General features: G+C 39.9%; 4 protein-coding genes and 1 non-coding gene across 6 annotated transcripts; 1 reads left to right on the top strand and 4 right to left on the bottom strand.

Moving 5' to 3' along the window:
* Positions 1–58,272: 58,272 nt before the first annotated feature.
* HSD17B3 (hydroxysteroid 17-beta dehydrogenase 3) lies at positions 58,273–95,854 on the bottom strand. Its single transcript, XM_059071767.2, has 11 exons — positions 95,701–95,854; positions 91,705–91,751; positions 75,349–75,424; positions 73,455–73,562; positions 72,375–72,442; positions 71,076–71,111; positions 67,704–67,738; positions 66,549–66,630; positions 65,878–65,943; positions 62,509–62,658; positions 58,273–58,766 (listed from the first exon to the last, which is right to left on the bottom strand). The coding sequence occupies exons 1-11, from the start codon at positions 95,852–95,854 to the stop codon at positions 58,656–58,658; spliced, it is 933 nt and encodes a 310-aa protein (XP_058927750.1). The 3' UTR covers positions 58,273–58,655.
* On the bottom strand, positions 76,606–76,711 carry LOC131762033 (U6 spliceosomal RNA). The gene has a single exon (XR_009337122.1). It is a non-coding gene; the product is annotated as a U6 spliceosomal RNA (small nuclear RNA).
* A 29,436-nt stretch (positions 95,855–125,290) lies between the features above and the next one.
* Positions 125,291–171,775, bottom strand: SLC35D2 (solute carrier family 35 member D2). The gene is made up of 12 exons (XM_059071775.2): positions 171,585–171,775; positions 162,484–162,517; positions 160,482–160,568; positions 154,251–154,318; positions 148,468–148,539; positions 147,428–147,496; positions 142,723–142,825; positions 141,330–141,422; positions 135,749–135,816; positions 127,726–127,804; positions 126,666–126,748; positions 125,291–125,931 (listed from the first exon to the last, which is right to left on the bottom strand). Exons 1-12 carry the CDS (start codon positions 171,734–171,736, stop codon positions 125,829–125,831), a joined length of 1,011 nt encoding a protein of 336 aa, XP_058927758.1. The 5' UTR covers positions 171,737–171,775; the 3' UTR covers positions 125,291–125,828.
* A 2,168-nt stretch (positions 171,776–173,943) lies between these two features.
* On the bottom strand, positions 173,944–201,565 carry ZNF367 (zinc finger protein 367). 2 transcript variants are annotated; one of them, XR_010841929.1, is made up of 6 exons: positions 200,778–201,349; positions 183,155–183,305; positions 180,475–180,594; positions 179,011–179,149; positions 177,760–177,949; positions 176,426–176,493 (listed from the first exon to the last, which is right to left on the bottom strand). XR_010841929.1 is itself a non-coding variant. In XM_059071770.2 (5 exons), exons 1-5 carry the CDS (start codon positions 201,186–201,188, stop codon positions 176,271–176,273), a joined length of 1,044 nt encoding a protein of 347 aa, XP_058927753.1. In that variant the 5' UTR covers positions 201,189–201,565; the 3' UTR covers positions 173,944–176,270. The 2 variants fall into 2 exon arrangements, 1 of the variants encoding a protein (XP_058927753.1); XM_059071770.2 differs by lacking the exon at positions 177,760–177,949 and having other exon boundaries at positions 173,944–176,493; positions 200,778–201,565.
* A 43,815-nt stretch (positions 201,566–245,380) lies between these two features.
* Positions 245,381–286,624, top strand: HABP4 (hyaluronan binding protein 4). The gene is made up of 8 exons (XM_059071769.2): positions 245,381–245,834; positions 250,351–250,513; positions 255,657–255,818; positions 256,024–256,092; positions 259,958–260,041; positions 279,708–279,879; positions 283,186–283,371; positions 285,185–286,624. The coding sequence occupies exons 1-8, from the start codon at positions 245,474–245,476 to the stop codon at positions 285,239–285,241; spliced, it is 1,254 nt and encodes a 417-aa protein (XP_058927752.1). The 5' UTR covers positions 245,381–245,473; the 3' UTR covers positions 285,242–286,624.
* The last annotated feature ends 1,734 nt before the right edge of the window (positions 286,625–288,358 follow it).

The following is a 288,358-nucleotide window of genomic DNA, read 5'->3' as shown; positions in this document are numbered from 1 at the left end:
TGGGATTGTGCTCACCTCCCACCCAACCGTTAACTGTAACAGCAGGTATGTGTCACCAGTGACCTGGGCCAGGCTCTTCTTCAGTAGGGCAATTTGACCAAACTTGTTCAAACCTCTCCAGACACATGTTAATGAAATGAGTCTTCTTTATTAACTTCAATGACTTCCCATCACACACAGAATAAAATTTCAACTCCTTACTGCAGACCCTAAAGGCCCTAGCTGGCCTGAACCTGCCGCTTCTCCAAGCCTTCCTTTCTCTTCAAGCTCTTCCGCAGCTGTCCTCTCCAGTCACACTGGCCTTTCTTTCCTCCACCTCACCAGGCTCATTCTCCCCTCAGGGTCTTTGTACTTTCTGTTGCCTCTGCTGAGAATGTCTGCCTCCCACTCTTCACATGGCTGTCCCCTTTGAATCTTTTAGGCCCATCCCACATGTCATGAATTCAGGTCTTTCCCCACCAGCTATTTTACTCCTTATTCATCACTCTATTCTATTGACTTCACACAGACATCTAAGATTATCTCACTAATTAATGTTAATCTACATAAGACTGATTGCCGATATTTGTTACACCCAGCTCAGTTTCTGACACTTGGACAGCACTTAACTAGTAGTGGCTGAGTGAATAAAGGAAAGAATAAATGAATTGTATTCCCTGACTGACTTCTCAACTCCAATGGCAGGACACAGACCCCTTTGGGCTCAATGTGAGATTCTGCACAAATGGATCAGAGCCCTCCACCTCCAAAATCACTTGTAGGGAATTGGTCATCCCATCTCACCCTTCCTGAGATGCCTGGACTCAGATATCCGAGTGATTTGGCAATGCCTTTCGGTGGTCCCACAGGAACAAGATGCAAATGCAGTCCCAGGAAAAGTCTGGGCATCCAATAGCACTCCAAGGTGAATATGCACCATGATCTAATAGTGAATCTGGCCTTTGCTGAGAACCTGTGCATCAAATTGGTCAGTGGGTCGCTATCGCCAAGAGGGCTGGTTAAACTGCTCAGTGGTAACAAGAGGCAGTAGAGCAGAGCTGGCTTCTGTTCACACCTGCTCCTCACACTTACTCCAACTAGGAAAGTCATTTAACTTCCCTGTGTTTCAGTTTTCTCAGCTATACATTGGTGTTGACAATAACAATAATAATAATAGGAGAATTAAAACGCATGTAAAAGTCTTAGAACATTTTGTGGCACCTGGGATGTGATCAATAAGTAGTATCAACTGATTATTAACCTGATTTTCAGAGCCTTTCACAACCAAGCCCCCATCCTACACTGATAAAAATCTTCTCTCCTTCGCTCAATTTAGCTGACCCTTTGCCCAAGCTAGACTGGTCTTCTCACTGCCTGAGAAGGCCCCATGTGGGTCCCAACATCTATGCTTTTGTCCCTGCTGGAAATATGCCTCCTTCATACCTAGGGCTGACTCCTCTGGCCATTCCACATTTCCAAATCCCACCTTTGTTTTCTCGCTGAACTAACACAAACTCCAACCACTCAGGACGGGAAAGGGTTCTGTCCTTCCTGCAAAGCATGATATGTACAAGTCATTGTTTGATTAATCATGTGGCACCTGTCGGTTTCAAATTATTTAAATTTTTTATTGTCATTCAGATTTTTATATGTTGAGGTCCTACCTCCTTGGCTAGACTAAGTCTCCTTGAGAACATTGCTGCTGGACCTGCTAGAGGGTGGGCACTTTGACCATCATCCTGGAATTGCCATGATTGCTACCTGGGATTAGTCCAGTAGGTTTTAGGCACAACTGGACAAATAACATTAGTAAAATTTAAGGTCCATTAAAAATTTCAAGTCCAATCAGAAGAGATTGTCTTTAAATAACAGGTTCATGTTGACAGTTACAAAGACCCCCAAATCTATCTTTAAATAGCCAGCCTCCCAGAATTCATCCTCAGAGTGGGGAAAATATATTTACTGTCAATTTCTTGACTCGAGGATTTCCACTTATCTGATTTTAAAAATTAAAGCTAAAAACGTTCATATGATTTGGTGAAGCAAAGAGTTCGTACCACCCAACAGTCTGAGCCTATAAAAAGAAATACTTATAATCCCCAAGTGAAGATTCAACAGCTGGACAGCCAGCTGCCAACTCAAGAAAGAAGTGCTAACTTGGGGAATGACTGGGAGACCACAGCCATGCAGAGGCTTCTCTTTTGAGGGAGTATCCTCTGTGTCTTGAGGACACAGAGGCTTAATAGGTAACAGGAGTGTGGTTGGAATATTCTGAGGCAAAACGCAGTTGGTGGAATTGTGCAACTGCCTTAGCATATAACTGGTGGTGTTTTTTGTTTTTTGATTTTCATAAATGTTTTTAAAATTTTAGAATTGCTGCTAAACTCAGTGCCCTCTTCCTTTGAGCATCACTTGCCCAGCAGCACAACAACTTACTCTAAGGCATCCCTGGAAGGTCCTTGGAAGTTTCCTTTTACAGTCTTGCTCCTCTCAAAATTAATCTGTGGTCAGAATCCTACTGCCATGATTACAAGCTGGGAGCCCTGTTGTGTAGATACCCTGCACATCAAATTCATCAAAACTTTCTGAATACCCATGGATAATTAGGGCAGTCTTCGGGTGATATCAGTGGAAGCCTAGCGGGGAGCCTACATTTTGAAATTTAAATATAGTTTATCCTGCCAGAGACTCCGTGGCCTCTGCTGGTGAGCACATACGTCTGATGATGGGAGGGGGTAGGTGATAGCCTTACTACTAGGCCATAGGACTATTTTCTCAGTGTGAGCCTGTCCCATTGCCTTACAAGACCTCATTCATGTTCTGGAACAGCCCTAAACTATAGCCACAACTTCAAAAACAACTCCAACTGTAACCTGAATTTTAAGACCTATCCATTCTGGGGAGGTGATTATCAGGGTCTCAGCCTTCTATTTCTGCTGCTGAGTCATCTATTTACCAAATCCAAAACCAATGTCTATTCATGCCCATGGAGTTGGGATTTTATTTTGTGTGATGGAAACCACTGGAGGGTTTTAAGTGGAGGCTGTTAAATATGATTTATGGTTTTTAAATTTCTCCCTTTTAAGAGCACTGTGGATAATGGATTGGGGAGACGGAAGAGAGATAAGCAAGAGCAGTAATCAGATGATAGACAAGGGAGGCTTGAACAAGGTGACAGAAACAGTGGGGAGGGATCAGATGTGAGGCATGTTTGCATGGTAGAGCCAGAAGGAGTTGCTGTTGGATTGAATAAGGGGTGTGAGTGAGAGTGAGGAAACAAATGTTTCTAGTCAAAGCAGCTGGGTGGGTGGTGGTACCATTAACTAAGCTGAGAAAGGCTGAGGTAGGAGAGGGACTGGAGGTGAGGAAGGAATTGTGTTTTAAACATATTAGGGCTGAAATTTCTATTAAACATGGATTCTTTCACAGAAATTAAACAGATGAGTTGGGAGCACTCTCACCTTCCCACCATCTAATCTAGAATCCAGAAGCATCTGTACACACCTCCCTGTCACTTCCCACGGCCATGGAGGAAGCTCCAGATGTCAAAGACCAATCCCTCCATTTCCATACTTTCCCTTATCTCTTTTCACCTACTAGGGACTTGCCTTGTGAAAAAGTTCTCATCTCTCCATCTTTAGAACACTATCCTCTCTTAGTTTTACTCTAACCGCCATGGCCATCTTTCTCAGTCCATTTGGTTGACCTCCTCTACTGGATCTCTAAATGTTGGAGAGCTGGACTCCCTTCTCTTACCCATCCACACCCTCATCTGGTGATATCATCCAGTTTTATAATTTCAAATGTCACTTATACCCTGATGACTCTCAAATTTTTATCTCTATCCCCAACCCTTCCCCTAAACTCCAGACTCATATATCCATTTGCCTCTCTGACATATCTCCTCTGAAGATTTGGGGAAGAAGAAGGAAGTGGAAGAGATTTGAAGCAAGAGGGAATGTATGAAACTGATGACTCTGGGAGAGAAAAGCTCACTAGAGCTTGGGAGCATGGTGAAACATGGTGTCCATTTGATGTTTAAAGTGAAGCCAATCATCCCTACTTTGTAATTTTCTCCAGTGGCTCAGGTATAGGAACACAGGAGGCATATGACTGGGTTCAACCAAGCCTTCGGTTTTCAAGCTTGTTATGATTACTGCATGAAAAATCTTGTCAGGCTTAGTGGCTTAAAAGGACAATGATTTTTTGTGTTTCACAATCAGGAATTCAAGCAGGGCTCAGATGGATGATTCTTTTGCTCCTTGGAGCATGACAGAGGCCACTCAGTGGTACTCAGCTGGCAAATAGGCTGGGCTGGAACATCCATGACCACTTCACTCACATGTCTGGCACCTTGGTGGGGGTATCTGGAAGGCTGGGTCTACAGGGATTGCTGATTCAAGAGCCATAGATGGTCTTTCCAGCATGGAAGTTTTAGGGTAATTGGACTCCTTATTTGGTTGGCTGGCTTAGAGTGAGGATCCCAAAAGAACCATGGGGCAGCTGCATGGCCATTTCTAAGCTACTTTTGGAATTTACTCCGTATTTCTGCTGCATCCTTTTAGTTACAATCAAGTCATGAACCAGTCTAGATTCAAGGGCAAGGAATTAGATTCCATCTCTCAATTGGCAATGACAAGGTCACATTACAGGAGAGCATGTGGAAGGGCTATTGGGTTGAAAAATACAATCTGCCTCTCAGAGGGATGAGGGATGCTCTCCATCCAAAGGGATTCTCTCACAGAGCAAGGGAATGACTACACATATAACCATGAAATCTAAGTGGGTAGTGAGTTAAGTAAATCCTGTGAGCAGACTTAAGGTAGAAAGTATATGGTGTGATGGATTAGAAGTCTTGTGAGAAGGAGTTATTTTAGCAGCAAGAAGACTAGAACAATAACGGAATGCTTGTCAGAGAATGGGATGTTTGAAAATGAGATTTGAATAAAACAGCTTCTGCAAAGGACAAGACCCAGGGTGTGACCTTGGGAATGGATGGTTAAAGTGGAGGTAAAGAAAAGCTCATTAGCAATGAAGTGTCAAGGACAAAAAGCCAAGGGGTCAGGTGAGTCATCTATGTGGATATTGAAGTTCCTGAGAAAGACCATGAGCTGAGGTGAAAGAGAAGATTAGGGGCCCCCATCTGTACGCAGGAGGAGCCAGAAGGCCAGTACCAGGAATCCCAACATCACGGTAAGGAGGAGCCAGAGGAGACATATCTGCAAGTCTTGATCTTCTAAGCAGCAGGGATTTTGGCAGGAAGAGGGACAGAGACATCCGAGAGGCAGAAACAGGGAATAAGGAGGCCACAAGCTCCACCTCTTGCCCTGAGGGCCCAGAATATGGGAGAAAAGCTGCCCCAGCACAGCTAGTGTGACACCCAGCACTCTGTGGCAAGCTGGCACCCCCAAAGGCCAGATGCCAGGACAGTATTCGGAGGAGACCGGGGATGTGGGGGGATCAGATCATCCCAGACCAAGAGCCTCCCAGAGTGTGGGGGAGAGAAGGCTTGGAGCCTTGGAGGTTGAGCATGACTCAGGAGGCGGAGGTGCCTGAGGTAAACAGAATATGAGGCCTGTCGTGGGTCTGGGAGGAAGATGAGAAAATCAAACTTGTGACCCAGAATGCTTTCCTCTGAGGAAGCCTCCTCTCAAGAAGGTTTTTGCTCAAGGCCACACAGGAGTGGTGAGTACAGTGGGTATGATCAGGTGGGGGTCGCCCCCTTAGGCTTCATTCCTGGGAGGAAGGCAGAACTTCTGAGCTGTTCCCCACTCCCTGCCCCATTCTCTCTTCTTCCCTGAGAAGAGTCATCCCTCCCTTATGGTGAGGAAGTTCCAGGCCTTGAGGCACCTCGGATACATCTCTGGGTAGGGGAACAAGCCCAGGAGAATGGCCAGCAGCTTCCATTCAGTTGCAGCTGGTTTGCTCTCAAAACATCCAAAAGCAAATATGTCATGCTTCAGGGAGGATTGATTTCATTCTTAAGATGCTCCTTTCTAATCTGTACTAGAGATTCATGCTCCTTCATTAATGTGATGTTGGCCATATTTCTTACGTCCTAATAAGCCTGGCATAATTTTGCTAGGGGAATATGCCATCCCTTCCCTGGTTATATCGCAAAGTATCCTCATATTAACTGTCTGTTCATTCATTCAACAAATGCTTAATGAGTACCAGCTTTGTGCAGGCCATGTCCTGAGCACTAGGGGTGCTGCAGTGAACAAAATGGGAATTTAAAAAAAAAAAAAAAAAGACTAAAACAGACTAAAAGCTTTGCCCTGGTGGAGTTTATATTCTAATGGGGGAAGATGAAAAGTTCTACAAGATAAAATAAAATAGCAAGGAAAATAGCATGTTAGCAGGTAACAAGCGCTAAGGAGAAAAATAATGCTGAGTGGGTGACTGGGTCAGGAATATTGGTGTGGGGAGCAGGGTGGTTAGGGGAGGCCTTAGTGAGGAGGAGACCTTCGAGCAAAACCTGAAGGATGTGCCCAAACCACTTTTGTGGAACCCCTTGGTTTCTCTCCTGGCTACGCCCAAGGGGAGAAGAAGTATCCACATCCACCCAGCACCTCTTGCCTTCTGGAAGATCCTGAGTAGAGCAGCAAGTACAGTGCCCTGCCTTCTATATTATGGAATCACCCCCTCCGGCTTTCCTCCCACTCCAGGGTCCTGCTTCTCCCACTTGCGCCACTCTCCACCAGCCAGCCTCCTCCACTTGTCCACATCATTCTCCACCCCTGGGCCCACGACACAGCACTTATAACTGATGTCTGAACGCAGGGTCTATGCAAGGACAGAGAGGGGAAATCCTTCCTCCTCAAGGCCTAAACGTGGACTATGCTGAGTCATCTCCATTTGCAGCGACCTCCTCCTGCCCGCTGGACCTTCCTGCAGACGCTTCCTTCTATTACTAGCATCCATTTTCTCATGTTTGTTCAGTGTCTCTCATCTTCCCTGCTTTTTCCTCCTCTATTTGCTTTTCCCTTCTCTCTGTCTCTCTGTCTCTCACAGACAATTGCTTGTTGTTGGCAGAAGGCGGACAGAATGGTGACAAATACTGATCTCAATCGCTAACTCCCTTTCTGACATGCTGGATAAGTCATTTCAACCTCCTTCCGCTCCACACAGCTGGAAAGCTGCAAGGATGAGCAACCCTTCACTACACACCAGAAATAACATCAGTTCCAAGCAGAACCCTCTTGGATTAATATCTTTTACCAAAAGGAAAGACCTTCAGTTGCCAAAAAGAGCATCTTGTGTCAATCACTGACATGAAGGGGCTGCCTCATGCAAAGCTGGACTAAATCTTCAGCAAGAAGGAAGATCACCAGAAAGAAATGAGAACATGTCAGAGGGAGCAAAGGCAGCTTTTAGGGGGCCAAGCTGAAATAAAGATAGAGTGTATGCAAGAGAGAAAGAGGGAGAAGCAAAATAGCCATGGGAGCAAAAAGAAGGAAAGATGAGACACATTGAAAAACACAAGAAAATGGAAGGTAATAACAGACAGAAGCTGAAGAAAAAGCTAAAAGAAAGTTGGGAAATATGCACATAACAGTTCTTTGCCTTCAGCAACTGAAATATGTGACATGCAGAGCAAACCACGCCCTTACTAGCTGCTACCAGTAACATAGTTCACAGAAGAAAGTTTCCTAGTTGGGCTCATTTATTTAATAGTTCTATTTCAATCCCAAAGAAATATGTTTAGGTAAATGATGAAAGGTGCAGAACAGTGGCTATAGCATGCTGCCAGCTACATTCTTCACATATATAGACACATGTATTCACACACACACGCACATATGTCTGTGTGGGGGTCATCTCTTGGAGGAGATAAAAGCAACTAATAACAGAGGTTGGTTAGGGGACAGGGTTAGGAGAGCTCTTCATTGTATACACTTTTAAACAGTGCATTTTTTATATTATACTTATTACCTATTAAATCAAGTATACTTCAATTAAAAAAATAGAGATAGAGGAAAAATATAGATAAAATATTTTAAGCCCTTGAAAAAACTCATGAATATTTTCTTAGCTTCATACAAAGATTAAAATGTGTGTGTTGGGGGGGTGGAATCTACAAAGTAAATATCATTCAAAACCCTTCATTCCCCACATTATCTCCAAATCTCAACAGAATGAGCCACAAGATGAGAGAGTATGATACCACAAATGGATCAACCCCAGCCTCCTTCCTTTGATCTTCTTGGGGGCAAAGCTTGGCTTGCATTATATAAAATAAAATGATCTGCTCAAATGTGAATTTACTCAGGGTTTGGGCATGTCCTCTGGAATAATAAGTCATTCACTGTCTACAAAAAGTTATCTGTAGAAAGTACCACTGTACCTAGTTTTTTCAAAGTATCTAATTGTGGTTTCTTTTCATGTCTAAGCATCATAAGAGTTAAAATGCCCTAAACTCTGCATTTCTATAACCATTTAAGTGGATTATGATCCAGACAGCAGCCAGGGACTCCTTGTCCATCCCTATATCTCTATTTCTTGCTAGAGGCCTCAGGTCTATTCCTCAAAACTAGCATTTTCTTGTCATTCCTCACTAAACATGGCTTTGCATGTTCAAGAATGAATGAAGAATTATAAAGTAGTGAAACTCTCTCCTTTGTAGATTGATTCAAGCGAAGGGAGAAAATAAGTAAGATTTTTGCCTCTGCATTAACCTGGAGTAGGTTGTTACTCAACCAGATGGTGGACAAACCACGGGCACAAAGGGTAGGTGATGCACTGAGTTGAGACAAGCCTTTACAATGAGGAAAATCACTAAATGCAAAATTCAGTGTCAATCAACAACATGGAAACAGACTTTAAATACATGGTGTGCAAAAGCACATGAAGGAGGGCTGGTCCTTGCTTTAGGTTTTCTTCCCACCATTACTATTTTTGGTAAGCAATGATTCACACGATTTCTGGAAGGTTTTTACTTGGCTGCAGTGTCAGACAGATGGTCCCAGGATGTTTCACCAAGGGTGTCCCTGAGAACACAGGCTCCCTGAATTGTCCAGTGGGTGTCCCAAACAATATTCATGGGAATCTTGCAGACCTTCCTTGGAGGGGACTTGGCCACTTGCCACCCTTGAAGATTCCTTTTCTTCAAGCACATATGCAAGACACCAGAGTTGCTTAACCTAAGCAATGGTAATTTACTCCAAATCCCAGGCAAGGCAGGCTGTGCAGCCAACAGGAATCATAGATGCAAAATGATCCCTTAGAATCATATAAATGGGAAATGCCAGCCACCCCACGGCCCCCAGGGTGAGTGTTCAGTGAGGGATTCAGAAAAGAAAACCAATTAGTACAAGAGTTTCCCTTTACCTCAGACACAGGTTCTCAGATAATTTTGTGTCAGCAATCACAGATGGACCAATCCCCACCACCTACCCGCTATTAGTCCCCTGTTACTCTGCTGAAGTTAGGCCATCTCCCCAGTCAGGTTCTTTTGAAACTCTCACCTGGATTACTGGATCACCATTCAAACTGGTCCACTGGCCTGGACTATGTCTGCAATCTAACATGCCCTGCTAATACTTAATAGGGCCACTTTAGTCAGGTCACCCCCAGTATGCAGCCATTCTATAAATCCTTGCCTGGCACTTAGCCTCCAATCACCCTTTCCAGAGTCATCTCCACATCTCCCTCAAGATATAAACTTTTTTTTTGAAATGACCTCTCTCCTCTTTGACCCCTGACATTTATTGTATGTGCCATTTATCTGGTAACTAATCCAATATTACCTTGTGCCAGCTTTTATATTTTTTATTAGCCATTTTAAAAAATTGAAGTAGAGTTAATTTACAATGTTGCATTGGTTTTAAGTGTTCAACAAAGTGATTCATTTATACATATATAAGTATCTATTCTTTTTCAGATTATTTTCCATTATAGGTTATTATAAGATATCAAATATAGTTCCCTGTGCTATACAATATAGGTCCTTGTTGGTTATCTATTTCATATATAGTAGTGTGTATCTGTTAATCCCAAATTCCTAATTTATCTCCCTCCCCCCCACTATCCCCTTTGATAACCATAAGTTTGTTTTCTATGTCTGTGAGTCTATTTCTGTTTTGTAAATAAGTTCAATTGTTTCATTTTATTTAGATTCCACATATAAGTGATATCATATGGTATTTGTTTTTGTCTGACTTCACTTAGTATGATATTCTCTAGGTCCATCCATGTTGCTGCAAATGGCAATATTTCATTCTTTTTATAGCTGACTAATATTCCATTGTGGATATATATACAACATATTTATCTATTCATCTGTCGATGGACATTTAGGTTGCTTCCATGTCTTGGCTATTATAAATTGTGCTGCTATGAACATAGGGGTGATGTATCTTTTCAAATTAGAGTTTTCTCCAGATATATGCCCCCAGGAGTTGGATTACAGGATTATATGGTAACTGTATTTTTAGCTTTAAAAAAAAAACCCATACTGTTCTCCATAGTGGTTTTACCAATTTACATTCCCACCAACAGTGTAGCAGGGTTCCCTTTTCTCCACACCCTCTCTAGCATTTATTTGTAGACATTTTATTGATGGCCATTCTTACTGGTATGAGGTGATACCTCATTGTAGTTTTGGTTTGCATTTCTCTAGTAATCAGCAATATTGATCATCTTTCCATGAGCCTGTTGGCAATCTGTATGTCTTCTTTGGAGAAATATCTATTTAGGTCTTCTGCTCATTTTCTTATTAGGTTGTTTTTTTTTTTTTTTTTGATATTAAGCTGTATGAGCTGTTTGTATATTTTGGAAATTAATCTCTTATTTGTAGCATCATTTGCAAATGTTTTCTCCCAGCCCATAGATTATCTTTTGGTTTTGTTTATGGTTTCCTTTGCAGTGCAAAAGCTTTTAAGTTTAATTAGGTCCAATTTCTTTATTTTTATTTCTATTACTCTAGGAGACAGATCCAAAAAAGTATTTCTGAAATTTATGTCAAAAAGTGTACTGCCTATGTTTTCCTCTAGGAGTTTTACAGTATCCAGTCTTACACTAAGGTCTTTAATCCATTTTGAGTTTATTTTTGTATATGCTGTTAGAGAACTTCTAATTTTATTCTTTTACATGTAGCTATTCAGTTTTCCCAGCACCACTTATTGAAGGAAGAGTCTTTTTTCCATTCTTGCCTCCTTTGTCATAGATTAATTGACCGTAAGTGCATGAGTTTATTTCTGGGCTTTCTATCTTGTTCCATTGATCTACATGTCTGTTTTTGTGCCAGTACCATGCTGTTTTGATTATTGTAGCTTTGTAGTAAAGTCTGAAGTCAGGGAGCATGATTCCTCCGGCTCTGTTCCTCTTTCTCAAGGTTGTCTTGGTGACTTGGAGTCTTTTGTATTTCCATACAAATTTTAAGATGTTTTATTCTAGTTATGTGAAAAATGCCATTTGATAGGGATTGTATTGAATCTGTAGATTGTCTTGCATAATATGGTCATTTTAACAATATTGATTCTTCCAGTCCAAGAACATATATCTTTCCATCTGTTTGTGTCATCTTCAATTTCTTTCATCAGTGTCATAGTTTTCAGAGTACAGGTCTTTTGCCTCCTTAGGTAGGTTTATTCTGAGGTATTTTATTCTTTTTGATGCGATGGTAAATGGGATTGTTTCTTAATTTCTTTTTCTGATATTTTGTTGTTAGTGTACAGAAGAAATACAACATATTTCTGTATATTAATTTTGTATCCAGCAACTTTACTAAATTCATTGATGAGATCTAATAGTTTTCTGGTAATGTCTTTAGGATTTTCTGTATATAGAATCATGTCATCTGCAAATAGTGACAGTTTTACTTCTTCTTTTCCAATTTGGATTCCTTTTATTTCTTTTTCTTCTCTGATTCCTGTGACTAGGATTTCCAAAACTATGTTGAATAAAAGTGGTGAGAGTGGGCATCCTTGTCTTATTCCTGATCTTAGAGGAAATGCTTTCAGCTTTTCACCATTGAGTGTTATGTTAGCTTTTCACCATATATGGTCTTTATTATTTTCAGGTATTTTCCCTCTATGATGTCCATTTTCCAAAGAGTTTTTATCATAAATGGATGTGGAACTTTATCAAAAGCTTTTTCTGCATCTATTGAGATGGTCATATGGTTTTTATTCTTCAATTTGTTAATGCAGTGTATCACATTGATTGATTCACAGATATTTTTGTGACATCTTTGACAGGGTGATGGTGGCCTCATAGAATGAGTTCCTCTGCAATTTTTTGGAATAGTTTCAGAAGGATAGGTATTAACTCTTATCTAAATGTTTGGGAGAATTCACCTGTGAAGCCATCTGGTCCTGGACTTCTGTTTGTTGGGTGTTTTTAAATTACTGATTCAATTTCAGTACTGGTAATTCATCTGTTTACATTTTCTATTTCTTCCTGATTCAGCCTTGGGAGATTGTACCTTTCTAAGAATTTGTCCATTTCTTCTAGGTTGTCCATTTTATTGGCATGTAGTTGATCATAGTAGCCTCTTATGATCCTTTTTATTTCTGTGGTGTCCGTTGTAACTTCTCCTGTTTCACTTCAAAGTTTATTGATTTGGGCCCTCTCTCTTTTTTCTTGATGAGTCTGGCTAAAGGTTTATCAGTTTTGTTTATCTTTTCAAAGAACCAGCTTTTTAGTTTCATTGATCTTTTCTATTTTTTTTTCATTTCTATTTCATTTATTTCTGCTCTGATCTTTATGATTTCTTTCCTTTTACTAACTTTGGGTTTTGTTAGATCTTCTTTCTCTACTTGCTTTTGGTGTAAGGTAGGGTTGTTTATTTGAGATTTTTCTTATTTCCTGAAGTAAGCTTGTATCACTATAAACTTCCCTCTTAGAACTGCTTTTGCTGCATCCCATAAGTTTTGGATCGTCATGGTTTCATTTGTCGCTAGGTATTTTTTTATTTCCTCTTTGATTTCTTCAGTGATCCATTGGCTGTTTAGTAGAATATTGTTTAAACTCCACATGTTTGTGGATTTGCAGTTTTTTCCTTGTAATAGCATTGAGGTAAATAAAGATGCTTCATATGATTTCAGTTTTCTTAAATTTACCAAGGCTTGCTTTGTGGCCCAGCATGTGATCTATCCTGGACAATGTTCCATGTGCACTTGACAAGAATGTGTATTCTGCTGCTTCTGGATGGAATGCTCTATAAATATCAATTAAGTCCATCTGGTCTAATGTGTCATTTAAGGCCTGTGTTTCCTTATTGATTTTCTGACTGGATGATCTGCCCACTAATGTAAGTGGGGTGTTAAAGTCCCCCACTATTATTGTGTTACTGTCCATTTCTCCTTTTATGTCTGTTAACATTTGCCTTGTATATTGAGTTGCTCCTATGATGGGCACATACACATTTACAATTTTTATATCATCTTCTTGGATTGATCTTTTGATCATTATGTAGTGTCCTTCTTTGTCTCCTGTAACAGTCTTTATTTTAAAGTCTATTTTATCTGATATGAATATTGCTACTCCAGCTTTCTTTTGATTTCCATTTGTGTGGAATAACTTTTTCCATCCCCTTACTTTCAGTCTGTTTGTGTCTCTAGATCTGAAGTGAGTCTCTTGTAGGCAGCATACATACAGGTCTTATTTTTGTATCCATTCAGCCAGTCTATGTCTTTTGGTTGGAGCATTTATTCTATTTACTTTTAAGGTAATAATCGATATGTATGTTCTTATTGCCATTTTATTAATTGTTTTACTTTTTTTTGTAGGTCTTTTTCCCCTCTTTCTTCTTTTATTCTCTTCCCTTGTGATTTGATGACTATCTTTAGTGTTATGTTTGGATTCCTTTTTATTTTTTGTGTGTATATCTATCACAGATTTTTGGTTTGCAGTTACCATGAGGTTTTTGTATAGTAGTCCCTCTCTCTCTTTCTCTCTCTCTCTCTCTCTCTCTCTCTCTCTCTCTATATATATATATATATATATATATATATATACACACACACTTGTTTTAAGTTGCTAATCTCTTAATTTCAAATGCATTTTAGATACCCTGCATTTGTACTCTCCTCACCTCATGACTACTGTTTTTCATATCATATGTTACTTCTTAAATGTTTTGTGTATCCCTTAACTGCTTATTGTGGATATAAATTATTTTACTACTTTTGTCTTTTAGCCTCCCTACTAGATTAGTGTGTGGATGATTTCCTACCTTTATTGTATGTTTGCCTTTACCAGTGAGCTTTTTCATTTTGTAATTTTCTTGTTTCTAGTTGTGGCCTTTTCTTTTCCACCTATAGAAGCTCTTTTAGCATTTGTGGTAAAGCTGGTTTGGAGGTGCTGAATTCTTTTAGCTTTTTTTTTTTTTTTTTTGCTTGTCTGTAAAGCTTTTGATTTCTCCATCAAATCTGAACAAGAGCCTCACTGGGTAGAGTATTCTTGGTTACAGGTTTTTCTCTTTCTGTCGAAGCAGGCATGAGTGTTTGTGCACAGCATCCACAAAGGCTCTCACATGTTCTGGGTCCATGTCAGGGTAAAGTCCATGGCCCAGGTTGGCAATGTAGCACTATGGCCCAAAGTCATTCAGCATCTGCTGCACCAACTGCCCAATCTCCTCCTCACTTTAAATATATCTTGCCACTCCCTTCTGGTCTGCAGAGTTTCTGCTAAAAAAATCATGTGATAGTCATTTGGGAGTTCCCTTGTATGTTAATTTTTGCTTTTCCCTTGTTGATTTAATATTCTCTGTTTATCTTTAATTCTTTTTTATCTTTAATTTTTGTCATTTTGATTGCAATGTGTCTCAGTGTGTTCCCCTTTGGGTTAATCTTGTATGGGACTCTGCACTTCCTGGACTTGGGTGACAGTTTCCTTTCCCAGGTTAGGGAACTTTTCAGCTATTATCTCCTCAAATATTTTCTCAGGCCCTTTCTCTCTCTCTTCTCCTGCTGGGACCCCATACAATGCGAATATTAGTGTGCTCGATGGTGTCCCAGAGGTCTCTTAAACTGTCCTCATTTCTTCTCATTCTTTTTTCTTTTTTCTGTTCGGCAGCAATGATTTCCACTACTCTGTCTTCCAGCTCACTGATTCATTCTTCTGCCTCACTTAGTCTATTATTGATTCCTTGTAGTGTATTTTTCATTTCAGTTGTTGTATTCTTCAACTGTTTGATTGTTCTTTATATTTGCTAATTCATTGTTAAAAACTTCTAATTTCTCCCTCTGTGCATTCATTCTCCTCCTGAGTTCTTTGATCATCTTTATGATCATTACTCTGAACTCCTCCTCAGGTAGATTGCCTATCTCCACATCACTTAGTTCTTCTTCTAGGGTTTTATCTTGTTCCTTCATCTGAAACATATCCCTCTGTTGCCTCTTTTTGTCTAAATAGCTATTTGTATTTTTACATATCAGGTAGGTTAGTTACATTTCTTAACCTTGGAGGATTGGCCTTCTGTAGGAGATGTCCTATGTGTCCCAGCAGTGCACTCCCCTCTCATCACCCAAGAGCCAGGGGCCAGCTGATCCCAGGGTAGTGTCTGGCCTGCCTTTGCAGACTCAGTGTGCAGACTGTGGGACTGTAGTTTTCTTGCTTCTGGTTGTCTGCCACCTCGTGGGTGAGACTAGTCTAGAGGCTTTTGCAGGCATCCTGGCAGAAGGAGCCAGTGCCTTCCCCCTGGTGGGTGGAGCTGGGTCTTGGCCCTCTGATGGGCAAGGCCGTGTCTAAGGGCATGTCTAGAGGTGGCTGTGGGCTCAGGAAATCTTTAGGCAGCCTGTCTGCTGATGGGTAGTGTTGTGTCCCTGCCCAATTTGTTGTTTGGCCTCCCAGTACTGGAGCCTACAGGTCTTGGTGTCAAGATGTCAGCCTCCAGGAGAGCTCACACAGATGAATGCTCCCTGAAATATAAGTCATCAGTGTCTATGTCCCTAGGGTGAGCCAGAGCCACTCCCCACCTCCCCAGGAAATGCTTCAAGACCAGTAGCTATGTCTGGCCCAAGCTCCTATCAAATTACTGCTTTTTGTCCTTGGTCCTGGTGTATGTGAGATTTTGTATGCAGCCTTTAAGAATGGAGTCGCTATTTTCCCCAGTCCTGTGGAGCTCCTGCAATCAATTCCACTGGCCCTCAAAACCAAATGCTCTGGGGTCTCCTCTTCCTGGTGCTTTACTCCCAGGCTGGGGGGGCGCTGACGTGGGTCTCAGAACTCTGACTCCTTTGGGAGAAAATCTGTAATATATTTATTCCCCAGTTTGTGGGTCACCCACTTGGAGGAGTATAGGATTTCATTATATCATGAGTCCACCCCTCCTACCAGTCTTGTTGTGGTTCCTTCTTCATGTCTTTAGTTGTAGAAGATCTTTTCTGGTAGGTTTCAGTCTTTTTAACGATGGTTGTTCTGCAGATTTTTGTGAGTTTGCTGTGCTCTTGAGAGGAGGTGAGCTTAGGGTCCTTCTACTCTGTCATCTTGGCTGCCTCTCCCAAGCTACAAACTTTTGAGCTAAGACCTAAATGGCCAAAAAGAGTTGATCAAGTGGAGAGCTAGCAAGAGCATTCCAGGCACTAGAGAAATTGTGTGCAAAATCCCTGGGGCTAGACAGAGTTTGGGCAAGAGCAACAAACTGCAAGAAGCCAGTATTATTGGAAAGTTATATAAAAGGGGGGGGTGCAGCAGCTCAACATGGGGTGGACATGAGAGCCAAGGACCAGCTCATGCATGCCACAGAGAAGCGTTGCCTATTCAGTCATTCTAAGGGCTCCTAGACCAATGCTGAAATGGCCTAGTTCATGTTGGAAGATCCCAATGGCTACTGCATGGAAAATAAACCTGGACAGGGTGGGGATGGGACAAGAGCAGAAGTGAGGGCTATTGTAATGGTCTGAGGTGAAGGGATGGATGCTCACATGACTGGCAACCATGAAGGTAAAGAGAAGTGAACAGACTCAAGATATATCTTGGAGGCAGATTGGAAAGCATTCACTGGTGGAACAGATGTGTGAAGGGTAAGGTAGGTTGAGGAGAGAGAAGGAGGAAACCAAGACTGACTCTCAGGTTTCAGCCTTGAGCAGAGGAAGAAGGTGGCAAGCTTTACTGAGATCATGAAAACTGGTGGAGAAATGAGTTTCAAGATAAAAAGCATGACTTTGGTTTTCAATATGTGAAGTTTGAGATGCTCGTGAGACATCCAAATGGAGACATCCTGAAGGCAGTTAGCCATGCAAGAGTGGAGCTGGAGTTCTGTGGAAATGTCTGACCTGGAGATAGTTACCTGGAAGTTGCTAGTGCAGATGGTCCTTCTGGCCATGGGAATGAGTGGGAACAGCTTGGGGGCTCAGACGCTAGGACCTTATCCAGATACCCTGCCCACGACTGAGCTTGCTGCTCTACTGCCCTACTGAACAGGCTCACAGAAATCCCCCTCTCTCTTACCCAATCATTGAGAAATTTTACAAGCTGTCTTTTCCAACACGCTCGAAGCTTCTTAAAGGGATGTGAAAAAAGATTGATTTTGAAATCCAAAGTACAAGAAAAGCCTAGTGATAATGGGAAGGGTCTGATCTTACAAACCCAAAATGGTTCCCAGTTGCTGGCATGATTTCCAGGCCCTTCTGCCCACACAGGAGCTGTTACAGTGGCCAATCAGCAGAGAACCAGCCAAATCTGGCCAGAGGAAAATCTGATTATCTATCTAACAGTATCGGATAGCAGCACCCAAACTTCCTACCCCTCCTCCAAAAAACCTCTCCACCTTCCTGCACCCCACCCCCCCAGCCCTCAGAAGAGACTGCATTACAATCGTGAGCTAGCTAGAAAGAGGCTTTGGCTGAAAGGATGTGCTGAAAGCCAGCAGAGAGAGATTGATGTGGAGAGCCGGGCTGCCCGAGGCATGTGTTCCCCATCTGTCAGGCAGAGGGAACCCTGCCAGCCCTACATGGTAATTCAGTATTAAAAGAATATTCTTGAGTTTGACAGACACCCTGGGCAGCCTCAGCCAAGACGGTTGTGCTCTGGGGTCCAGATGGGATGGAGGGGCCCTGCTCTCCTGAGGGAGGTGCCTCCAGAGGGCTGGGCCACCCAGGGTATGCAGGCAGGCTCCCCAGAGCTGGGAGGAGAGTGTGGCTTGGCCCAGGCTGAGCAGGCCTAGGCCTGAGCTGGGACTTTTATGAGTGGCTCAGCTTCAACGACAATGGTGGAACTGAAAGAAAATGTTCTTCACACGTTACCCCTGCTCCAAATGATCCTTCAGGGAACAGTAATGTCAGGCTTGCGGGGTGCCTCCTGCAATGGAATAATCAACTTTTGGCTTTTCCTGAAAATGTGTATACCTAGATACACAGTAATTTCAGGCCTCAGACCAAGAACGGACAGAAAGCCCCTTTTCAGTACCAGCCAGCCCTGCTGGCTCCATGGAGTATTCTGGTTTCCCCCTACAGTGACCCTCCTCCAGGAAGAGTTAGGTATTCCCTTCCCATAGAATGCAGGAATGGCCAAGTGACCCGCTTTGGTCAATGAAATGCAGGCAGAAATGAGATGTGCTGGCTCCAGGCAGAAGCATTCTAAGCCGTATGTGGTTGATTGTATCTCTTCTCCTTCTGCCACACTGGCAAGTTCCAGACAGAGATGATCCTTAAGCCTGAATCCCAGAGCGCAGCTAACATGGAGCCAAGTGGCAGCCAACCGATAATAACGCTATGATGTGGGTTTTTTAAACCACTGAGAGTTGGGGTCTGTTTGTACAGCAAAACCTAGTGCATCCTGACTGATACGCTCTCCAGCCCACACCACCACCATGCGCTTCACACACCTATGAGGTATCAGAAGTTTCAATTGGCAGTAGGAAAAATTCCTTTGCAGCAACAAAATTTAGAGGGAAAACTGGAGGAGGAGATTTAATTAAAGCCAATTGCACATTAGGTTTTCACAACTTAGAAGAGCACCAGGCCTGGAACCATAAGAAGGTTGCTTAGGAAGCATTGTGTTTGTGACAGAAATAAATAAAAGTTGTAGACCCAGACAAAAAAGTCTCGAATCTCCCCACAAATGATATCGTGGTGTAAGGGTATGAGATGGCAATTTAGGGCAAGGAGAGGGGGTTGGACAAAATGTACTAGTGGGTTATTTAAGCATCTCTCTGCCTTACACATCTGCGGGGTTTTTTTGTCATCTGGCTATATCTCCAAAATTTCTTCTTGGTGTGTGACCTAATTTTTCTGGCAATGGATTGGTAAAAATCAAACTTTAACAGTAGTGCCTATTTTGGTTAATGAAGAAAAAAGAATTCTGCTCCTCTGAATCAGTTCCAAGCTTATCGGCATGTCTTTCTGGTGTGAGGATTACCTGCACACCCCAGAGCCCTGGCTGAGAACATAGAGGCTTGCCTGCAGCCAGGATGCTTCCCATTTGGTTACCAGGACATTTCCAGTTTGGCTGCTAAAAAGTTAAACATCTTTCTCATGAGCTGTTCCCTTGAGATGCCCGAGTTGGCTCTCAGAACTGAACTTCACATTTTCCGTTGTGTTGTCAGTTAACAAAAGAGTGGGCATCTAAAAGAGGCTCTGAAAAACCTGCATCTGATTTAGTGTTCAGCTAACAACCGTGCACTTCTCACAGGTGAAAGTCACATGAACTGGGGGCACTCGTGCTGTTTACACAAATACATATGGTTACGTGTGTCAAATGGCAACACTGCCGCTGCCACCGGGACAGGGTTCTTACAATGTGTTTCAGATGCCAGCCCAGGATACCTAGGATGTCTCCACCCGCAATGACAGCATTCTGTGGCAGAGGCAAGGATGGCCCATACAAGCGGCAAGTGGCTCTGGAGTAGGGAAATGTTTGCCTTGCCACAAAACTATCATCTGGGGCTTCCCTGGTGGCGCAGTGGTTGAGAATCCGCCTGCCGATGCAGGGGACACGGGTTCGTGCCCTGGTCCGGGAAGATCCCACATGCCGCGGAGCGGCTGGGCCCGTGAACCGTGGCCGCTGAGCCTACGCGTCCGGAGCCTGTGCTCCGCAACGGGAGAGGCCACAACAGTGAGAGGCCCGCGTATCGCAAAAAAAAAAAAAAAAAAAACTATCATCTGGCAGCACAATCTTTTTTTTCTTTCTTGTTTTTTTCTTTTTTTTTTCTCTTTTTCCTTTCCTCCCCTCCCAGTATCAGCATCTGAGGCCATCGTGTGCCCTCCCACTCCCATTCTCACCCCAGACACAACCCCACACCCCCTCCTGCCTCCTCAACTTGGAACTGCTCCCGTGGTCTTGTTATTTTGTCCATGAATAAGCCTCAATTTTATAGCAGAAAAAAAATGTACTGATATCAAACTCTAATGCTGTCTTTGAAGTGAGTTACTAAGCATATAAAAAGGAGTATATTGTGAAGAAAAAGTGTGCACTATCACCACACTCTGAAACACCTTGGACTGAAGCACAAATAAACGAAGGGAAAGAGAAGGAAGGAACTTCTGGAATACTCAGGGCAAGTACCAGAACAGGTGCAGACAGGTTTTAAAAAGTCGAAGCCTCCCACAGGGCTTGCTGTACTGCTGTATCCCACATTAAGATGCCACAGCTGGGGCCTCCTTTGTAGATTTTACTGAAAGGGGTCTCGGGCCTTAATTCTTCCCTCTGCACACTTGGTAGTGAAAGCAGTGAGGTTTTGTGAGTTTAAAGCAGGAGTCATCATTTCTATCCCTCCCTCAGGGTCCCCACTCTCCCTCAGGGCCCTCAGTTGCTTTGCTGAGGGACAGAACCACGAGTGGGGGCCAGCAGGAGGCACCCCTATGATGGGACCTGGTTTGGGGAGTCATTTGGACTAGGTACAACCTGTAGTTTGTGTCTCGAGGCATTACTAGGGAAATATTTCCTTAAATGGTCTAGAACTGCAAGTCTGACATTTTGTCATGGGGAAGGGTCATTCCTTTGAGGCTTCTGCTTTTATTATGCTCTTATCCCCCTCACTAGGAAAACTTGTAATAAGTCAAAGGTCAAATCAAAGACACCCCTCCACCTCCACCCCAAGACACAGCCTACAGGCAGCAGTTGAGTCCAGTGGTTAGGGTAGAAGATCCTAGAAGCAGAAGGCCTAGCTGTGTGACCTCGGGCAAGTTACTTAATTTTCCTTCTCTTTAACGAAAAGGAGCACAGAAAAAACCAACTTCTCGGGCTTAGAATAACAGAAAAACAACACAAGGTATGTCACATGCTCATCAGCAGTGCCTGGCCCCTAGAGAGGGTTGGGTGAGCTCTGAGTTCCTTTTATCCTTAAATGTGAAGCCTTTTATGAGAGGATGTAACTAAGCCAGGGAAAAGAGCTTTCACACTTCCCTCTCCTGTGGCGGGTGTGGTCAGATGGGGCTAGGTAAATCAGCAGCCAGGAGGGGCCCTCGCCCTCAGAGGGCCTCATATATTATCTCTATCCCTGGAGTTAGAGGAAATTATGCAATAAAACGTAGAGTGAGTGTTTTCTCATTCATTGAGCTGGGTGCCTAGTCTAGAGCAGTACCATCTGATACAACTCACCACAGTGATGGAAACCTGCACTGTCCAACTGTCCAATAGGGCAGCCATTAGCCACAAAGGGCCATTGAGCACTCAAAATGTTGCCAGTGTGACAGAGGAACAGAAATCCTAATTTCATTTCATTTCAATGAATTTTAATTTACATAGCCTTGGTGGTTAATAGTAACCATACTAGACAGTGTAGCTCTAGAGATTCATCCATAAATTCTGATAAAATGTCTTTTTATTTTTTATTTCTTCTTTTTCAGGTTCCATCGTTGTCTTCTTCATTTTTTTAAGACCATTGATGGATCCTCCTAAGTTTCTTATATTTTAGCTTCTTTTTTTCCACCTCTGTTTTTTTATTCTCCCTTTTGGGACATTTATTTTCTAGTTTAACTTTTCTATTAATATTTTTGCTTTTTTGGTTAAGTTTCAGAAGTTCTTCTTATTGTCTGGTTTTTGTATTGTTTCTTTTAAAAAGAGTCCTATACTTGCTTTATGACATATTGTATTACTTTTTTCTTAGGATTTTTGGAGGTTTTTTTTCTTTTCTTGTGTTCTGTGCATTTTCTCTCTTTCCTCTAGGTTCCTTGATTCTGCCACTGTTATGTCAGTGATATTCCTTAAATGTCTGATGATCCAGGGCTATTTGCTTATATTTAAAACTTAGGTGTTAAAGTCTGACTGAAAGCTTTTTGTGAGGCCAGAGCATCTCAACTGGTGGAGCTCTCTTTGGGTCATCAGGTGACAAGCCCATGTTTTTGATGGCAATCTTTCATGTCAGTATTGGAAGCTCTTTTGTCTGAGGCCATTTGGTTTCCTAAAAGAAGGCTCCTTTAGTCTCTTGCCTGTGATCGACCAGGGCCAGTGGTGTGTGTCTGTTTTCTCATGTTCTGAAAACAAAGAAGGTTAAGAAATCCGGAGCTCCCACCTCTCCATATGACGATTTTCACCATATCCTCCCATTTTCAACCCACATCAGCCCCTTCTTCTCTTCTCTGCTGTGCCTGGTGTCTTCTACCCCAGAGATGATCTGGCTCAATGTCTCTACAAATAAGCCTCCATAGTTGCTGGGTGTATGGGCAACTTTATCCAGACCTCTATCAACCCTTAGCTTTTGGCTTCTCACCCTCCACAATTCCTGATGCCTTTGAGACCTGACAGGTTCTGGGTGACAGGTAAGCTCTCTTCTCACCTGTCTCCCCTCTGCTGACACTTAGAATGGATATTTTGGGTCCTTCTCTGTCTGTTACTACTTCTCTAGCAGGTCTCTGTCTTTCAAAGATTTCCCCAAATCTCTCTTCTCCTCTTATGTTGGCCCTTGTAGGTTGTACCCTTGTATTTCCTTTTTTGTCACCTTGGTGAGTTTTTTGGAGGGATAGGAGATAAACACATATGGCCAAATTCACCATGTCTAATAAGACGTCTTTGTTTTTAAAATCAAATTCAAGTTCGCTACACAGCTTTTATCCATCTACTGGCCCCACTTATATACCCACTCTTGTTTCCCACTATCTATTCATACAGACTTTTAACTCTAAGCAAATGCCACACCCATTCCCAACTTCATTCTTTTGGTCACACTGCTTTCTTCACTTGGTATCACTTCCATATTTATTGAATTAATTTGACCTCAAATATCACTGTCCTCATGAAGTATTCAGTGATTGGTTCAGCTCATAATAACATTTGTTCTCAAATTCTTCTAACATCTATGTCTTGTACCATATATTCTAACCCTATTTATTTATTTAGGCAGTCATTCTTTAACTTGTTTCTAAAAGTTTTTTAGTTGGTTTATTAGGGGGAATAAAATATAATTAACCATTATAATACAACTAATATTATAACTAACACACATTACAAGAGTATAGGAAAGAAAAAGGAAAAGCCAGAGTAGAGATGTAAAGTGGAACCAGTATAAGAGCACATACTATCATGTATTGAGTCCTACATTCTTGATAGGTGGACCTTAAAACTGGCTTGAGTTTTCTAGTAGTCAATACAAACAGGGAAACTAGTTCACTTATTCAAATATGAGCACCCACCATGACAGAATTTACCTTGAGAAAGTTAAATTATCAGCCTCTGCCCACTGTCAGGAGAATAATGACTGCTCACGCATTGAGTTTTCATGGAGACCCCATGTAATGAACAGCATCCTCAACTACACCAACGCAGAAGAACCAAAGATGGACTCCGTGAGACTACAGTGAAAGGGTCATTAAGCTTTCATGGCTAACATGTCAGAAGAAAACTATCACATTCTTTCATCAAAGAATATTTGATATTCTTGTTAGAAATGACACTGGACCACCGGGCTAACCCAGGATAGCATGTTCACTGGCACACCAGTAGTCTCTCTTGGGCGGTACTTAAAACTTGAGTTACAGGCCTGGGTGATCACTTGTCACGTAAATCCCTGGTTTCCTCTGAATTTCAGTTTCCTTGTTTGTAAAATGGAGATACAGGTCCCTGCCCATCACTCAGGACTAATATGAGAATTGACTGAGTTAAAATCCAATACTACTAAAATTTTAAAATATTAAACAAATGCAATGTATTATTATCTTCTTATTGTCTATGAGTTTCCCTGAAGTCTAATGATCATTGTGAGAAGCTGTACTGTCAAACCTCACATGGTTTGAAGATGCTGTACCCATGCCACACTACAAGGCCTTATAACACACTGGGCTGACATATAAAACAATCTCCCACTCAGCTCTGAATGCTTTGAACCTAGAACAGAGAACCTAACACAGAAGATGCTTGGTACAGGCAGAAATACAGTCAGTCAAAATGGCAACAACATAGGGCGGAGAGCATCAGAGTCCTTCCACATACTCTATCTCATTATACCTACAACAACCCAGAGAGGTGTGTGTTATTCCTCTCAATTTACAGAAAAGCTAAGTGAATCATTCAAAATTCACTCAGTAATTAGTAGAGCACTTCTGAGTCCTAAATTTTGCTCATCATCTACCAAAGACTAAAGAATTTGTCTAACCAGGGACTATGGTGAGAAATCAAATAGACAGGGAAATTCTGAGTCTTCCATTATCTATAACAGACACACTCATGCACAAACACACAAAACATAAAGGACCCATCATCACCCAATGGCTCCAGGAATAATTGTGACAGGCACAAAACTGTAATAATAAAACGAAATCCTCCTTTCTGGGGATGAGCTGAGCAAGTTCTTTAAATCTGGTTTAAAGTAAGATTGAGGGAAAGATGCTTTATGGAATCCTTGTTTAAAACCTTGGAGTATAAAGTCCTTTGTTTAGAGTCTGTCTCATGCCCCAGGAAAAGAACATTGTCTTTCTTGAGCTTTGTATAAAATCCCTAGAGTGGAATCCCCTTGGGTGTCAAACAAGCCACTTACAACATCTCAGGGTTGGGGGTGGAGGGAAAAGAAAGCTGTTTCCCACAACTACCAGGCCCAACACATTGGTTGCCCCAAACTACTGAGCACTTAGGAATCGCTCAGCTCATGGGTCACTGTGAAAGGCATCAAGATGTGGAAGGTAAAAGGCAAAATCCATTTGGGGCAGCATAATTTTGCTTCATAGCCACTGCCCACACTACTGATAGAATGCAAGACCCAGGGGTAAAAGGTGAACAGCATGAAGGTCTCAAAGTGGAGTTGCTAAGACTTCTGGAACTATGGCTGGCTAGTATTTAAACCACCACACACACAGACACCCTGAAAACATCCCCAAATTCTGATGACTGTCTTACCTTTTAAAAGCATCAAAGAATTGATCGTTATCAGGCCAAATCTAAATGAAACCAGAAACCCAAGAGAGAGCTGTGATTTGAAGTTCTTGGCTTTGGGGGCATTTGCTGAACCTGGCACATTTGAGCTCCAATTTTTACAGCCCCAGGAAATCCTGGGGAAGAAGATGACACCTAGGAACCACCCAAGGTGGGAGGTCTAGTATAAAAGTGTGACCCATGAGGCTGCCCCATTCCTCTCCCAGGGAACATCAAAGAAAAGTTGCCTCTGTGCTGAGCAGAGCAGGGGGACGGAGAACCATCATGGAGAAGTTGTACCAACAAGCCAGCCCTCAGCAGTGTTTGCAGCCAAACGTGAAAAACATCAAGCTGTAAATTTAGTTAAAAGTGCTCCAGGGACTTCCCTGGTGGCACAGTGGTTAAGAATCCGCCTGCCAATACAGGGGACACAGGTTCGAGCCCTGGTCGGGGAAGATGCCACATGTCACGGAGCAACTAAGCCAGTGCGCCACAACTACTGAGCCCGTGCACCACAACTACTGAAGTCCACGCGCCTAGAGCCCGTGCTCCACAACAAGAAATCCAATCCACCGCAACGAAGAGTAGCCCCTGCTCGCTGCAGCTAGAGAAAGCCCGCACACAGCAACAAAAACCCAACACAGCCAAAAATTAATTAATTAATTAATTTTTAAAAAGTGCTCCAGATGGACAGTGGCCTCAGATGGCAGAAAAACGTACAGATGGTCTCTGAAGAAACTCCCTCATTCCAAGCCTCAAAGAATTCCCACAGATACTTTTCTAAGGGCAAAAAATAACACAGTAAAAAATAACCAAGCACACCAGGACAAAGACATCATGAGTGAGAGGCAGCAGAAACAAAGTCAAGGTTCCAGGCTTTCGTTTAGAGCCTACAAGGTCTATTACAGAATAGCCACATGGACCACATCCAACCACACCAAGACCTGAGAACATCTGAGCCAAAAAAAGAACAGAGTATTAGAACAGAGAATTGTCCCCAACACAGAGATTCACACTGGTCGACTGGTAGCTTGATTCCCTGAAATTTAAAATTGCTGGAAAATTAAAGATGTGCTTTGGGAGGTTCTTCTGTCCCTTTCTTTGTTCCTCTGCTGTTTTTCCTCCCACCTAAATCATGAGAGAAGCTGCCACATTCCTTATATTTCCAACAGCCACATCCTCTGCTCCTCCATGAATGATAGACCCACCTCCTTTCTTTAAGTAACCTGCCAGAGCCTGCTCTTAGTGCCCCAAGACCTGGAAGGCTCCCCCTCATTCATGACACCCTCAAGATTAATCTGGCCAAAGTTCATTCCATGGAAACTAATGAGTTTTCTGCTAATCTGACCGGCTTGGCTAATGGTGATCAAAAACCAGTTTATCTCCCTCAAGATACTGACACTCTTTTCTGAATAACCATTTTCTCTTCGTGAGGTCTGGCTCACAGTCCCTCTAGTTTCTTGACCCCGACAATTTTCACCAGCACTCAAGTCAACCACCCATGGCACCACTACCACTCAACCTCTCAGAACCAATCAGGGCTCCCTGGTCTCTTCCAGCCATCCCCTTGCAGCTCAGGGCCCTTCTACCTCCCCACTGCTGAAGCGACTGTGTACTACATACCCTGCCCCTTCACCTCTCTTTAGCTGATTTCTCTACGCAGCCTGAGCTCCTGGCCCATCACTGTAACACTGCCCCCACTGGGGGAATCTATGCTAGGTTTGCTAACCTCTCAGCTAAGACCTGAATGCAAAAATCGAAGGCAGGAGGACTCCAGGCAGAACAGTAAGCAGGTACAAAGGCCCTGAGGTAGGGACAAGCTTAGGAGGTCCAAGAAACATGAAAGAGGCCAGTGCCCTGGATGGGGGTGAATGAGGGAGGTGTGGCAGGAGACCAAGATGCAATATTAAATAGACGTATACATGTGAAAACACAGCTTGGGGATTGACACTAGCACATGTTCAGTAAACTTGTATTTCCTTTCCTTCTCTGTACAATGGTATCCAAACACTCCCAAGTTTCTTGCATTGAAGGTACAGTCAAATGTGGCAGATCATACAGGGACAAAAGACTAGGACAAAGTCTTGGACTTCACCCTGATCCCATGGAACACTGGCAGAGGGTTTCAAGCAAGGAAATAGCTAGTGTGAACCATATTCTTAGAAAATCATTTTGGGGGAATTCCCTGGCAGTCCAATGGTTAGGGTTCCAGCCTTTCATTGCCAGGGGCCTGTGTTTTGTTTGCTTGTTTGCTTATGTTTATTTTTTATTTCTTATTTTTTTCTTATTAGTCACCCATTTTATACATATTAGTGTATACATGTTGATGCCAATCTCCCAGTTCGTCACACCACCACCACCCCCGCCACTGCTTTCCCCCCTTGGTGTCCATACATTTGTTCTCTACTTCCGTGTCTCAATTTCTGCTCTGCAAACCAGTTCATCTGTACCATTTTCTAGGTTCCACACATATGTGTTAATATATGATATTTGTTTTTCTCTTTCTGACTTACTTCACTCTGTATGACAGTCTCTAGATGCATCTATGTCTCTACAAATGACCCAAGTTCATTCCTTTTTATGGCTGAGTAATATTCCATTGTATATGTGTACCACATCTTCTTTATCCATTCATCTGTGGATGGGCATTTAGGTTGCTTCCATGACCTCGCTATTGTAAATAGTGCTGCAATGAACATTGGGGTGCATGTGTCTTTTTGAATTATGGTTTTCTCTGGGTATATGCCCAGTAGTGGGATTGCTGGGTCATATGGTAAGGGACTGTGTTTGATCCCTGGCTGGGGAACTAAGATTCCACTAGCTGTGTGGCACAGCCAAACAAACAAACAAACAAAAACATTATTTTGGCTACTGTGTAGAGAATGATCTATGGGAATGAGGCTCATTAAGAGATTACTGCAGGGACAGATCCTTAGGCTAGGATAGTGGCCCTCATAGCAGTTGAACTAGAGAGAAATGAGTGGACAAGGATGTACTTTGGACATAGAGCTCACTGGACTTGCTGATAAACAATATACATCTCATTGCCCCAGCCACATCCCTAGCTAGGGTCTCTGGCTTTCCTACTGCCAGTATCTGCATCTCTGGCCTGAGTCTTTTCCCCCAGAACCTTAGAAGTCACCCTGCCATGTGCCTACAGCAGGCAGGAAGGCCTGGGGAATTAATACAACCCTGCCACCTCCACTAATGATCCTAAGCTAGTTACTCTTACGTTTTACATGTCCATCCCCTGGCTCCTGTGCACCCTGGGTTGGCTAATTCTGAAATGTGAGTGTCCCGAATTTCCCCATGGGACTGTGCTCCAGCCTTCCACTGTGCTTAGTGCTCACCCGCTGTTGGCCACCTTCCCCTGGACACAAGGCCAACTCCAAGCCCTCTGTAGTCCTCAAGTGATGAGGGCCCAGGTCACTTGAGTGGCTGCCTTCATTCTCTACCTGGAGGGATGCCCCAGTTCTGGAGGACCAAAAAAAGCTTCATCTACTTAAAACATCTCCTCCTCCCAGTGCCAGACCTAAAACTTTAATAGAATCGCACCTCTGTTTCAGGTAGTCTCCAAATGCCCACAGAGGAATGGGACCAGGGTGCCAGGCCAGGGCACATGAGCTCATCAGCCACAGGAATCCACCACTTCTGGCTGGATTAGCGGATTGGCAGCAGAGACACTAGTGAAAGCAAGAAGAGTAAACACTCAACATGAAAATAGTGGTGATCTCTGAGTGGGGGCCTGTGAGGGAATTTTCCCCCCTTCTCCTTTTCAAATTATCTAAAATGTACAATGTATATGAAAAACAGGATATCCCTAAGATACTTATTAATTATGAAGGGGAAACCATAACTTTACAGTGGAGAAACCTGGCAGACACCACTTAATCAAGTGATAAAGTAACTGCTCTAGTAATGGCACAAACAGACCTTATCTGCCTCCTGATGGGATGCCCTGGGTAGAGTCCTGTGGGATCCCACCACATCTAATCATGAAAGGATGTCAAGCAGCCCAAATTCAGGGACTTCCTACAAAATAACTGGGCTATATTATTCAAAAATGTCTAGGTCAGGGCTTCGTGGTGGCGTGGTGGTTGAGAATCCGCCTGCCGATGCAGGGGATACAGGTTCGTGCTCCGGTCCAGGAAGATCCCACATGCCGCGGAGCGGCTGGGCCCATGAGCCATGGCCGCTGAGCCTGCGCATCCGGAGCCTGTGCTCCGCAACGGGAGAGGCCACAACAGTGAGAGGCCCGGGTATCCCCCCCCCCAAAAAAAAAAGTCTAGGTCATAAAAGATAAAGCCAGGTTGAGGACCTATTCCATATTAGAGGAAACTAGAGACCCAACAGCTAACCCAAGGTGTGATCCAGAAAAGGACATCAGTGGGGCAATGGGGGAAATATGAATAAGGTCTGTAAATGAAATAATAGTACTGTATCAATGTTAACTTCTCGATATGATCTTTAGATTGGTCATAATTTTAGGTAATACAGACTGAAGCATTGAGAGGTAAAGGGGCATCGGGTCTGCAACTCACTCTCAAATGTTATTATTGAGGGGGTCTGGGTTTTTTTTTTCCACTTTTTTATAAGCCCAAACTTATTTCAAAATAGTGTGTTAAAAATTAAAATGCGCATTAACTTTAAAAAAAATTTTAAAGAACTTTTCAGAAAGAAAATGTGTCGATATTCATAGCCTGTGCTATGAACCCATGGGATAGATTTTTGCTGTCAGCAAAGTTTCCAACAGCTGGGGAAGAACAAGGAACAAAAGCCCCACCCTGCTCTCCCGAGCTGTCAGAGTGCCAGACACACACAAAGCTGGCTCTGAGGGGCTTTACTGAGAGATAAGTGCTGATAAGGCCTGCAGGTCATCTTCGTCAGCCGCTGGCCGCCCAGCTAGCTGAGAGGAGGCCAGCCCTTCCAGAGCTCTGTCCGACATAAGCCAGAGCAGAGAAGTTTCTTTCAAGTCAAAAGCTGCAGCTGGTGCTCCCCCCTGGGTATGAGCAGCCCTTCAGCGGGGTGCCCGACAGAGTGGGGGCACTGCTGGCGCCCCTTCCCAGAGAGGCCAGGAGGTCACAGCCAGAGTCTCCTTCTGATTTACAGGGATGGCATTCTGTTTGGGTCTGTTCAGGAAACTGAACAAAATCCCCACATCACTTTTAGTAAGAAGATAAGCTACAAAAACTAACCAGTGGCCTAAGCCTGCATCTCTCTCATCAAGTCCAGTGCAGAGTGGACCTGGGAGAACGTTTCCTTTGCCAGCCTTTGGGCAATGCCCACCAGGCCTGGGTGGATGCTGCAGCCTGCTCAGTGGCCACTGACCTCTGACGCTGCTTGCTATAGAACAGAGGACTGATTGCCTGGGGACCAAATTCTCCATATCAACCACGAATTGTTTTCCAGGCCAGGCTGACTACATTGTAGCTGTCCCAGGGAAGTGTTATATTGAAACACTGTCAAGTCTGTGCCTGGTCCCCCTTTAAGCAGAGGCTGGAGCTTGGCATCTAGGTGGGACCTTGGGCAGACAGATGCCAGCTGGATCAGTAAGAGCAAACAGAAGCCGTGATCACAACAGACACAAGATGCTGCTCTCCCCCACTTTAATTGGGGGCCCTCATTATGCAGCCTAGAGGTGTTTTGTTTTGTTTTGTTTTTAACTTCTGGAAGATGTACCAATGAATCAAACCCATTCCAATACCGTACAATCATCCTGAGAAAGAATTGAATGAACGCTGAGGCTGAACAAGTCTCTATTGCCAGTGAGCCGTCTCTGAGAGGCGGCCTCTGGGACGCTAGCATGGAGACACAGTGCCCTCGTGCGGTGGCTCTGGGCACGACCCTCGGGGCCAGCATGCCCACCGTGGCCTTTTGCTCCTTGCCTCAGCCTCGTAAAGGTATGGAAGTTAAACTGTAACCATAGCTTGCTTATATCACAACTAAGATTGGTGTACGGGCAACTGGTCAACCTGGAGCTGGGAAGAACGTTCCAAATGGGGATTTCAAGCCATAGGCTTAAGGTCTGGTTCTAGAACTCTGGACAAGGTGCTGGAATTCTCTGTTCTCTGAAAAGGGAGGAAAATAATTTGAAGTTGTGTTGTTTGCATCACAGTGTTGTAAAGATTACATAAGGTAATGTGTCTGGTATCGGCTTTACCACTCCACACACACAGCAAGATAGTAATTGTCCGGTTTCAAAGGGATTTTCAACAAAACACTTCTCCCACTCCAGCTCTCAGGCTCACCAGGAATCTTTTGGCTGTAAGGAACAGAGGTCTGTCCACTCACCTCCACGAGGCTCCAGGACAGGGTGGGGTTTTGTGCTGTAGCACTGCAGTGGGCACTGGTGAAATCCAAGGACAGACCTGGTCCTTCAACTGCAGTGGAGGCCTAGCCTCTGTTGAGTGTCCACTTCGCTGGGGCCTGTACCACATCATGGTCTCTGCCGAGTGGCCCTCCTCCACCTGACTCACTGCTTTGTTGTGCTCCTGGCTTCTGGCTTATAGAAGCTGTGTCCAGTTCAAAGTATCCGATCCCGTTCACATTCACACATAACAAAACACTGCCACTATCCTCAGCCTCTCCGTATACAATCTCCACTCTCCTGAAAGAGAAATGTGTTTAGCCCCTCTCATCTTTTAGAGCCAGGCCACTGGCCTCACTGACCAGCCTACAGATGGACCACATCTAGGACCAGAGAAATAGTGTGACCTTGCATAAAATATGCTTGTGCCTTTCTGCAGGACCATGAGCCAAACAATGGGGTGATTTGGGCCAAGACTCAGGCAGAAGGTGCGGAGGGTGAAGGCCTCACCCCTTTATTGGATGCTAACCTTGTAAGCTTTTTTTTTTTTTTTTTTTTTGTGGTATGTGGGCCTCACTGTTGTGGCCTCTCCCGTTGTGGAGCACAGGCTCCGGACGCTCAGGCTCAGCGGCCATGGCTCACGGGCCCAGCCGCTCCGCGGCATGTGGGATCCTCCCAGACCGGGGCACGAACCCCTGTCCCCTGCATCGGCAGGCGGATTCTCAACCACTGCGCCACCAGGGAAGCCCCTTGTAAGCTTTTTACTTTGATTTTCATTGAGTTCCAGGAGCTACAAAGGCACCCTGAGAGCAAAGCTTCATGACTGTAAAAGATGGGGCTCCGCTGCACCTCACGAAAGTTCTGTGAGCCTCGGAGAGACAGACACCTTCCTGGGAACAGAAGGTGCGGTGGGCAGCAGGGAAGCTTTGATAGCGGGGAGCGGGGGCGGGCCTGCCTTCCGGCGCCCCCTAGCGGAGCAGCGCCTCGGAGAGTTCAGCCAGGTGCGTTCTCAACCCCGCCAGGGAGGTGAGAGGACAGACCGAGCTTCTCAGCCCCCCAGAACCAGACCTGAACCCTCGGCCCCTTGCAGTTTGCATGTATTCAATGCGGATAAAAGATTCCGATTCATCAAGAACTTTTTCTAAATCCCATTCTTTCCATATCGTTTCCGCTCACACACACACACATAAAGAAAATCAGCAAGCTCTTCTGTGCCCAAACAGTGGCTGGCCTTTACTTCCAACTAGATGTGAAAGAAGCACCTGGAGAAGAGGCCAGTGAGGCCACGACTGAGAGTGGGGACTCCTTACACTCTGCACCCTGGGTGCCCACTTGCCTCGTTCTAGTCTCTGTCCTGCTTCTCAGCCTCCTTGAATAGCAGAAATCTCCAGGAGACTTTCACAGCACCGGGCCCTCTTCTCTGCTGTGCTTGTCATAGCTGTAATTCTACCTTAGTTTCTGTAGTGATTTGGTTGTCTGTCTCCCGTATTGGACCATCAGCTCCAGGACAACTTACACTGGATTTCCAGTACCTTGCTTACTGCCAGGTATATATTAGACACAATAAATACTTGTGGATTGAATGAAAAAACGAAAAGAAAAACTCAGCAAGATGACAAAGCCTCCAGAGTAGGGTCAGAGTCATGATACTGCAACTCCCAGGAGGGCAGACCCCATTTGGTGACTCAAACGGCCCCCAAACGAATGTTACCTAAAATGTCCTTGCCAAGAGAGAAAGAGCAGGCAGTTTCCCCAGATATGTTCCTCCACCCAGCACATGTTTATGGAGCACATGCTGTGGGAACACAGTCTTGTGTATATAAAAAAGTTGAGTAGGGGCTTCCCTGGTGGCTCAGTGGTTGCGAGTCCACCTGCCGATGCAGGGGACATGGGTTCGTGCCCCAGTCCGGGAGGATCCCACATGCCACGGAGCGGCTGGGCCATGGCCGCTGAGCCTGCACGTCCGGAGCCTGTGCTCCGCAACGGGAGAGGCCACAACAGTGAGAGGCTTGCGTACCGCAAAAAAAAAAGAGATGGCATTTGTTGGCTGCCTGTGATGAGCCAGGTACTGGAGGCTTCACCTGGCTGCATTATTTCACAACAGTCCAACTGCCACATCCTCTTATCTTCATTTTGCAGATAACTGAATATGAGAAACTAAATACTATTTAAAATTCACACGTACCTACCTCTAAACCTTATATTTTTGTGTGTGGCATCATATAGAAGAGGTGTCAAGTGATAAGAAGGTTCTGAGTGAGAAGAGAGATAGAATTTGAGATAGGCTTTGATGTTAGGATTTCTACTGGCATAGATGTTAGGGATGTCCGAGGAGAAAACAGCAGGGTCTTAGAATAGCTTACAGCTCGTGTGCAATGTGATGTTTCATCATGTCTCAGCCTGAGACACTTCACTCTATGTCCAAACCCTCCCCGCCTCCTCCCAGCTGATGGGGTCCCTAGAAACATTGCCTGGATCTGTAGTGGCCAAAGAACGGTCTCGGGTGGTAGAGGGCCTGCTGCTTCACAATTGCTGGGGGAAGAAGAGGTTAGTAAAAAACTCAAGATCCTGCAAGAATGTGAAGCGGCTGGCCTTTCACACATTGATGGTGGGAATATAAAATGGTGTAGCCACTTTGGAAAATAGTTTGGCAGTTTCTTAAAAAATTATACATATACCTAACATATGATCCAGCCCCTGTACTCCTAGGCTACCCAAGCCTACCCAAGAGAAATGAAAATATATGTCCATACAGAGACTTGAACATAAATGGTCATAACACCTACATTTGTAATAGCTCCAAACTGGAAACAATCCAAATACCCATCAACAGGTGAATGAATAAATATAATGTTGTACAGTCAATCCCTGGAATACTACTCAGCAGCAAAAACGAATGATCTATACACATAGCAACGTGGATGAATTTCAAAATAGTTGAGTGGAAGAAGCCAGACCAAAAAAGACTATATACTTTATGATTCCATCTATATAAATTTCTAGGAAATGCAAATTAATCTATAGTGACAAGGCAGATCAATGGTTTCCTGGGGTTGGATGGGGCAGGAGGGGTGGATTACAAAGGGCACAAGGAAGTTTGAGGGGCCTAGTTTGTTGGAGCAGCCATAACAAAATACCACAGACTGGGTGGCCTAAAACAACAGTTGAACAGGTGGCAATCAATATTGCGGTGGTTGTGGTTGATTGTGGTGACAGTTTCAAATTACACACTTTTAATATGAACAAGTTTATTGTACGTCAATCTTAACTCAATAAAGCTATTTTAAAGAACAGCAACAAATGTCATATCCCTGGACTGTATCCCTTAGAGACAGGCTAATTTGAGCAGTCAGGAATAGAGCCTGCAAATCTCACTTTTCAAACTTGTCCTAATGACTCTAGTGCAGAGTCAGGTTTGGAAACAAATGATTTAGGTGGACCAAAGAGGACAGGGCAGATCCCAATGTTGACACCCAGCCCCATCATCCACACCCAGGAATTCTCAGAAATATTTGGGGACAATCAACAGTCACATTCCCTGACAAGCAACACCAAACTGGGAAACAGTAGAAGGCAGTTTGGGAAAGTGAGCCTTTCAAAAACACCATCTCTCCACATTCTGAACCACCCCAGGGACATACAATCTAAGTATAATGGTTTATTCAGTGCCTCTCTCTTAAATAGAAATTCTCAGCCACAAAGTCCTTTCTCCTCTTTAGGAATCAACTCATGCCTTGGCCACTGATTGACACTCCTACCCATACTCACTGCACAGTGGTTCATGACCATAAGTCATCTGGGAAATGAAACATCCTTCCCCAGCTAGTTCATGTTGGGACCCTGCCCATATTATCTCTTCGTCTTGTTGAACATGCACCCATTGGCCAGCAGGGCGGGTAACGACTAGATCTCTACAGATCCTTCTCAGCTATAGTAAACTTCCCAGCATGCACATGTGATCCTACTGGGGGTGTTCAATAAAGCACCTTCATATTCAAGACCATGCTGTAATAGTTCCGGTCTCGGTTCTAACACTTAGGGTAGAAAGTTTGCTGTCTGCTTAACTTCTGTTGCTTCAGTTTTCTTATCTATAAATTTAATATGAGACCTTTGGGGCTGGCTGCCCTAAAGTGCTGATGCTATTAGTGTGGCAGCTCCCTCTCCCTCAGCTACTCCTCCTACCTTCATAATATTGACATCTTCTATTGCCATCTCTTGATATGCATCAGCGGTTTTGCTTCATTACTGTGGGAGTAGGCAAAAGTTTAGGTTCAGGTCATGTAAATCCGACCCATTTCAGACTCTACCAACCTGTCAAGCACTAGGGTTAGAATAAATTCCACACACCCTATACTATGGGCTAAGGAACAGGCTTTACTGGGTGTCTTAGTCTTCTCAGCTGCCATAACAAAATACAACCTACTGGGCAACTAAACAACAGAAATTCACTTCTCGTAGTTCTGGAAGCTAGAAGTCCAAGATCAAGGTGTTAGCAGGTTTGTTTTCTACCGAGGCCTCTCTCCTTGGCTTGAAGATGGCCACCTTCTCCCTGTGTCCTCACATGGTCATTCCCTCTTTGTGAGTGCCCCTAGGGTCTCTGTGTATCCAAATTTCCTCTTCCTATAAGGACAGCAGACAGACTGGATTAAGCCCTACCATAATGGCCTCATTTTAATTTAATCACCTCTTTAAAGATTTTATCTCTAGTCACATTCTGAGTTCCTAGGGATTAAGACTTCCACATATGAAATGTGGAAGACACAACTGAGCCCATATTGCTGGGGAAACTCAACAGGAAAGAGCAGCATTGTTCCCATGAGGTGAGTTCCAGGGCCACGCTCTCTGCTGGAGATGTGGTGTGGGTTTGCATTCCAAGGGAAGGTCTCCCACTTCGTTGCCCTCTGTTATAGGGAAAGCACAAGAGCAACCAGCTCAACGAAGGGATGTGCACACCACTTGGGCACCAGTATGGATTTGGGTGCCAGAGTTATATGGGGAAGCCAACTGCCCAACACCTAGAGACCCTGGGAAGTTGTAGCCATTGCAACCAGTAGAGGGGAAGAGGCTAAGGATCCTGTGGGAGACTGAGTTTGATGCAGCACCTCCTGCCAGGAGAGGAGAGATCCCAGAGAGTTCATTGTCCAGGCAAAGCAGAGCAGAGTCTTAGGGTCACTTTAAACAATTCTGCAACTTGTGCCAGGTGGAAGAGGAGAGAAGACCACGGAGATGCTTCAACTGTGTTATTTCCCTTAATTCTACAGTCTGTGTGGAGCAAATTCACTGCTTAACCTTGCAAATGTCCTCATTCTCCTTATAGAACAACATCCTCTAGACCTATCTGAAATAAAATAAATTAGAATTAAAAGAATAGGGACTATTAAATGTAAACAAAATAAATAAAATCTTCTAATCTAGTAGTCCACGCTTTAAGTCACTATCGAACAAGCAGGGAACAATCAGGCAAAAGAAAAACAGGAAAATGTTGATGAGTCAATAGCTATAGAAAAAGCTGAGTGTTATTAGCTAAGAATCATCTCCCAAAAAAATATGCTGGCCCAGACAATTTCAGAGGCAAGTTCTTTCAAACCTTCAAGGAATTGAAAATGCCTTTGGTTTTTAAACTGTTCTGTAGGATAAAAACAAATGAAAAATTTCCAAGTTCATTTTACTAAACACAATCCTGATGCCATGGCTGGTGGGAGAATTAATAGGCAGACATGTGCTGGAGCAACCAATGAGGTAAAAGAAAACTAGGGTGTGGTGTCATGAAGTCACATAAAGAAAGTGTTCCAAGAAGAGTATATGGGTGACAATCACAATAAGAACCAGAAACTGAACACTGGATTAGCAACATAAGGGTCAATACTCTCCTTGACAAGCATAGTCTCATTGGAGAGGTGACAACAAAGGCTGATTGGAATGGGTTGCAGGGAAAATGTGAAGTGAGGAAGTGGAGACAGTGACAAAGGGAAACTCTTTTGAGAAGCTCTGTGACAGGGGACAGAGAGATGAGGTAGCAGCCAAAGGATGACATAGAGACAAGGAAGAAATATTTTTTAATGGCACATGCTAGAGCTTGTTTATGTACTGATGAGAGTGATCCAGGAGTGGGAGATTAACTGATGGCAAAGAAAGGAGTGCAGACAATTATAGGAAAGGTGGGATGGAAACCAGAGGACCAGTGGTCCTGGATAAGAGCAGGGACCTTTCATCCATAGTAAAAGGAAGAAAATAGAGAGTGTGGACATTTAGGGGTGTGCAACTATGAAATGCATAAAGCTTTTGCAGTAAGAATATTTATTGAAATATTGTTTATAATAGCAAAAAATACAAAACAAGCTAAATGCCAAAAGAAACACTGGCTAAATGTATCAGAATATTATGCAAACATTAAAAGAGATGTTATATACCCACAGCTAACATTTTACTTAATGATAAAGACTGAATGTTTCCACCTAAGATCAGGAACAAGGCAAGGATGTCTGCTTTCATCACGGGCTGGGCCCGTGAGCCATGGCCGCTGAGACTGCGTGTCCGGAGCTTGTGCTCTGCAACGGGAGAGGCCACAACAGTGAGAGGCCTGCGTACCACAAAAAAAAAAAAAAAAAAAAAAAAGAGAGAAGACAGAAAAACAAACAGCAGATGAAGGAGCAGGATAAAAATCCACCAGACCTAACAAATGAAGAGGAAATAGGCAGTATACCTGAAAAGGAATTCAGAATAATGATAGTAAAGATGATCCAAAATCTTGGAAATAGAATAGAGAAAATGCAAGAAACATTTAACAAGGACTTAGAAGAACTAAAGAGGAAACAAGCAATGATGAACAACACAATAAATGAAATTAAAAATACTCTAGAAGGGATCAATAGCAGAATAACTGAGGCAGAAGAATGGAAGATATCTTCCAGATACCTGGAAGATAAAATAGTGGAAATAACTACTGCAGAGCAGAATAAAGAAAAAATAATGAAAAGAACTGAGGAAAGTCTCAGAGACCTCCGGGACATTAAAAGCAAAAGCATTTGAATGATAGGGGTCCCAGAAAAAGAAGAGAAAAAGAAAGGGACTAAGAAAATATTTGAAGAGATTATAGTTGAAAACTTCCCTAATATGGGAAAGGAAATAGTTAATCAAGTCCAGGAAGCACAGAGAGTCCCATACAGGATAAATCCAAGGAGAAACAACACCAAGACACATATTATTCAAACTGTCAAAAATTAAATACAAAGAAAACATAATAAAAGCAACAAGGGAGAAACACACAAGGGAATCCCCATAAGGTTAACAGCTGATCTTTCAGCAGAAACTCTGCAAGCCAGAAGGGAGTGGCAGGATGTATTTAAAGTGATGAAGGAGAAAAACCTACAACCAAGATTACTCTACCCAGCAAGGATCTCATTCAGATTTGATGGAGAAATTAAAACGTTTACAGACAAGCAAAAGCTGAGAGAGTTCAGCACCACCAAACCAGCTTTACAACAAATGCTAAAGGAACTTCTCTAGGCAAGAAACACAAGAGAAGGAAAAGATCTACAACAACAAACCCAAAACAACTAAGAAAATGGGAGTAGGAAAATACATATCAATAATTACCTTAAATGTAAATGGATTAAATGCTCCCACCAAAAGACACAGACTGGCTGAATGGATAAAAAAACAAGACCCATATATATGCTGTCTACAAGAGACCCACTTCAGACCTAGAGACACATAAAGACTGAAAGTGAGGGGATGGAAAAAGATATTCCATGCAAATGGAAATCAAATAAACCTGGAGTAGCAATTCTCATATCAGACAAAATAGCCTTTAAAACAAAGACTATTACAAGAGACAAAGAGGGACACTACATAATGATCAAGGGATCGATCCATTAAGAAGAAATATTTACAACTGTAAATATTTATGCACCCAACATAGGAGCACCTCAATACATAAGGCAAATACTAACAACCATAAAAGGGGAATCAACAGTAACACATTCATGGTAGGGGACTTTAACACCCCACTCTCACCAATGGACAGATCATCCAAAATGAAAATGAATAAGGAAATACAAGCTTTAAATGATACATTACAGAAGATGGACTTAATTGATATTTATTATGAGAGATTACTACAAGAAACTCTATGCCAATAAAATGGACAACCTGGAAGAAATGGACAAATTCTTATAAACAAAACCAAAAGACAACCCTCCAAATGGGAGAAAGTATTTGTAAATGAAGCAACTGACAAAAGATTAATCTCCAAAATTTACAAGCAGCTCATGCAGCTCAATAACAAAAAACAAACAACCCAATCCAAAAATAGTCAGAAGACCTAAGTAGACATTTCTCCAAAGAAGATATACAGATTACCAACAAACACATGAAAGAATGTTCAACATCATTAATCATTAGAGAAATGCAAATCAAAATTACAATGAGATATCATCTCACACTGGTCAGAATGGCCATCATCAAAACATCTGGAAACAATAAATGCTGGAGAGGGTGTGGAGAAAGGGAACACTTTTGTACTGCTGGTGGGAATGTAAATTGATACAGCCACTATGGAGAACAGTATGGAGGTTCCTTTAAAAAATGAAAATAGAACTACCATATGACCCAGCATCCCACTACTGGGCATATACCCTGAGAAAACCATAGTTCAAAAAGAGTCATGTACCAAAATGTTCATTGCACCTCTATTTACAATAGCCAGGACATGGAAGCAACCTAAGTGTCCATCATCGGATGAATGGATAAGAAGATGTGGCACATATATACAATGGAATATTACTCAGCCATAAAAAGAAATGAAATTGAGTTATTTGTATTGAGGTGGATGGACCTAGAGTCAGTCATACAGAGTGAAATAAGTCAGAAAGAGAAAAACAAATGCAGTATGCTAACACATATATATGGAATTTAATGGAAAAAAAAAAGGTCATGAAGAACCTAGGGGTAAGATGGGAATAAAGACACAGACCTACTAGAGAATGGACTTGAGGATATGGGGAGGAGGAAGGGTAAGCTGTGACAAAGTGAGAGAGTGGCATGGACATATATACACTACCAAATGTAAAATAGATAGCTAGTGAGAAGCAGCCACAGAGCACAGGGAGATCAGCTCAGTGCTTTGTGACCACCTAGAGGGGTCAGATAGGGAGGGTGGGAGGGAGGGAGACGCAAGTGGGAAGAGACTTGGGAATATATGTATAACTGATTCACTTTGTTATAAAGTAGAAACTAACACACCATTGTAAAGCAATTATACTCCAATAAAGATGTTAAAAGAAAATGGGTAAAAGACTGGAAGAGACACTTCACCAAAGAAGATATACAGATGGTCAAAAAAGTCCATAAATTGGTGTTCAATATCATCTATTTGTAATGAACAAAAGTAACTCTACAAATTCACTGGGACACTGTTGAAACCCTAAGTTGCCAAGCAAGATCTCTGCTGTGAGGAAGCTCAAACCACATGGGGAGGCTTCAGCTTACAGCCCCAGCTGAGGTCTCAGCCAATTGCTAGGTGCTGTCACTTCCATCCATCAAACTGTCCAGGTGAGGCTTCATACATCTTGAAGCAGATACAAGTCTTTTCCACTATATCCTGTCTGAATTCAAAACCTGCAAAATCTACAAGCATAATAGTTTTATGCTAAGTTTGGGGGTATTCATTACACAGCAGCAGTAACCAGAGCAAACGGGTACTCTTAGTTCTCTCTGGAAAACATACTGACTGCAAATCAGTGAGTATGCTTACTAAACATTTACTACCAAGTATAAAGCTCCTCTCTGTTATGTACCCTTTCATTTCTTCCTACCAGTTGAGTTTAGTGCTTATGAAGACACATTGTGTTGTTCCCAAACCTGTTTATGTCAGTTGTATTCATTATTATAATTATACAATTGAATTAAAAATTATATAAACCAACAAAATCTTGGTATGAAAAGAAAAAGAATTATTATTATTATGAAACTAAGATTAATGCTTTAAAAAGACTCAATAAGAGGAAATCAGTAAAAATTACTACAGTATAATTCTTTGTGGACAAGATAACTATAAAATATCGTTGGGGGGATTTTGAAACTCCAAAAGGATTCTGCATTCAGATTCCTTTTAAATGTCAAGTTCTCATTTCCCTTTAAAGAAATAAGATATATATGCTGTAATTGACACATTATATTATGTGATTTATGTAAGAAAGTAAAGTTGCAATTCCAATCAGTGGACCCATATTTAAAAGAAAGGACTTGGCCCTACATCAAAAGATTGGCAAAGAAATACACTTTTATATGTTTTAAGTTAAAATAAAATGTTTAATACAGCAACACTTTGACCCAATAAATTCACTCCTGGATATAAACCTAAGAGAAATGAAAACATATGTTCACAAAAATACTTAGGCAAAGATGTTCATAGCATTTGTCATGATAACCCAAACTGGAGAACCAAATGTCTGTCAAGAGAAGAGTGGATAAACAAATTATGATATGTGCCTACATGAAATAATACTCAAAAGTAAAAAGGAGTGAGTGAGATAACACGAGTGAACCTCACAGACATGATACTGCGTTAAAGAAGCCAGACACAAAAGAACCAGACTGTATGATTTCACTTATATAAAATTCTAGCAGAGACAAACCTAATCTATAGTGATGGAATTCAGGGGTGAATTTCTGGGGTAATGAAAATGTTTGATATCTTGATAAGATTGTGGATCACACACCTGCCATTTTCAAAATTGTACAGTTAAGATCTGTATATTTTAATTATGTAAATTTAACCTAAAGAAAATGGAATTTTAAAACTCAAGTAGGGGCTGGGAAGAAAATGAAGTTATAGATAAAGCAAGAATAGCAAAATGTTGATAACTGTTGAAAAGTATAATGAGGGTGCCTTAAACTATTGTGATTGCTTTTGTGTATGTTTGGAATTTTCCATAGTAATTTTTTAAGTTAAAATGTTTAAGGTATGTATTATCCTCCAGGATTCCCAGGTTTAACCAACTTTTTTGATGAGCTGCCCAACTCCCTGCCCCAGACAGGGGCCTCTGCTGCACAGATTCCTATGTGCTCTCTCCAAACACTGAGTCACAGCACTGGCATGAGGTTGGCACAGGGAAGCTTTTAAAACCACAGCCAGAACTGGGGGCCTACTGCTCTCTGACACATATTCTAACACTTTAAAAATATCTGCCTTGTTTTATAATTGATTCATGTCTTGATACATCATTAAAACTTTAAGTGAAAGGTGATATGATATAACACACACAAAAAAACATGAATTTTGTTATCAGACAGAGCTAGGGTCAAATATCAGGTCTGACATTTATGTATGTCCCTGAGCTTCCATATCCTTACCTGTAAAAAGAGAGCAAAAACTGTGCACAGACTGCTGTTGTCTCTCCATTTCTGTTGCCCTTTTTTCACAGTAATACAAGTCTTGAGATTTTCATGTGGTGTCACAGAATGCCAGCCTTTCTTGCAGATAAGTGTGACCCTGAAACTAAGGTCTGCCCATGAGAAAGAAAAGAATATATCATGTGACAGCTTCTAAGAATCTTCCTTAAAACAAAACTGGCATACACTTTTTCTTTTCTGTCATCCCTTTCTTCCATTTTGCTACCTAAGTGTGGATGTGATGGCTGGAGATTCAGCCACCATCTTAGACTCCTTAGAAATAAAGTAGTAATAAGCTGGCAGGAACCTGGATACATTGAGATAGACACCCTCATAAACCAAAGATCAGAGTTCCTCAGCATCAGCACTATTGACATTTGGGGCCAGGTAATTCTGTCTTGGGTGGAGGGAAGGGGCTACACTGTGCACTGTTAGGATGCTTAGAAGCACCCCTGGCTTCTACTCATGAGATGTAGCAGGGGTATCCTCCTTCCCTGACTTTGGGCAACCAAAAATGTCTCCAAATATTGCAAAAAGTCCCTGGGGGAGAAAATAGCACCCATGGTTGAGAACCACTGCTAAAGATGGAGGTATAAATTTATACAACTTTTCTACAAACAACTTGGAAATAAGCATTAGGAGTTTTTTTTTTAATGTTTAGAGCTTTTCCTCCAAAAACCCTACTTCAAAAAAATAATCAGTAAAGTTATACACACATGAATAAAAAAGACAACCTCATTTAAAAATGGGCAAATAGAAAAAGGAGCTTCAATATGGTCGAAGAGTAAGACGTGGAGATCACCTTCCTCCCCAAAAATACACCAGAAAGTCATCTACATGTGGAACAACTCCTACAGAACACCTACTGAATGCTGGCAGAAGATCTCAGACCTCCCAAAAGGTAAGAAACTCCCCACGTACCTGGATAGGGCAAAAGAAAAAAAGAAGAAACAGAGACAAAAGAATAGGGATGCGACCTGCACCAGTGGGAGGGATCTGTGAAGGGGGAAAGGTTTCCACACACTAGGAAGCCCCTTCGCGGGTGGAGACTGCGGGTGGTGAAGGGGGAAGCTTCAGAGCCATGGAGGAGAGCACAGCCACAGGGTGTGGAGGGTAAAGTGGAGAGATTCCCTCACAGAGGATGGGTGCCAACCAGCACTCACCAGCCCGAGAGGCTTGTCTGCTCACCCGCTGGGGCGGGCGGGGGCTGGGAGCTGAGGCTCTGGCTTTGGTTGGATCGCAGGGAGAGAACTGGGGTTGGCGGTGTGAACACAACCTGAAGGGGCTAGAGCGCCACGGCTAGGCGGGAGGGAGTCCGGAAAAAGGTCTGGAACTGCCAAAGAGGCATGAGACTTTTTCTTCCCTCTTTGTTTCCTGGTGTGTGAGGAGAGGGGATTAAGAGTGCCGCTTAAAGGAGCTCCAGAGATGGGCATGAGCCACGGCTATCAGTGCAGACCCCAGTGATGGTCATGAGATGCTAAGGCTGCTACTGCAGCCACCAAGAAGCCTGTGTGCAAGCACAGGTCACTATCCACACCTCCCCTACCAGGAGCCGGTGCAGCCCACCACTGCCAGGGTCCCGTGATCCAGGGACAACTTCCCCAGGAGAACACACAGTATTCCTCAGGCTGGTACAATGTCACGCTGGCCTCTGCCACCATAGGCTTGTTGCGCATTCCTTACCCCTCCCTGCCCCATGGCCTGAGTGAGCCAGAGCCCCAGAATCAGTGGCTTCTTGAACCCCGTCTGAGCAAAGAACAGACGCCCTCAGGCGACCTACATGCAGAGGCAGGGCCAATTCCAAACCTGAACCCCAGTAGCTGTGAGAACAAAGAAGAGAAATGGAAATCTCTCTCAGCAGCCTCAGGAGCAGCAGATTAAATCCCCACAGTCAACTTGATGTACCCACATCTGTGGAATACCTGAATAGACAATGAATCAGCCCAATTTGAGGAGGTGGACTTTGAGAGCAAGATTTATTATTTTTTCCCCATTTTCTCTTTTTGTGAGTGTGTATGTGTATGCTTCTGTGTGTGATTTTGTCTGCATAGCTTTGCTTTTACCCTTTGTCCTAGGTTTCTGTCTGTCCGTTTTTTTTCCTTCTTTCTTTTTTCTTAGTATAGTTTTTAGTGCTTGTTATCATTGGTGGCTTTGTTTTTTGGTTTGGTTGCTCTCTTCTGTCTTTCTTTTTTTATTTATTACTTTTAGTATTTTTAATAATTATTTTTTATTTTAATAACTTTATTTCATTTCAGTTCATTTTATCTTTTTCATTTTTTCTTCCTTTTATTCTGAGCTGTGTGGAAGACAAGCTTTTGGTACTCCACCCAGATGTCAGGACTGTGCCTCTGAGGTGGAAGAGCCAAGTTCAGGACATTGGTCCACCAGAGACCTCCCAGCTCCACATAATATCAAATGGCGAAAATCTACAGGAGATCTCCATCTCAACACCAAGACCCAGCTCCACTCAATGACCAGCAAGCTGCGGTACTGGACACCCTATGCCAAACAACTAGCAAGACAGGAACACAACCCCATCCATTAGCAGAGAGGTTGCCTAAAATCATTATAAGGTCACAGATACCCCAAAACACACCAAAAGATGTGGACCTTCCCACCAGAAAGACAAGATCCAGCCTCATCCACCAGAACACAGGCACTAGTCACCTCCACCAGGAAGCCTACAAAACCCACTGAACCAACCTTAGCTACTGGGGGCAGACACCAAAAACAACAGGAACTACGAAACTGCAGTGAAAAGGAGAACCAAAACGTAGTAAGTTAGGCAAAATGAGAAGACAGAGAAACACACAGCAGATGAAGGAGCAAGGTAAAAACCCACCAGATCTAACAAATGAAGAGGAAATAGGCAGTCTACCTGAAAAAGAATTCAGAATCATGATAGTAAAGATGACCCAAATCTTGGAAACAGAATGGAAAAGTTACAAAAAACGTTTAACAAGCACCTAGAAGAACTAAAGAGCAAACACACAATGATGAACAATGCAATAAATGAAATTTAAAATTCTCTAGAAGGGATCAATAGCAGAATAACTGAGGCAGAAGAACAGATATGTGACCTGGAAGATAAAATATTGGAAATAACTATTGCAGAGCAGAAAAAAGAAAAAAGAATGAAAAGACTTGAGGACAGTCACAGAGAACTCTGGGACATTAAATACACCAACATTCAAATTATAGGGGTCCCAGAAGAAGAAGAGAAAAAGAAAGGGACTGAGAAAATATTTGAAGAGATTATAGTTGAAAACTTCCCTAATATGGGAAAGGAAATAGTTAATCAAGTCCAGGAAGCAGAATCCCATACAGAATAAATCCAACAAGAAACACGACAAGACACATACTAATCAAACTATCAAAAATTAAATACAAAGAAAAAATATTAAAAGCAGGAAGGGAAAAATAACTAATAACATAAAAGGGAATCCCCATAAGATTAACAGCTGATCTTTCAGCAGAAACTCTGCAAGCCAGAAGGGAGTGGCAGGACATATTTAAAGAGATGAAAGGGAAAAATCTACAACCAAGAATATTCTACCCAGCAAGGATCTCATTCAGATTTGATGGAGAAATTAAAACCTTTACAGACAAGCAAAAGCTGAGAGAATTCAGCACCACCAAACCACCTTTACAACAAATGCTAAAGGAACTTCTCTAGACAGGAAACAAAAGAGAAGGAAAAGACCTACAAAAACAAACCCAAACAATTAAGAAAATGGTAATAGGAACATACATATCGATAATTACCTTAAATGTAAATGGATTAAATGCTCCAACCAAAAGACATAGACTGGCTGAATGGATAAAAAAACAAGACCCATATATATGCTATCTACAAGAGACCAATTTCAGTCCTAGGGACACATACAGACTGAAAGTGAAGGGATTGGAAAAGATATTCCATGCAAATTGAAATCAAAAGAAACCTGGAGTAGCAATTCTCATATCAGACAAAATAGACTTTAAAACAAAGACCATTACAAGAGACAAAGAAGGACACTACATAATGATCAAGGGATCGATCCATGAAGAAGATATAACAATTGTAAATATTTATGCACCCAACATAGGAGCACCTCAATACTTAAGGAAAATGCATGCTAACAGCCATAAAAGGGCAAAATCGACAGTAACACATTTATGGTAGGGGACTTTAACATCCCACTTTCACCAATGGACAGATCATCTAAAATGAAAATAAATAAGGAAGCCCAAGATTTAAATGATACATTAAACAAGATGGACTTAATTGATATTTATAGGACATTCCATCCCAAAACAACAGAATATACTTTCTTCTCATGTGCTCATGGAACAGTCTCCAGGATAGATCATATCTTGGTTCACAAATCAAGCCTTGGTAAATTTAAGAAAATTGAAATTGTATCAAGTATCTTTTCTGACCACAGTGATAAGAGAGTAGATATCAATTACAGGAAAAAATCTGTAAAAAATATAAACACATGGAGACTTAACAATACACTACTTAATAACCAAGAGATCACTGAAGAAATCAAAGAGGAAATTTTTAAAAACCTAGAAACAAATGACAATGAAAACACAATGACACAAAACCTATGGGATGCAGCAAAAGCAGTTCTAAGAGGGAAGTTTATACCAATACAATCCTACCTCAAAAAACAAGAAAAATATCAAATAAACAACCTAACCTTACACCTAAGGCAATTAGAGAAAGAAGAACAAAAACCCCCCAAAGTTAGCAGAAGGAAAGAAATCATAAAGATCACATCAGAAATAAATGAAAAAGAAATTAAGGAAACAATAACAAAGCAATAAAACTAAAAGCTGGTTCTTTGAGAAGAAAAACAAAATTGATAAACCATTAGCCAGATTCATCAAGAAAAAAAAAAGGGAGAAGACTCAAATCAACAGAATTATAAATGAAAAAGGAGAAGTAACAACTGACACTGCAGAAATACAAAAGATTATTAGAGATTACTACAAGCAACTCTATGCCAATAAAATGGACAATCTGGAAGAAACGGACAAATTCTTAGAAATGCACAACCTTCCAAGACTGAACCAGGAAGAAATAGAAAATATGAACAGATCAATCACAAGCACTGAAATTGAAACTGTGATTAAAAATCTTCCAACAAACAAGAGCCCAAGACTAGATGCCTTCACAGGCGAATTCTATCAAACAGTTAGAGAAGAGCTAACACCTATTCTTCTCAAACTCTTTCAAAATATAGCAGAAGGAGGAACACTCCCAAACTCATTCTATGGGGCCTCCATCACCCTGATACCAAAACCAGACAAAGATGTCACAAGGAAAGAAAACTACAGGCCAGTATGACTGATGAATATAGATACAACAATCCACAACAAAATATTAGCAAACAGAATCCAACACCACATTAAAAGGATCATACACCATGATAAAGTGGGGTTTATCCCAGGAATGCAAGTATTCTTCAAATATGCAAATCAATCAATGTGATACACTATATTAACAAATTGAAGGAGAAAAACCATATGATCATCTCAATAGATGCAGAGAAAGCTTTTGACAAAATTCAACACTCATTTGTGATTAAAAAAAACCCTGCATAATGTAGGCATAGAGGGAACTTACCTCAACATAATAAAGGCCATATATGACAATCCCACAGCCAACATCATCTTCAATGGTGAATAACTGAAACCATTTCCACTAAGATCAGGAGCAAGACAAGGTTGTCCACTCTCACCACTATTATTCAACATAATATTGGAAGTTTTAGCCACAGAAATCAGAGAAGAAAAAGAAATACAAGGAATCCAAATCAGAAAAGAAGTAAAACTGTCACTGTTTGCAGATGACATGATATTATATAGAGAGAACCCTAAATATGCTACCAGAAAACTACTTGAGCTAATCAATGAATTTGGTAAAGTTGCAGGATCCAAAATTAATGCACAGAAATCTCTGGCATTCCTATACACTAATGATGAAAAATCTGAAAGTGAAATTAAGAAAACACTCCCATTTAACACTGCAACAAAAAGAATAAAATACCTAGGAATAAACCTACCTAAGGAGACAAAAGACCTGTATACAGAAAACTATAAGACACTGATGAAAGAAATTAAAGATGATACCAACAGATGGAGAGATATACCATGTTCTTGGACATTGTGAAAATGACTATACTATCCAAAGCAATCTATAGATTCAATGCAATCCCTATCAAACTACCACTGGCATTTGGCACAGAACTAGAACAAAAAATTTCACAATTTGTATGGAAACACAAAAGACCCCGAATAGCCAAAGCAATCTTGAGAACGAAAAATGGAGATGGAGGAATCAGGCTCCCTGGCTTCAGACTATAGTACAAAGCTACAGTAATCAAGACAGTATGGTACTGGCACAAAAACAGAAATATAGATCAATGGAACAGGATAGAAAACCCAGAGATAAACCCACGCACATATGGTCACCTTATCTTTGATAAAGGAGGCAAAATATACAATAGAGAAAAGACAGCCTCTTTAATAAGCGGTGCTGAGAAAACTGGACAGCTACATGTAAAAGAATGAAATTAGAACACTGCCTAACACCATACACAAGAATAAACTCAAAATGGATTAAAGACCTAAATGTAAGGCCAGATGCTATCAAACGCTTAGAGAAAAACATAGGCAGAACACTCTATGACATAAATCACAGCAAGATCTTTTTAATTTTTTTTTTCATGGTACGTGGGCCTCTCACTGTTGTGGCCTCTCCCGTTGCAGAGCACAGGCTCCAGATGCACAGGCTCAGCGGCCATGGCTCATGGGCCTAGCCGCTCCACGGCATGTGGGACCTTCCCAGACCAGGGCACAAACGCATATCCCCTGCATTGGCAGGTGGACTCTCAACCACTGAACCACCAGGGAAGCCCATAAAATCCTTTTTGACCTACCTCCTAGAGAAGTGGAAATAAAAACAAAAATAAACAAATGGGACCTAATGAAACTTAAAAGCTTTTGCACAGCAAAGGAAACCATAAACAAAAACAAAAGACAACCCTCAGAATGGGAGAAAATATTTGTAAATGAAGCAACTGACAAAGGATTAATCTCCAAAATTTACAAGCAGATCATGCAGCTCAATATCAATAAAACAAACAACCCAATCCAAAAATGGACAGAGGACCTAAATAGACATTTCTCCAAAGAAGATATACAGATTGCCAACAAACACATGAAAGAATGCTCAACATCATTAATCATTAGAGAAATGCAAGTCAAAACTACAGGGCGATATCATCTCACACTGGTTAGAATGGCCATCATCAAAAAGTCTACAAACAATAAATGCTGGAGAGGGTGTGGAGAAAAAGGAACCCTCCTGCACTGTTGGTGGGAATGTAAATTGATACATCCACTATGGAAAAGAGTATGGAGGTTCCTTAAAAACCTAAAAAAAGAACTACCATAAGACCCAGCAATCCCACTACTGGGCCTGTACCCTGAGAATACCATAATTCAAAAAGAGTCATGTACCACAATGCTCATTGCAGGTCTATTTACCATAGCCAGGAGATGGAAGCAACCTAGGTGTCCATCAACAGATGAATGGATAAAGAAGATGTGGCACATATATACAATGGAATATTACTCAGCCATAAATAGAAACGAAATTTGAGTTATTTGTAGTGAGTTGGATGGACCTAGAGTCTGTCATATAGAGTGAAGTAAGTCAGAAAGAGAAAAAAAATACTGTATGCTAACACATATATATGGAATCTAAAAAAAAAAAAAATGGTCATGAAGAACCTAGGGGCAAGATGGGAGTAAAGATACAGACCTATTAGAGAATGAACTTGAGGACACAGGGAGTGGGAAGGGTAAGCTGGGACAAAGTGAGAGAGTGGCATGGACATATATACACTACCAAATGCAAAATAGATAGCTAGTGGGAAGCAGCCGCATAGCACATGGAGATCAGCTCAGTGCTTTGTGATCACATAGAGGCGTTGGATAGGGAGGGTGGGAGGGAGGGAGACGCAAGAAGGAAGAGCTATGGGGATATATGTATATGTATAACTGATTCATTTTGTTATAAAGCAGAAACTAACACACCATTGTAAAGCAATTATACTCCAATAAAGATGTTAAATTTTTTAAAAATGGGCAAACAGGGCTTCCCTGGTGGCGCAGTGGTTGAGAATCCGCCTGCCGATGCAGGAGACACGGGTTCATGCCCTGGTCCGGGAAGATCCCACATGCCGCGGAGCAACTAAGCCCGTGAGCCATGGCCGCTGAGCCTGTGCGTCCGGAGCCTGTGCTCCGCAACGGGAGAGGCCACAACAGTGAGAGGCCCGCATACCGCAAAAAAAATAAATAAATAAATTAAAAAAAAAAAAAATGGGCAAACAATCTGAGTATATATTTCTCCTAAGAAAATGAATGGTCAATGAGGACTTAAAAAGATTCTCAACATCATTAGCCACCAAGAAAATGAAAATCAAAACCACAGTGAGGTATCACTTCATATCCACTAAGATGGCTATAATTTAAAAGATAAACAATAACAAGTGCTGGTGAGGATGTAGAGGAATTGGAACCCTCATACACTGCAGGTGGTAATGTAAAAATGGTATCACCACTTTAGAAAACAGTGTGGCAGTTCCTCAAAAGGTCAAACATAGAGTTACCACACCACCCAGTAATTCCACTCCTAGGTATATATCCAAGAGAAATGAAAATATATGTCCACACAAAAATTTGTATGCAAATGTTCATAGTAGCATTATTTATAATAGCTAAAAAGTAGAAATAACCTAAATGTCCATCAGCTGATCAACTGACAAAATGTGATATTATTCATACAATAGAACATTATTCAGCAATAAAAAGTAATGCAGTACTGATATCTGCTACAACATGGATAAACCTTGAAAACATTATTATGCTAAATGAAAGAAGCCAATAAAAAAAAACCCACATATTGTATGACTCCAGTTATACTAAAAGTCCAAAATAGGCAAATCCATAGAGACAGAATGTAGATTAGTGGTTGTGTGGGGCTGGGGAGGGAGCATGTGGAATGGGGAGTGGCTGCTGATGGGCATGGCATTCCTATGTGGGGTGCTGAAATGTAAAAAAATTGTTCTAAAATTAATTGTGCCAACGGCTGCACAACTTTTTGAATATACTAAAAACAATCAAAGTGTATGCTTTAAATGTGTGAATTGTATAGTGTGTGAATTAGTAAAGCCATTATAAAAATACTCAAAACATCAACATCAACAACTGTAAAAAAGATGCATATAAAGGATGTATATTGGTGTAAGTTATTTATAAGATTTTAAAAATACGAAAATACCTTAATGCAAAGCAAAAAAAAATGGTAAAATAAATGATGTTGAGTCATTTAAGTAACCATTGTAAATCATTTTCTGAATACTGATTAACACAAAGAAATCTCATGCTATAATCTTAAGGCGAGAGGCAGAATATAAAATCTGCACTTAGACACACACACAGAAAATTTATAAAAGAAAATCCATAATCAATGAAGAATGGCTAATATTGGGTGGTGGGCTAAATGGTGGGTTTTATTTTCTTCTCTTTCTTCTATAGCGTCTATATTTCCTACACTGCATGTATTTTATAATCAGGAAAATTATTTTTTAATGATTGAGAAAGTTTATTTGCAAAACTTACTTGAGAGGCATAGACTATAAGAGCTGAATTGAAAATTACACATCATGTGATAAAATCTTCTAACTTTACTGCTGAGGTAATTTTACTGAAGAGGCTAAGTGCCTTGGCCCATTGTCGGCCATCTTGTCGGAGTGTGTGAAACTGAAACAGTTCCTCTCCTCTTCTCTCCTCCTCTTTTTGTCTTGATGATACCATACACAGATACACAAACACACACACACTCACAAAAGTAGCTCAAAAAAAAATTGAAGGCTGGACCTTGAGGGCATTATGCTAAGATAAACAAGTCAGACAGAAAAGACAAATACAGTATGATCTCCTGTATATGTGGAATCTTTTTTAAAAACCCAAATTAATAGATACAGAGAGCAGATTGATGGTTAGCAGAGGCATGATGTGGGGTGGGGGGTTGAGGGTGGTCAAAAGGTTATGAAATAAGCAAGTCCTGGTGATATAATGTGCAGCATGGTGACTAAAGGTAACAATATTGTGTTGTATATTTGAAAGGGGTTAAGAGAGTAGATCTTAAAAGTTCTCATCACAAGAAAAAATTTTTGTAAACATGTGTGATGATGGATGTTAACTAAACTTAATGCGCTGATCATTTTATATACATTTATCGAATTATGTTGTACACTTGAAACTAATATTACGTTATATGTCAAGTATACCTTAATTTAAAAAAAAAAAAACTAAAAATAATTTGAGAGATTTCTTTCCCCAAATTGAATTCTGTTCTAAAACTCCTATAGGATTATATATAAAAAAAAAAAAACCAACATCTCTGTCCTAGACCATTAGAGGGCAGTCACAAGTTAAAACAGACTGAGCCCTAAGCACAGTAGATAAACTACAATGAGAATAATCATCTTTTTTGGCATCGGAAGCAGACAAACATGATTAAAATCATGCTGACCTTGGGATGACCGTCTTCAGCTTTCTCTGGCAAGCTCTGGCTAAAAAAGTCTTTTTGAAGTGGGGCGTTCTGGTTCCCATCCCACAAGAACAAGAAATGGATGATGCCTCAGAGGACTGCCCCAGCAACAGCTCCCAACTTTTTCGGAGCAGCAGCCCATAATCACCTCATTTTCCTGCTCCAAGTGTTGTCAGAGGAATTCTTCTGCCTTTGGCATCCAGGGAGGTAATACAGATGGAAGGCTGGAAGAATGACCAGCTGCTGATGCTGTTCCTCAGGCTCCCAAGACCTCCTAACAAAAAGAAGAGAATCAGGCAAGAAACAAGAGCTCAGTACTCCTCAGCGGAAGCAAAAGTTCTGTGAAGTTTGGCAAGCCTCACTGTTCCCAAATGATTCCCAGATGATGGTAAATTTGGAAAATGGTCAGTGTTGAAATCGAGACACGTGGGCCTGGAATTGCAAAGCCCAATTCCTCCCCTCTCTCCAGGACTTGTGAAAGTGAAAAATACAAAGTTGGGGGCAATAGTGTTCACCCCTTGCCATTTCTCCCAATTAAAGAACCTTATCCAGACAGTTAGGGCTATACTATAGTGCTTTAGCCTACAGATGCTGGAAGAGGATGCACATTCATATCCCAGCTCTGTCACTCACTGGTCAGGTGAATCGGTATGAGTTACTCAACTTTTCTGTGCCTCAGTTTCCTCATCTGTAAAATGAAGGTAATAATAATACAATTTCCTACCTACTTCCTAAGTTATTATATAGGAAGGATTTACATAGTCCCTGACACATAATTAGTACTCAACAAATGTTAGTTATTATCTAGTGCTAGTGGTGATGGGAATAAAGATCTTAAAATACAGAATTTTTCTACCCTCATTTCACCCAGTCCAACATCTTAGGGCTTTTCCTATGAGGAAATGCTCTCTTAAAGACCCTCAAAAAGCTTGTTAGATAATAAATCATTCAAATCTACCCAGCATTAATACATTGGAAAAACCTCTATATCATACAACTAAAATTTTATCTCTAACATCTGCCCCAGGTTTTATTAGCTGAACTGCATTCCTTTTCTCACCTAAGCTGCTGGTTGTAGTAGTTCTTCCCCAAAGGCAAATTTACCAGGGATTGAAGTAAAGGTTTTGAAATACAATATCTACACTTTTATAAGTTGCTCCATCAATAGTTGAAATGCCAAGTAACTCTTCATAATTGATATAGGCCAGGACAAACAAGATTAATTAGTGTGGCTCGTTGTATTTTCCAGAGATGGTCACAACAATATTTCCTATTACATGTGATACTTCTCCCATCAAGAGGTGGGGTTTGTGTTCCCTCCCATTGAATCTGGGAGGGCTTTCAAATGATGCCATGTGACTTCCAAGGTTAAGTCATATAAACAGTATGGCTTCCTCCTAGTTTTCTTTGGGATGCTCATTCTTGGAACCCAGCCACCATGCTGTTAGGAAAACCAAGCTGCATTTAGAGAAGCCATGTGTAGGTTTCCATCCTGCAGCCCCATCTGGGGTCCCAGGCAGCAACTCCCATCAATTGTCAGACATGTAACTAAGCAACCCTTCAGATGATTCTAGCTCCAGAAGCTGAATCATTTCCAGTCATTGAGTCTTCCCAGCTGAGCCCCCAGATATCATGGAACAAAACAAACCTTCCCACTGTGCCCTTTCTGACCCACAAAATCTGTAAGCACAAGAAAATTGTTGTCATTTTATGCTACCAAGTTGGGCATCACTTAGTACACAGCAATAATAACTGGTACAGCAAGCAAGCATGATTGTCTCACATTTAAGTAGATTAGCCTTTAATGTCTATAAAATACCCCCCACTTTGCTGATATCATAAATTCCACAATGAGATATTTACTCTTTTGGCTTAAAGTTTTACCCCTTTTGAAACACAGAGTGAAGTGTAGTAAGAAAGAAGCCCAATGTCCCAATCCAGGTGCTACCAACTATTAATTGTACGACTTGGACAAATCACCTAATATGTGGGGCTTATGTTGCATACCTTTTCTCTAGATCCAGCCTCTACCCTTCCCCCTCCCCACCACAAACTTGGTATCTCAGGAGATTAACCTTATGATTTACATCAGTGAGCTTCCAGTTGGATGTGACCAATGGGAGGCACCAGCAGGAGGCCCAGAAGACAGCAGGAGAATGAAGTTTGGGTATCATTCCAGTAAAGGTAAAACACCCCTGTTTTTCCACTCAACCCTCTCTCTACTCTCAAGTAATTCTGATCACCAACTGTGTGGGGAGATTTTCCCACAGCAAGCAATTCTTGGACACCCGCTGGATGTCCTACAATTCAATTCCATTTTGACACTATCTACCTGAAGATAGCATCAGATCCCACAGGTTAAGGGCTCAGTCCCTCAAGATTTCTCCCACTTCATATGTCAATTGCAAGTCCAGGCTGTTATCTGGGCTTCTGAACAAATGGCTGTAAATCAGAAGTTCCCACAACCCCTCCTCAGGTTTGATCATTTGCTAGAACGGCTCACAGAACTGAGGAAACCAGTTTACTCACTAAATTTCCAGTTTATGTATAAAGGAATACAACTTAGGAACAGCCAGAGGAAAGAGCTGCATAAGTTAAAGTATGTGGGAAGGGGTGTAGAGCTTCCATGCCCTCTGTGGGCACACCTTCCCCGCACCTCCACATGTTCACTAACCCAGAAGTTCTCTAAACCCCATAGTTATAGTTCATATTTTATGGAGGCTTCATGACATAGGCATGATTGATTAAATCATTGGCCATTGGTGATTGAACTCAATCTCCACCCTTCTTCCCTCCACGAAGGTTGAAGAGTGGGGCTAAAAGTTCCAACTCTAATCACATGATTGGTTCCCCTGGCAACCAACTGTCATCTTTAGGGGCTTTCTAAAAGCCACCTCATTAACTTAAACTCAAGTGCAGTTGCAAGGGGCTCATTATGAATAACAATTGACACATTTGTTGCTCTTATCACTTAGGAAATTCCAAAGAATGGGAATGAAAATGAAATATATATTTCTCATTCTAAACCACAGTATCGCAATTCCCCTCTGCCTCTCTATGGAGTGGCAGCATCTCTCAGCCAAAGGTTGCAGTTCCTCTGAGGCAGTGCTTCTTACACAGTTCCCTTTCTCTCTCTCTCTCTCTCCTAGTATTTGGTCCTTTCCCAGCCCCTTCAGGCCTTGGGGTAGTAAAAGCGCCCCTCTATCACTAGCTCTGATGACTTACCTACACCCTTCCCACACATTTGCAATTAATTCCTCAAATTGCTCAAACATGCCTTTTGTTTCCTCTTGGGATACTGACTGATAAGGAGTTTTTGATTCTTCATTGTAAAAAAGAGATTCCGCCCATCCAGCCTGCTTCAGAGATCGAGCAAGATAATCAATGTGACAGATTATGTCAGGTCCAGGCTCAGTTACATCCAGTCACAAAAAACAAAAACAAAACAAAAGCACACTGAGTATTTCAAATAGAGGGAATCTGTAATACCAAAGTTGAAAGGCTGAAAGAGCAAAAAGAGAATACTAAGTAACCCAGATATCAGTAACTGCCGGGCTGGTGGAACAAAAAGGAAGAGGTGGTGTTTCTGGGAACTGTATGCTTGGAGGGGGACCCCTGCACGGTTAATGCTCAGATACCTAAAGAGGGCTTTGTGGGGCTGGTGCTCAGATCCTTACAGGCTGCCTCTTGATTGGTGCTGAGTCTCGCTAAAGCTGTTCTCTCTGCAGAGTGATGGCAACAGAAGTACAATCATGAAGAAATTTCCCTAGCCCTTTCTACCTCCTTTTACTCTCCCAAATTTGCCTACCCTAGAATCTAACCCAAAGCCAGCTGGTGTGAGTGTCTTAAGACTCGAGTTTAAAGCTTCCCCAGACCATCACTATAGATCAGAGTATAAAAGGTGGAGCTTAGGACTGAAAAACACCAGGTTAATAATCAGTACATAAAAGCGTCCTGTATTATAGTTATTTTTACCCATAACTGAGAAAATATAAGTAGATAACTACACGTTAAAATGGATAAATTTTCCCAGTCTTTTCCTCAGAGAAGGTCTAATAAGAGCTATGATATTATAGTACATTTTCTAAGCTTACCAAGGTTTTTAAATGTTCTATCCTCTGCTTTCCTCCAGAACATCAAAATGTCCCATAAATTCCAACCAAATCTCCCAGAATCCTTTTAAAACTGGAGTAGCAGCACATAATCTTTGCTCACTCCATAAATGCAAATGACATTCTCAGAAAAGATAAGTGCCACCAAGCATTGGCAGTGCCTAGAACACGATGATGTCTTGAGGAAGCACTCTTGACCAATGCCGACAATGCAGGGTCACCAACTCTCATGATTCTCCCCCAACTCCCTCAAGAGTTGAAGGATAGTAGTTCCCTAACACACCATCTCATATGCATTAACAATTAAAGCCCCCAGTCCAGTAACCCAAGGGCTGGAGACCTGTAAATACTCATTTCTACAGATACCAACTCCTGTATTAAAGCAATGGTTTTTTAAACTACTTTTAGCAACATATTTTCTGTTTTTATTTTTATAAACACAGTCTTCCATAGAACCCCAAATAAAATTGAAATAGATAAATCTGGTGCTGCATTAGTTGAAATGAGGGGTCCCCAGAAACTGTCCTGATGTAGCTGTTGCCCCCACCCCTTCTCCTAGACAGTTTCCTGGGTCTCTGAGGAAGCCAGTTTGAGAACCAGTGAGTGCTCTAGGACTACAGCAGTCTTGATAAAGTTTAGTAATTTCAGACATTCTTTAATATAGCTATACAAGTAGATTACTAGGTATAATTGTTTCCAATATTCAAAGAATCAGAGGCTTTCTTCTCATTACATTATAATCCCATATAGAAAATTTTCCAGTTTTACCTATAGACACCCTCACCTTCTCTAACTATTAAAACCCCATTGCACGACACATGTTTTTACATCACAGCTCTCCCAAAGATCTCCAGACTTGAGTGAAATTGCAAAACAAAGTTGAATTTTAAGTACTGGATCTGTGACATGAGCCCTCCAGCTTCAGGGAGGGGACAGGTACTGGTCTGTTCCTGGGTCCTCTGTGGCTAACGCAGAACTTGGTGAAGAAAGCAATGCTGGGTGGCACATCAGCCCACCAGGACTATCTGATGTTGGCATTCTTCTTGAGGTAATCCATGTAGCAAGTCAGGAGCATTTTCTGAAACACGCTGCTGTAGAAGGCCCATGACGGGATCAGGCTCAGAATGCTTGCCTTTAATAGACAAAAACATAAGTGTCTGGGAGAAAAGAAGAGCAAGGAAGTTGCAAGAAAGCATCTCAATTTATATTCATCATCTTTAAAAATGTATGTCTGATGACTGAAGTTAAGTCCCAAATCTTTTAAGTAGTTGTTAAAGTTTAAATGTCTTGTGACATCTTCTCAGCAAACAGAGTTTTCTCAGGAACGTCAGAACAGTCAAAGCAGTCACTTGTCAGAACAGTCGTGAGGTATTTCTAAATTAAGAGAACTCTGTACATAGTAACACCCTCCCTTTCTTCTTTCTCTTAGTGAGCACTTTCTCTGTCTGGTTCTTGATCTCCCAGTGTCTTCATATTCTTTCCAGCAAGATTCTACTAAAATGAGATTCCAGGAAAAGAATCAGAAATGCTTTCCATCACCTGGCACAATGCCTGAGGCATAGTAGGCACTAAGCAAATACCTGAATGCATAAAAGAGTGAATGAACAGGAGAGTGGCCAAGATGGTGGAGCAGGAAGATGCTGAGCTCCCCTCCTCTCACAGGAACACCAAAATTACAACTATTTGCAGAACAACTACTGATGAGAGAGACCTGAAGTCTAGCAGAAAAGATCTCCTACAACTAAAGATATAAAGAAGGAATCACAAAGAGATGAGTAAGAGGAGTGGAATGTGGTATAGTTAAGACCTATTCCCCCAGGCATAAGACCCACAAATGGGAAGATAATTACAATTGCAGAGGTTTTCCCCAAGGAGCGAGGGGTCTGAGCCCCACATTGGGCTCCCCAGCCTGAGGGTCCTGCTCCAGAAGATGAGGCCCCAGAATGTTTGGCTTTGAAAGTCAGTAGGCTTATTTTCAGTAGAGCCAGAGGGCATTAGGATATAGAAACTCCACTTTTAAAGGGCACACACAAAATCTCACACACTCTGGGAACTAGGGCAAAAGCCCAACCACCAGGGTACCGGCACTGGCCCCAGGACCTCCAAGGCCCCACAGCCAGATTTCAGGTCCAAACCTGCCTACCAGCAGGCTAACACCAACTCCAGGACACCCAGGGCCTTGCAGCCAGAGACACTGGGACCAGGCTCTGCTCACCAGGGGGCTGTCACTATCTCCAGGACAACCTGGGTCCCAGCCCTGAACACCAGCAAGCCAACACTAGTTCCAGGACCCATGGGCCCTGCAGCCAAATCAGGCAAAAATGGACTTAAACCCTTGCATCACCTTTACCAGCCAGGTGGTCTTGGGCCATCTGATCCATCTGAGCTTCATCTGATCTGATCCAGCTCTGAGCTTTGGTTTCCTCAATGTAAAAGGGGAGCCAAATGTCCTGTCTCACAAGATGTTTAGGAGAATTAAATGAGGTAACTATGAAACCCCAAATTCCACACGGATTCTTAGGTAGAGGCTCCAGTTCCACTTCAACTGCTGCCCCAAAACTCCTTGAGGGTAGACAGCATACTGTCTTTGCCTCACCTCTTTGAAATGGAAGACTTGCTTGTTTACTGGTTGATTCCACTTGATTACCCATAACTTTAGATTCAACGATCTTTAAACCCTGGCAAATTCAAAATTGGTTTTAATGATTTATGTGTTTTCCTTTGTTTTCTCTTTTGCTTCACCAGGCACAAAGACTTTTTCCTACTGTTTTTGGCATCTGTTTAGCAGTAGAGATTAGAATTTGTTACATAAGAAATCAAAGAGAAAAGTAAAAAAAAAAAAATTCAACTTTTGACATCTAGAATTGGATTACAGTACGTATGTAGCAAGACAATAGTCTTGCAAGCCATGCTATTGTCTCAAGAACACATTTTCTAAATGCTAATGGATTCCATTTAAGACATCAATATCCTGGAGGACTAAACGTATAGAGTTCTGCTAAGGGAAGGAGAGGATGTCTTATCCACTGGAGCTACCTAAATCCCTCTGAGATGGACAGGATGTGACCCTGGGAAAGCATACAAAAGGCCTGTACTTTTTCTGCCCTGGAGATGGTGGGAGGTACAAGAGAGAAAGAGGAAGACGTGACCAGATGTGTGTCCTCTGATATGTGTGTCCTCTGAGCTTACATTGGAGGGCTGGGGGCCTGGGGTGAAGGATAGGAAAGTGTGATAAGTAAGTAATGGTAGCAAAGGAGGCTTTATTGCCTCCACTCTTCTGGAGTGCAGCCACAGAATATTATCTCAGCTTGGCGAGGTAAGTGCTGAGATTTGGTTTTTCCAGCATCCCTCAGGTTCAAATCGGTGCTGATGCAGAGTAGAGAACCAGAGGGCCTCTGTGAACCAAAGCTGCTGATGAAGAGCTGGCCTCTGGCTGGATGAGGGAGGTAGCAGAGATTCAGACATGTTCAGCCATCAGTAGCTGGGGAATGCATTGGCCTAGCCAAAAGGACAGAAGGAGTCATCCCCACACCCCCTACAGACATAAACCAGCAAGGTGAGCAACCATCAGATAGATTAGGGACACCAGCCACACACACTTAAGGACCAGCAGGAGATCATAGGGACTCTTTCCCCAGTGTCATTTTAGCGAGAGAAGCCAGAAGAAGGGACACTCAGGCAAGACTGAACATTTTTCTCTAAATAATGGACAGCATATTTCCTAAATGGACAGTTTAGATGATCAGATCAAACTAAGTTTAAACTCATTAGACATTCTACTAATTTGTTTTCGTGCCATGCAGCAAGTAGTGGTCTGAAGAAAAACCAGATCAGCAATAGGCAAAATAAAGACCTTGTATTCTTTCTGCTTGTCCACTTTGCACTGTGTGTTCAAATGGTGATTCTGCACACTGTTGAGATTCTACAGTAAAAGTATCAAGTAATCAGCTAAGACAATTCAGTATCTCTTGCCAGAATCTCAGTACTGAGTCCCAGGAGACAGCTGAATGCTTTGGGAGGATTTAGTGCATTGACCCATGAATCTCTCTAGCATCAGAGAAATAAAGAAGCCTAATTCCCATGGTAGAAAAACATATGAGGCAGAGGAGAAAGTTGACATACGAAGGGAAAGTAAAGATCTCTCTAAAATTAGTTGGTGATGATGGAAACAGAACTACCCTGACACTGTTTGTTTTCAGTATTAGTGTGAAACTCAAGTCTACCTTTGTTTCATGTTTGTGTTTTTTCCTAAAAGCAGCCCAGGGATGGTAAGAACTCCTCATGCCATATACTTCAGACTTTATTTCCATGTTTGATGAAGTCTGTGGTGTACAGGAACCAGCTTGTACTTTCTCACAAGAGCCAATTGTGAGCTCTCCTCCTGAATTTATGTGCAGTGACAACATGCTGGTAGCTTAACATCAGTCATAGAAATCAGCAAACGCTACAAATCAAGGTGTTTTGTTTTATTTTTGGTTTTACCCTGGATAGTTAAACATTTACTGGCACAGAGGGCCAAGGACATCAACAGCCCCTACAGGGAAGCACTCTGTGTTTTGGCCTGACCTTCACAAAGCTCTGGGAGCCGCCTTACTTTCTGAGGGCAGAGGTGAGGCAGCCAATGGTGAGATTTGCCAACTTCAGAGTTGTCTATAGGCTGGGCACCCAGCGCTTCAGCTTCTCCTTCCCCTTGCTAGATACACCTTTTCATAGGCTGGATTACCCTCAGCAGCATACCTCTGGCATCACTATCCTTGCGTGACAGAGAACGGCTGAAAGCAGCTCCAACAGCAAGGAAGAGCTAGCTAAGCCCTGCTAGGGCCCCCTGCTTGTCTGTCCTCCCTTGCTTCAAGAAAGGAGAAGTTATCAATTACCAAGATTTCATGGGCAAGGCAGCCACAGGTTTCGTCTCCAATCGTGACATAATTCAGTGATTCTTTAACAAACTCATCAGCAGTCTTGGTTATCATGTTGGTATTTAGATACTTTGTCATCGGGGTTGAAACAGCATATGGGGTGAGCACCTACAATGGGAAATAAAGACCGTAACACAGGAGCAATCTGCCCAGCCCTGAGAAACGAATACCCATTTTATCATCCCTTCATGTTCCAACTCTGTTCTCCCCCTAAAAAGTCTCAGGAAATATATGATAATAGAACAGTTAAACGTATAGAACGAGCACAGAGCTGGGAATGAGAAAGGCCAGTTTCTGGCTTAATGTGGCAACTAACTCAAGATGGGGCCTTAGCCACACAACACCGAGTGGTTCAAATGCACACAGGGTGAATGAGGATCTCTGTCTTAGAGCACGGTTCCCTAACTTAGAAAGTGAAAATGCAGGACACCCAGTTATATTTGAAGACAAACAATGGAAAAATTTTCAGTTTAATTATATCCCAAGTATTGCATGGAATGTACTTATTCTCAAAAGATTATTTGTTATCTGAAATTCAAATTTAACTGGATGTCCTGTATTTTATCTGGCAACCCTATCACAGAAGTTTATTTCTAACACATATAACGAAATTGGAGCACTTTCAAGTACTTTAGATTCCTACTTTCACACTTTAGTTAGGAGCCAGGAGTGGCACATACCTCATAATCTTTCCTGTCATGGTAAGAAAAATAAACAACAGCACACTGTACCCTGAAAAGCCAATACCATGTTTCCACTGGTGGTCTCACCACACTGTGGCCTGGCATGAGGTTTCATAATGGGGTTTCTTACTTTATTCTCAGACACAGAGACCTTGGCATCTTTAGGGGAAAAAAAATATCCATGCTCGTTTTCTTTTTCTTCATATCACCTTTGAAATTTTTGTCACGTCACTTTTTTTTTTCCTCATCACACTTGAAATTACGTTGTTTCATAATTTAATCCAATGTATGTCAGTCAATTCAATTCAATTGGTTCTCATGGAAATTAACGCAGTTATTAATTTGCATAACACTTTTCTTCCAAAGATCTCAAAGTGTATTCTTAGAAAAATATAAGAAGCTTGCATTTTCAAACCCATTTTTCAGATAGGGAAATAATAAAAGTTGTTTCCATTCTTACAGTGACTTTTGGTTGACAAAACACCTTTATGTATAAAACAAGGGCTCAATAAATATTGGTTAAATTTGCATACTTATTTATTCATTAGATCTTCACAGTAACCCAGAGAAGCAGCTATTATAAACCCCTTTTTACAGATGGGGAAACAAGCTCACAGAGTTTAAGCAGGCTGTCCAAAACACTCAGATGATAAATGGCAGCACTGGGATTTGAAAATCAAACCCAAGAGTACAGTACATACTTCCTCAGGAATTTTACAAATATTTATTGAGCACCAATTACATGCATGTTTGGAGAGGCAAGTTGGTTTTCAGAATGTCACAGCATCTTTTCCAGGACTTGGAGCAGCTCCGAGGGCTTTTGCATGAGGGAAGGGGCTCCCTCCCCCTTCCTCACCTCCTCCCAAACCTTCTGCCCCACAGAACCCACTAACTTAGCAGCTACAGCATCTCTGGCCCACAATTATCAATATCGAGATGATGCTAAGACTTGATACTCAACACTAATATTTAGTGTTGTTCACCAAATATTTCTAGTTCTTCTTTCTTCCAGACACATGATAGAATTGCACTTCCTGGGTCCCTATGGTTGGGTGGGACCATGTGACCAGATCTGACCAATGGGTATGAGCAAAAGTGACATGTGACGTTTCTGAGCCAGAGCCCTTAATTATCTTTATTCTTTTTTTTTTTTTTTTGGCTCCGTTAGTTAGGTCTTTGTTGCTGTGCACAGGCTTTCTCTAGTTGCAGCGAACAGGGGCTACTCTTGCAGTAGCACGGGCTTCTCATTGCAGTGGCTTCTCTTTGTTGCAGAGCACTGGCTCTAGGTGCATGGGCTTCAGTAGTTGCAGCATGCAGGCTTCAGTAGTTGTGGCTCGTGGGCTCTAAAGTACAGGCTCAGTAGTTGTCAGAGCCCCTAATTATCAAAGCAAGTCTCTTGAACTCCTACCACTTTTTCTTTGACATGTCAACTGACAATATCCAAGATGGCGGCTGCTCCATCAGCCTGGGTCCCTGCCTCACTACAGTGAGCTAATCCCTTCTGACAGTTCACAGTGAATGTGTAGCATGAACGAGAAATAAATCTTTGTGGTTTTAAGCCAATGAGATTTTAGGGATTATTTTTCACTGCAGAAAACTTAGCATATATAAGGTAGAGCTGTTGCAAAAGGAATCCATCCTCAGCTGGGAGTTGGAGAATGGATAGAAGGGAAGAATCTCTGATAGGTGAGACTTTAGTTCAGCAGGGCAGAGAATGGGACTGTAGTCTAGTGACAAGTCTGTTACAATCACTCACTACAACTGGGAAGATGATGTTCTTTACAAAGCTCCTACTATTAACTCATATCTGCCTGTTGAATAAGCTTCATCCTATAGCTGGTTAATTTATACTGAGATACTCTCAACTGGGTATTTTAATTGAAAATCAGTATGTGCAGCAGTAATTTTAAAAATATAACTGAGTGTGCCTTTTTCATTCCTAATAGTATGTCAGTGAACTTCTTCCCAAACAGTTAACCAAAAACCTCTGTAAACTGTTTATTCCAGGTTCTAGAAACTACTTAGAGTTAATTGTGTTGCTGAAGGAAGCACGTCATATTGCAAAGCCTACAGACAGAAGTGACAACCCAGCTTTGTTTACAGTTAGGACAAGGTCAACTCTGTGACCACTTGTCATTGTAGGGGAAATGGAGAGCAGAGCACCCCTTCCCCAAGTGCTCAAGAACCAGAGTGTGGAGATCTCTATGTTCCATCACAGATGAACAGCCCCCAAGCGAAGCACCCTCTCCCCTCCTCCAACATTGACCAAGTGCCCAGTTTTCTTTTGTTACTTCTCCACAATTCCTCCCACATGAGCCTATCTCCTCTATCTAGGTCAGGGAGTAAAGGATGCTTAGACAAGAACCTATTTCTGTCCTGATGCAGCATTGGGTAGCAAGCGTTTCTGAGCACTCACTCATCCCACCCCATTTCCTTCTCCAGCACCCACGGCATGGTGAGGGCAGCAGCAGGCAGAACCACAGTGGCTCCACTGCCACCTCTATGGTCATAGGAATTCACATGGTGTCATCCAGGCCCTCCCTCCTGGTCACATGTGCACAGCCTGTCCTGCAGGAAGCAGTGGCCCAGGCTCCATGGGCATCCAGAGTTCCCATTCCCAAGGACACAGAACTGTTGACCTCACCTGGATAATGATTCCTTTCTCTTTATATTCTGCTTGCAGTGCCTTGGAAAATGTGCACACAAAAGCCTAGAGCAAGAAGGAGAAACACCTAAGGACTTGATTCTCTGTCAGAGCCAATTCACTCAGATTTCAAAGGACACCACAGGGAGCTTATCTTCTTCACCTTAAAATGCAGCAGTTCGTCTTGATGGGAGTTAGAACTTCATTTCTTGGTCTGGGAAGAGCTCCCACAATGAGAAAGAACATGCGTTTTGCAATAAATACGTACCTAGGGCCACTGCATATAGATACCCTACCCGGGGGAAGCTCTGCCTTGTCCAGGGCACCCGCAGTTCCAAAGATTTGTTTTATGGCTAGGGCAAGAGGACACCTGATGAGGCCTCTGGGATGCAAGGAAACTACAATGTTACTCGCTGGCCAGAGGAGTGCAGGGCTCCCAGGCAAGGAAGTGAGTGGGAGCTGGAATTCCATGGGAGCTGCGCTTGCCTGGCTGTGCTGCTGCGAGGCTTCATCAGCCCAGGGGCATCATCTTTTTCTAATTTGCACCCGATACTGTCTGACTCGCTCAGAGGCAAATCAGTCCATCGCCTTGCCAGATGATCCAAAGGAAAATGCTAAATGGGAAAAACAAAAGGAAGAAGGAGGAGGCTTGGACTACATCTGTCACTCACCTTAGAAGCCGAATATGTGGAGTACAGAGGCCAGGGAAAGAGGGCCACCCCTGAAGATATGTTCAAGATGAGACCTTTCCTCCTAAAGGGCAAGAAACAAAGTTTCAATTGCTTTGCTGCCTGATTACACCTTGAGAAGGAAGAAAATAAAGGGGCTCATGTGAACGCTGGGAAACTTCCATCCTCTCTAGGTTTCCATGTGTGCTAAGTGTTCTGCTTCCAAGAACTGTGAGTGGAACTTCACCTCAATCATGAACTACACCACACGGTGATGCCACTCGGAGGTCAGTTGACTTCAAGAGCTTGTGACTGGGAACAGGGCCTCTGCTACAGCAAAGATCCACCACCAAAATGCAGAGAACCAACTCAGCTCAGACAAGACTCAAGGGGGAAGTGATCCTTCTCTATCAAATGTGACCACATGAGCTCAAGGTCCCTTCTGACTCATAAAGATGACCCACAACAGGACAGATGTCATATGCAGAATCCTGTCTTGGGTGGAATTTGACAGTCCATCATCTGCTCACACAGGCACTCCTACACAAATCTCTGGGGTTCTTACTTACCCTTTTGAAATTCCATATCCTTAATCCTTCCCAACTAGATGGATTCAATCCAGAAAAATCAAGAAACTGCAAATTGGAATAAAAGGCTAAGCCCCTTCTTTCTCTAGGTAAGATAAAACTATTAACTATTTGCTTTTAGTGACCACCTGAGAAAAACCAGCTCCCAAATGGGCATTGTAATAGGGTGATTTAAAACATGGAATAAATAGAGACACTGATGGGGTGGTGATTTTTACCCGAAAACTGGAGTATTCATTCTGACAAGAGCTGAAATGCATAATAACAAAGAGATGGTCTTGGTCTCAGGCCAACTTCTGAAGTTTCTTTTATACTCACTGTGAGTTAATTTTTTAACCCAATGTCTGCTGAAACTGCTGTTCTCTTCCTCCCTCCAGTATATGCTACATTTGACCTGCAAATATGCTTATCTGCTTGCAAAGCTGGCCTGGTCCAACCATAATCTCCATGTCCTTTCATCATAGTTTTATCATTTGTGAAAGCAGCAACAGATGAACCCTATCCCCCTGGTCCCCAAGTCAGCTGATTGCCAGGCCAGGCAGACCATGGCTTTTCCAAGGAAAGACCTTACCTTGATTCCATGTGTTTCAGAATCAGCTGCGTCATCTATAAGAGAAGGGCAAAGTTAAGCCGTGACAAGGAAACTATGTAGCAATGTGCCGTGGGGACTTAGGAAGTAGGTGCTGGAGGAAACTGGAGAAACAGCTTCATCTTCTCAGATGGCCTTGAAAATCTGCTAACACTCATTGGAAGTAATTCTGACAACACTAGAGTCTGGCTGGAACCCATAAAAGGCAACTTAGACAAATGGCAAACAGTTCAGAGGCCTCTGGTTTCTTCTTCATAAAACTGAAGTCTTCCTGGAAAATGAAGGGGGTGAAAAACTATGGAAATTGGCTTATGTCTGTGGGACCAACACTGAGGCTCCCCAGATACCCTTCATTCTGGGAGAGAGGCAAAAGTAGTTTAGCCATTACAAAACTCACACAGGAGTTAGAATTAGGGGACTGTCAGGAAACCTAACAAGTGTCCATGAGTGTCTCACATACAAGGTATGAGATGGAGAAGGACATCTCTTCAATTCAACAGCAGCCTCATTGGCAGCCTGCAGGTGGTCTGTGAAGCAGCTCCCTGGACACAACATGTCTGCTGGTCTGTTGGAATTACAACAGTGTTGAAAAATCCCTTCCCCACCCCAATCTACTGTCCCTGGAAGAAGTCTTCCCTGCCAGTTCTGGAGCTTAAATATTTCATTAAGAAAGCTTTTCATGTCATAATTTTAAGGCACCCATTTTAAGAATTAAGAAAGAGGCAAACCTATGGACTGAAATGTTCTTGAAAGTACAATTGAGTGGAATCAGGCCCTGTCTTGGGAGCAGGTTTGAAGCAGAGAGGATCCAAACAGATGGGGAGAGGCAGAGAAATAGAGGACACTGGGGACCAGAAGACAAGTTTGCCTATTTTTTCATGCTGTCTGGGGCCCTGCATTTCCTAGGAAGGCCCCTAAGCTCATCCCTGGGAGTCTCCAGATAATGTTTTCACTGCTCTGGAGAAGCAGCAGGGGTGGGAGTGGTGAGGGCTTCCTAGACTGGACTGCCTTCTGAAACCCTGAATTTTGAGGGAGGTGAGAGAAGGATGAGGACTAGATCATGTCAACACCCTTTCCTTGCTTCTCCCAACTTCATTAAGGGTATAGTTGGAGCATTGTTGGACAGCATTTCTGAGTCTCCCAAAAGCCTGACTGGGTGAATGATCCCAATTAGAGACACAACACTGGACTTTGTGGGTCCTTGTCTCAAAGGTTCCAGTATTTAGTCTCTTATCCCACGTTCCCTTTGCCCTCAAACTCATTCTCCCATCTCTGCCCTTGATAGAGAACTCTAGTGTTTCCAGATGGCTCCTTTGGAATAATTAAATGATACTAGTCATGCTTCCAACCAGCGTGACCAACTTGGGCATTGCATACTTAGAAGCTAAACTTCAATTTGTTTTCTTTGTTACTTAAGGAAGTTAGTGTCTACCAAGATATAAAATAATTTTTTTGAAAATCAAAGCTTTTCTCTGCTACAAGAGTCAGAGGGTTGTCAAATACATTTGGGAAACCCTGTGATCAAATGGACCAAGACTGAAAGATCAATGTATCCATTAATGTGAAAGATTTTAGTGGTAAGGCTGCAGACAACAGTGGAACATATAAAACCTTCAATTACATCAGCTGGGGATTTTAAAAAGCCATTGATTCCTCAGCATAAAAAGAATGTATGTACCAATAAAAACTGAGCAGGAAACTATAAAATACCAGTATACTTACAAAAAAAGAAAAGAAAAAAAAACAACCAATGGTGAAAATAATTTTTGTCAACTCAACTGCAGCCACATGAAAAAAATTTTTTTTTGGTCTGTTCAGCATCCATCCCCTCTTTTTATGTTGATAGAAACCTATTTTCCTCTGGGAAACCAGTTCTCCCCGCCAGTCCATGCTGTGAAGACGAGACAGCCCCCCACTGCTCCCCAATAAGGGCCCCAGTTCCATGAAATCAGTCATACCTGATTCATTGCTGAAGTTCCATTGGACCATCCAGAGTGGTTATGAGGGCCAGGCACAGCTGTGAATTTTGTGTAACAAGCAAGGTGCCCAGCTGTGGGGGTGCGTGTGGGCTGAAAGCCCAGCGTTAACTCACAAGCCATTTAGAGGTCTCTCATCATTCAGAGGGAAAGGAAATATTGTGTTTACACAAAAGCATCATCTACTCACCAAGCATGGGGCTATGTCCACTCTTAAGCAGCACCTTTCTCCAAATTGTCTGCCCAGACAATTTGTCTCCCTTTTTCTTATTCCCACAAAGACATGGCATAGGATAGCTTTGTGGTACTCATGCCTATAAATGGGTATGCAGTTAATTCTAATAAAAGGACCTGAGTGCTGAATGGCACCTGACACATCAATTAGTTTAATACTCTTTTAATAGCAGACGAAGAATCTGAAGTTCAAAGGGGCTAAATAGCATGCCCAATGCTGTCCAATTAACTAGTAACTGATCTGGGATCAGAATACATATGACCTTGAACTTCACTTCAACAAATAGTTTTGTTTTTTTTTTTTCGGTATGCGGGCCTCTCACTGTTGTGGCCTCTCCCGTTGCGGAGCACAGGCTCCGGACGCACAGGCCCAGCGGCCATGGCTCACGGGCTTAGTTGCTCCGCGGCATGTGGGATCTTCCCGGACCAGGGCACGAACCCGTGTCTCCTGCATCGGCAGGCGGATTCTCAACCACTGCGCCACCAGGGAAGCCCAACAAATAGTTTTTGAACCACAAGAGTCTATAAAATCCAAATCACACCCTCTGTCCTTTTTCCAAACTGAGTGAGCTTTCCTCTATTTACAAAGACTAAAATCACAAGAAGATACTAATTTTTTTTAAGTTGCTTTGGAATCCTGAATAAGTTTCATCATCATCAGGCCTAATATGTTGTGACATGACAAAACTGAATGCAGAAAAAGGATTCAGATGCTAGGGAGAGTGAATCCACTATATTTTCTTGATGAAAACAGACAAGACAATTAAAAGGCTACTACATGGTCCCTCAGTTCAATTTGTTTGTTTGTTTGTTTGTTTGCGGTATGCGGGCCTCTCACTTTTGTGGCCTCTCCCATTGCGGAGCACAGGCTCCGGATGCGCAGGCTCAGCGGCCATGGCTCACGGGCCCAGCCGCTCTGCGGCATGTGGGATCTTCCCGGACCGGGGCATGAACCCATGTCCCCTGCATCGTCAGGTGGACTCTCAACCACTGTGCCACCAGGGAAGACCCCTCAGTTCAATTTTAAAGTACAGTTCAATTTTAAAGAATTCTGCATCTACAGGGAAGGGGCCAATTCTCCTGAGTTGCCAAATCCAACAGCTACTACATTGTAATGCACTGAGCATGTACATTGATCACATACCTTCACTACCGAGGTGATGTTACAGTGGATGAGGCTCTGTAATAAATAATCACAGTCATGAATCAGCCAGATCATTTGAGAAATTCTCTTGAAAAGTATTCAGTGCTAAACAACTATGAAGTGGGCAAAAATGTGTGTCTGAGTGGTTGCCTCAGCCTGCAAATTAGGCTTCTAGTTGATATTCAGAATGCATTAGAATGGGGAAACATCTGACATCCATACTATGATTCTACAAGAATATGATCTCGAATAGAAGTCAATTAAGAGTTTCCTTGAAAATTTTGGCAGGAATACGGAAACAGGTTTTCAAAGGGAGATGGTTAATTTCCAGCTGAAGAAAGGGAGGTTAGTATATGTGGTCTAGAAGACAACAGCATAGAGATTAGAAAGGTGAATAGTTGTGTAACACAAGGTATACAGGTTCCGGGCTACAGAGGGCAGTTAAAGAAACTGCTAGAATCACCCAAGACAGACAGAGAAGAAAAGAGGGTCAGACACATAGATGAGTACAAATGCATACATAAATAAAGAGAAGCAAGAACAGAACTTGCTTAATGGAGAGACACCAACTTGTTCCAGAAACAGGGACCATGGAGTTAGACATGTGGCCGGTGAGGATGTTCAGCCAGGTCCAAGCAATCTGGCATTATTTGTCCATGCAGTGGACATGGGGCCTACACAAACCTTAGGAATACTTGCGGGATCAGGGAATAGAAGCATGCTAGCCTGTTCAGAATTGTTATAACCCCACTACTTCAAAGGTCAGGGCCTGGGGAAGTGTCAAAACATAGTGCCTTCGAAGACTGTTAAATGTGTAGTAAATTTGCTCATGGCCAGCAAGGGCAGTCATGGGTCCGAGTCAAGCTGGCTGAACTCACAACAACCCCAACCACAGAGACTGTGCAAGGGGCTTCTATCACACTGAAGTGGAATGAATCTTATTACCTGGGAAGACAAAGAAAGCCAAAGAGCTGGCCTTCTCCCACTGAATCCACAGTTATGAATTTGTTAGGCAGAATTACCCCCTTAGAAAGCAAAGTGCAGAGCCCCGAAAGACTGGCACAGGTAAATTTTGGTGTGTGGAGAAGAGGGAAGATGTCCTTATCCTAGAGAGAGTCATGAACAGCGGTACCCTTGACTGTGTATGAAGTACTCAGGCGAAAAGAAAGGGAGACCTCCAGTCATCCACCTGGAATATAGAATACAATCCCATTACCCCCTCTCGGCCCTGGTGATTACCCAGCCAGGGGGCTCAGGACCACGTGAGAGGAAAACATCAACAGAAGAGTATAGGCCTACCTGGATGTCATCCGGTGTGTTAAGGAAATGACACGGGAGAAGGTTTGGAAGCATGCCGACATTGTTGACTGACCAAAAGAGGCAAAACAAAAAGATGTCAGAAGAGCCCATGGTAAATGTCTATTGAAAACCTTAAAAATTATCATATTCAACCCAAGAGTTCTTGGGAAGTTTTCCAAGGAAACATGTACAAAAGATTTATATACAAGGTTGTTCGTTGCAACATCATTTGATAACGGTGAAGAAATTGGAGAGAAAAATTGTGGTCCTATAATACAATGCACATAAAATGAATCATGGTGGTAGGATGCAATGGAGTCATTCAAAACTATGACTGCTCAGAGTTTTAAAAACCTGGGAGGACATTAGTGATATATGATTTTTTTTAATGTTGCAAAACAGTATGTAAGTTTAATCCTGATTTTGAAAATATATGTGTATGTATCTGGAAGGATATATACCAAGATGCTATCTCAGGCTGTCAGGATTTCAAGAAATTCATAGCTCTTTTACATGCTCATCTGTTCTTTCCAGTTTTCCTGCAACACGTTTCATACTTTTATTAGTAAAAATGTAATTATTCTAGAAATCAAAATCTTCTTTCTATGTACAATACAAACACTGTACTGTGATGTGCTTACAAAACAGATTGTCTATAAATTATCTCAGAAAAAAATTGTATCTCATTTCCCAAATGAGAAAGTCAGTCCTCAGATAACCACACTGACTCACTATTTCATGGATCAATTGCAGCGATGTTTGTTTGCTAAACTAATTCCTTTAGGCCAAAGTTTCCCTCTTCCTGCCAAATGTCAATATCAGTTCAGTGAAAGAAAATATTTTAATATTAGGAAATACGGTTGGGAAGATTGAAATATGTAGATTTGCTACATTCCAAAGTCATATACAAATTTGTTAATCCAGTAATTCCTCTAGAAGAACTGAACTTTAATATTTGGTTTAATGCTACAGCTTACAGTCACGGGTTAAGTTTAAGCTACTATTGAATAATCAAGTATCACTAAGATAATTGTTTCACTAATTTATTACAACAAGCTTTGCACTTTGCAATTTACTTACCTAAAATTCCAATTTCTAAGTCTTTAAGTTTTTCTTTAATATACTCATAGATGTCATCTTTGGTAAAATCTGCTTGTATAATCTTCACACTACTTCCTATCGTCCACTCTGCATTAGAGACAACAGTTATTTTTTAATGAACAGGAGTCCAAATCCCCCTCTTGCCCATGTTCTCCCAACGCTCCTATACTACCTGAACAGACACTTAAGAGCACAAGCCCCTCACCTTAATTAGAAACAAGAAATAACCTTGGATAAATGCTGGGATGTGTTAAAAGATTTGTGAATGATGGTTTCTGTGTGATTCTAAGAGTCACTACAGTGACAAGTAAAGACATTATAACAGATTTAATGCAGTGGTTCTCAAAGCAAGGTCCACAGACCACAGCATCAGCACCACTGAGAACTTGTTAGAAACACAAAATCTCAGGCTACACCCCAGACCTACTGAACCGGGAAACCCTGGGAGTTGGCCTGGTGATCTATTTTCACATGTGCTCAGGGTGACTGTGGTGCATGCTAAAGTTTCAGACCCCTGGACTAAGGGCTGTAAGAGCAAAGTGCAATGCCTCTGCTCAGTGAGTGTCAGGTCCTCGTCACATACACTCAGAAACCCTTTGTATTTGTCCAACACTTTAGCATTTATTAAACATTTACATGCACAATATATTTTTTAATCCCCTCAACAACCTTGTAAAGTAGGTATTTTCTCCATTTTTCAGAGGAGAAAATTAAGGTTCAGAGAAGCTTACTAGCTTGACCAAGGGCACCCAAACTCTGCTCTCTCCAAGTTCAATCCTCTTTCCACTGTTTTATGTGAACTTGCCTTGTGCAGGAGCTCTTTCTTAGATATAAAAGCAACGGGCAGATCTCACCAGCTGCTGCCTGCTTAGCTTTGGAATTAGACCCAATATATCTGGGGCAAGTGATCTTAAGGCAAAGTTTGGGGGCAGTTCAAAGACACTACTTGCTTTTCAAAAGGACGATAAAAAGTACACTTTAGCACTGTAAGGGAAACACTGAAGAATGTCCTAGTCCTGGGTCAAAGTTATTTCTGATATCCAGACAGAAAACAAAAGCAGAATTCACTGGTTCAAGGGCACTGAGCCTCCTCGTTGTGACTGCTCAACCCCACACCTCCCACAGCCTTCTCTTAGCCCAAATTCTCTCCAGAGAAATAAGGCTCTCCCCCAGACAGCCTGCTATGGTCTTCACGAGTCTTCATAGTTGAAGACTCATTCCTTTGAGTTAAGGAATTTATCAATTACTAAATTAGTAATTATTATTAAAATGCAAATGCCCAGAAAGGGATATGATGATCATTATTAACTAAGAACACGTCAGAGTGGATCATAATAATAAAGCTTTATAATATAAATGCTGTCTCTTGGAGTTGTATAGTGTACAACTTTCAAAACCATCCATGGCAGCCCTGGATCAAATCTTTTTTTTTTAATCTAACAACTAGCAGTAAGCATTGTCCCTCACCCTACTGCAAGGAGCACAGCATAGACATAGGGAAGTGAAGTCCCAAACACAGTTCCTGCTTTTGAAGGGAGTAACAGAAGCAATCAGACAGCTGAGGCCTCTGGATGAGGGAGTCTGATTCTAGATATGGAGATGCTAGACCAAAGAAGAAAGTAGACTTATTTGTGGGTGAGTGTGCCCCTGCTTCATGCAGCCTGAAGAACCCCTGGTGAACTAAACTGAAGTGAACTAAAGCCACTTATATCCTGAACTTAACTTTGTAAACTGGGCTCCCCTAAGGAGGCTGGTACCCCAGCCTCCAGAGAGCAGACATAGGGATGCTGACAGATGTCCCTATGGGCAGGACAGGAGCAGACTTGGCTGGTGGGCTCCACAAACATCTCCCTTATTTCTTGGGGTCACTCACCAATCTCCGCAGCAATGGCCTGTAGTTTTTCCGGTGTCCGGCTGATAAGCACGACATTGAGACCCTGTCTTGCTAACTGAGGGTAGGGATGGAAAAACCAAAAAGGAGAGGATAAGCAGACAGGGAAAGCTTGTTACATTAAAGGTGAGTTGGGGCATCACTCAGTTGGTCACAGGGTGATGTGCTTGCTTCTCCTGAGTTTAAATATGAAGAATGTGACAAAGGTTTCTGGGTTATGAGTAAAACAGCCACACTGGGCCAGGCTAAATGTGACATAACAGTAGTTTACTTGCATGCGTTTATTATGTGCCAGGAACTATTATTCTAAGTGCTTTTTTTGTACAGATCCACAATCTGAATGCCCTCCTATCTAAAGCACCTATGATCAGATGTGTGGTGGAATTCAGAATTTGGAGGATTTTATACTATAATTTATGTAACAGGGTCTACAGTAGCATCCCATAATAAAAAACAATATTTCTGCAGCGACTAGTGAGCTGCCTCCTATTCACAAGAACGTTCTTTCTGTGGTTCTCTTCACTTGGGCACGGTCATGGACCTGAGCCTTTTCTTTCTGTTTTCTGGCTCCCAACAGGACAGAAAATGGAATAGGAAACTGGAGAGTAAACGGATGCTTCCCTGAGATCAGAAGGAACTCTCTTCAGATTGGACACTGCTTCGACTCATGGGGGCTGAGCGACAGTGTGCAGCAGTGGTGTGCTTGAACATAGCATAGGAGACAGGTAAACGTAGTGTGCTGAGTTGTCATGGACAAGCCCAGACTCCTCACACCTAAAAATGCTACAGGTGAGAAAAGATAGAGCTTTGCCTTTAGACAAGTGGAAAAACCAATGTTCATTTAAACAGAGACACGTAAAATAGATAGCTAGTGGGAAGCAGCCGCATAGCACAGGGAGATCAGCTTGGTGGTTTGTGACCAACCACCTAGAGGGGCGGGATAGGGAGGGTGGGAGGGAGGGAGACGCAAGAGGGAAGAGATATGGGAACATATGTATAACTGATTCACTTTGGTATACAGCAGAAACTAACACACCATTGTAAAGCAATTATACTCCAATAAAGATGCTTTAAAAAAAAGACAAAAAAAAATAAACAGAGACAGACAACATTTGAGTTAGTGACAAAGGGCCCAGTTAATTGAAACCCTTCTCTATGGTTTTAATTAAATGAAACTGTTATATTTTAAAATTGTGGTAAAATACACATGACATAAAATTTACCTATAGGGAATGTTTCACAGTTATGGAATGTTTTACAATTTGTATGTCATCCTTGCACAGGGACCGTGTTAATCTTCACTGTGTCACTTCAGCTTTAGTATATATGCTGCCAAAACAAGCACTATGCCAGATTTTAACAAGGAGTTATATTATAGAAAACACATAAGAAGCTGAATTGAAGACTTTACTATATGGTCTCCAATAGCCAATATTCAAACCTGTGGTATCAGAATCATTAAGGAAGACGTCAAAAATAAGCACCAATTCCCACCACAACCATCCAATTAAGAATCTCTGGAGCTGCAGCCTCAGCATTTATATCTTTTTCTATTTTGATTTATTGAATTATACTATTAAATACACAAGCACATTCTCACTGTAAAAGCTGTCACTAAGTCACACCCACGGTTCCATTTCCCCACCACCGCTAGGCTCCCGCTGTCTTTAGTTTGGTGTTGATCCTCCTTTCTAACTTTCTCTCTGCATCTACGTGCATCTATAAGTACATACAGAAATAGAAGTTTGTTTTGTGGGATTTCTTTCTTTTCACACTTTATAAATGGCATTATAAGCTTGTCTTTTTAACTTAATAATGTGTCTTAATCTCTAAGTATTGTATCTATTTCTACGTCAGTCCATGCTGAGCCACATTTTTATTGCTTTATAGTGCTCTATAGTTCACTTTTGGGTGAGCATTTATTTAAGTTGTTTTGAGGTTTTCCTATTACCAATATTGCTACAGTGAAAACCCTTCAATACTGCTCTTTGTATATACAAGTGAATTAATTCCTAGAGTAGATAGCCAAGGATAAGTGGAAATGCTGTGTTAAAAGGTACATGCTTTTAAAATTTTCACAGTATTGGCAAAATATCCTCCCTTAAAACTGTACCATCAAAAATACAGTTTCTACTTCTCCACACTCTGGCCCATATACTATATTAGCAAATTTTTCAACCTAAAAGTCAAGCAATTACATCTCTTTACTGTTTTGCTTTGCACTTTTCCAACTATCAGTGGGACTGATTTTTTTTGTATGTTTATATGTGAATTACCAGCATATACCTATTTTTATTAAATTTTTTGTTGAAGTATAGTTGATTTACAACATTGTGCTAATTTCTGCTGTACAGCAAAGTGATTCAGTTATACACATATAAATTCTTTTTTATATTCTTTTCCATTATGGTTTATCATAGAATATTTTGTTCATTTGTTTTTTGTTTTTCTCTTTTTGTGACTGGTTTATTTCACTAAGCATAATGTCCTCAAGATTCATCCACGTTGTAACATGTGTCAGAATTTCCTTCCTTTTCAAGGCTGAATAATACTGCATTGTATGCATACACCACATTTTGTTTATTCATCCATCATCAATGAAACTTTAAGTGCATCTTCTTTTTTTAATTTTCCCAGTATGTTTATTTTTTTTAATTTTTATTGAAGTATAGTTGATTTACAATGTTGTGTTAGTTTCTGCTGTACAGCAAGTGAATCAGTTATACATATACATATATCCACTATTTTTTTTAGATTCTTTTTCCATATAGGTCATTACAGAGTATTGAGTAGAGTTCCCTGTGCTCTAAGTAGGTCGTTATTAGTTACCTCTCTTATATATAGTAATGTGTGTATGTCAATACCATCTCCCAATTTATCCCTCCTATCCTCCTTTCTCCCCTGGTAGCCATAAGTTTGTTTCTACATCTGTGACTCTATTTCTGTTTTGTAAATAGTCCATTCGTACCATTTTTTGTAGATTCCACATATAAGTTATATCATATGATATTTGTCTTTCTCTGTCAGACTTACTTCACTCAGTATGACAATCTCTAGGTCTATCCATGTTGCTGCAAATGGCACTATTTCATTCTTTTTTATGGTTGAGTAATATTCCACGTATATATGCCCATTGACAGAGGAATGGATAAAGAAGACATGGTACATATCATAGAATATTGAATATAGTTCTCTGTACTATACAACAGGACCTTATTTATCCATTCTGTATATAAAAGCATACATCTGCTAACCCCAACCTCCCAATCCATCCCTCTCCTAACCCCCGCCCCCTTGGCAACCACAGGTCTGTTCTCTACGCCTGTGATTCTGTTTCTGTTTCATAGATAGGTTCATTGTGTCATATTTTAGATTCCACATACAAGTGATATCGTATGATATTTGTCATTTTCTGACTTACTTCACTTAGTATGTTGCAACTCTAGACACATCCATGTTGCTGCAGATGGCATTATTTCGTTCTTTTTTATGGCTGTGTAGTATTCCATTGTATATATATACCACACCTTCTTTATCCATTCATCTGTTGATGGACATTCAGGTTGTTTCCATGTCTTGGCTATTGTAAATAGTGCTGCTATGAACATAGAGGTACATGTATCTTTCTGAATTATAGTTTTGTCTGGATATAACCAGAATATACCCATTGCCCATTCTACTGTTGGGTTGTCATTTTCTTATAAGTTTGTAGGAGCTTTATTTTTACATATTCTTGGTATTAATTATTTTCCTACTATATATGCAGTAATTATTTTCTCCTTTGTTTATGGTGTCCTTTCCATATGTTACATAATATTAATTTTAATGTTACCAAGTTTGTGAATATTTTCCTTATTTTTTTTAGAATTTCCTTTATGATTTTCCCTAACTTCAAGGATATAAATACATTTTCCTGTAACTCTTGTAGTTTGTTTATTTTTGTTGTTGTTGTTTATTTTTGAGAATAGTATGAGGTTGAAATCATCTAGCATTATTTTTTTCAAAATGGGTGGCTCATTGTCTTGGTAACATTTTTCTATTAGTCCATCTTTTCCTGATGTGAAATGCTTATGCCAAATTCTCATATGTACGTGGATCTGTCTCTAATCTATCTGTTCTGTTCCACTGGTCTATTTGTTAACTTCTGTGCCAGTGCCACTTCTGATAATCTTATAATAGGCTTTGATATCTGGTGTCTCATAGAGGAAGTCTCTATGATTTATTATTTTCTTTCAAAATTTTCTTGTGTTATCTTCTTAGTTTAATTTTCCAAGTAAATGATAAGATTATATTTTTTAATGTTTTATATTGAAATTAGAGATATTTAAGGGGAAAGTTGCATCTTTGCAGTAATCAGTTATCTCATCTGTAATATGCTATCTATTTATTCAGATCTTATGCATTCTTCTAAAACTTTTAGAAGTTTCTTCAGGTAAATCTTGGACATTTCTTGTTAGTCTGCATTAGTTGGGATAACTTAAGCTGCTGAAACAAGTAACTCCAAAATTTCAGTGGCTTCACACAATGAAGTTTGGTTTTTGTCTTATATAACAGACTCTATTCCACATAGTCCTTCAGGACCCACAGTTGAGAAAGGCATTGCCACCTTCAACACTAGGCTTCTAAGATTGCCCTGGCTGTTGATATCCAGCCAGTGCAAGGATCCAAAGAGGGTAGAGAAGATATATCCCCTCCCTCAACCACCTTGACCAAGAAATGACACACATCGTTTCTGCCTGATTTCATTGGAAAAATGTCACATAGCCCCAGCTATATGCAAGGGAATCTGGGAAGCTCCCTGGCTGGATAGCCACTTACTAGCTACAACTTTATACAATGGGAGAATAGGGATTTGGGGGGAAACTTAGCTGTTCCTGCCACCAATAGCCTATGTTTATCTGTTGCCATTGTGAATTAAATTACTATGGATAACTAAATTGGGTCAATTTATATAATGGAACACTATACAATACTGAAAATGAATGAACCATGTTCTACACACAATAGCATAGATGAATTTCAAAAGCACAATATTGATCAGTAAGAAGCAGATTACAGAAGATATATGAATCAATTTATATTAAGTTCAAAACAAGTGATGCAACCAAATGTTGTTGAGGGATACACGCATGTGTAACAACTTTTTTAAAGTAAGGAAATTATTAACACAATGTTCATGATAGTGCTTACATCTGTGGGAGTGAGGAGGGGAAACACAAAGGCATAACATATGTGCCTATATGACAAACTTCAAGGAAACTGGTGATGCCCTATTTCTTAAGCTTCCTGATAAGAGATACTGTACTCATTTTAATTTTTTTTTGTAACCACACTTAGATATTATGTACACTCTTGTTTGGTACATCTGTCTGTCTGTCTCTCTCTTCTCTCTGTCTCTCTCTCTCTCTCTCTCTCTCTCACACACACACACGCATGCACGTGCACGCACACACAACCATGACATACTACAATGAATTTAGGATACTCAAAGCCTGGTTCAGAAAGTATAGGATTGAAGTGAAGACACACAGGAACAAAGCAATGAATCCAAGGAAACATAAAAATAATTAAAAGCTGATGCTGGGCTTCCCTGGTGGTGCAGTGGTTGAGAGTCCTCCTGCCGATGCAGGGGACACGGGTTCGTGTCCCGGTCCGGGAAGTTCCCACATGCCGCGGAGCGGCTGGGCCCGTGAGCCATGGCCGCTGAGCCTGCGCGTCCGGAGCCTGTGCTCCGCAACGGGAGAGGCCACAACAGTGAGAGGCCCGCGTACCGCAAAAAAAAAAAAAAAAAAAAAAAAGCTGATGCTTTCATTTAAGGGAAGATGAAAGAGAATAAGCTTAGAGTGCAGCTGGAGTAATTTAGACTAGAGTAATTTAGACATTAGGAAGAAGAATTTCCTTGCTGAAATGGCATAAGACACCATCATATATTGACAGTAAATGTGTGATAATATTCAAGAATAGAGCAAAGCAGTTGGTTTTTCTTGGGTTGGGCTGAGCCAAGGGATTTTAATCCAAGGGGCAACACTGTACCATTACCTGTAACTGCCAGGAGCACTGTCTTGAGAAGCATTCTAACTGCCTTGCCTGTCACGCTGGAGCTTGTAGCTTCCATACCATCCCAGATGTTGGGGTGGCACTAGAATTGCCCAGATATGGAGAAATTAAACCAGACAATCTTTAGTCATATATTTTGCTTCCAGCATTCTGTGGGCATTAATAGCCAAGAATGCATGTTTATATATATTAAAGTGACGAAAAGTAAGTTTTATAATGTTTAAATATATATGTATATAAATATTAAAATTTATAGTAATATAAGATGGGTTAAAATTTGTTCAATCATATAGAGGACAATCTGGCAATGGTATCCAGTATTTAAATGCACATACCCATTGAGCCAGCAATTTTACTGATAGGGATGTATACGTGGATATGTGTAAGTTTATCTTCAAGGGTGTGTCTTGAAACACTATTTGTAACTACAAAAACAAAAAGTAAACCCAGTGCCTGTCCCTAAGAGGCCGATAAAAGAGACATAGTACACCCCTGGGATAGAATAACCCTGAAAACCATTAAAAAGAATGAAGGCCATCTGTATGCCTTTGCTGTGGCAAGATCTCCAAATTACATTATTTAATGAACAAAGCAAAGTTTAGAAGAGGGTTTATGGTTGTGTGAAGCAGGATCCCATCTGTGCTCGTGTGGGCAAAAACTAAACATACAGGTGTATATTCTGCTAGGAGACTATAAATTCCTTTCCTTCTTCCTGGGCATGTGACTAGATGACACTCCTGGCCTTTCTTGCCCGATGTCTGGCCACAGGACTGAGTGCTGTCAGTGGGCTACAGGACACAGACGTGCTTATGACCCAGCTCCAACCTTGAAGAGTAGCGCAAAGGCTTATAAGATAGATAAGAAGCAAGACAGAAGGAACTGGACAGAGCCACCCGCTAATCAGGAAAGTCTCTGGATTGTTACGCTGAAGTTACTCTGTACTATCAACATCCATGTCAACATGTAAGTATGAACATAGCCATGGTTTTCCTTTACCTTTTCTGAAAGGAAAAGACATTTGTCTTGAGACACAATCTCAAGACATTGTGAACACTGGTGACCTTTACAGAGAAGGGCCAGGTAAGGGCAGGGGTGAGGGAGGAGAGGTCTTTATTTCGCTTTGTATGCTTTTCCGTGCTGCTTGAGTTTTATAATTTTATGTCTGTATTATTTTATCTTTAACAGGAATTAGCTGGACAAAGAGATATGGCCTTTTTGCTGTTTTCTTCCTTACACTTCTTTGAATTAAAAATGTATACATAAACATCATTAGCCATCAAGGAAGTGCAAATTAAAACCCCAATGAGATATTACTACACAGCTCTCAGAATGGCTAAAACAAAACATAGTAACACCAAATGCTGGTGAAGATGTGGAGAAAATGGACCACACATACAGTGCTGGTGAGAATGGTACAAACAATCTGGGAAGCAGTTTAGCAGTTTCTTAAAAAACTAAACATGCAACTATCATACCAGCCAGCAGCTGCACTCCTGAGCATTTATTCCAGAAAAAAATAGTCTTACGTTCACACAAAACTTATATACAAATGTTTATAGAAGCTTTATAAGTATTGCCCCAAACTGGAAACAACATCCTGTAATAAACCATAATGGAAAAGAATATAAAAATAATGTATATATATGTATAACTGAATCATTTTGCTGAACAGCAGACAGTAACACAACATTGTAAATCAACTATACGTCAAGAAAGAAGGAAGGAAAGAAAGAAGGAAGGAAGGAAGGAAGGAAGGAAGGAAGGAAGGGAGGGAGGGAGGGAGGGAGGGAGGAAAGAAGGAAGGAGGGGGTGGGGGTGTTTATAAAACGGCCACACAAGGGATCCTTGCGGTGATGGAAATGTTCTGTATCTTGACTGTATCTATGTTGATATCCTGAGTGTGAAGTTGTAGAATAGCTTTGCAAGATTGGGTAAAGGGTACATGGGATCTCTCTGTATTCTTTCTTATAACTGCATATGAATCTATAATTATCTCAAAATTAAAAGTTTAATTTTAAAAAAGAAGCTAAAGGAAGCTAAATAAATACAGGAAAATTAGGTAACAGTGCTTTTTAAAAGAGAATTGGGGGTGTGAAGTGAGTAGATGCTGTATGGGGCTGTATGGTGCTTAGCTGGGGCTGAGATGAGCTGGGAGGCCAGAGAGGCTGGTGCTGCCTGGGGCCAGCTGGACTGCTTTTTGTACAGACCAGAGCAGCTGCACATGCTCCTAAGGACTGGGCAGAGCTGACTAGAACCCTGAATGGCTGGAACCCTGGGAGGCATTAAGTATTATGTCTATCTCTGACCTAAGCCTATTTGGTTGTTCATAATCACTGGGCTTTCTTGTTGTCTCTAGTAATTAGAGATAGATTTTGGCTACAGATCTCCTCCCTAACAACCTGCCAGCAGATGGTGTGTTATAAAATTTAAACAAGACTCAGACCATATCCTACCAACAGAAACATTCATTAGTAAGCTGGCATCAGAATAGTCATGAACCTATTCTTATAGCTCAGTGGAGTCCCAGCTTTCTGTCCCTTAGGCACTCTGTGAAGGCTCATCCCAAGTAGGTATGATAATGTTCTGGGGGCAGGGTGCAGTCAAACTTCTAGCAGGGTAGGGTGACAGAATCCTCCACTATCAGCAGGACATGGGGCCAAATCAGTTAAAGGCCAAGAACACCACTCTGCGATGCTCACAGATATTACATCCTTGTTCATAGGAGGGCAGAAGTGCCTGTACAATATTTCTAGCTAATCCACATATCTTGGAAGGCACTTCCTCAGGAAAATTATTTATAACATCTCTTAGGCTAAGGGGCAAACCCTCTAATGATAGTCAAGTTAGCTAAAGCACAGATATTGATGAACTCTAATTTAGCATCTTTAAAAATTAACTAAAACCTGGATTTAGCCAAGGTCCTGGCAAAAACAGCACACTCAAACTGGGTAACTAGAAGAGAGTTTAATAAAAGGATGATTTACAAAGTGTGACTCATGTGTAGAGAACCCACGAGATTCTGGAGCTAATAAGGGCAGAGCTGTTGTCACCTGTGAACCTGAAAGGGTTGGGGGATGAACAGTTACCAGAACCAGAGGGTGGAGAGGGCTGCCTGACAGAGCTGCAGCCTTCAGCAGAGGGATACAGCCAGCCCACAGGGAGAGACCAGAAAGGAATCCAACCTCACACTCCTCTCTCTCTTACCTGTTGCCAGTATCCCCCAACCCCCACCAAACCCCACTGAAACCAGAAGCCATCTGAGGCCCTTGGTGCAGGGCAGCATCCTAGGGCACACAGCAGGGGGAAGAAGGGCAGAGGGTGAATCCCGAGGGGCAAGTAGAAGAAACTCAATACACACCACCTCTAGGTGTGGTTGTGTATTCCATTCCTAGGTAATCTACCCAAGAGAAATGGAGGGACTTCCCTGGTGGTGCAGTGGTTAAGAATCTGCCTACCAATGCAGGGGACATGGGTTCGAGCCCTGGTCTGGGAAGATCCCACATGCCGTGGAGCAACTAGGCCCATGCACCACAACTACTGAGCCCGTGTGCCACAACTACTGAAGCCCATGTGCCTAGAGCCCATGGTCCCCAACAAGAGAAACCACGGCAATGAGAAGCCTGTGCACCACAACAGAGTAGCCCCCACTCGCCACAACTAGAGAAAGCCTGCGCAGAGCAACGAAGACCCGATGCAGCCAGAAAAAAAGGAGAAATGGAAACATATGTCCATGAAAACAAGCACATAAGAATGTTCACAGCAGCATATTATATAGCCAAAAAATGGGAACAACCCAAACGTTCATCAGCTAGTAAATGAATAAACAAATTGTAGTATATCCATACGATGGAATATTATTCTGCAATAAAAATGAAAGAACCACTGACACATGCTACAACATGGATGAACCTCAAAAATTCTGTGCTAAATGAAGGAAGTCAGGCACAAAAGACTACATATTGTGTGGTGGCATTCATATGAAATGTTCAGAAAAGATTAGTGGCAACCTAGGACTAGGGATGGGAATGGGGGATTAATTGTGATCAGTTGTGAGTGATCTCATTAGGATCTTATTAGGATGATGGAAATGTGCTAAAACTGGATGGTGATGATGGTGAACACCTTGGTTAATTTACTAAAAATCATTGTACGATACACTTAAAACAGGTGAATTTTATGCTACGTGAATTATATCTCAAGGAGTTGTTTAAAATTAAAAAACTGGTTCACGTGTGTATCATATTATGCATACTGAAGTATTTTAAAGTAAATTATATTCAGTCTAACAGCTGATCTTCAGCCATAAAGTATTATAACAAGTCGCACCCCTGCCCTGGAACCTATATAGTGAGGTTTCACTTTGTAAAAAGACAATCTATCAATATCTAGACATATATAGAATGTAATTAGGGGTGATACTCTGCATCTGTTTTTCCTTTATTTTTATTTTATTTTATTATTATTATTATTATTTTGCAATACACGGGCCTCTCACTGTTGTGGCCTTTCCTGTTGCAGAGCACAGGCTCCGGAGGCTCAGCAGCCATGGCTCACGGGCCCAGCCGCTCCGTGGCATGTGGGATCTTCCCGGACTGGGGCACGAACCCGTGTCCCCTGCATCGGCAGGCGGACTCTCAACCACTGCGCCACCAGGGAAGCCCCTGTTGTTCCTTTAAATAGTTGATTTCCTAGTATATTTTTAAATGACATACAAAGAAGTTTACTCAGACATTTTGGCTGGAACACAGCTATGGAAAAGAAATAAGCCACAGAAAATGTCTCAAAGACTTTTGTGTCAATTTTGACTGACCCTAGGTAAAGAAAGCTTCATTCAGACCAGACTGAGCAAAGGAGAAGGTGGGAAGCAGATTCCCTAAGAGAAATTCATCTTCAGCTGGGCCCATATCACACTTTCCTCTGAAAAACAACCACCACGGAAAAATTAAACCAAGAAGAGTGAACCCCAAGGTAAACTATGGACTCTGGGTGATAATGACATGCGAGTGTATGTTCACTGTAGCAAACTTCCCACTCTGGGGTGTGTGTGTGGACAGGGGTATATGGGAACTCTCTGTACCTTCTGCAAGATTTTGTGGTCAATCTAAAACTGCTCTAAAAAATAAAGTCTATCTTAAAACTTTAAAAATAAATAGAAAATTAAAAGATAAAAAAATAAGAACTGTCCCATTTTAAGGCCAGTGATATCATGAAGTCTTCTCTTTCTCTCCTGGAAAATTCCCCACCCCCACCTCCAGCCCTCATTTTCAGTCTGGGAATCTATAAAAGGATGGCTAAAGAATTAAGCACCTTTGTCTCACAATTCACTTCATCAGCCTCCCGAGGGGGAGATTGTCCATTAAATGGAAAACAATTTGCATTTTCAACACAAAGGATGCTCTCTGCCTTGTGTGCTTCCAGCCTCTCCTGAATTGTGCCATTTCTCTCAAGAGCCATAGACTTTTTAAAGGTTCCATGTGAAGTGGTCTGAGCCAGGAGGGGGGCACGGAGAACACTTGGTTGTCTGGGCCAGCATGTTCCCTTTGTCCTTTTGAGCAGGGCTCAATCTTCTTTCTAGAATGTCCAGGCTGACAGGCTCCATACGTGGGTTTTGCCACCACCCCCCTTCAGGGAGTTAAGCCCCAGAAGCACGCCCTCTCCCAGAATTCCCTGCCAGGCACTGTGCTAAAGAAGAATGGCTGCTGCTGTGATGAATAGGCCATTTGCCTTCTGCTGTGTGTTAGGGACTAGGTCAAGGAAGGTGCTTGTCGCTGCTAATCTATAACAGGTGGTGGGAATGCCAGGGAAGACAGGGCTTCTTCTGTGTGGCAGTAAATAAAAGAAAGGGCTTGAATTTAGGTGCCAAAGGAATGGAAATGGTGTGAAATACAGAGTGAAGCAGAGGCTTCAGAGGCATGAGGAGCAGGCCCATTCTTGTCCTTCCTCCTCCAGCCCATCCCTCTCCACAATTTTTTTCACCTGCTTCCAGTAATGCTTGCAATTCCTTTATAAGGAGGCAAAGTCACTATTGCCACTCTAAATACAAATACAGATTAGGTTAAAATGTAATATAGAACAGGCTACTGGAAAATTGGAGTAAAAGTCCCTATTTCTACCATGACATGCAACTAAAACATGCAACCTGGACATAATACATAAAATAAATATAAGAAGACTCCAAAAGATAGTGAGAAGATCAGCTATGGGCCTTGAGACCTGAGGAAACTGGTGGTGAGTTTCCTGGGTTTTCTTTTTGCCTCATATATCCCAGACTTATTGCTGGAGAAGCTGGATATTCAGAAACACCAACAGTGCAGACATAAAAAGTCCCAATTGAAGCCTGCACTCTCTAACCAAAGAACCAAAAAATGGCAGCCTAGTAAGGCAGAAAACTTTAGCCAATAACTATCGTATTCCAGACAAACAACTCAAAAAAAAAAAAAAATCTATGTTCCTATTGCCACCCCTGCCTCCAAAGGCTGAGTGGGGAGCTGACACTTCCCCTCTCGTGAGGCTGAGTCCTAACAAGGACTCCAACCCCCTGCCATGTTGACATCGGAGAAGGATGAGCAGGGAGCTCGGACTTTCATCCCAGCCACCCCACCCAGCATGTCAGCAGAGACCTGAACTTCCACTTCCACCTGACAGTGTCAGAGCACCCCTTCTGCTCTCTCCCCTCTTCCTTCCCCTGGGATGATGACAGAGGAAGCCTAGTGGAGATTCAGGACTTATACCATCACCGCAATGATAGTGAGACCACCTCCTCCAAGTACTGCTTGTGGGGAGCAGTAACGATGCACTCTTGCCCCGAAAATCCAGAGTGGCTTGTGAGAAGCCAGAACTCCTACACCCATCCAGCAGTAAAAAGGAGGCAGCACCCCCCAAAGGAGGCCAAGTGGAAAACCTGGGCTTCTACCCAACCTGGTAGGAAAAAGCACCACCTCCTCCCCCTGTTGAAGCAATGTCAGTACAGACCTAAACCAGAAGATTTAAATATGATCCAGAGTCTCATAACATAAAACCAAAAATGTCCAAGATTCAATTTAAAAAAAAACTCATCACACCAAGAATAAGGAAGATCTCAACTTGAGTAAGATAAAAACAATGGACAAATGCTAACATCAAGATGACACAGATGTTAGAATTATCTGACTAGAATTTTAAAGCACCTATTGTAAAAATGCTTCAAGAGAGCAATCACAAACACAATTAAAACAAATGAAAATTAGGACCTTTCAGCAAAGAAATAGAAGATATAAAGAAAAATGAAATGGAAATTTTAGAAGTGAAAAATACAGAAAGTGAAATTAAAAACTAATGGATGGGCTCAATAGCAGAATGGAGAGACCAAGGAAAGAATCCATGAACTTAAAGATAAAACAACAGGAATTACACAACCTAAACAGAGAAAAAATACACTGAAAAAAAAAATGAACAACATCTCAGAGACCCACTAGACTATAAGAAAGGTCTTACATTTGTGTCATTAGACTCCCAGAAGAAGAGAAGAGGGCTAGGCAGCTAGGCAGAAAGAATATTTGAAGAAAGAATGAATGAAAAATTTCCAAATTTTTGAAAAAGTGTAAACCTACACATTCAAGAGACTGAGTGAATCTCAAACAAGATAAACCCAAAGAAACCCACACCAAGAAACATAACTAAACTCCTGAAAACTGAACACAAAGAAAAAATCTTGAAAGCAATGAAAGAGAAACAACACCTTACCTATACGGGAAAATGATTTGAATAACATCAGACTCATCAGAAATCATAGAGGCCAGAAGAAAGTGGCACAACATTTTTCAAGTGCTGAAAGGAAAGGACTGTCAACTATAAATCCTATACTCAGCAAAATTATCCTTCAGGAATGAAGGGGAAATGGAGACAGTCTCTGATGAAGGAAAACAAAGAGAATTTGTCACCCGCAGAGCTACTGTAAAAGAACAACTAAAGGAACTTCTCTAAACAGACAGGAAATAACAAAAGAAAAAATCTTGGAACATCAGGGAAGAAGAAAGAACAATAGAAAGAGTAAAAATATGGGTAAGTACAACACATTTTCTTTCTCAAAAAGAGAAAAAGAAAAGCAATAAATGGGAAAGAAAACAGATTAAATATCCAGTAATAATAGTGGCTAAACTTGGAGAGCTTACTCTATGCAAAGCATTTTGCCCATCTCATCCCGTTTAACTTTTACAAAAGCCCAGGTGACTTACAAAAGTCACCTCCAGTTTATTGATGTGTAAATTCTGCAGTGAGCATATTGGAGGCAGAGTTTGAACAGACAGACATCTGATCCATTCCCAACCTCAAATTCTTAACCATTACAATCCATAGCATTCCAGACTGAACTGCTTTCCTTGAAGCAGCAATTAGCAGGGAGACAAGAACAGGCTCTCTGGGAGAGAGGGAATCCTGCATGAAAGAAAGGTAGGGATCCCAGAAAATTTTTTAGCACAGCCTTAGAAAAGAACAAAAGGAAACAAAGAATAAGATTCTATAAGAAGAAGAGCAAAGCAAGAATTAGTCTAGAAGAGAAACAGAATGTAGAATTTGAAGGTTCTTGGGAGACATCTTTTGTGCTCATAAAGACCTGGAAGCCCAGAAAGGATGTGTAACTTGTCTAAGATCTGCAGACAGTTAGTGTCTGAATGAGAACTGGAACCCATAGCTCCTGACCCCCAGGCCATTGCTTTTGGAAAGAGTAAGGAAATGAATTGCTAACGAGAATCCGCACATGGGTCTCCTCTAAGAAGAAAGAAAAGTGTCTGAGTCTTAAGCTATCAAGGGGGCCACAGGTATATCAGGTCAGCATGAATTTGAGGAAAGAATCTGGAAAATCATAAAGAAATAACCTGAGTTCTCCAGAGAACTGAGAGGTAAGGCCTTGGATCTTGTGAACGAAAGATAAGACCCTTTCCAGAAAACTGGTCTAAGGTGAAAAAAAAGTTATATAAGAGGTGATACAGTTTTAAGACAAATAGCTAGAAAAGCTTTCCTTCTGATTTGGGGTATGGAAGATACAAGGCTTTGGAAAGGGGTTGGCACATGGTCTCTCCAACCTCAACACTCAAATGTAACCACTCATCTACTGAGAGTTGGGCACTACTGATCATCAGAAAGTTGCTATATACAAATTAGGATAAGAGCAAAGGTGAACTCTTTAGCTGAAAGAAAAAAACAAAAACAGAGTTGAAGCAGAATGTCAGTACCAAAGAAATTATCTTCAGAGCATGGAGGATGGCGGGTAGACCCAAAAGACCAGCACTAGGGCTTTTAAGTGGTATGGTTCAGCTCTGTTAACTAAAGAGAAAACCAAAAGTTTCTATCAGGTACCTCCAATATACCTTGCAATGTTCATTTCACAGAAGATGGTTTGACCTCTCTCATGACACAGGCCTTTAGGAACAAGAAAACACATGAGTACTCACTATTGTTGAATGTAGTTTTCATAATTGAAGTGCTTTTCATTATGTTTTTAAGGTGTTGATTTTCAACAGCCATCCTCACAATTTCTAGGATTTTATTTCTTCTATTGTGTTTTACATGGTTCTAGAGGTTAGTATAATAGGCACAAGGAAGAAAGAAAATATATAGGAATTCCAGGAGACAATACTTCATTAGTGAAAATGTCAAACTTATAATAATACTAATAATAATGGCATACAAAACTACATATGCTGTAAACACATTTTTAGAAAAGTGTAACTACCTATCTATCTATCATCTATCTATCTATCTATCTACAGAGAAACAAAAACCCTGGAAGGAAACACTCAAGGACTCTAATCACACTCCAGTGACTCTCAGCCCTATCAGATTCTCTCTTTACATTATATTTGTTAATGCCAATTAATCTTCTTAAAGTGAAAGTTATATGTATATATATATCCTACCTACACAAATGATTTTTAAATCACCATATGCCCTAGCTATAATGTAAAGGGTACATAAAAGGAAAGTAGTTTATAATTTTTTTATTGCTTTAAGTATATAAATGCTTATGGTACAATTACCCTAGAAAGTAACAGTGCCCCCATAAATTCCTAAAACAACTCCTAAGGGGAGATACTGCCACCTTTGAATATCATAGAATTTTTTTTAAAAGGTAGTCAGGCAGTGAGATTACGATTTTTAAATTTCCTTTTTTATAGAAAATAGTTTCCTTCACAAGGGAATGTCCATTGCTTTTATAATCAGAAAACTAGTGTTTGGTGTGGGTGTCATGTGACTATGATGTGTTTAATAAAAGGGGAGGAGAAAGTCTCCAAGGACACAACTTACCTCGAATGAATAAGCTTTCCCAATCCCATCTCCTGCTCCAGTGATCACTGCAAAAAGCAGAAATGGTTTTAAAAGATAGAATTAATCTTTAAACCCCTTTCTCGCTGGCTACATGTTCTTGCAGGCCTACTCTCTAGGACACAATATTCCAAAGCACTGCCCTTCTCCTCTCCAGCCCTACTCCGCTCAACTGTGAAGTTTCCAGCCTTGACTCCCTTCACTAAATGTTCAAAATGAAGCTTTTTTTTTGGATGGGGTTGGGGGGTAAGGGTTGATGAGGCTATGAAAAACATGCTCCAAAATGGAACAAAGAACATTAGCCAGGGAACATTTTATTCAGACCCCATAACGTTTTAGACATTTCTAAGCCTTAATTCATCAAGGACAAGCAGTGTATGCTATTATCTCTCTACCCACACACCCAATTATCACTGTAAGGACATTTCAAGGTTCCTACTAAAAGTTGAGTTCTCCCCACTTCTTACCTCATTCTCACAGGACAGCAGCAATCAAAGCCCATTGAAGATAGAGAACTTAACAAAGAGGAAAATACAGAAATACAAAAAGAGGATGCAATGACATGAAGGAATCTAAAGAACTTGTGCTCACTGGATCTATTGATTAATAGATAACAATGAGATGGGCCTTCTAGTCCTTTTAGAGCCAACAGCACATACATATTTAATGACTGAGCTCTAGGGTAAACTTCATTCGTGTGAAGGTCACAATTTCAAAACACAGTACAATTCAGTATATACATATCTGCAGTTCACCTTTGCACCAACAACTGGAGGATATGCTTTCCAAAAATGTGTACAAAAGCTATGTATACATTTAGTTTACTGAGAGGGAGAGCAGACCAAGCTGAAAAAGCTCAGGCAGCACACTGGCAGAAGCACCCTCATTTTAATAATTACCAGTAATTTTACTTGTTTATTTGGGTACTTTTAAGTGACTCCACGTATATGACTTGTTTTACTCTGTAGAGGTACTTTGCTCTGGCTTGTTGTCTTCTGCCTCACCTTCCCCTCCATTACAGGCGTCCTCAAAATCACCCAGTACAAGGCCTGAACTATAGTCAAGATAACGCCTGTAAGTGGCTGGTACCTACTGAGTGTTTACTTTCTGCCGTGCACTATATTTTTGGGTTTTGTTTTTAGTCACTTAGACGTTATTATTCACAAGTTAAATTACACAGCGTGAGATGGACAGGAGGGAGAAGAGGGGAGGAAGCTGGCTCCTGAGGTTCCTGGCCACCTCCACCCCCTCCTCGGGGCGTAGCAAAGTCTTCAGTGCTGCCTCTGCCCCAGTGTCCAGATCAGGCCTCAGAACACAACTTCCAAGCCAGAAATGAGGTTCTGGCTCTGACACCCCAGAGCACCAGGGCTCCCGCTAGCAGCTTCTTCATGGCGGGTGGTGGGAATGTGAAGGCATCAGTTTGTCTAGGTAAGGGTGATGGATGAGGCCGCTGGAATTCAGGGAGAAAGTGGAATAGGCACTGTAGGTCCAATAAAGCTCTTCTTTGTCCGGTTTACAGAAATGCAGAAAGAGCATGTGGATGGGCAACCCCACAGCCACCATCTCATCTGATATTCAAAACAAGCCTATAATTCCGGGTACATCATTTTCCTTAGTTTATATTTGAGGAAGCTAAGGGAGAGAAAGTTCTTAACCCAATCAAGGCCACACTGCTAAAAATGATGACTACAGGATTTGAACCCAGGCTCTGATTTTGGGGTCACAAATCTATAAAGAATATCAGTGATGGGACTTCCCTGGTGGCACAGTGGTTAAGAATCTACCTGCCAATGCAGGGGACACGGGTTCGAGCCCTGGTCCGGGAAGATCCCGCATGCCGCGGAGCCCGTGCACCACAACTACTGAGCCTGCGCTCTAGAGCTCGCGAGCCACAACTACTGGAGCCCACGTGCCGCAACAACTGAGGCCCGCATGCCTAGAGCCCGTACTCCGCAATAAGAGAAGTCACCACAATGAGAAGCCAGCGCACCGCAACGAAGAGTAGCCCCCACTCGCAGCAACTAGAGAAAGCCTGCACGCAGCAAGGAAGACCCAACGTAGCCAAAAAATAAAAATAAATAATACCAGTGACAAAATTAGGAAATCAACCACATATGACTGCATATGCACTTCTTTTAGTATGTGTGTTCTCAGAAGGGCTTTGCCATACAATGATGGGCAGAGTTCTAAGCCCCTCAGAGCACAGGCATTTGAATCTGTGTGATGCAGAGTATTTGGATCCAGAGCACTCAAGTTCAAACTGCTTAGCAAGTTCACTGGAGACATCATACTGCCCTGAGAGGGAGTGCTCACATACACATATTCTCTCTCTCTCTCTCTCTCTCTCTACAGATTAACAGGCAACAGTTAAAAAATGCACTTTTTTCATGCCAAACAATTTTCATATAGTAAATTTTTTAGCTTTGGAAAATAAGGATACAGGATACCTAGTTAAACTTGAATTTCAGGTAAACAACAATTTTTTTTCATATAAGAATGTCCCACATAATATTTGGGGTGTCATACTAAAAAATTATTCTTTATTTATCTGAAATTCAAATATAACTGAGTATCCTGTATTTTATCTGGCAGCCCTATAAGGTTGTTTACATTCTTTCCTATTTAGCCTGGCATTGTACTTCTAAAGCCACACAAATTCTTTTTTTAAAAAAAATCATTGGATTTTCTTGGTGCCCAACTGTAGTGTAAAACCTGAGAGTTAGGTTTTTGTTTTTGTTTTTTTCTTTTTTGTAATGCAAGTGCCTGACTTTGATTGACAGTGAGGCATCACCTTCAAAGAGGCATCAACTTTAAAGACAGTGATTTCTAATAAAAGCTATGCTGGCCGCTGGATCATGTAAAGAGCCAGGCCACCTCCCCCAAATGAGGTTCCTTTGTTTTAAAAATCTTGATTGATTTCAATAACTGACCATTTGTACCACTTGTTTTTTCTCTTCCTGTGCTTTAAATTCCTGTTCTTATGTTTTAAATTCACCATTAAAGAGTGAGAGTGTGAAACCCTAGGCCCCCACCCCAGAATAAAATAAAAGCAGAACTCCAGGCCCATTCACTCTCTCTCTCTCTCTCTCTCTTTGCGCCCATGACCTTGCTATGTGGCACCAGGTGTCCTACATAATTTTCAGGTCCTGTAAGTAATAAACCTTTATTATTTTTTTAAAGTGTCCTGATGGTTATTGCTGAAAGCCATCTTGCAATCACAGTAAGAACCACAAGGGCCAGCCCGACCACAATATTGGTTATTGATAGACTGACACCAGCACATAACACCAACTTTGAAATGCAAACTTAGCATTTCATTCAAGGAGATGCCAAAACCATAGCCTCACGTCCTTCACCTTAAACTCAGTATGGAGCTGAAATTCTGCATGGCAGTTCCAGGAGCTAAATCCCATTGTGAGGCAGCAATTAATCAATCTACTCGGGACACAAACCAGACCCAGATTCCATATATAACCATTTTAAAAACATGTCTCCACAGAGATCTTTATTGCCTTGATTTTGTATTACCCTCACTTCTTGAAAGGGCTCAGAGAAATTTTTTTTAATAAAATGAATTTAAATTATTGGATTTCAGAATGTTGAAACACCCTTTAAGAAAATGGAAGCACCCTGGGCTTTTTCTGAAAATCTGGAGAAGAGGATACATAATTTTCTGCAGCATCTATTATTTGTATCATCAGAAACTCCAAAAATAAGAAAACCCAACTAGTGAGAATGAGAGGAGAAGCACACAGGCAAGGACTGAGTCACATTGTTCCCTAATTATCCTCCTGATGCCCCACATCTCATTTCTCAGACAATCCTAATTTCATGCATGCTTTCCAGCCTCCCAAATTAAAATAACCCAAAGGAATTACATCTTCACTCTCAAAAGGAAAAGATGCAATATATCTTTTGAGACCTAAGTGATAATAAGCAAGAACAAAAAAAAAACAAGAGATGGAAAACTTTCTTTACCTGCCCACTGTCCCATTGACTTCAAGAAAGACCTTGGCGAAACTTTCCAGAAGTGCAGGAAAATACATTTGGAGAACCTCACACATTTCACCAGGTGGACCAGGCACACCAGCAGCCCTACAAAAACGAAGAACTGTTCCAGAACCTCCCCCATGATGGCACCGCAGCAGATGCTGTTTTGGACCTGGTTGGGGCCCTCACAGCCTCCAGGGGCGAGCGTGACTGCTCTGGAGGAGTGTCAGTCAGTCCCCTTCTGGAGTCCCTGGGCACATTCCAACGCGTCACTGTGTCGAGGCATTCAGATTGGAGTAACTTCTTTACACAATCCTCTGATTCACAGCCTTCGGAATAAAATATGCTTTCTAATATCTTTATAGCACTGTTGGGCTTTTGTGCCACAGGGGAGTTGGTGAAGAAGTAAAAGGTGGACATAAAGAAAGATAAAGCCTGGACAAAGAAAAATGGCAGCCCAGCATTCCCTCCCTGAATTTGGAAGCTAAAAAAGATACTTAAAAGTATGCAAAATCCTATAAGTCATTCATTCACTTACTCAGCAAATATTTATTGACTGCCTACAGGTGGCATCACTTTTCAAGATGCTGGGAACATATAATAGTAAACATGGCCAGTCAATGCCAGGGGGGAGCTGAGATTTGCAGTCGATGTGCGAATAAATAAGATAATGTCAGATATCAGTGCCGTGAAAAAGTGCTACAGAGTGACTTGTTAGAGTGACTAGTGAGCACAGGAAGAAATTCTGTGAAGAGGTGGTATTTTGAACTGAAATTTGAAGGAAAAGGAGACAGCCCTGCAAAGATAGGTTTCCCCCTCCAGGCTGAGGGAACAGCTAGTGCAAGTGACCTGAAATGAGAAAGATACATGTATCTGAGGAATAAACAGCACTACATAGAGGAACTGGTCTGTAGAGAACAAAGGAAGGAAAGAATAAAGTAAGGTGAAGGCACGGGGAGGAGCCAGATACTCCTGGTGAGGAGTTTGGACTTTATGAGCAACAGGAAACCACTGAAGAGACTCAGACAATGGTGTTATCTAATCCGAGTCACTCTGGATACCGAGAGAAGATGACCTTTTGGAGGTGGGGATGGAGAGTGGTTGTGACACTGAAGCAGGGGGAGCGAGAAGACTATGACAGTCATCTGAGAAGAGGGACCCCATGTGCATCCTTTGGCCCCCTTCTCCTTCTGTCCACACTTACTCATTTGGTGATGTTACCCAATCTCTTGACTTTAAGGATGCTGTGCACTGAGGACCCCCAAATGTATAAGTTCAGTAGTAACCCAGGCTGCTCATCCAGACTTGCATTTCCAACTGCCTACTTAACACCCCCATTTGAATGCCTAATAGTCATCTCAAGCTTAAGTCTAGTACTGGTTTCTAATATTACCAGCAAATGTCAAAACTTGTTCCCCTTGCAGACTTCCCTATCCCAGAACATGGCAACTCTTATGTTCCAGTTGTTCAGGTTAAAAACCTTAGAGATATCCTTGACTCCTCTCTTTCTCTCACATCCTGCAGCCAATCTGTCTCCTGTTGACAAACAATTGTATTTGTTTTCAGTTTTAGATTATGCTAAACAACATTGCTATGGATATTCTTGTATTTGTACTTTCCCACACGTGTGCATGTCTCTCTCTCTCTCTCTCTCTCTCTCTCTCTCTCTCTCTCTCTCACACACACACACACACACACACACACACGTGATTGCAGGGTCATACATGTTATACATGTACAACTTCAATTTTACTAGTGTGTTGGTCCCACTCAGGAGACAAACCACACAGCAATTTGAACATGGACTATTCAATATTAAAAAATTAGTTGGGAATTAGCTACTAAAAGGGCATGAAAGAAAACTCAAAAGAATACTCAAAGGCTGAAGAAGAGTGTTTAGGAAACAAATGAACTTGAAAGGGAATTCCTGGAGCCAAGGCTGGGATTCAGACCTCACTGGAGAGAGTGTGGTTGCAGCCAACTGGTTGGTGATGAAGTTCTCTGGGTTGCCTGAGACAGAGTTGTTCACAGTAAGGAGGATAAGTCTGGTTAGCTGGGAACTGCTGCCTGGGGCCAGAAATCCCCACTGGGAAGCTGACAAAACTTGCTGGAAAGCTACTGGGGGGTGGGGGTGTGGTTGCTGTTGAACTCCCTGGGGTGAGCTCTACTGGGGCTCAAATGGGAAAAACTGACATTTATTTTTACAATATTGATTCTTTCAACCTACAAACTGGCGTATCTCTCCTTTTAGGTCTTCTTAATGTCTCTCAATGACTTATAATTTCTTTAAAAATTCTTGCTCTTATAGAAATTTATAATAAGAAAAATATCAAAAATATGCAAAAGTAGAGAGACTAATTTAATGAACCCTCACTTACCCATAGGTATAGGTAACTATGATGACAGTTAATAACAAAATTAACTATCATTTCATGTCCATTTTTACTTTGTATATACCCATTTTCCCTACTCCCAAACCCCTATAATGTGAAGGACTCTTTAAAAGAATAACATAAAAATAATGCTGTTATTACAATTTAACAATTAGTAGTAATTCCATCAAATATACAGTCAGTATTTAAATGTCCCTGATTGTTACATACATATTTTTAAGTTGCCTTCTGAATCATTTTTTTCGTAAAGGATTACACATTGCATTAAATTCATATGTCTTATAAGTGGTATAGGTTTTCTCTACCACCCTTTAAAAAATGTTTACTATCATTTATTTGTTTAAGAAATTAAGTTGTTACTCTTATGGAATTTTCCACATTTTGAATTTGCTGATTCCATCTCCATGGTGTTGCTTAACAGGTTCCTTTGTCCCCTATATCTCTTCTAAACTATTTAGATCTAGAGCAGAGGTCAGCAAACTTTCACTTTAAAGGGCCAGATAGTAAAGATTTCATTTTAGTCTTAGTGGGCCATACGGTCTCTGTTGCAAAAAAGACCCTGGCCATTGTAGTACAAAAGCAGTCATAAGTACTTAAATGACAACTTTATGGATAGGATGGACCTCAAGGGCATTATGCTAAGTGAAGTAAGTCAGAGAAAAAAGATAAATACTATATGATCTCTCTTATATGTGGAGTGCTTTAAAAATGTGTGTGTGTATATATGTGTGTATATATATATATATATGATATGTATATATAAATAAGCTCATAGTTAGAGAGCACAGATTTGTGGTTGCCAGAGGCAAGGGGTGGGGGCGGGAGAAATGGCGCACTTTTTGTGTTTGTCTTTTTGTTTTTGGTTTAAATAGATTGAATTTTTTAAAAGGGAAGGGGTTAGGGAAAAATATGTACAGGGGTATTGGGAAACATGGGTAATTAAGATGTTCCCATCTTCTCTGGTCTTCAGAGATTATTAATATCCAAATGACAATGTAAGTCTCTATTCTACTGCCATCAAAGAGTTCAGTATTTTATTAGGTTTTCCTCCTCATGTAATTTTAGGGAACCATTAAGGAAACTGTTGCCCAAATCCTCCCATTCTAGCCAAGCAAATCTGGTCTCTGGCTCTGGGACAGTGCTCTACTCCTGCTGGTCACCCCTTGCCATCTTGCTCCTTTTCCAGGCTGCTATCTTTCTTCTTCTTTCTAAGGGAAAATAAAAACATTTAGTTATAAGACAACTTAATCTAGATTTAGGGGGAAAAATCTAATACTGCAGGTCAATAATTCAGCTAGTTATACTCAATCTATATGCTCAAACAGAAAAGGTAATGTCTCAGCCTAAAGCATTTTCATATACATGATGGGGAGGGGTAATGGTAGGTGTATTAGCATCACTAAAAGAGTCATCAAAGTGTTGCCTCCAAAATTAAAGGACAGTCTGCTCCCTAAAATACAGAAGTTCATTGCAATCCTCCAAATGATAGTTTTTCAACTTGGAAAAATTTAAGATCTTGTCTCCACCAGCTATAGAGGAGGCAATCAATGTAAACACTGTGGATCCAAGAGAATTTCTGTAACAAGTGATGTGACTCCTGGGTTTTGTTTGCATATACAGAAACAGTAATGATCAACTTAACCGAATATATACTGAAAGAACAATCTGAGAGATCTTTGGTAGGGAAACTGTGGAGTTACCTGATGACTGAAACTTCCTAACTTGAAGGAGCTATGAAAAAGAGAAGAGACTATAGATAATTTTATATATATGTGGAATACATAATATTGGGAGATAGAATCTAAAAGGAAAGACCAAAGCACAGATAGTGTGACTGTCTTAGCCTGGGTTCTTTCTGATATGAGGACCTTGTAAAGACAGTTATTTTGGGAAGTAATTCCAATGAGCAGGAGTTGGGTTGGGACCAGGAGATTGAACAGAAAAAGACAGAAAGACATGAATATGTCATTGAGCTGGTCACTGCTGTGAGTGACTGAGGCTCCATCTGCTGGAAAAGCCTCTGAGAAAATGTAGAATGCACCTCAGATTCTTCTGCCTTAAGTAAAAAAGTACAGTAGTTTATCTATTGGCTCCCGGCTCCGTGATCAAGGTTGCCCTGTGGGGTATTACCTGCCTCAATTCCAGGTTTGCCTGTATGTCAGGTGATGAGCGAGTTCCTGTGGGTTAAGAGGAGCCCTAGCTCCCTGAGAGATAGCAGCTACTGTCAAGTTCTGTCTGCATTCCTCTCTAAACCATGCCATTTTATTTACCATGGCACTTTCAACTAAGGTCTTTATCTGGAGCAGCTTCTCAGTTCCAAGGGTCAATTGCTCACAAAGCTATGGGCTGCCTGAAGAAAGTACAAGTAATGTGGAGATTCAACGAAAATTAAAGCAAATGAGACGGCCTTTGCCAATGGTGGCTCCCCACTCCTTCCCATTTTCTCTGGCTGCCCCTTATTTACTATGTTTTTTGTACCAGACTCTGCATTAAGCACTTTACAAGGATTACCTGTCTCGTTTAATTATTACTCTTCCCACTGAGGGCTGGTTGGCAGAAGCAGATATTGTGGATCAGCCATCTCAGCACATCCACATCTGTCCCCAAAGGAGTGAGAGGCTGAGGCGTTTAATAAATATGAAAACAACAATTACCGTTTTCACTGAGGCCTGGAAAAGGCCAGGCCAATGCCCATCCTGCAGTCCTATGCCTCTGCTTTATTTTTCTTCTGAGCATATTATTTATTGGCTTATTTGCTTGTGGTTGGGTCTCTTGCCACTACAATGTAAACTACTTTGGATTGGGACTTTGTTTTGTTAGAGCAAAAGTAAGTAATCAATAAATATTCACTCTTTAATGAAAAAGGAAAACGAGCCTTTATTGGTGTGGAAGCAATGAAGTTAACTTCCTGTTAAAGAAGTTTTGGTAAAGACCTGATAGACACTGGTACAGGTAAGGGGCAAGCTGCAGGGTCTCAGGAATCAGGGATAGATCTCAATTGGAAGCCTATAGCATATGGAGTTAATGAAGAGGAAATTTTTTTAAAAAACTGAAAAAGGCAAAGATGGGATGGGATTCCTTCACAAATGCCCCATTTATCAAATATTTGTTTGGTGTTTATCTGTACCAGCACTCAACAGAGGACAGAATGGTTGGACACAGTATGGTAAGATGCAGAAGTGGGAGCCAAGGGGGTGGCAAACTGGAGAAATTTGGAGGAAGAAGGAGGCCTGAAGAAGGCTCTCTAAGATGTTCATAAGGGCCTGGCCTTCTCCCTGAAGCATCTGTGTAAGTGAGCTGTGGTATGTGTTAGGGGAAAGGATTACAAGAAGTTTCACACTAGAGAGACATGAAGAGAATTTGACTTTGTCACCACGTTTTCAGTAAAAGAGGACAAAACTAATGTTTTCTACTGATGCAGGTCATCAAATGTCATCCAAAAATGGAGAGTGGCTTTCACAGAGGAAAAGCAGAGCTAATAATTATGTAAAAATTAGCTCCCTGAGAGTAGATGTCTTAAAAGTGGCAAGGTTTGGAAAACCTGAGAGAAAAATAGAAACAAAACAAATTATCCTGGGCTTGGGAGCTATGGATGGTGGAGCTGGGTGCTGTGTATTCAGCCAGTGTTGAACCAGAACTCTTTGTCCAGTGAATAAGTTTTTCCTGTCAAAGCTGAACTTGTCAGACAGACCTTCAAAGAGTTCGAGGATCCCAAGAGTCCCAGGAAACATGTGCCCACTCTTCCTTCTTTGTTTCAAAGCCCCTCTTCCACTGTTGTCTGTGGTTACATTTTCTTGTCTGCGGGGCAGGATGCAGCTTGGGAGTCTCAGGCAGCTGAAGGCTGGAATCAGAAGAGACATTCCTGACCCCACACACCCACTGTTCCTTGCCCTTCTTTAGGTGTCAGAACTCTGGGGGACCAAATCCTGGGCTAGCGTTTCTGGCCTTGCCTAAAACCCTCTGTGTCATTCAAACAAACAATAACCATTGTTGTGTAAGTGACATAAGTCAAGCCAGAAACATGCAACCCCGAGAAGTATATTTTATGTTTTGATTTCTTCTTTCCTTTTGGCAAAAACTTGTTGTTCCCATCCCTGCCAAGGCAGATATAAAGTGCTCTTAGTGTGGAGTGGAAAGGGGCCATTCTGCTTGATGGCACTTTAGCCCGGTGCCTGTTCTGGATGCCCCCTGGTTACAAAGATGCCTCCCCGTGGGAAAGCAGTGTGGGTCGGCCCAGGCTTGTACAAACGAGGTGCTCCAGCTCCCACGCTGGCTCCCAGATCAGCCAGAAGATTTTCAGCCAGGGCCAGATCTCCTTAGCACAGAGTGACTGGACTGCATACTTAATAAAACCTCACTGCATCACACAGTGCATAGAGCCCTTTGTCTGAGGTTGAGGTAAGGCTGAATTGAAGGAATACTTTTTGACTGGTAGAAATCACATGTACTATTGAACAGATTATGAAATTGGTATCATTTGTGACATCATCTTTTCCCAGCCTGGGAAAATTAGTTATTTAAAATTTCTCCCTTTCCTTTATGTTGTAGATAGAAGTGGTCACCACATCCAACATTACAGAACAACCCCTCTGAGTGATTCCTTTCCTTTTCATGCCCTGCCATCTCCAAGCACCACCCATCATCTGGGATGCAGCTGGGAGGAAGGTGAGCATGGGCTCTGGAGAAAGACATTCCAGATGTACATGTTGGCTTTGTCATGTGACTTGGACAAGCTAAACTTTCTGTCCCTCAAGTTATTATTATAAAATGGGATTGCAAATACTTCTTACTTTGCAGGGCTATTGTGAAGATTAAATGAAATAACATTTATAAAAGTGCAGATAAGGGGAGACCTTCAAGATGGCAGAGGAGTAAGATGTGGAGCTTACACTCCTCTTCACAAATACACCAGAAATACATCTACATGTGGAACAACTCCTACAAAAACCCACTGAATGCTGGCAGAAGACCTCAGACCTCCCAAAAGGCAAGAAAATCCCCTCATACCTGGGTAGGGCAAAAGAAAAAAGAAAAAACAGAAACAAAAGAATAGGGATAGGACCTGCACTCTGGGAGGGAGCTGTGAAGGAGGAAAAGTTTCCACACACTAGGAAGCCGCTTCACTGGTGGAGAAGGAAGTGGGCTGGGGGGAAGCTTCAGAGCCAAGGAGGACAGACAGCACAGCAACAGGGGTTCAGAGGGCAAAGCAGAGAGATTCCCACACAGAGGATCAGTGCCTACCAGCACTCACCATCCTGAGAGGCTTGTCTGCTCACCCACAGGGGCAGGTGGGGGCTGGGAGCTGAGGCTCAGGCTTCAGAGGTCAGATCCCAGGGAGAGGACTGGGGTTGGCTGAGTGAACACAGCCTGAAGGGGGCTAGTGTACCACAGCTAGCTGGGAGGTAGTCTGGGAAAAATTCTGGACCTGCTGGAGAGGAAAGAGACCATTGTCTTGGGGTGCACGAAGAGAGGGGATTCCTACTCCGTGTGCCCACAAATGGCAGAGCACTGCCTAAGCGAGCTCCAGAGACAGGCACAAGCTGCGGCTACCATCTCGGACCACAGAGAAGGACATGGACTGCTAACACTGCTGTTGCTGTCACCAAGAATGCTGTGTGCAAGTGCAGGTCACCAACCATACCTCCCTGGGAGCCTGTGCAGCCCGCCACTGCCAGGGTCCTGTGATTCAGGGACAACTTCCCTGGGGGAAGCGGCACCTCAGACTCTTGCAATATCATGCTGGCCTCTGCCACCACAGGCTCCCCCCGCATTCCAATTGTGGCTACCGTACCCCTCCCTCTCCCTGGTCTGAGTGAGCAAAAGAGCCCTAATCAGCCACTGTTTTAACCCCATCCTGTCTGGGTGAGGAACAGATGCCTGGGGGTGGCCTACATGCAGAGGTGAGGCCCAAACCAAAGCGGAACCCTAGGAGCTGTGCGAACAAAGAAGAGAAAGGGAAAATTCTCCATGCAGCCTCGAGAGCAGTAGATTAAATCCTCGCAATCAACTTGATAAACGCTGCATCTATGGAATACCTAAGAGACAACAGATGTTCCCAAAATTGAGGCGGTGGACTTTGGGAGCAACTGCAGACTTGCGATTTGCTTTCTGGTTCTGATATGTTTTTGGTTTTATGTTTATCTTAGTTTAGTTTTTAGTGCTTGTTATCATTGGTGGATTTGTTTATTGGTTTGGTTGCTATCTTCCCATTAAAAAAATTTTATTATTATTATTATTCCTTTTTGCTCTTTTTGTGAGTGTGTGTGTTTCTTAGTGTGATTTTGTCTGTTTAGGTGTGCTTTTACCATTTGTCCTAGGGTTCTGTCTGTTTGGGTTTTTTTCTTTGTTTAGTTTTTGTTGTTGTTGTTTTTGTTTGATTTTCTTTTTATGAGCATGTGTGTATTTTTCTTTGTTTGATTTTGTCTGTTTAGTTTTGCTTTTATTATTTGTTTTGGGCTTCTATCTGTTCGTTTTTCTTTCTTTTCTTCCTTCTCTTCCGAGCTGTGTGGCTGGCAAGGCCTTGGTGCTCCAGCCACATGTCGGGTCGGCGCCTCTGAGGTGGGAGAGCCAAGTCCAGAACATTGGACCACCAGAAACCTCAGAGCCCCACGTAATATCACTCGGCAAGAGCTCTCCCAGAGATCTCCGTCTCAACACTAACACCCAGCTCCACACAATGGCCAGCAAGCTCCTGTGCTGGATGCCCCATGCCAAACAACTAGCAAGACAGGAACACAACCCCACCCATTAGTAGAGAGGCTGCCTAAAGTCATACTAAGTTCATAGACACCCAAAAACACACCACCGGATGCAACCCTGCCGACCAACAGGACAAGAAACAGCCCCACCCACCAGTCCCCTCCACCAGAAAGCCTACACTGAAGCAACTTCACCCACTGTAAGCAGACACCATAAATAATGGGAACTACAAAGCTGCAGCCTGTGAAAAGGAGACCCCCAAACACAATAAGTTAAACAAAATGAGAAGACAGAGAAATATGCAGCAGATAAAGGAGCAAGGTACAAACCCACCAGACCAAACAAATGAAGATGAAAGAGGCAGTCTACCTGAGAAAGAATTCAGAGTAATGATAGTAAAGATGATCCAAATCTCGGAAATAGAATGGAGAAAATACAAGAAATTTTTAACAAGGACCTAGAAGATCTAAAGAGCAAACAAACAATGATGAGCAACACAATAAATGAAATCAAAAATACAATAGAAGGAATCAATAGCAGAATAACTGAGGCAGAAGAACAGATAAGTGACCTGGAAGATAAAATAGTGTAAATAACTACCACAGAGCAGAATAAAGAAAAAAGAAAGAAAATAATTGAGGACAGTCTCAGAGACCTCTGGGAAAACATTAAAGGCACCAACATTCGAATTATAGGGGTCCCAGAAGAAGAAGAGAAAGAGAAAGGGTCTGAGAAAATATTTGAATAGATTATAGTCAAAAACTTCTCTAACATGGGAAAGGAAATAACCACCTGAGCTCAGGGAGCACAAAGAGTCCCATACAGGATGAATCCAAGGAGAAACATGCCAAGACACATATTACTCAAACTATCAAAAATTAAATAAAAAGAAAAAATATTAAAAGCAGCAAGGGAAAAGCAACAAATAACATACAAGGGAATCCCCATAGAGTTAACAGCTGAACTTTCAGCAGAAACTCTGCAAGTCTCCTCTATTTACAATAGCCAGGAAATGGAAGCAACCTAAGTGTCCATTGACAGATGAATGGATAAAGAAGATGTAACACATATATACAAAGGAATATTACTTAGCCATAAAAAGAAATGAAATTGAGTTATTTTCAGTGAGGGGGATGGACCTAGTCTGTCATACAGAGTGAAGTAAGTCAGAAAGAGAAAAACAAATGCCATATGCTAACACATATATATGGAATCTAAAAAAAGAAAAAAAAAAGGTTCTGAAGAACATAGGGGCAGGATGAATAAAAACGTAGAAGTAGAGAATGGACATGAGGACATGGGGAGGGGGAATGGTAAGTTGGGACGAAGTGAGAAAGTGGCATAGACTTATATATACTACCAAGTGTGAAACAGATAGCTAGTGGGAAGCAGTCGCATAGCACAGGGAGATCAGCTCGGTGCTTTGTGACCACCTAGAGGGGTGGGATAGGGAGTGGGGAGGGAGATGCAAGAGGGAGGAGATATGGGGATATATCTATATGTACAGCCGATTCAATTTGTCATAAAGCAGAAACTAACACACCATTGTAAAGCAATTATACTCCAATAAAGATGTTAACAACAACAACAAAAAAGAAATCTGCAAGCCAAAAGGGTGTGGCAGGACATATTTAAAGTGATGAAAGGGAATAACCTACAACCAAGATTACTCTACCAAGCAAGGATCTCAATCAGATTTCATGGAGAAAATAAAACCTTTACAGACAAGCAAAAGTTAAGAGAATTCAGCACAACCAAACCAGCTTTACAACAAATGCTAAAGGACCTTCTCTAGGCAGGAAACACAAGAGAAGGAAAAGACCTACAAAAACAACCCCAAAACAATTAAGAAAATGGTAAAAGGAACATACATATTGATAATTGATAAATGTAAATGGATTAAATGCTCCAACCAAAAGACACAGACTGGCTGAATGGATACAAAAACAAGACCCATATATATGCTGTCTACAAGAGACCCACTTTAGACCTAGGGATACATACAGACTGAAAGTGAGGAGATGGAAAAAGATACTCCATGCAAATGGAAACCAAAAGAAACCTGGAGTAGCAATAGTCATATCAGACAAAATAGACTTGAAAATAAAGATTATTAAAAAAGACTAAGAAGGACACTACATAATGATCAAGGGATCAGTGCAAGAAGAAAATATAACAATTGTAAATATTTATGCATCCAACATAGGAGCACCTCAAAACATAAGGCAAATACTAACAGCCATAAAAGGGGAAATCAACAGTAACACAATCATAGTAGGAGACTTTAACACCCCACTTTCACCAATGGACAGATCATCCAAAATGAAAATAAATAAGGAAACACAAGCTTTAAATGACACATTAGACCAGATGGACTTCATTGATATTTATAGGACAGTTCATCCAAAAACAACAGAATACACTTTCTTCTCAAGTACACATGGAACATTCTCCAGGATAGATCATATCTTGTGTCACATATCAAGCCTCGGTAAATTTTTAAAAGTTGAAATCGTATCAAGTATCTTATCCAACCACAATGCTATGAGGCTACATATCAATTACAGGAAAAACACTGTACAAAACAGAAACACATGCAGGCTAAACAAAATGCTACTAAATAACCAAGAGATCACTGAAGAAATCAAAGAGGAAATCAAAAACTACCTAGAAACAAATGACTATGAAAACCCAATGACCCAAAACCTATGGGATGCAGCAAAAGCAGTTCTAAGAGGGAAGGTTATAAAAATACAATCCTACCTCAAGAAACAAGAAAAATCTCAAATAATCAACTAAACTTACACCTAAAGCAATTAGAGAAACAAGAACAAAACAAATCCAAAGTTAGCAGAATAAATCATAAAGATCAGATGAGAAATAAATGAAAAAGAAGTGAAGGAAACAATAGCAAAGATCAAGAAAACTAAAAGCTGGTTCTTTGAGAAGATAAACAAAATGGATAAACCATTAGCCAGATTCATGAAGAAAAAAAGGGAAAAGATTCATATCAACAGAATTAGAAGTGAAAAAGGAGAAGTAACAACTGACACTGCAGAAATACAAAGGATAATGAGAGATTACTACAATCAAGTATATGCCAACAAAATAGACAACCTGGAAGAAGTGGACAAATTCTTAGCAAAGTACAACCTTGCAAGACTGAACCAGGAAGAAATAGAAAATATAAACAGACCAATCACAAGCACTGAAATTGAAACTGTGATTAAAAATCTTCCAACAAACAAAAGCCCAGGACTGGATGGCTTCACAGGTGAGTTCTATCAAATATTTAGAGAAGAGCTAACACCTCTTCTTCTCAAACTTTCCAAAATATAGCAGAGGGAGGAACACTCCCAAACTCATTCTATGAGGCCACCCTCACCCAATACTGAAACCAGACAAAGATGTCACAAAAAAAGAAAAGTACAGGCCAATATCACTGATGAACATAGATGTAAAAATCCTCAACAAAATACTAGCAAACAGAATCCAAAAGCACACTAAAAGGATCATACACTACGATCAATTGGGGTTTATCCCATGAATGCAAGGATTCTTCAATATATGCAAAACAATCAATGTGATACACCATATTAACAAACTGAAAGATAAAAATCATATGATTATCTCAACAGATGCAGAAAAAGCTTTCAAAAAACTTCAAAACCAACTATGATAAAAACTCTCCAGGAAATGAGAATAGAGAGAAACTACCTCAGCATAATAAAAGCCATATATGACAAACTCACAGCCAACATCATTCTCAAAGGTGAAAAACTGAAAGCATTTCTTCTAAGACCAGGAACAAGAAAAGTTTACCCACTCTGACCACTATTATTCAACATAGTTTTGGCAGTTTTAGCCATGGCAATCAGAGAAGAAAAAGAAATAAAAGGAATCCAAATCAGAAAAGAAGAAGTAAAGCTGTCACTGTTTGTAGATGACATGATACTATACATAGAGAATCCTAAAGATGCTACCAGAAAACTACTAGAGCTAATCAATGAATTGGGTAAAGTGGTAGGATACAAAATTAATGCACAGAAATCTCTTGCATTCCTACACACTAACAGCAAAAAACCTGAAAGAGAAATTAAGGAAACACTCCCATTTACCACTGCAACAAAAAGAATAAAATACCTAGGAATAAACCTACATAGGGAGACAAAAGACCTGTATGCAGAAAACTACAAGACCCTGGTAAAATAAATTAAAAATGATACAAACAGATGGAGACATATAACATGTCTTGGACTGGAAGAATCAACATTGACTATACTACCCAAAGCAATCTGCAGATTCAGTGCAATCCCTATCAAACTACCAATGGGAGTTTTCACAGAACTAGAACAAAAAAATTCACAATTTGTATGGAAACACAAAAGACCCCAAATAGCCAAAGCAATCTTGAGAAAGAAAAACAGAGCTGGAAGAATCAGGTTCCCAGACTTCAGACTATACTGCAAAGCTACAGTAATCAAGACGGTATGGTACTGGCACAAAAACAGAAATATGGACCAATGGAACAGGATAGAAATCCCAGAGATAAACCCACACACATATGGTCACCTTATTTTTTATAAAGGAGGCAAGAATATACAATGCAGAAAAGACAGCCTCTTCAGTAAGTGGTGCTGGGAAAACTGGACAGCTACATGTAAAAGAATGAAATTAGAACATCTCCTAACACCATACACAAAAATAAACTCAAAATGGGTTAAAGACCTACATGTAAGGCCAGACACTATCAAACTCTTAGAGGAAAACAAAGGAAGAACTCTTGATGACATAAATCACAGTAAGATCCTTTTTGACCCACCTCCTAGAGAAATGGAAATAAAAACAAAAATAAACCAGTGGGACCTAATGAAACTTCAAAGCTTTTGCACAGCAAAGGAAACCATAAACAAGACCAAAAGACAACCCTCAGAATGGGAGAAAATATTTGCAAATGAAGCAACTGACAAAGGATTAATCTCCAAAATTTACAAGCAGCTCATGCAGCTCAATATCAAAAAACAAACAGCCCAATCCAAAAATGGGCAGAAGACCTAAATAGACATTTCTCCAAAGAAGATATACAGATTGCCAACAAACACATGAAAGGATGCTCAACATCACTAATCATTAGAGAGATGCAAATCAAAACTACAATGAGGTATCACCTCACACTGGTCAGAATGGCCATCATCAAAATATCTACCAATAAATGCTGGAGAGGGTATTGAGAAAAAGGAACCCTCCTGCACTGTTGGTGGGAATGTAAATTGATACAGGCACTATGGAGAACAGTATGGAGGTTCCTTAAAAGAATAAAACTAGAACTACCATACGACCCAGCAATCTTACTTCTGGGCATATACCCTGAGAAAACCATAATTCAAAAAGAGACATATATCACAGTGTTCATTGCAGCACTATTTACAATAGCCAGGACATGGAAGCAACCTAAGTAAGTATCCATCAACAGACGAATGGATGAAGAAGATGTCACACATATATACAATGGAGTATTAGTCATAAAAAGAAATGAAAGTGAGTTATTTGTAGTGAGGTGTATGGACCTAGAGTCTGTCCTACAGAGTGAAGTAAGTCAGAAAGAGAAAAACAAATACAATATGCTAACACATATATAGAGAGTCTAAAGAAAAAAAATGGTTCTGATGAACCTAGGGGCAGGACAGGAATACAGACGCAGATGTAGAGAATGGACTTGAGGACATGGGGGGCAGGGAGGGTAAGCTGGGACGAAGTGAGAGAGTAGCATTGACGTATATACACTACCAAATGTAAAAGAGATAGCTAGTGGGAAGCAGCCACATAGCACAGGGAGATCATCTCAGTGCTTTGTGACCACCTAGAGGGGTGGGATGCATGTTTGGGATAGGGAGGGTGGGAGGGAGGAGCAAGAGGGAGGCAATATGGGGATATATGTATATGGATAGCTGATTCACTTTGTTATACAGTGGAAACTAACACAACATTGTAAAGCAATTATACTCCAATAAACATGTTAAATAAATAAATATTAATTAATTTTTAAAATGCAGATGACTAAACACATGGTCCCAATTGTTCTTTTAGATGTGATGATTAGAAGAAAAATGTTTATAAGAATGTGCATCAAAATGTTAATAATGTTTTTATATTGAGGTGGTGGGATTTATGTGCTCATTTTTTTTAAAACTTACATCTTTGTGCTTTTCTTTATTTTTAAAATTTCCACAATGAACATGAATTACTTTTGTAACTAAAAATCATAAATATGAATTAAAGTCCACCAAAACTTGAAGAACTGGTGAGATGATAGCTCTTTTATTAAAACTTTCCCGATCTTCCCATTGGCTGAATCAAGGCTCAGCTAGGAAAGATGCATTCCAAGCTCACTCACATGTTTGTTGCCAGATTAATTCCATCCCTGCCACACACACACACATACACACACACACATACACACATAGCTGTTCCTTGACATGGGGGCCTCTTAATAAAACAGCTCAGAAAATGGCAGCTTGCTTCATCAGATCAAGCAAATGAGAAGAGTCAGAGAGATAAAGAGAGAAGCCACACTCTCTTGTAACCTAATCTTAGAAGGAACCACCCATTACTTTTGCTGTATTCTATACATGAGAAGCTAGCTCACATTCTAGGTGCAGCCCACATTCAAAGGGAGGAGATTATACAAGGAAGTGAATATAAAGAGGCAGGCATTGTGATCCATTTCAGAAGCTACCCACCACATGTACGTACTATATGATGTCATTTAGAGGCAAACCTAATCTTCAGTAAAATAAATCAGAACACTGGTTTCTTGGTAGAGGTGCAGTGATTGATTGGTTAGGGCCATAAGGAACTTTTCCATGGTGATGAGGATGTTCTATATTTTGATATGTGTGTTCATGGGAGTACAACTTTATCAAAACTCATGTACAGTACACTTAAGGTCTGTGTAATTTATTGAATGTAAATTGTACCTCAGTTTAAACAAATTTTATCCTACAGTTTTTTTTTTTAAAGAGTGGATAACTTAGCCTTCCATATTACCAGAAATGGATGTAGTAGTTCACTTGTGTGCTTGCTTTTAAACCAAAGTTCCCATCTTTACTTTTTTTTTCTTCTTGTGTTGTGCTGGGCCAGATCTTAGTTCCCCAACCAGGGATGGAACCCATGCCCCTTGCAGTGGAAGCACGGAGTCCTAACCACTGGACCGCCAGGGAATTCCCCCACCTTTACTTTTCAACATCAAAAAATGTATTCAACTCCACTTAATAGACTGAGAAATTACCTGTCAATATCTGACTATGAATTCAGAAAAGATTTTAAATAAATTGATATTTCACTATTCACAAGAGTACCTCAATGTATTTGAAAATTAAATTCTTCAATGTGGAGACCTGTTATTTTTTCCAGTCTGTTAGCTGTTGTTTTCTTCCCACTGAAGAAATGCAACTGAATGTGTTGTTATTATAGCAATAAACATTAACTCCAATGCAAAGCTTTTAAATACTTTTTTGTCTTTTAAAAATTTTTTACACTTTTTATATTTTAAAAACAACTGTATAAGCTAGAAAGCCATCATAAATATACTTACATCAGCAAATTTTTTTAATGTTTGATTTTTTAATTGAGGTATAATTGACATATAACATTATATTAGTTTTAGGTATACAACATAATGATTCAGTATTTGTACACACTGCAAAATAATCTATCACCATACATAAGTTACAAAATTTTCAAAAATTTTTTTCTTATGGTGAGATCTAGTCTCTTAGCCACTTTCAAATATGTAGTGCAGTATTATTAACTATAATCACCATGCTGTGCATTATATCTCCATAATTATTTATTTTATAACTGGATGTTTTTATACCTTTTGACCCCATTTCACCCACCACCACCCCACCGCCTTGGCAACCACCAATATGTTGGCTTTAAATACATTATTTTTATAGTTCAATAAATACTAACAAAAAATTTTCCTTGCCATACATGTCTAGCAACTCTACACAGTATGGAGATAGAATAGTTTGAGAACTAGGCCTCTAGAACTAGAATCAAAAACTCAAATGCCTACAGTCAAGGCAGAGAAGTAACATAAATTAATGAAGTAGGTCAGGCACCTGAATCTGTATTCTTTCAACACAGGCACAGAGTAGGTATAATTTCTATTTCCACAAACAAATACAAACGTTTGGCTCTCTTGATTCAGCTATCATTTTCCTCCTATCCTCTCAACTCTGTTTTAAGAAAACAACATTACAAGCACACTGATGGAAGGCCAACATAGCCACACCACTGGCGACACAGAGAATGGTGGAGAACATGGCAAAATTAAAACTTCCCCCTCGACCTTAGTGCCAGCTGAGTGTTGTCCTGTGGAAATTCTGGCCCAGCTGGCAAGTTGTGATTTCTTTCAACTGATGCTAGAAATCCAGTTTCTAATGTGAAATTTCTCAATTTTTATAAAAAATTTTATTTAAATGACAGAGCAATATAAAGCAACAAACTCAAAAAACATTTTAACACTGCATAGACCTAAATAAAACATATCTCTAATCTCTAATTGCCCTTATGACAATTTCCAGAGACCTTTAACGGTTTTTATAGTTTTTTCTACTTTCCCTTGTCTCACCGGAGAGTGGGCCCACAGAGCATCTCATGCTGCTGTCCCACCTTTCCATAGACTTAACATCACGCTTCAGGGAAGCAGAATTTGAAGAATAAGGTTGAGTACTGTGACACAACTGACGAGGAACATCTCTGTTCTGATCTTTGGATGAAGAAGATGTGGCAGTGAAGCCTAGCTATCCTGTCCCATTGTCTCTCCCTTCCCTTCCTTTTCCCTCCTTTTTCCTCCCCTTCCCCTCCCCTCTCCTCCCCTTCCTTTCCCTCTCCCTCTTTCTCCCTCTAGCTGCAGACAGTTGACCACACTGGCTGGAGGATGATGCCTTCCCACCAGGTAGCAGATGTAAAAATTTCCCCAGGCTTATCTATACCCATCTAGGAGCAAGCCTCTGCTGGTACTAAGGCCAAAAATGGAACAACTTCTTGAGGAAACATATTAATCTGGAATTTTTTCTTTCTCTCTAAGGCAGGGGTCCTTAGTTTTTTCACTGCCATGAACTACAACAGCAGTCTAGGGATGGCTACAGCCTCCTTCTCCAAATAATGTTTTAAAATACATGAAATAAAATACATAAAATTATAAAGAAAACCAGTTACCATAAAAGTTACTGCAATATTTTCTAAATATGATGTACTAAAAATATTCTTGTTTATGAACATATTAAATAACAAGAACTAGTGGAGGCACTAATAACTACCAGAATACTGAGCAGAACATAAATGATTTTCTACAAAAACTATAAAGTGATATGAAAGTATTTCAATTTCTATTGAAAACAAAGTCACAAGCACAGCCAATATTACTATGTTCTTGCCTACATTCAAATGAAAATAAATGCTAAATTTTGGTTAGGGAAAATCAAGATGTATTCTTTCCCCATCCAAGTTCACCAGCCCACTAAATTCTGTGAACCCCACGTTATGAACCCTTAGTACTAAAAATATGCTCTGGGTCAAAAGTCTGGGGTAGTGCTTCTCAAATAACCTGGGTTAAAATGCAGATTCCTATTCAGTGTGTGCACCCTGATATTCTGCATTTGTAACAAGCCCCAGGTAATGTGATGTTCTGGTCCAGGTCACATTGCAGAGAAAAGGTTCTGAGGTTTATCATGGGAGACCTCAACCTGGAGTGGAGGTGAGAGTCAGAGGCACACAGATGGTATTCCCTGACTGTGGGAGTCCCCAGGAATGGCTTGGGGTTTCTGGTTTCATCCTAAAGAGGCATGCTTTGTTTTACCATGTGCTTCAGTATTTAATGACAGAAAGAGAACTTGGACATTCTGAGCGCTGGGTGTCCTCAGTTTCCCCAAAGCTACCACGGAGTAGCAGCTACTGGTCAGCTAAATCGCTGACCCTTGGCAAGTCCCAGCACTCAAAATGTATGCACAGGTACACATATCCATTCACAGAAAACAGAAATTACTCACAAGTCATAAAAATGACTCACCAAGACTGAAAAGTTGATGCGATGATGCAAAAGGAAAAACGTCTCTAAAGTCTCTGAAAGTATTGACATATGTACCTTTGCCATTTTCCTGAGAGCACAGAAAATATATATAAATTAAAATAAATGTAATATATACAATAATAATAATATATAAAATATATAACTCTTCTCTAAACTAGGTTTCATTCTTTAGGCAAACTCAGCTGTCACAAAACTCCAGTGCCCCTGTACTTGTATTTATATATCTAATATGTAGAAAAATATTAAAACAGCAAGAAAAAGTCCAAGTTAACAAATGTCACTGTTTTTAGCAGTAAAATAGCCAGACGTAAGCAAAATATCAAGAATATTCAACTAATTTTCCTTGTTCTATCCAGAATGGTTTTTATGTTTTTGTTTTTGTTTTTTTTAAAGAAATCCAAAGACCTGGGGCACTGGGCTACGTTTCTTCTTTAGCCTCCTTGGAACTCATGGATCCCTTTCGCACCACCTCTCTGCATCCAGCATTCTCAGCTAACCTTAATTCAAAAGCCAGACTGGCACTACCATCAACCTCCCAACCCCAGGAATCTGGTTCTGTAGAGGAAGAGCAGAAACTGCAAGTTTCAACCCAGCTGCAAGGACTGCTGGGCTGTTCTTAGGGTGCCCTCTGCTGGGCACACATGGAAGCAGAAGTCTTTCCACACTGGTAAAAAGAAAGGGTCATATAAGGCCAAGTATTTGAGGTGACTGCAAAAGAAAAGCATTTAAATAAGAACCCCATTCCAAGGCATTCTGGCTATTAAAACAAAAGACTGACCATATTAAGACTTTAGAAAAACACAAAAGCATCTTCCTTTAAGAATTCTAAAAATGAAAATTAGAAAAAACATTTTTGCAAGAAAGCAAATCTTGTTTTTGTTTGTTTAATATTTATTTATTTATTTATGTATTTATTTATTTATTTATTTTACTGTGCTGGGTCTTAGCTGCGGCACGTGGGATCTTCACTGAGGCATGAAGGATCTTTAGTTGGGCATGTGGGTTCTAGTTCTCTGACCAGGGAATGAACCCGGGCCCCCTGCATTTGGAGTGTGGAGTCTTAACCACTGGACCACGACGGAAGTCCCTGTTTTTTTTGTTTTGTCACTGAAAAAAATGAGTTGATGTTTACATTTTTCCAGTCTTACCACTTTTGGTCCCTGGGTTTCAGAAATGATGTTGATGATGCAAGAGAAGGTGGTTACACAGTTTGGGAGCCCCAAGGTAATACTCTAGAAGCCTTTTAAAAGTAAACTGAAACAGGGAGCAGAGTCAAGATGGCAGAGTAGGAGGACATGGAGTTTGTATCTCCTCACAGGCAGCCTTCTGAGGGAGCACCTACTGGGCACTTGGGGGACACTTCAGACACCTAAAGGGACAGGCGGAATCCCCACGCAACCAGGTAGGATGTGGAAGGGAAGGAGGGGTGGGTGGAGGAAGGGTGGAGGCAGGATTGGACCAGTGCCCCTGACAGGGGGACTGTGGGAGAAGAGATATTCCCACACTCAGAGGGGCCCACTCACAGTGAGGGGATCAGTAGGGATGGAGAGGGACCTCTGAGGGATCACAGGATCAGAGGGGAAAGCGGCCAGGATCTCCCCTGCCAGTTTAGGCCCCAGCGAGCACACTGGGGTCCCAGGCCTGGGTGTCCCCAAAGCCCATTCCAGACACACGGGTCCTGGGCCTGAGCCCCACCCCCACCAAGGCCTCCTCTGGCTCTACAGGTCCAGGAGGGCCAAGCGCTACCCACTTTCCAAGGCTCCTCCTGCTGTGCTGGCCTCTGCAGACATGCCTGTGGAGGCCTGCACCCCAGCTGGCTCGCGCAGGCACGTGTGCTCCAGGCCAGCTTCAGGAGCAGATGCTGGTGAAAGGAATGCACACAGAGGTGGGGTTGATGTGCTGGGTCCAGGGGCCTAACTAGAGGTCTTTGAGGGCCTACTGGGGTGGCAGGGGTTGGCTGTGGCTCACCGTGGGGGCAAGGACACTGAGAGCAGAGGCACCAGGGAATGTTTTTTTCTTTTTTTTTTTTATTCTTATCTTTTAATTTTTTATTTTATTTTATTTTTTGCTGTTGTGGTTCTGTTTTGCCTTCTTGTTGTTATTTCATTTTCATTTCTATTTTTTCTAATATATTTTTTCTTTTTCTAACTTTATTTTTTATTCTTTGTTATCGTTCTGCTCTTTTTTGTTTGTTGTTTTGTTTTGGTTTTTTTTGCTGTGCCATGCAGCTTGCAGGGTCTTGGCTCCCAGGCTGGGGGTTGGGCCTGAGCTCTTGTGGTGGGAGTACTGAGTCCAAGCCACTGGACTAACAGCGAACTTAAGGCCCCAGGGAATATTAATCAGTGTGAGGTCTCCCGGAGGTCCTCATCTCAGCGCCAAGACCCAGCTCAACCCGACTGCCTGCAAACTCCAGTGCTGTACATCTCAGGCCAAACAACCAGCAAGACAGGAACACAGCCCCAATCATCAAAAAAAAGTGAAATGACAAAAAAAATATGTTCTAGATGAAGGAGCAAGGTAAAAACCTACAAGACCAAATAAATGAAGAGGAAATAGGCAATCTACCTGAAAAAGAATTCAGAGTAATGATAATAAAGATGATCCAGAATCTGGGAAATAGAATGGAGGCACAGATCAAGAAGATACAAGAAATGCTTAAAAAGGACCTACAAGAACTAAAGAACAAACAATCAGTGATGAACAACACAATAACTGAAATGAAAAATACAATAAAAGGAATCAATAGCAGAATAACTAAGGCAGAAGAAGGAATAACTGAGCTGGAAGATAGAATGGTGGAAATAACTGCCAAGGAGCAGAATAAAGAAAAAAGAATGAAAAGAAATGAGGACAGTCTAAGAGACCTCTGGTACAACACTGAATGCACCAACATTCGAATTATAGGGGTCCCAGAAAATGAAGAGAAAGAGACAGGGTCTGAGAAAATATTTGAAAAAAATTATAGTCAAAAACTTCCCTAACATGGGAAAGGAAATAATCACCCGAGTCCAGGAAGCACAAAGAGTCCCATACAGGTCAAACCCAAAGAGAAACACACTGAGACACATATTAACCAAACTAACAAAAATTAAACTCTATACTCAAAGAAAAAATATTAAAAGCAGCAAGGGAAAAGCAAAAAATAACATACAAGGGAATCCCCATAAGATAATCAGCTGACTTTTCAGCAGAAACTCTGCAGGCAAGAAAGGAGTGGCAGGATATATTTAGAGTGTTGAAAGGGAAAAACCTATAACCAAGATTACTATACCCAGCAAGGATCTCATTCAGATTTGATGGAGAAATCAAAAGCTATACAGACAAGCAAAAGTTAAGAGAATTCAGCACCACCAATCCAGCTTAACAACAAAAGCTACAAGAATTTCTCTAGGTGGGAACACAAGACAAGGAAAAGATCTACAAGGACAAACACAAAACAATTAAGAAAATGGTAATGGGAAAACACACATTGATAATTACCTTAAATGTGAACGGATTAAACGCTCCAACCAAAAGGCACAGACTGGCTAAATGGATACAAAAACAAGACCCACATATACGCTGTCTACAAGAAACCGACTTCAGACCTAGGGACACATACAAACTGAAAGCGAGGGGATGGAAAAAGATATTCCATGCAAATTGAAACCAAAAGAAAGCTGAAGTAGCAATATTCATATCAGATAAAATAGACTTTAAAATAAAGACTGTTACAAGACACAAGGAAGGACACTACATAACGATCAAGGGATTATTCCAAGAAGAAGATGAAAGAATTATAAATACATATGCACCCAACATAGGAGCACCTCAATACATAAGGCAAATGCTAACAGCCATAAAAGGGGAAATCGACAGTAACACAATAATAGTAGCGGACTTTAACACCCCACTTTCACCAATGGACAGATTATTCAGACAGGAAATTAATAAGGAAACACAAGCTTTAAATGACACAATAGACCAAATAGACTTAATTGATACTTATAGGACATCTGAAAGCAGGAGAATATACTTTCTTCTAAAGCACACATGGAACATTCTCTAGGATAGATCACATCTTGGGTCAAAACTCAAGCCTTGGTAAATTTAAGAAAATTGAAATCATATCAAGCATCTTTTCCAAGCACAACACTATGAGATTAGAAATCAATGACTTGATTTCTAATCAAGTGTGGACTTCCCTGGTGGCACAGCGGTTAAGAATCCACCTCCCAATGCAGGAGACACAGGTTCTATCCATGGTCTGGGAAGATCTCACATGCCGCGGAGCAACTAAACCCGTGTGCCACAACTACTGAGCCTGAGCTCTAGAGTCTGTGAGCCACAACTACTGAGCCTGCTTGCCACAACTACTGAAGCCTGCCTGCCCTAGAGCCCATGCTCCACAACAAGAGAAGCTATCACAATGAGAAGCCCACGCACCACATTGAAGAGTAGCCCCCACTTGCAGCAACTAGAGGCGGCCCACATGTAGCAGCAAAGATGCAACACACCAAAAATAAAAAATAAATAACTAAAAAAAAAGAGGAAAAAAACTAAAAAATATAAACACATGGAGGCTAAACAATACACTACTAAATAACCAAGAGATCACTGAAGAAATCAAAAAGGAAATCAAAAATTACCTAGAAACAAATGACAATGAAAAGACGACAACCCAAAACCTATGGCATGCAGCAAAAGCAGTTCTAAGAGGGAAGTTTATAGCAATACAAGCCTACCTCAAGAAACAAGAAAAATCTTAAATAAACAATCTAACCTTACACCTAAAGGAACTAGATAAGGAAGAACATACAAAACCCAGAGTTAGTAGAAGGAAAGAAATCATAAAGGTCAGAGCAGAAATAAATGTAATAGAAACAAAGAAAATAATAGCAAAGATCAATAAAACTAAAAGCTGGTTCTTTGACAAGATAAAATCGATAAACCATTAGCCAGACTCATCAAGAAAAAGAGGGAGAGGACTCAAATCAATAAAATTAGAAATGAAAAAGGAGAAGTTACAACAGACACCGCAGAAATACAATGCATCCTAAGAGACTACTACAAGCAACTCTAAGCCAATAAAATGGACAACCTGGAAAAAATGGACAAATTCTTAGAAAGGTATAACCTTCCAAGACTGAACCAGGAAGAAATAGAAAATATGAACATACCAAACACAAGTAATGAAATTGAAACTGTGATGAAAAATCTTCCAACAAACAGAAGTCCAGGACCAGATGGCTTCACAGGCAAATTCTATCAAACATTTAGAGAAGAGATAACACCCATTCTTCTCAAACTCTTCCAAAAAAGTGCAGAAGAAGGCACACTCCCAACCTCATTCTACACGGCCACCATCAATCACCCTGATAGCAAAACCAGACAAAGATATCACACAAAAAAACAAAATTACAGACCAATATCACCGATGAACATATACACAAAAATCCTCAACAAAATACTATCAAACAGAATCCAACAACACATTAAAAAGATCATACACCATGATCAAGTGGGATTCATCCCTGGGATGCAAGGATTCTTCAATACATGCGAATCAATCAGTGTGATACACCATATTAACAAACTGAAGAGTAAAAACCATGTGATCCTCTCAATAGATGCAGAAAAAGCTTTTGACAAAATTCAACACCATTTATGATAAAAACTCTCCAGAAAGTAGGCATAGAGGAAACCTACCTCAACATAATAAAGGCCATATATGACAAACCCACAGCAAACATCATTCTCAATGGTGAAAACCTGAAAGCATTTCCACTAAGGTCAGGAGCAAGACAAGGATGTCCGCTCTCGCCAATATTATTCAACATAGTTTTGGAAGTCCTAGCCATGGCAATCAGAGAAGAAAAATTAAAGGAATCCAAATTGGAAAAGAAGCAAAACTGTCACTGTTCGCATATGACATGATATATACCTAGAAAATCCTAAAGATGCTACCAGAAAACTACGAGAGCTAATCAATGAATTTGGTAAAGTTGCAGGATACAAAATTAATGCACAGAAATTTCTTGCATTCCTATACACTAACAACAGAAGATCAGAAAGAGAAATTAAGGACACAATTCCATTTACCATTGCAACAAAAAGAATAAAATACCTAGGAATAAAGCTACCTAAGGAAGCAAAAGACCTGTACTCAGAAAACTACAAAATACTGATGAAAGAAATCAAAGATGACACAAACAGATGGAGAGATATACCATGTTCTTGGATTGGAAGTATCAATATTGTGAAAATGAGTACCTACCCAAAGCAATCTACAGATTCAATGCAATCCCTATCAAATCACCAATGGCATTTTTCACAGAATTAGAACAAAAAATTTTATGATTTGTATGGAAACACAAGAGACCTTAAATAGTCAAAGCCACCTTGAGAAAGAAAAACAGAGCTGGAGGAATATCAGGCTCTCTGACTTCATACTATACTACAAAGCTACAGTGATCAAAATCCCTACAGTGGTAGTGACTTCCCTGGTGGCACAGTGGTTGAGAATCTGCCTGCCAATGCAGGGGACACGGGTTTGATCCCTGGTCCGGGAAGATCTCACATGCCACGGAACAACTAAGCCCATTCGCCACAACTACTGAGCCCGAGTGGTCACAACTACTGAAGCCCGTGTGCCTAGAGCCCAAGCTCCACAACAAGAGAAGCCACCACAATGAGAAGCCGGCACACCACAACAAAGAGTAACCCCCAGTTGCTGCAACTAGAGAAAGCCCATGTGCAGCAACAAAGACCCAAGTCAGCCAAAAATAAATAAATAAATAAATTTATTTTTAAAAAGAAAAGAAAGACAGGATGGTACTGGCACAAGAAGTATAGATCAATGGAACAGGATAGAAAGCCCAGAGATAAACCCACGTACCTATGGTCACCTAATCTATGACAAAGGAGGCAAGAAAATACAATGGAGAAAAGACAGCCTCTTCAATAAGTGGTGCTGGGAAAACTGGAAAGCTACATGTAAAAGAATGAAATTAGAACACTCCCTAACACCATACACAAAAATAAACTCAAAATGGATTAAAGACCTAAATGTAAGACCAGACACTGTAAAAAACTCTTAGAGGAAGGCATAGGAAGAACACTCGATGACATAAATCACAGCAAGATCTTTTTTGACCCACCTCCTAGAGTAATGAAAATAAAAACAAAAATAAACAAATGGGACCTAATGAAACTGAAAAGCTTTTGCACAGCAAAGGAAACCATAAACAAGAGGAAAAGACAATACTCAGAATGGGAGAAAATATTTGCAAACGAAGCAACTGACAAGGGATTAATCTCCAGAATATACAAACAGCTCATGCAGCTCAATATCAAAAAAACAAACAACCCAATCAAAAAATGGGCAGAAGACCTAAATAGACATTTCACCAAAGAAGACATACAGTTGGCCAAGAGGCACATGAAAAGATGCTCAACATCACTAATTATTAGAGAGATGCAAATCAAAACTACAATGAGGTATCTCCTCATACCAGTCAGAATGGCCATCATCAAAAAATCTACAAACAATAAATGCTAGAGAGGGTGTGGAGAAAGGGGAACCCTCTTGCAATGTTGGTGGGAATGTAAATTGATACAGCCAGTATGGAGAACAGTGTGGAGGTTCCTTAAAAAACTAAAAATAGAATTACCATATGATCCAGCAATCCCCCTACTGGGCATATACCCTAAGAAAACCATAATTCAAGAAGACACATGCACCCCAATGTTCACTGGAGCACTATTTACAACAGCCAGGACTTGGAAGCAACCAAAATATCCATTGACAGATGAATGGATAAAGAAGATATAGTACATATATACAATGGAATATTACTCAGCCATAAAAAGGAATGAAATTGGGTCATTTGTAGAGACGTGCATGGACCTAGAGACTGTCATACAGAGTGAAATAAGTCAGAAAGAAAAAAACAAATATTGTATATTAATGCATATATGTGGAATCTAGAAAAATGGTACAGATGAACGTATCAGCAAAGCAGAAATAGAGACACAGACATAGAGAACAAACATATAGACACCAAGGGGGGAAAGGAGGAGTGGGATGAATTGGGAGATTGGGATTGACATATATACACTACTATATGTAAAGTAGATAACTAATGAAAACCTGCTGTATAGCACAGGGAAATCTACTCAGTGCTCTGTGGTGACCTAATGGGAAGGAAATGCAAAAAAGAGGCGATATATGTATACATATAGCTGATTTACTTTGTTGTACAACAGGAACACAACATTGTAAAGCAATTATACCCCAATTTAAAAATAAACTGAAAAAATAAAGAACTCCTACAACTCAACAACAAAAGAACAAACAACCCAATTCAAAAATGGGCAAAGGATTTGAATAGACATTTCTCCAAAGAATATGTACAAATGGCCAACAAGCACATGAGAAGATGCTCAACATCACTAACCATCAGTGAAATGTAAATCAAAACTACAATGAGATATCACTTCACACCCATTAGCACACCTACAACTACTACTACTACCAAAAAAGGAAACAAGTGGTGAGGATGTGGAGAAATTGGAATCCCTGTGCACTGTTGGTGGGAATATAAAATGGTGCAGCTGTGGTCCATGTGTTACCGTGAAAAACAAACGATGGGGTTTGGAGAGCATCCAGTTGATGAACACATTGATGTGCTGGGAGTGGGGCACACCTGGAGGAGTTGTGAAAGCTCCAAACCATTTCCCACATACCTTGTCCTATGCATTTCTTCCCTTTGGTTGTTCCTGAGTTGTATGCTTCATACTAAACTGGCAATAGAGAGTAAAGCACTTCCCTGAGTTCTGTGAGTCATTCTAGCAAATTATTAAACCTGAGGAAGGGGGTGTGGAGACCCCAGATTGATGGTCAGTTGGTCAGAAGCACCAGTCACACCTGGGACTTGGGTTTGGCATCTGAAGTAGGGTGCAGTCTTGGGGAACTGAGCCCTTAACCTCTGGGGTGTGTGCTAACTCTGGGTAGTTAGAGTCTGCATCTAATTGCAGGACCCCTAGTTGGCGCCCGAAGAGTTGGAGAATTGCTTAATGTGAGGGAAAGATCCCACACATTTGGCATCAGAAGTGCTCTGTGTATAGAGGAAACAAGCTTCCTTTTACTATCCGAAAGAACTGAAAGCAGGGTCTCAAAGACATATTTGTACACCTATGTTCATAGCAGTATTATACACAAACAGCCAAGAGGCAGAAGCAATCCAAGTGTGCACTGACAGACGAATGGATAAACAAAATGTGGTATATCCATATGACGGAATATTATTTAGTCTTAAAAAGGAAAGAAATATGGACACATGCTGCAACATGGATGAAACTTTTTTTAAATTAATTAATTAATTTATGGCTGTGTTGGGTCTTTGTTTCTGTGCGAGGGCTTTCTCTAGTTGTGGCAAGTGGGGGCTGCTCTTCATCACGGTATGGATGAAACTTGATGATATTATCCTAAGCGAAATAAGCCAGCTACTGAAAGATAAATATTGCATGATTCTACTTTTATGAGGTACCTACAGTAGTCACATTCATAGGGAAAGAAAGTAGAATGGTGGTTGCCAGGAGCTGGGGAAAGGGAGGAATGGGGAGTTATTGTTTAATGGCTACAGAATTTCAGTTTTCCAACATGAAAACGTTCTGGAGAATGGCTACACAACAGTGTGAATATACTTAACACTACTGAACTGTACACTTAGAAATGGTTAGGATGGTAAATTTTATATTATGTGTATTTTACAATTAAAACTTTTTTAAATTTTAAAGTAAATTGAAACATGTCAACACAATCATTACTTCATTTTCTGCCCTGTCCATCTGGCTCAGCTTCTATAAACTTAGAAAGTCAGAGCTGGCAGGGATTTGGAGACATAATTCCATTTTAAAGATTAAAAACTGGAGGCGACAGTGGCAAGGTGACCTGTGAAGTTCTTGGTAGGTTAGTAGTGAAGACAAGACTAGAAAGAAGAGCTCCTGACTGGCCCTCTCCAGACTGGGGCCCTACCCTGCACCACGACCCCGACGGGGACAGCCCATTTCTTGATGGAGATGATAATAAGTCTCATCCAAACCGGGGGTCCTTCCCACACACCACTGGTCTGAGGGGTCAGGCAAGCCCAGGAAAAAAATGTACCTTGGTTAAAGTCCATATGATCTGAATTTCAAAGCCCCTGAACAAACCTGGAAGGAGAAGAGGAGAGAAATATGACCAACTTAAATGTTGACAGGGCACACTGAGTATTGTTTTTTCCATGGAGTTATTTTGTAATTTTTCCCAACATGAGGCTTAAAAGGAATATTACCCTTCAAGGCAGACTGAATAAATGACCTACTGTTTTTCTGCCTGTCTACAATAATATCACAGTATGAGGTATGCTTATAAATTATTTTTTATTTTACTTTTATGATTGGGAAAAGATACCAACATATAAGATCAAATCAAAGCTAACAACTCTACTGGCAGTTAAGTGGCTGATTTTATTAAAATAAAGACATGTCTGTTTAAACCAAAAAAATGTTCTCACTGGCACTTTGCTTTGGCTGGGACCTTTGAAATTAAGGCCAAGGTGCTGATAAGCACCCTCACAGCATCGGCCTTTTACCTCCTTTGAAGCTCTCGCAGTACCTGGAACAGCACACAGATGTGTGGTCCACGCAAGTGCCTTGGAAACAATCCCTTTCACCAGTGGTTTATTTTGAGAAGACTGACTTTCAGCTGGTAAGGCTTTGCCCGGATACATTTCTCAGGGCTGATGATGGCTCCTCATGCAGCACATGATGTAGGTTCTCTTTGCATTTTGCAGACATTCCTGTTGTGCCTTAACCAGGGGCGAGTGCCACAACCAAAACAGCTGGGAATATTCCCTCATTCCTCCCAGTCTGCAAGCCAGTCTGCAATTCTGCCCCAGGTTCTAGCCCTTCAAATCTTGAGGGATGTTTTCTTCGTCCACAGGTTGTTTAGGTTTTAACTGGCTGTTTAAAGTTAAAAAGGAATATCTCAAGCCCCCTGCCATGCTGAAAGGAGAATAAAAAAGAGTGAAAATAAATTCCATAGATGGTACAACCAACAGTTACTGACATCTTTATAAATACAGTCAACTTAATTTTTTTGATAACTTGGCTGTTTGTTTCTTTTTCTTTATTTTATTGAAGTATAGGTGATTTACAATGCAGTCAGCTTAATTTGAAGGGAATTATTGAGCCCCCTGTTTTACTTCCTCGAATTTGTCTATTAATCGATGAGAATTAACCCTCTTATTTACAAATCTTTGGGGGCAGAAAAAGAGCAGATCAAGTCTAATAGAGAAACTTGGAGAAAAAATAAGCACTTGGTTATTACTTGAATAAACTATACAGTATTATGCTAAAATGGTGTCCCACCTCTGAGACCCCAAAATGCCTTTCAAAAGTATCTTAGTCACTCCTCCCAATATTCTTAGCACATGGCGCTTCAATGGAGCACAGATTTAGTGAGGCCTATTCACAAAAGACAGACACACAACTTAAGGGCTTTTCTGAGAGGAGGAAACAGAAAATTAGATCTCAACCCTTTGAATTTTCATTACATGTCCCCATGGTCCACATGAAAGAGTATGTCATAAAAAGAGATGAACTGATTGATTTAAGTAAATTTTATCCTAGAAATTGTAAAGTCAAAACACCTCCTGCACTTTCACTTATAACATATTAATCAGCTTTTTAAAAATTCATATTTTACTAAAATGAGTTCATTTAAAAATCCCACTTACCAGATATTTAACCCTACAAAGTTTAATACAGAGAAAATGTAGTCTCCACCTACTAACATTCCAATGTAGGCAACGGATACATTCTGCAGAAAAAGAGAGGATTAGTGATTTTAAAAGTAAAGGCTTTAGGGGTAAAACTCATATATATAGTGAAACCTGAAACTAAATATTTTAGTTACTTTTCAAAGAGACTCACATATAGTAGGGGTTCATGGAATATTGAATAAGTGGATAAAAACCATACATATGGCTTTATAAAGAAAAGGAAATAAACTACAGCACCATAATCACAGAAACTGCATTATCCATACTCTCTTCCAGTTAATACATGTAAGAGTTGGGTTGTAATCAGCTTTCCAGATTTCATCTCTTTACCTCTTTACCATCATTGGGTAGTGAATTTTAATCATATTAGTCCTAAACTTGAACAAACTAAGACATCTGATAAATTATAAGCAGTACTCTGTCCAGTGTATTCTCAGAGGCCCTTGGGCAGCCAACAGAGAAGTCTACCGTTGATAGCACTCACTCACGGTAGGAGTTCACGTGAACAGAAACACAAAGCAACTGCAGAACAGAATTTAGAACACCTCCACCCTCCTATTCATTAGTGTGTGTTCAAATGCATGTACACACACACAGCATACACACCAATCCCAGAGTTAATCACCTTATAACTGAGCATAGATCTAGACTGAAAACAGTTCTTCACAAGAATTCCCTTTCTTAGTCAGCAAGGTTCTCCCAGAAAACCAAACTGTAGATCACTAGGTATCTTAGCGCAGAAAATTGGAATATTTTTCAGCTATTTCACTTGGTTTTCCCAGACCATCCCTTCCCACCATTCCCAATTTAACTCATAATTTGTCTCTTCCTTTTAAATTAGCAAGTCTTCCCTCTGTTTTGTGGATTAGGAGATTAGAAGACGTAAGGAGGGATTACCCAGGCACAGCTGAAAATATCACAAGCCTCCATTCTTACTACAGCACGGATAATAACAATAAAATCAAACAGTCAACACCCCAACTTGGTTGTGCATTTCAAGACTTCAACAGCTTACCTTGATGGCTCCAACCACCGCCGTCGTCAGGGCCGAATTGTAATAGCTGCACAAAAGTGTGGAGTACATCAACAGAAACCTGGGACAAGGAAGAAAACACCTGAGTGTGCCTTACTGGTCTGGGTAATAAACAGATTAAGAAGAGCCAGTAAGTGACCCACACAGGTATTTTAAACAAATAAAAAAGAAAAACACACCGTAAAGATTTTAAAATACCTACATCTTAAAACATCTCAATAATTCGACATTTTCAGGAAAATGGTCCAGTCGTGCATTAGCCAAACTTTCTACCTTAGGTGTCCTTTTCATTTTGTCTGTGCATTTTCCATCAGTGTTTCCACAAAAAGGGGATAAGGACAATGAGATTTTTTTTAATGATCTGAAATCTTTCATTTAACAGATGTTACAATAGTGGGTTTCAATCCTCTCTGTGCATCAGAATCACCTGGTGCACTTTTAACACCATCATGCCCGGCAGAGGGTCTCCAACTGGTTTGAGGTGGGGACCCAGCCATATGCCATATCAAAGCTCTATAGATGATTCTAATGTGCAGCCAGTTCTGAGAACCACTGGTGTTAGGAGGAAAACCAGCTGAACGATTGCTAGCTTTGGACAAAGAAGATTTAAATAATGGATTCCACATGCGAGTGGTACTCCTGTACCTTATTACTAAAGTTAATTCGACAGGCATTCAACACTGCCCAGTATATTGACACTTGTCAACAAAATGACTACAGAATCATGACCAAACACCAGATAAGAAAATATACATATACAAAGGAATGTAGAATTCAATCAGAGGTAAAAAAATATATTCATTTCACTCAAGTAGTAATGAAAATTAGCTGTAACCTAGGTGGGGTGCAAAATTTCATCCACTGGAATCAGGTGATTAAATGTTGAAAGAGGTTACAATAAAAACTGGTTGAGAATGAAACTGGAAAGATACTGAGAGAGCATAAGATGTATTGCATTTTAAAGCTAAACACCAGTTAGAAGGCATGAGCTTGGGAACTGTACTCTAAGAAAGGGCTCAGCCCCTAAGCATTAGGGAGACTCCCCCTGGGGCAATTTAGCACTCAGTCGCAGGTCCAGGACCAAACTTCTGATTGTTCATAACAGACTCTAGATCACAAACACAGTAACGTTTTTGTCCTGAGTATGTTCATTACCAGGGATGATAGAGAAAAAATATTAGAGATAACGTACATCAAGCTTTTACACTAAGTTGAGGAATAAACTCAATTACAAATTCTGTAATCTTCAAAATAATGTATGTCTTTGTTATTAAGGTAATTACAATAATTTGGCAAGTTAGAGAATCCAACATCTTGGCCTTTGTGGTTTGTATTTAAAATGTACAATTGATATTAAATTTGCAATTTTCACTTGAATGGAATAAGAAAATCTAAGTCTGTACACAGTATTCAAATGTTTAAAAGAAGGTGATTTACCACATTGCCAAGTTTGGTTTATTAGATTTCAAAGAGTTGCTAGGCTTGTAAAGCAACCTGGCCCATCAGCTTCTCCAGGACCTTATTAAGGCTTGGAATTGCTGGAAAAATCAGGTAAACTACATTTGTAAATCACATTTTAAATGTTTAATTTTTTTTAATTCACTAAGTTGTAAATAAGACTGATTTACAGTAAATTATTTAGGAGATTTCAATCAGTTAAACTTGGGTTAACAAACCATTCATCAAATAATGAAAGTAAATATTCTTATGTTAATATAAAAATTACTAGCTTTATAAATAGAGCAAGAATATTTATAAATTGGCTTAAGAAAATCTAAGGTTTTTTTAAATTTTTACAATTTTAATAAATTCAACATTAATTTAGTGTCCCAGGGAACTATAAATAATCCAAATTATGCATAAAATGAAAAGATTAAAAATCTCAACCTGGTGTTACTTGGTGCCTGCTCTGCTGGGCCTGGGTAGTAAGAGTATATAACCCACAGCATCTGCCCTGGAGGAGCTAAGAGTCTAATAAAATAACAGAGATCACAACTCCCAGGAGGGGCCCAACCCAATTTCCAGGACACAGAAAAGCTTCCTGCAGGTTTCCTAAACTGGAGTGCAGCCTTAAACCCAGGACAGTCATGAATGTCCTTTATGTCCTATATTTGCTTAAAATTTCCTACTCCAGGGTTTCAATCGTGCAATGTTTTCTTCATTCCACATTTTAGTGAAACCACCTTGGCCAATATCCATCTAGCATGAGTGTGGGCCACTAGGACACTCACCCACCAGCTGGGCTGAGTGAGGGGAGGAGTCCCTGTCTCCAGCCTCCTGGGGGAGTCTAAATTAGCAGCAGTCCTCCTAAGTGACAGATGGCATCTGATACAGGAACAGCCACTTTCTGCAGACAGAAAGGCTGCACTTCTTAGTATACCACCTGGGTGTCCCCAGAGAGGGTAATTATAAAATGACGAGGATCAAAGGAGTGTGTTAAAACTTTTTCGAAGAAACATGATTTATTTCTATATGCAAATATGTACCTACACAGTCCTTTGACTAAGACCAAGGTTCTGAATTAAAAGACCCTCCATTAACTCAGTGCAAAGGAAACCACTTTTAACACCAAAAATGTCAACCTCCACATGACAGTTTTGATTTTAGCATCTGTGAATTAATAAAATGTAAAGATATTTAAAAGCACTGCTGAATTCTGAGTAGATTTCTGCCATTATGTACTTATAAAATCGTACTTATCATCTGTGTACATTTGAAAAATAATGGCACATACAAAAGATACACATTTATTCAGACAACAGATACCAGCTGGTGTTCTGGCTTATAGGGCCCCAAGGGATGGAGATGCCCATGTGAAAACCCCTGAACCAGAACCCTTGCTCAAAGGTTTCTTCCTGTTTCTGAAAAATAACACAAAAAATAACTGATTAACCCAAAGTTGGATGGCACATTCATGGGAGTCACAAGCAGAACTCAAATGGCCTTGTTTACAACTTGTTGCTGGTTACCATTCCACATAGAAGCATACATAGAAATCCAACATAAATGTTCAAATAATAAAATGCTACTTTTACACTCCTTCCACCAACCACAATTGTACCCAAGCACATTACTCTCTTATTTCAGATTTCAAAGAATTTCAAGTAATCTCATCTTGCCCATCTCTGGTAAGAACTCGCTCCTACCCCAGACCTGAGTGGTGTGCCAGGGAAGCCAAAGTCACGGCATAAATATGATCTATTTTCCTGGAGCATCGATTTTACACTACAATTTGGTTTGTTGGGAAATGATGGAAATATCTACACTCTTTGAACGTTCTGTCACTCCTGTGCCCAAGCAATCAGCAGAATCCCATTTTGTCTTGGACCCTACATCTTGGCAGGATCAGTGAAGGTTCAAAGAATAGAACATTTTTCATGCTGTGAGTAGGGAAAATTGATACATTTGTGTTTCTATTAAGGAATATATTACTGCTTCAGTGAGATCAAAGAGGCTGCTACTAGGGCAGAAACAGATTAGGATAATTGCCTCCAGGGCTTAGGGGCTGGTGCCAGATGCTGGTGTGAATGAACCAGAACCTGTCACTTCTCGGCAAGATTAAAAAGAACAGCAGAGCTAGCTTTTTAAAATCTAGTTTGTCAACTTAAATTTCAGTCTTATTTTACCTCTACCTGCATTAAATTATCGTGGCTTCAACAATCCAGTTTACCTTCCTGATGCAATTTCACTTCATCATATGCTTTATTTACAAACTCTTGACTACAAATAGCATTTCTTAAAGCTGAATCATTTGCCATAACTCAGGAGTCTGCTCTTTTCACCATTCCATTGGCTTCTTAACGTACAGTTTTAAAGTGTTATAATTTTTAAATTATATTTTCAACTCCGGATAGAGGGTTGGTGGTCAGAGAAAGCAAGTTTGAAATGCAAACTTAAAAGCAGTGAAAATAAGAAAGAAGCTGAGAGAGAGTTCTCTGGAGTCAAGGGTTGGAATGCGCACATTGTTAGTCCTGAGGCTCCTTGAGCATGAACCGAAGAGAAGGGACAGCCAGTTCCAGTTGTTCTGAAAAGCAAGGATGTGCTCAGAAGCTTACAATGGTTTCTATTACTGTGAAGAAGCAAGTGACCTGATCATAGTGTCCTCTGAGTGAGAAACTGTAAGAAAGCAGGATTCTGAAAAATGCACCATGCCAAAATGGAAGTTTCCTTCTAGAGCAGTTTCAGAATTAAAACTTGGTGGTTGAAGATGAAGTAGACATAACAGAAGAAAAACTATTGAAGTCATGGGCTATGGCAGAACCAAATCTGTCTGGGGTGAAAAAGGGCAGCCAAACTGAACAGGCTGGACTCAAGAAATAGAAATATTAACAACAACAACAATAGTTAACACTTACTGAACATTTTCTATATGTCTACACTAAGTGCTCTTCATTCAATCCACATAACCTTATAAATTAGCTACATTACCTCATTGTTCCCATTTTAAAGATAAGGAAATTGAGGCTCAGAGAGGGTAAATAATTTGTCCAAGGACCCAGAGCTAAAAAGTGGCAAAGCCAGGATTCAAATCTAGGCCATCTAATTCCAGAGTACGGGCACCTGTTAGAATGATGCCATGATTTTAGTGTCCTCAAAAGACCCACTTAAAAAACTGAGACCTATCAAGTTTTTACCCTTAAAGTTGTAGAATCTGAAATATTAATGTTTTCATCATTTATTGATTTATTTTTAATTACTATGCCTTTATGCATTTTTACATGCAAAATGACTACTGATAAAATACTGATTAAGAACTTTTATCAAGAGGGTATTTGTTTTCTAGGAAACACATTATTAACTGGAAAAAAGGCATGTAGTTGTAGATAAATAGGGTCAAGATTCTGACAAAGAAGTCCCAGAAGTGCCAGCTCAGACACTGCCCACCGCACCATTCACTACAGACAGCTGACATCAAAGGGTTTACTTCTTGGGACTTCCCTGGTGGCACAGTAGTTAAGAATCCACCTGCCAATGAAGGGGACACAGGTTCGAGCCCTGGTCCAGGAAGATCCCACATGCCGTGGAACAACTAAGCCCATGTGCCACAACTACTGAGCCTGCGTGCCACAACTACTGAGGCCCGCGCGCTCTAGGGCCCGTGTGCTGCAATTACTGAAACCCACATGCCTAGAGCCCGTGTTCTGCAACAAGAGAAGCTACCACAATGAGAAGCCCGCACACCACAATGAAGAGTAGCTCCCACTCACCACAACTAGAGAAAGCCCGCGCACAGCAAAGAAGACCCAATGCAGCCAAAAATAAAATTTTTTAAAATTAAAAAAAAAAAAAAGGTTTACTTCTTGATTTCCTTCATGGAATGGCTAAATAGTAAAGTGCAAGTGAAAAAAAAAAAAGACAAAACAAAAATATTATCTCATCAAGTTTATAATGACATGAGATAAAACTAAAACTTGGGGGCTTCCCTGGTGGCACAGTGGTTGAGAGTCTGCCTGCTGATGCAGGGGACACGGGTTCATGCCCCGGTCCGGGAAGATCCCACATGCCGCGGAGCGACTAGGCCTGTGAGCCATGGCCACTGAGCCTGCGCATCCGGAGCCTGTGCTCCGCAACGGGAGAGGCTACAATAGTGAGAGGCCCGTGTACCGCAAAAAACAAAAACAAAACAAAAAAACCCCTAAAACTTGGCTCTGCTGTTCATAGGTGAACATGGGCTTAGGCAAGGAAATGTGCTGGTCTGAGTTTGTGTGACATGGGTTGACTTTTTTTTAATTGTAATGGGGGGAAAAGGATGATTTCACAAAGGGTAACTCACAAACACAGCTTAGTAGATTTTTTTCAAAGTTATATGTTCTCAGTCAACAACTGGGAAAACCACAAATATCTTACTACACTTAGGCATCCAACAATGGCTGCCTAAGTACTGAGAGCACTTAGTACTCACCCACTGCCAAACAACCAATGCCTGAAAGAACACATTATTTGAGAGACTGCTGGTTTTGAAAGAGGCACAAGAGATTGCCTAATATCCCCCCTTTGGAAAAGGGAGAAACTGGGTACAGAGTGATAAGGGATTTGAGCCAGGCAGGCATCAGAGTAGCAGACAATAGGTACAGGATCAGGGTGCTTCAGGGCAGAGGCCATTGCAAAACAGCACTGTCTGTAAACTGAGCCCTGGGCCAAACCCCAAGTGAGAAGGGACACTAGCCCAGTGAGGCCAGACCCTCAAAAAGGCCAGAGTAGTCCAGGTCAGGGGTACACCAGGCTACCAACTAGACTAAAAACAATTTGTCCCTGCAGGGAAGTTTCTCAAATTCCTATTTTCAGTCCACAGGACTGATTAAGATTAAATAATATGCTCACAAATCACAGGTCACCAAATACACAAGAAAGCAAACCATAATGACACTCACAAACTACATATTTAGTCAACCAACTACATATTTAGATTCTCAAGAACTGCAGATATTGGAATCATCAGATGCAGAATACAGAATAGCTATGTGTGTAATATTTAAAGAAATAAAAGGTACAGTCTCAAAGATGACCAACAAAGGAATGTTAAGAATGAACAAATAAGTTTGAAAACAAACTGTGGAACTTTTACAAATAAAGTATAAAATTGTTAAAATCAAAAACTCCAGCAGGGGGCTTCCCTGGTGGTGCAGTGGTTGAGGGTCCACCTGCTGATGCGGGGGACATGGGTTCGTGCCCCGGTCCAGGAGGATCCCACATGCGATGGAGCGGCTGGGCCTGTGGGCCACGGCTGCTGGGCCTGCGCGTCCGGAGTCTGTGTCCGTGGCGGGGGAGGCCATGGCAGTGAGAGGCCCGTGTACCGCAAAAAAAAAAAAAAAAAAAAAAAACCTCCAGCAGGGAGGGGCAAGATAGGGGTAGGGGATTAAGAGGTACAAAGTACTATGTATAAAATAAGTAAGGTACAAGGATATATAGTACAACACAGGGAATATAACCAATATTTTATAATAACTCTAAATGGAATATAACCTTTAAAAACTGTGAATCACTCTGTGGTATACCTGAAACACATAATGCTGTACATCAGCTATACCTCAATAAAAAATAAATTTTAAAAAAACCTCCAAAAAATAGGTTAAACATTAAATCAGACACAGCTAAAGAGAGAATTATTGAACTGGAGGATATACATAAATATTTTTACTGATGTGATTACATTACTGCAACTAAGATCAAGTTTAATAATTGAAGAGTGTTGACCAAAGACTCATGAATTGTCTTAGTTCATTTATACACAATGAAAATTACAGTACTAGTAATGTAAAAACATAAGGGGGAATTCATCTTTCTTCACAGGAAAAATCTTTTGACAAATAATTCCAAGACAGTCATTCAAAGACCCTTTCTTATGGGATAAGACACAGGTGTGGTGCTTGTGTATACATGGAGCCCAGTCCAGGTAGGATACTCCAAAGTCTTCAAACAGCAGTTGCTTCTGTAGAGGAAAACTGCAGTGCCACAAGGCAGGGAAGAAGGGAAGGTGCCTTAAGTTCCCTATGCATCCTTTTGCAGATTTTGGATTATTTACTAGTTGTATGTATTATCTATTCATGAAAAGGAATTTTCAAGTTTGGGGAACATATAAAAAGACAAACTGCATGGCCATCCAACAGGAAGCTATACCTATGGAAAATTTAAGAACAAAAGCCTAAAATTATTGGGCAATATAATGGCCTGGGCATCTCTCCTCAGAAAACAACAGGTACAACACTACAGAAAATGGTTATTTCCAAATATTTATGTGAGGTGAGAACCTTGGGAAACTTGGGACATTGTGACAAAGACAAAAAACACATTTGAATTTGATAGGGCAGCTGAAATCAATATGAAACATCATATTTTGGAGGTCACATTTAGCATGGGTCCCAATCCACTCCTCTGCTGCACTGCTACTTTTCAGTAGAAGTTGGAGAAGCAAAAAGGGATTTTGACAGAGTAGACAGAATGTATATTTTGATTTGACTTATTAAGAGATACCATAGACCAAAGCTTCTTATCTATGGCTTCTTACCCCAAAAAACAGGAAAGAAGAAACTGTGTGATAAATAGAACATTCTTCCATTGGTTGAATTCAGTAGCCTATTATCAAAAAGAAAGAAAACTAATGGTTAGATTAATAATACTGGTTTTATCAGTGTGTACACTCTAGTACAAGTTCCAGTTTCACAAGCAGAAAATACAGTTTCAAAAATCCTGGGTAATACCAGCTGTGTGACATTGGGCTAATTATTTTTCCTCCCTGAACCTCAGACTCATTTTACAAATGGGGACTATTTTTTAAAAAACTTCCTCAAAAGGTCAATGTGAGGATTTAATGAAATTGTTTAGAAACTTACAGGTGGCAAGAACAAAATGATAGCTATTATTGCTGTTGCTATCATTAAAGCTTTACTAATTTGTAATCATAAAATCAGCATTGTGTTTTTAATAAATAATATTAAAAGAAAGTTTATTATAAATTTAATAATGTTGGCAAGACTAAGAAAACTTAAAGTTCATAAACTGTTTTCAAGAATTTGCATAAAAGGAAAAAAAAAGGGAATTCCCTGGTGGTCCAGTGGTTAGGACACAGAGCTTTCAAAGCCAGGGCCCAGTTCCATCCCTGGTTGGGGAACTAAGAGCAGCCAAAAAAAATAAAATAAAAAAATAAAAAGTATCATGAACAAATAAACTATTGTTTGCTATTTACAAAGCAATCAAGTAATTGGGGTAGAGGAGCTGATAGACAGAGAAGTTTAAGACAGCTTCTGCTCTTAGTCCCTAGGTGAGAAAATAAAATTAACCCTTTTGAAAAGACAGGTAACAAGAAAAAGGAGTATTTTATTCAAGATTTGTCCCTTGCCTGTGTCCAAAAATGACTTTACGGTGACTCAAGACCATATGTAAGTATATGCTGAATAACATGATTAAATATAAGTTCTATTCACTTTCTATTAAGAAATACTTTGTTAGCCAAGTTTTAGTAATTTTATAGATTTAAAACTATTTAAATCTTTCTTCAGTTTATAGTTCAAATTTTTAAACCAATTAAAATGGAATTCTCTTCTCTGATTAGTACAACCTTGTTACACTTTACTGTCACTATTTCATCAGTAACATTTTGCCCACCGCTTATGAAAAAATACACATTAAATGTTGATAACTGCCAAACCTGGTTGATGGGTACATGGGATTTGTTATACTATCCTCTTTTCTTCTGAACAGGTTTGAAAGTTTTCATAATAAAACTTTTCTTTTTAACACTTACTCGTGAAATAAAAAATATAATAAATATAAATCTGTCTTACTGACAAGCCCCAAGCTGATCAAAGGGTCATAAAACATACAGGACAGTTTATACCAAGACAGTCAAAGATCAAAACCAAACAGAAACTTATGGAAAACATTCTGTGTCTGAAAAATTAAATAAAATTGGGAATAAGAGAAAAGCATATGCCCCAAACTTCAAACCAAAGGTAGGAAAACACTTATTTACTCAAAGAACTGGGAGTATTTATGAAAACAGTATACAATAACTATATATTCTTGATACCACATAAACCATTGAGAGCTATGTAGTAATTTTTATAAAAATACTTGGATTCATTTCCAACCTAAATTTTGATAGATTTTAGTTTTATTTTGTTTCTTTAATGATGATGAGGCTGTGCTGGTGGCATTTTAAAAAGTCATGTGGCATGACATTTATTTGAAAACACAGAAAATAATTAAAGATGAGTAACAATATTAACTACTTCCTCCTTTAGACTCACTATTGTTATGAAAATATGTTGGAGTGTGGATCTTTTTCATTTTTCATTAATGTGTTTTTTAATCAGAAAAAAGTCCTATTATTTATCCCTATTCATCAACTGCAACACACTAAATGTACCTTGAACTTATTGCAATGATTCAAATAACTAAAGAAAGTTCACCCACTGTTTTCCAGGGGTCTAATTTGTTAACAAGAGGAGCTGGCATTACTGACTTTGTCAATCACAGATGGAATCAAAGTGCTATTACCAGATCTGCTGACTGTGTAAGTCGCTGACTGTGTAAGTCCAAGGTCCAAGAGTGAACCCCCAGTACAGTGAGTCACACACAGGAGTCTTAACACAATCTCTGACCCCCTCCAGTCAACCGGGAAAAATGACTCATCAAAGTACTCCTTCCATTAACAAGAGAAGTTAACCTTTCACTCGAATTCCTCAATTAACCTTTCACTCGAATTCCTCAAGCACAGGCTCGGGACAGACAGACGCGCAGGCTCAGCAGCCATGGCTCACAGGCCCAGCCGCTCCGCGGCATGTGGGATCTTCCGGGACCGGGGCACGAACCCGTGTCCCCCGCATCGACAGGCGGACTCTCAACCACTGCGCCACCAGGGAAGCCCCTCAATTAACTTTAAATACAATCAAAGCAAACTTGGCAAAAAAAATGCAATTTTGTATTGCAGACTAACACACCTAATTATGTAAGTTCACTACTTTTTTGTATTTGGTTCACAGTCTAAAATGGATTCAGCCGTGGTTAAAAGTGACCAACTGGAAGAAATTCATGGTGATTCAAAGAACACAGAGCAAAACAACATTAGTAGTGAAAAATCTTACTATTTTTTCCTACAGAGTTTTTTAAATTACTGATTACAGTGTTATGTCTTTTGACATCTCTTATCATACAAAAATTTTAAATTAGGGCCAAATTTTTAACTTTATGACTTTTGTATCTTTGTCATCTTATAGAAGGCCTTCTCTTACAGTCTCTTACAAAAAAATAAATATTTTTTTCTGATTATAAGTTTTCTTATAAACTTTTAAATTAAATCTATATATCTAGCTCTGATCCATCTGGAATTTCAGTGAATAGTTATCATTGCTGGGGCTCTAAGGTAACTATAGTAACTTCTGTTTGAAATCTTAAGAGACTGATCAAATGGAAGAGACTAGATGAGTAAATACTGAGATATTCCAGCATCGAAAGCCAGAATAGTAGAATAATATTCTCCTGGAACACCAGGATAGAATAAGTTAAGGTAAATGTTAGGCCTCTTATACTTTCTAAGCTATAAGTGATAGGTTATAGTTTTTATCATATGTGAAGGAAAGAAACAAACACTTTTCATATACTGATACAAATTTAAAAATTGAGGGGCTTCCCTGGTGGTGCAGTGGTTGGGAATCTGCCTGCCAGTGCAAGGGACACGGGTTCGAGCCCTGGTCCGGGAAGATCCCACATGCCGCGGAGCAACTAAGCCCGTGCACCACAACTACTGAGCCTGTGCTCTGGAGCCTGTGAGCCACAACTACTGAAGCCTGTGTACCACAGCTACTGAAGCCCATGAGCCAAGAGCCCATGCTCCGCAACAAGAGAAGCCACTGCAATAAGAAGCCTGCACACTGCAAGGAAGAATAGCCCCCGCTCACCACAACTAGAGAAAGCCTGTGCGCAGCAACGAAGACCCAACGCAGCCAAAAATAAATAAATAAATTATTTTTTTAAAAATTGAGATTACAGCAGATGATGTGTTTCTAGAGCCAGACAGCCTCCTGGATCTATCACTTACTGTCCTTGGAAAGTTTTTTAAACACTGTGCCCTAGATTCCTTGTCTATAAAATGGAGATAATAATAGTACCTTCTCCTCAAGCTACTGTGGGGATGCAACGAGACAGTTCATGTAGAATGCTTCAAACAATGTCTGATAGAATAATTCCTCAATAATTATTAGCTATTTTTACTATTACTTGAGAAAGTATAATAATTCTTCATGGTAATCATTACAAGCAGGTGGCAACTTCTGAAAGCACCATGCTATAAGTTTGTTAAGTCAACTATTTAAATGTGGAAATACATATTCCTATTGAAATGCTGTTATAAATTATTAACATAATACATCTAGTCTATTTTCAAAAGGTACCTAAAATTCAGTTTCTGGGCACTACGCCATTTATAACATTGTTCCCATAGGGAAATGTGCTTTTAGTTTCAATCAGGTGTTCTAAGAGTTCCTAGAAGTTTCTAGATTTCTATTTCTAGAAATAAATATATATCTGAAAGGCTATAAAGTACCAGAATCTCAGAACAGATAAACTCCAGAGACTCAAAAGAAAAACTCATTTTTATGATAATGAAAAGAGACAAGCCAGTAGGACACTGAGGGCTCATAATTTCACCTTGTTTATGTAATGCTGCTGACACTAAATTGGTTTAATTGATGGTAGCTGAAAAATAAATAATGTGTTTTTAGATATTCTGCCCTGTTCATCATTGCTAGAGGTATACAGGGTGCTTGCTTTAACTTCCAATATTCTGAATTAACAGTGAGGCCCAGGTTCACACACTGAGACCCCTTTAACAAAACTGGGGTTTCTTGGTAGTTTTCAATATAAACATACGGAAATGGATGTTTACCCCTGGGAACATTGCTGCTAAGCCAGTCAACCTTTCCCTTGTTCTGAGAAAGGAACTGTACAAGGGAGAAAGTATAGTTCTGAGAAAGAACAACAAGCCCTGACATGCACCCTAGGAGTCCCCGGAATCTGAAACCTTCTAAAGTCATTCAAACCCCTAAAAGGTGACAAATGGGACTGATGCTCAACCCGTGTGCACCACACAACCATGCTGACTGTTAAATACAGAAATGCTGTCAACGTCTGCCGCTGGGGTGGGGGCGAAGATGGGGGACTGTGAACCCCACCCCCCGCCCAGCAACAACAACAGGGTTAATGAAGATTAATGCCCAGCCCATGGTGTGGAGGGGGACGTCTGTGGGAGAGGCCAGAGGCCACACTAGACCAGGATTTTGCCCAGCACACCTCGTTTCTCACATGAACTTAAAGTGGTTTGTCTGGCAACTTTCTGAGCCCGCACATTTCAAGGTAGCCATGCGGATGTTATGGAGTGAACATTCACTCTTCCTAAGAGATACCCACCTCCCAACTGGGCCTCCCATCCTTCTACTAATTTATCATTTTATTTGTCTCTGACAGGTGTACAGCAGATAAGGTGAACAGGGCAAATACCAAAAGAACAAAACCTTCTCAAAATTCAAATGTAGATCCTGGAATATTAAGAGGCAAATGCCATGTCTGGGATTTACTTTAAAATATTCTGGGGGGAAAAAAGTGAGAGCAGATGAGGATAGATGAAATAAGAATGGTGAAATGCCAAAAAGTGTTGAAGCTGTGTGATGGGTACATGAGAGTTCATTAAATTATTCTCTCTATTTTGTGTGTATTTTTACAAATGTCCATAACAAGGGTAATAAGTAAAATCCATTTTTTAAACTATCAAAATCCCCTTCAAAGTTAACTAGCTTTCCCAGGATCCCCATGCCAACAAAGGGGAAAGTGAGACTCAAACTCAGATTTTTGTTGTTGTTTTGCAAAAAGCTTCAAGACCAGAGTTTTCTTGACTGCTTCCTGCTACTCCCCACAGTTCTAAAGATAAATGCCCAAAAAAGGAAAGTGCCAAAGGTATTACTGGGGATACCAAACATCTTGCTTTTGGAAATCCTAGTTACCTTTATACACTTTTTATTTCAGTAAGTATCACAGGTTAAATATTAAAATTTTAAAGACTGCTAAGTAAGAATGAATGACTGTCATCAGCTCACCTGTCGAAGGTCTCCAGTAGAGACACTAATGATAAGAGTCGGGATAATCATGAAGCAGGCATTGTAGAAAAGCACTCCATATTTCCCTAACTCCTGCAAAAACCAAGAAAACTCCACTCAATTTTAAAAATATGAAGCATCAGATTTCCTGGAGCCATTTATTTTATTTTAGTTTCCCCTGAAGCTAATTATACAACCATGTACGTATGCAGAGTTAGAACATGCATTCTGACCAGCTCTGTATTGGCATATTTTCAGCAAATTTCTGATGTAATATGCTTCATTTCAAGTGTACTGTCATTTCCAAAAAAAAAATTTGTTTTATCCAAAAAATGACAGATAAAATGGATGGAGATGGATGGACTCCGAGGTTCCATCCATCTCTAACATTCTAACTGTTCTTTTTTTAAAAGCATGCTATTCAAAATGGGAAATCTGGAACAAAGTAAACAGCATTAACAATGTTACTATAAACAGAACTCCTTAAAAACATCTGCTCTTTCTATTAAGGAACAGCAGGGTTAAAACACCAGGTATCTTGTTTTCCAATGTTGCATAAATTTAATTTTCGTTAGAGGCTACATCCACCACTTTCCATACAGGGTGACATACTGTGATTCTCAAAAGACAGCAAAACCAGTTTTGTAAAACTGCCACCATTAAAAAACAAATGGTAGTGCAGAAAAATACAGCGCAGATAAGAAAACAGCTCATAGGAATAAGCCTGTCCATCAGAGAGAACACCCTCACTCAACACAAAGAACTTGGAACAAAGAAACATATGCCTGGCCCATCCTCCAGAGCTTCCTGCACAGCTGGGGTGGGGGTGAGGGCTGGGAGCTCTGACCTGAGGGCAGCCACACCAAAGGAAAGCTCATCTGCCCACCCACCCCTCGTGACAGGACCTTATAAATTATCCATTCCAATCATCTCATTCTACAGATGAGGAAACTGAGGTTTCAAGAAGTGAAGGTTCCAGGTCACAATAACCAGTCAGCAGCAAAACTTGTATCTGTAACCCACATCTCCAGACTCTCAAACTACAGCTGCTTTCAGAATACTCCTGACTTCACATTGGTCACTGATGATGATGGTAAAAAAAACTTCTTCTAATTTTAATTTGCCTTTCAAAATAATCCCCTTTCTATATAGTATTCTGACTTTGCATCTAAAATAGTGCCCATTTTTCCCTTCCTACCTAATTCTCACCCAAACTTTGCAAGACTAGGAGTAACAAGAACCTATGCAGACAAGATAATTAAAAAGAAATTAGTAATCTGTAGATCATAACATGTAAATTAAATTACAGGCCAGCTTTACAAGTTCATTTTTTCATGTAATTTCAGTGGCCAGATGACAAAGTCTAAAAGCTAGAGGAGTGAAGATCTGGTACCTTTGGGTCCATTTTCTGTTTGGTATAAACACCATTTGCTGCTGTGAAGATATCATTCAGGAATACAAAAATATAGCCTTCCAAGTTAAAAGCAAGGTCAGAACTGGGAAGGAGAAAACAGAGGAGTATGATTATTCAGAAACTCACAACTTGGCCTCAGACACTCTGTTTTATCGTTCCTAATCAAATCCATTTGTGATGCTGGTAACTACCTTTTCTCTGGCACATTTTCCCCCTGTATGGTGATGAATGGTTAATTCTTCTGCCCTGCCCCCAGACAAAACCAAAACCAGGCCTTCAGGAGGCTTAAACTTAATCACAACCGCTTAAAACCAGAGGGACATTAACCATCTTCCTTTGACTGCAAAGCCATTCTTTTGCTAACTGATAAATCGGCATGAGCCCTGCTTTTCTAAGAGGAGTGATTTGTTCAACCCACCTGCGACTTTCTTATTGTAGTAAACGGGGCCTTCCCCAGAGTACAGCCCTCTGGGGACAGCTGAGCAGTGACATGGTAAAGGGCTCAAATGAGGAACTGACACCTCCATCTGGTCCCCAAACAGTCACGTCATCCACTAGCACCCCCACTACCCTGTCCATCAAAAAGTCAAGGCAGGGATCCATTCCTTCTCTGCAACTCCTCTAAGGTCCCTTTCTTCCCATTCTTTGAAGCATCTTCTCTTCAATTTCCATTTTAAATAAATAACACTAGTATAAAAATGTTTGGGGGGAATAGGGAGGAGAGAGTGAACAACAGCTAAGCCCAGATGTGATGCATTCACCTGCACTTGACCTTGCAAACAGTACCACACCCATGTCCGAATTCATAAGTATATATTGCCAAGGTTTCCTTTACCCTCTTTGGGTCAGTGTCTGGGGGCCTGCTAATTTAACTGACAACAGACAGAATAACAGGGAAAAAATAGAAATGGTATTAAATATTTTACATGCACAGGAGTTCACAGAAAAGAAATGAAACTCAAAGAAGTGGTCAGACTCTGGGGCTTAGATACCATTTTAACAAAAAAGAGGGTTTGGGTGTTAAGGAACAAATAAATTGTGGGAAAGGGACTAGGAAATATATAGGGGAAACTAATGGAAGATAAGGGTTATTTTAATAAGGTTTGTTTATGCAGATTCATCTTGATGCTGACTCTTTGTCTCTGGTGATAAGAATTGCTTTCCTATTCCAAGTACAGGACCAAGGGACACCTTCACAAAGGCAAATTTATGGTCTACTGTTAGGCAGAAAAGGGAGGGCAGAGAACTCTTCCCACATCTGTTGATTCTCAATTGCCTTCAACTCAAAATAATGTTTATGCCAAAGTGGCATATATTGGAGTGGCATATCCTTATCCCCTTCAGTATCAAAATAAGATTATTTCTAATCAAAAAGAAGGAAATAAGCAAAAATTGCATTAAAATCTGAATGCAAATTAAACCAGATTTTGCTTGAGGCTTCCACTGGCATTATTAACCTACAAATATATTTGTGAGAATATTAATTAATTTTAGATCATCATAAATCATAATTCTCTGGCTCAATCACAATAGAATATCTGAAAATAAGGGTTTTCCAGATCTTTCCTACCCACATTGAGCTCAGTGTTAAGAAGAGTCTGCCATTCCCTAAGGTGGCAAAGAGATGAATGAGCAAAAAAGTGAGGATTCCAGAGGAATGGAAAGGAAGTGTTACTCACTTCCTCAGAGAGCCTAAGGGGAATTCTTGGAGTTTTCAGGTCCCCTACTTGCGGGGGCCAGGAATTCCCAACATCATTTGTTTAGGCCAGTAGTGAAAGCACAGAAGTTTGATAAGAATTTACTTGTGTTATAAATGGGAGCAGATTCATGGTTAACCCGTGTGATTGTCATTTAGAGCTGTTTGCAGACATCATATTTCAACTTTTGCTGGTCACGTGACTTGCTTTGGCAAATACAACGTCAGAAGAAGTGACACATCACTTCTGGGGAAAAGCTTGGAGAGCCAGCAGAAAATTCCCCACATGCCTTCTTCCCTTCTGGATGAGCAAGGAAACCCCCTTTAAGGCAGAGATTCCATCACCCTGGGTCCCTAAGTAGCTACAATGGGCAGAGCACTCCCACAGCATTCACTGATGTTAGTATGCATCTGGAGTGTGAGCAGAATATATTTGGTATGTTAAACAACCACGATGTAGGGGCTATTTGTTACAGCTGCCTAAACTGGCTCATCTGTTCCCTGCATTTGATGAGTTAATTTGAGTGAGAGCAGAGAAGGGTGCGGTTACAGCTGGGCTGCAGCTAAGAACTGTGCTTGTTACCCACAGGGATATTATCCATTCTGTGGGTGCTGAGGAAGGGGAAAGCCGAGAATTACTATTCCAAGCTGGCTCTTGGGTAAAAGTTAGATGTTTTGGGAAACACTATTTACCCTTTCAGCTCACTAGAGTATCATCTATGAGCTGAATTCCTACTAACTGCTTCTGGAGATGTGCTTTCATACACACAGCGTCTGAAGTGCCATTCCTCATCAAAGACTTACTTTTTTTTTTTTTTTTTTTTTTTTTTTTTTTTTGCGTTATGCGGGCCTCTCACTGTTGTGGCCTCTCCCGTTGCGGAGCACAGGCTCCGGACGCGCAGGCCCAGCGGCCATGGCTCACGGGCTTAGTTGCTCCGCGGCATGTGGGATCTTCCCGGACCAGGGCACGAACCCGTGTTTCCTGCATCGGCAGGCGGACTCTCAACCACTGCGCCACCAGGGAAGCCCTAAAGACTTACATTTTTATAAACCAATTTTTGTAAAAGTCTTCAACTGGCTCTAAGTTAGTGGTTTTCAAACTGAGCTCCAAGGAACCTAGAAGAGAGAGGAGGCCCAGGGGAGACCTCAGCCCTGTGGGAGGAAGGCACCTTCAACAGAGCACCTCCCTTTCTAAGCTACTTCACTCATATGTTTTGTTTGAACAAAAGTCTTCATGACCAAAACAGGCTCTAAGTGTGGCTGCTTAATGTCTGTACCAGCACCATATCAGGCATGAAACACAGCACTGAAACCATACAGGCCAGCTTTAAGGGGGCTGAGCTCAGTCACAGCTAGAATTGGAGAAGAGGAAATTACAGATAAAAATGCAAATAATAAACCCTGGTCTAGGCAAGGGACTAAACACATTTATAACAATAATAAACATCATTATTATTGCTAATATCTGTCACCAGCTGGCATGCTATATTTTTAATCAATTTCTTTTGCTTATTATGTGTTTCTACCAAACTGAATGAAAGCTCCATGCAGGCAAGGATTGTTCTCGGTCTTGTTAACTGCTGGATTCCTCAGCACATAGGATGATGCCTGGCATATAGTAAATGCTTCAACATGTTTTTGTTGAACTTGGTCACGAACTAGTGTAAATCCTGGTTTATTATTATCTCATTTAATTCTCACAGTGATGTTATTAGGTGGATGATATTCTAATCTGTACTTCATAGTCAAAATAACTGGGACACAGGTTAAATAGCTTGTCCTTGGTTATATAGCCAGGAAGTGAGGAAACTAGAATAAGGTTCCAGACATCCTGGCTCTGTAGCCCACACCTTATTTAATTTGCAATTAATGATCCAGAACTCTTGCTTCTAAATGAGTTAATGAAACTAGTTTAACTGAAATTCTTCCAACTTTTTCTTTCTTCCTTTCAGTCACATAGGTTTTTCTTTTCTATTACGGTCATCCCTCCATATCCACGGGGGACTGGTTCCAGGACCCCACACCCCCACGCCCTCCACATGCAGGTACCCAAATCTATGGATGCTCAAGTCCCTTATATAAAATTATGTGCAGAGTCTGCATATAACCTACATACATCCGCCCATATACTTTAAATCATCTCTAGATTACTTATAACACCAAATACAATGTAAATGCTATGTAAATAGATGCCAGTGTACAGCAAATCCAACTTTTACTTTAGGGAATCTTCTGGAATTAAAAAAATATATTTTCAATCCACGGTTGATTGAATTCACAGATGCAGAAGCCTTGGACACACAGGGCCAACTGTATCATTTATACCTTATAAATGAGGAAACTGAGGCACAGAGAGGCTAAGAAACAGCTGACAGAAGTTAAGTTTCAAACCAAGGAAGGTAACTGCACACATGCTTTAACCACTATGCTATAAAAGGAGTCTGAGTGCCTGCTTTCAAATGCAAACTTGGAGTCGTTATTCCTGGTCAGGTATATTAATGAATAAGACAGTAGTCATGCACTGGTATTGGCTCATGTCCCAAACATTTAATGAGAGTATTCCACCCTTGGAAATATTGACCAATAAGGCATCACAGGATGATAAAACATATCAGCTTACAAGGGCTTTATAAATCTGTTATTCTTCTTAGTCAAATGCCTAAGAACTTTTCAAAATTCTTTGTAAAATTTTTATATTGAAGACAAACATTCAGTAATAAAAGTATACAGTTTACTCCTTTTTATGAAGAAAAGCTGTATTAATACCTTGTAATGCTCACTCTATATATTTCTCAGAAATGTTCTGGCCAACTTGGAACCCAGTTTGACTTTCACAGGAACACATGGGGATTCCACTAACATCAACAGATTTGTCTCTTGGCTGCTCAATTCAACTGCAGCCAGATGGAAAATGAAAAATAGGAGGGGGCCAGGCCTATTGTCAAAGACACAAAGGAGTTATTGAGCAGAAATAGTCCAAAGTCTTACCCAGCTGCTATGAAAGCACCAAGAATGATGGCAAAGACACTGACAATGATGTTCAAGGAATACTGTTTCCTGTAATAAATAAATAGTGGATGGATAGATAGGTAGGCAGACAGATGGATAGATGGATAGATAGATAGATAGATAGATAGATAAGGAAAGGAGGAGGAGAGGAAAAAATATAGATTATATTTTTAAAATAAACTGCAAATAGACATTGTTAACAGTTTTATAGCTAAAATCTAATGGACAATGCTTTATGTAAAAAGAGTACTAAAGGTACCTTAAATGAATTAGGAAATCAGACCAAATTTACTTTATTTCTTAAGCAGTTGTCTTAATCTAATTACAAATGTATTTCTCTGTTCTCACTAGAAAGACGCTGGGACAAAATGCAGAAGAGCTCCTGCTGGTGGGTCTAGCTGGTATGTACTTTTATCAAGCATCCAAAGATTAAGATAAAATTCAATAGTAAAACAAAACATTGGGCCATCATCCAAATTTCATCATTAACTGATCACCACAGCAAAATAAAGAATCACCTTTTTAGATGTCAGCCTGAGTATCTTTATGAGAAATTTTTAAACCAACACTATAAACATTTATTTATTCTGATGTTACATCATAATTACTGCATCAGAATGAATTTTCCTGATTTTCTGCACTCCTATTCTATACTATATATGTGGACAACTTTTCCTCTACATTCCAAAATCAGTGTGTATTCCATCTGGCTCAGGAAACAGATTTACATCTGTTTTGGGGTTGTTGGTTTTTTAAATAATTTTGGACCACACACACATTTTATTTATCTAATGTAAAATTATAATTTTTTTTAAAAAACACTCATTACATTCTTAGGGAATCATGGAAATAGAAGATTGCTTTTAAGTGAACAAACCATTTGCCCTTAAGTTATTGCTACTAGCACTTCAAATCAACTATTTGAAAAGATGACTAGATGTTGAGAATTTGCTAGGTAAAAATAATGTGGGGGTGTGGGGAGAGGACACCAGAGGAAAAGAAAAAAAAACAAAAATCACCCGAGTATGATGGTTTCCAGGAGTAAAGTAAGTGGAATGGTAAATTTCCTGAGCACGGTGAACATCGGCAAGCTGTCAGGAAAAGATTCAAGTATAATATAATCAGACACCAAGTATTTTTTTAATGCCTTACATTTTTAATTAAGCCCATTAATTTTCCAAATTAAATATGAGGAATTAACCTTAATTATCACATATGCTACTAATAAGTCATATTAAATAATAAAAAGAAATGGAGATTTAATAATTTCATGCCACTTTTACTTACTAGCAATTCAAAACATCATACTATCCAACTACTACAAAGTTTGTGCTAAAAGATTATATGCAATGTGAACCAATACAGCCTTTGACAAATCAAGTTGGGACTATGTATGGACAGTCATTAAATGGTCCTAACCTAGGATCTAATTACTTCTTGCTGGGAAACTTACCCTAAGATAATAACCCAAAGGAAAGAAAAAAAATCATGTGCACAAACATGTTCATTGCAGTAATGTCTTTGGGAAAAACATCAGAAATAACCTGAATATCAGACAAGGCAATGATTAAATAAATTATGATAAATCCAATTGAGGGAACATTATACATTAATTCTATAATATAAAACTTTACCACTCGGGAAACGAATGTTAAATAAATCAAGGAGGTGACAAAACTATGTAGAGTCTACAACTGTAATAAAATACATTCTGTACATGGAAAAAGACTGAAAGTGAGTATTTAAAATAGTATGTTAGAGGATAAAATTATGGGTAATTTTTCCCTAAAACTTTATGTAATGAGGTCACATTCACTGCCTTTCAAAAATACTTATGAACCTTTCACCCACTCTCAAAACCCAGAGATTCCAGGACACAGATCAATGCACAGCCACAGACTGCCAGGGCTGGAAAAACCCACCTCCATCTGCTTCCAATGTGAACCTGAGAAGATGGTGACCAAAGAAAGGAAAGCCAGAACCACAGTGTCTGGGGGTTGGGGTGGGCAGCTCCTCCTGACCAGACCTGAGGAGGGGTTTCACACTAAAACCAGAGAGCAGTGCAGAAAGAATTTTCAGGAACTTCACTTAAAAATGTCTTATAAAACTGTTCTGAACTGCCTTTTTCAAAGCAAGACCAAAAAAAAAAAAGTCTTATTATTTTCAGTTAAATTCAGAAAGTATTTTTAGATGATGCCTTTTAAAAGTAGATAAGGGGAATTCCCTGGCAGTACAGTGGTTAGGGATCTGTGCTCTCAGTGCCGAGGGCCTGAGTTCAATCCCTGGTCAGGGAACTAAGATCCCATAAGCCATGCAGCATATCCAAGAAGAAAAAAATAATAAAAAAATAAAAGCAGATAAGGATACTTAGTGGTGAAAAGCTGAATGTTCTTCCCCCTAAGATCAGGAATAAGACCAGGATGTTCGCTCTCACCACTACATCTATTCTGCATTGTACTCGAGGTTCTAGATGGGACAATTAGGCCAAAAAAAAAAAAAAAAAGGTATACAGTTTGGAAAAAAGAAAAGAAATAAAGTTGTCTCTATTTTCAGATGATATATACAGAGAAAATCCTAGAAATCCATTAAAAAATTATTATTAGAACAAATGAAGTAAGTGTGCAGGAAACAAAATGAATATACAAAAATCAATTGTACTTCCATACACTAGCAATGAGCAATCCCAAAAGGAAATTAACAATTCCATTTATGATAGCATCAAAAAGTACAAAATTCTTAGGAATAACATAACAAACCAGTGTAAGACTTGTAATACACCACAAACTACAAAATATTGTTAAAAGGTGAAAGAAGATTAAATGGAAAGACACTCCATGTTATGGATCAGAGGCTTAACATTGTTAAAATGGAAATACTTCCCAAATAAATCTATAGATTCAACACAGTCCTATCAAAATTTCAGCTGGCTCTTTTTCCCCCAGAAATTGACAAACTAATTCTATAATCAATGTGGAAATGCAAGAAAACCAGAAAGCCAAAACAATCTTGAAAAAGAAGAACAAAGTTGGTGGACCCAATTTCAAAACTCACTACAAAGCTACAATTATCAGTATTATCTAGTACTAGTTTAAAGATAAACATTTAATCCAAGCAATAAGATTGAGAATCAAGAAATAAATATTTCCAATTACGGTCAATTAATTTTCAACAAGGGTACCAAGACAATACAATGGGGAAAGAACAGTCTTTTCAATAAATAATGCTGAAACAACATTCACATGCAAAAGCATGATTTTGGACTCCTACCTCACACTATATAGAAAAAATTATGTCAAAATATATCAAAGACCTAAATGTAGGAGCTAAAACTATAAAACTCTTAGATGAAAGAATAGGTTTATATCTTATGACCCTGGGTCAGGCAAAATTCTCTTAGACACAATACCAAAAGCACAAGCAACAATAACAAATATAAATATATCAGACTTCCCCAAAATGTAAAACTTTTATAAATAGATAAACAACATGTGATAGATACATGCAATAGAATATTATACAGTCTTACTAAGGAATGAAATTCTGATACATGCTACAACATGGATGAAACAAAAACATTATGCTAACTGAAATAAACTGGACATAAAAGGACAAATATTGTATGATTCCATTTATATCTAGAATAGGCAAATTCATAGATATAGCAAGTAAAACAGAGTTTACCAGGGCCGGAAGGATGGGGGAATGCGGCATTCGGTTTAATGCGTACAGAATTTCTGTTTGGGATGATGAAAAATTTCTGGAAATAGATAGTGGTGATGGTTGCTCAAGATTGTGAATATACTTAATGCCACTTAACTGTCCACTTAAAAATAGTTAAAATGGTGAGTTTTATGCTATGTATATTTTACATTAATCATTAATTAAAATTTTAAAACCTTAAAACTTTTGTGCTTCAAAGTACACCATCAAGAGAGTAAAAAGACAATCCACAGAATAGCACATAAAAAAATGGTCAATATCAATAATCATCAGGGAAATGCAAATCAGAACCACAATAAGATACGACATCACAACTACTACGATAGCTATAATCAAAAAGATAGACAATAACAAACTTGGCAAGAATGTACAGAAACTGTAACCCTTGTACACTGCTGGTGGGAAAGTAAAATGGCACAGCCACTTTGGAAAACAGCTTGGCAGTTCCTCAAAATGTTAAACACAGAATGGCCATACCCCCAGCAATCCTACTCCTAGGTATAGACCTAATCAATAGCAATTCTGTTCATCCACTTCATCAGGCCAAAAACCATGAAGGCATCTTGGTCTTTCTTTTTCTCATACCCTACATGTTATTCATCAGGATACTGTGTTAGCCCTTCCTTCCAAATATATCCAGCACCCAGACTATGGCCTCAACCTCACACTAAAAATAACCAGGGGATCCTTGGAGAAATGGCAGGAAAAGTCCAAATAAATCTGGGACATCATGTGCCAGGAAGCAAGGAAGTAATCAAAGACTACTGGGGCCCTAGAACATAGGAGTCAACTCAAAGAGGCTCCCACTGACCTGAGATGATATAATTTGAGCATCAAAAGAAGTATTTGTATAATGAATTAAAACATTAAGTAAATGAAACAAATAGAATAATGGAACAGAATAGAGAGCCCAGAAATATACCTACACAAATATAATCAACTAATCTTTGACAAAGGAGCAAATACAATTCAATGGAGATAGACTAGCCTTTTCAACAAATGGTGCTCAAACAACTGGACATCTACATGTAAAAAAACCTGAATCTAGACACAGGCCTTATACCTTTCACAAAAATTAACTTCAAAATGGATCATACACCTAAATATAAAACATAAACTTCTAGAAGATAATGTAGGAGAAAACCTAGATGGCCTTGGGTTTGGCAATGAGTTTTTAGATACAACACCAAAAGCACAATCTGTGAAAGAAAAAAATGACGGTGGAACTTCATTAAAATTAAAACTTCTGCTCTGAAAGACAGTGTTAAGAGAATGAAAAGACAAGCCATAGACTGAGAGAAAATATTTGCAAAATGCATATCTCATGAGGGACTTGTTTCAAATAAACGAAAATGCATGAGTTAATAATGATGGTAAAAAACAAAACAAACAAAAACAACAACTCACTATTGAAGGTGACAGGACACTAATTTATTACTCTGAACATTTATAAATAAAGCTTTATCCTGCCTTTCCTGAATGATATGGTAAATGAAAGTTTGTATTTATTGAGGAAGTTTAGACAATTAATGTAGAAGGGGTGATATAGTTAGAAAATCATCATTTTTCAATTTGATATGAAATAATGAATCTAGACGATGATCATCAATAGAGGCTAAAACCATTAGGTGAAAAATTGATGGGAAACATTCTAATGAAGGGACCAGACTGACCCCTTAAAATCATTAAAAGTGGAACTGATCAATTAAATATCATTAAAGGTGGGATAAAACATTATGTGTCCCATGAGGTGATGCAATAGAAGGAACCCAACATCACCAATAAACTGATGTTGCCTGAAAAATTGAATCTGAATCTGATCAAGCCTCTAGGACCAACTACCAGTTTATGGAAAATAGGGGAGACAGAGAAACATACTATATGACACCACATATAAGCAATCTTCCTTCCTTCCTCCTCAGTCTCACTTGCTGAAAGCCCCCATAGCACCCAAGAAGCCTTCATCTTACCTCTTCTGCTATGCATGTAGAGAAGTGTTAAAGAACACGTAATAAAAATGTTTGTAAGATCACTAAAACAAGAAGTCCTCATCTGTGAGGCAGAGACCCCCAGTGCGGCTGGGCAGCTATGAGGGTAACTGAAGGCATCCCCATGCTGCTGGTGGGCTCAGAGACAGGGCAAGAGGATATGTGGCAATGTAGCAATAGCACCTACCACAGGCAGTTTTAATACAAATTTAAGATAATTGGGAAAACTGACTGTCCTAATCCAAGAAGGAAATAACAAAACAACTAAAATATGTAACTAAAAACAGTATTGGACATTTTGTTTTTCACAACAACCACAATCTGTCCTTTCCAAACAAGAGTGAAAGGCAACAGGCCTAATTTCACATTTCTCAGTTTTATATGTACTTTCTCCTTCTGGTCTACCTCCTACCTGCCACTTTTCTTCTCTCCCAATACAAACAGGTTTCCTTCCACTTCTTTCACCCTTTGGTCAGACTTTATTTTCCTATTATTCACATCTTTTTCATAAGGTTTGTCAACCTAATGTGTGTTCATTAGTCTACATATTTCACACCACGTTTTCCAATTTATAGGATGACTTGGTCTTTGTACACTTCTACTTTAATTTTTGCAGTGTCTTTTAACAGAGTAGTCAAAGGATCATAAAATAAATGCAAATGCAGATTTCAGAAGTATATATCACATACTTGAAAATAACATCTGTCATTTATTTTTCCTTGTACCAAGCCTGACCTACACCAAATCTGACAGAATATTCGCGCTTTTATAAAACTGTGATGAAACCAAAAGTTACACAGAACCATATTCGTATAAATGAATCTTCCCGAATAAATCATACCTTCTCTATCTTGATTTCTACAGATCTCACATTCTATCTTCAGACTTGAACATAAAGAAAAATATATCAGCTTTTTAACATTTCTAAAGCATTATCAAATTAAATTCAAAACTCTACCTTATTTTCTTAAATTATGGAATATTATTGTCTTCTATATGTAGCTCAAGCAATATCTTGAAAAATCAAAGCTGGTCTTTGTGACTCTAAAAGCAAATTAGTGAAGACTCCAATCAACCATTATCCTGTACTCTACCTTAATTTACTTGTGCTTGATAATCCGCTTATGTGGTTTCCAACGTAGAGGAGAGGCAGAGGAAACAGCTTCAATAAAAAAAGAAAGAATATTTGGTTAGTACTCCAATAACATTTTCTTTCATATATAAAAATGGTGACATTCACTCCCCATCAGTAAGCAAATCATTCTGAGTTCCTTTCCTTGCAATGACTAAATTTTCCAGAATCCAGAACACATCATGAGTTTCTCCATGTGATCAAAAATAGTTAGGTAGGAAGTGATATCCATAATCATGGTGGTGGTGTGGAGGCTGGATAGAAATGGAAATCTTGACCTTGCCCACATTAGTAGATTATTTACCTAAAAGAAAGCTCTGAATAAGCACCTCTCTTAGGTGGAAACCCCTAGCCAGGTTGGTGAGTTGAGGATGGGTGTTTATCGCTTATAAACTATATAAATATAGTTTATGAATAAGATTCAGAAGGCCATTGAAAATGTGTGCAAACTTCTGTTATCTATGCATATATGCACTTTTCTGGACAAAGGCAAAGGTCTATATCCCATTGACATGTCACACAGTTGGTGACACTTTCAAAAAGTTGTGTATACTGGCCACATTACTTTGGAGTTACTTTATTTGTTTTAAAGGCCTAGAATAATTAAATATCTACCAAGATTAAACAATGGAGCTTGTACTTGAATTAGGTTTACTGAGCTATGAGCTCCTGCATTATTTTCTGATTGTTAAGAGAAATATTATTCAGAACACACTGAAAAAGAGATAAAATGTAACACCTAGTCTTCCATAAATGAAAACAAAATCCCTTCATAAGCTCATATGATAACTTTTAAGAACTTTTTAACTAATATAATACTCCATAGCTATCAAGATGAGTTCAACATTTCTTTTCCCACTAAAAAGACACTAAGCGTGCAACTCAGATATCTTTTGAAAGATTTTTAAATACTACGTGTCATCTGCAAAAAAGTTACAGAATTTCTTTATTAGGAAATTTGCTCAAGAAACATAAGCAAGATAATAGATCCAGGACCCTCCCTTTTATTCATCAACATTGTAAATGAAAAATGCTTGGGCATGCCATATCAGTAAACAAAGGATGTTGCAGCCTGATGGCTTGATAGCCACTACAGTCCCCCTGAAAGTGAGCCCTGAGGGAACTCAGGATGGAGAAAAATGGGCTTCCCACTGCCAAGCCCTCAGTCACTGCAGTCACCCCCATGGTGCACCCTGAGGAGACTCAGGATGGAAAGGAAGAGGATACTGGTCCCAGATAGCTAAGGTCAAATCAAAGGAATAATTTCAATGAGCCCAGACTCTTGCATCTTCCTATACATAGAAAAGCACTAAATTCATTAGCTTGAGATACTATCTGGCTTTCTTTAACTAACAGTAATCTTTTGAAGTTACAACTACCTGGTCTTTGTTGCAAAAACTCCTGTATATGCTGGCCCTTCCCTCACTTCTTTGGAGCAGTCCCTCAGAGCCACCTGAGAGACTGCCTCCTGGGCTTAAGTCCTCATTTTGTCCGCAAAATAAAACATAATTCTCAACTTCTACGTTGCATTTTTTTTCAGTCAACAACATTCTGGTTAACAGTGTACAACTGACTCAACAATCACACAGCTGGTGATATTACAACTTTAGAGGTTCTTAGGTATTGAAGAGAATCAGTTGCCCCTATTTCCATATACAATTCAAAATGAAGACAGTACTAACTTCTAGTTTCTGGTAACCATGGGCTAAATTATTTGTGCTAATTCCCCTGCTGATTAATTAATACATTAATTAATCAACTTTATAATTTGATAAGTTAGATATGCCTGTTTTGAATTCCAGGGGAACACTAAAAGAACTGAAACAGAGGAGTTCCACTGTGCACAATTAAACATTTTAATTCACCAGTAAGATTTAACTAATTTAAAATTTTAAGCACCTATGGGAATTCCCTGGCAGTCCAGTGGTTAGGGCTCTGCACTTCCACTGCAAGGGGCATGGGTTCTATCCCTGGTCGAGAAACTAAGATCCTGAATGCCGCAAGGTGCAACCAAAACAAAACAAAATTTAGGCACCTAATCATACAGCCTCAAAATACATAAAACAAAACAAAAAACCTGGCAGAAATACCAAGAGAAATAGACAAATCCATAATCAGACATAACGGCTGTAGCAATATCTCTCTTCTCACATACTCTTAAAATGTGACTTTGACACTCCCTTCCATCCAGAGGTAGGGTCTATGTCCCTACAGCAAAAGGTAACTGGAACACAGAAAAAATGTGTCTCAAAAAAACCTACAGCAAACAATACACTTAATGGCGAAATATTAAAAGTTTCCCCTTGGAGATCAGATAAAAATGCCCAGTATTTCCATTTCTATCAACATTGCACTGTAGGTCCTGTGCTACACAGTAAGGCAAGTAAAAGAAATGAAAGATAGAATGTTGCAGATACAAAGACAATATACAAAAGAAAGATAAAAATATGTACCTGAGAAGTGGAATATGTCCTGCCATATCAGTAAACAAAGGATGTCACAGTCATCAGCCATTGCAGCCACCACCTTTGCAGCCACAGCCTATGGTGAGCTGGTGAGCCCTGAGGAGACTCAGGATATGAAAACACAGGATACTGGTCCCAGATAGCTGAGATGCATACCAAAGGCATGATTTCAGTGAGCCCAGACTCCTGCATCTTCCCATATATAGAAAAGCTCTAAATTCCTTAAGCTGACATATCCAGTTTTCTTTAATTAACAATAATCTTTTGACGTTCAGACCACCTGCCATTTGTTGCAAACTCCTATATGTCCTGGCTCCTCACCTCACCTCTTCAGAGCAGTTCTCTCACAGTTACTTGAGATGCTGCCTCCTAGGCTTGAAGTACTAAAAATTCCCACCAAATAAAACATAACTCTCAACTTTTACATTGTGAATAATTTTTTAGTCGATATACTTCTAACTTTCCAAATAATCTGGGGTTATTTTGGCCATACCATGCAGCATGCAGCATGCAGGATCTTAGTTCCCTGACCAGGGATCAAACCTGTGCCCCCTGCAATGGAAGCGTGGAGTCCTAACCACTGGACAGCAAGGGAATTCCCCTGTTTTTAAAAGATACATGCAATAGCAAAAAAGAAAAAAAAAAGATGTACCTCAGAACAAATCTAACAAAAACTGTTAGAACTCTATAGAGAAAATTATAAAACTTTACTGAGGGCAATTAAAGAAGGGGTATGTATACCATGTACATGGATTGAAATATTCAATACTTTAAAGATGTCAATTCATTCCAAACTGTTTTAGAGCTTCAGTGTAATTCCAGTCAAAATCTCAAAAGGTTATTTTTCATGAAACTTGACAAACTGCTTCTAATATTCACATAAAAATGTGAAGAACCAAGAACTTAGGAGGAAAGACTTGCTCTACCAGATAGCAAGATTTTGCCTAAAGCAATAGTAATTACGACTGTGAGGTAATGGTGCAGAAACACAAATAGACAAATGAAAAAGCATGGAGAGCTTAGAAATATATGTGAACAATAGTACCATGATATAAGTGACACAATATTAAGGATAAACTTTTCAGTTGAGTCTGTGACAAATGAAAAAATAAATGAAATTGCACCATTACCTCACACCATCGACAAAAATCAACTCCAAGCAGATTAAAAACCTAACTCTGAAAAACAATATATCTTTTATCTAGAAAAATATCTTCATAACCTCAGAGTAGGGAAGAATTTCCTAAATAAGAAAAATAGTGATTAATTATTAAGGAAAAGACTGATAAAATTTAACTATTTTAAAATTAAGATTCCTTTTCATGATAAGGAATACATGATAAAGGAATACAAGATAAATACATAATAAAGAAAATAAAAAGATATGAAACAGAGCAGGGAAATATATTCATAATGCTGTATATAAGTAACAAGAGGACTATCATTGATATATTTTTTAAAACTCCTACACAAATCAGTAAGAAAAAGACATCAACCCAACAGAAAAATGGGCAAAAGTCTTGAACAAGTATTTCACAAAAGAGGATATCCAAATGGGCACTAAAAAATGAAAAGGCACTCAACCTCATTAATAAACAGGGAAATGCAAATAAAAGCCAAGAAGATGTCATTATGCACCCACAAGATCAGCACAGTTTAAAATGACTGGCATACCAAGGACTGGCAAGAATGAGGAGCAATAGGGACCTTCCTGCACTTTTGTCAGGAGTGGAAACTGGTACAACCACTTGGGGGAACAGTTTGCCATTAACTACTCAAGTTGACAATGTGCTCACCCTAGGAGTCAGCAGTTTCACTTCTTGATAAGCTTCCCAAAAAACTCACGCACATGTGCTGTTTTGGACTGAACTGTATCTGCTCAAAATTCACATTTTGAACTCCTAGACCCCAAGTGACTGCATGTGAAGATAGGGGCTTTAAGGAGGTAATTAAAGTTAAATGAGGTAATAAATGTGGGGTCCTAATCCAATAGGACTTGTGTCCTTATAAGAAGAGGAAGGGACCCCTGGAGTGCATAGGCACAGAGTAAAGGCCACATGAGGTCACAGTGAGAAGGCAACTGTCTATATGCGAAGGAGAGAACTCTCATCAGAAACCAACCCTGTTGGCACCTTGATCTTGGACTTCCAGCCTCCGAAAGTGTGAGAAAATAAATTTCTGTTAAGCCACTTAGTCTGTGGTATTTTGTTATGGGAGCCTTAGGTGACTAATACTTGTGCACCAAGATCCAACTATCAGTATGTTCAGAACAGTACTTTTTATTTTTCTAGGGCCCAAACTAGAAACAACCCCAATTACCATAAACAGTAAAACAGATAAATAAATTGTAATATATTTATACAATGAAAATAAAAGAATACAGCTACACACAACAATGTGGATGAATCTTACCAACATAATATTAAGTGAAAGAAGCAAGATACAAAAGAATATATAGGGTTTAATTCCCTTTATATAATATCCAAAAATAGGCAAACCTAAACTACATAATTCAAGAATACATACAAATTTAGAAAAATTACAAAGAAAGCAAGAAAATTATTACTACAAAAGTCAGAATAGTGGGTAAAGAAGGATTTTGTGATCCCATCTCATGACCTAGGTAATGATTACAAGGGTAATTATTCATTCAACTACACAGTCATGTATGATGCCTTCTTTCCTATGTCTAGATCATATTTCACAATTGTTCAAAGTATTTAAAAATTATATCATAAGCTAAGTGTAAGCAAGCCCAACAATATTCTGATTTTTCTTTTGATGATTGGGTTAATATCTTTCCTATACTTCAATATTTTGTTTTTCTCTTTTTGTGGATGCCCCTGATTATTGATGCAGTAAGCATGTGCTTAGTCGACCTGATGAATAATCCAGAGCTAGATGCCAGTGTTTTTCCAGGCCTGAGAGACATGGCAGTGAACAAACCATGTGAGGTCCTCACTCTCAAGGAACTGCAGTCTGATTTAACCTCTCTAAATCCAAAAATGTCACCATGATTGATTTAATACCACCTGTCGTATGGGATTGCTCTAGGAATTAAATGTCTGGCCTCATGCATATCACCCAGCACCTGTACAATAAAAGTTAGTTCCATTCCACATTCCCAGGAAGGAATGGCAGGTCTCATGTTTCTAGTTCCACCGTGGAAAAAAAACTACGTATATCAAAATGTGTTTATTCATTGTTCTACTCACAACTGTTATCAATCCAAGCTAAAAATGAAAATTTAAAACAGGGATCAACAAATTGGGAGAGCCCAAGAGATAAATCTAACCCATCTTTTATTTATGCAAATAAAGTTTTATTAGAACACAACTACTCCAATTCATTTATATACGTATCATCTACAGCTGCTTTCATGGTACAGAGCTGAATAGCTGCAGCAGAGATGGTCTGGCCCACAAAGCCTAATTATTTGCTATCTGGTCATTTACCAGATAAGCTTGCCAATTCCTGTTAGAAAGCTTTGCCATTTCAGAAGACACATAGTATTTATTTAATATCCATTGCTAAGCACATACTTTTACTATTATTATGTTACGTTAGTGGACCACTGAATGATATGAAATCTTTATTAAGACGTTTCTACCCATTGTCAGCAGGAAGCACAGTGTGTATAGAAACGGAACTGTACTCTAAGATCAATTTGTAATTCTATAGCATTTCTACATCTTCCATCATAGCTATATGTACTTTCCATCACATACCTTAATAGGAATTTTCTTGTCAAAATCAGGGAAGTGAATTACTTTATTTAGCTTGGACACATATAGTATCATTATGGTAACTGCCATCTAAAGAAAAGGGAAGAGAAAAACTTCAGCAAAATACCTGGAAAGACTATTTGAGGTACAAACACATCATCAAAAGAAAAGAGATTCACCAAAAATATATACATATCTGAAAAGTCCATTTTCTAGGTTGCAAAAAAATTATTATTCTTTGAAATATTAAAATTGTTTTTCTTGCTACCGTATAGATTGCACCAGAACTATAGGCAAAAAGTATAACATCAAATATAACGTATATATGATATCTCAAGGGGCTCAAGGAATGACAAGAGTGGGAAAAAGGAACGGTGTCCCCCAAACTGACCAGAGTGACCACAGTCGGTGAGGCTGCTTGTTGATCCTGGACCATCCTTCCTATGTACTGAGCATATGGTCACTTTACCCCAGAAAGTAAGTGTGGGGATGAAAGGAAGGGGGAAGGGAGGCAAACTCCATACATAAATGTATTTTGTAAAGTATAATATTTCTATAACACAAAAGTCAAATTAAGAGGAAAACAAACTTTAAAAGGGATTTATTTTTCTCTCCAATCTAGCCGGTGTTGCAAAAACATCTCATTCAAATGCTATTAATCTGGATTACACTAGGTATATCAGAAATACTCCAGATTATTATTATAAAATAAAAAGTTTTAATATCTTTCTACACAAATTTTAGAATTTACTTTTCTCCAATTTAGGATGCAAAAATTTAAGGTCTCCTTCAAAATGATTATCATCCTAAACCTTGAGCCTGAGTGTACAAACTTAATACTTACAATAGATTTATATAATTCAAGCCCATCCTGAATTATAATTATAGTTTGTATATATGACTTACTTTATAATTCTTACAGAAATATACCAACACTTACTTAAAATATTCTGCAATTCAGAGTTTTTAAATTTGGTCTGCTGACTTCCTCCCCCACAAATTGCAAATCATAAACGTTTTTACCTTAATTGAGTACAATCCAGTGAATTTATTTGCCTTGGGCATTACAAAGGGCACATTACCACATATTATTGATCTTTTAAAGTACTTTTTAACATATTTTCACATTGAACCATAAAGATATAAATTTTTTGACCTTAAGGAAAGATATTGCTTCCTCATGATTTATTTCTCCCTAAAATGATGTACAAAGAGTACCTTATTAGCAAAACATTTAACTAGAATAATGTTTAATCATATAAATTCCAGATTCACAATTTAAAATTTAGTTAACAGATACAATTTTTATAATTTTAAGTTTTTCTCCTTATAAACTAAAGGAAAACGAAACCAAAAAAACTTTGGTGCCTGTTGCCACGTTCCTACTAGAAATCATCAGCATATGACCAAAAAAGTTAAAAAGCCACAAATTAATATTAATGGAAAATTTCAGAAACAGCCAAATGGGGTAAGTTTGAAAGTTTATCCAAGTTTATCCTTACACTTGAGAACAAACATCACAAACTTCAGGAAGGAAACTGCAAACATGTTTTGTTTGGCCTGTAGAGAGCTTTATGAAAATATGAATCTGTTGCCACCATTTACAAATTAGGGGGTTTGATGTAAAAATTAGATTTCCCTGATCCCTAGTGGGCCTCACCTCATCTCCCTAACCCTTTTCTTCTCAGGCACAGTGGCTTAAACTGTGCACACTCATCTGTTATCCAGCAGACCTTGGAGGCTTTCAGTCTGCTGCCCCTTGCTTTAGAGTAATTAAATTCTATTAAGGAAGTTAAAATTAGTTGTTTTTTCCTACAAATACAGCTGTTCCTAAATTGTAAAATGAAATAAGATGTGTGTCAATACTTCATGTTGTTTCACCAAAAGTACCATGGTCCTCTGCCAGCTGAACAAATTCATAAACCACAGTCTTAAACAAAAGCACTTAAAATTTCATGATGTGTACTGACAACTAATTAAGAGGGTAATTTTTTTTTTCACTTACCTGTCCAATTCCAAGAACAATTGGTGATGGGAAACTACAAAGAATATAGAATAACAAATAATATTAGCAACTGATAAAAAAAGTTGAAGACAACACATAATGATAGGAGTTATTAAAAAGTCTTAGACTTTTTTTCAGTCTTAGTGAAATTGTCAAATTTGTTCACTTTTCATTTGTTCACTTCTTTTCCATTTTTTAAACTGATCATTGCTAAACTTGGGAAACTTCTATTGCCCCTTGAGGCAGACTGTTATATTAACAAACAACACAATTGTATATGTAGACAGCTAAATTAATCTGGGGATAAATTACTAGAAATAATAAATAACTTTAGCAAGGTTACTGGATACAAGATGAACACATGAAAAAAATCATTTCTATGTCTATATATCATAAAAACACAACACAAAGAACATAAAAATTTAAAGGTATTCATTTACAATAGCACCCAAGAAACATCAAATAACACAAACTGGGTATTTTATGGTAATAAGGAATTATTTTTACTTTTTTAGGCATGAAATAATATTGGGGTGGTAGTTTTTTTTTAAAAAACAGAAAAGTCCCTCTTATCTTTCAGAAATTCATATTGAAATGCATATGACAATACATTTTTAATTTGCTTCAAAATAATCTTGAGGGAGAAGTTGGGATTGAGAGGAGGAGTGATATAAATTTAACAAGGTTGTGAAACTGGATGATGGCTACATGGAGATTCATTATACGATTTTCCTTTTTTCAAAATAATATACCCAAGTGCAAATCTAATAAAAGATTTCCAAGAAATACCTCTACATAGAAAACTATAAATCAATATTTAAAAAATTAAAGAAGCCCTAAATAAATTTCATGGATTAGAATCAATATTGCAGTGAACCATTATCCACAAACTGACCTATAAAATAAAATCTCTCCGTAAAAACACAAGCAGGTATTTTGTGGAAACTGACAAACTGATTCTAAGACTGAATGAAAGCAAACATGATCCAAGATAATCCTGAAGAAAAACCAAGTTGGAGGAATGACTCTACTGGATGCGAGGATTTTTTTTTTTTTTTTTTTTTTTTGGCTGCACCACACTGCATGCAGGGATCCTAGTTTCCCAACCAGGGACTGAACCTGTGCCCTGCAGTGGAAGCATGAAGCCCTAACCACTGGACAACCAGGGAAGTCCCGAGGATTCATTTTAAAGTTACAATAAATGAGAGAATGCAGTATTTGTAAAATGATAGCCTAACAGGACAAAGCAAGAGAACACAAATGGGGACAGATACATACCTTTATGAAAATCTGATTCATGACAAAGATGACCATGCAAACAGTAGGGAAAAGATGTCTTTTAACAAATGGCCCTAGGTAACTGGAATCAGAATCTTAACCCCTACCTCATACCATACTTAACAAGGCAGCACATCACTTCACTGGAGTCACTCATTTTCCAGCCCTTCACTGGCTCCCAGTCATTCTCAGTCCACTAAAAAAGGGGGAATATCACCTAAAAAACCACCACCACCACCACCAACAACAACACCTTAGCCCTCAATCTGTATGTCAAAGGGAAACATACCTATTTCAGATAGGGTAAGAAAAGAATAAAGAACCAATCTACCTTATCAGAGGAAACTGAATGACTGTCTGGACAGCACCACTGTGAGAATAAAATGAACTCTAATGGATGCCAGATGTGCCACCCAGACACCCTCTTCTGGACTGAAGCACTCATCCCCCAGTTGCTCAAGAGCAACCCCAGCTGAAGAAAGCTGCCTTGCCGATAGCACCCCCACTCCCTGAGAGCCACCTGTGTTCCAAGCCTGTGTGTCTATGCAGGGGTATAAAAGCCAGGGACTTTCACCCCAATTCAAGACAACTCTGTAGAGCCCTTCCAGCTCCAGAGAGCCTAGGATCAGGCTTTGTTGTGATAAAGCACAGCCCAGCTTCTCCCTCTACCTAATCCTGCTTCCCTCACTCCCCAACAGGAGTTGGTCCCAAGAGCTCTGCCCAGTATACTTCCCTTGTATCTGAGAGTCTCCTTGACCAGGAATACAACCTGCAACATGAAGCAAAATAATAAAACCACAACATAAACAAACAACATAACAACAACAACAAAAGGCTTACAGAAGGCAGACAAAGAGATCAGTCTAGAAGAGAATATAACACAGGGAGAGAAGGCACCCTTTATAATTGCTTCCAGATATAGAACACCTTAATAAGAAGAAATCAATAAAACAAGAGCTCAAAATTGAGATAACAAAGCAATCAAGTGAGATGAAAAGACACCATTATAAAGCAATTAAATTCCAATAAAGATGTTAAAAAAAAAAAGAGACCCACTTCTGACCTAGGGACACATACAGACTGAAAGTGAGGGGATAGAAAAAGATATTCCATGCAAATGGAAATCAAATGAAAGCTAGAGAAGAAATTCTCACATCACACAAAATAGACTTTAAAATAAAGGATATAAGACACAATGAAGGACAATACATAATTATCAAGGGATCAATCCAAGACAAGAAATAACAATTGTAAATATTTATGCACCCAACATAGGAGCACTTCAATACATAAGCCAAATGCTCACAGCCATAAAAGGGGAAATCAACAGTAACACAATAATAGTAGGGGACTTTAACAACCCACTTTCACCAATGGACAGATGATACAAAATGAAAATAAAAACGGAAACACAAGCTTTAAATGACATATTAGACCAGATGGACTTAATTGATATTTATAGGACATTCCATCCAAGAACAACAGAATACACTTTCTTCTCAAGAGCACATGGAACATTCTCCAGGATAGATCATATCTTGGCTCACAAATCAAGCCTTGGTAAATTTAGGAAAATTGAAATCATATCAAGTATCTTATCCGACCACAATGCTGTGAGACTACATATCAATTACAGGAAGAAATCTGTAAAAAATACAAACTCATGGAGGCTAACAATACACTACTAAATAACTAGGAGATCACTGAAGAAATCAAAGAGGAAATCAAAAAATACCTAGAAACAAGTGACAATGAAAACATGGTGACAAAATACCTATGGGATGCCACAAAAGCAGTTCTAAGAGGGGAGTTTATAGCAATACAATCCTACCTCAAGAGACAAGAAACATCTCAAATAAACAACTTAATCTTACACCTAAAGCAATGAGAAAAAGAACAAAAAATCCCCAAAGTTAGCAAAAGGAAAGAAAACGTAAGGATCACATCAGAAATGAATGAAAAAGAAATGAAGGAAACGATAGCAAAGATCAATAAAACTACAAGTTGGTTCTTTGAGAAGATAAAGAAAATTGATAAACCATTAGCCAGATTCATAAAGAAAAAAAGGGAGAAGACTCAAATCCATAGAATTAGAAATGAAAAAGGAGAAGTAAAAACTGACACTGCAGAAATACAAAGGATCATGAGAGATTACTACAAGTGACTGTATGCCAATAAAATGGACAACCTGGAAGAAATGGACAAATTCTTGGAAAAGCACAACCTGCCAAGACTGAAACAGGAAGAAATAGAAAATATGAACAGACCAATCACAAGTACTGAAATTGAAACTGTGATTAAAAATCTTCCAACAAACAAAAGCCCAGGACCAGATGGCTTCACAGGCGAATTCTATCAAACATTTAGAGAAGAGCTAATATCTATCCTTCTCAAACTCTTTTAAAATATAGCAGAGGGGGGCTTCCCTGGTGGCGCAGTGGTTGAGAATCCGCCTGCCGATGCAGGGGTCACGGGTTTGTGCCCCAGTCTGGGAAGATCCCACATGCCGCAGAGCGGCTGGGCCCGTGAGCCATGGCCGCTGAGCCTGCGCGTCCGGAGCCTGTGCTCTGCAGTGGGAGAGGCCACAACAGTGAGAGGCCCGCGTACCACAAAAAAAAAAAAAAAAAAAAAGTGGTGGAGGGACTTCGGTGATCCTCAAAAAATTAAATAATTAAATGAAAGCCCCCCCCTCCCAATTTCCCACTCCTTTTTGGATTAAAGAAAACAATTTATAAAGAAATGAGTAAATAAGTAGAATCTATAATATATACTTTATATAAAAAGTAATTCAGTCTATGAATCTTTCTCCAATCCATCCATCTAAAAAGATGTCTGAAGTTATTGCCGAATGTCAGTTATAGTAATTTTTAAAATTTTACCCTAATATTTTTATTTTGTTTGAATTCTTTATAATGATCACACAGAATGACTTTTCTTTAAAAAAATATTTCAAAATATTGATTCTAGGTAGTGGGAATATGCGATATTATTAGTCTTCTTTGTACATTTCTGTATTTAAATAACTCCCAATTTTAACTGAATTATTTTAGGAGTGAATGCAAGGAAGTAAAGACAGTATGTGTGCACAACTCTTTGAAGAGTCTGACTCTGAAAGGAACAGAGAAATGAGCACCCATGTGGATCAAGGGAGGGTTATTTTTGCTTGAGAAACCTAAACATGTTTTAAGCCGGTAGAGATCGGTTGCTGACACAGAATAGAAGAGGATAATGAAAGGAGCCGGGAGAAGGGGATATCCAGAAGTGGGCAGCTGGACCTTCCACAGGAACAAGCTCCCTCCATCATAGCAGAAAGGGGACATCATCTGACGGTTTCAACTTCCTCAATGAAGTATCAGAGGAGAGTGGAGGATGGGAGTGTGGGAGGTTTCAGGGTAAAAGAGAAAGTGGGAAGGAGTCATTTCTGTGACAAGGAAAGCAATCCCCCAGAAGAAACTAGCACGTGGTACTAGAGCCGGTTGAGGCTTGTGATCAATTCAACGTCAACCCAGCTAGCCCGGAAGTGTTTTTTCTCCCAGGACAGTCAAAGCTGCTCAATGCCGAAGGAAGGATGCAGAAGGTAGGCTGTGCAGGACAAGTACCAGCCAAGGTGGGAGCTGGAAAGGAGTCTCATGGCTTCCAGCGCAGGGGCCCTCCTGCTGGACCAGGAGGGAACGGATGCCTGAAGGGCGATGTGGCAGAAATGAGCTGGGTTGCAGCGCAGAGCGTGGACATCCTGAGCAGGGACTGGAGTGGCTGGCAGGGTCACACTGAGCACACGGCCCTAGGAGTGACCACGGGATGTGGGACAAGGCGGGCTGTGATGGTTCAGCGTGTGTATCCCAAAGCCCTGAAGGCTTATGCGAGTCTGGGTGGAGAGGAATACCAGGACTCCACTAAATGAGCCACAGAAGCTCAGGAGCCATTACAGAGAGGACAGAAAGCGAGTGCTGAGTCTGGACTCTCCACAGAGCAGGGGCAGTGGGAAGCTACGAGGACTCAACCCCACCTCCTGGCCACACCTGGGGTGTGACCAGGGTCCAGCTCCTTTCCAGGGACCAAATGGAACAGTATCTTCGGGAGAGAGCCGGTTTCCATCAGAGTAAGAGAAAATTAGGAGTTGTTTTTGTTCTTTAATATAGACTTCCAGCACCCACCACTGGAGACTCGGATTCAATAGCTTAAAAAAAACAAAATCTCTCGGGGCTTCTCTGGTGGCGCAGGGGTTGAGAGTCCGCCTGCCGATGCAGGGGACACGGGTTCGTGCCCCAGTCAGGGAAGATCCCACATGCCGCGGAGCGGCTGGGCCCGTGAGCCATGGCCGTGTAGCCTGTGCTCCACAACAGGAGCGACCACAACAGTGAGAGGCCCGCGTACCGCAAAAAAAAAAAAAAAAAAAACAACAACTCTCCAAGTGATTCACATTACCAAGCAAGTTTGGAAACCACCGTGTTAAATGATCCTAAAGCCTTCAATTGCATAAAAGTAGACACACAGCAAATATGGAGCAAATACTTGTTGAACTGAATACAACTAAGTTTATATTTTTTATTAAGCATCATTAGTAAATCTTCGCATGTCATAGAGAATAGTATTAAAATAGCAATAAAAAAAACAACTCCAGACTGCCTGCACAACCCTCATGAATATGATTCCGAAGAACCACTAGTGTCACAAAGTGGCCACAGATTCGTCTTCTCCCTCTCACCCCAACAGGGTCTGACAGTCCAAGTCCTTCAAAGGCTCTCTCTGTCCAACCAGGTAAATTTAGCATCTCAACGACCTAAAACTAACAAATAACTAAGACCACCCATCAGTCTTGTACCCCAACCAGACACAATCTACTCAAACTAGAAGAGAAAAAAACATCCCCTGAGCTACATTCCCATAATCCTGCAAATTAGGTGACTACAGAAAGGTCCTTCCTTCTATCCTACAACACAACATTCTGTCCTCAAACAGCTAATGTTTGGATCAGATTTCTATGGTTTATTGTTATAACCAAATCACCCTAACCCTCTTCCCCTCAAAAAGTGCTCCTAAAGTATTTTAAGATGAGAGAATAAACAGTGTTTTTCGAACAGGGCTCTCCAACTGTATATTACATTACGGAAATGTGAAATATTTGCTTATAAGGTTATAAGGGGCTTTGCCTTGCTGAGACAAAAACTCAGTCTCCTCCTTCAATCATGGAACTCAAAATTTTAAAGATGAAAAGGCTAGAGCATGAGATGTCTCATATAAATTCTTTCTGGTCAGACACTATCCTTCATCTTCCAAGCACTTAACCAGTGTTTATTGGTCCTGCTTCCAATAAGAAGACACATGTTTTTGGAGGCACTGACTGCCGCGGTCAGTGAGCACACTACTTAGTCAAGAGCAGAAAGTAGAGACTTATCTTCAAACTTCAACTGACGTAACTGTCAACACTCCCCAAAAGCCTATTAATAGCATTCTCTTGTTTTTTACAGTAGGTGTTTAAGTTTTCTTTTTCTTTCATTTGCTTGCATTGTATACTAAATGATCCATGTTTATGTATCTATTCACTCCAATTTCTTTGAGGGAGGGTTTCTGTTCCCCATGGATACCAGTAAGCATGCTGCAACACACTAATAGACCTTGTAAAGAATATCAATAGCCCTAGGAACACCAGAAAATATCCCAAATCCATCCCTTCCCTCCATATCCACTGCTACCCTCCACCCCAGTCCAAGCCACCACTTAAAATTATCTAGAATATTACAATCGATTCCTGGCTCCAATACCATCAGTTTTTCACCCACCCAAGAGCCAAATAAATCTTGTTAATCATACAAATGATGCCATGTCACTACCCATGCTAAAACCTTCCAAGGGACTTCCAAGTGCATTTAGACTAAAATGAAAACCATTTATCATGGTCTCTCTATCTCCACCCTGGCCCCCCAATATCTGCTCTCAACACAGCAGCTAGAGGGAGTTAGATCATGTTACTCCTTTGCTTGACACCTTCCAGAAGCTCCCTCAGAGCTTCCGCAGTGGCCACAAAGGCCCTACACAATCTAGAAATCCATTACCCTGGGACCCTATCTATACCATTCCCACCTAAACTCCTTACTCTTCCATGTTGGAATGTTCTTCCCCCATCTCCCTCACCTTACTCATGCCTTGGCTCAACTGTCACCTCCTTAATGAGGCTTCACTGATCACGCTGAGACTGAAAACTCTTCCCCATGCCCACAGTCCCTAACTCCCTTTCCTTATTTTTTTCTCCTGACCACACAGCTGCATCTGACTTAATATAAATTCTACCAGTTTATTTACTGATCCACTAGAAGGCTCCGGGTATGCTCCAGGAATATGGATGGATGCTCCACGACATATGGAATTTTGATCTGCTTTGTTCACTTCTGTATCGCAAATGCCCAGAACAGTGCCTGGCATATAACAGGGGCTTAGTGAATATTACTGAATGAATGAAGGAACTGATTCTGCCTTCCCTGCCTACCTCCACGTTGTCTTTCCTACCTTCTCCCACTTACTCATTCTAGCCAGAATGACACTCTCTTCCTCCAGCAGGTGAAGCTCATGCCCACTTCAGCACATTTTCTTCTGTGTGTAATGCTCTAGCCCCAACCATTCCACCCCAGGCACTCTCATAGCATACCTGAAATCACCTTGCTTATTCATGAGCCCACCTGTTTATTTTCTGTCTCTACCGCTGATATGGAATCTCCACAGCAGGAGCTTTGCGTTTTTCAGAGCTGCTTCCCTGGTGCCAGTGATGGGCTTGGCACATAGTAGGGGCTTGGTAAATATCTGTTAGAGGTGGAACCAGCCAAGCTCATGTAGGTCTCAGCTTTTGCAAGTATAAAATAAAAACAAGATACCCTGACGTCTCTTTGGGCTGAAGATACTCTAAGGTCTCTTTGGGCTCTTTATAAAATTCTGATTTTACATTCTTGCAGCACAGTATAGTTTACAAGGAGCCCTCACTTCTGACAGCTCACACAGAGATCTGGGAGGTAATTCACAGAGTTGTAATTATCCAGCTTTTGCATCTGAAAAAACTGCCGACTTTGAGGCTGGCCCAAGAGGCACAGCTATTAAATGGTGGAGCTGGGTCTAAATTCACAGCTCTTTCAATGCCAATACAACGAAAGCAGAATTAAACAGGATTTTCTAGTCTTTACAAATAGATTCAAGGAACTACAAATTTGCTGGTTTACTGCACATTCATCCAAAAAAGTATAGAATATGAATTTTTAATTGTTTTCCCCATTTTTCCATGAACATGCTGATAATCTGAGAATGATCAAACAATGCGAATAAACTTATCCACTCAGGACTTTTCTGATGGTTGAACATCTTGATTTGTATAAAGAACAGTCACATTTGACGAACACATTCAGATCACTTGTTCCAGCTCACCGATACTCGTGAAAGCACTGGGAGGCAGCCCTACAAGCACATCTTGTAGCTGTGCCCGCACTCACTGAGAGCAGAATGACTTTCCTAGGTTGTGATTTGGTTTTCAGAACACTCCGAAGGTCCCGACCCTGTGAAAACGTGGTCCATGTGCCGAGCACACAGCCGCCCACATTGGCACGGGAGTCAGCAGTGAGGCTCCCCGCTCGCTGTTCCCGCCCGCCCGTTGACCAGGGCGCGGCCAAGGTGCACCGAGGGTAGGGACAGCCCCGCCGCTCTCCCCAACCCGGGGACCTTGGGGGCCGGGGCAGCTCCCGCAGGACAGCGCGGCGCCGGAACGGGAAGGTCCCGGGGCAGGTCGCCGCGGAGCAGCCGGGGGCCCCCGCGGACCCCGCCCGGACCTCTGGCGCCCGCCTCACCGGTAGGTGGTCAGCAGCGCCTTGTTAACCAGCACAAGGAGGAAGGAGCAGGTCCCGTAGGAGAGTGCCGACAGTAGCTTGGCCACCCGGGAGGGCAGCCGCGCGGAGGGGTGGTCCGTACCCGCGCCCTCGGCCTGGCGGCCTGCCGTCATGTCCCGCGGCTGCCAGTCTCGGCCGCACTCCGGCGCGCGGTGCCCCAGTTCCGTCCCCGCCCCCGGCCGGCACGGGAGAGGGCGCGGCCGAAACAGGAAGGGCCACGGCGGGAACCCTGCAAGCCCGAGAGCCCTGCCGGGCGCCCCACGCTGCTGGCGCGGGAGGAGCGGGTTCGACTGGAGTTCGTCCTCAAAAGCACCACTCTCTGTCTGTGTCTAAAAGGAGAACAGAGACGGGTTTGGGAGACTTTAAAAACCCTACCTTACTCCAAACTGTTGCCTAGGTGAGAAACGTTAAGACTTGGGGTTTGTTTTGCTTTTTTTCCAGTATTTTTAACTGACAATTTACATACAATGAAATGCAGATTTTACGAGTCCACAGTCCATGTTTTGACAAATGCATACACCCGTGTAACCACTCAAGTCAAAACATAGAACATTTCCATCACCCCAAAAAGTGCCCTTTGTGTCCCACTGGTCGACCCCCCCCCATTTCCTTCTGACTTCTATTACCTTGGTTAGATTTGCCTTTTCAGAAAATTCATATAAATGAGCATGTACTCTTTCAAGGCTCTTTTAGCTTTTATTATTTTTGTGACTCACCCATGTCTTTTCATTGTTGAGTAGTACAATTTGTTTATCCATTCACTAGGTAGGTGGTGGGCATGTTTGGTTGTTTCCAGTTTAGGGCTGTTACCAAAAAAATGCTTCCATGAACATTCGTGTACAAGTTTTCTGTGTGAACGTATATTTTCATTTATCTTCGGGAAATACCTAGGAGTGGAATGGCTAGGGGTATAATGGGTGCAAAGTCTCCAGGCTTTTCTTGCCTCTGGGTGCTTTAAGGCAGGTTCTCCCGCTACCCATTTCTTTTCTACATGGGTGCATCTAAACATCAGGTTGTTGTTCATGTTAACTGAAGGAGGGCCTCCCAGAACTGCCTACTCTGACCAGAGTCTACCTGCTCTAGCATTTTTTCAATTAAATGTACCATATTTTCATTCTAAATAATTAATTTTAAAAATCTGACATTTCAACTTTTTAGAAAAGCTAAAGATTTCAAGTTAAATAGATATTTGAGCCTAACTATATCGATGCCATGCAATGGTTTTCTATTGGAGTCACTGAACAACCCAAAACATTTTCAGCACTGATAAGAACTAAAGCAGAACTTCTGACAAATAACTAGCACTAAAAGAGCCAGAAAGGGAGAGCCTACATTACCCAAAACAGGAAAGGAACAAACACACATAAGACTGTTTAAAATAGAAAATAAATTCATATTCAAGTTGAACCCAAAAATCTGAACTTGGAAGTCATTTTGGTTAATTTCCTCAAAAAGATCAACTATGTTTCCAGTCAGTCTCCAAATAAGTTTTGGCTGCAAAACAGTCCGGCTTCCCCCCCCCCCCCAACATGTTGCACAGCATGCAGGATCTTAGCTCCCAGACCAGGGATCAACCAGAGCCCCCTGCATTGGAAGCTCGGAGTCTTAACCACTGGACCACCAGGGAAGTCTAAGACTATTTTAAAGTCACTTTTAAAGGCAGCCTTAATCATATTTGCATTTAATTTGCTTCTATATACATACTTTTAGGAACTTAAGTCACTGTCAAAATCTCATCCTTACTTTGTTTAAACCACAACTCACACTAAAGAGTTGCTTGTGAAATTCTTTTGCACAAAGCCTGGACAGGCTGAACCTTGCCATTGCAAGTAAACAACTAAAGATCTACCAAAAATAACTAATAAAAAAATTAAATTTGCTTGACTAAGAAAAGTAATCAGGCCCTGAGTGGATTCTATGGGTTTGACCCCAGATACAACACATACTGGATACAAGGGAAATGAAATCCCAGTTGCTGATTACCCTAACATAAAGCCTGGCATAGAGCTGGCAATAGTTTAATACTTTCTTACACCAGCATTTTTAACACTGTAATAATGAAACAGATGAGGAAGTTAAATGAATATCTATATTCTAAAAGGCCATAATTTTAAAGTAAGAAAAAGGAATTCACATCATGGTTCCAACTATGCTAAAATGATGCCTGGAATGAAATATAAAATGCACCAAAATAATAATGATGGGAGAATGTATGGCTATAGGTGACATTTCTTTCCATCTTTAGATTTTCATATTATGGCTATTATATTTTTAAAAAGAAAAACAAATTATAAAGGGTTTAAGAATGAACATGTACTTTAAACTGTAAATTAAAATAAGTTTTTATTCAAAGCATATTTTAAAATTACAGCATGTTTATTCTTATGCTGTTAACTCTGCCAAACTACAACTTAGCCATATGAAGCATAAAACACTTCAAAAACCTGAATGTAAACCACATTTTTAAAACAAAAAGCAGTGTTAACACACCTCAAATTTTAGATGCCAATGTATTTTGTCCAAGTATACAGCTTATATCAAAAAGAGAACATTTTAAATATTTCTATAGTAAATAGTTGTAATAATTTCTTAAAACTTCCAATTATACAAATAAAAAGTTTGTGAATATAACTATTATAGCTGGCAAAAGCTGACAGGATAAACAAACAAGAACTCATTACTTTTGAAGGCCTTAAATTTTATTATCTGTGAACTGGCAAGTATTTGTATTTTTTAAATTCTTACTGCACTTCCTTCTTTAGGTAAGTTCATCAAATTTTAAATTTCCCAAGACTGATGACATTTTTTATAATTCATTTAAGTCATATTTGAGAGGAAAAATTCTAGAGAAAAATGTTGAAACCTAAACCAAGAAAATTCAGATACTATATAGTCTCTCTTACTTGCTCATAAGTGCTCCAAGTTAAAATTCTATATACCAGATTACAAACAAAATTCTTAAACCATTACAAATATAAATTCTCTTATTACAAAAAAAACACAATCCCTCAAGATTTGTAATTTACTGTACAGAGGAATTATATTTTTAAAGTATGTCCTCATCATACACATTATTTGTTACTATCATCTTTCATACTTTTGCTCCATTTCAAGACATTTACATACCTCCCCTTCCCCATGGCTACATATTTTAGACTATCTGTGTACTGCAACACATTGGGATTTTGAGATAAAGAAGCCTACATTTTAGATAATGTTTTAACTACATCTGTAGGCTACTACTTCAATACAAAAAAGAAACAAAAGGCGCTGAAGAGCCCATATTTCCCTCTCTTATTCTGGTTTACTCCAGTTAAGCAATCTATGAAATTACCATGCTATGATGTTATTTAGTTTCTGCTTAAAACAAGTTAAAATGATGGAGGCTTATGCCTACATAAAGGAGGTGAACTACTCAGCTCTTGATTTTTCTATTCATGCTTCAGTACATAAAGTGGTGTTTAAAAACTTCATCTATTTTGGAAAAAATGATTTAAAACCACCACACAATTTAACACACTTGCAGTTAAAACTATTCCAGAAGCCTACTTCTTTGAGTCGCTAATATTTTCTGCAGTGTTTAACTGATAGCTAAATTTAGTGAACACAAAATAGCTTGGCATGTTATTCTGAAGTAAAGCAAGAAGGTGGCTTTATGCACTGAAAATATAAATAGGAGGCTTCCATTTGCTAATAATTCTAAACAAGCAGTACATTTAAATTTAGTGTTTGCTAACAAAGGTTCTAAAACAGTTCACTACAAAACAACCCTGTAGATGTCCCTTTTATTAAAAAACTCCAACTGCCAAGTCTCATTACAGGGCCCATAATATTTTTTTAAAATACCAATTACTAAGTTACCTAGACTTTGCAAGATTAATCATTCAATTTCAGCAAATGAGAAACATGAAATGTGCAAAAGTTCCCAAGTTAACAAGCTAAGGGTGACAAGTGCTTTCAAACCTAAATATCACAATGAGTTGTAAAGCCTCAGAAAGATAGAATAAGACTGATTTTACTCCAATTTTTAAAATTCTGAACTACTGTTCATCTTACCAAGATCTTCAAATACCTATTTTCTTCCAAAGTCGGTAAGTTAGAAAGTCTTCCAAAATAGTCAGTTTTCCATTTCTCTAGTCTTATTAGGCACACTATTTTGCAATTTAAAAATATATATCTTACACTTTCTTGCTTGTTTCAGTGTTTACAGTATTGTTAAACATACTAATATACATTGTTAAAAATGATCTTATAAATAATCTATTTAAACCTTCTTTGGCTACATGTACCATTCTTTTTTTTTTTTTTTCATACAAGTGTCTTATTCAGAAAGTGCTTCCTGTGAGAACTGCTTCCAATGAATGCATTAAACTTGCAAAATCTAGCTTCCCACAATATGTAGTTTTCTACCCTGTACTAGAAGTCCCATATTTACAAAATATTTTAAACTTTACAACAAATCCATTACCATATAAAAAAAGTGCAATTCTCTCTCACCCCATATTCTGGGGCAATGACATTCTTCATAAATTTCTACAGAATAGCAGCCTATGATAAGCAAATAAGGTGCTTAGCTTATGCCCAAGGATCTACTTTTTAAGTACGCTGGGCAGTACTTTTGTACAGTGGAAAGAGTCAGTGTTCTGGCTACTGGCGGAGCGGCGCTCCCGTCAAGTTTGCGAGCTCGATGAGAGCGAGGGCTCCGTGCAGGCGCTCCCGCTGCTCTTGCAGACGCCGCTGGGCACCGCTCTTCTCATCGTCCTCCTCGTCAGACTGAAGGTACTCCAGAGGGTCCTGCTGCTCCTGATCTGCCTTCTGAACCAGTTTTCCTTTCAAGGTGGGAGTACGCTGCTCTCGTGTTTCCCAGTACCTATATGAAATGCATCCGTATTACTTATACAGTACATATAACATTCTCAAATGTTCACTTTTCTTTAAAGAAAAAAAAAGGGGGGTCTTTACTACAGTATTATTTTGTGTTTCAGTTTATAAAGTTATAAAGTGATTTCACATACATTACATGTTTTTCCATAACAGAGGAAAAAATTCAAGTTCAATAAGTTGAAGGACTTGCTCAGAATAACAAAATCAACAAGTGGCAGTTCTGGGTCTTATACTCAACTCTCTAGTCACGTGTTTTATCATTAAACTACAGCTGCCTTAAAGATCATATGTGAAATGGACTAGAACAAAATATAGAAACAGTAGAATAACCATTAGAAACCCATTTATTCTATCCACAGAGGGATGATGGCTTCTGACAGTTAACTGAGAAAGTTTAAACCCACAAAATAGGACAAATGGATTAATATGTTTAACACATACAGCTTATTCAAGAATTTAAGAGCACCATCATTTTCTATTACGTAGCCAACTGATAATTCACAAGAGAAAATGCAAATGTTCCACCTCCTTTGATAACCAAAGAAAGGCATATTTAAATGACAGTACCATTACCTACAAAAATGTCCATTCAAAGACTTGAATATTCACGTTCATAGCAGCTTTATTTGTAATAGCCAAAAACATAAAGGCCCATCAAGAGGCGAATTAATAAATAAGTGGAGGTGCATCCATATAACAGATTACTGCACAGCAATAAAAAGGAATGAAATGATACACTCAACAACATGATGACCCTCAAAATAATTATGCTGACTGAAAGAAGCCAGACGAAAAAGTACATACTATATGACTCCATTTGTATAAAACTCTAGAAAATGTGAACTAACTATAGTGACAGAAAGCAGATCAGTCAGTGTCCTTTGGGGTGGAGGAGGGAAGGGAGATGCAGGGACAATGGATTACAAAGAGACATGAGGAAGCCTGTGAAAGTGATGGGTAAGTTCACTATCTTGATTTTGGTGATGGTTTCACAGGTGTCTACATATGTCAAAACGCATCAGATTATACACTTTAAATATGTACAATTTATTGTGTGCCAATTATACCTCAATAAAGCTGTTTTTAAAAGTACATACAAAAAAAATAATACAATTACCAGATTTCAGGAAATCCAGACTACTCAAACTAGAAAAGTTTTGGAAATACTCAGAAGTATAAAAAGAGAAATGCAAACAGTTCAGTATGACTTGAAGGACAACTAAAATAGGAAAATAGCAAAATAGCAAAATACCTTAGCAAGGTCAGCAAGGACTGGGTAACAAACGGCTTTGAATGCTATAATAAAGGGCTTAGACTTAATATTGAGCATCATATTAGCATTTTAGAAAGATTCCTCTGGCAGCAGCATGGAGAATGGATTGAGAAGACTGAAGTGGCTGAATCTGATAATTGTTAAGGAAGTAGAATCCATAGGTTGGTCACTGAGTAGATGGGAGAAAAAGAAGATAAACACAAAGATGACTAATAAGTTTCTGGCTTGGGCAAAATTAGATATAATGGGGCAGTGGGGACCAGGCAGGAGGAAGAGGGAGGAAGGAAGTGATTCAGTACTTGGGACAAACATATTCCCTGCCCTTGTGGAGCTTACGATCCAGCAGGGAAGATAGCCACTGAACAAGTAAATGTGTGAAGGAGGTTTTGAGAGGGAAAATACAATGTGTTATAAAAGGATCTATTAAGTGGATTTAACCTTGTTTGTTTGGGGGGTTAGTGGGCAGGTTAGGGAAGAACTTCCTGAAGTGATGTTTAACCTGAGTAAGAAATGAAGAATGAGCAGAGTGGCTAAATGAAGAGGGAAGTGAGCACAAAGGCCTGGAAACAACAGCTATAGTGCTGTTGAGAGACAAGGAGCCCGGGTGGCTGGAGACAGCTGTGTTGCTAGAGGGAGGCAGAGCCACAGCAACACAATTAGGGATTCTAGACTTTATCCTCAGTACAGAGGAAGCCAGTGAAGCTAGGGAGCAGCACAGTCAGCTGCTGCTGGTGTGTATGTGATAGACGACTCCTTAAATCAAAATATCCTTAGAGAAATGTTTTTATACTGGACCCCTTGTTGCCATTAAAAAAAATCAAACTGGGTGCTTTTTGGAATTTTACTTTGGAATAACATCTAGTCTCTATCCCTCTAATAATCAACACGTAGCTAAATCCAATATAAAGAAAATGAAGAGGGACTGCATTAATGACAAATGAAATACGATACATAAAAAGCATTCTTTTCAAATGGGGTAAACTACTGCTTTTAAAATAAATTGTGGTCTGAGCACTCAGACTAATTAATATCATATAGTAGTTTTCTTTCACACAGATCCAAATAAAACTTCTAACAATTCTGTGGTTTCAGGAAACAAAGTGCCATTTCAAGTTATTTTATAAAATGTGTAGAAAAGCAACTTATTTAAACTGAAAGAAATGTCAAAGTCCCCAACTTCAACCCACACACTGGGCAGTGTTCTGCAGTAGACTCCAGAGAGAGCCTTACTTTGCCAACCACTCGGCGGCAGCCTGGTTGTCCACAGCCTGGGGCTTACTGAGAGCATCTGTGGGCTCCTCTCGCTTCAGCCTGGCATAAGGGTGCTTCGGACAGTGGCGGTTTGCATGGGTGAATCTGCTTAGGCAGCCTTCAAAACACAGAAGGAAACAGTTATCAGAATCTGGACATCCAGCAGACATGGAAAATGTTCAGTTTCACTGGTATCCGAGAAAAGTAAATTAAGATGATGAAATTTATCATTCTATAACTTGAGGAGAAAAAAAATAACCCTAAGCTGATATTATCAATGCCACTGAGAGGAATGTGAAGACGGTTCTTTCACCTTGGTCATCGCAGTGTAAATGCATTCAACCCCACTGGAAAGTGATTTATTAGCACAAGTCATAAAAATGTTCAAAATCTCTGACCCAGGAATTTCATCTTGGACTCTATCATAAAAAAACATCCCAAAAGGTAAACAAAAGTTTAAGTAGGAAAACATGCCCCTCATGTTTGTTGGTAACAAGCAAATTTTAAAAACAAATTAAATATTTAATAACGAACATTGAGGCAATCATTGTTCATATGCTAATGCATATATAAGGAATCTAAAAAAAAATGGTACTGATGAACCTAGTTGCAGGGCAGGAATAAAGATGTAGACAAGAAAATGGATTTGAGGATACGGGATGGGAGGGGAAAACTGGGACGAAGTGAGAATAGCATTGACATATGTACACTACCGAATGTAAAATAGTTAGCTAGTGGGAAGTAGCAGCATAGCACAGGGAGATCAGCTCAGTGCTTTGCGATGACCTAGAGGGGTGGGATAGGGAGGGTGGGAAGGAGGCTCAAGAGGGAGGGGATATGGGGCCATGTTTACATATGGCTGATTCACTTTGGTGTACAACAGAAACTAACACAGTATTGTGAAGCAATTATACTCCAATAAAGATCTATTTAAAAAAAAGAAAAAAGAAAACCATGGAGCAACAGAACAAAACTGTACTGAATTTCAAATATAACTGTGTAAAATGTACATAAGAAAAACAGCTTAAGAAACTATGAAATTACCAACAGTAGCAGTGTTGAGCTGGTAAAATCCACCCCACCCCCACTCCTCCTGAACTGAAAATTTCGACAGTAATGTGCTTCTTTCAGCTAAACAGTTAAAAAGTTTAAAACCAAAGTAAAAGCCTACTCTAAAGGCTGTATTTACTTGTATAGATTATTCTACAGCATACGACTGGATATAGCATTTTTAACTGCCCTTTAAGATTTTCACCTAAAAAGAATACTTTATTTAAAAATCAGTCATTTCCTGGAAATCGAGCATGGATCACAATTAACAAGGAAGAAAACTTATGAGGTTTGATTAAATCTTTACCAAAAATCTCGCTTCCCAAAAATTCAAGCAAAAGATATTTTAACTCCCAACTAGCTATTCCATAAACTTAACTCCTAACACCATACCATTTTCTGAACAAACGAAAGGTTTTTCTCCGGTGTGAAGACGCTGATGGGTTTTGAGCTGTCCACTTTGAACAAAGGCTTTTCCACAGTCTGGATAGTCACACAGATAGGGTCTCTCACCTAAGTAGACAGATGATATATATTATTTCTGAGACAAAAGGTGAGAAGGGGAAAGGGCAGGGAGAGAGAATCAACCTTTATATAAGTTATGACTGCAAACAACAATAAAACATGTCATAGCCTCTGCAGAGCTGCAAGTGGAAGTGCTAAGGGCACATTTCGATGATATGAAGCATCTATCCACTTGGAAGCACAATATTTTCTTTAGGCGTTGAGCTTTTAGGTACCCAGGTTCAAATCCTTAAAGTTATCATCTTCAACTTATTCCATATTTTCACCCCACAATCCAAATCGCTAGCTCTTGCTGATTCTTTAACATGTCTGCCACTCCTGCCTTCCCACTGCCACCTCCCCTCGTCAGACTGGTAGCCCCTCCCACCTAGAATGAACCCTGGCAGGCCTCTAGTCTCTGACCTGCACAGCACTTCCAGGATAGCTGCCATGCAACTACCCTCTAAAACTACCCCAAACCTTACGATACTCCTTGAACAATTGAAAATTATCTGCTGACTTTTAAATGGTCCTCTAGTACCTGCACTATAGCTACTAGGTTAGGGAGCAGGGTTTATCTTTACTTCCCTCTTGGAGATTCATTCCAGCCATGAGGCAGTTCCCCATCTTCTACTCCTTGAAATCCCTATCTTTTCTGCCCATTCAAATCTTCCCAATCCTGTAGTCTCAGTAAAACTCCTCCCTACCCCCCAACCCCCACCTCCAAATATTAAGCTACATATCTCTTCACTAACTTAGTGTCCTATGTTGTTTATGTATCATGGTACTCTCCTTATACAAAGATGCGTAACACTTTGTACTCCATTTCAATTCCTATATACAACACAGTGCTAGGCTAAAGAAAGCACTCAAAAAGGTTGTTTCTCAATCATAATTAAACTTACTATTTCTTGAATAAACATTCTTTGGTCAACAATTATATACTGGTTCTTCCCATATGACTCAAAGAACAGTAATGAATCTTCCCTAAATTTCTCATTATTTAGAAATTACTAAATGAATGCGACAGTTGGACACAAGTTAATAAACATAGGATAAAGTAAGACAAAAGCTTTTTACAAAGCATATACTATTAGAGCTTAACTATAGCATGGAGATCTTCGGCTCAGTTCCCTGGCATACAGTGTAGTAAGCCTGGAAGTATTGGGTGACACACAATGGGTTAGTGGTAGATAGGGACTGGGACTCAGGCACCTTTTTATTATGCCACATGGTCTTGAATCTTGGCAACTGACTTCGCGCTGGCAACATGTACTCTACAGCTCTGTACCAGTTATTTGGGGTTATTTCAGACTAAGTAGATTGAAAAAATACAAAAATTCTCAAAATCGGATATTCATTCAATAATAGTTTTACTGAATGATACCTAAAGTCAAAACATCTTGGCCACCTTAGTTTATAATAATTCAAAATTAAAATTTTACCCTTTTTCAGGGATGTAGCTAAGAAAATTGTATTCTAGCATACCATTAAAATGTATCTTTTCAAAAACAGAAAGAAAAAACAAACAGGAGATGACCATAAACATAGTGGAACAAACAGGGGACTAAGGTTTAAAAGCCCAAGTTCTAGACCCATACTGACCAACAGAAATAGAATGAGAACCACTTGTGGTAGCCACATTAACAAAGTAAAGAAACAGGTGAAATTAATTGATAGTATACTTTAACCCAATATATCTAAAATTCTATCATTTCAATTTGTAATCATTATCAAAAATTATTAGATATCATTTACTCTCTTTTTTTCATACTAAGTGTATTTTAAACATTCTGCTCATCTCAATTTAGACTAGCTACATTTCAAGTGCTCAAGAGCCACATGTGCTACTATACTGGCCAGTGTAGTTCTAGACTTAAGGGTATGAGAAGTTGTAAGTCAGTGGTAATTGGGTGTTTTCGTGCCTCAGTTTCCTCATAAGTAAATTATTTGATATCATTTTTAGAACCATATGGCTCCTTCTGGGTGGGACCAACTTTCTCTATGGAAAGAACAAGGCCCTCTTTATATTATCTTTTTGCTCCTTATATGGTATTTTTATGGTATTTTAAATGCAAGTATAACTTCTCTACACAAATAAAGATATATGATAGTCTTGGGATAGCTACCTACAATACACTTAATTCTGAAAAATTATACTTCACCTTAGATTTAATAGTTAGGTCAAATACCCTGAGGACTCTAGAAATTCTATTAAAAACTTGACTATAACTGATTTAGGATTTGGCCTACAAATCAGTTTTAACAATTATACAGACAACTTAAGGGCATATCAAGTAAAATTCGGGTACATAGGATAGAACCAAATTTAGTAATAACATTCCTGTGACTACATTAATTACCATGATAACTTTAGAAATCACATGGTATCAATGTTCAGAAAACTATCCCTCCACACCAAAAGAGAAGCTGACTACACAGTGCCTGTTTTTAAAACTTTACAATAAGGAAATGTAAGGTAACTAAAAATTAATTTATAGGCCCAAACATCAAATCAGCCTTCAGTTAAGTATCACTTTTGGCATTCTCTAAAATTTGCTCAACTTACCTGTATGAGTCCTTTTGTGAGCCTGGAGTGATTTCTCCCGTGGAAACACCCTATTACAGATGTTACAACGTATTCTGCTGGACGAATGCTCTCCTTCATTTATTAAATCCCGTACAGTATCTGCTCTGGGTCTACCACGTCGGATTCCATCCTGTTAACAATGTGCATAAACATTAATATAATTTTTTGGACTCCACTCATTAAAACAAAATATCATAATACAGGCATACCTTACTTATGCTTCACTTTTTTTTTCAATTTTTGAATTTTATTTTATTTTTTATACAGCAGGTCCTTATTAGACATCAATTTTATATACATCAGTGTATATATGTTAATCCCAATTGCCCAATTCATCACACCACAACCACCACCCCCACTGCTTTCCCCTACTGGTGTCCATACATTTGTTCTCTACATGTGTCTCAATTTCTACGCTGCAGACCGGTTCATCTGTACCATTTTTCTAGGTTCCACATATATGCATTAATATATGATATTTGTTTTTCTCTTTCTGATTTCCTTCACTCTGTATGAGAGTCTCTAGATCCATCCACATCTCTACAAATGACCCAATTTCGTTCCTTTTTATGGCTGAGTAATATTCCATTGTATATATGTACCACAACTTCTTTATCCATTCGTCTGTCGATGGGCATTTAGGTTGCTTCCATGACCTGGCTATTGTAAATAGTGCTGCAATGAACATTGGGGTGCATGTGTCATTTTGAATTATGTTTTTCTCTGGGTATATGCCCAGTATTGGGATTGTTGGATCATATGGTAATTCTATTTTTAGTTTTTTAAAGAACCTCCATACTGTTCTCCATAGTGGCTGTATCAATTTACATTCCCACCAACAGAGCAAGAGGGTTCCCTTTTCTCCACACCCTCTCCAGCATTTGTTGTTTGTAGATTTTCTGATGATGCCCATTCTAACTGGTGTGAGGTGATACCTCACTGTAGTTTTGATTTGCATTGCTCTAATAATTAGTGATGTTACACAGCTTCTCATGTGCTTCATGACCATCTGTATGTCTTCTTTGGAGAAATGTCTATTTAGGTCTTCTGCCCATTTTTGGATTGGGTTGTTTGTTTTTTTAATATTGAGCTGCATGAGCTGTTTATATATTTTGGAGATGAATCCTTTGTCTGTTGATTTGTTTGCAAATATTTTCTCCCATTCTGAGGGTTGTCTTTTCATCTTTTCTATGGTTTCCTTTGCTATGCAAAAGCTTTGAAGTTTCATTAAGTCCCTTTTGCTTATTTATTTATTTTTAATTTCCATTATGCTAGGAGGTAGATCAAAAAAGATCTTGCTGTGGTTTATGTCAAAGAGTGTTCTTCCTATGTTTTCCTCTAAGAGTTTTATAGTGTCCGGTCTTACATTTAGGTCTTGAATCCATTTTGAGTTTATTTTTGTGTATGGTGTTAGGGAGTGTTCTAATTTCATTCTTTTAAATATAGCTGTCATGTTTTCCCAGCACCACTTATTGAAGAGACTGTCTTTTCTCCATTGTATACCCTTGCTTCCTTTGTCATAGATTAGTTGACCATAGGTGCATGAGTTTATCTCTGGGCTTTCTATCTTATTCCATTGATCTATATTTCTGGTTTTGTGCCAGTACCATACTGTCTTGATTACTGTAGCTTTGTAGTATAGTCTGAAGTCAGGGAGTCTTGATTCCTCCAGCTCTGTTTTTTTCCCTCACGACTGCTTTGGCTATTCAGGGTCTTTTATGTCTCCATACAAATTTTAAGATTTTTTGTTCTACTTCCATAAAATTGCCATTGGTAATCTGATAGGGATTGCATTGAATCTGTAGATTGCTTTGGGTAGTATAGTCATTTTCACAATATTGATTCTTCCAATCCAATAACATGGTATATCTCTCCATCTCTTGGTATCATCTTTAATTTCCTTCATCAGTGTCTTACAGTTTTCTGCATACAGGTCTTTTGTCTCCCTAGGTAAGTTTATTCCTAGGTATTTTATTCTTTTTATTGCACTGGTAAATGGGAGTGTTTCCTTAATTTCTGTTTCAAATTTTTCATCATTCGTGTATAGGAATGCAAGAGATTTCTGTGCATTAATTTTGTATCCTGCAACTTTACCAAATTCATTGATTAGCTCTAGTAGTTTTCAGGTGGCATCTTTAGGATTCTGTATGTATAGTACCATGTCATCTGCAAACAGTGACAGTTTTACTTCTTCTTTTCCAATTTGTATTCCTTTTATTTCTTTTTCTTCTCTGATTGCCGTGGCTAGGACTTCCAAAACTAGGTTGAATAATAGTGGTAAGAGTGGACATCCTTGTCTTATTCCTGATCTTAGAAGAAATGCTTTCAGTTTTTCACCACTGAGAATGACGTTTGCTGTGGGTTTGTCGTATATGGCCTTTATTATGTTGAGGTAGGTTCCCTCTATGCCCACTTTCTGGAGAGTTTTTATCATAAATGGGGGCTGAATTTTGTCAAACCCTTTTTCTGCATCTATTGAGATGATCATATGATTTTTCTTCTTCAATTTGTTAATATGGTGTATCACATTGATTGATTTACTTATATTGAAGAATCCTTGCATCCCTGGGATAAATCCCACTTGATCATGGTGTATGATCTTTTTATTGTGCTGTTGGATTCTGTTTTCTAGTATTTTGTTGAGGATTTTTGCATCTATGTTCATCAGTGATATTGATCTGTAATTTTCGTTTTTTGTAGTATCTTTGTCTGGTTTTGGTATCAGGGTGATGGTGGCCTCATAGAATGAGTTTGGGAGTGTTCCTTCCTCCGCAATTTTTTTGAAGAGTTTGAGAAGGATGGGTGTTAACTCTTCTCTAAATGTTTGATAGAATTCACCTGTGAAGCCATCTGGTCCTGGACTTTTGTTTGTTGGAAGATTTTTCAGCACAGTTTCAATTTCATTAACTGTGATTGGTCTGTTCACATTTTCTATTTCTTCCTGGTTCAGTCTTGGAAGGTTATACCTTTCTAAGAATTTGTCCATTTCTTCCAGAGTGTCCATTTTATTGGCATAGAGTTGCTTGTAGTAGTCTCTTAGGATGCTTTGTATTTCGGCAGTGTCTGTTGTAACTTCTCCTTTTTCATTTCTAATTTTATTGATTTGAGTCCTCTCCCTCTTTTTCTTGATAAGTCTGGCTAATGGTTTATCGATTTTGTCTTCTCAAAGAACCAGCTTTTAGTTTTATTGATCTTTGCTATTGTTTTCTTTGTTTCTATTATATTTATTTCTGCTCTGATCTTTATGATTTCTTTCCTTCTACTAACTTTGGGTTTTGTATGTTCTTCTTTCTCTAGTTCCTTTAGGTGCAAGGTTAGATTATTTGAGATTTTTCTTGTTTCTTGAGGTAGGCTTGTATAACTATAAACCTCCCTCTTAGAACTGCTTTGCCTGCATTCCATTGGTTTTGGATCATCGTGTTTTATTGGTCTCTAGGTATTTTTTGATTTCCTCTTTGATTTCTTCAGTGAACTCTTGGTTATTTAGTAACGTATTGTTTAGCCTCCATTTTTTTTTTTTTAACGTTTTTTTCCCTGTAATTCATTTCTAATCTCATAGCACTGTGGTCAGAAAAGATGCTTGATAAGATTTCATTTTTCTTAAATTTACTGAGGCTTGATTTGTGACCCAAGATGTGATCTATCCTGTAGAATGTTCCATGCACACTTGAGAAGAAAGTGTAATCTGCTGTTTTTGGATGGAATGTCCTATAAATATCAATTAAATCTATCTGGTCTATTGTGTCATTTAAAGCTTGTGTTTCCTTATTAATTTTCTGTTTGGATGATCTGTCCATTGGTGTAAGTGAGGTGTTAAAGTCACCCACTATTATTGTGATACGGTCGATTTCCTCTTTTAGAGCTTTTAGCAGTTGCCTTATGTATTGAGGTGCTCCTATGTTGGGTGCATATATAATTGTTATATCTTCTTCTTGGATTGATCCCTTGATCAGTATGTAGTGTCCTTCCTTGTCTCCTGTAACATTCTTTATTTTAAAGTCTATTTTATCTGATATGAGTATTGCTACTCCAGTTTTATTTTGATTTCCATTTGCATGGAATATCTTTTTCCATCCCCTCATTTTCAGTCTGTATGTTTCCTTAGGTCTGAAGTGGGTCTCTTGTAGACAGCATATATATGGGTCTTGTTTTTGTATCCATTCAGCAAGCCTGTGTCTTTTGGTTGGAGCATTTAATCCATTCACATTTAAGGTAATTATCGATATGTATGCTCCTATGATCATTTTCTTAATTGTTTTGGGTTTGTTTTTGTAGGTCCTTTTCTTCTCTTGTGTTTCCCACTTAGAGAAGTTCCTTTAGCATTTGTTGTAGAGCTGGTTTGGTGGTGCTGAATTCTCTTAGACTTTGCTTGTCTGTAGAGCTTTTGATTTCTCCATCAAATCTGAATAAGATGCTTGCCAGGTAGAGTAATCTTGGTTGTAGGTTCTTCCCTTTCATCACTTTAAGTATATCATGCCACTCCCTTCTGGCTTGTAGAGTTTCTGCTGAGAAATCAGCTATTAACCTTATGGGAGTTCCCTTTTATGTTATTCGTCATTTTCCCCTTGCTGCTTTCAATAATTTTCTTTGTCTTTAATTTCTGACAGTTTGATTACTATGTGTCTCGGCATGTTTCTCCTTGGGTTAATCCTGTATGGGACTCACTGAGCTTCCTGGACTTGGGTGGCTATTTCCTTTCCCATGTTAGGGAAGTTTTCAACTATAATCTCTTCAAATATTTTCTCCGGTCCTTTCTCTCTCTCTTCTCCTTCTGGGACCCCTATAATGCAAATGTTGTTGCGTTTAATGTTGTCCCAGAGGTCTCTTAGGCTGTCTTCATTTTTTTCATTGTTTTTTCTTTTTTCTGTTCCGCAGCAGTAAATTCCACCATTCTGTCTTCCAAGTCATGTATCCTTTCTTCTGCCTCAGTTATTCTGCTATTGATTCCTTCTAGTGTAGTTTTCATTTCAGTTATTGTATTGTTCATCTCTGTTTGTTTGTTCTTAATTCTTCTAGATCTTTGTTAAACATTTCTTGCATCTTTTCAATCTTTGCCTCCATTCTTTTCCAAGGTCCTGGATCATCTTCACTATCATTATTCTGAATTCTTTTTCTGGAAGGTTGCCTATTTCAACTTCATTTAGTTGGGGTTTTATCTTGTTCCTTCATCTGGTACATAGCCCTCTGCCTTTTCATATTGTCTGTTTTTCTGTGAATGTGGTTTTTGTTGCACAGGCTGCAGGACTGTAGTTCTTCTCGCTTCTGCTGTCTGCCCTCTGGTGGATGAGACTATCTAAGAGGCTGGTGCAACTTCCCTGATGAGAGGGACTGGTGTTGGGTAGAGCTGACTGTTGCCCAGATAATCAAGTTCTTACTTCTTTCTGCTAGTGTTGGAGGGTCTCCTGCAGAGGCAGCGGGTGGCTCTAGCTCACCGTGGGGACAAGGACACTGGCAGCAGAAGTTCTGGGAAGTACTCCTTGGCATGAGCCCTCCCAGAGTCTCTACTATGCTTCACTTTATTGCATTTTGCAGATACTGCATTTTTTACAGATTGAAGGTTTGTGGCAACCCTGTGTTGTCGGATGGTGATTAGCATTTTTTAGAAATGTTTTTTAGAAAAATTTTTAAGTGTTTTTTAATTAAGGTAATTTTTAGACATAATGCTATTGCACACTTAAGAGACTACAGTATAGTATAAACATAACTTTTTATTCACTGGGAAACAAAAGCTTGTGTGACTAGCAGTCTGGGACTGAACCCACAATATCTCAAAGGTATAACTGTAAATAATTTTTTGAAACCTTTCTTGAGTGACATCAGTGAAATGGCAGAGTAGGTAATTCCAGGGCCCACCCCTCCACAGATCACTAAAAAGTCGAGCAAAAACTGTTCAGAATCAGCTTTGTCACAGCTCCAGAAAATGATGAGAAATTTACAGCAACTCAGAGAACAATGAATCAAGAAACAAGCAACGTAAAACAGTAGGAAAGCTTTGCAGCAATTTTTACAGCCCTTGCCCCACCCCTTCACTCAGTGGTCTTTGAAGATTACTGCCTTCATTCTTAGTGTAGGAATGTAGTCCCTGGATCAAGAAAGAACAGAGAAGACTTTACTCTGAAAGAATTTTGTTTGTCTGTTTTGCCCAGCCTGAGGGCTACCTGAAGGTCTGACACAAGATGCTTGTCTTTGTTTTACTAACTTAGAACTCTCTCTTGGCAGGAAAGTGGCTACACAGAGGGCATCTCTCAAAAACCTTGTAAGGCCAATAACAACTTCAACTAAGGCACACCGACACACCAAAAGCCTGGGAGGAAAAGCTGGGGAGAGAATTTCCTCGGGAAATTAGGGCACTGAAAAGTGCTCACATATCCTAAAGACAGGAATTTAGGAAGCCACACACTTGCCTGCCCAGCGAAGGAAGCATACTCAGAAAAGACCTGAAAAGAACATAAGTTTTCACCTCTGGCTGATCTTTAGGCTCAGCACAAGCAAGAAATGAAGGCTAAGACAGACTTTTAAACAGTCTGGCTAAGTATAGAAGGAGAGCTACAGCACAGACCATTCTGCAAAGTTAGAAGGGGTTTTCCCCCCCTTTCTTTTCTTTTCTGTTTTTTGTATTTTGGGGGTTTTTTGGCATTCAAGATCTCTCTCAAAATATGAGCTGACTAAAGCTAAAGAAACAGACTTTAAAGAACAAACACAATAAAGAATAGAGTTTACAAAAATAGAGAAGTCACCAAACAACTACAAACCACAGCACACAACTAAAACAAACTCTGAGGAGAGAGGAAAATCTAATCTCCAGAGTTACTACTTTATAATATTCAAAACACCCATTTTTCAACAAATATTATAAAGCATGCAAAGAAACAAAAATATTAACTCCCATACATAGGAGTTAATTTCTCCTACGAGGAAGCAGACATTGGACTTACTAGACAAAGATGTTAAACTGTCTTAAATATGCTTAAAGAGGTAATGGAAACCATGGACAAAGAACAAAAGAAAACCAGGAGAATACTGTTTCAACAAACTGAGAATGTCAAAAAAGAAACAAATTATTTTTAAAAATAGAAATTCTGAAACTAAAAAATACAATAACTGAAATGAAAAAAGTCACTACAGAGTCTTACTTAATGGCAGATTTGAACTGTCAGGAGGAAAGAAACAGCAAATTTAAAGATAGATCAACTGAAATTATCCAGTCTGAGGAATAGAAAGAGAAAAGAATGAACAGGGCCTATGATACCAATAGGACATCAAGTGTCTTATGGGTCTATTTGGGCTGCTAAAACAAAATACTACAGACTGGGTAACTTATAAACAACCAAAGTTTATTTCTCAAAATTCTGGCAGTTGTAAAGTCCAAGACGAAGGTGCTGGCATGGTCAGGTTAGGGACTACTTCCTGGATCATAGCCAGTGCCTTCTTGCTGTGTCCTCACATGGCAGAGGGGACAAGAGAGCTCTCCAGGGCCTCTTTCATAAAGGCACTAATTCTATTCATGAGGGCTCCATCCCCATGACCTAAGCACCTCCCAAAGACCCCCACCTCCTAACACCATCATCTTTGGGGGTCAAGATCTCAACACACGAATTCTGGGGGACACCACCGCATCAAGCATACCCCCACACACACACAATCGGAGATCCAGAAGGCAAGAGAGACTAGGGCAGAAACAATATTTGAAGAAATAATGGCATAAATACAAAGAGAGATATACATGAGATATAATCAAACTATCAAAAGACAAAAAGAGACTCTTGAAAGCAGCAAGAAAGAAGCAGTTTATCACACATACCAGTCCTCAATAGGATTAACAGCTGATTTCTCAGGAGAAACTATGCAAATCAGTGGAATGACATGTTTAAAGTGCTGAAAGGAAAAAAAAAAATCAAACAATAATCTTATATTCAACAAAATTATCACTCCAAAATGAAGAAATTAAGCATTCCCAGACAAACAAAAGCTAAGAGAGTTCATTGTTAGACCTGCCCTACAATATATCTAAAGGGAGTTAGTTCTTCAGGCAGAAATGAAAAGACACTAGACAATAACTGAAAGCCATACAAAGAAGTAAACGACACCAGGTAACTACATAAGCCAGAAGTATTGCACTTTGGGCTTATAACTCTTCTTTTCTTTCCTATATAAAAGACAAATGCCAAGTATATTTAAAAAAATAACACATCTTTGTTAATGGAAACACAATATAAGATGTAATTATGACAACAATAACAAAAAGGGAGAGGGACAGAAATATATGGAAGCAGAACTTTTGTATACTATTGGAGCTAAGGTGATATTAAATCAAAAAAATAACAGAAAAGGAAACAAGAAAGAAAAGAAAATGGTTCATCACAAAAAAAAAATCAAACCCCAAATAAGGCGGTAATCAAAGAATTAATAAACAAAATAGGTATAACACTATAGAAAACAAATAAAATGGGAGAAGTTCTTCCTTGTAAGTAATCACTTTAAATGTAAATAGATTAAATTCTGCAAACAAAAGGCAGAGATTGGATTTTTTTTTAATGAGCCAACTATATGCTATCTACAAGAAACTCACTTTAGAGCCAAACACATAAATAGGTTTAAAAGTGAAAAGATGGAAAAAGAGATAACAATTATAAACACATGCACACCTAACAACAGAGCTCCCAATATGTATGAAGCAAAAATTGGCAGAATTGAAAATAAAAAGACACAGTTCAAAAATAGCTGGAGACTTTAGCTTTCAATTAATGGAGAGGACAACTAGACAGGTCAACAAAGATATAGAAGACTTGAACAACACTATAAACCAACTACACCTAACAGAATATGAAGAACATTCCACACAAAAACAGCAAAATACCCATTTTTTTCAAGTGCACATAGAACATTTCCCAAGATAGACCATATGTTGGGCCCAAAGCAAGTATCAATAAATTTTAAAAGATTGAAATCATCCAAAGCATCTTCTTTGACATACTTGGAATGAAACTATAAATCAATAAAAGAAAGCAAACTGGAAAATTCACAAATATGTGGAAATTAAACAACACTCTTAAACAGCCAATGGGTCAAAGAAGAAATCACACAGAAAATTAGAAAATACTTTGACATGAATGAAAATAAAAGCACAACATATCAAAACGTATGGGATACATTTCTAGGACTGGAAGGCTTAATATAAGATACCACTACTACCCAAAGTGATATACAGTCTCAGTGCAATCCCTATTAAAATCCCAAAGGCCTTTTTTGCAGAAATGGAAAAAGCAATCCTCTACTCATGGAATTGCAAAAGGCTCCAAGTAGACGAAACAATATTTTAAAAGAACAAAGCAGGACTCACACTTCCCTATTACAATATTTACTGCAAAGCAATGGCAATTAAGACAGTGTGGTACTGGCATAAGGAAAGACATAGGCCAATGAAACAAAATGAGAATTAAGACATTAACCCGTATCCTATGGCCAACTGATTTTCAACAAGGGTGCCAAGAACATGCAATGGGGAAAGAATAGCTCTTCAACAAATAGTTCTGAGATAACTGGATTTCTACATGCAAAAGAATGAAGTTGTACCTCACACAATATATTAAAAAATAACTCAAAATGCATCATACACCAAAACGTCAGAGCTTAAACTTTAAAACTCTTAAAAGAAAACAGGGGTAAATATTCATGACCTTGGATTTGACAATGGATTCTTAGATGTGGCACCAAAAGCATAAGCAAAAGAATAGATAAACTGGACTTAAAAACATTTGTGTCAAAGGACATTATCAAGAAAGTGAAAAGACAACCTACAGAATGGGATACAATACTTGCAAATCATATGTCTGTTAAGGTTTTAGTATGCAGAATATATAAAGAACCTTTACAACACAACAACAAAAACTCAAATAAAATATGGGTAAAGGACTTGAATAGACATATCTCTAAAGTAGTTATATGTATGGGCAGCAAGCCCATGAAAAGATGCTCAACATCATTAGTCATTAGGGAAATGCCAATCAAAACTACAATTGAGGTCAATTATATCTCAGCAAAGCCTGAAGGGAAAAAAATTAAACACACACACAGAGACACACACACCCACAGAGACACACACACACACACAGTGAGATACGACTTCACACCAACTCAGTTATACTCAAAAAAAAAACAGGAAAAAAGTAGAAATAAGGTGTTTTTTTGTCAAGAATGTGCAGAAACTAGAAACTTCATACATTGCTGGTAGGAATGTAAAGTGGTTTAGCCACTGTGAAAAAGTTTGACAGTGTGATACAATGTCATATACATATGTACATATACATATACAATGGCCTGTTATTCAGCCATAAAAATGATACATGCTACAAGGTGGATGAACCTCAAAAACAGTATACTAAGTAACAGAAGTCAGACACAAAAGGCCACATATTTTATGATGCCATGTAATAAAATGTCCAAAATAGGTAAAACCACAGACAGAAAACAGATTGGTGTTTTCCAGAGACTGCCTATAGAGGGGAAAAGGGAGTGACTAATGAATACAGGACTTTCTTTTGGGGCGATGAAAATGTTTTGGAACTTGATATAGGTGGTGGTTTCACAACATTGTGAATTACTAAATATCAGTGAATTATACTTCAAAATGGTTAATTTTATGCTATGTGAATTTCAGCTCAATTTTTAAAAAAACTAAGAAACTCTGAAAATACTATGGACTTCAGTTAATAATGTACCAATTTGGTTCATTAATTGTAACAAATGTATCATATTAATGCAAGATGTTAGCAATAGGGGAAACTGGATATGTGGTTGATGGGAACTCCCTGTACTGTCTTAACATTTCTATGTATGTAAAACTAATCTAAAATAAGCATTTCCTTGAAGAAAAAAACTTTCTTTCCAGATAAGTTAAATTTTTACACATATAAGTTAAATGAAGAAAAAAAAGGAAAAACATAAAAAACACCTACATCCAAACTGAAGATGTTTTTACTGCTGTCAATATAAAAACCTAAAGCCTTCCCAAAGCTTAAAAACATCAGCATGAAACCTTGAAAATAAGCGACAGCAAAATTCCTTTCAATCAATTTTCACCTTGAAAGAAAAGCTCAATCTCAACATGGATGAGTTATCTTACAGGATAAGTCATGTCTAAAAAATTCTTAGATATTAAAACCTATTTCTGGGCTTCCCTGGTGGCGCAGTGGTTGAGAGTCCGCCTGCCGATGCAGGAGACACGGGTTCGTGCCCTGGTCCGGGAAGATCCCACATGCCGCGGAGCAACTGAGCCCGTGAGCCATGGCCGCTGAGCCTGTGCGTCCGGAGCCTGTGCTCCGCAACGGGAGAGGCCACAACAGTGAGAGGCCCGCATAACGCAAAAAAAAAAAAAAAAAAAAAAAAAAAAACCTATTTCTGCAACAGCCAAGAGGTGGAAGCAACCTAAATGTCCCCTGATAGATGAATGGATAAAGAAAATGTGATACATACAATGAAAAATTATTCAGCCTTAAAAAAGAAGGCAATTCTGCCATATGCTACAACATGGATGAATATTAAGGGCATTATCCTAAGTGAAATAAGGCAGTCACAAAAAGACAAGTACTACATGATTCCACTTATATGCAGTATCTAAAATGGTCAAACTTAGAAACAGAAAGCAGCATAGTGGTTGCCAGGGGTCATAGAGAGGGAGAAAGGAGGAGCTCGAGATGGGTACAGTTTGGGTTTCGTAAGATGAAAAAGTTCTGGAGTTCTATTACAACGATGTTCATATAGTTAATACTTTAAAATGGTTAAGATGGTAAATTTTATGTTATGTGTTTTCTGCCACAAAAGTATAAAAAGAAAAAAAAAATGTGAGGGGACTTCCCCTGTGGTCCAGTGGTAAAGAATCCACCTTCCAATGCAGAGCACGCGGGTTCAATCCCTGGTCAGGGAATTAAGATCCCACATGCTGGGGGGCAACTAAGCTGGCGCCACAACTATTGAGCTCACATGCCTCAACTAGAGAGCCTGCGTGCCTCAAACTACAAAGCCCACATGCCCTGGAGCCCGCACGCCACAACTAGAGAGAGAAAAACCTGCAAGGCACAACTAGAGAGAAGCCCGAGCACCGAAACGAAGAGACCACGTGCCTTAACGAAAAAAGATCCCACATGCCTCAACAAAGATCCCATGTGCCACAACTAAGACCCGATGCAGCCAAAATAATAATAATAATAATAAGGGGAAAGAATGTGAGAAAGCACTGTGGCAGATTGTAACATTGTTAAAATATTCACTGTTCTTTCCGCACTGTGGGCCCCAATGAGGCCAACTTGGCCATATGACTTTGCTTTGACCAATAAAATGTGACTAGAAATCACATGTGTGACTTCTGAGCAAAATCTCTAAAAGCCATCACAAGGTTCTACCATCTCTCTTTCCTCTCTGCCTTGAGACTCACATGTCCCAGGTAGGGGATGTTCCTCCTGGGTCCCAGAATGAACAGGATGAAGAGCACACCTGCTGTTAACCCTCACAAGAGACATAACACGAGCTTTGTTTAGGTTGAGATTGAGATTTTGAGGTTCATTCTGCAGCATGGTTTAGCCTAAGCTAACTGACTCAGGCACATTTTTAATAAATATTTGTTAATGGGATAAAGATCTGATCAATTCTCCACAATAATTGTATAAATTGTTGCTGGTTATGATCATATCATGAATAATTGTTTTAAATAGTTTTAAAAATGCAAAACAAACACAGCATCTATGATCCATAAAAATAGCAGATGATTTGTTCTGTTAAGAAAGAAATGGAACATGAAATAAGGTTAATTAAAAACCTTAGTAGGACTTCCCTGGTGGCACAGTGGTTAAGAATCTGCCTGCCAATTCAGGGGACACGGGTTCGAGCCCTGGTCTGGGAAGATCCCACATGCCGCGGAGCAACTAGGCCCGTGGAGCAACTAGGCCCGTGAGCCACAACTACTGAGCCTGCACGTCTGGAGCCTGTGCACCGCAACAAGAGAGGCCGCGATAGTGAGAGGCCCACGCACCGCGATAAAGAGTGGCCCCCGCTCGCCACAACTGGAGAAAGACCTCGCACAGAAACGAAGACGCAACACAGCCAAAAATAAATAAACAAATTTTAAAAAAACCTTAGTAATACAACTCCTCTGCCATGAAAGGATCATTTCCCTAATATTTTTTAAAAACATATTGTTGACTCTATTACAATTTGAAATAACTGATTTAGTATCAAATACTATTTAGTATCAAAAATTTAAGATTATCCATTACTATTTTCTCTGTTTCTGGTTAAAAAAAAATTAACAAGCATGTTTAATAGTGGGGAAAGATTTTTTTTTTTAAGTTATCTATTTGGCTGCCTCCCAGTAACTCTAAGATCTTGTTTCATCTAGAAACAAGAAAATGCAAATAATACTTGCATTTTCCAAGTGGGAAATAAAGAGCTGAAAAATGCAACATAATACAACATCCCAGCCATATACAGGTAAGACTTCACTAAGCGCATTCTTTCAACTAAGAAAATTAAATAAGGCAAGGAATCATCTAATACCCTAAATAAATTAATAAATAGCATCTTTTAACCATATATACAAAAATAAGCAGTGTCACTTAAAGAGGACCTTTTTCATTTTAGCCTTAGCAATAAGAAAAGCATGTATGTGTACATCATTTTGACAATAATAGAGTTAACTCATTAACAACTAAGTGTACCTGTAGCTTAAGAGAGAAATCTTGTCAAGACTGCTTGATGATTCCCCCCCAAAAAAAAAGTAAAGTTAAAAAAGGAACTCTTAGACATCCTATTGCTATTATATGGCAACTGCTGCAAAATAAGCTACTAGAAAGAAGAAAAATGAATAAATCGCCAAAAATGTTTACATACTTCAGCAGGTTTAATTTTTAAAACAATCTCAGTACCTCCAGAAGATAGTGATTTTGAAAGTGTTTTCTAAAATATTTCATGGTAAATGTTTTGCTTTCAATGTCCATAACTTTCAAGTTATTTAATAAAATTGGAGTTATTTCTCAAGCCACTTAGAATAATGTACACATTTACCTAAATGTGATTACTAAAAAAACTAAAAGTCCTCAACACATTTTTATACAAAGTAAAATTCAAATAAATTATACAGATATAACATGGATGGAAAAGAAAAACAGTTCTCAGAGGGAGGCATGTGTACCTTCTCACTTTCATGAGAAAATTTAAATAGATCTTATTTCCCTTTTGGAATTCAGATTTAGATCCGAATTTCCTATGGCTCGCATATCTGCTGCCTAACTCTTTCCCCCACCTTGACCTATCTGGACCACTTTATAAGTCTTAATTTGCATCTATCTATTGTACTGTGTGTATTCTCATGATGCATCTCAATCGAGATATAGGTAGTTATGAATAGTGTGTATTATTTCATAAGTCTACTTGCATCTTCTTTTTTTTTTTTTCTTTTTGGCCATGCTGCCTGGCAGAATGTTAGTTGCCTGACCAGGGATCAAACCTATGCCCCCTACAGTGGAAGCACAGAGTCCTAACCACTGGACCACCACAGGGAACTCCCTACTTGCATCTTCTTAATATTAAAAATAAATAAACCCCTAAAGTCAACACACATGATAAACAAAGAAGCAATATCAGGTACAGATTAAGAGTAAGGGCTCTAAAAAGTTCCAATCAGTTCTGCCACTTATATGATGTTAACTTAATCTTGGGGACTTCTCTAATTCATACTTTTTCATCAGGTAAACAAGGTAAATTAATTAAAGAATTCAAAACAATCAACACAGAGTCTGGTGGTTTGCTCTGCAAGGCAATAAATAACAAATGGTAGCTACTATGTTCACGTAACATGTTAACATAACGTTATGTTTAAACATGGTGGTGATCAAAAACTACTGTGTACTAATCAGCTGTTTGTAAGGCTATGTGCAGTCTAGATGTTTAAAGTGATTGGTGATAGAAAGGGCAAACAGGATAGGCAGCTGGCAGGTCCTGAAGGGTAAGTGGTATCTGAGGATGTGCAGAGAAGCCAAACTACACAGGCCCCAAAGTGGAGAAGTAACCTCATGAATGCAGTCTGAGTAAAGGGCACAAAATATGGAGGCTTGGAATATCATTTGGCAGATGAAAATTAGACCTTCTCCCTTCCTTCCCAGAATTCTACAACCTGGGAAGAGACAGTGCTAATATATAACTATATCCCAATAGTGCTAAACAATCTTGTGATGAGGGGCCAAACTAAGCTGGTAGAAGATGGATGTTTTCCTCATAGGCAGGGAGGCAGTGTTGGGCAGAAACAAACAAGAAAGCAAGCAAAAGCTGACACCAGGTGTGTAGGACTCAGATGTTAACACCTCCCATGGGAAAGGTGGTATCAAATAGAAAGTAAATGAACACAAAAGTTGTTCTCAAACCCACAGCTGTTACTGCCTCAAACCCAGATACTGAGAGAAGGGGGTAGAAGTTGGTGCCATGTTATTGGCACCAACTATATTACAAACTTGTCTTCCCCAAAAGTGAGCAGACTCAGCCAGCATGATTCACCTATGATGTATATGGAGATAAAAGAACTACGAGTACTTTAGAGAAGCAAAACAAAGGAAAGGAGGCTGGAACTCCCAACCTTTAGTCTAGAATGTGATCACAAATCAAACTAGGTAACTTCCTTAAATGAAAGTATATTCCAGAGGGCACAAAATATGGAGGCTTGAGGCTCCCCCTCAAGTTGCAGAAACTGAATGAATTTTTGGAGCTGTATTTGAATTGCTTCATTGATAAAAGGACACGTTAAAATCAATTTGTCTACTAATTTATGAAACAGTTATGGTATGAAAGATGGTGAGGAGGAAAAAAAGTGAAATATATAACAGCCTTTTCACTTTTAAATGTTTTTCATAACTTGTGTTATGTTTTACTTCTGAAAAGAGGTAGACAAAGTGGAAATAAAATTCAAACCTATGCATTATTAAGAATGTTTTTTAAAAGGTTTATGTGAAGATAAAAATGTTTTAGCCCCCCTCAAAAAAGTATAGATTTCACTTATCTATTATAACATTAATCTTCTTGGATAACCCAAAATTAGATTCAGTTATAATTAAAAATAAAATAATAGATGCAAAATCTTCTATAAGTAATTTGTGCATATATGTCTTTATGTTGCTCAACCATATAACCTACTACATATATATATATATTTAAGTACTAAACATGTAAATATGTTTAACACGGAAAAATATCTAGGATACCCAGCCATCTTACTAAGGGCTACCTAGAGACAGCACACAGTGATTGTTCACTTCACAAACTCAGCACTAATGTAAATATTTCTACTGCTTCTTCTTTCAAATTTTTACTTAAGTGCAGCTTCAAGAGTTGAAGTGTGTCAAGGCATATAGCTGTATAAATTTATAGTTCTTTAATAACAATGCCATTAGTAACAAAGTGTATCAATTTCCTCAGGGCTCAACACAGTGTTTCAACATCTGTGCTACTGCGTGTAAAATGATAAAACCTGTTTCCGTTTTTATAGTATTTGCCAATATAGACGTACTTATCAACAAGGTGATTTACTTGTTTTATCTTTAGCAAACTGCTTATCTTATATAGCCACTTAAATCGAATCTGAATATTAACCTTATATTAGCACCATTCATTACACAAATACTTAACTGAGCACATTTATTCAGCATTTACAGAGTATAAGGTATTAAAGTCAAATAAGTCTACCAGAGAGAAATTGTCCCGGCGCTCCTGGAGCTTACAGTCTATAGAGGTAAGTATATGTCAGCAGGGAGGCACCTCCGACACATGCTTCAGGACTAGGAGCCACAAAAACTCAACTACAGTACCAGCGTTCCCGCTACCTAGCTGTGTACCTTGGGGAGCTCCCTTCACCAATCCCTCTAAGCCAAAATTGCCTGATCCGTAAATTGTAGGTTTGAATCCTTTCCAGCTCTAATACAGTCTGAGACTCCAAGCAATTCGAGGTTGGTGACAACAGCGTCCCATTCCACTCTGAGCTCTCAGAACCTAGCAAAGTTGTACGCTGGATGCGTGAAAAGACAGCGAGGGCTCAACTCCCGCTGGGGAAGAGTCCCCTAAGTCCCTTCTTGTTCTTCGGCTATCTCTACAGGGCATCTTTAGCAGGGTCGGGGTATCTGCGGTGAGGCAGAAACTGCTCAACCCCTCCCCCCGCACCCAGAGGAACAGTTCAAGGCCTGCGGCCCCTTCCCGCCCTCTCTCGCCAGAAAACACTCAGCGGTGGGCCGAACGACTGGCAGAGCAGGTTGACCGTCCCCCTCCGTGACAACAAGGTCACGCTCCCGCCTACTGCACCTGCTGGCCCGTGGCCTCTGGTCTGCTGGGCTTCCCCACCCCCCGGGCGGTGTCACGTGACTGAAACCTAGCCCCGCCCCGGGGGGCAGTTTTTTGGCGCGCGGCAGTGACGTCAGCGTCCTGTCACCCGCCAACGCCCCCGCCCCCGCCAGAGCGACCTCGCTTTTTAAACTCGGCCCCGCCCCGCCCGCCGCGTCTGCGGGCGCTGCCGGCTCCCGGGCCACGCCGTTAACGGGCCCCAACTGCCCCAAGCCCCGCCCACGCCGCTTACCTTGAGATGGCCGCTGTCCGGGCTGCTCGCTTCCTCCTCGTCCTCACCTCCTGAGGCGGCGGCGGCCGAGGCGGTGGGCGGGGGCGCGCCCCGGCCCCGAAGCCCTGGGTGCTCTGCGGCGCCAGCGGGCAAGGCAGCCGAGGCGGCGCTCCCGGCGGCTCCGGGGCTGAGCGTCACGTTGTGCGCGTTCTCGCCCCAGCGCCACGGGTACACCATGAAGTCACTGAAGCCAGGGCTGGTGGGAATAAGCGGTGGCGGCGGCTCTGGCTCCCCTCCGCCGCTGCATGTGGGCTTGATCGGGGTCGTCCTGATGACCGACACCAGCACCCGCTTCGGGGAGTCCTGGCAGAAGATGACGGGCGGCGGCTGCGGCGGGTTGTCAGCCATCGGCGCTTCCACACCCCGGATCATTGCCCGGCCCCGATCCGCAGCTCCGGCGGCCGTGGGCCACACTCCCTGAGCCCGGGTCTGGCCTTTGCTCCGCTCGCCCGCGCTGCTCCGAGTCGCCGGCTCTCAGTCCCGCTGGCTCATGGCAGGCGGACGTTTCCTGGAACCCTCCTGCGCGGCGGCCAGCGAAGGAGCAGAGCCGCTCGGCCTGCACCAGGCTGCCAGGGCCGGACCCCAACCCTGGGTCAAGCCCGCCCTCCACTCTTTGTGCTCCCCAACGCAGGCTGCAGCGGCGGGAAGCAGCGGGCGCCTTGCCTTGCGATGACAGGAAAGCAGGACGCGCAGCACCGAGCCCCCGAAAATAACAACCTGCCGCCGGGGTCCCTGCTCCAGTTTTTCCCGCGTTACATTTCGCGCCTGGGCGGAACCAATCACCGCGAGTGCCCTGCCCGCTGGCCGCAGCGGCGAGTGACAGGACATGCGAGCCAATAGCTGTGCCTGGATTTCTTTCTAGCTAGAGCGGGGCGGAGCCGGACCTGCGCGCGGGTCCTTTCTGCCATGCTATTGGCCGCGGCTCTTCTATTTTTTTTCTGCCTGAAGAGCCAACAGCGTTCGAAACTCCGGGGGAGCGCGCGACGTCTGCACTCGCCCAGACACACCCTCCAGTAGTCCCGCCCCTGTCGTCCTTCCGCGCGGTTAGTCAGGGTTGGAGGCGCGCTGGGGGAGACAGGCAGGGGCGGGCGGTAAGAGAGTTGCTGATTGGAAAGTTATCAGAGAGGGGGCGGGCCAGGGGTGGTAGTTGGCCGGCGGGGACGCACGTCTACCGGCCCCACCCGCCTGTAGCTGTTGGGCTGTAGTTCCCGCGCGGCAAGGAATTTAAAGGGCTGGGGCCCGGGCTCCACCCCCGCCCCGTCCGTGGCTCCCGCCACCCGCTCTAGGGGGACCGAGGCCTTCTTACTGCAGTTTCTAGTAGACACCAAGAGGTGCGTCGTTTCTTAATGGTTCCCATCTGCCCAGCTGTTGGACTCGCTGTGAGTTGACCCTCTCCCCACCCCCGACTCACCCCAAGGCTGAGGTGGGCATCAGTCCCAGCCTTCGCCTCCCCGGGCCTCGGTTTCCCATCTGTGTAAAGTGGGGTATTTAAGGAAGTCGTCTCTGAGGTCCCCGTGTGCTGATCGCGGCTAGGAGGGGACACGAACACAGGCGTGTCCATTCTTACACCCGGGACGGATGCCCCAAAGACTCCAGAGGACTCCCCGCCCTCCCGCCGTGGTTCCTCACCCGTCCGGGGCCGGCCTTTCATCCCCTGTCTGGAAAGGCGTTGAGCTGTGGGTGCCCCGGAGGGTTCGGGTCATTCCCGGCTCTGCCTGCCCCCTCCTCAAGGACCCCACCCCGCACCAGAGGGATCCTGAACGACGGGAGTTCAAGTCTGACAGTCACCCACCGAGGGCCAGTGTAGGCTCGGAAAGGGATGGGGCAAAATGGGATGTCCAGCCTCGTATTCACTAGAATGTGAAAGAAGTGACTGTGTTTTGTTTTGTTCTTTGGTTTATTGCCAGGGCCGAGCCTGACTCATGGTAGACTTTCAATAAATATTTGTTGAGTAAATGAGTGAATATTTGGTAGTTAAAGGTTAGGACTGGTAATTAGAACAGACCTGCATAATAGCTGAGTATTCTCTCTCCCCAACACACACACACACACACACACACACACACACACACACACACCCCTATGCCACAAGTGTTTAAAAACAAGTTTAACTTATATGAACAACTTCTAAGATATATATTTTTTAAACCACAGGAGGAAACATTTATTTGTTTATTTATTTATGGCTGTGTTGGGTCTTCGTTTCTGTGCGAGGACTTTCTCTAGTTGTGGCTAGTGGGGGCCACTCTTCATTGTGGTGCGCAGGCCTCTCACTATCGTGGCCTCTCATGTTGCGGAGCACAGGCTCCAGACACGCAGGCTCAGTAATTGTGGCTCACGGGCCCAGTTGCTCCGCGGCCTGTGGGATCTTCCCAGACCAGGGCTCGAACCCGTGTTCCCTGCATTGGCAGGCAGATTCTCAACCACTGCGCCACCAGGGAAGCCCTAAGATACATTTTTAAGTGATTTTAAAAAAAAAAAAAAAAATGGGGACTTCCCTGGTGGTCCAGTGGTTAAGACTTCTCACTCCCAATATAGGGCGCCTGGGTTCGATCCCTGGTCAGGGAACTGGATCCCGTGTGCCACAACTAAGACCCGGCACGAATTTTTTTTTTAATGGACTAGTATGATTTTACTCACCTTTTTTAAAAGGTGGGGGAAAATAAACATAAATTTTTGCTTTTAGATATGCAAAATACTTCTAGCAAGATACACAAGAAACTGATACGTAAGTTGACCCCAAGGAGGGGAATTATATGGCTGGGAAACAGAAATTGAAAGATTTCAAAAGATACACCATATAACTCTTTGTATCTTTTGAACCTTGAAACAAGTGAAAATATCTTTGCAATAAATAAACAAAATAGTATGTAGCTACCATCTCCTGGAGGCCTAGTATAATAATAGCATATATCCAGTGATATACAATAATATGGTTGGATGCTTCACTTACATTCTACTGCTCTCAACAATTCTGTGAGGTAATTACTATTCCCACTTTATAGATGAGGAAATTTGAGGCTTGTCCAAGGTCACCTAACTAGATAAAAATCTTTTGTAAGGATGGCTCTGAAAACTGCCTATGGAGTATACCCCTTAGAGTCTGCTGAACAAAAGGAGGAAGTGGCTGAAAAATGGGCACCCCACATTTCTGAGACCTCTTTCTCATGTTCTAGAACTTTCAGGTTTTAGAGGTTAAAACCAATTTGATATTTTAATAAGTAGCTAATGTGGAAAGTTGAAAGTTCATCTCTCATTTTACTTAATTAATAAACACTCATTTTGTTTTTACAATTTTATGCTAAATGACTGTACCACATACTTGTGAGTCCATTGGAAGCTATAATCCATCTATTTTATACTTGAAAAACCCTGAAAAGAAAAAAGTGATATATCCATCTTGGACTCTCAAATTATGGGTTGAGTAAGATCCAACAGATTAAGCACCAATAGTTACTGTTTAACATGCCCCAGAGTACAAGATGAATCATTCAGAACCAAGACACTGACTTTCTTCTTCTAAAAATTACTCTTCATCAACAGTAAGCTGGTAACTCCACTTGCTCTCTGCCACAAGAGAATGAAAGACATGCCAGGAATGTATGAAGTGGGCAGAGGGTGATTCTAGGAGCAGAGCTGAGGTCATGTAAGATCTGCTTATTTGGCTCCATTTCCATGCAACTAGGAAGCTGTCTGAAGTGTGTGGATCATATTTCTGATGTCTTTGTTCTGCCCTAGGCAGAGTCAATATCCCAGAATACTAAAACCCATCTAAGGATACTTACTATATTATTACAGTAGTCTTTCCAGTTGTTAAAAATGTAGGCCTCTTCTGATAAAGATATATACCTCAAACCCTCTTTTTAAAATATATTTTAAAGTTTCAAGATACAATCTGAGTAAAAGAAAGCAAGATTTTTTCACTTTGAAAACAATATCAACAAGAGCATTTGAAGCTGCTTGATTGCTACAAAATCTGGTTAATGTGGGAGACTGAGCATAACATAAATCCTTTTAAGTGATTTGTCTTCACAGCTAAAAGTGCAGATAAAACAGCTTTGCAAATAAATGTAGATGAAATGGGATAAAAATGCCTGATCACTTGTTTTGAGATGATTAACAGGAAGATATTTTACCATAAAAATTCTCCAAAATAATTTTCTCAATGTTCTGTTTGGCAGCACACTCAAACTTGAGTTCCAAAAAGTCCTCTTACAATGAAAGAAATATAGGAGGAAATGGTTCCCCATAGTGTTTCAGTGGGATTTTTAAGCTCTAACAACAGGAAAATATCTACATAGACCAGGTATATTTTTCATTCAAAAGTGCTTTCCCCAAAATGTTTTCCAAAAACTTTGTGCAATGAGAGTTTCATCAAGTTAAGAGTATAAGGAAACATTTTTAACATTGATTTGCCTATCTACCATCACAAATGCCCAAATATCTCATTATGATGTTATTGCTAATTTTCTTAGAAATAGCTCTTTAGTTTCAAATAGGCAATCTAACTTCAGTTGCAAGTAAGAGTAAGCCTGTCAGACCAGTTTAGAAAACGAAGACAGAATTATTAAAAGGAAACAGGGGTGTCAAATGGACTTCAAAGTCAGGATTAGAACCTGAAGCTGGTCTTCAGAACCTTCTGGGGACACATAGTTTCTGGCCTCAGTTCCTCTATCTGTAGGTGTGCTTCATTCTTTCCTCTCTGAAGACATGTTTCTTTGCTTTTCCAAGTAAATGGCTAAATATATACAACCATACACCAGCCTCTGACTTGTTTATGCTGTATTCAAGCCACCAGAAGAAACAGAATGACATTTGCAAAGCTCAACTTCAGATTATTAAGAGGTAGAATTTGATTGTCCAGCTTGGATCAGGTAGTGCAATCAGCAGGCACAATCCAGTAGTAAAGAGGTGGGCTGGGATCTTTATGATCTGAAGAACAGTTCTCAGAGAAGAGGGAGATGGCTTGTAGGTAGTACTAAAAATGCAAAAAGTACATCTTTTCCAATGAGATGTGTGTTTTCCTTTTAACGTAGATCATGAACGTGTATTATGTCATAAGTATTCTTTTTCAGTGATCTAAGTGACATTGTATTTAGTTGCATTGGAGCACCATAGCTTCTTGAACTATCCTCTATTTTTCAAATTGTTTTCTTAGTTTTCTGTTTTTAAAATCAATGCTTTAATGACCATGCATATAGTTAAATCTTTGCCTGCATTCATGATAATTTTCTCAGGTTATATTTTTCCAAGTAGAATTGATAGGTCCCAAAGTTTACAAAACTTTTAAGTCTTTTGATATGTATTAGAATGTTATTTGATCTTATATATCCCATTTGATGGGCCCTGAATTCAATGCACTTATGTCTTGTCTCTTTTTCATCTTCACCAGTAGCTTTCAAATTGCAGAGCATATCACAGAGGTTAAATTACTATTTGTTAATTGACTGACTAACTTCATAAGTGAATATATGTGATGTGGTTGGGAAACACCACATTGAAGTATATGAAATTTGTTTAACACACATATAGTGATGACAATTGGTGATTATTTAGACTGACTATAAGTTGGAATTTGATTCTCAGGAAAAGGAAAAGACTCTAAAAATACAATATTTTTAGTTTTTGCATTTACCCAGTTTATGTGGTTAATCAGGGAATAAAGCACTCAATGTGCCACACTGAATCATTATTACCCTGAAACATAGCAGGAAGCTATATGTTCCTCCTTTCTGTATTCAGAATGACCCTATGGCACTAGCTGACTACGTATGGTCCCCTTCTTTCTTCATAATAAAATCCCTATATTTTTGATGCATCATTGTACCTAGCTAAAATTCTACATCTATCATCCATCCTCGCTTGAAACTAGATGTGTTCATTGTCAATTAGCTATTAAGCAATGTTACTAGGTGGTATCACAGGAAGCTTCTTTAGTCTTTTCACCCTTCTTCTCTCTTCCAGCCTGAATTGTGAATGCGATGTCTAGAGATTTAGCAGCCATTTTGAAAAACTGAAGCTTAGTGTTAAGAATGGTAAAGCAGAGAAACAGAAGGAATCTGAGTCCTTGATGACTTGATGCAACAGCCATACCTGCCAAGACGGCCCAGTTCTGGATATCTTTTATGTGACAGAGAAATAAACTTTGGTCTTAAGTCATTCTTATTTCTGGAATCTGTCACTAATGGCCCAAAGCCATTCCTAACTGGTAGAGTACCTATATCCAAGCTGGATTTCAACAGAGTGGCTCTAATGAGAGTGGTCCGGTGTGTCACACAACTAGATGTCCACCAAAGACATGAGCTTCCTTTTCACAGTGTAGAGTTTTCCTATAAAAGGAGAGTACAGGTAGAGACTACTGTTTTGTCACTCCTTACACCTGGGTGTCACCATGTGACTTGTTCTCAGCAGTGTAATATGAGCAAAAGTGATGTGTTATTTGCAGACCGGCAATGTTAAGAGGAAGATGTGCCTAACCCACAGTCTCTTCTCCTGTCTGTCAGCTGGATGCAGAGAATCAAACCAAAGACTTTGAGTCCTTAAGAGATAGCAGAGCCACAATCTGAAAGGAAGAGCTGTCCCTCGGTCACCACAAAGAGAGAAGCTACCAGCCATTAAGAGCATCACGGAACATTTGTTACAGCAGCCAGAATTACCTTAATTAATACAGAAATTAGTATCAGAAGTAGGATGTTGATGTTACAGAAATCTAACAATATGCAAAGCTGGGTTAATTATCAGGTCGAAGTAGCAAAGAAACTGATATCAAAAGCTGAAGAGAGAATGACCCATGTCATGCAGCCACAGGGCATTTGACAAAACTGTCTAACTTCAACATCCCCCAGGAATTTTCTGCTCAGCAATTATGAGGTGATCTGTCACATGGGCCTTCTTCATCCTACAAAGGAGGATGAGGTGTCCACCACACAGACCCCTTCTGTCCCCATAGGGAGGTTACCTAAACCTGAAATAATCTTTTCTGTTTATGACTTCCTTGTGTTGCCTTTAAAGAACTTTCTCTTTCTATAGCCCTTTGGAGCTTCTTTCTACCTGCTAGATGGAATGCTGCCTTATTCATGAATCATCCAATAAAGCCAAATAGATCTTTAAAATGTACTCGGTTGAATTTTTGTTACTTAATACCACTAAAAGTTCATTTTCTACAAAGATTCTTTTTTAGTCCAAGGAATACATTTCCTAGCCCCCTGTTATCTAGGTGGGGGTCCTGTGACAAGTTATCATCAATTAATGTGATCACAAGTAATGTGCTTTACTTTTAGGCCAAGGAGATTACAAAGCAGTTGACAGATCTCCTCCCTCACCTCCCCATCTCCCACTGTGATGCTGAGGATACAGCAGATGAAGGCTAGGCCTCAGGGACCAACAATATCAGCATCACCTGGGAACTTGATAGAAATGCAAGTGATTGGACCCCATGCCCCCACCTTACCCCACCCCACCCCCAAACTACAGAATCAGAAATTGTGAGGATGAGACCCAGCAACCTATGGTTTAGCAAGCCCTCCAGTGATTCTGATGATGCTCAGATATGAGGGCCATTGTCTTAACAGATAATGGAGCTCAGTCTCTAAGGGGCCTAAGTCCTTCTCTCCCCAAGGAGGAAAACCATCCATAAATCAGGAATGCTTCTTTTGGACTTTACCTGAGTGAAAAATAAAGTTCTTTCATGTTTGAGCCATCAAACATTTGGGAATTTACCAGTTGCAACAGCTAAAGTCACTTTAATTCACTTGAAGTGTTTGGAAAGGGGCTGAGAACCAAAACCATACACCCCACTCACCCCGGACACTGAGAACTGAAGCTACTTCACTCCCACTTACCTCATCCTCTACATTAACATCTACATCAACATATTTTTGTTCCTCTGTCTTCATTACTTTTCTGGGAGTTTCTTTCCCAGGCAAAGATTGACAGTTCATCACAGGAATTTCCTAAAAGAAACCCTTCAAAGTAAGACATCCACAGGCATTTTGTAATGCCCTAAGATTCTTTGAATCCCTAGCCTCAAAACCCATTCCTTGTTGTTTCTACCAATCCTGAACAGTTTTATCTGATCTTTACCCAATTCTAATCAAATCTCTACACTGAAAGACCTTTCTTAAGCCAAACTTCAAATTCTCAATAAGTTCTCTCCCGAGCTTCCCCCCTTTCAGAAACTGCCAAAACTCTGAGGAGATGTGGTTCTTCCTAACCAATGTAAGCAATAAACTCAGCTCTGTCTTATCAGTAAATTGTGTTGGTGATAATTGTGAGACATCACTAGACAGGGCTGAAAAAGTACTACTATATCCATGAGTTAGTAAATAGGGCAAGTAGAAATCATATAGATTAAGAGCATATAATAATTTATGTGCTTATAAATAGAAGAATGAAATCATGACATCCTATCCTCCCTGGACAGAGTATGACCTTGGCCAAGAATTTAATATGAACTTACAAGTACAGCCTTAGCGAGGGCTAATATAGCTAAGGGAGCAGCCTGTAAAAGGTACAGTTTTTACCTATTGGGCTAACAATAGGATTGCTTTGTTTTCCTAGAAGGCGTGAGAGGTCATAATGTGAAAGCAGAGATCAAAGAAGGAGCAATGAAGGGAAGAACCAATACATCTCATATTATAATGTCCAGTAAATAATGTACAGGACAGATTCTGTTTATCAAGAAGTGGTTTATAAATTATGAGTAAGCAGGAAAATATTTCTCTTTCTCCTCATGGGTTCATTGCACTACTTCTGGGAATTAAAATTTGTCCTTGGGAGATGGCATGATGAACATGATTATGTATTGTGTGTTTTATTCAGTAGTTAGCCTAGACGGTCCAGAGAATAAAAGATACGTTGAACTCCCACTGGAAAGATATCAAGAGAACCATATTTTAAGTTACCCACAGCTATTCTAAACTGCTTATTGAAACGGAGCACCGAAGTCTGCCCTCACTTCCATGCCCAACTGTTCTGTGGGACTTGGAGAGTCACCACCAACTCTTCTTCTCCAGGCCCTCTTCCCTGGGGTGTTATTCTAATCCAGATTGAATAACTCATACTTAAGGGTTTAAGCTGCTAAAAAAAGAAATGTGGATTCAGAATAAGAGCGATTCTTATGTGTAGGGACTAGAGTTTCTTGAAAAGTAACAGGGGAGTGGGACACCTGTATTACCAGGTTTAGAAGAAGGCACTTCCATAAGAAAAGCATGGCCTTGATGACAGGGAAGCAAGAGATTAGGGTAGGACTGAGGAGTCCTTCTGGAGGCTTTAACTTCTTGAGTACTTTATACCTAGGACTTCAGGAAAGTGATATTCAGTGTATACTTTTGAGTTTTTCCTCTCCTGCACAATTCCAAGCATTCTGAAAAGGCTGGCGCATCCTTAGAGGCACACACTGTAGTCCAATGAACAATAAAGAACAAGGTAGAAAGGGAAGTCTGGCTGGGCCCTCACTCAGTCTCCCTAGACTTGTGTAGAGAAGAACAGCATCCCATTCAAGAGTCTAGGAGTTCCAAACGGTGACTGGCAGGGCAAAAGACAGAGCTGATAGGGGCAGGGAGGGACAGCTAATGGGGGAAACTCAGAAGGACTTAAGATCCCCACCTAAAATTATATACTTGTATACTTTATTTGCATGTATAACTTTGAATGTTTAGTCGAAAAAACATGTTAGTGAACAAATTACATATTTTGTTTAAGACCAAATAAAAAGTTATTGTTTTTCAAACTTGAAAATTGGATGTTATTCACAGATGAAGACATTGTGAGTACTCCACAAAGACCATAAATATTTTGTTGTATAAAATAAAATTGTCCTTTTAACAAATCTATAGAGACAGGAAATAGATTAGTGGTTGCCTTGGGCTAGAGGTGGAAAAAGGATTGACTGCAGTTGGGCAGAGGACTCTTCTGGGGGTAGAAGAAAAGCTCAAATTTGGATCATAGTGATGAATGTACAACTCTGTAAACTAATTAAACTGAATTGTGCACTAAACAGGAGAATTCTGTGGTATGTGAATTATATGTCAATAAAACTGTTTTTAAACAAAATCCCAAATTGCCCTTTTCAGTTAGAAGTAATATTTATTTAAAACCCTCATATCATCAATGAAACTCATATGAACGTGCATCCTAAGACTGCCTAGCCTTCAACCAGATAAGAAATTAAGAAAAAAATTAATTCCAGGGCATACCATTTGAAGTGACAAATTGATGACTTAACTGAAAATATAATACACATCAACTTTTAAATAAATAAATAAATAAAATTACACCCACTTTTGCAATTGGTTATGACATATCTACTAATACGGAAAATTATCCTCAATTGTATATGTATAACATGTTGTTAAAGCTCCTCTAGAGTAAGCTGTTATTATCATTATGATTTTTTTCATGCCTTGGAAAATGGCTAAAGCTGAGGATATTTCTGAAACTATCTCAAAATTTTTCAAAGCAAGTGATCTGAATTGGTTCTTGTTTATATTGTCTACTCCAGCTCCCCTGCTAAAGCTGACTGAACCATGAGCAGAATTTGGAATTGGGTCTGAGAGAGCCAGCCAGTCTGTGGGCAGCTAGACCATCAGCAGGTATGTTGAGGAGCTGTGGGGCAGCAATCAGCCACATGAATGGAGAAGTGAAGAAAAATCTGAGATGAAATCTGACCCACAGAGCCCACAGAGGAGAGATGTAGAAAGGGTACAAGGCACTTCCTGACATCTCAATGACCCTTCAACTCCCACAGGCACAGCTTTGTTTCTGCCCAGGGTTTCCAGAAGACACCAGGTTTTCTATTTTCTGTTACTTGCAACCAAAAATCCTTAACTGAAACAGAAATGTAATTATATGCTTAGGGATATAACTGGGAGGATAGTCACCAAAATGGCAACACTGGTTCTAGCTGAGCAGTGAGATTGATGGTGATGTTTTCTTCTTGTGTTTGTATAAATATCTATAGTTAAAAATTACTATTTTGTAATAAGATTACATTTTTATTGTAAAAAAATACACATAACATAAATTTTACTGTTTTAATCATTTGATGGTGAACAATTCAGTGGCATTTAGTAAATCCACAATATTGTACAGTCATCACCACTATCTAGTTCCAGAACATTTTCATCATTCCAAAAGGAAACCTTGTCTCATGAAGCAGTTATTCTCCATTCCCCTTTCTCTCCCTAGACCCTCGAAACCACTCATCTGCTTTCTCTCTATGGACTTGCCCATTCTAAAAGGTTATATTTACTTTTCTAAGACTGACATGCACAAAACAATAGCTGACCCCCTGAAGTCTTGTGGCTCCCTTGCTAACCTGCACGCAAAGACCTCTGACATTCAAAAGAACCTCTTTGGAAATGTCTGATCTCTTATAACATTAAATTATCTTAGGAATTAAATATCAAAATTCTCTAATTAGAAGGCATAAAGTGAATGAATGTTACAAATAAGTTAATTTAACTACAGATATTTTCAAATGTACACATGCCAAAGTAAGAAAAATTATTTCCTAAAAAGAACATCCCTGACTCTTTTTGAATGATCTTTGTCTGTACGGCCAGTACTTGTGTGGCTTTCATGGAGTAGAAGCTTGATGTTTAATAGGACTTATGCTATTGTCTTTTTTCTGTATCTGGGTTTTAAAACTATATGACAATCCTGCAAAACTGAAACCCTATACACATTAAACAACAACTCCTAATTCTCCCCTCTTCTCAGCCTCTGGCAACCACCATTCTACCAGCTGAGTCCATGAATTTGACTATTCTAGGTACTTCATTTAAGGGGAATTGTATAATATTTGCCTTTTTATGACTGGCTTATTTCACATAGCATACCCCCAAGGCTCACTCATGTTGTAGCATGTATTAGAATTTCCTAACTTTTTTTCCTTTTGGCCCTGCTGCGTGGCATGTGGGATCTTAGTTCTCTGACCAAGGATCAAACCCATGGCCCCTGCATTGGAAACACGAAGTACTAACCACTGGACCGCCAGGGAAGTCCCTAGAATTTCCTAACTTTTTAAGGATGAATATTCTATTGTGTGTATACGATATATACATACATGTGTATTTATATCACATGTTTATTTATCCACCAATGTACACTTAGGTTGCTTCCGCATTTTGGCTATTGTGAATAGTGTTGCTATGAACATGGATATACAAATATCTCTTGAAGTTCTTGCTTTCAATTCTTTTGAGTATATACCCTGAAATGGAATTGCTGGATCATATAGTAATTCTTTTTTTTAATTTTTAAGAAATCTCTATGCTGCTTTCCATAGTGGCAGCATTATTTTACATTCCAATCAATAGTGACAAAGGGTTCCAATTTCTCCACATCCTCACCAATACACGTTATTTCCTGTATGGCTATCCTAATGGGTGTGAGGTTGTATCTCATGGTGGTTTTAATTTGCATTTCCCTAATGGTTAGTGGTGTTGGGTATCTTTCCATGTGTTTTTTGGCCATTTGTATATCTTCCCTGGAGAAATGTCTAAGTCCTTTGCCCCCTTTTTAATGGGGTTGTTTGGGGTTTTGTTGTTGATGATGAGTAGTGAAGTTCTTCACATATTCTGAATATTAACCTCTTTCATATACATGATTTGCAAATATTCTCTCCCATTTCATAGGTTGCCTTTTCAATGTTGATTGTGTCCTTCAATGCACAGAAGTTTTAAATGTTGATGTAGTACAATTTATCTATTTTTATTTTTGTTGCCTGTGCTTTTGGGGTCACACCCAAGAAATCATTGTGAAGCCCAATGAAATTTTTCCCCTAGGTTTCCTTCTAAGAGTTTTATAGTTTTAGCCCTAATGTTTAGGCCTTTGATCCATTTTTCATTAATTTTTGTTTATAATGTGAATTAGGGATCCAACTACATCTTTTACATGTGGATATCCAGTTGTTGTAGAACTGTTTCTTGAAAGACTTTTCTTTCCCCATCAAATGACTAGTCTTTGCACCCTTGTCAAAAACCATTTCTGTTCCCTTGATCTATATGTCCATCCTTATGTCAGTACCCCACAGTCTTTATTATTGTTGCTTTGTTGTAAGTTTTGAAATCAGGAAGTGTGAATTCCCTGACTTGTTCTTTGTTTTTAAAGATTATTTTACTGTTCTTGTTCCCTTGAGTTTCCATATGAATTTTAGGATCAGCTTGTCAATTTTTACAAAGTAGCCAACTGGGATTTTGATAGGAATTGCATTGAATCTATAGATCAATTTGGGAAGTATTGCCATTTTTCACAATATTAAGTCTTCCTATCCATGGCCATAGGAATCTCTTTCTACTTATTTAGATTGTCTTTCATTTCTTTCAATAATTTTTTGTAGGTTTCAGAGTATAAATTTTATACTTGTTTCCTTAAGTATTTCTGAATATTTTATTCTTTTTGGTGCTATTTTAAATGGAATTGTTTTCCTAATTTCATTCTAGGATTGTTCATTGCAAGTGTGTAGGAATAAAATTAATTTTGTATATTGCATCCTGCAATCTTGCTTTTATTTTTCTTGAGTGAATATCTAGGAGTGGAATGTTTAGGCCATATAGTAGGTGTATATTTAAATTTTTTAAGAAACTGCCAGGCAGTTTTCCAATGTGGTTGTATAATTTTACATTCCCATAATCATTTATTAGAGTTCTAGTTTCTCCTCACTCTTGCCAACCTGCTATCATCAGTCCTTTTCTTTTTTGTTAGCCATTTTAGTGCATGTATAGTGGTATCTGACTGTGGTTTTAATCTGCATTTCCTTAATGACTCATGATGTTGAGCATTTTTTTATGTGCTTGTTTGCAGCCAGAGATCTTCCTTGATGAAGTGTCTTCACATCTTTTGCCCAGTTTTTACTGTGCTGTTTTTCTTATTATTTAGTTTAAATTTTTTCTTTATATATACTGGGTACAAGTCCTTTATCCATTGTGTGATTTGTAAATATTTCTTCCCATCTCTTTTTTTTTTATTGGAGTATAGTTGATTTACAATGTTGTGATAGTTTCAGGTGTACAGCAAAGTAATTCAGTTATACATATACATATATCCATTCTTTTTCGGATTCTTTTCCCATATAGGTTATTACAGAGTATTGAGTAGAATTCCCTGTCCTATATAGTAGGTCCTTTTAGGTATCTATTTTGTGTACAGTAGTGTGTATATGTTAATCCCAACCTCCTAATTTACCCCTCCCCCCCAACCTTTCCCCTTTGGTAACCATAAATTATTTTTCAAAGTCTGTGAGTCTGTTTCTCTTATTGTAAATAAGTTCATTTGTATCATTTTTTAGATTCCACCTATAAGTGATATCATACAATATTTGTCTTTCTCTGTCTGACTAACTTCACTTAGTATGATATTCTCTAGGTCCATCCATGTTGCTGCAAATGGTATTATTTCATTCTTTTTTGTGGCTGAGTAATATTCCATCGTATATATGTACCACATCTTCTTTATCCATTCTTCTGTCGATGGACATTTAGGTTGCTTCCATGTCTTGGCTATTATTGTAAATAGTGCTGCAATGAACATTGGGGTGCACGTACTTTTTCAAATTACAGCTTTCTCCAGATATATGCCCAGGAATGGGAGTGCTGGATCATGGTAGCGCTGAATCATATGGTAGCTCTATTTTTAGTTTTTTAAAGAACCTCTATACTGTTCTCCACAGTGGTTGTACCAATTTACATTCCAACCAACATTGTAGGAGGGTTCCATCTTCCCATCTCTTAACAGCATATTTTGAAAAAGTTCATAATTTTATGTCCAACTTATCAATTTGTCATTTTATGAGTTGTGCTTTTTGTGTTATAACCAAAACTTTTTTCCCTAACCCACGATCACAAAGATTTTCTTTGTTTATATCTAGAAATTTCATTGATATTCTCTATTGGCTTTCTAATATTTTAATTTCATTGATTTCTGCTTCGATCTTTATTATTTTCTTTCTTCTGCCTATGTTGGGTTTCATTTGCTTTTCTTGTTCTAGTTTCTTAAGGTGGAAGCTGTGGTCATGAAGGTTCAGTCCCCAAATTTAGAGTTGGAAAGCTTAGTTTTTGATACTTTACTAAGACCACTTCTACTACTAACAACATTATCTCTCTGTGTGTATACCAAGTAATTGCAGCCCCGATCACATTCACTCTTTCTGTTTTTCGTAAAAGAAGAGGGAAGATTTCAGAGAGATAAAAGTAATAAATCTCTTTGCAAGTCTATTTAACAACATACAAGTTCTTATTATTTGAGAGATTTTTTTGTTTATCATTCATCAGTTGTTGCACATTTGGGTTGTTTCTACTTTTTAGCTATTGTGAATAGTGCTATGAAGATTCATATACAAGCTTTTGAGTGAACATGTGTTTTCAGTTCTCTTGGGTATATGCCTTGGAGTGGAATTGCTGGGTCATATGGTAACTTTATGGTTAAATTTTTGAGGAACTGCCAAACTGTTTTCCACAGAGGCTACACCATTCTACATTTCCACAGTATGTGGAAATGTAGAACGGTGTAGTATGTGAGCAGTATGTGAGTATTCCAATTTTTTCATATCCTCACCAATACTTTTTTCTTTTTTTAATTATAGCCCTCCTAGTAGGTGTGATGTAGTATCTAGTGATTTTAATTTGCATTTCCTTGATGGCTAATGACATTGAGCATCTCTTCCTGTGCTCATCTTCTTGGTATGCCATATTTCTTAGAAATGGTAGTTCTTTTCTTCACAATACATTAGGTAGTAAATACCTAGTGCTGAAATAACTTTTATACTGTGAATTAAACCCTGTATGATGTTTTTGCTGAGCTAGAAGTAAGAAAAGGCTGTATGATGAACACATTAGTTGGCAGATAGAAACAAAGACCCATTACAAAGAGAATAATTATTATATTGAAGTCCCTTGCAGCTTCCTCCAAATAAATCATGTATTAGTTCAGCAGGAGCCTGCTGTGGGTTATGGAGAAAACACAGATAGGTCAGATTTACAGGGCCAGCACTAGACAGACCTGTGTAGAACTGGTGGTGAGCCCTGCAGAATCAGCTCTGCTGAGAAGAGCTCAGTATGCTGCAGGAGTAAAAACAAAAAGTTGGGTGTCTTGAGCCCGCAGCAGCTACCTTTGGGAGGGAAGCTAGCTAGAAAACCAGATTATAATGTGTGTGTATTTGTGTATGTGTGTTGTCCATTCATTCATTTATTTGTTAATACCTGGGTATGAACTCAGAAAACTTCTGTGTTTCTCCTTTACTCCCACACTACTATTACACTCACAACATTTCTGACACCTGATGCGTGTGTGTATGTGGGGAGGGTGTTTCCTTCAGCAAGCAATTCTGCAACACCAGCTAGCCGTCCTACAGTTTAAGTCAATTTATCTCCAAGTAGTGTCAGATCCCATAAGTTAAGGGCTCAGTCCCACAAGACTGTCCCCCCTACATCACTTCAGATGCCAATCCAAAGTCCATGGTGCCACCTGTTCTTCTGACCAACTGGCTATAAATCAGAGGTTCCCACATTCCCCCCCTCCTTGGGTTCAGTTAATTAGCCAGAGTGGCTCACAGAACTCAGGAAAAGAGTTCACTAACTGTTTACCAGTTTATTGTAAAAAGATATGATAAAAGATACAGACAAACGTCCGGATACAAACGTCCATATGTAGCGCAAGGTATGTGAAAAGGGGCACAGAGCTTCCATGCCCTCTCTGGGCCTGCCACTCTTCCAGCACTTCCACACGTACACAAACATGGAAAATTCCTGAACCCCGTATTATTGGAATTTTAATGGAAGCTTCATCATGCACACATGATCATTTACTAATTCCATTTCCAGCCCTCTGCACTCTTTGAAGAATGGGTGGTGGGGATGAAAATTCCAAGCTTATAATCATAGTGTGGTCTTGCTGGTGACCAGCCCCCATCCAGGAGCCCACCAAAAGTCACTTCATTAGAACAAATGACACTGCTATTACCCAGGAAATTCCAAGGGATTTGAGAATGCTGTGTAGGTGCAGACAAACACTGTTTTATTCCATTTATAAAAGATCCGTAGAATAGTCAAATTCATACAGTCAGAAAATACATTGGTAGATGCCAGGGACCAGGGGGTGGCAGTGTGGGGAGGGGGAATGGGGAGTTACTGTTTATGGGGACAGGGTTTCAGTTTAGGAAGTTAAAAAATTAGAGAGATGGATGATGGTGAGAGTTGCACAACAATGTGAATGTACTTAGTGCCACTGAACTGTATAGTTAAATATGGTTAAAATAGTATGTTTTATATTATATGACTTTTACCACAATAAAAAAAAAAACATTTAAAAAGAATCAGGGTCAAAGACCGAATATGAGAACAAATGGTTCTCCTAGCACCCCTATTTGCAAGGATGTTAGAGACCTTGTGTCAGGAACCAGGAGCAGAGACTAATATACATATTTTTTTTAATTTCACAATACCTTGCCAAAAAGAATTATCTCAGGTGGCAGACAAAAGTCGATTGGTAAGGAGTTAAACTTCCAAAATAAAATACCATCAACAAGGATTTGTAACAATTTTTATAACTTCTGAATTCTTGGACTCAAGATTTTTGATACTTTTCTATGTAAACTTTTCCTTTCTCTTCTTCACTAATTTTCTTCAACAGCAAGATGAAGTCAACCCAGGACTCCCTGTCCACCAACCCAGACCAATTGTAACATCCCGACACACAGGCAAGGTCTGAGCCCCCGATACTCCTCATACTCATCCTGAATTCCGACTGCAATCTAGTTCAGGCATCCCTTTATCTTCAAACATCACCAGCTGATCTACTGAGCTCGCCTATACCACCAAGCCTCTCCTTTCTGTGCCTTGTGTTCTTTGTACATTTCTATTCCATTTTCTCTTGGACTTTGCATCTTGGTTCTTTCTGTGCTCATTTCCACTTCCCACTTCCCTCCATTCATTCACTTCTTCATTTCTGGTCTCACAACTCCCATGAGACTTGATCTTCCAAAGTCATCAGTAATGTCCCAGTAGCAAGATCCAATGGCTTCTTTTAAATTCAGTTCCCATACCCATACTCAGACATAACCTTCGTTGTCAGTTAAGTAGCATCATTCTACGCCTTTTTAAATGCACTTATAAACATGTACATATAAAAATGCATGGTATATTTTGTGGTTTTCTTAAAAACACAGAGATTAAACTGTTCCTTTTGCTCTGTGACTTGCATTTTCACTTCAAAAAATATGTCCTGGAGCTCTTTCTGTGTTGTACATTGATCTTTGCCCTCAGCCTTCATATTTACTGCATAGTATTCTGTGGTATATAAAAGCATAGTTTATTTGACAATATTATTTCATATTATTATTCTACCCTATGGACATTTCAATTGTTTAACTTTTTTCTAATATTTTAAACAATAATGCAATGAACATTTTTAGTTAGGCCACCCTATGCCTATGTGCAAAAATGTTGCTGGGTTGAAAAATTACTGGGTTGAAAACTATAGAAAATTTTAACTGGTAAATGTAGGCAAATTGCTCTTCAAAATGCTATGAAAATTTATATTCCTGCCAGTAGTATAAAAGAGTAACTCTGAACATTATCTTTTTTTATTGTTGCTAAGCTGTTGGGCAAAAATCATTTGTTATACATTTATTTATTTAAATTTTTACTGGAGTATAGTTGATTTACTATGTTATGTTAGTTTCAGGTGTACAGTAAAGTGAGTCAGTTATACATATACATATACCCACTCTTTTTTAGATTCTTTTCCCATATAGGTCATTACACAGTATTGCGTAGAGTTCCCTGTGATATACAGTAGGTCCTTATTAGTTTTCTATTTTATATATAATAGTGTGTATATGTCAATTCCAATCTCCCAGTTTATCCCTCCCCTCCACCTTTCCCCTTTGGTAACCATAAGTTTGTTTTCTACATCTGTGACTCTATTTCTGTTTTGTAAATAAGTTCATTTGTTCCATTTTTTTAGATTCCACATATAAGTGATATACGATACTTGTCTTTGTCTGACTTACTTCACTCAGTATGACAGTCTCTAGGTTCATCCATGTTGCTGCAAATGGCATTATTCCATTCTTTTTTATTGCTAAATAATATTCCATCATATACATGTACCACATCTTCTTTATCAACTCCTCTGTTGATGGACATTTAGGTCACTTCTGTATCTTGGCTATTGTAAATAGTGCTGCAATGAACATTGGGGTGTATGTATCTTTCCGAATTATGGTTTTCTCCGGATATATGCTTAGGAGTGGAATTGCTGGATCATACAGTAGTTCTATTTTTAGTTTTTTATGGAACCTCCATACTGTTCTTCATAATGGTTGTACCAATTTACATTCCCACCAACAGTGTAAGAGAGTTCCCTTTTCTCCACACCCACTCCAGCATTTATTGTTTTTAGACTTTTTAATGATGGCCATTCTGACCAGTGTGAGGTGATATCTCATTGTAGTTTTGATTCGCATTTCTCTAATAATTAGTGATGTTGAGCATCTTTTCATATGATTTTTGGTCATCTTTGGAGAAAGATATCTTCTTTGGAGAAATGTCTATTTAGATCTTCTGCCCATTTCTTGATTGGATTGCTTGTTTTTTTGATATTGAGCTCTATGAGCTGTTTGTGTCTTTTGGAGAATAATCCCTTGTTGGCCACTTCATTTGAAAATACTTTATCTTATTCTGTGGGTTGCCTTTTCGTTTTGTTTATGATTTTCTTTGCTGTGCAAAAGCTTTAAGTTTAATTAGGTACCTTATGTTTATTTTTGTTTTTATTTTCATTACTCTGGAAGGTGTATTTAGAAAGATATTGCTGCGATTTATGTCAGAGAGTATTCTGGCTATGTTTTCTTCTAGGAGTTTTATAGTATCCGGCCTTACGTTTAGGTCTTAATCCATTTGAGTTTATTTTTGTGTATGGTGTTAGAGAATGTTCTACTTTCATTCTTTTGCATGTGGCTGTACAGTGTTCCCAGCACCACTTATTGAAGAGACTGTGTTTTCTCCACTGTGTATTCTTGCCTCCTTTGTCATAGAATAGTTGTGTGTAGGTGTGTACACGTAGGTGTGTGGGTTTATCTCTGGACTTTCTGTCCAGTTCCATTGAACTATATTAGTGTTTTTGTGCCAGTACCAAACTCTTTTGATTAAAAAAATCATTTGTTATTTAAATTTATATTTCCTTGATTATGTTGCATTTAAGAACCCATTCATATGTTTCCTATTTGATTTTTTCTTCAGAAAATTTCCTGTTCATATCCTTGTTGTATTTTTCCACTGAGTTATCTTTTTCTCAATGATTTGTAAAAATATTTGTATACTCTACATATTCATCTGTTGTCACACATATTGTAAATGTTTTCTTTCAATCTGTTACTTTCTTTACCTTGTTTACATTATCTTTTGATATTTAGATGCTTTCAGTTTTTTTAAATTGAAGTATAGTTGATTTACAATGTTATGTTAGTTTCAGATGTACAGAAAAGTGACTCAGTTATATCTATATAATATATATATTATGTATATAATATTTTCATATTCTTTTTTCATATTCTTTTTCACTATGGTTTATTACAGGATACTGAATATAGCTCCCTATGCTATAAAGTAAGACCTTGTTGTTTATCTATTTTATATATAGTAGTTTGTATCTGCTAATCCTAAACTCCTAATTTATCCCTCCCCCACACCCTTTCCCCTTTGGTAACCATAAGTTTGCTTTTGATATCTGTGAGTCTGTTTCTGTTTCTGTTTCTTGAATACGTTCATCTGTGTCATATTTTAGATTCCACGTATAAGTGATATCATATGGTATTTGTCTTTCTCTTTCTGACTTACTTCACTTAGTATGATAATCTCTAGGTCCATCTATGTTGCTGCAAATGGCATTATTTCATTCTTTTTAATGGCTGAGTAATATTCCATTGTATATATGTACCACATCCTCTTTATCCATTCATCTGTTGACAGACACTTAGATTGCTTCTGTGTCTCAGCTATTATAAATAGTTCTGCAGTGAATATTGGAGGTGCATGTACCTTTTTGAATTATGGTTTTCTCTGGATATATGCTCAGGAGTGGAATCGCTGGATCATATGTTAGTTCTATTTTTAGTTTTTTTAAGGAACATCCATACTGTTCTCCATAATGGTTGTACTAATTTACATTCCCACCAACAGTGTAAGAGAGTTCCCTTTTCTCCACACCCTCTCCAACATTTATTGTTCATAGACTTTTTAATGATGGCCATTCTGACCAGTGTGAGGTGGTGCCTCACTGTAGTTTTGATTTGCATTTCTCTAATAATTAGTGATGTTGAGCATCTTTTCATATGCCTATTGGCCATATGTATGTCTTCTTTTAGAGAAATGTCTCTTTGGGTCTTCTGCCCATTTTTTTGATTGGGTTGTTTGTTTCTTTTGTTATTGAGCTCTATGAGCTGTTTGTATATTTGGGAAATTAAGCTCTTGTTTGTTGCATCCTTTGCAAATATTTTCTCCCAATCCGTATGTTGTGTTTTCATTTTGTTTATGGTTTCCTTTGCTTGCAAAAGCTTGTAAGTTTGATTAGGTCCCATTTGTTTATTTTTGCTTTTATTTCTATTGTAAAAGCTATTGATTTTTGTATATTAATGTTTTATTCTGCTGCTTCACTGAATTCTTTTAATATTTAAATTAATTTTATCATTGATTTTTTAAGGGGGGTTTCAGGTATAATATCATATCATCTGCAAATATAGATGTTTTTACTTCTTCTTTACCCATTCTGATGCCTCTAATTTATTTCTCTTGTCTAATTGTATTGGCTAATACCTCTAGTACAGTGTTGAATAGTAATGGATAATGCACATACTTGTTTCCAATCCTAGAAGAATTGCCTGTAATGTTTGCCCATTAGCTTCTTTGAAGGTAATACTATGATCCTTTTCCTTAGATTTATTAATATTAGGTATGATACTAATTGATTTCTAAATATTTAACCAGATTTGCATTTCTGGAATATAACCCACTTGGTCATTGTGTATTATTTACTTAATGTGGTATTTACTTAATATTTTGTTTAGAATTTTGTATCAATATTCTTGAATTATATTGGCCAATAGTTTTCTTTCTTTGTACACTATTTAGTTTAGATATCAGTGTTATACTTTCCTCATAGAAAAAAATGAGTAAGATTTCTTTCCTTTTTAATGCTTTAGATAAATGGTTTGGTAGAATTTCCCTGGGAAATTATCCATGTCTTGTGCTTTTCCTCGAGGTAGTTATTTAATAATTTTCTTTGTTTCTTCTATGGAAATTGGTCTCTTTAAGCTTTCTAACTCTAATGAGCTCAATTTTGCTAATCTGAATTTCCCTAGGAAATTATCAATTTGCTCTAGGTTTTCAAATGTATTTGCATAGACATCTGCAAAGAAGTCCCATATGGTTTTTTAAGATTTCTCTTGGGACTTCCCTGGTGGCCCAGCAGTTAAGATTCCATGCTTCCCAATCTTGAGAAAGAAAAACGGAGCTGAAGGAATCAGGCTCCCTGACTTCAGACTATACTACAAAGCTACAGTAATCAAGACAGTATGGTACTGGCAAAAAAACAGAAATATAGCTCAATGGAACAAGATAGAAAGCCCAGAGATAAATCCACTCACATATGGTCACCTTATCTTTTATAAAGGAGGCAAGAATAAGTGGAGAAAAGACAGCCTCTTCAATAAGTGGTGCTGGGAAAACTGGACAGCTACATGTAAAAGAATGAAATTAGAACACTCCCTAACACCATACACAAAAATAAACTCAAGATGGATTACAGACCTAAATGTAAGGCCAGACACCATCAAATTCTTAGAGGAAAACATAGGCAGGACACTCTATGACATAAATCACAGCAAGATCCTTTTTGACCCACCTCCTAGAGAAATGGAAATAAAAACAAAAATAAACAAATGGGACCTAATGAAACTGAAAAGTTTTTGCACAGCAAAGGAAACCATAAATAAGACAAAAAGACAACCCTCAGAATGGGAGAAAATATTTGCAAATGAAGCAACTGACAGAGGATTAATCTCCAAAACATACAAGCAACTTATGCAGCTCAATATCAAAAATACAAACAACCCAACCCAAAAATGGGCAGAAGACCTAAATAGACATTTCTTCAAAGAAGATATACAGATTGCCAACAAACACATGATAGAATGTTCAACATCATTAATCATTAGAGAAATGCAAATCAAAACTACAATCAGATATCATCTCACACCAGTCAGAAATATCAAAAATTCTACAAACAATAAATGCTGGAGAGGGTGTGGAGAAAAAGGAACCCTCTTGCACTGTTGGTGGGAATGTAAATTGATACAGCCACTATGGAGAGCAGTATGGAGATTCCTTAAAAAACTAAAAATAGAACTACCATACGACCCAGCAATCCCACTCCTGGGCATATACCCTGAGAAAACCATAATTCAAAGAGTCATGTACCAAAATGTTCATTGCAGCTCATTTTACAATAGCCAGGACATGGAAGCAACCTAAGTGTCCATCAACAGAAGAATGGATAATGAAGATGTGGCACATATATACAATGGAATATTACTCAGCCATAAAAAGGAACGAAACTGAGTTATTTGTAGTGAGGTGGATGGACCTAGAGACTGTCATACAGAGTGAAGTAAGTCAGAAAGAGAAAAACAAATACCATATGCTAACACATATATGTGGAATATAAAAAAAGAAAAAAAGGAAAAAAAATGATCAGAAGAACCTAGGGGCAAGATGGGAATAAAGATGCAGACCTATCTAGAGAATGGACTTGAGGATATGGGGAGGGGGAAGGGTAAGCTGTGACGAAGTGAGAGAGTGGCATTGACATATGTACACTACCAAACATAAAATAGATAGCTAGTGGGAAGCAGCCACATAGCACAGGGAGATCAGCTCAGTGCTTTGTGAAAAAGACTCCATGCTCCCAATGCAGGGGGCCCTGGTTCAATCTCTGGTCAGGGAACTAGACCCCACATGCCGCAACTAAAGATCTCATGTTCCACAACTAAGACCCAGCACAGTCAAATAAATAAATATTTTTAAAAAAACATTTCTCTGGTTATTCTCCCTTGTTGATATTCAATTAAAATATGTCTTAAGAGAAACCTAATATGATGGGTGAAGAAATGAAAGGAGACTTTCTTGGTTTTCTTGGTATGTTTTTATATTCCTTTTCTTTTTCAGTGGAAATATTCATGTTTTCCTTATATAATTTTTTAAAAAGCAATATGGACAAAAGAATGAAGCCCAAAATGGACATAGACACACATACATGCATGCAGGCACACAGAGGGGTGATCTCTAACTGGTAAGTGTCTACTATGTGGAGTCTATGGCTCCATCATCCTCCTTGATACAAATTAACATGTCAAGATACAATCTGAGTCAGCCAATTCTTTTAAAAATTATACTTGTATCCAAGGCATATTTTGGAAATGATTGCATTATTAGTTAGTCAAGCACATTTTCAATGTGCCTACAGCCCCGCATCCCTCCAACTCAATGGAAAGCCTCTCTGTGAACTTAGATGCAGATTTCTCCCATAATATAGGCAGAGTCTCCTGGTTATATCCAGTGCCAAAAGTTGATGACTGATTATTACTTTGACATAATGATAATACCTTACATTTTCATGATGCTTTTCTGGCATTCAAAGCACTTCTACATATTTTCTTATTTGACCCTCAAATACCTCTCTTAGGTAGACTAGGCAGGGTGTCTTCATTTTACAGTCAAAGAAAAAGTCCCAAAGAGATTAAGTGGCTTTGCTAAGGCCATCTGGCTGACAAGGGTAGGGGGTAGGACTGGCACCATTTTCACTCCTCTTCTCTTTATGCTGCAGTGCTCATCACAACCTGACTTCTCCTACGCTGTGTCTTAATGGTATGCCCCATCACAGTGCTTGCTAAATGATGTCAAAAACAGCAATGTTATATAGGCAAAACAATTTAGCAATTGTGTTTTTAAATGCTCACTCAGCCTTAAGAGGGTAATTATATAATGACTTAGGAAACCCAGCCATTTTAAAAGACTTTCTACAATGGCAGCAATAATCTTTGATGTTAAGCAAAGGAATCAAGTACACTGTATTGCTTAGTATTTCTATTTAGCTGAAAGTACATTTTTAGACATTCCACCTCCATTCACTCAATATTTATTGAGTGCCAATTATGTGCCAATCCCAGTTCTCAGCAATGAGGATACGCAGTGGAGAAAACAAAGTCTCTGTTCTCATAGTTCACACTCTAGTGGAGGGAGAAGGACAACAGCAAATGAATGTACTGTGGAAGATGCTGTGGAGGAATATACAGTGGGAAATGGGGCTTAAAATGGGCTAGTCAGGGAAAGTGTCTCTGTTAAGAAGATGTCTAAGCAGGGATGTAAAAGAATTTACAGAGTGAGTCTTACTGGAGAAACAGCTCCAAAGAGAAAGGCCCTAGAGCAGGAGAGGAAATTCTGTCATTCTTTTCTATTTCAACTTTTAATTGAAATATAGTTAATGTACAATATTTCATAAGTTACAGGTGTGCAACATACTGATTCACTATTTTTAGAGGTTATATTCCATTTATAGTTGTTATAAAATATAGTACAGCTATGTTCCTTGTGCTGTACAATACCTCCTTGTAGCTTATTTATTTTATACATAATTGTATCTCTTAATCCCCTACCCATATCTTGCCCCTCCCTCCTTTCCTTCCCCACTGGTAACCACTAGTCTGTGAGTCTGTTTCTTTTTTGCTATATTCACTAATTTGTTTCATTTTTTAGATTCCACATGTAAATGATACCATACAGTATATATATTTGTCTGTCTGACATTTCACTTAGCATGGACCCTCCAAGTCCATCCATGTTGTTGCAAATGGCAAAATTTTATCCCTTTTTATGACGGAGTAGTATTCCATTATGTATATGTATATACCACATCTTTATCCATTCTTCTGTTGATGGATACAGGCTGCTTCTATGTCTTGTCAGTTATAAACAATGCTGCATGAACATTGGGATGTATGTATCTTTTTGAATTAGTGTTTTCTTTTTTTTCAGATATACATATAGCCAGGAGTGGAATTTGCTGGATTATGTGGTACTTTTATTTTTAGTTTTCTGAGAAACTTCCATACTGTTTTCCATAGTGGCTACACTAGTTTACATTCCCACCAATAGTGTACAAGAGTTCCCTTTTCTCCACATCTTCACCAACGTTTGTTATTTGTGTTCTTTCTGATTATAGCCATTCTGACAGGTGTAAGGTTCTCTGTCATTCTTAAACATGTAGAAGAGGGAACTAATTCTCTCCTCCCTAAATGATCCATAGAGGGCCTTCAGAGCTCAAATTTTTCCCCATGATTGGAGAATTAGTACAAACAGTATCTTGTATTTAAAATAAAAAATTAATAAATAGTAAAACCTAAGCCTCTGTTGCCTAAACAATGTCAAGTATTTTAAAAAAGAAAATACTGACCATTTTATTTATTCATCTATTTTTATCTTCATGTCTTCACCACATAGACACTGTCTTTAGTCTTTGTTTCCTAAAAAATTGAATTTTTACCTAAAGAGCTTATGTAAGCTACACATCATGAGGCTCTTGAAAATTTTAGTTGACCTGGGAAAACAACCAGAGGAGGTGTCTTTTTATGTGGACATTTGTTGTGCTGAACTGCCCTTTGTGTTACAAAAACCACACTTCTTGCTCAGGATGCTTATGTACCTTCCTCTTATATTTTTCTCTATGCTAGGGAAATATCTAGGATATTTGGTATCTTTGTGTTACTGAACTCACAGTCTAATGATCTCCAAGCTCAAAACTCAATGACTTAAAACAACAACCATGTTATTATCTTATGATTCTGTGAGTTGACTGAACTCAATTGGGCAGTTCTGCTGGTCTTGTCTGATGTATCTCAGGCAGTTGCAGTCACATAGTAGGTGGGGTTAAAGTCATCTGGAAGCTTGCTGGTGATGCAGGGATGGCTGAGTTTTCTTCCTTCTCCATCTGGTCTTAGGGCTTCTCCTCTCCATGTGGCTTTTCTACATGGTTGCTTGGGCTTCCTCACAGCATGATAGCTAGATTCCAAGAAGGAGAGTTCCAAGAAGGAAATGGAAGCTGCCATTCTTCTTAATGGCTAGGGCCAGAATTGGCACAGCATTATTTCTACTTTATTCTATTTCCTAATAGTCGCAGCCAGTCCAGATTCAAGGAGGGAGGTGGCTGTGCAAGTGCGTGAATACTGGCAAGTGATGTTCATTGAGAGCCATCTTTGGAGACCAGTTATAACACCTTCTCATCCTGCATTATCATTCTGTGTGTTTACTTTTGTTAGATAACTAAATAGAAAGGCTATAAGACATGGCAGTACAAAGTGTTATACAATCACAGAAAAGGGAATGACCAACACTTTCTGGTAGGGAATAAACAACCTTGAAAGAAAGGAGACTTCAAAGCTAAATGTTGAATGATGAATGGTCTCCCTGGGCAGCTCAGGTAGGGCCGATTAGGCAGAGGAAATAGCACGTGTGAGGTCACTGATGCATGAAGAAGCCAGGGATGTTTGGGGAACAAAATACATTAAGGAGCATACGAGAAGGTACAGGAGGTGGCAGGAAAAAAATGGAGAGGAAAGCTGGGGTTTGATCAAGAAAGTATAGGTTCTACCTGCAAATGAGTTAGCCAAATTTTAAGGAGTTTAAGGGTATCTCCAGACTGCTGCCCATCTCTGACACCAACTGCAATGAGCTTGCCAAAGTGCAAAGTCAGAGGAAACAGTCCCCACAAGACTGCCTTCACTTCAGACACCAGCCACAAGTTTGAAGGTCTTCAGGGCCATCCTCATTTCAGACTACCTGACTACAAATTTGAGGGTTCTCACAACCACACTCAGGCTTGATAACTCACTAGAATGACTCACTGAGCTCAGGAAAATGCTTTATTTATTATTAGAGTTTTATTATAGTGAAAGGATACAAATTAGAACCAGTCAAAAGAAGAGCCTCCTAGAACAGAATCTGTGGAGAAGGGGGATCAAAACGTGAAGCTTCCATATCCTCAGGAACATGTTTCCCTCCTGGCATCACCGTGTGGCAATACACATGGAATACTGTCAACCCAGGAAGCTCACCTGAGCCTTGGTGTCCAGAGTTTTACTGGGGCTTTATCACATACTACTTGTGTGGCTGACCTGTAGTCTCCAACTCCTCTGGAGGTCAGAACTGATATGGCCTGTCCAAAGCACCTCACCATTTATCACATTATTAGATTGTCTGATGGGCAAAGCTCACAGGCAAACAAAGACACTTATCAGGCAGGACATTCCAGGGAGCACCTCCAAGCAAGTCAGAGGCCAGAACTCTCTTCGGGTAAAGTTAATTCCTCAGCACACACTACACTATCTGTATTTTGGAATACATGTTAGGAGTATAGGCTTCAGAGTTTGCCAAGGTTTGTCTGCCCCATGTGGTTGTCGTTGTTGTGCAGTATTTATAAATATATTGGTTCTCTTCTGTTTCTGGGCACAATGTGGGATTGTGCTTCCTTACCCCCTTTGAAGATAGGTATGGCCTTATGACTTGCCTTAGTTGAAGAAATGCAAGTGGAAGTGATGAGCAGGCAGAAGCTTTAGAAGTCAATGTGAGATTCATCATGTACCCCTTCTCCCACCTCAGGAACTGTGGAAACAGGTGTCGAGATGGAGGCTCCATCTGCCTGGGCCCCTGAGTACCTATGAAGAACAAGTGCTTTGCCCTCAAATCTTGTTAGACTTGAAGTGTGAGTGAGAAGTACATCTTTGTTGTGTTACACTGCTGAGATTCGGGGATTATTTGTCACCACAATACATCTTGCTCTATCTTGATATTATACCATGGGTGATCTTGGGCAATTTATTTAGCTTCCTTGTGCCTTAGTTTCTTCCTATAAATGAGGATAATAGTACCTACCTCTCAGGGTTATGAAGAGAATAAGTGAGTTACACATTGTATTACTTTGCTAGAGCTGCCATAACAAAGTACCACAGTCTCAGTAAACTTACACAACACAAATTTCTTTTCTCACAGTTCTGGAGGCTGGAAGTCCAAGATCAAGGTATGGGCAGGATTAGTTCCTTCCAAGGCCCTGTCTCCTTGGCTTGTGATGGCTGTCTGCTCCCTCTGTCTTCACAAGGTCTTCCCTCCATGCATGTCTATGTCCTAATCTCTTCTTACAAGGACACCAGTCATATTGGATTAGGGCCAACCCTAATGACCTCTTTTTTTTTTTGCTGTACGTGGGCCTCTCACTGCTGTGGCCTCTCCCGTTGTGGAGCACAGGCTCCGGACGCACAGGCCCAGCGGCCATGGCTCACGGGCCCAGCCACTCCGCGGCATGTGGGATCTTTCCGGACCGGGGTATGAACCCATGTCCCCTGCATCGGCAGACAGACTCTCAACCACTGCGCCACCAGGGAAGCCCCCTAATGACCTCATTTTAACTTAATTACCCCTTTAAAGAACCTATCTCCAAATACAGTAACATTCTGAGGTCTTAGGACTTCAAGAAATGAATTTGGGGGGGACACAATTCAGCCCATAATACAGATGGAAACATTTACAGTGGAACAATACATAGCACATAGTTAATATTCAATAAACTTAACTATTATGGTTACTACTATCATTATCTTTTATATACACTGAAAATAAAATATATTGAAGGCATAGTGTTACCTGAAGAATGTTGCTAAACGATAAACAATATGTTATTATCCTTATTTATTTAATTAATTAATAAGTAAGCAAGCAAATAATATTGTGCACTTAGGGAAAACAATCTAAAAAAATGTCAATTTGAAAAGGCTACATACTGTATAATTCCAACTATCTGACATTTTGAAAAGAAGACAGTAAAAAGATCAATAGTTGCTATGGGTTAGGGGGGAAGGAGGGATGAATAGGTGGAGAACAGAGGACTTTTAGAGCAGTGAAACTATTCAGTATGATGATGTCATTATACATTTGTGTGAATACATAAAATTTACACCATCAAGATTGAACCTAATGTAAACTATGGACTTTGGGTGATAATGATGTGTCAATGTAGGTTCACTGATTCATAGACTACATTTTGTGCACTGCATTTACAGTGTAACAAATGAAACACTCTAATGGGGTATCTTGACAGTAGTAGAGGTTGTGCTTGGTTGGGGGAGGGAATATATGGGAAATCTCTGTACCTCTCCTCAATTTTGCTGTGAATCTAAAATTGCTATTAAAAAATTGTGTAATGAGATGGCAGACAGCAGAAGCAAGAAGAACTACAATCCTGCAGCCTGTGGAACAAAAACCACATTCACAGAAAGACAGACAAGATGAAAAGGCACAGGGCTATGTACCAGATAAAGGAACAAGATAAAACCCCAGAAAAACAACTAAATGAAGTGGAGATAGGAAACCTTCCAGAAAGGGAATTCAGAATAATGAGAGTGAAGATGATCCAGGACCTTGGAAAAAGAATGGAGGCAAAGATCGAGAAGATGCAAGAAATGTTTAACAAAGACCTAGAAGGATTAAGAACAAACACCCAGAAGAATTAAAAAACAAACAGAGATGAACAATACAATAACTGAAATGAAAAATACACTAGAAGGAATCAGTAGCAGAATAACTGAGGCAGAAGAACGGATAAGTGACCTGGAAGACAGAATGGTGGAATTCACAGCCACAGAACAGAATAAAGAAAAAGGAATGAAAAGAGATGAAGACAGCCTAAGAGACTTCTGGGACAACATTAAATGCAACAATATTTGCATTATAGGGGTCCCAGAAGGAGAAGAGAGAGAGAGAAAGGACCTGAGAAAATATTTGAGGAGATTATAGTCAAAAACTTCCCTAACATGGAAAAGGAAATAGCCACCCAAGTCCAGGAAGTGCAGAGAGTCCCAGGAAGGATAAACCCAAGGAGAAACATGCTGAGATACATAGTAATCAAATTGACAAAAATTAAAAACAAAGAAAAATTATTGAAAGCAACAAGGGAAAAACGTCAAATAACATACAAGGGAACTCCCATAGGTTAACAGCCGATTTCTCAGCAGAAACTCTACAAGCCAGAAGGGAGTGGCAGGATATATTTAAAGTGATGAAAGGGAAGAACCTACAACCAAGATTACTTTACCTAGCAAGGATGTCATTCAGATTCGTTGGAGAAATCAAAAGCTTTACAGACAAACCAGCTCTACAACAAATGCTAAAGGTACTTCTCTAAGTGGGAAACACAAGAGAAGAAAAGGACCTACAAAAACAAACCCATAACAATTAAGAAAATGTTAACAGGAACATACATATTGATAATTACCTTAAATGTAAATGGATTAAATGCTCCAACCAAAAGACACAGGCTTGCTGAATGGATACAAAAACAAGACCCATATATATGCTGTCTACAAGAGACCCACTTCAGACCTAGGGAAACAAACAGAATGAAAGTGAGGGGATGGAAAAAGATATTCCATGCAAATGGAAATCAAAAGGAAGTGGGAGTAGCAATACTCATATCAGATAAGATAGACTTTAAAAAAAGAATGTTACAAGAGACAAGGAAGGACACTACATAACGATCAAGGGATCAATCCAAGAAGAAGATATAACAATTATAAATATATATGCACCCAACATAGGAGCACCTCAATGCATAAGGCAACTGCTAACAGCTCTAAAAGAGGAAATCGACAGTAACACAGCAATAGTGGGGGACTTTAACACCTCACTTACACCAATGGACAGATCATCCAAACAGAAAATTAATAAGTAAACACAAGCTTTAAATGACACAATAGACCAGATAGATTTAATTGATATTTATAGAACATTCCATCCAAACAGAAGATTACGCTTTCTTCTCAAGTACACAGGGAACATTCTCCAGGATAAATCACATCTTGGGTCACAAATCAAGCCTCAGTAAATTTAAGAAAATTGAAATCATATCAAGCATCTCTTCTGACCACAACGCTCTGAGATTAGAAATCAATTACAGGGGAAAAAAAGGAAAAAACACAAACACATGGAGGTTAAACTATATGTTACTAAATAACCAAGAGATCCCTGAAGAAATCAAAGAGGAAATCAAAAAATACCTAGAGGGGCTTCCCTGCTGGGATGGTGGTTAAGGATCTGCCTGCCAATGCAGGGAACATGGGTTTGAACCCTGGTCTGGAAAGATCCCACATGCTGCAGAGCAGCTAAGCCCATGCACCTCAACTACTGAGTCTGCACTCTAGAGCCCATGAGCCACAACTACTGAAGCCTGCACACCTGGAGCCCGTGCTCTGCAACAAGTGAAGCCACAGCAATGAGAAGCCCGCGCACCACAACAAAGAGTAGCCCCCACTCACGAAACTAGAGAAAGCCCGCGTGCAGCAACAAAGATCCAACTCGGCAAAAAAAAAAAAAAAACCTAGAGACAAATTACAATGTTACAATGAAAATATGATGTTCCAAAACCTATGGGATGCAGCAAAAGCAGTTCTAAGAGGGAAGTTTATAACAATACAAGCCTACCTCAAGAAATAAGAAAAATCTCAAACAAACAATCTAACCTTACCCTAAAGGAACTAGAGAAAGAGGAACATACAAAACCCAAAGTTAGTAGAAGGAAAGAAATCATAAAGATCAGAGCAGAAATAAATATAATAGAAACAAAGAAAACAATAGCAAAGATCAATAAAACTAAAAGCTGGTTCTTTGAGAAGATAAACAAAATCGATAAACCATTAGCCAGACTCATCAGGAAGAAGAGGGAGAGGACTCAAATCAATAAAATTAGAAATGAAAAAGGAGAAGTTACAACAGGCACCGCAGAAATACAATGCATCCTAAGAGACTACTACAAGCAACTCTATGACGATAAAATGGACAACCTGGAAGAAATGGACAAATTCTTAGAAAGGAATAATCTTCCAAGACTGAACCAGGAAGAAATAGAAAATATGAACATACAAATCACAAGTAATGAAATTGAAACTGTGATGAAAAATCTTCCAACAAACAAAAGTCCAGGACCAGATTGCTTCACAGGTGAATTCTATCAAGCATTTAGAGAAGATCTAACTCCTATCCTTCTCAAACTCTTCCAAAATATATCAGAGGGAGGAACACTCCCAAACTCATTCTATGAGGGCACCATCACCCTGATACCAAAACCAAAGATACAACACAAAAAGAAAATTACAGACCAATACCATTCATGAATATAGATGCAAAAATCCTCAACAAAATAGTAGCAAACGGAATCCAACAACACATATCATACACCATGATCAACTGGAATTTATTCCAGGGATGCAAGTATTCTTCAATATATGCAAATCAATTGATGTAATACACCACATTAACAAATTGAAGAATAAAAACCATACAAAAAAAACTGTCTACTAAAATTTTTTAAAATACAAAAAAATGCTGAACTGTTAATAGTGATTTTTCCCAGTCATTTTATTTCAATTGTTAAACCATTTTTTTGAGGTACGATTGACACAGAAAAAGTTGTACAGATTTAATATAAAAATGTGATAAGTTCAGAGAGAAGTATACAACCATGACTCCATCACCACATCTTTGCCATTAACATACCCATCACCTCCAAAAGTTTCTTCCTGCACTCTTTATTACCATTTTTAAAAATTTATTTTTTTCAGCTGTGCTGCATGGTACATGGGATCTCAGTTCCCCAGCCAGGCACTAAACCTGGGCCATGACAGTGAAACCCCAGAATCCTGACCATTAGGCCACCAGGGAACTCCCTTTTCATGTTTTTGGTTTTGTTTTTAAATTTTTTTCCAGTTTTATTGAGATATAATTGACATACAGCACAGTATAAGTTTAAGGTGTACAGCATAATAATTTGACTTACATACATCTAATAAAGAATTTTTTTGGAAAAGGGTGGGAGGTTGATGGACAAACTATGAGAATTTTTGTCACATATTTTGGTGATGTTTGAGTTTTATAAATTTTCTCTGTCCATAAATTTATAATCAGAAAAAAGTATGTATGAAAAACAAAAATAAAGGATGGCCAAAACCTTTGGGATGAATAATCAAGGACAAAGGTGGCAGAATCCACACCCTGCACTTCTGTCTCATGGCAGGCCTGACACACAGCTGATGTTCAATAAAAGCTGGTCAAATCTTCACTGCTTGTTAATAGTCTCAGGCAGCATAAAGTCTCTGGGAAATACTCTACAAGGGAAGGGCCCATCCTCTCAGAAAGAACCACTGCCCCTTTGCCAGTAAGCCCTGGCTAGGACTGAGAACTACAAAAGAGAGGACGGTGACTTTGAGAAGCAAAGACCTCTGTGGGTGTATGGAAAGGTGCTCAGATATCCACAGGAAGAGCCCCTGGAGGAGAGCCAGCCACCAGGGCCAGAACAGGCAGGGCAGGGACTTCTGTAAGGGTCTTGGGAAACCATGGGGTAGGGTGAGCCTTTTTGAGCCAATATAGAGGATAGAAAACCTACTGGGCTTTTTCCCTTTGGGGTAATTATATTTTTTCTAAAATATGAAGGCAGCTTGGACTTGGACTTGAGGGCTGGTTTCAAATTCCATCTTTATGACTTTTTACCTCTGTGACGTCAGACAGACCTTTTAGTTTTTTCACTATAATTTCCTCATGGTTAAAATAGTGATAATAACACCTATCTTTCAAGATCCTTCTAAGGATTCCCAGTCATAATATGATTGCTCAGCTGATTAATGTATTGAAGTATGTCTACAAGAAGTGAACACCAATAGGGTGAATTTGAGGGATTTCTAAGTAGGAACTGGGGGGTACAGGGGGTGGGGGAAATTAGGACAAGCCTTCCATGTAGTAGACTGGGTCCTAGAGGGCTTTTAGTTCTATTTATAAACATCTATAAATGTGGAGTCTAATACAACAAATTTAAAAATATTCCCAAGGAGAATAAGCTAATCTCCTAAGAGGGAAAAATGGATTCCTCAGGTGCCCAGTAAAGAAGGAGGTGAGGGCTTCCCTGGTGGTACAGTGGTTAAGATTCCGCCTGCCAAAGCAGGGGACATGGGTTCGAGCCCTGGTCCGGGAAGATCCTACGTGCCGCGGAGCAACTAAGCCTGAGTGCCACAACTACTGAGCCTGTGCTCTAGAGCCCGGGAGCCACAACTACTGAGCCCACATGCCACAACTGCTGAAGCACACATGCCTAGAGCCTGTGCTCCACAACAAGAGAAGCCTGCTCACTGCAACAAAGGGTAACCCCCACTCGCTGCAACTAAAGAAAGCCCGTGTGCAGCAACGAAGACCCAACACAGCCAAAAATAAATAAATAAAATAAATTAATTAATAAACAAACAAACAAAAACTCACTTCTTTAAAAAAAAATTAAAGAAAAAGAAGGAGCTGAAAGAGCTCTGGTGGTCCTAGGGGTGAAAGGACAGAGGTCTGTTACACTGGGAGAGGCCTGAATGGCTCAGAGCTTAGGCTTGGATGACAATTTAGAGATGGGAGATGAGGCTTCGGTGTATGAAGACTTCTTAAATAGTTCTCTCTGGTAGCTATAGTAATTCTTAAAAAAGTAGCTGTGCCAACTCTAGAGGAAGCCCCTCATCACCTCTGAGTGATCCAGGTAGCAGCTGATTTCCACAAGCCAACTGTAGCTTTGATTGACTAATCCAAGAATGGGACATAAAGCTCATGTCCATCTCCTCAATTTAAAACGCTCTTCTTTTTTTTTTTTTTTTTTTTTTTTTTTTTTTTTTTTTTTTTTGCATTACACGGGCCTCTCACTGTTGTGGCCTCTCCCATTGCAGAGCACAGGCTCCGGACGCGCAGGCTCAGTGGCCATGGCTCACGGGCCCAGCCGCCCCGCGGCATGTGGGATCTTCCCGGACCGGGGCATGAACCCGTGTCCCCTGCATCGGCAGGCAGACTCTCAACCACTGCGCCACCAGGGAAGCCCTAAAACGCTCTTCTAATAATTACTTGAGTGTGAGAATATGTGTATCTAGAGTCTTACATGCCAGCATTATTGAAAATGGTGAAGCATGGGAAACACCAAAATACCCATTAATAGAAAACTGGTTCAGTACACTGTAGTATGCTAGTTATTGATTTATTATCTCACATCTGCACATTCATCCTTCATTGCCTGCTCCACAAAAATGGATCTAGGTCCTTTAAATCATTTTCCTTTGCCAGTGGAAGGTGTCAGACTCTGGTACTAGCAGGTGCTGAAAGGACACTGGAAGAGAAAGAGCTTTTCCTTTCCTTGGTCTGGGGTACACTGTCACCAGGCTCCTACAGAGCATGCTTTTTTCTCCACTGACTCCAAGTGTTTTTTTCTGTACTGCTTTCTGGGCTTCTGCTCTTTCCAGCTGTCAACATGGACAGTTAGCCAGGAGCCTCAGAATGCATGTGCCTGTGTCTCAGCCCAGGTGACTGCTCCTGGCACCCTCTTCTCTGCCTCCTGTTTGTACACACTAAAGCCCCATAAGACTAGCCATCTAATGGGCCAGTCAGCCAAACTTTGTTCCATGCAGTGTCCAGAGTCTCCTCAGCCCAAGCGATACACAGGAGTGTGCTGGGTTCCTACAGAGTGTGATTGCCCCAGCTTCTGGTTCCAGCAGTGTCAACAGTGGCACTTGACTCCCTTTATGCACCCCCCTACCCCATAAGCCTTTAGTCACCTAGGCCCTGGGGTGCTGCTTTCCCAGTGATTGTGGACCATCTATGACCCAGAAAACTTCTCAACCATCCAGTGGGCTATAACCAACACCTTCCTCAGTGACGTCTGAACTCCCTTCCAACTTTGTCCTTCCTTGGACACCCTTCCTCAGTCCTAGGGTACCTTTTAGAATTCTTTTTCTAATCTTATAGTTACTCTCCTATCATAAGTTAATAATTCTTTATGTTAAGCTTCCCTGTTTAAATTACTGCGTGTTTCTGTCTTTTGATTGGACCCAGATCACATTCAGTATTTTATGGCCATTAAAATGATGACATTAATGTATTTATTGACACAGAACTATGTCTATGACACTGTTGACTGAAAAAAGCAGATATGTAAAATTATATGTATGTTTACATGCATGAAGAAGACTAGAAGGATGCTTAGAAAATGTGAGCAGTGAGAATTTGTGGGTGATGGTATTTCAGATGAGTTTTACTTTCTTTGTGTTTTTCATAGTTTTAATTTCTTTCAGTGAGCATGTATAATTTCACCCAAGCAATAAAATTTATTTCTCCGAACCCTCAGAAAACTCTGGTGATACACCCTAAATTTAAAAGATAAAGTCCAGGGCTTCCCTGGTGGCGCAGTGGTTGGGAGTCCGCCTGCCGATGCAGGGGTCACGGGTTCGTGCCCTGGTCCGGGAGGATCCCACATGCCGCGGAGCGACTGAGCCCGTGGGCCATGGCCGCTGGGCCTGCGCGTCCGGAGCCTGTGCTCCGCAGCGGGAGAGGCCACAGCGGTGAGAGGCCCGCATACCGCAAAAAAAAAAAAAAAAAAAAAAAAAGATAAAGTCCAAACTCCTTACCACAGCACATAAAGTAATTCAAGGTATGGCCCCTTCCTGTTGGTATAGCCCCATATTTTACCATTCTACACAAAAATTCTAGTTAATCCAAAGCTCCCAATTTTATACCTATGGGTCTTTGCACATGTAATTCTCCCTGGAATGGCTTAATCATTCATCAAAGCCCTCCTTTCTAGAGCCTTTCCCAATTCATTCCTCTTAACCTTGTGTAAAGGCATTAAGTTCATCAAAGGACATTTAGCTAGAGGACTTTGCAGTGGAAGAGGTGGTCCGAGCCTCTGCTGGTGCAGGATCTCTGTCCTTTGTTGGTGGTCAGACTCTTTTTCATTGTGTGCCTGGGTCCCAGGCTGAGCACCTCAAACTCACCAGCTGCCAGATAAGACTAAACTAGTCAACAACAAATGATGACCAGGCTTCCATCAGGTGGTACTAACAGATCCCATTGCTGACTTCGTATTTTTACTTTAGCTTAGTGCTTCCCAGATTCTACTGTGCATAGACATTTCTTAGGGATATTGTAAAATGCAGATTCAGATTCAGTAGCTCTGTGGTGGGCCTGAGATTGTGCATTTCTAAAAAGCTCCTGGGTGATTTGCAGTTGCTGGCCCACAGATCATCCTTAGAGAGTTAGATGTGAGCTTATTTTTAATACATTTCTGAAATATAATCTAAGCAGAAGAGCAGCCCTATTTCAACATCTTAGTCAATTCAAACTTAGCATGAACACACTATAGCTTTCATTCCACAAAATTATATTTTTAGGGATCTAAGTATACCATTTCCCCCACTAGGGTCTCAGTGAGCACTCCCTAACCTAATTCTATTGGTGATATAATTACAGACCCTTAGGTCTCTTCTGAGAACTGTGCCTTATGTGCACAATGTCTGCTCCCACCTTGCATAGCTCTTTAAGGGGAGAAGCCATGTCCTGCTCACACCAAAGTTGTTAGCTCAATACATAGCAGGAAAGCATTATGGTTAGGAGTGTAGACTCAAGTTCATGATCCCAGCTCCACCACTTACTGAGGCACTCATCTCATGGCACTGTAACACCGCAACAGTAGAAGCATCTACTTCTTCAGGTTGTTGTAAGGACTAAACAAACAGAAAATGCTTAGAATTATGGCTAGCACCTAGTAAGCCCTATATAAAATTCAGCTATGATTATTAGCAAATGTGTAGAATAATGAATCTTTCAGAAAAAAGAAACAGTATCACATACATTTAATCAGGTAAATGTATTAATTAACTTACACACATTAATTCATTTGTTGCATTTTTACTTTGTTTGTAACACATGCAAAATTGTCAGGAGCACATGCATACAAAGAAGAAACTCATGGGCTTCCCTGGTGGTGTAGTGGTTGAGAGTCCGCCTGCTGATGCAGGGGACACGGGTTCGTGCCCCGATCCGGGAAGATCTCACATGCCACGGAGCGGCTGGGCCCGTCAGCCATGGCCGCTGAGCCTGCGCGTCCGGAGTCTGTGCTCCGCAACGGGAGAGGCCACAACAGTGAGAGGCCCGCATACCGCAAAAAAAGAAAAAAAAGAAACTCATTTATTCACACAACAAATATCTCCTGGATGAAAAGCACTTTTGCAGGCACTGAAGATGAAGCCAAAAAGAAGGGAAAGAGGGGACAGAAAAATGAATTATATATGATTTCTGGTCTTAGGGAGGAGAAGTAAGGAGAAAGAATTATAATGCAAGGCACAACAATCCAATACTACAAGAGGGGTGCCAATAACATGGTCATGCTAATCATCACTTGTGGGGAGTTCTGTTTGTTACCTACCCGGCCATCCATTCCTATCTGCTGGTATTGGAAACCTTATTTTCCTTGGGGACTTACTCCCTCCACTCAGCCCCAGTTGAGGGGGCTGACTCCAGCTTGACCTGGTGAACTAGGCCGGCTGATCAGAGAATCAAATGCCCTTCGCTATAGCAACTGGTTCAAAGGTGTACTCATGACCCAAGAAAGGCCAATGATTCAATTCTGGGATTCCTGTGCTAACGTTGCCAGAAAGGCCCTTTCTTTTCCTGCTGGGCTTACAACTATAAGGGCTTAAATATGGTACTACTGGGACCATCTACAAAGTGAAACTGATAAAAGGAAAGCCAATACAGAAGAAAATATAGCAAAGAGATGGCAAGGGGGGCTGAGAGAGAGATGAGGTCCTGGTATGGTTTATCCCTGACCCAGCTATGCCTGATTCAATCACGGACTTTTTTCTTGAGCCAACAAATCCTTTGTTTTAATTATAGGTTTTTTGTTTGTTTGTTTGTTTTTGTTTTTGTGGTACGCGGGCCTCTCACTGTTGTGGCCTCTCACGTTGCGGAGCACAGGCTCCGGACGCGCAGGCTCAGCGGCCATGGCTCACAGGCCCAGCTGCTCCGCGGCATGTGGGGTCTTCCCGGACCAGGGCACGAACCCGTGTCCCCTGCATTGGCAGGCGGATTCTCAACCACTGCGCCACCAGGGAAGCCCTAATTATAGTTTTTCTGTTGCTCACAACTGGAAGGATCCAGAATAAATATAGAATTTAAAAGTTCTAAAATAAATTATTTTATTCAGGCTTGATTAAAGTTACAACCAAGACCAACATTTTAATAGTAGGAATTTTGAGAGAATAAAAATCTTTTCTATTAGCATGAGTGCCTTGAGGATATAAAGCACTGTGGTAGCCAGTAACATCTTGACATAAGAAAGCTGGAAAGAGGACTTCCCTGGTGGCGCAGTGGATAAGAATCCTCCTGCCAATGCAGGGAACACAGGTTCGATCCCCGGTCTGGGAAGATCTTACATGCCGCAGAGCAACTAAGCCTGCACGCCACAACTGCTGAAGCCCGCGTGCCCTAGAGCTCATGCTCCACAACAGGAGAAGCCACTGCAAGGAGAAACCACCACAAGGAGAAGCCCGTGCACCGCAACGAAGAGTATTCCCTGATGGCTACAACTAGAGAAAGCCCACGCACAGAAACAAAGACCAAACGCAGACAAAAATAAATAAATTTAAAAAAAAGAAAGCTGGAAAGAACCTCAGTGACAACAAGAATACAAATATTAGTAGGCTGGGTGCAGGTCCTTTCCCGGTTTAAATATTCAGTTTCTGGTCGTAATAAATGGAATTTGGCTTGCTGGAAGTTCTCCTGATTGTTAATGATTTACGGTTCTATAACCCCTAACTTTGGGACTGTGTACTTGCTTTATTCATTTGCTGTGGGAAACTGAATTTAAATTCACTTCCACCTGGTAACAACTAAACCAGGACCTATAATTTCACTGATCTTATCACAATTGACTCAACTGGCACAAAAGACAGATGAGATCCTCTTAGAGTTAGGAAAAATATTTTTGTTCTTGCATATATTATTCAAGTAGAAACAACTGTAAAATAATGTAAAATTTTTTAACCTTTTAAAATTTACTTCTTTCATTTTATCTTCCCATCAACCATATGAGGAACACAGGACCAATTTTAATCATCCTAGTTTTCTAGAGGAGAAAGGTAAGCAAAGAGGGAGTAATAATCCAGTGGCAAAACAGAACATTTGGATTGATGATTCACAAAAACTCACACCCTTTATAGCCTGACTGGTCTCTCCGCCTTGGCCCTCACCCAGGTGTTGCTCTTTGCATGTAATCAAAGGTAACAAAGCTACATGCTTGTAAATTCTCTAACTTTCTGTGAATTTTAAGTCAATTTGGAAGATTTTAGTATATTTTATTTTAGTGGAATTTGCCTATTAATTAACTCAAGGCAATTTACATTTTGTATGTAGTTAAACTTCACTGCATTTCCACTGGTGCCAATAAGTAACTGCTATGGAAGGGCTGGTGGTATCGTTCAGCATCCACACTTCACTACTTTCTTGGTATGCTTTATTTTCTGAGTTGTACGGTTGCGTGCATGTTTTGGTTTTTTTCTCTTTGGTATCATAATTACTATCAAATAACTTTTACTGAGGATCTACTCTGTGCCAGGTATGGTGATGAACACTTCATATGCATTATTGGACCCAGTTCTCTCAATAACCCTCTGAAGTTGGTACCATTATTTTCTCTGTTTTACAGATGAGAAAACTGAGGCACAAGAATAAGGAATATGTCCAAGGTTACAAAGTCAGTTAGTGGCATAGCCAGGATTCAAATCATGGTATAACTCCAAAATATAAGCTTTAAAAAAATTGTGGCAAAATACACATAAAATTTACTATTTCAGCTATTTTACAATTCAGTGGTATTTAACCGTCACCACTATTTAGTTCCAGAAAAATTTCATCATTCTAAAAGGCAACCTCATGCCCTTTAAGCAGTCAATCCCCATTCTTTTTCCCCTGAGCACCTGGCAACCACTAATCTGCTTTCTATCTCTATGGATTTGCCAATTCTGGACGTTTCATATAAATGAAATCATACAATTTGTGACCTTTTGTGTCTGGTTTCTTCCACTTTGCATAATGTTTTCAAGGTTCATCCATGTTGTAGCAGGTATTAGTACTTCATTCCCTTTTCTGACCAAATATTAATCCATTGCACCACATTTTGTTTATCCATTCATCAGCTGATGTGCATTTGGTGGTTTCTACCTTTTGACTATTGAGAGTAGTGCTGCTATGAACACTTGGGTACAAGTTTTTGTTTGAACACCTGCTCTCAATTCTTTTGGATAAAAAGTATAGGCTTTTGATCATAAGCCTCTGTTGACTCCAAGAAGGAGAAGACCAGATATCTTAAAATCTTCATTCAACAAATATTTACTGAGAACCTACGGTACAGCTACCTAGAATGCTAAGCACTGGGAATATGTTGTAATAATGAATAAGACAGACATCATCCCTGTTCTCTTCCTCGGGAATGACAGAAAGTTGAATAAGTGAGTGAAACACAGACCTGGCAGCAGTTAAGATTAAGAGTTCCTTTTCCATTTGCTATTAAAGGAAAGTAAAAGCTGGTACTGATGTATCTGAGCAAGATGCTATAACAGAATGCTTTTGATGCAAGAAACAAGTACAACTAAGACTTGTTTAAACAATAATGGCATTTATTGTCTTACATAATAATAAGTCTGAGGCAGGAAGTTTCCCGATTGTGGCAAGTCAGCAGCTCCACATTATCAAGGAACTAGGTTTTCTCCATCCTTCTTCTCTGCCATCCTCATAGTCACAATAAGGGCCAGCACTCTAGGCATCATGTCCTCCTCACATAACAAGGACCAAAGTACAGAAGTGGAAAGTTAGCAGATCCTGTCCTGTACCTTTTTAGGTACAAGAAGAATGATCCCTCCAAGAAATCCTGCAGAATACTTTCCCTCAGGTCTGTTCTGCCAGATTTGCACCAGAAGCCTATTCCTACACCAGTCATTGGTAGGGGAATGAAATTACAATGGGTGACTTAAGATTAATCAAGTTTGAGGCTGGAAAAGGGCCCAGTTCCCCCCTGGGGCAAACAACTCCCTGATGCCCTAACAAAATACAGATTTTGGGAGAGTGTAAGAGGGAAAGGAAGGGCTGTAGTATAGGCAGCCAAGAGTGTTTCCCCCGGTGCCTAGGCAAGAATTCCTGGAGAAAGTCCAATTCACAGTTCTTCTCTGAACGTCAAGCCCTCGGTTGAGTAAAACAACCAACGAACCAACCAAACAAACAAAACAAACGCCAAAACCCTAAACTTCGGGCTTCCCTGGTGGCGCAGTGGTTGAGAATCCGCCTGCCGATGCAGGGGACACGGGTTCGTGCCCCGGTCCGGAAAGATCCCACATGCCGCAGAGCGGGTGGCCCTGTGAGCCATGGCCGCTGAGCCTGCGCGTCCGGAGCCTGTGCTTCGCAACGGGAGAGGCCACAACAGTGAGAGGCCCGCATATCACACACACACAAAAAAACAACAACCCTAACTTCAACATGTCCAAGACTGAACTTATGATTCTCATCAAAGTGGTCTATAAATGCTCTGTTTCTTTGTGAATAGCATCACCATTCCAGTTGCAAGAGCCAGAAAAATAGGAGTCATCATACTCTCCTCCTTTTTCCTCACCACCCGTATCTAGTGCATCACTGAGTCCTGTTGATATAACCTCCAAAATAGCTCTTGGACCTACTACTCTCTTCACCTCCACTGACAGTATCCACTAGCCACGGATAGTGATCACCACCTTTTCCCTGGAGCTCTGCAGCAATCTTCAGCTTGGTCTGCCTGCATCCATTTTGACCTCCCTCCAACCTAGTCCTTCACATTACAGCTAGAGTGGCCTTTTCAAACACATGCTCATGCTTAAAATTTGCTTGCCACTGCTCCCAGAATAAAGACCAAAATAAGGCCTTCCTCCAACTCTTAGCAATCCATTTCCTTGAGCTTGAATGGGCTGTGCTCCACCCCAACTCAAGACTTGTGCACTTGCCGTTACTCATGGCCCTTGTCATCCTTCAGATCTCAGCTTAACCATCATTCCCTGGGAAAGCCTCTCCAAACTTCCTAATTAGGTCAAGTCCCTCTGCTATAGGATCATAGAGAAGTCTGTGCCTTTTCTTCAGGGCACTTTTCTGCCTATAGACTGTAAGATCTACTAAAACAGAGAGCTAGTATCTTCTACAACATAACGACAGGCACATAATAAGTGTACACTATACAGTTGTTGAATGGCTCAATCAATGTATAAACTTCAAAGAAGTATGGCCGATGATGAATGTGGACCCAGTCCCAGAGAGAACATAAATTGTGGCTGTGACCCTCCTGCATGGTCCAGCAGCCTGGACCGCAAGGCTCGTTGCTCCTCCCAGTAGCTCCGCCCCTTGGGTCCAGCCCCTCCCTGCTGAATCGTGGGGCGGGGCATAGAGGTCGCATGACGTGACAGCAGCCGGCCGCTGATTGGGTTTCCAGGCGTGCTGGCTAGGAAAGGGGGCGAGTCCGCGTGCGCTGATTGGCTGGCGGGAAGCGGCTGGACGGGCGGCGGCGGCGGCGCGGGGGCGGGCGCTGGTAGGGACGGGACTGGGCTGGGTGGGGAGGGCGGTAGTTGCGGGTAGGATGGGTCCTCGCTGCCGGCTTCGGTGAGACTCGCTCGCGTGGACTGCCCGCGGCGGGCCCGCAGTGGCCGCAGCGGCATGAAGGGCGCTCTGGGGAGTCCTGTGGCCGCGGCCGCCGCAGGCGCCGCGATGCAGGAGAGTTTCGGCTGCGTCGTGGCCAACCGCTTCCACCAGCTGCTAGACGACGAGTCGGACCCGTTCGACATCCTGCGCGAGGCCGAGCGCCGACGCCAGCAGCAGCTGCAGCGCAAGAGGCGCGACGAAGCGGCGGGGGCGGCAGCCGGGGCTGGCAACCGCGGCGGCAGGAGCCCGGCTGGGGCCTCGGGCCACAGACCCGGTGCGGGCGGCGGCCGGAGGGAGTCTCAGAAGGAGCGCAAGAGCCTCCCGGCCCCTGGCGCGCAGCAGCCAGACAGCCCAGGGGGCGGCCCTCAGCCGCCCGGTACGCGCGCTCCGCCTGGCACCTAGATGCCCCCGGGTGGGCGCGGAGGGCGGAAGGGGAAGGAGAATGGGGTCATGGAGGTCACCTCTCCTCAGCAGCCCCACGACCTCCTACTACGAGACTGGGATCACTGGAATCTGTTCCGGAAAGGGGAGGGGGCACTGGGAAGAGTTGGCTGGAGTTGAGGGTCCCTGTGGCCGAGGAGGGTAGGAAAAGAGGACGGGGTGTGGGGTGTCCCGCCCCTTCTGGCCTTTCCCAGTCCCTTCTGGGGGCGAAGGAGAGGGCAGGCTTGGAGTACGGGGTTTCAGAACGCCGAAACCGAGCCTGTACAAGTTGGGCAAAGTTGAAGGATATTTCTGGGTTAGTGTGTGGGGGCGAACACTGAGGTCGCTGACCCGGGTCTCTCAGATGTAGAACTAGCAGGGACCTTCTCCATCCTCCAGCCCAACCTCTGCAAGATTCGCGTCGGGAGGCAAAAAGTGGGAAGGAGGGAGGGGAGCGCCTTTTAGGGAGAATGGAGGAGGGTGCACCCGGACCCTGGGGGTGGCGGCCAGAGCCCGGGGTGTGTGAAGGATCGCCGGGGTGAGGGCCTGGGGCCTCTGTGATGGAGGGAAGTCCTGGGTGACCTCGGGGGCGGGCTGTGACGTCAGGGCCGCGAGCAGAATGCGGCGGGGGTGGACGCGGGGTCCCGGGCGCCTTCCAAGCTCTGTGCCTTCACCCATCCATCCCCCCTTACGGAGCTTCCAGCAGTCATCCCGCACGGGTTTTCAATATAGCAGGCAGCATTGATGGGTTGTGTAACTTGTCATTAACTCAAGCTGCTTTAAGAAAAGCGTTTTTAATTAACCTTTTCAACAAGAATATTCAAAGTTCCCCACTCCCTGCTTAGCCAGAACGGCAAGTGCAAAGCTTGGTGTACTTGGTGTCTGCATCTAGGGACGGAGGGTGCTTAAGAGTCGTTTCTCACCTGAACTGCATCAGTGGCAAAGCCTCCAAGTTTCCACCTGTGTTTCCTCTGTTTTTCAAAAATAATACAGTGGTCCTAAGGTTTCCGTAAAAAGAATGTTAAGATGTATAATTCGATCACTCCAGCCAATGTTTGGCAGTGTATTCAACTTGACTTTACTGGGTTGGTCCTTGCTTGATAAAAATTGTGCAGCCCAGCCCTGAGAGAATAACACCTGATTTAAGTGTTGGGGCTTTGACTCCTGCAACTAGGTAATGTTTACCTTTATCTGTGGAAAGTTCAATCCAGCATTATCTCTTGAAAATCAGAAAATTAAGTCACTATAATAAAAATATTGAAAATTATTTTAAATGCTATTGGATATCCCAAGACTCCTTGGTAGGCCAGTACATTTATGAGCCTATTTAAACAGTGCGTGAGACTTGAGATATTTTGTACATTTTGCATTATGTTCTATCTTTTAAATATATTTAGATAAATATCATAGTAATAAGAGAATTGGGAAAGCCTAAGCTTTATTTTTTAACAAGTGAAAGTATGTATTTTAGTGTGAAACTGAATTTAGTTTTCTATGTCAATGTATTGTTTTTTAACCTTTTTACTATTAAAAATGTCATGCATTTTTGTTATAAAAATTTTAAACAATTCAAAAGTGTATGAAGTATAGTGAAAATCCTGTATTTTTCTTACTTTTAACACCCTGCATTTACATAACATAAATGCACAGAGCTACTTTTTCTCTAATTTACATGATATAAACTAGGTTGCAACCTGCATTTAGCGTTATGATCTAGTACAGTTATAACTTGCTAAACTAATAAACTTAGCACTGTAGTCTAGTACATTTATAACTTTTTTTTCTGTCAATTGTTTATGATCCAAGTGATCTATCTGGCTTTTGAGATCTATATTAAAGAACTTTAGTTAGTTTTGTAGTTAAAAATGGAAATTTTTAAATTCTAGTTCTTTTTCAAGTATGTTATTTCAGGAGCAAACAGCTCATTAATTTCCGTTTATGTAGTTACTGTGCTAAATTTATCTGTAATGGGTGTTAGAGAGCTACTCTCTCAAGGTTTTGTAGCCCTAATTGATATGGACTGTACTTTTCTAACACTCAAAATTTTTAATTTAGTTAGAATATTATAAACGAATGCTTAGTGTAGACAAGAATCAAAGTCAAAACAAATTTGACATATAACAGAAACATTAATCTCAAAAGGATGTGGAAATCATAAGATTTTCCCATAGAAATAGGTTTTTAATGGCCTTCACTATTTAGCAATATACATAGACCCTTGGATGAGCCTTGCTCAAAAAAATTCGTTCTTGAAGTCTTCAGAGGTTGTTTCAGCTTTGCTTTTCCTGGCCTTTCAGAACTAATCTTTGAGTCAAAGCTCAAATTTATTTGGGGGAAATCTCACTGTAAATTTTATTATATTCTGTCCCTTCATGTGGGCTTGGGGTTACATCAGTGATGAGACTGCATATGCCAGCCTTTTTTGGAAAGGGCTAGTAAAATTCAGTGTTTGCATATCCACGTGGAGCTGCTGATCTAGCACAGAAAAACTAGGTTCAGTTGCATTCTTGATCCCTTAGTAGTAAATTGTGGGGAAAACTGGACCCCTATTATCTTTGTTTTTTGGATTTTGGGAGGAAAAGGAAATGTTTGCAGCGTATTGATAATTATTCTAATAAGTTGCCGGTTATATTTAATGGTTTTCAACTTATACACAGAAGCTTTGGAAGAAGCTTTAGTATAAAGTATGCAGCAAATGTCATTTTAAATTTTGAATGATGAATTCCAAATTTAATTGATACAATTTAAAAAATAACCTTGAAAGCAGAAAGAAAGTGGGAATAAGCTAAGTAATTCTGTAGTTGAGTGGAGATATTTAGTTTTTGGTGTTTTTTTTTAATTACATGTTATGAATAGGAAATTTGAAACTGTATTAAAATAACTTTTTACATTGAGGGAAAAGTATTGAAAAGTATTGTTACTGTTGATGTTCTTGCTGTTATGTCATGGTCTATTATAGTTTTCAACTTGTTAGATAGTTAACTTTCACAGTAACATTTTCTACCTTACATTTTAAGTGCCTCTTCCAAATTTGATCTCTCTTAGTAACGTGTATGCGCTCGGATCTGGCATTGCATACTCCTGGGCAATTGGGCACCAGTGTCAGTCTCTGTTTCTGCAATAAAAGCATAATGCTCTGTTTATAACATCTTTCCTATATCCTAAACATGTCACAAGCTCAGATTGTGGCTTCAGGAAGCAAATCAGATTTAAGCATTTCCTAGGTTATGGGACATTAACTTAAGATTGAACTTAGATCTGTTGTGCAATATTTCACATTTAAAAAACATACTTTGTTAGCTAACAAGTAATAGCACAGTTTTGTGTTAGTGGTGTCATGACATGATTTTTGCTTTAAAATAAGATTAGTAACGTATTGGAACTATGTTAATATTTACATGTGCCTAGTTTATAAAGATTAGATAGAAAATATTAAGTGGGAAAATAGGAGAATACATGTAAACATATATTTCTTAAGAGTCACAAGTATCTGCCTAAGTAGAAGAGGAACCCATTAGTTTAAAAAAATACCCATTAATTCAAGTACAGTTAATATTTTTATAGCCATACAATAAATGAGGGTAACATACCAAGAAAAATCTAAAATTTTCTACTAAAATGAAAATTGTACATAATGTTTGAGATGGAGACCTATTAAATGTATACAAAGAAAAGATAAACACATTTTTGGAAGATGATTTAAGAAGTAACAAATTTCTTCGCAATATATTCACCAAATATTAGTTGCCTTAAGACATAGACCCCGCTGAAAATTTTTAAAGCGTCAAAACCGAGAGGGGTAAAAAGAGAACAGAGAAGGCTGGAGTGCCCCAGCCCCTACTTCCTCAGTGCTGGCCTCTCCATGGACGGGAGATGCCCCTTCAAGTGCTGGCCAGCCCTTGCATGAGTTGGCAAATACCAGCTTGGCCTCATATTTGAGAAGTGTGATCATAAATGTATAAATCCCATCAAAGAGCAGGAAAATCTGTTTTCAAATGAGAAAGATACAATGGTACAAACTTTAAAAATGAAAACTTTATTAGCCAATGAATGATAAACTATAGTTGGGATTCTAAAACTATGTTCTGAAATACAGGGTATTTATCCTTTAATTTTCTGGAAGGAACTTAGCTACCATGTTTTGATAAAGCTGCTCTTGTGAAATGTAGTTGATAATATATCTCTATAGCTATCACAGAGTCATTGTAAAATATCTGTAAGTTAGTTGGTATAGTTTATCTTATCATACTTTCTAGGACATAAGGGATTCAATGGTAATGTCAAAGTTTTATTAATAGACGACTCTGGACAGTAGTAGTATCAGCAACCTGTTTTCTTCTCTGAACTTTTCCAAACTTCCCAAATTTTCCTATGACATTGATTTCTAGAAAAGTAAAATTTAAAAGTACCTGTAATAACGTGCTGCTGCAGACCTTGTGTTCTAGCTCTCCCCTTTGATTTCTCCCTGTCAGGCCAGAAGCGAACTTCCAGAAGAGGGGAGCAGCAAGGATGGAGTGAGAGCCGGGGGACAGAGGTGACGCTGGATAGAGCAGAGCGGAGATCCTACAGGGAATATCGACCCTATGAGACAGAGAGGCAGGCAGACTTTACACCTGACAAGTTTACAGATGAAAAGTAAGTACTGCAGACCTCAGCCTGGAGGGTTGGGGGAACCAGAAGGATTTTCAGAGGACTACTAGCCTTTGCAACCTTTCTTTGGTGCCAGTCCTGGGAATATTTTGCTAATTTAAGTACCAAATTTAAGTACCAAATCATACTACCTTAGGTAACACGTGAAGCACCTTCCATTTATCTCATAGATGACCTGAGTCTTGGTTCAGCAAATCATTACACAATGAAAAATGGATTACTTATTGGTAACTATGAAAAGCATTCTTATAACAAACTATATAGGAGTATGCTAAACTGATTAAATTTTCTTTTGAAATTTAGGCCAGGGATATAATTATGTTCTTGATTTAGCAGTACTAATTTGGGCTACTAATGAATTTAAACAAATTCCTAGCCCCATGTCAGGTCAATAGGTTATCATGATGAATTGGACAAAAAAACGGATAAAATATGTGACACCAGTTTAAGGCTCCCATGCCTTCTCTAGAAAGTGCTCTGACCTGGAAGATGGTCTCAGGCTGGTGCAGCCTGACACCCTTCTGAGTAATGTGGCAGCATGTGGGCTATCATGCCCACCTATACACAGGAAGCAGTTCTTAGTGTCTTATGCTTGGCATTAACAAGATGGATGCTTGCTGCCTCAAGTTTTTAATTATTAAACCTGCATAGCACTGGGTTTAGATTAAAACAAAACAACTTGTGAATCACATTTAAAGGAAAAGAAAGTTAAAAAGGCTAAAAGAGACTAGAATAGTGTACGGTTTAATGTCAAGGGAGCCATTATTCCCAAAGTCTTTCAACTTCTTGACTACCTATTCCAATACACATTCAAAACAGAGATGGTATATCTGCCACCATGTTAGAGGATGAGGGCTAAAGAAAGGCTTAATTCTGCTTTTTTGGGTGATTAGTTCAAATTTGCTATGTAACAGCCGCAGTCTGCTTGCTTACAGAAAGCCTTCTGGATCAGAGCTGCTTATTTTGGGAAGCATTTGTGTATTTTTTTCCTTCACTGCAGGGATTTATTCTGTGGAAATACGGAAATTATAACTCATGTTTCCAGCTTTTTTAGTAGCAAAATTATGAGTTTTTTTAAAAGGATAAGTCTTTATATGTTACCATGAAAAAAACTGCCTATTAAGGGATGCCTGTTTTGGATACAGGAAGTTTTAAAAATTATATAAGGAATTCCCATATACCCTCATCCAGATTCTCCAATAACATTTTATCACATTTGCTTTATCATACCCCTCCTTCACTTTCTCCTTCTCTTTCTCCTCTCTCTCTCTCTCTCTCTCTCTCCTCTCCTCTCCTCTCCTCTCCTCTCCTCTCTCCTCTCTCCTCTCTCCCCTCTCCTCTCTCACAGACACACACACACACACACACACACACACCTCTTTTTTCCTTGGCATTTGAGAGTAAGGTGCAGGAATGTCTCTTTATCCCTAAATACTTTAAATATATTTCCTAAAAACATGGTACAATTATCAAACTCATTAACATTGATACAATACTACTATCTAATTCTCTAAATTATGTATGTAATCTACAGACTACTCAGATTGTACCAATTGTCCTAATAGTATCCTTCTAGCAGAAGAAAAACAATTTTGGTTCAGGATCCAGTCCAGGAATGTGCATTGCATTTAGTCTTCTTTAATTTAAAACAGCTCTTTAGTCTTCATTTATTTATGGATTTGACATTTTTTAAGAGTATGGACCAGTTATTTTGTAGAACAGCCCAGAATATGAGTTTGCCTGCTCAAATTCTTAATGCTCACCAACCTATTAAAAAAGAGGATAAGCTACATGTAAAAGAATGAAATTAGAACACTACCTAACACCATACACAAAAATAAACTCCAGATGGATTAAAAACCTAAATGTAAGACCAGACGCTATAAAGCTTTTAGAGGAAAACGGAGGAAAAACACTCTTTGACATAAACCATAGCAAGATCTTTTTTGACCCACCTCCTAGAGTAATGGAAATAAAAACAAAAATAAACAAATGAGACTTAGTTAAACTTAAAAGCTTTTGCACAGCCAGGGAAACCATAAACAAGATGAAAAGACAACCCTCAGAATGGGAGAAAAATATTTGCAAATGAAACAACAAAGGATTAATCTCCAAAATATACAAACAGCTCATGGAGCTCAATATCAATAAAACAAACAATCCAATTAAAAAATGGCTGGAAGACCTAAAGAGACATTTCATCAAGGAAGACATACAGATGGCCAAGAGGCACATGAAAAGATGCTCAGCATCACTAACTACTAGAGAAATGCAGATCAAAACTATAATGAGGTATCACCTCATGTGGTCAGAATGGCTATTATCAAAAAATCTAGAAACAATAAATGCTGGAAAGGATGTGGTGAAAAGGGAACCCTCCTGCATTGTTGGCAGAAATGTAAATTTATACCACCACTATGGAAAACAGTGCGGAGGATCCTTAAAAAACTAAAAATAGAACTACCATATGACCCAGCAATCCCACTACTGGGCATATACCCTGAGAAAACCATAGTTCAAAAAGAGACATGTACCACAATGTTCATTGCAGCACTATTTGCAATAGCCAGGACATAGAGGCAACCTAAATGTCCATCAACAGATGAATGGATAAAGAAGATGTGGCACATATATACAATGGAATATTACTCAGCCATAAAAAGAAATGAAATTGAGTTATTTGTAGTGAGGTGGATGGACCTAGAGTCTGTCATACAGAGTGAAGTAAGTCAGAAAGAGAAAAACAAATACCATATTCTAACGCATATATACGGAATCTAAAAAAAAAATGGTACTGACAAACCTAGTTGCAGGGCAGGAATAAAGATGTAGACATAAAGAACAGACTTGAGGACATGGGGTGGGAGGGGGAAGCTGGGGCGAAGTGAGAGCAGCATCGACATATATACACTACTGAATGTGAAATAGTTAACTAGTGGGAAGCAGCTGCATAGCACAGGGAGATCAGCTCGGTGCTTTGTGATGACCTAGAGGAGTGGGATAGGGAGGGTGGGAGGGAGGCCCAAGTGGGAGGGGATATGGGGCCATATGTATGCATATGGCTGATTCACTTTGGTGTACAACAGAAACTAACACAGTACTGTGAAGCAATTATACTCCAATAAAGATCTATTTTAAAAAAAGAATATACTTTATAAGAAGGGGATTATTAAAGAAGTAATTGAGCATGTATTTAATTGGGGGTCGGGTAAACCTGTGGGATAAAGAAAAATGATTTAAGGAATTAAAATAGACTAGAACACACAGGGTTATTTTTAGGGTCAGCTTCAGTTACTATTATATTATTAATGAATTCGGTTTTTTATCAGTATCTAATCTAGATTTCATGTAAATTTAGACCCGATTTTGACTATTGGCATTATTCTCCATATAGAGTTTTATGCTTCATTTCTCCTCAGTTTTTAGGTAGACTTCTTTTCTTTTACGGCCCTGTCCAACTTCCTGGTTAAGAACTTACTGTTACTTTTCATTTGCCATTGTTTTAGAACTCTGCTTTAGATATTTACTGTAATGTGGAATCAGATTCTACAACAGTCTCTATTTAAAATTTTGGTTTTGGTCCGGGGAGGTGGGAGACAGAAAAGCCAGCTTGGAGAATTGACTTAGGATGATGTTTCTTGAAAGAGACTGGCATAAAGTTAATGATTGGCACTTCTGTATTTCTTTATCTTTTTGAGTAAGGAGAATTGTGAGTTTTGTATCTTTTTATCCGTGATTGTATAGTAGCTTTTTTTTTTTTTTTTTTTTTTTGCGGTATGCGGGCCTCTCACTGTTGTGGCCTCCCCTGTTGTGGAGCACAGGCTCCGGACGCGCAGGCTCAGCGGCCATGGCTCACGGGCCCAGCCGCTCCGCGGCATGTGGGATCTTCCCGGACCAGGGCACGAACCCGTGTCCCCTGCACCGGCAGGCGGACTCTCAACCACTGCGCCACCAGGGAAGCCCCTGTATAGTAGCTTTTTAATGTAACATTTTCAGCCTGTTTCAGTAGACTGGAACACACCTCTAGTTCTGGTGTTTGAGCCACTAATGTCACTAGATTTCAATAAGTAATTTGTTGCTTTAAATGTTTTTAAAAGCCTTGACAAATTAAAAAATATAATTTTTCATATTAAACTAGGATTTAACAATGAAGAAGATGAGGCCCTTCCTGCAGAAGCTGTGAGTCTGGTGGAGGAGAGACAAGTCCTCATAAAAAGTGACAGTGACCAGATGGTAGCAGAGAATGGATGTGAGGAGAAGCGGGTGGTCAGGCCCTGGATCCAGTGGGTGTGGCAGGGAAAGAGTGAGAAAAGGCAGATTCTTGGCTTGGACACTTCCATGTTGTGAGTTAGGGACCGTAGTAGGAGCAAGGGGTCACTGTTGGTCATGTATCTTCAGGGCCATGGGGTGACATAGGGGGATGTCCAGGAAGTAACTGGCTTTGTGGCCTGAAATCAGAGAGACCCCCAAATGAGAGACACAGGATCATGTGAAGGGGCCATGTAGCATTAGCGTAGGGACGAGAACGATGTGTACAGGAAGTGGGGAGTCAGGGATGCTGGCGCTCTTAAGGACAAATGGGTAGGTATCCAGAAGATGGGATATCCAAGACATGTTCCATGAAAAAGGCAAGGTGTAGAACCTTTCCCTATATGTGACTCTGCAGTGTCTGCCTCTGAGAAGTGGAATTGTGTGGCCAAGAAGCAAGAGAAGTACCTTGTGAATGTTTGGGTATTACCTATTTCAAAAATCATTTTATAAGGATGAGCAGGGAAGGAGAAGCCAGAAAGGGCAGAGGAAAATTAGTGGTTGGCAGTGTCAAATGATGCATAAGGGTCAGATGACCTAGAGACAAAAGTTGCTATTGGATTTAATGACAAAGACGTCATCTTCAGCTATCTTCCTCATCTGTGGGCACTAGTTGTAATTAAACAACTGTACGTGCAGGGCTCAGAACAGTGCTAGAGATAGTATGTGCTCAGTAAATTTAACTATTAATTTTTTAATTCAAGATACACAATTCTTTCCAATATACTGTAGCCATAATGTCCTAGAATTTTTTTAATCAGAAAAAGCCTTAGCTCTTTAATCCAATTCACCGCTTTTTATTATACTCATCTCTTCCAAGACCAGTTGACAGGTTTGATCGAGAAAGACCACTGAGAGGACGTGGATGCCCAAGAGGGGGCATGCGAAGCAGAGGCAGAGGTGGCCCTGGGAACAGAGCTTTTGACAGTTTTGACCAGAGAGGGAAACGAGAATTTGAGAGATACAGTGGGAATGATAAAATGTAAGTTTCTTTGTAAATGCTATTTTCCCTTTAAGATCTTGGTGTGAATCTGTTGTGTGTTAATATTTAGTTGACTTTATTATATTAGTATGCAGTTATTCCTAAGGGAGCTGATCCTGGGACAGTTTTTATGATCAGCTTTTCTGATTTGAAGATTGACTGGAGACCAGCTTCCAGTTTAAGGGAATATTGTTTCTTTTTCCAGAGCAATCAGAACTGAAGACAACATGGGTGGATATGGAGTTCGCACCTGGGGATCAGGTAAAGATACCAGGTATGGTGCAAATGTGTATCTTATTTGAACCTACAATTAAGTGGAAATATCTGGATCTTTATTTGCCTGTCTTGAAAATTATGTCCTCTGTGTTATGCTTGCCATGTCTATACTTGTGTGCTTTACGTAGCAATTGAATTTAGGCTTTTGTTTCATGAGATAACTTTATAAAACAGTTTTGCTATGTTGCGGTTAGATTTGAAACTGCTTTCAAAATTCTTTTATATTATTTTAGCCAAGCAAATTGTATATTTGCTGATGCCCAAGCACATGGCACTGTATATTTGCATATGCCTCAGAATGCTTTTTAAATTCCTGGATATTCTATACTTTATTTTTCTGTGACCTTCCAAAGTTTTTGTATACATTGCATCTTTTTTTTTTTAAATAAGTTTATTTATTTATTTATTTATTTATTTATTTATTTTTGGCTGCTTTGGGTCTTCATTGCTGCGCACAGGCTTTTTCTAGTTGTGGCGAGTGGGGGCTACTCTTTGTTGCAGTGCAGGGCTTTTCATTGTGGCTTCTCTTGTGAAGCATGGGCTCTAGGCGCATGGGCTTTAGTAGTTGTGGCACACGGGCTCAGTAGTTATGGCTCGTGGGCTCTAGAGCACAGGCTCAGTAGTTGTGACACACGGGCTTTGTTGCTCTGCAGCATGTGGGATCTTCCCGGACCAGGGATCGTCCCCTGCATTGGCAGGCGGATTCTCCCTGCATCTTGATTTTATAAAATCATTTGCAGATCAAAGCTCAATGACAAGTTTCACCTGAGGTTCAAATATGACATTTCTCAGGCTTTATGATATCTCAGATCTGTGCCAGTTTTGCTATTTAGGGGAGGTACTTGGTTCTGCTATTTCTGTCATTTCAGGGCTGCAGGGAAGTATGAGGAATGGGTTGCTCCAGGATGTGTTGCAGGGAAGGCTTTACACAAGTTTGAAGGCTTGAGGGGATCCAGACTTCCACTTGTTTTCTTTTGAAGAATATAAGCTCTTTACATAAACTTTTTTTTCTTTTTTTTCTTTTTTTTTTTTTTGCGGTACGTGGGCTTCTCACTGTTGTGGCCTCTTCCGTTACGGAGCACAGGCTCTGGACGCGCAGGCTCAGCAGCCATGGCTCACAAGCCCAGCCGCTCCGCGGCATGTGGGATCTTCCCGGACCAGGGCACGAACCCATGTCCCCTGCATCGGCAGGTGGACTCTCAACCACTGTGCCACCAGGGAAGCCCTTTCTTAAATTTTTATCCTTAAAAACAAATGTACAAAATAAGATCAAATGTAAAATTAAATTTACTACCATTGCACATCTGTGTTGTCCTTGAAAGAAACTTGTTGAATGTTTGTCAATCTAGGGTTCTATAGAATCTCAAATACAGACCTTTTCATTTTGTTTTATTTTACTGTAATAGTATATTTTTTAAAAGTAATACGGGCACTTTCTGCATCATCTGATTTACTAGCTAATTTAATACTACCACCCCATTTCAGTTTGCATTTGAGTTTAAAATCATTTTGGCTCCAAGTGTTTACTTACTCTAGGAGGTAATTATTTACCTTGGAACATGAAGAAGTGACCACATGTGCTCCTGGCAGATGGTATGTCCCAATGTTAAAATGAAACGTGCCCCATGGCACTCATTTTGGATTGGTTTGTGAGTTATAAAAAATCAAAGCTCTTAGGTGGTAATAATGTATAATTGAAAGTTTTTTGTAGAATAAGACTTTAATTTCTTATTTAATACATTGAGATTTTGATTTGCCACCATGGTATAGTGCAGCTGAGTTATGATTAATGAGAAAACAGCAGAGGTGAGCCTAACAATAAGTGATGTGTTCATGGCTGACAAGGGCGAGTGCTGCACCGTGCATTGGAGGTATGAGGGTTTTGCTGTAGTTTAGTATTCCTGTTTGAAGACATTGACAGTATAACTAGATCTAAGGACAAGATGCTTTCAAAATGGTGTGACTGAGCCATTTCCATTGTTACTGGTTTTCTTCAAGAGTTTGACTGTTAGTACCTGAAAATAGAATTTTCTCCATTTGTAATAATTTTAAAAGTGTAATATCAGATATTATTTTCTTGATACTAACTGGAATAGACTCCCACAAATGCAGTTTTTAATAATACTGCCTTCCAACTTCTATTGTGAAGAGCCAAGACAGTTTTATGTAGTAATCAAGCAACACTGGATTAAATCTGTTCACTGTCATAGATTTGGTTAAGTATGAAGTCTGATTGAATTTGAACTAGTTAACAAAGCCTTGAGGTGTTTAAAATTGTTTTGTAACCATACTTGTGCAAACAGGCATTTTCTACATTAGTATAACTGAAGTCAAAATATAGACATAGGCCCTGGAGCTTTATCTTTCTTCTAATAAATCCAACATTGGTGATTTACTTTCAACAAAATAATAAAATTTGCCAAAATAAATTGTTGCTAATCTTGAGACTTACTTGTTTTGTAGTTTTCGTCATATGGTTCTATAAGCTATGGTTCTATTGAGCTATAAGCACAAAATTAGTTTTATGTTTATTCATAAAATAATTTAGGTCAATACAGGAGGGAGGTCTGTGATTTTTCTTCTAAATTGATTGACAGGTTTAAGAATTGCTGGTCTCTTTGTTTTGTATTCTGCTGCTTTTTTCTTCCCCTATATCATTATAGCCCTTTTATGATTTTTAATTGTTGAAAGCTATGAACTGTCAGTGAATCCATGTTTTTTATCCCCTTGGTTTATTACATGGCCAAGGGAATAAAGAGAAAGTTGGAGTAATACAGCACTGCCACTGCTGCTATACTCCTGGATGCTAAAAACTCCCATGACCCACAAGGGTCACGCTGATGTGTAGAGGCTGCTTTTGTTAAAGGACTTCTGCCAGGCAGAGCAGCAGGGATGTCCTTCCAAACAGGGAGAACATTTGATTTAAGACCTTTTTTAAAAGTAAAAATTATTTATTCATATTTTATGTTGGAAAACTGAGTTTTTTTTAAAGTTGATAACAGTGGCTTTGAGTTGAGAATTAAAATATTTTTAATGTAAAAACTCTATTCTTTTATTATAGTTCAATTTATGTTTATTTTAAAACAACCTGATTTTATGAAGATTTTTCCTGAACTGGGGATGAAAAAGTGCTGGGTTCTGGATGTACAGTGTAAAATATTTCTATTACATTGACCAATTTTAACATTTTCCTGAGAATGAAATTTCTTTTGCTGGTACTTTTTTAAAAGTAATGTTCAGATAGGATTAATATCAACATAAAAAAATTAAGGTTATGTATTTAAAATTCAAATTGTTTTTCACTGTGCTGTAATTTCTAATCTGTAGATTATGTATTTAGATGTGATTGTATGTAAGTTGATGTTTCAAAGCCTCATTTTTCTGGTATGGTTATCACCAGATTGTTTGTAATCCTACACATTCCTTTTTGTGGAATGTTTCCACTTTCTTGCCATTTTCTAAAGTTTGAAATGGCATATTCTTATCTATTTTAAGTCATTTAACACAGGTTGAAAATTTTTATGGCCCCTGTTAATATTTGGAATTTCCTAGGATAATAAGAGTTTTGAATAATTGTTCTGGTCCTTTACAATCTGTTTTTAATTTTAGGCCATTCATGGAAACTTGTATTTCTCAAAGTACTTTTCACACTTTGGGAAATAATTTATATTGATTAGCAATTAAGAGCATTTTTCTTCCTCTTTTTTATTTTGATTTGGGTTACCTGTATGTACATGTTAATTCCTTGAGGGATGTTTACTTAAGAAAAAGGACAATGAAATGTGTTTTTTTCTATCTTGAATATGTAAGGGCATTGATGTAAACAGATTTGTGTGACTAGAGTGGTTCTTTCTGCTTCGCAGTGACATGGACCCGGCTGCCCCCATGGAAGAGACCACAGTGGTGGAGGAGTCCCTGGGCCCCCTGGAGGAGGAATCTCCAGCCAAGTGGGTATTTCATTCATTTTCCCCATTGGGTTGTTGGTCTTTTTCTTAAAGATTTATAAGAGGTCTTCATAGAATAGGAAGCTCAGCCCTTCGTCATATTACAGAGGGTTATCTTCTTAATGTGTTAATGAATAATCAAACTAATTAATAGTTCAAATCATCTAATGAATGATTATTAATGATAATGGGTTGAATTCAAGTATTCTGTCCTGTGCCTACAACTTATTTTCCATCAGCAGCCTGTACTGTGACTAGTCTCTCTCCCTCCTCAGGACCCCCATCTTTTGTCCCTTTATTCTCTCCCGGTCCCTCCTTCCTCTTTTCTTCATGGAGCTTAGTTCCCTGGTCCATCTGTAGCACCCTTGCCAAGGCTTTAAACTCCCTTGCCTCTTGGGTCTATGAGTACCTTGCTAGCAAATGCACCCACCTCCTGGACAACCGGTAGCCATCTGCCTTCTTTCTGCCTGCATCCTCCTGGGCTTCTTCCCTTGTGGTAAAATAGAGGCACCATCCCTCCACCAGCCTCTCCAGCGTTTGGATCCCATTTCCTACTGACTTCAGAGAAATCTCACTATCAGTTTGCTCCTTCATTTTTAGATATACTCACTTCCTTCCTCCCAACTCTGGTCTTATCAACATTTTATCTGCGCTCAATCTCTCCTGTTTTAAGCCTTTCGTTGCCCCTACATTCACATTCAGCTGCCTTTTTCAGGGTTATGTGCATTCTTTCTTCATTTCCTCCCCTTCACTTCATCCTCACTTCACTCCAGGTCTGGCTTTGTCCTCACTGCCCTTCTGAAACAGTCACCACATGTCTCCAGACATAACAGATGTTTCGGTCTGCATCTTTCTTGACCTCTCAGAACATTTGACTTTACAGGCATACCTCAGAGATATTGTGGGTTTTATTCCAGACCACCTCAATAAAGCGAATATCACAATAAAGTGAGTCACACGATTTTTTTGGTTTCCCAGTGCATATAAAAGTTATGTTTAGACTATACTGTAGTCTATTAAGTATGCAATAGCATTATGTCTAAAAAAACCAGTATACATACCTTAATTTAAAAATACTTTATGGCTAAAAGGTACTAACCTTTTTAACATATTTATCATCTCAGCCTTCAATGAGTCATAATCTTTTTGCTGGTGGAGGGTCTTGCCTTGATGATGGCTGCTGACTGATGAGGGTGGTGGTTGCTAAAGGTTGGGGTGACTGTGCAGTTTCTTAGAATAAGACAGCAATGAAGTTTGCCATATTGACTGACTCTTCATTTGAACACTTAGAGGCCATTATAGGGTTATTAATTGGCCTAATGTCAATACTGTTGTGTCTCAGGGAATAGGGAGGCCCCAGAAGAGGGAGAGAGATGGGAAGGCCAGTTAGTGGAGCAGTCAGAACACATACAACATTTATTGATTATGTTCACTGTCTTATGTGGGTGCAGTTTGTGGCACCCCAAAACAATTACAATAGTAACACCTTTGTATCATTGGTCACAGATCACCATGACAAATATAATAATAATGAAAAAGTTTGAAATATTTCAAGAATTACCAAAATGTGACACAGAGACGTCAAGTGAGAAAATGCTGTTGGGAAAATGGTGCTGCTAGACTTGCCCAATGCAGGGCTGCCACAGATATTCAATATGTTAAAAAGGCAGAATCTGTGAAGTGCAATACAACAAGGTATGCCTGTGTTGATTTCCTCTTAACCACCACCTCCCATTGGTTTCTTCATTCTTCTGGCTTGCTCTCTGCTGCTCAGTTCCTCCTTTGCAGACTCATCCTTGTCTTTCTGCTGTATTAAAATGCTGAGTTCTTCAGGGCTCTGTCTTAGGCCTTCTTCTCTGTGTCTAGTGTCTCTTTATAGGGTCTCATGCACTCCTGCAGCTTGAATTGTCATTTATCCCCTGACTCCAGAATATATACCTCTGGCTCCAACCTTCAACATGGACTCCAGGCCCATGTGTCCATCTGCCTCCTAGACACCTCGCCATGGGCATCCCAAATGCACCTCATGCTCGGTGTGGCCAGGACTGAGGTCCACAAGCCCCCACCCTCATTAGGTGTTTCTGTTTTGTGGAACGGCATTGCCATTCATCCAGTTGCACAAATCAGAAACCTAGGAGTCATTCTTGAGATTTCCTTCTTCTTGACTCACTGTCTCCCCAAAATCCAATCTGTCACCGTGCCCTGAGGATTTGTACCCTTTTATATCTACCATCTCCACTCACCATCATAGTCTCTGCTACTGCTATCTGCTCTCTCACCAGAGCTCCTAATGGAGCTCCTTGCATTCTCACATTCTACCAACCCACCTGTTTCACACCAAAGTGGCTTTCACACTACCATTCTGATCATCATGCCCCCACCCCTCGAGTAAGACCCTCCCCCTGGTGGCTTCCTGTCCTTTTTCTGTCCCTTGCCCTGACCTGCACAGTCCTGCATGATCTGGCCCATGAGGAGCCCTCAAGTTCAACCACTCCTGTGCCTTCTCCAGGTTCACTATGTGGCCCTTATTTCATGTTCCCAAGCACCTTTCTCCAGCTCCTATGCCACACCTGCAAAAGAGCTTTTGCAAGTGCTGTTTCCTTGTTTTTCTGTACCTCTCCTCCACACCCCCTTCACCCTTCACCTATTTATTTAACTCTTACTCATCCTTCAGCTGCGAAGAGGCAATGCTTAAGAGCAGAGACTCTGAGCCAGTGTTCTGGGTTCAAATCCCAGCTCTGCCATTTATTAGTTTGGCTAAGTTTTTTAATCTTTCTGTGCCTCAGTTCTCTTCATCTGTAAAATGGGAATAATAATAACACCTACATCAGAAGGCTGTTATAAGGATTGGTTGAGTGTGTATGTGTTTCACGTAGAGTGGGGCCTGGCATGTAGTTAGTGGTGTATAAATACCTACTATTATTATTATTACTTATTACAAGAGTAAAGTGCTATGACTGATGATTGTGAAAGCTGTTACTTTACTATTCAAAACAACTAAGTAATGTATTTAATTAAAGAAATAGATTAATAGTTAATATGAATATTTAGACAGTAAGTTAACTAAGAAAATAAATCAACAGTGTATATGAATGTTAAGAAATGAGTTAACTAGATAACCTTCAGGAAAAATTGGATCCTTTTTGAGCGAGTAAACCATTTATACAAATTCAGGTAATATAAAGCAGAATAATAGAGAGTAAATTATAGCATAATTGTAATCTTTAGCATTGATTGAGGTACTCTAGCATTCATAATATTGGACAAAATAATTCTTTCAATTAGTTATTCTGAAAGCCAAAATAATACTTAATGATTTTGTTGGCTGTCTGCAATATCCTAGTGGAGCTAGTCAGCAAATCTCTCTCCCTCTGCTGAACACGCCGGACAGCGAGCATCCAGTTAAAATTGCAGGAGCTGCAGTGCACCGCAGCTGCAGTCTAGTGACCAACCACACTGAGAAATTCTTGCTTCTGCACTGCCTTGTCAAATTTTAAAATTATTACTAACATTTCTAGTAATACAATCATAGTTTTTTATAATTTCAAAATTAGGCTTGTATATGCATTCTAGGATGGAGATGCTCTCTGATCTTGGCTTTGTCAGGATATTGATCTAACACCCAAGCTTTCAGTGTTCAGCCAGAATGTATATTCAGTGCAACTCTTGGTTTAGAACTTCTTGGTAGGTGAATTTAATGTACCCGTGCTTATTTTCAAACCTGCAACCCAAAGTACATACATTTTCCTCAGATTGGACACATTTTGTCAACAGTTGTATGTGGTATGCCCTTCCTTCCTTCTTTGTTTCACTACAGAAGTATTACATGTTTCTTGTCACACGGTGTTCTAATGTCCAAGGATACCTGTGACAGTTTCCTGTTTTGCTTTAAGAGTAAGTATAACATTTATTGAGCATTTCTTGTGTGCCAGAAACTGCTCTAAATGAGTCTATGGCTTAACTCATTTAACCCTTTGCTGCCTGTGAAGGAGAAGGTACTGTTCCTATTCTAATGCTGAGACATACAGGTTAAACAACTTGTAGTAAGTGTCAGAGCCAGAATTTGAACCAGGTATTGTGGCACAAACATTCATGTTCTTAACTGTACTGAGTGGTAGGAATGGTTAAAAGTGCCATTTAGACTAACTTGCTATTAAGAACTGCAAATGGGAGAAGGTGGTTCTGTAAGCAGGGGAAGAGCTGCCAGGATCACTGAGGATTTCCCTATTGAGTAACATGGATCAACAACTCCCTTCCATCCTTAAAAATTTAAAACTCTATGAAAAGAAAATGGTGAGGAAGCATTATTAAAAAATATCTGCAATGAATTATTTTGTACTTTGTTTCCAAGGGTATTTGCTTAGACAATGAAAATTGTTATGTAATGAGTCTTCTTAAAGCAGGACCACACCTCTTTAAAATTTTTATTGCAAATTTATGAGGAGCTCAAAGTTTATCATGAAATTCACTTCCCTTTCAGTACTTTTTTTTTTTTCTTTTATTACTTTTTGGCTGCGTAGGGTCATAGTTGGGGCACGCGGGATCTTTCATTGCAGCACGTGGTCTCTTCTTTGCAGCGCTCGGACTTCTCTCTAGTTGAGGCGCTCGAGTTTTCTCTCTAGTTGCGGCGCACAGGCTCCAGGGTGCATGGGCTCTGTAGTTGTGGTGCACGGGTTCCAAAGTGTGTGGGCTCTGTAGTTTGTGGCACATGGGCTCTCTCCTTGAGGTACACGAGCTTAGTAGTTGTGGTGAGCGGGCTTAGTTGCCCTGTGGCATGTGGGATCTTAGTTCCCTGACCAGGGATCAAACCCACATCCCCTGCATTGGAAGGCGGATTCTTTACCACTGGACCACCAGGGAAGTCACCCTTTCAGTACTTTGGAAGGAAGTAGGAGGTATTATTTACATGTTAGGTCAGATCCACTTGCCGCAGTTAAGTGTTCAGTGAGTAAAGTTTTATTTCTAGAACCCACTTTCCTTGATTCACTGCACATTTTCATTCAGGTGAAAAAGTATTGCCTGAATGGAAGTTTGGACATTTGAATTGATGATTTGTGTGCTTCCTCTGTCCGTATCTTGACTATCTTCCATCTAAGCATTTTTTTCTGCCATCTTATTCCCTAAATAGCACAGTGGTTAAATGCGGGCTTTGGAGGTAGAATGAATGGATATGAAACTTGGCTCTTTCATTTATTTATTCGTTGTATAACCTGTCTCCTTGATTTTTTTTACCTGTAAAATGGAGCTGTTAATTTTAACTAACTTGTGGCATTAATTATCATAAGCAAATTAATGTAAAGCACTTTGAATAGCATCTGGCACCTAGTAAACATACAGTAACTATTAGCATTATTATCCCATTTATTTCTACATAAAGATAACTGTTGTTAAAACAGTTCTATTTCTTCTGTAATTTTACCCATTTAGAAACAAAATGTATAATTATCAAATATGCATACAGCATTGTTCACATTACAAGTCATAGATTTGATGACTTATATCTATAAGCAGTTTGATGGAAAATTCTCTCCAAAAATTTTTTATCGTATTGGGTGGGCCAAAAGTTTCATTTGGTTTCTTCTGTAAGATGGCTCTAGTAGCACTTAGTTGTCTTTAACTTCATTGGAAATAGTTTTGTTACATTGTATGTGACAGCTGACATATCAGCGTGCATTTAAAAAAGACAAAAATTGGTGAATTTTTGTGTAGCCATTTTAATATTGAAGATGGAAAGAAAAAGCAACATTTTTGGCATATTATGCTTTATTATTTCAAGAAAGGTAAAAACGCAACTGAAATGCACAAAAAGATTTGTGCAGTGTATGGAGAAGGTGCTGTGACTGATCAAATGTGTCAAAAGTGGTTTGCAAAGTTTCGTGCTGGAGATTTCTCGCTGGACAAAGCTCCACAGTTCGGTAGACCAGTTGAAGTTGATAGCAATAAAATCAAAACAATAATTGAGAGCAATCAGTGTTATTCCACGTGGGAGATAGCCAACATACTTAAAGTATCCAAATCAAACGTTGAAAATCATTTGCACCAGCTTAGTTATGTGAATCACTTTGATGTTTGGATTCCACATAAGCGAGAAAAACCTTCTTGACCCTATTTCTGCATGCGATTCTCTACTGAAATGTAATGAAAACACTCCGTTTTTAAAACAAATTGTTGGGGACTTCCCTGGTGGCACAGTGGTTAAGAACCCACCTGCCAATATAGGAGACACGGGTTCAAGCCCTGGTCTGGGAAGATCCCACATGCTGCGGAGCAACTAAGCCAGTGCGCCACAACTACTGAGCCTGTGCTCTAGAGCCTGCGAGCCACAACTACTGCAGCCCGCGTGCCTAGAGCCTGTGCTCTGCAGCAAGAGAAGCCACTGCAATGAAGAGTAGCCCCCGCTCACTGCAACTAGAGAAAGCCTGCACCCAGCAGCAATGAAGACCCAACGCAGCCAAAAGTAAATTAATTAATTTTAAAAAAATTGTGACAGGCGATGAAAAGTGAATACTGTACAACAATGTGGAATGGAAGAGATCGTGGGGCATGCAAAATGAACTACCACCAAAGGCCGGTCTTCATCGAAAGAAGCTGATGTTGCGTATATGGTGGGATCAGAAGGGAGTCCTCTATTATGAACTTCTGGAAAACCAAACGATTAATTCCAACAAATACTGCTCCCAATTAGACCAACTGAAAGCTGCACTCAGTGAAAAGCATCCAGAATGAGTCAACAGAAAATGCATAATCTTCCATCAGGATAATGCAAGACCACATGTTTCTTTGATGACCAGGCAAAAACTGTTACAGCTTGTCTGGGAAGTTCTGATTCATCTGCTGTATTCACCAGACATCGCACCTTCGCATTTCCATTTATTTTGGTCTTTACAATATTCTCTTAATGGAAAAAAATTCAATTCCCTGGAAGACTATAAAAGGCACCTGGAACAGTTCTTTGCGCAACAAGATAAAAAGTTTTGGAATTATGAAGTGGCCTGGAAAATGGCATAAAATAGTGGAACAAAAGCGTGAATACGTTGTTCAATAAAGTTCTTGGGGAAAATGAAAAATGTGTCTTTTTTTTTAACTTAAAATACCGAAGGCACTCTTTGGCCCACCTGATGAACCAAGAACCGTAAAGGTCTTTGAATTACTCAAAAGGGAATTGTTAAATTTAGAGTGATAGCAGTTATGTTGCTTTTATAAGTGTTAGAAATATACTTGTATTAGTCCTTCCTGGAACTGAGAATTAGTTATATCTCTTCCTGTTGAATATCCAGTCTTTGCTAAAATGGCAGTTAAAAACTACATTCAGAGCTGATTCAAATGGGAAATGGAATCTGCCTTACAGAAGTGTCATAGAATGTGTTTTGTTTGTTTAGAGTGTGTTTTTTATAATTATTTTTGGTCAATAGGCAATGAAGTTAAGGAGCCTGTCCTTGGTGATTTTATACTGCTCCCAAAATGGCTTGTTGAAATGGCAGGTGATAAAGGAGAATGCATGGGGGCATCTGTAAGAATACCTTCGAATGAGGCACATCTGAGTGAAGGATGTCAGGCTGATCACTTTCATGGATGGAATCACTTGTGGCAGATGCTCTATTCTGAACTACACTATTTGCTTTATTTTGGGTGTCTGTCACTTCAGGGCTGTATTTCTTACATGCCTTCTACTTTTTCTAGTCGTTTATGTTTAGATATATTTTTTAAGACAAACAAACAAACAAAAATACTTCTTTTGTGGTCTTAACACAAAATCTGTTCTTATTGAACTTTCTGGAATTTATTAACTTCTATTAGGTTATCTTAGTTATGAAAGAATCCTCAAATTCATAGCATCCGGTTCCACAGATTTCTTAATTCTATCACAAGTAGGCTACAGAAACCCTCATGATTCCTTAGTATTTCTTTATTTTTAGCTCTTTTTGTTAAAAGTTATAGAAAAAATATATATAAAATAAGAATAGTATATTGAAACTCCAAGTAAGTTATTCAGCTAAACTGTTAGCAAATCATGGTCATTCTTGTTTCATGTATTTCTCTACCTACTTCCTCTACCTCCAGGATATATTATATATTATCCAAAAATGTTTCAAAATGTTATATCTAAAAGACTTCCTTTAAAAAAAACATAACTGGAATATTATTATCCCATCTAAAATTTTTTAACAATTCCTTAATTTCATTAAATATCTAGACAGTTTGTCAGTTTCCCTGATTATCTCAAAATATTTTTTAAAACAACTTATTTGTTTGAATTAATATTGAAATATACATTTTAATTTTTATGTTTCTTACATCTCTTTTAAAAACAGCTTTATTGAGATACAATCCAAATCCAATAAACAGCACATATTTAGAATGTATAGTTTTACAAGTTTGACGTCCATAAACAATCAAAATAATGAGCACATCTATCAACCCAAAAAGTTTCCTTGTGTCCCTTTGTAATCCCTCCATCCTGCCCCTTTCCCCCAGGCAACAAGTGATCTACTTTTTTGTCATTAACGATTAGTTTGCAATTGCTATAATTTCATATAAATGGAAGCATACAGCGTGTATTCTTTTTGTATTCTTTTTTTGTCTATATTCTTTCACTGAGCATGCATATTTTAAGATTCATTCAGGTTGTTGAATGTATCAGTAGTTCCTTCCTATTTATTGTTGAGCAATATTTCATTTTACAGATAGACCACTATTTGTTTATCCATCTGCCTGATGATGATCATTTGGGTTGTTTCCAGTTTTTGCTATTATAAATAAAGCTACTATGAACATGTCTGTGTGTGCCTTTCTGTGGATACACATTTTCATTTCTCCTGAGTGAAATGGCAGGTGTTTATGTAACTTTTTTAGAAACTGCCAAACTCATTTTCAAAGTGGTTGTTCCAGTGTTTATAATTTTTAGGCATTATAATAGGTGTATATCTCATTGTGGTTTTAATTTGCATTTCCCTAATGACTAATGATGTTGAGCCTCTCTTCACGGGTTATTTGCCATCTGTATGTCTTCTTTAATAGTCTGTTGAAATCATTTGCTCATTTTATAATTGGTTTGTTTTCTTATTACTGAGTTCTTCATATATTCTGGATTCAAATTCTCTATCAGATACATGACTTGCAAATATTTTCTCGAAATCTGTGGCCTGATTTTTTATTCTCTTGACAATGTCATATTTTTTTAATGATGACCACCCATTTTCTTTCTTTTTTTTTTTTAATATTTATTTATTTATTTAGGTTGTGCCAGGCCTTAGTTGTGGCATATGGGATCTTCGTTGCAGCATGTGGGATCTTTAGTTGTGGCCTGTGGGCTTCTTAGTTGCAGCTTGCATGCTGGATCTAGTTCCCTGACCAGGGATCAAACCTGTGCCCCCTCCATTGGGAGCATGGAGTCTTACCCTCTGGACCACCCAGGAAGTCCCCTCTTGACAGTGTCTTTTGAAGAGTAGAAATTTTTAATTTTGAGGAAGTTCAATTTATCAATTCTTTCATTGATCATGATTTTGGTATGACATCTTTTCCTAATCTAATACCACAAATGTTTTCTCCTATAAGTTTTATAATTTTGGGTTTTATATTGAGGTCTATCATTCATTTTTAAAAATTAACATTTGGTCCATTTTGAGTTGACTTTTATATACAATGTGAGGTATGGATAAATGTTCCCTCCTTTTTTTTTTTTTGCACATGCATATCTAGTTATTCCAGCATACTGAAAACCATTATTTGAAAATCAATTGCCCATGTATGTGTGGGCCTATTTCTCTATAGTCTGTTCCATTGGTCTGCCAATATCAAACTATCTTGATTACCCTTAAGTCGCTTTTAATCTATGTGGCTTCTCTTTTTTTTTCCCCTTGCAACTTATTTGTTGAAAAAGCTGGGTCATTTGTCCAAATAGTTTCTCAAGAGTCAGAATTGTATTGATTGCATCCCTGTAAGCAGTGGTGTGCTAGTAAATATTTAACATCTGGTTCTCTGGGATGAAAAAGCCTGGATCGATTGCACTTGCTAGTTTCTGTGGTGTAAATATTCCTACCCTGGCTGATTTAAAACTACCAAAGCAACATCATTGAACACAGAGTGGGGAAAAGATGTGCGGTAGTACATCTTTGCATAGTATATCCACTCTACACATAAAATAGAGATAAATAACTTCAAGTGCATAGGAAAAGGCAAAATGTAGTGAAATAATTAGGGAACAATGAGTTGTGAGGATTTATTACCTTTGTTTTAACATTGTTAATTATGCATTTCTATAATTTTTAACAACTGTATTTCACAGCCAACTTGCAAAATTCCTGAAAATTTAACAATTGGCTATTATGACTTGGTGCAAGCCAGTCCCAGCATGGCATTGTAGAGTAGTCCAACATGTTTCTCTGTTCTTCATATTTTAAAAACAATTTCCTGAATTTAATATTCAGGAAATATTAATAATAATATTAATAATTATATTATTAATAATGAGAGGCAGAGATTTGATTAAATTCAGGTTCAACTTTTTGGCAAGATTGTTTCATAGGTTATGGAAGGCTGCTGATTATCATTGCCATTATCCATTAATTCATTAGGGCTGCAAATTAGTGATAGTCTAATTCTATCATTCTTTCTTCAGTTAAGTAGCTGGGATGATCTGTAAAGAAAAGCTTACCTAGAACTAGTTGATTACACTGAGTGTAAGTTTGTTTAGGAAATGAAGGATGCATAAAAGGCATGTTTTACTTTTAATTTACTCATTTTCAGAATAATGAGTTGGTTCCCTGATATCCTTCAAAGGTGCCAGTGACTTTTTTAAAGTGTCATTGTGAACTTAGAGATTTAAACATATCTGATGTGTTTCAATCCACTGAGTTTTTATGCTTATTGGTGCTTAAACTGATCCATTTTTTGACTGAAGGGAGCCTCTTCAAGTTGATTCTGGATCCTTCTGATACACATTGAGTGGTCTTTGATAGCTTCCTTGCTTTCTGGTAAGACATGTTTCAGACTCATCATCTATACTCCACACCTCATACTGAGTCATTTTTCCAGGGAGCCAGAGTCCTTTAATAGAATATGGTATTTAGAACCATATGATATCACTTATATGTGAAATCTAAAATATGACATAAATAAACATCTATGAAACAGAAACAGACTCACAGACATAGAGAACAGACTTGTGTTTGCCAAGGTGGAGTGGATGTCGGGGAAGGATGGATTGGGAGTTAGGGATTAGTAGATACAAACTATTTTACATAGAATGGATAAACAACAAGGTCCTACTGTTGTATAGCACAGGGAACTCTACTCAATATCCTGTAATAAACCATAATGGAAAAGAACATGAAAAAGAATGTATATCTATGTATAACTGAATCATTTTGCTATACAGTATAAATCAACTGTACTTCAGTAAAATAAATTTTAAAAAAATAGAATATGGTATTTAGAGACCATAGTCTAGGCACTAGGGTTACTTACTGCTACTAGATTCTTAATTGTTTCTAGGACATTTAAGTGGACAGAGCTGAGGAATACACACACACACACACACATTTTTAAGCTAAAATATATTATGAGTTCATTCAATATCTCCATTTGAAATTTAGGAGTACAGAATTTTTAACTAAACTTTCTTAAGTTTGTTTCTCTTTCTTCCATGCTGAAAATCCTAGTTGTCAATAACATCATACTCTTACTCATTTGCTGCACACATGACAATAACAAATAACATTACCAACACTACCTCCAAATAATATGATTATTAAAAACTTATATACAGAGATGAAAAATTATATTGGTATTTAAAGGCACTTTAAATAGCTTTTTTCTGATGCTTTTATCACCAACTTGATAAACAATTAGGCTAATTTAATTAACTTTGCTTCCAAATTTTAGAGATTGAATTTTAATTTAAATCTGTTTTATAGATTGCTTTATTTATGTAAAATATTTAAATGTTTCCAAAGTACAATCTGTTAAAACATGATATTTTCCAAATAGCTGCTATCCCTGTTCTTTCCCTGGTTTATATTATGATTTTTTTTAAAAAAGCTATATGTATATATATTTGTATGTCTCCTTATTTCTTAGGTGAATGGTAACGTACATTCCACCTTGCTTTTTTTCTTTTTTTTACATATTTATTGGAGTATAATTGCTTTACAATGGTATGTTTCTGCTTTACAACAAAGTGAATCAGTTATACATATACATATGTTCCCACATCTGTTCCCTCTTGCGTCTCCCTCCCTCCCACCCTCCCTATCCCACCCCTCTAGGTGGTCACAAACCATCTAGCTGATCTCCCTGTGCCATGCGGCTGCTTCCCACTAGCCATCTATTCTACATTTGGTAGTGTATATATGTCCATGCCACTCTCTCACTTCGTCACAGCTTCCCCTTCCCCCTCCCCATATCCTCAGGTCCATGCTCTAGTAGGTCTGTGTTTTATTCCCGTCCTACCCCTAGTCTCTTCATGACATTTTTTTTTCTTAGATTCCGTATATGTGTGTTAGCATACGGTATTTGGTTTTCTCCTTCTGACTTACTTCACTCTATATGACAGACTCCAGGTCTATCCACCTCACTACAAATAACTCAGTTTCATTTCTTTTTATGGCTGAGTAATATTCCACTGTATATATGTGCCACATCTTTTTTTTTAACATCTTTATTGGAATATAACTGTTTTACAATAGTGTGTTAATTTCTCCTTTACAACAAAGTGAATCAGTTATACATATACATATGTTCCCATATCTCTTCCCTCTTCTGTCACCCTCTCTCCCACCCCTCTAGGTAGTCACAAAGCACAGAGGTCATCTCCCTGTGCTATGCAGCAGCTTCCCACTAGCTATCTAATTTACATTTGGTAGTGTATATATGTCCCTGCCCCTCTCTCACTTTGTCACAGTTTACCCTTCCCCCTCCCCATATCCTCAGGTCCATGCTCTAGTAGGTCTGTGTTTTATTCCCGTCCTACCACTAATCTCTTCATGACATTTTTTTTTCTTAGAGTCCATATATATGTGTTAGCATATGGTATTTGTTTTTCTCCTTCTGCCTTACTTCACTCTGTATGACAGACTCCAGGTCTATCCACCTCATTACAAATAACTCAGTTTCATTCCTTTTTATGGCTGAGTAATATTCCATTGTATATATGTGCCACATCTTCTTTATCCATTCATCTGTTGATGGACACTTAGGTTGCTTCCATGTCCTGGCTATTGTAAATAGAGCTGCAATGAATATTTTGGTACATGACTCTTTTTGAATTATCGTCTTTTCAGGGTATATGCCCAGTAGTGGGATTGCTGGGTCGTATAGTAGTTCTATTTGTAGTTTTTTAAGGAACCTCCATACTGTTCTCCATAGTGGCTGTATCAATTTACATTCCCACCAGCAGTGCAAGAGGGTTCCCTTTTCTCCACACCCTCTCCAGAATTTACTGTTTCTAGATTTTTTTATGATGGCCATTCTGACTGGTGTGAGATGATATCTCATTGTAGTTTTGATTTTCATTTCTCTAATGATTAGATGATTCGATGATGATTGAGCATCCTTTCATGTGTTTGTTGGCAATCTGTATATCTTCTTTGGAGAAATGTCTGTTTAGGTCTTCTGCCCATTTTTGGGTTGGGTTGTTTTTTTGTTATTGAGCTGCATGAGTTGCTTATAAATTTTGGGTATTAATCTTTTGTCAGTTGCTTCATTTGCAATTATTTTCTCCCATTCTGAGGGTTGTCTTTTGGTCTTGTTTATGATTTTCTTTTTTGTGCAAAAGCTTTTAAGTGTCATTAGGTCCCATTTGTTTATTTTTGTTTTTATTTCCATTTCTCTAGGAGGTGCATCAAAAAGTATCTTGCTGTGATTTATGTCATAGAGTGTTCTGTCTATGTTTTCCTCTAAGAGTTTGATACTGTCTGGCCTTACATGTAGGTCTTTAACCCATTTTGAGTTTATTTTTGTGTATGATGTTAGGGAGTGTTCTAATTTCATTCTTTTACACGTACCTGTCCAGTTTTCCCAGCACCACTTATTGAAGAGGCTGTCTTTTCTCTACTGTATATTCTTGCCTCCTTTATCAAAGATAAGGTGACCATATGTGAGTGGATTTATCTCTGGGCTTTCTATCTTGTTCCATTGATCTATATTTCTGTTTTTGTGCCAGTACCGTACTGTCTTGATTACTGTAACTTTATAGTATAGTCTGAAGTCAGGGAGCCTGATTCCACCAGCTCCATTTTTCGTTCTCAAGATTGCTTTGGCTATTCAGGGTCTTTTGTGTTTCCATACAAATTGTGAAATTTTTTGTTCTAGTTCTGTAAAAAATGCCAGTGGTAGTTTGATAGGGATTGCATTGAATCTGTAGATTGCTTTGGGTAGTAGAGTCATTTTCACAATGTTGAGTGTTCCAATCCAAGAACATGGTATATCTCTCCATCTATTTGTATCATCTTCAGTTTCTTTCATCATTGTCATAATTTTCTGCATACAGGTCTTTTGTCTCCTTAGGTAGGTTAATTCCTAGATATTTTATTCTTTTTGTTGCAGTGGTAAATGGGAGTGTTTTCTTAATTTCACTCTCAGGTTTTTCAGTATTAGTATATAAGAATGCCAGAGATTTCTGTGCATTAATTTTGTACTGGTACTTTACCAAATTCATTGATTAGCTCTAGTAGTTTTTTGGTAGCATCCTTAGGATTCACTATGTATAGTAGTATCATGTCATCTGCAAACAGTGACAGCTTTACTTCTTTTCCGATTTCGATTGCTTTTTATTTCTTTTTCTTCTCTGATTGCTGTGGCTAGAACTTCCAAAACTATGTTGAATAAGAATGCTGAGAGTGGGCAACCTTGTCTTGTTCCTGATCTTAGTGGAAATGATTTCAGTTTTTCACCATTGAGAATGATGCTGTCTGTGGGTTTGTCATAAATGGCCTTTATTATGTTGAGGTAAGTTCCCTCCATGCCTACTTTCTGCAGGGTTTTTATCATAAATGGGTGTTGAATTTTGTCAAAAGCTTTCTCTGCATCTATTGAGATGATCATATGGTTTTTCTCCTTCAGTTTATTGATATGGTATATCACATTGATTGATTTGTGTATATTGAAGAATCCTTGCATTCCTGGGGTAAACCCCACTTGATCATGGTGTATGATTCTTTTAATGTGCTGTTGGATTCTGTTTGCTAGTATTTTGTTGAGGATTTTTGCATCTATGTTCATCAGTGATATTGGCCTGTAGTTTTCTTTCTTTGTGACATCTTTGTCTGGTTTTGGTATCAGGGTGATGGTGTCCTCATAGAATGAGTTTGGGAGTGTTCCTCCCTCTGCTATCTTTTGGAAGAGTTTGAGAAGGATAGGTGTTCGCTCTTCTCTAAATGTTTGATAGAATTTGCCTGTGAAGCCTTCTGGTCCTGGACTTTTGTTTGTTGGAAGATTTTTAATCACCGTTTCAATTTCAGTGCTTGTGATTGGTCTGTTCATGTTTTCTGTTTCTTCCTGGTTTAGTCTTGGCAGGTTGTGCATTTCTAAGAATTTGTCCATTTCTTCCAGGTTGTCCATTTTATTGGCATACAGTCACTTGTAGTAATCTCTCATGATCTTTTGTATTTCTGTAGTGTCCGTAGTTACGTCTCCTTTTTCATTTCTAATTGTATTGATTTGAGTCTTCTCTCTTTTTTTCTTGATGAGTCTGGCTAATGGTTTATCAATTTTGTTTATCTTCTCAAAGAACCAGCTTTTAGTTTTATTGATCTTTGCTCTCATTTCCTTCATTTGTTTTTCCTTTATTTCTGATCTGATCTTTATGATTTCTTTCCTTCTGCTAAATTTGGGGGTTTTTTGTTCTTCTTTCTCTAATTGCTATAGGTGCAAAGTTAGGTTGTTTTTTTGAGATATGTCCTGTTTCTTAAGGTAGGCTTGTATTGCTATAAACTTCCCTCTTAGAATTGCTTTTGCTGCATCCCATAGGTTTTGGGTCATCGTGTCTCCATTGTCATTTGTTTCTAAGTATTTTTTTGATTTCCTCTTTGATTTCTTCAGTGATCACTTCGTTATAAAGTAGTGTATTGTTTAGCCTACAGGCATTTGTATTTTTTACATCTTTTCCTGTAATCAGTATCTAGTCTCATAGCGTTGTGGTCGGAAAAGATACTTGATATGATTTCAATTTTCTTAAATTTACCAAGGCTAGATTTGTGACCCAAGATATGATCTATCCTGGAGAATGTTCCTTGAGCACTTGAGAAAAATGTGTATTCTGTTGTTTTTGGATGGAATGTCCTATAAATATCAATTAAGTCCATCTTGTTTAATGTATCATTTAAAACTTGTGTTTCCTGGGCTTCCCTGGTGGCGCAGTGGTTGAGAATCCGCCTGCCGATGCAGGAGACACGGGTTCGTGCCCTGGTCCGGGAGGATCCCACGTGCCGCGGAGCAACTAAGCCCGTGAGCCATGGCCGCTAGGCCTATGCGTCCGGAACCTGTGCTCCGCGATGGGAGAGGCCACAACAGTGAGAGGCCCGCATACCACAAAAAAAAAAAAAAAAAAAAAAAAAAAAAAAAAAAACTTGTGTTTCCTTATTTATTTTCATTTTGGATGATCTGTCCATTGGTGAAAGTGGGATGTTAAAGTCCCCTACTATGATTGTGTTACTGTCGATTTCCCCTTTTATGGCTGTTAGTATTTGCCTTATGTATTGAGGTGCTCCTATGTTGGCTGCATAAATATTTACAATTGTTATATCTTCTTCATGGATCTATCCCTTGATCATTATGTAGTGTCCTTCTTTGTCCCTTGTAATAGTCTTTATTTTAAAGTCTATTTTGTCTGATATGAGAATTGCTACTCCAGCTTTCTTCTGATTTCCATTTGCATGGGATATCTTTTTCCATCTCCTCACTTTCAGTCTGTATGTGTCCCCAGGTCTGAAGTGGGCCTCTTGTAGACAGCATATATATGGGTCTTATTTTTGTATCCATTCAGCCAGTCTGTGTCTTTTGGTTGGAGCATTTATTCCATTTACATTTAAGGTAATTATCGATATGTATGTTCCTATTACCATTTACTTAATTGTTTCAAGTTTGTTCTTGTAGGTCTTTTCCTTTTCTTGTGTTTCTTGCCTAGAGAAATTCCTTTAGCATTTGTTGTAAAGCTGGTGGTGGTGCTTTACTTTTTTTTGATGGTGCTGAACTCTGTCAGCGTTTGCTTGTCTGTAAAGGTTTTAATTTCTCCATCAAATCTGAATGAGATCCTTGCTGGGTAGAGTAATCTTGGTTGTAGGTTTTTTTCCTTCATCACTTTAAATATGTCCTGCCACTTCCTTCTGGCTTGCAGAGTTTCTGCTGGAAGGTCAGCTGTTAACCTTATGGGGCTTCCCTTGTGTGTTATTTGTTGTTTTTCCCTTGCTGCTTTTAATATGTTTTCTTTGTGTTTAATTTTTGATAGTTTGATTAATATGTGTCTTGGCGTGTTTCTCTTTGGATTTATCCTGTATGGGACTCTCTGTGCTTCCTGGACTTGATTAACTATTTCCTTTCCTATATTAGGGACGTTTTCAACTATACTCTCTTCAAATATCTTCTCAGTCCCTTTCTTTTTCTCTGTCTGGGACCCCTATAATTCTAATGTTGGTGCGTTTAATGTTGTCCCAGAGGTCTCTGAGACTGTCCTTAGTTCTTTTCATTCTTTTTTCTTTCTTCTGCTCTGCAGTAGTTATTTCCACTATTTTATCTTGCAGGTCACTTATCTGTTCTTCTGCCTCAGTTATTCTGCCTTGATCCCATCTAGAGTATTTTTAATTTCATTTATTGTGTTGCTCATCGTTGCTTGCTTTCTCTTTATTTCTTGTAGGTCCTTGTTAAATGTTTCTTGCATTTTGTCTATTCTATTTCCAAGGTTTTGGATCATCTTTACTATCATTATTCTTAATTCTTTTTCAGGTAGACTGCCTATTTCCTTTTCATTTGTTAGGTCTGGTGGGTTTTTACCTTGCTCCTTCATCTTCTGTGTGTTTTTCTGTCTTTTCATTTTGCTTGTCTTACTGTGTTTGGGGTCTCCTTTTTGCAGGCTGCAGGTTTGTAGTTCCCGTTGTTTTTGGTGTCTGTCCCCAGTGGCTAAGGTTAGTTCAGTGGGTTGAGTAGGTTTCCTGGCTGGGGGGACTAGTGCCTGTGTTCTGGTGGATGAGGCTGGATTTTGTCTTTCTGGTGGGCAGGTCCACGTCTGGTGGTGTGTTTTGGGGTGTCGGTAGCCTTATTATGATTTTAGGCAGCCTCTCTGCTGTGTGCTCCCGTGAGCTGGAGCATCCTATGACAGCTCTAGTTAGACTCCTCCCCGGTTTCTGCTACTCCCACCTTTCTCTTTCATCAGTATATCCAGGAGGTGCTCCATAGCAATTTATGTATTTCTCGTTCCTTTTTAGCTGCTTAATATTCATGTTTGATATCCATAATTTTTCCACCAAATTCCTCTCCAGATGATTTTGGGTTGTTTCCAGTATTTGGCATTACAAAATTTACTGTCTTTTATATTTTTGCCAATGTGTGTTTGGGATATGTTTTAATATTAGTATTTTTCCAACATTTTATTATGAAAAATTTCAAATACAGCAAATTTTAAAGAATTTTACAATGAAGACCTATACTCACCACCTAAACTGATATAAAATTTATTTATTGTGAAATATATAAAAATAAGTGTACATTCATTGTTTTGACAAATGCACATTTTTTAGTTGCATCATTTATTTTTGAGTTATGAGTCCTTTATGTGTTCTAGATCTAAGTCTGTTATTAGATATATATATGATTTGCAAATATTTTCTCCCATTCTATGAGTTGTCTTTTCACTTTCTTGATGGTGTCCTTTTGCAGCACAATAATTTTCTATTTTGGTGATGTCCAGTTCATTTACTTTTTCTTTTGTTGCTTGTGCTTTTGATGTCATATGTAAGATACCATTGCTTAATCCAAGGTTTATGCCTCTGTTTTCTTCTAAGAGTTTTATACTTTTAGCTCTTATATTTATGGTGTGAGAAATCCAACTTAATTCAAATGAGAAAGAACAGTCTTTTCAACAAACGGGGCCAGGAAAACTAAATATCCAAGTGCAAAAGAATGGTCTTTGGCACCCTGATCAAAAAAAATTAATTGCTCATAAATGTGAGGGCTTATTTCTGGACTTTGAATTCTATTCCATTGTTCTATATGTTTGTCTTCTGTTTTAAGAATTCATGAATTTAAGGAGGATATTTACAAAAGTATTATTTGTGACCCATTGTTTATAACCTCTGTTCATGGTTTCCTTATATGCGTTTTGTCTCAGTTACTTCTCCCATTTGTTTCTACAATTGTCTATCTCATTTTGTGTGTAATGTCATAGGGGAAGGCAGTGCCTGGTGGTGAAGTGTAATATTAATGTCATTGGGATGGTGATGCTCCCATTTTTCAAAGACTGCTTTGAACACAGACAGGAAGTACCTTCAGTTGGCAATGGTGGCATAAAATGATGAAATAAAATAAGGAAGCATATGGTTCAAAGATTTTCTTACCTTATTTAAATTTAAGATACGGAACCATGAAAGTATGTTAAACTAATGGTTATTACTTTCTCTTTGAGAAAGTAGACATTTCAGACCTATCAGAAATTATTCTTTATGATTATACTTCTTTATAGAGTTCCTGAGTTGGAGGTAGAAGAAGAAACTCAAGTTCAAGAGATGACCCTAGATGAGTGGAAAAATCTTCAAGAACAGACCAGACCAAAGCCTGAATTTAACATCCGGAAACCTGAGTCCACTGTCCCTTCCAAAGCAGTGGTGATACACAAGTCTAAATATAGAGATGATGTAAGCATGATGTTTTGTATCTATAGGTAATCTTCACTGTTACCTTATTGGAAATGAAATGGGCTTTTCCACTTCTATTTTAAAAATGGAACATTAGTAGTTGACATTCTAGTTTCAACCTAAGAGTAATCAGAGATTATGTGTGCCTAATTTTACTGTATTTTTATTGTTTATTAAGAAAAAAATTGAAAAAGAATTGACCCATTAATACTTAATCCAAAGCAGTTGTAGTGACAGTGCACTTTCTGCTCCCTCCAGAACTATGCAAAGACTGTGCACATGCTGTATGTTTTAGTTGCATTTCAATTTTGTGTCAGAAGAGAGGTACAGAATGTTTCCTGAATCCATTTCAGAGGATAACTACTCTGCATTTTTGTGATTAGATTACCTTCAGTTCTAATTCTTTTTTTTTTTTTTTAAGTTTAAGTATAGTTGATTTACAATATTTTGTTAGTTTCAGGTGTATAGCAAAGTGATTCAGTGGTTTTTTTTTCCCCACAGTTCTAATTCTTAATAAGAGCATTTTGTTGGAACTAGTTGATTATTTTTAACTGGTCAGGGTTGGGCGAAGCCTTTTGTGTGTTATTGTAGCAGCTTTGATCCCTCTGCAGAAACTCACCAGAGGAGCCCTGAAGCACCTGGCAGCACGAGCAGGCACTGCTGCTGTGGCCAGCTATCCTGTTGGAACTGCTTGTGCGTTCTGTCTTTTGTGGTCCTGATTTTACAAGGTTTATGTTCAGCTCTTCATTGCGGCCTCAGCTTTGAAAATATCTTGCAGCAGATATTGATAAGGCTGGTCAGAGAGTTATTTAATCACATTCTATTTAAGCTGCTGAACTTAAGGAAGGGTACACTGAAGGATTCTAATTTTATCTCTTTTTTTTTTTGCGGTACGTGGGCCTCTCACTGTTGTGGCCTCTTCCGTTGTGGAGCACAGGCTCCGGACGCGCAGGCTCAGCAGCCATGGCTCACGGGCCCAGCCGCTCCGCAGCATGTGGGCTCTTCCTGGACCGGGGCACGAACCCGTGTCCTCTGCATCAGCAGGCAGACTCTCAACCACTGCACCACCGGGGAAACCCGCATTCTAATTTTAAAATTTAGAGTTTGTATCATTCAGTCACAGCTATTTATCTTGATAGCAGTCTCTGTGTTGATGATGGTAGTGAGCACCCTTCCTCTCTGCTGGATATTCATTGATTTTCCATTTGAAACTCAGGAGTTTTGTACTATGTAGATTTGTCTGTGTTCCCATTTACACTTTGGTTAGTTATATTCTTTGAATGAATAGTTTCCCTAGGGGGTCATTTATGATACAGGATCCCCTCCTAACTCCTGTTTCAGTCAGTCCAAGCTCTTGGAGTCTAATAAGTTTTTAACTGTTCCACTAGAAATGGCTTTTTGTATACATACGAGTGAGGCCTTTTTACAAGTCCATCAGCTAGTTGGTTGCTGTTGTTGTTGTTGTTTTTAATCCATTTTCTTCTTTTTTGTTCTGGGGCACTGTAAATAAAGCTTTGCCTAAAACAATTGTGCTGTCAGGATTTGAAATGTGCAGCTGACATGTTAGGTAAAAATAGAAGCTGCTCTTCCTTAATCCACACCAGATTCATCCTCCCTGGCTCCAGAGAGAGGTCTCCTGGAATCTTTGAAGCAACTGTGTTAGCTGCTGAGTCATTGAGCTTGGTCTCAGTAAAGCACACATCTTTGGTACTTATTAATCTTATGGCATTGACGATTTTAGCCAGGAATTTTTCTTAAAGCAACAGAAGCCAGATCACTAGTCCCGGAAGTGATTGGTGTCACTTACTTTGTTCTGAGTACCCTAAGTGTCAAAAGCACTAGAATAACACCTCTTGTTTGCATGGAGCTCTGTTCTTTGCAAAGTTCAGACCAAACAGTAGCCTATGAAGAGAGCTGGGACCTTAAAGCACCTTGGCCTGACTATTTGCTCACTTTGCTTCCATTGCAAGTTGCCCCTTCTTATTGGGAAGGCCGCCGTGTCTCTGCTGAGGCACACTGACAGCCAATTGTTTTCTAAACCAGGCCGTAGTTATCATTTTGCTGCTTATATTTTTTGTGTTTATCTTGTTGCCAGAGTGCCATTGTTCCTGAATTGTTCTTTCCTTCATCTTTTTAGCTTTGAGAGCCCATCTATCTAAGGCCTTTGCTTTATTTTAATCTGAAACTTTGAAGGGGACACAAGTGTTAAATGTGAAACCTGAAATGAACATATGGCCAAAAGGGACTGATGTGCTCAGGGAAATTTGTTTCCATTTGCTGGACAAGCTGTAGGATGTTTAACCTTACAGTACTTGGGAGATTCCCATCTACGATCACTGGCATATTTTCTGTAGGTTTATATTTTACTTAAAAGTGAGAGTTCTTCTTTGTTTCTTTCATTGTTAAGAACTGAAGCTAAATCAAATTTGAAGGAGATTTATTTAATACAGTGTTCTTTTAACAAGAGGTAGAACTTATTTGACCTCTTAAAATAAAATGTACTTTCTCAAAGAATTTGAACTAGAGCAGTTCTTCAAAAGCAGCTTGAGTTCTTTATGCAGCCTTGGGAGCAACCCTCAGATAAATCATACTGTTGTTCTATCCTTTCCATATATTTTGAGTCAGAGTTGTTTATTGTATATCATCCAGTTTTTAACATACGGTATTTGTACAGTCAGCACCCATGTTGAAAGAAGTTTCTCCATCAAGCTCTATTCTAGGAAGGTGATTTTCCTTATTTATCAAAGTAGCATTTGTGAAGAAATAAAACAAAAGGCAGAAGCTAAAGCTTTTCAATCTCAGCAAAATACACTTAGATATAAAACATTTAAATGATTACCGTTAGTCATGTCAAATCTTACATCTTAACCTACTAAACTGATAGAAATTTGGTCTCACTCGAAGTTAATGGTAAGTTCAAAAATGTTTGAATTAAGACTGTGAGACACTACTATATATAAAATGGACAACTAATAAGAACCTACCTTGTAGCACAGGGAACTCTGTTCAATACTCTGTGATGACCCATATGGGAATAGAGTCTAAAAAATAGTGGATATGTGTATGTATAGCTGACTGGCTTTGCTGTTACAGCAGAAACTATCAGAGCATTGTAAATCAACTCTACTCCAATTCAAGAAAAAGGACTGTGAGTATAAGAACGTGTGGCTGCAAAAATGTGCAGAACCCACCTGGCTGGAAGCAGAGCAGCAGCATCTTCCCCTGCCCAGAGAAGCCCGGCCCAGCGAGTGCCCATGGAGACGGCCGTGTGTATGTTCTGTGTTTGATGCTGTAACTGTGTTTCAGTTGGTAAAGGATGACTATGAGGATGATGCCCACGTTTTCCGGAAAGCGGCCAATGACATCACATCCCAGCTGGAGATTAATTTTGGTAACCTCCCTCGTCCCGGGCGCGGAGCCAGAGGTGGCACACGGGGAGGCCGGGGAAGGATTAGAAGGGCAGAAAACTATGGACCCAGAGCAGAAGTGGTGGTAAGTGTTTATATTCTAAACCCTGGATGGTTTTCTGAAGTGAGAGGATGAAGATGCCCTGGGCCTACATAGTCTAATTTTGGAAGATCATCAGGTTCTGCCTCATCTAGATAGACGAGGTTCTTCCTCCTCTGTCTAGTGTGGGTCTGATGTTGGAGTGTTTGGAACAGTCATGTCAGCATGATGGACATCAGTTGGATACAGACCATTGTGCAGCCCTGGCCTCCAGGGTCTCCAGGAAAGTCCGATGTCTGCCATGAATGCATGTTCAGAGCTGGAGAAAAATTCACACATCTGCATCAAATAAGATCCCCAGGCTTGGGATTGAATTAGATCAACTGACGGTTGCTTACCATGGTCTGATCATCTGCCCTGTGCCCTGATGCTTTCAGGGTAGGCAAAATCCTTCCTACAGCTTCAAGGCCACCTTTTCGATTCAAACCATTCTTCCCCATTCTTCAGCCAACACTGCTCTACTTCTAGAACAGACAAGCATGTTCCTTACCCCACAGAGCCTTTGCACCTGCTGGCCCTTCTCCCACCCCTTTGCCTGTTTACCTAGAATAGATCCTCCAACCTCCCTTCCTCAGAGACATCTTCCAGACCAGGTCAGAGTCCTTATTTTCTTTGAAGCACCATCTGCATTTGTAATTGTATTCTCGCTGGTGCAGTTGTTGATCAGTGTCTGCTGTCTCCAGGGGACATGATGGTTTCCCCAGTGCCTAGCACAATGTAAGCTGTAGTAGGTGCTTCGTAAGTGTTTTTTGAACAAATACGTGTTCACTGGGAGTTGGGCACGAGGCCCGGTGGCCAGCACAAGCCACCGTGCAGCCTTTGCGGCGATGGAGCCGGAGCAGCCCCTTCCCTGCGGCTGGCCTTGGAAACGCTCCTTTTGCTGCCTGACTCCCTCACCCCAGGGAGCAGCCCCTGGGAGGAGAAACTTGTTTGTTATACTTGAACAAGAGCAAAAACACAACAGGGTTTTTTCTGAGTACATTTGAGGCCATGTTGGAAAAAGGAACTATTGTGGGAATAGAAAATATACATCCACTCCTTTCTAATAGCAGAGCTCTGCCACCGCGGCACCTCGTGTGCAGTGTGGTGATCTGGTGCCTCGAACCTGCCGCCCACCTGGGCTCTTCCAGCTTCTAACAGCCTTCACAGTCGCATTGTTTCGGGATCCTGTTCTTTTGGCTCATTCATTGGGCTTATCTCTGGGAGAACCTTCTCTTCTAGAAAACATTACTTGACTGTGACGTGTACTTGGCCACAAAATTGCATTGGGTGCCCTGACTGTGGGCCCCCATTCCCAGGCCATCTGTTACTGAAGTTACCAGTATGTTTCTCCCCCAACTTTGTGAGCTCCCCGAAGGTAGGACTGTCTTTAATCATCCTTATATCTCCATGTAGCAAACATTCCATCATATTTATTGGATGAAGGAAGTGCCAGATACAAAAAGGGTCATTCAGTAAGGATCTATGGGAGGGAGGGAGGGCTGGGGGTGTCCAGTAGGCACTGCCAGCCATTCTACAACAGGGATGGGAGCGGGTCAGAGGAGGGAGAGGCACCCTTCCATGTCCCCTCTTCGGGGTCTGTGCAGCACTTGGCTGCAGCTCAGAGCAGGGCCTCACTTAGAGTGACCCTGCCACTCTTCTCTTCCCACTGGGACCCTCTCTCCCTCAATGTTTGGGCCGCTACCCCTACCCCATTAGCTCCTCCCCTGAGGGAGAGTGGGCACCGTGTTTCACACAGCTCTGCACCCAGGTGGGAATGGGTGAAGTGACAGTTGGTTTCAAAACTTTTCTTTTTCAGACACAAGACGTTGCTCCAAACCCAGATGACCCTGAAGATTTTCCTGCTCTGGCTTGAGAGAGCCCTATTTCCCTGGCAACTTAAAACAGCACCGGCATACCTATAAAGAGACTTTTCTTGCTGTGGGGAAGAGAGTCAGACTCTAAGAACAATAGATGTTGCTTTTTCCCATGTAGTTTGAATTCATTGCACTTTTTTGGCCTGGGGGTGGTGTGGGAATAAGGATTTCTCCAGATGCTAGAGAGCAGCAGTGCTGGTCAGGGGGTAGTCTGGCACTTTCCCAAGAAGGTGGAGAATGGTGATTATTTTTTTATTTAAGGAATTCCAAATGTAGTTCAGAAATAATGTTTAAAATATGTACATAGAGATTGTATTGAATCTTCCACAAAAGCATGGAGAGTAAAGCAAGTTGTAAAATAGAATCTATTGAGACTACTTAGTAAGTTGTATAGATACCAGAAGGCTGTGTCCTTTGGTATTAAAGGAAATACATATAACTTGAGCCATTAATTTAAAGCGGTCACAGCCTAGTTTTCCGAGACCAAGAAATTAAAATACAGTTGTATTTACTATTTACTTGTAAATGTTATATTCTCCTGGAGCTTTTTGGTTTTCATTTAACCAATAATTTTAAGTAGCTATCGTGCAGTCACTGGTTACCCCTCTGTGGCAGAGAATTAGGGAAAGTATTGATTTTTTCATGGTGATCTAAACTACCTCGTGGTTTCTGTGTGTATGTACACACACACACACACACACACACACACGCTTAGTATATATGTGCATATTTAGTGTTTGGGGGGTTTTTAAGATGAGTATTAAGTAAATGATTTTTAAAATAGTGTTATTTAACCCACCAATCAAATGAAAAGGGGTCCACGCAAGAGTACTGCAACTTAACACCACATGCTTTTCTCCCTCAGAGCTAGTGTCAGAATTCAACACCTGTGACAAAGGCCCTCTGTCCCTGTCCTGGGCAAGACTTATAAATAACTAATATTTATTGAACACCTATGTTTAGTTTTTCTCACTTGGCCCTTGCACCAGTTCAAGTTCCTATTTCTTGCCTTTGGAGAATTTTGGGGTTAGGGGCTTCCTCAGAGGTTCGATAACTCCCTGAGTCCCACCCTAACCATCAGGGCTGAGACCTAGAGGCCCATGTCCTCTGAGCCCAGCTGCCTGCAGGGTGGTGCCCAGGGTGGCAGCTGGGGCAGAGGCAGTAATGTTTGGAGGCGGCTGTAACAGCCGCTGGAAGCTGGGGTGACACTCTCCCCACTTTACTGAAGAAACTGGGTAACACTTGCTGGTTGTCACACAGTTAATATGCTTATGTGGGAATCTGAACCTTGGTCTCAGGATCTGTGCTTTTTTTTGCCTTGCTATACTAAGATGGCAGTTCTGAACTTGAACCCAAGTGTAAATAAAGGTTGGTATTCCCTCCTTTGTGTATAGAGAGCTGAATCCTTTTGGTGACACCCAGGTCAGAGAGAAGAATGTGGGAAAAGGCCACCGTGGAAAGAGTCATTTCATATTTTGTTGAATAATCAGCACTGAACCCTTGGCCACGTTAAGCCAGTTAAGGACCTTCCCTGTGGTTGACAGCCTACTTTTGGATTCTTGTTATTAATCTGAGTACTAAGGTAGTCATTTTATTCCCTCTCCCCAGAAAAGACACAGTGAACGTGAGTACCTGACCTGAGAAGTCTTGTGAGAGTGAATGTCATGTTCAGCCATGATAATCAGCTGGTGCAGCGTGAAGGTGTGTCGCGACTCATCAGGCTTGAGCTGTCACATTAAGTTATTTTGCCTTGCCCTGGCTTTGAAGATTGGCAAAACAGATCCGCCTCAAGAAAATTCCTTTTAGGGTTTTGAATAACAGTTGAAAAGCCCATTGTGCTGGATTTAATGTATTTGCAAACACGCATCCTTCCCAAACACACTGGGGATTCCTGTACCACGGAGCAGCCTCGGGTCTTGTGGTCAGAAAAAGTTTGGGGGAATAGGTCCTGCCCTCCTCACCTCCACATCCTCCCGACATCGGCCTGAAGTCAGGTACTTGGGTTGCCAGCACCACTGCCCACAATGTGTTCCAAGTGTAAGGCTCTGCCTGGCTCTCTCTATTTATGCAGTAAGAATGACGAAGGAAAAAAGCAGAAAATAAAGAAATCTTTATTGTAAAATACAACACGGATAAAAGTGCAAAAACTTTTTTGTAACCACCACCTAAGTCAAGGAGCCAACTCCCGCAGAAGCCTGTCCATGCGACCACGCCCATCACAGCCTGCCCTCCTTCTGAAAGGACCCACTCTCCTGACTTAGAGGAAGCACTGCCCAAGGACGCACCGCTAACAGCACAGCTCTGCCCTTGACCTGAATGTCCTTTAAGTCTGAAGGATCCCCCTCCACCCTTTTTGCAGAACCTGGGTAACCTGAGGAAACAAGCATTTCCTGAGTAACTGCTGTGTGCTGTCTTGTCGTTGTCTCATCACTTTTCAGTCAGGGAACAGGAAGGGACATCCGTCTTCCTTGCTCCCTGGCTAGTATTTGGGCAGGGATGGGGTGAGATGAAGCAGAAAGAAGACTCGGTGCCCAAGCTGTGTTCTTTCTACACACTCCTGAAATTTACAGTTAGTTGATTAGTCCCTCTGGCAAAGCTGCTAAGAGGGAGACAGGGAAAGGCCAGAGAACACACGTACTTCTGAGGGGACCCGAAGGACCACATGGGGCTGTGTGCTGCCGTGCTTAGCCACTCCCTGTGGTGAGGTGATGCTCAGGGCAATGCCACGCTGCGACACGTTCTCCTGAAAACATTTGAAGTGCTCTTAGAAAGCTTCATGAGGTCTCCTGCACAGGTGGAGATGCCAAGACTTGAGAGGCCATGAGACGGTTCAAGGCTGCCGGCAAGGCGCTGGTGGAGACAGGAGCAGAAGCTTGGCTCTCCCGGGGCCTCCTGGAGCCTGAGGTCCGAAGCACTCCGGGGGCCTCCGCTGGCCCAGGCGGCCTCCGTCCATCTCCTGCTGCTCTGGGAAAGCCTTTTCCTTGGCCATAGGTTTCCCATGACTCCAGGGCAATAGGACTTTCCCCAACCAAACCATAAAGGTTCTCTAACCCATCACAGCTTTACCACGGGCAAAATTGGCCCCATAGTGTGGGGAGAGCACCAGCTGCCTGGTT

This window comes from Kogia breviceps, chromosome 8 (assembly GCF_026419965.1).
Source record: "Kogia breviceps isolate mKogBre1 chromosome 8, mKogBre1 haplotype 1, whole genome shotgun sequence".
NCBI classification, from domain to species: domain Eukaryota; kingdom Metazoa; phylum Chordata; class Mammalia; order Artiodactyla; family Physeteridae; genus Kogia; species Kogia breviceps.
This window is presented reverse-complemented; position numbering and strand designations above follow the sequence as displayed.

Coding starts and splice junctions, on each gene's coding strand:
- SLC35D2 (XM_059071775.2), bottom strand. CDS start 171,736: ATGACGGCAGGCCGCCAGGCCGAGGGCGCGGGTACGGACCACCCCTCC. Junction 147,497..148,467: donor CTGGAAACCATCATACTCGG/GTGATTTTTGTT, acceptor TATTTATTACAG/GAAACAGTATTCCTTGAACA. Junction 126,749..127,725: donor CGGTGGTTGGAGCCATCAAG/GTAAGCTGTTGA, acceptor CTTTTTCTGCAG/AATGTATCCGTTGCCTACAT.
- ZNF367 (XM_059071770.2), bottom strand. CDS start 201,188: ATGATCCGGGGTGTGGAAGCGCCGATGGCTGACAACCCGCCGCAGCCG. Junction 183,306..200,777: donor CGGACAGCGGCCATCTCAAG/GTAAGCGGCGTG, acceptor CATTGTTAACAG/GATGGAATCCGACGTGGTAG. Junction 176,494..179,010: donor GCCGCCGAGTGGTTGGCAAA/GTAAGGCTCTCT, acceptor CATTTCATATAG/GTACTGGGAAACACGAGAGC.
- HABP4 (XM_059071769.2), top strand. CDS start 245,474: ATGAAGGGCGCTCTGGGGAGTCCTGTGGCCGCGGCCGCCGCAGGCGCC. Junction 256,093..259,957: donor GGATCAGGTAAAGATACCAG/GTATGGTGCAAA, acceptor TCTGCTTCGCAG/TGACATGGACCCGGCTGCCC. Junction 283,372..285,184: donor GACCCAGAGCAGAAGTGGTG/GTAAGTGTTTAT, acceptor TTTCTTTTTCAG/ACACAAGACGTTGCTCCAAA.
- HSD17B3 (XM_059071767.2), bottom strand. CDS start 95,854: ATGGGGGAGGTTCTGGAACAGTTCTTCGTTTTTGTAGGGCTGCTGGTG. Junction 65,944..66,548: donor CCACATATTCGGCTTCTAAG/GTGAGTGACAGA, acceptor TTCTTGCTCTAG/GCTTTTGTGTGCACATTTTC. Junction 58,767..62,508: donor GCCTTGCCCATGAAATCTTG/GTAATTGATAAC, acceptor TGTCTATTAAAG/GCAAGCATTCTGAGCCTGAT.